The 273451-nt window shown below is 39.1% G+C and overlaps 1 protein-coding gene and 3 long non-coding RNA genes across 7 annotated transcripts; 2 read left to right on the forward strand and 2 right to left on the reverse strand.

Annotated features, from left to right (window-relative positions):
* Nucleotides 1-1964: 1964 nt before the first annotated feature.
* Nucleotides 1965-234845, reverse strand: LOC101164479 (metabotropic glutamate receptor 4). 3 transcript variants are annotated; one of them, XM_020704800.3, is made up of 12 exons: nt 234242-234845; nt 146884-147862; nt 69019-69235; nt 42928-43063; nt 40723-40877; nt 39009-39149; nt 31419-31619; nt 22329-22465; nt 20777-21712; nt 10514-10760; nt 8560-8604; nt 1965-5650 (listed from the first exon to the last, which is right to left on the reverse strand). In XM_020704800.3, exons 2-11 carry the CDS (start codon nt 147415-147417, stop codon nt 8567-8569), a joined length of 2742 nt encoding a protein of 913 aa, XP_020560459.1. In that variant the 5' UTR covers nt 147418-147862; nt 234242-234845; the 3' UTR covers nt 1965-5650; nt 8560-8566. The 3 variants fall into 3 exon arrangements, with proteins under 3 accessions (XP_020560459.1, XP_078806491.1, XP_004070969.1); XM_078950365.1 differs by lacking the exon at nt 8560-8604 and adding an exon at nt 190840-190891 and having other exon boundaries at nt 234242-234842; XM_004070921.5 differs by lacking the exon at nt 8560-8604 and having other exon boundaries at nt 234242-234842.
* LOC144994078 (uncharacterized) lies at nt 11544-15086 on the forward strand. Of its 2 annotated transcripts, XR_013657463.1 has the most exons (5): nt 11547-12432; nt 12949-13006; nt 13149-13210; nt 14022-14117; nt 14607-15086. It is a non-coding gene; the product is annotated as an uncharacterized LOC144994078 (long non-coding RNA). The 2 variants fall into 2 exon arrangements; XR_013657462.1 differs by having other exon boundaries at nt 11544-13006.
* Nucleotides 118795-120504, forward strand: LOC144994079 (uncharacterized). The gene is made up of 2 exons (XR_013657464.1): nt 118795-119553; nt 120227-120504. It is a non-coding gene; the product is annotated as an uncharacterized LOC144994079 (long non-coding RNA).
* Nucleotides 120499-122338, reverse strand: LOC144994080 (uncharacterized). Its single transcript, XR_013657465.1, has 2 exons — nt 121535-122338; nt 120499-121034 (listed from the first exon to the last, which is right to left on the reverse strand). It is a non-coding gene; the product is annotated as an uncharacterized LOC144994080 (long non-coding RNA).
* Nucleotides 234846-273451: the final 38606 nt, after the last annotated feature.

The following is a 273451-nucleotide window of genomic DNA, read 5'->3' on the forward strand; positions in this document are numbered from 1 at the left end:
AACCCTTGTGCTATCCTATGACCCCACCCTTGCATTGACGTGTTCTCCCTACCATGACAAAGGTGGGTAAAGGTGGAAAGATTTCATGTAATCCATGGACACCAGTGAAGATCACAAATCATTGAAGAAAAAGGGTCAGCGCACTGTCTAGTGGGTCTAGATGATCCAACTCCCAATGTTAAAGTGCCTAGGAAAACACAAGGGTTAAAACTCAACCCACCACAGCTGGCATGAAACTTTCAGCTTTGTGTTGAGTTTTCTTCCTAAGATTATTTTTAATTTATTATCAATTGCATAATTACAGTGATGATTGACAGTTGTACAACTGAATTCCAAGACTTAAAAGTTTTTTAACAAGAGAAGAAATTAGAAAACTAACTTTATCTTATAGCACTTTTGAAGATTTTAAAGCCCCTTGGAAATGAAAAGTTGCCATGACCTTCTTTTTGCTCGACCTACTTTCCCAAAAATGATTTTTGAATTCTCTCCGATAGCATCCGCAGTGGCAGACGTAACCATGGTGACAAGTTCTTGCCTAAGATTAATTATAAGCCAGTTAAGCTGCTTTTGACCCATCTTGACATGGTTAACATATTCACAAAATGTAAAGTCTCCTGTTTTGGGGGGATTATTTTGCAATTTGACCAGGATTGTCATTTTCTCCTCCTTCCCTCCAAGATTTGTAATAATTTTGAGCTTAACGTGACTCACGGCAAGACTATCGTAGTCCTCAATAACCCACATTATGTTTTAAGTTGACTGACATGTTCACACAGCAAGCATCATCCGCTTCCTCACACAGCAATTTTATGAAAAAACAGATTTCAGAGTGAACAATTGAGAACTGGAGTCTGCAAATGTCCATGTGGGACAAATGTTGACTTTGGAATGTAAAAACACGGCAGAAAAGTGGGACACAAAAAGCAGGACATCTTGTCACTATAGCACCCACCCAAGTTGACAGTTTTAGCCCCTCAATAAATCCACTGTTAAGATACTTTCAGCAGATCTACTTTTCATTTAGAGGGTCTCATAACTCTGCCTGCTCTTTCAGATGGTTTCATATTTTCTCAAGTCTCTGAATGCTGGTGGAGCTGACAGTATTGATCTGCCCGTTAAACCCAAGTGAAGGCTTGCCTGAATAAAGGTGAAGTTCACAGAAGTTGCGTGTAACCTTGTTTCTGAGTAGTGTGCAGGTTCAATAACAGATTTCTACATACCTGAAAGAGAGTGTTTGGAAAATGGGAGTAAACAGAGGAACATACAGCTCACTACAATGTGTGCGATCTGAATTATGCATCAATCTTATCGAATGTATACCTATTAAACATCACTGTGGCTTCACAGTCACAGGGTCAACAGACAGTCTTGCAAAGATTTAAAGGGCCTTAAAACCAGCGCTCTGAGTACCAGCCCCTCCCAATCTACCAAAACGACTGGGTGACGTAGATAAGTGAGGAACCGCCCCTTCCAGAAAGCATCTGAGCTGCCAGCACCGCCCCCAGGTTAACACACGCCCACTTTCTCCGCAAAAGTAGCGGCGATCAGCTAAAACTCTTTCTTTTAAAAAGCAAAACATGCACATCCATCTCTGCAAAAGTTTGGATGTTGTTTGCTTTTGTGGGCGAGATGCAGACGTGCTGCAGAGGCCAACTCTAGGCTGATCTCATGAAATGGGGAGCTCCCACAAGGAGCGAAAGGCGGAGCCTCAAAAATCTGGTTTTCCTACTTCCGGGTAGGAAAATGAACTGCAAAAATTACCAATATTTCATTAAGCATTTGTTCTTTAATGTGCCAAAGGTCAGTGATATAGATATAGTTTACTCTGAAAATTGTAATACATTATTAAGCTGCTTTAAGGGCCTATCATGCTTTATTAAAGTTCCTATACAAATAAAAACCTTGAGACACAGACTTTGAATTATAATATTTTTGAAACTACATGTATGAAAGCACAACAAGGGTTTTAGCAAAACAGTCTTTTATTAGAAATGTCTTGTATAAAAATTATCATGCTTAACACATTATTCTTTTTTTTCTTGTAGTTTTTCATAAATATCCAGGCACTGTAACTTTTTTTGAAATATTTTCTGATTTTGAAATAATTTTAGTACATAAAGCAGACATTATCAATCCATTTTAATAACATACATTGACTTGCCATTTAATTTCAGTCATCACTTACATATTCAGTTTTTTTATACAGTGTTTTTATAAAAATAAGTGTTTGTTGCCCAAAAAAAAAAAGAGCGTAAATCATCAAATTCACAAACACAAACAATCTCACAAACAATACTTGATTTAATGATGAGAAACATTTGCAGCAAGACCTTAGACTCGAAGCTCATCAATAACACAAGTTCTAATTATTTATCTGCAGTAGTTTTCCATCTGGACGGGATGCCTTTTCCTCAAATTGTGCACGGCTTTTAATGGGCTCTGACATGCAAGATATAGTTGTTGTTTTTTTTTTTGCATTGCTGAGGTTAACACTGAATGAGACAAATTCAAGAGATACATTGATGGTGGTACAAGGGGATACAACATAAGAAACTGCAGATCCATCTGTTGATTAAACACTTATTAAAGGTTATAAATAAAGAACAAATTCGGTGGTTGAAACAAAGAAAGTCCTCTGATGTTGAAGAATGGCCGAAGTAATGAGGCACAAAAATGAAGGCACTGGCCCTTATTTATCAACATTGTGTTGATGCCTTTTTCTCTGGGTTTGCTACAGTAATATTAAACTGTTATAGATTCTGCAGATGTTCAGCTTGGACTTAAGGAGTTTTATAGTAACCCAGATAGAAGGATGTGTGAAGATACAGAGAAATGCATAGATGAGATCTCACCTGTTGATCTGCATAGTGGCAAAAATGATCCGTCCTCTTACTCAACTTAATGAGGACAAATAGGTCTGTTAGTTTCTGCTGGCAAAAACTGAAGGGGTCACATGAAGACCAACTGTGGTTTCCTTTAAATACTATAGCAACAAAATGTACCCTTTGTCCAGTTTTACAATTATGTTACCATAATGATCACTTATTCAGACTAAGTACAGCAGGTCTGGCCAACCCTGGTCCTCAAGGGCAAAAACCCTGTCTATATTCCAGCTCTCCATGGATTTCTTGATGCTGACAACTTAAATCAGGTGTGTTCAGTCAATCAGGATGTGGAATCACTGTAGTCAACAAATCAGCAGCAAGCGGGTTCGTGAGAGCTGGAAAGCAGGCTGGGTTGTGGCTCTGGAGGACCAGGGTTGGCTGGCCCTGATGTACAGTATATCTTGTTTGATACCACATGACTTTCTGGAAAGTCTTTTTTTTAATGTTAAGAAGATTCATTCATTCATCTACTGCCGTTTTATCCCTTTCGGGGTCACGGGGCTGCCGGCGCCTGTCCCGGCCACTTGTGGACGAAGGCAGGGTACACCCTGGACAGTTCGCCAGTCTGTCGCTGGGCCTCACGAAAATTAAAAACTTAATTAAAAAAAAAGCATTTAGGAGAAAATGTCATTCTGGTGGCTGGGTCCTTTAAAGTAACTCTTTAATTCCGGAGATTTCATCAGGTAAAACTAAATAACACTCGCTGACTTGCCATAACTCCTCGACTGTTATTAACACTGATTCTAACACAGACAAAATCAGCTTTTCATGTTTCATATTGCCTTTGCCCAGATTTCCAACACATTACTAATGCAAAGGGTTTCATAACAGCCCAAATTGGCTCAATGGTTGGAGAGTTATGTTAGTTGAAAGAATGTAAACACTGAAGCAAAAGTTCCAGTAAAGACTGCAGAGAAGCAACTGCATTTGTCTGTCAGTCCCATTAGTCTGCTGGATTTTGAAATGCTTCGGCTCACTGCTTTACAAAGACAGCCATGTCTCTATCTTTGCATGTTAGAAATATGCTTTACATGCATTGTTTCTTTGTTTAGATTGGTTGCGAAGAAGAAAAAAAACACAACAGGCTGTCTTCAATTTTTATAGTTGGTCTCCCAATGGTTGGTCAAGATGTTCATTATTTTTTAACTTTGGCACAATTTAAACATTCAAAGTTTTCTGTTTCACAGCTGTCAAGACATTAGGTGGAAGGACAATAATATGGGCTTCCTTTGGTGCCACAGACTTTGAGTATCTCCTATGTGCTAGGCTGGCTTTTACAGTTTTATTGAGCAGTATGTGGGACAGTCAGTTTATCAACGGAAGTTTGTGAGACATGCACAATGACTTCAAATGATCCAACCTCCATGCCTTCTGTTTTTAATAAAGGTTAACAAAATCCTGTTTTAAAAAAACAAATTTAAAGTAATGGCTTTCTTGTTTAAAAGTGTCACTGAATAAAGATACTTTCTTGTACCTAGACACTAACTAAATCATATCATACACTAGGCCATACAATATTTATGTCCTACTCAGTAATAATCCCGCCTGGGTAGTCCTTCATAGGTTATGAAAAGCAAAAATTCATTCCATCCAATATATTACACAGCCTCACTGTCCTACAATAACACGTTTGCCATAACTTAGGGGCAGAATACTCTGTCTCTGGTGAATTACTCTCATGATAAAAATGAACTCCTTAAGGCAGAGCTAAACTCTGTAGCACATGTTGGAAACTGTTAAAACCACATTTACTGTAGTATAAATCACAAACATTCTACTAATATGCTACAGTATGCTCGTATAAAACGTATGATAAATAAGGGCCATTAGGATGAAAATAGGCATTTTCCAAACTCCACATGTAAATGCCGTTTGATGTAAACTGAGAAACTGGAAATTTACTTTTTGTTGGACTCTTTTTGAGTTTGATGTCTCCTTACTCAGCAGAAAGTAACCATCCGCCCAAACACAACATCTCCAACGTGAATGAAAATCAGGACAAATGTTGCATTCCATAGACGTCGACAACACAACACAGTACGTGTGATGTTCCCATAAGCATGCTCTGAGACTGTACACTGGGTTTCCCAAAGATGATGGCGTCATCAATAGAAGTATGAAACGATTATAACACAACTGAGACGACCCCACGGCTTTGTCTTTATGCGCTTCACAAATGTTTAAAGTCCTGTGGGTACACTGACTGTGCGGTTGTAAGGCATGAACAGTTTGAAGAGTACTGCAGCGTTAAAGTCCGCTAAAACCTGTAACCAAAAATAATTGCTGCATATTCTATATGTGTTGGCGAGATTCCCTCTCGTCAGCTGTAGTTGACAGATCTCTTTTTCTCAAAACGGACAATTCAGTCTCAGAAAGAACTGAGACTGTGTGCTATACACTTCAGAGGAGGCTACAGCAGGTCCACTTAGTTTGCATCTGAAAGCACAAGTGACTGACACCCACTCCTCTCAGACAGGGGGGGGAGGAAAGAGGGAAATTAACTGTTTCCTACCACTCTACGGCTGACATCTCCCTCCTCCAAGCTTCCAATTTATCATCAATTTTGGCATGTGAGCCTTTAAGATTCCCTCAAAAAAAGATACAACATCCTTTGGGGGTGACAAATTCCCATCTTTCCACCCCCTGTATCCTAACAAAATTCCAAACATACGGGATTCCTCTGGCAGGCCAAGCTCCTCCTGGTTCTGCACTCTCTTAGATGGCGTGGTTGCTGTAGCTTATGTATGTCTGCTTCGAAGCCAAAGCTGTAAATGAAGATGATGGAGAGAAAAAAACACAGTTAAAATGTGGTGGCTGAGCTATAGGCATGAAAAGCTCATTTTTAGGAATCCAAATTGATGTTAGGTGCTATTTATGGATGACTTAATTATCTGAGTACATGTGGAACTAATTAGGATACCAAACTATGAAACAGTTCTTAAGCAAATATCTGTTCCCATGCATATTTTTAAATACCCACTTTGAGGAAAAATGTGTTTTTAACATGTTTTTGTGGCATTTTTCTGACGATGAAGGACACATTTAAAGAAAATGAAGCTCAAAAATTGCATTTCTGAATATTTTTTTATTCAGAAGGTAGTGAATCAGGAGCAGACAAAATAAGATGCTGTTTTTGACATGACATGAATTTGGGCCACAAGAGGTAGAGCTTTACGGTTGTCGCAATGGATGTATTTAATCTACATTTAAAAAAACAAAGACGTTATTTCTTAAAATTCACATTAAAGAAGAGGAATATTGTATTTTTTTTATTAAGACAAAAAAATTCACTTGAGTGCATTTTCTTGCCTGAAATGTTAATTTCTTGTTAATCCCAGTTTCTCTTAAAGTCTCATATCCCTTAACCCAGCAACAGATGAGCAAGAAAGTGTAACCCTCACCCGGACCCAACGTCTCTCAAGACCCACACACCCTTATACCCACCTTTAAATGTTTTTAGATGTTTTGGGAACTTCATTTGGAGTTTTCTTTGCAACATGCAGCAGTGGTTACATTCCAGTGAGATACAACCATAAGTATAGCAGTGTGGTATTCAATGCTATACGTGTGGTCTCAAATTCAGAAAACTGTTGATCAGTTGATTAAAAAGTATTTAGCTAATATCTATTTCTCAATCCAGAAGCATCTTAGATTAGAATTGAATAAAATCTCAGTACATATGTAACACATACCACAATTTTAATACGGCACTGACTAAAATGCAGTCACCAACATCAGTGTGAAAATCTGCAGGTACATCATTTTTTTAATAACATTATCTTTCCCTACTATTTCTGAAGTGTCCAGAATCAATATTTAAGATGCACCAAGCTGTTTACAACCCTACTGTGAAATGCACTTGTAGCCATTCTGCAAGTTTCTCACCACATGCAAAAAACTGACAGATCATGCAGCGGTCAGAGCACTGTCAGGGTGTTCCTACTGTCAGGTTTCATGACAATAAAAATGCTTTTTGGTTTCACAGCAACAGTTTATTTTTTATTTTCAGTTTTTACTGATTTCTGTTAGAACCGAGCACTTATGCATAATGCTATGTTCACATCAGGCCTTTGACCTGCGTTCAAGAACGCGCTCTTAGCATACAGTTATCGCTACCCACTAGCAAAATGTCAAAGCGGTGCAAATCTTACGAATCCTGCTCCAGGATTTTTTTTTTTCACAGCTCTATTCCAAAAGAATAAAAGACTTTGTGTTGTATAATTCCAGCTGGGCACAAACCAGACTTTTTTCTTTTCTCCTTCATGATCAATTTTTAATCTGTTGCCACTTACATGAATGGAAACTTTGAACTCACGTTTTGTAGGCAGAGCCCAAACTAAACAATATGACAAGTGAACACAAAAGTTTTGAACATGGAAGCCCAAAACGTGCATATACGCACATTTACATAGACTTTTCACTGGAAGTGGTCGGGTTGTTGAGGCTGATGTGAATGTAGCACTAGACAAAACTGGAGGGCTCCACTGTAAAAAGACACTGATCAAATGTTGACATATACTGTACACGTGTGTGCTGGCGTGCTTGCAAACATTTTCCATGCAAGTGCTTGTGTCATATTTTAAGCTAAACTGTCCTCACTGAGTGTGCTCGATGGTAGTAATCACACTACCAATCTGCCTATCTGCCTATAGCAGCCGTACTTGATTGAAAATGTCAGAGGGTATGAATCCAATCAGGAGACGGCTGAAAGCCAGAGTCGGGCTAAAGTGCTGTGGAGGAGACATGTTTAATGGTAAATATTTCAGAAAATTTGTCATTGCCATGTTGGCTGGGGGGGGGGGGGGGGGGGGGGCCTGTGTGAGGGTGTGGGGTCCTGTTCCCACTATTTCATCTAAGGCATCATTTCCATGGAAAGCATTGATAAATGAACCTTATTTGAATATTTATGTCCTGCGGGGCTAAGATAAAGAATAGATGGTCCAGAAAGAATTGATGCTGGCAGACCCATCTGTCTTCTCCTGTTCACTCTTACTGTTGTTGTTGTTGTCCCATTACTACAAATTCCTCCTTTTGTCAACAGTGGTAACAAATTTCATGGGACACATTGCAATCGCTGGTCTCCTCCATTCAGACAAGAGTGGTATCATCTTCCCACATTGACAGGCAACACCATCCTGATTGGCCGTTTTACGGCACTGCACACAAATACTGTCCATCTCCGCTCATTTCTGTTGGTCAAGTGTGGATGGGTGAACGTGCGACAACAGCCTTGTGTCATTCAGGGATGCTGTATTTTAGCCAGGGGGAGGTCAGGGTGCTCTCTGCATTTTTATCAGCAGGCACATGTGCTGTACAGGTGATGCACATAAGTTAACCCTTTTACACCGCAGTTTTAGCTCCAGTGTTGACATTCTTTCCACTACTGCAACTCTTCAACCATTGATGGTACTAACATAAATTCCGCTGATTCTGTCATGGAGATACCCGCACTGCAACATTTTGCATATCAGTGAACCTGATATGAAAAGTTTTGTCCATGTCACAATCAGCTGGTTCACATTGTTTGCGTGAATGGTCGAGGAGTCACGGCGGTATGTCAAAGAGCGTGTGCTATTTAGGTTGCCAGCGACATATCCGGTGTTAAAGGGTTAAAAAAAGAGGAATTGCAGTCCAAGGTAAAAAAAAGAGCAATTTCAGAGACTGATCCAGTTACCTGAAGTCTAAAGTCCCTCACAAGGATCGCCTCTCTCAACACAGTCTGACACGTAAAGCACAAAGAGCTGTTAGAATGAGAGACCTCTGTTCTGAGAGCACAGGAGCATGCATGTGAGTGTGCATGCAGCCTACATGGTTCCTATTAACATTATTAGAAGCTTTGCAGCATATCGGCATACAACATAAAAGCCTTCAGTCTTCAGAACATACAGCATGTGGTTGCTTGATTATAGGCACATGCTGTTGCTCTGAATCATTACTTTAGCTGCAAAAAAAAAACTTTTCAAAAACTGTGCTGACGTCCTAATTCTATTACAAAACCAACTCATTTGGGTGCAAACATTTTATAAAATATCAAGTATTTGAACTGTCACTCTGGAGTGACTATGGAGCACTGAAAAAAATTTGTTCCATCAAATTAACATTTCGTATTTTGTATTTAAATCACATTTACATTTGTAGTATATAGTATTTTGAGCACACAAATGAGCATTTTATTAGCAATTTGTGTGCACAATTTATTTTTTTGTAGCCACAATTTAGCAATTATGCAAACAAAATGAAAATTTTAAGTTACATGCAATTACAAATGTGTGTGCACAAAATATTAATCCGTCCAGACAAAATGATTAAGAAAAAGCTACACACACGAAACAATGTGTGTGTACAAAATACTAACCAGTGCATACGAATGAATATTTTGTGTGCTTATAGTGTTAATATTTACCCACAAAATGATAGTAAAAAACTAGTTTATGTGCGCACAAATACTAAATTGTGCGCAAAGAAAACTTAATTGTAGCCAAAAAAGTTTAACCACAAAATACCAATAACATGCTAATTTGTGTGCAGATTATACTAATTAGTGCACACAGAATAGTAAATGGCGACTATAAAATGCTAACAAAATGCTCCTTTGTGCTCAGAAAACACTAGTTCGTGTGCACAAAATAGTTTTTTTTTCTTTCTAACTTGTCCTGAGCAAACAGATGAGAGCTGAAAGCCTCTTGTCTTGGACATATTTTACTATTACAAGAGGGGTTATAGTTCTTTTAACATACCAGGTGTATATTTGAATTAACCCCTTTTTTGATTTGGGCTAAACTTTTTTTGTTTGACTGGACGGAAAAGAAAAGGAGGGAAGAAGAGAGAGGGATGTTAGAGAGGGGGGGATAGGAGAGTGAAAATAGAAAGGGGTTGGGGGGGGTGAAACCATGAAGTAGCATAAAGCAACAAATTGCTGGATGTTTATATTTATCACGGTCAGGTTTAGAAGTCAAGCAATCTATAAGGGGCATGGTCTGTTCACACACACACACACACACACACACACACACACACACAAACATACCTGTTGGCTCCAAAAATGTTCACATACAAACATGTCAACATGTACACAATACAACTAATGTTAACACTTGCATAATAATGACTTCAGACCTACACATTTGAAACATTTAATTCGGTCACGCAAACTATGTAAATAAATTAAATCGTGCACACAAATAACTAAATTGTGGCCACAAAATGCTAATTTGTTCGCACAAAATGCTCATGTGTGCAGAAAACACTAATTTGTGTACATTAAATAGTAAATTGTGCACACTGCTTATTAACTTGACAGAGCATTTTATTATAATTATTTTTTTAATTTTCATGTCCAGGGTTTTGTGAGACTGAAGAAAACAGCAGTTTTAGCTACCCCCCCCCCATTATTTTTAGTAAGAACCATTGCGGAACTAAGCCTTGACCACATTGATAGATGCATGATTATTTTTTTACATTATTTTTTTTATCTACACTTGTGTAGATACTTTTCAGTAGCCGAAAGGCTTCAGTAATTCTAAAAAATGCACATTTTATGTGTATCTGCTCAAAGCTTTATCCAGCATAAGACCTGATTTTGCACAAGTTTGTGTATTAAACTCTTCTTATTCAAATAACAGCCCCACCTTGTGTCTCCAGACTTTCACAGAGTTCAGACTTGGCCTCTCCATTTGGCCTCAGGCCACCTTTGGGGTTGAACTTGTTGGACATGGTAGCGGCGGTGACCACGGCCTTCAGGCTGCGCTTGCGCTTGGAGACGTTCTGCTCTGGGTGGAAGAGCACCACATAGATCTTTGGAATGTAGAGCATCCCCAGAGACACAGACGCACTCAGGCTGACAGAAATGGTCAGGGTTGTGGTCTGGATATACATCTGCATTATAGAAAAGACAGTGAGCACAGAAGTTAATTATCACTTGAAGCTCTGCAGATTTGAAGACACAAAGTAGTTATGGAGGCCAAGTTAAGCATTCTCTGAGGACCTAAATCTCTTTTTTTTTTCAAAGCAAATTTAGCCATTTATTTACACTGCAGAGTTGATTTAATAAAGAGAAATTAATTGCAGTTTGTGTTTGTTTGAAATTACCGTAAATTCCGGACTACAAAGCGCACCCGATTACAAGCCGCACCCACCCATTTTCACGTGTTTGACTGCTTTTACACATACACAAGCCGCGTCAGAGTACAAGCCGCGCATGTGTTACGCGATATTGTCGTCCTGACAGATCACGGCCAGCATCCCAGAGTGAGTGCGATTCATTAGCACATTGTGGGTGGTGCCAGCTTTGCCTCTGGCTCATGTTTTAGAGTGTACCGACATCTGTCAAACAGCATGGACCTATATTCTGTTCACAAGTTCCTCAGTTATGGTGTTTTTATTTCATTTTTTTTTTTACTTATTGACAATCTAGGTATCATACATAAAATTACAAACAGTAACCATATAATCAACATTACATCCCTCAGTTATAATGAGGAAATTTACATCCGCGATTCCACATTTCCCATGAGTCTTAGGGGCTAAAGGCGGGGCCAACGCCCGGCTCGCCACACTGTTGTATGTGTTTAAGAATGAGCAAGTAGCTATGAGGGGCCGTATAAGACATTATTTATTCTGAACCATTCACATTCATACATTCTTGCTCTCACAGTCATATATACTCTCTTTCGCATACATATATTCTCTTACGCATCCATATATTCTCTCTCTCACATTCATACATTCTTGCTCTCACAGTCATATATACTCTCTTTCGCATACATATATTCTCACTTGCACATCCATATATTCTCTCTCTCGCATGCATATATATTCTCTTACGCATTCATATATTCTCACTTGCACATCCATATATTCTCTCTCTCGCATGCATATATATTACTTTACACATACATACATTCTCACTCTCATTGTCACTCTTAAAAAAGAATGTATGTATGTGAAAGACAAGTATATATGAACGTGTGAGGAAGAGTTTATATGTGTGTGTGAGAGAGGAGTATGCATGAAACGGAAGTTACTTTGCATGAAAAGGAAGGCACTTTGAATGAAACGGAAGGCAGATGATTTCTCGTGCTCTGATTGGACGAGAGGCCGCCACCTCCCATTTTGAACACACTCTAAACCCTATCACTTGTACTGACTCATAACTATTAAGGTTACACAACTTAAATGTCATTTTGTAGTTGATTCAACTATAAAGTATTAAGCTCTATCAAGATTTTTTCAAATTTAACTTAACAGTGCTAAATATTTTAAAGCTTATTTGTATCTGGCACTCAAAAATTTTAAGATCCGTGAAGTAGCGTTATGACGTCATCACGTACTGGTGGGAGGGTCTTTCGTTTTCTCTACGTTAGCTCAGATGGCCATGTTGGATTTGCCGAATGCGAGTATGCGACGTTTGAAATTGAAAGTCGAGCATTTTATTATTCTGCAAAGCGTTGCGATTTCGTCCCGCTTCAAGACGCCCCAACCTCGGGTTTTTTTTTCATCCGCCTCATCGCTGATGGTGCCGTCTTGTCTTCAGCCCTGATTTAATTTGGTAAGTATCGTTCATGGTTTATGAATGAATGCTTTAAAAATGCTCTTATACTACCGTAAATGTGGTTTACTGTTGTTTAAACATATGTGTGTTATGATTGTTTTAGAGATTAATGTGGAAATGTATACATGATTAGTTTGTCATAGCAGACGTATGGCGAGCCAAACCCAAAATGCATTTCTGCCCGTAAGTTACGACAGTGATGAGGTTTTTTTTTTTTCAGAGGTAGAAATGATCTGTTATGCTGCAATCACACTAAACATGATCCGCGTGTGAAATTCGCGTTGGAGGCCTCTGTCTGTGGCTAAAGTTTGCTGCTGGACATTTGTCCAAAAATGTCACTCAAAGCCTCTAACGGTTGTGTGGGAGGAGCTACCGCCAACAGTTTTAAGCCTGGTTGCTACATGGAAGCATTGGGTTTTGAATGCAGCTTTAAGCTTTTATAAATCACTGATCTCCGTTATAAAAAAGGTTTTTGTAAAAATAAATTAATCAACGTGCTCGTGTTGTGTTCAGGTACCGAACTACAGAGTGTTCAGTGTTTCACCTCCAGGTAGACGCCAAGGCCAGCGAGGTAACTTGTCTCAGTTATTTGTCTAGAGCTATTTTAAAAAAACAAAAAATGCAATAGGTTGTGTAGTGCAATAAATGTTTTTTGATCAGAATATAATTGAAACATTTTTTAACATTGAAAAATCTCTTTTGGACTTTTTCAGATACTGAACTTCAGGAAGTTCACCAGAAAGTCACCATTTCACCAGAAAAGACCTGTCAGTGGGTAAGTTTTATACTTATTTAATACATTCATCCTGAACTATTACCATTATTAGATTTATACGGCAGCATGGAAACATTTATGCACATTTTAACTAGCCAAAGGTCTAAATAGAGCTGAAATTATTTACAATTTAACTAAACATATTTAGATTGCAGGCTGAAGGTGGCACAATGGAATGGAGGTGCAAGTTGTGTTCTGTTACTTTGGCACTATGCAGTACTACATATAATACTGCAGTACTACATAGCAAATATTCCAAAGTGTTTCCACTGCCATGTATGTGGAGACACTTTGGAATATTGTCATGTCTTTATGACAGTATATTACAATAATAAAATGATGTTGCATTAGCACCATTCCATCATTTGAAACCATGAAAACTCATCTGTCAAGATCTGAAATGGATTTATGTAGAGTAGATGCAGTCAGAGGAAATTGTGCAGTTTTTACATGTTTGTGTAACTTAAAGCTGCCCTTTTCTGAGACCAAGTCCACCAAAACAGACAGGAACTGGCCAGCTTGGTTAGGATTTATGACCTCCAGGTGAATTTCTAATGTGCATAATTCAAAAACGGATAACAAATCATTTGTAAACAGCTGTAAGAAGCCACGGTGTAACTTGCCTTCAAATGACTTTGGGTCTTTGACCTGAAGTGGATCATGACATAAACACTGTATTGTCCTCTTACTAGAAATAGACATCTAGAAAAGGTATCATTTTATTATTTCTTAAAGTTCCTTAAGTAAATATTGGAAGTGTTTTCTCTGCATTTGCTTCAAAGGTAATGGATATTTCTTTTTATTCTTTTAGGACCAGCGTGACGTGAACATGAGACGGGCACTTGTCCTCCTTGCACTTCCTGTTTATCTGCATGAAGATGCCTCCAACTTCTTCAAGACCCGTACAGTAAGTGCACACGACTCCCTGTCAATGGTTTTCACTAATCCTTTAATATTGATTGAGATTTTATTGAGTGACATAATAAATAGGGCAATTGTTTGTAGTTTGTAAACTGAGTGATATTTTTAAATGGTTTTAAAACTGAGACGGAAGATGAAAGGCGAACATCAGGGACTCCTGATTGGAAGGAGTGGAGTTTCGTTTACCTTTTCTGCTCCTGATCCATCATTATTTGAATAAAGAAAAATGAAGCTTTAGTCTTAAATTATTTTATAAATGTCCTCCTTCAGAAAAATGCTAAAGAACTTTTTAAAAACACAATTTTAATTGGAGTTGGTCCTTAAAACATCATAGCCAGTTGATTAAAAGCTAACAGAATGTTAGCATGAAAAGATTCCTATTGACAGATGGCAGGAATGTCAGTTTTGGACATTAGTGTGATGAATATCTTTGAGGGTCTGAACTCATCTGTGTTTTTTGTTTTGTATTTTCCAGAATACCAGACCTCACAGACACTGCTGTGGGTATCTTCTCAGTTGTCGTGGTGACGCTCCGGATGCTGCCGTCAGTGGTCCCACAGATCTGGCTGACTAATCTCTTCTAACTCTTCGGGGACATCTATGCTCTGGACCTACAGCACCCCAAAAAACTTGAACTTGCCTTCATATTTATTCAGAATGCTGTCTTGAGCCTTGAGGACAGCAAACCACTGAAAGGACATTTATTGACGCTGAAGAATGTTTCGTTGAGTGAGTCTTCCAGAATGGACTATTTGTTGGTTTAAGTGTTATGTAACTAATGTGTTTTGTTGTGATCATTTGCTTTTTCTGCCGTAAAATACAAAACCGACTCTTTTTGTCAATATGTTGTGTGGCACTCTTATAATGCAGTTTTATTGCACTTATTGTTTCTTCATCCTCTTGATATTTGTGCTTTTTTTTAAAGAGCAATTAAAAAAAGTGTATTAAGCAATCACTATTGTGTGGCCTTCACGTTTGTTGGTTTTTATCAATGTTAGCCTTTAAAATGTAGTGGGGCAGTATCAATATCTCTGTTTAGAATACATTTTAAGCTGAAGAATTTTAAATATTTTCAATGCTACACATTTAATGAGTTAAAGAATTTATAAAGCATTTGAGTGAATTTTACATATTTTATGAGTTGAGTAATATAAAAATATAGTTAGTTAAAGCGTTTTTTAGTTGGAAAATATTAAAAACTTTAAGTAAATAATCTCTCTTTTATAAGTTGAGGAATCTTAATATTTTTTATATGAAATAATACAAATGTAAGCCAACTGACAATATGAATTTTAATAAATGTTAACTTAAAAGTTTTAATAATATAACTTAACTGTTGCGTAATCTGTTACAAAATAATTTTTAAGTTCAGTCAACTCGCTAGGGATTACAGTGCAGACGCTAACATGAACCAGCAAGAAATCCCAAATTAACAGACTTGTGGTGTGGAAAGGTATGTTTTTCAGCTAGCAGGAATAATCAAAGTATCCGTTCTCTGTTTCAAAATGAGATTGCCACAAAACCGTATGTTATCTCATACTGGAACAGCTTTGGATGTAGAATTCAGTGGGAAAAGGTTTGGACCCTGCCACAAAAGTATTTCATCACCAATAAAATCAGAGAAATTTCTTTCAAAATTCTTCACAAATTTTATCCAGTGAAACATTTCTTTACTAAGTTTAAAAAAGATCTGGACATAAACTGTTCATTCTGTCATTCCTCACCAGAAACTGTGCCTCATCTTTTTTGGTTTTGCTCTTTCACTCAACTATTTTGGAAAGATGTGATACATTTTATAAGAACTCATCTATGTGAAGATTATAGATTATTTTACGAGCATATTATTTTTGGATATTTTACACAAGAAAGACTTAATGCAGAAAAAATATATGTAGTTAATTTACTTATAATTATGGCTAAATACTTTATACACAAGTGTAAATATGCCAACAAAAAAACCGTGTTTTATGTTTTTCAGAAAGAAATGGTTTTGTATGTGAACAGTATTAAATCTTCCACTAACAAAAAAGCTGTCAGAACAGTTGAAACATGGTCTCTCCTGAAACTTTAACAGATTCCTTTGCCTTATTATTTTTGTTTTCTTTTTGCATAACCTGTTTTACATGGTTATCATTATGTTTTTTTGTTCATTCTCATGGCGAACGTGAAGATTGTATTTTGCACACAGTGGAGTTTTGTGTTTGGTATTTTGTATGTGCAAGATATTGTTAATAAAGTTTAGTTTTTAAAAAAAACGAACCGGCAAGAAGTAGCCACGGGGGTCCTGCAGCCATCGGAACCTTAACAAATATTTCATCTCCACCTCACCGTTGCCTTTTTTAAGAAATGACAGCTGGTTTTCCCACATTTATATGTAGTTATGGATCGAAAACAAGAGGAATTTGTTTTATTGTAAATGCGTGTTCCAGCGTCTACAGGAAGTGTCGCCCATAATTCACGCAAAGGCTCATGGGGGCTAGGAATAAGGTGGATACGGATTTTCTGTTTCGGTGGCACTTCTATTACCATTATTGGTATTTGAGACATTCCTTTGTGTCTCTAGAGATGCAGACAGATTTGTGACCACTTGAGGTGAAGATAAAATATTTCTTAAGGTTCCGATGGCCTTCTTATTGGTTCGTGTTAGCGTCTGTTCAAAATGGGAGGTGGCGGCCTCTCGTCCAATCAGAGCACGAGAAATCATCTGCCTTCCGTTTCATTCAAAGTGCCTTCCTTTTCATTCAAAGTGCCTTCCTTTTCATGCAAAGTAACTTCCGTTTCATGCATACTCCTCTCTCACACACATATAAACTCTTCCTCACACGTTCATATATACTTGTCTTTCACATACATACATTCTTTTTTAAGAGTGACAATGAGAGTGAGAATGTATGTATGTGTAAAGTAATATATATGCATGCGAGAGAGAGAATATATGGATGTGCAAGTGAGAATATATGAATGCGTAAGAGAGTATATATGACTGTGAGAGCAAGAATGTATGAATGTGAGAGAGAGAATATATGGATGCGTAAGAGAATATATGTATGCGAAAGAGAGTATATATGACTGTGAGAGCAAGAATGTATGAATGTGAGAGAGAGAATATATGGATGCGTAAGAGAATATATGTATGCGAAAGAGAGTATATATGACTGTGAGAGCAAGAATGTATGAATGTGAATGGTTCAGAATAAATAATGTCTTATACGGCCCCTCATAAGTAGCAGCAGTGCATGGAGGGGTGAACGGGAAAAGCTCTCCTTCCGCTTGTGTCGCAGCAGCGTTATGGGAGTAACAGGGCTGGTTAAAAAACACACCGGTAAAATACAGCAGCGGCGACTGAAAAGCGCGCGCCTCAGCGCGATACGCGCGCCTCAGTGCGGCGCGTGCGTCAGAATTCAGAAGCCTCTGCACTCCGCGGACGCCTCTGCGCTCTGCTCCCGCCCCGCGCGCTCCTTGTCTCCCCCTTCCTATCTACTCCGACACCTCTGGCCAGGGCGGCTTCAAGGAGGAGCACTTCGTCCCCGTTGCGCCGGTGGATGGAGCAAATAGTTTCTGTGCAGAGCAATCGGACTTAAAACTGTACGTTTTGTGTATGAGGGGCGGATGCGTTGTTACGTGTGGGAGCCATCAGACTGCCATCGGCCCCGCAGCTCAATCAGCAGGAGAAGATGTCTCCAGCTCACACGGAGGCTGTGAGTTTTTCAAAGCAAAATTCCGCTTTTACGGTTTCCTTAGAAACCGTAAATGGAGTGTACATTCACTCCATGCGCTGTTCTCTCCGTCACGCAGCCAAACCCGTTGGTGACGGTGGACTTTTTTACGCTGCTTTTAACGATTGCTTTTAACTTGAAAGCTTCATCATATTGTAGCGGCGATCACGTGCACGTTGGGTCTAATGGCCCCAAAGGATTCTGGGATGCGGCCGGGCATGCGTGTTTCATTTTGTTGAACCATGACTGAATTGTCTAAGACCTGAAGTCAACTCCATGCTGTTTGGCTGCTAAGAGGTGTGTTGAATAAAAATGCCTTGAGCTTGGTGTTAGATAGAGAATTCAAACTATTCACTGAGTTCGAAAGTACGTACATGGCGGCCGCCAATTAAATCCATAAATTAGCCGCGTCACTGAATAAGCCGCAAGGCTGTAAGCGCAAGAAAAAAGTAGCGGCTTGTAGTCCGGAAATTACGGTACTTGATGCAAAGTCTTTCATGTATCGGAATAGAGCTGTGAAAGAAAAAGCCTGCAGCGAGACTCGACATTTCACACCAAGCCTCTTCCAACTGTTATGAGTTAGTCAGGTAGCGACAGTCCATTGTGAACACCATATGTAAAAATGTGTTCTTGAACGCGCCACACGTGTGCATAGCTTCAGAAGCCAGTGATACATTAATATTATTACTGGCCAATGGATATAAAGATTTTAAAAACTTAGGGAATAATTTTTTTCTGAGATCATCTAAAAATTGGTTATATATGTAAAATAAGGTAGGCCTACCGGTGAACAAACACCAAAAAGAAAAGGAGCAATAGGCCAACTCTTAGCAAAGAAAAAAGGGTTTTCTTCATTTAAGAGGCATTCAATAAAGCTCAACCGACGGGTGTTCCATTACTAGATTAGCAGAAATTGTGCCCAATGGATTTTCTCAATTTTTGTGTTGCAACCACCATCCAGAAAAATGGAGGGACAGCTTGGCAATACTAAATGCACAAAAGGTGATGGGTGTGTAGTGGAAGCACAGTTGGGAGAAATCCTTCAAAGAAGTTGGCCCAGGGTTTTGTTTGACATTATATTTTCAGACATGGCAAATGACTGAGTAGTCTAAAATGGGAGCAGCCAAAAGGGACCCTGGACCACATGTCAATGGTTATAGATGTTTTTACACAAGTAGTTGGAATATGTTCTTTTTTGCATTTGGTAGGGTTGCTGGAGGTGTCATTGTCTACAAGCTGGGGCCGACAAGGACCCCATTTACATTCATTCATTCATTTTTTATAACCACTAATTCCGGTTCAGGGTCGCACAGTTGATGTCTATTCAGCTACTGATGGGCAAAGGCAGGGTGCACCACAGTCTGTTCGCCAGTCCATTGCCACACAGAGATAAGACAGCCACACACGCTCACACCTATGGGACGACTTAAAATCCTTAATCACCCTAATAAACACGTGTTTGGATCGTCTAGGAGGAGGTCCAACATGCTGTGACAAACCCACACATGCACAAGGAGAACATGCAAACTCCAAACAGGAGGGTCCCAGCTGGGATCTTCTTGCTGCTTTTGGAAAAATTGTGCACATTTTTCCTCCTGTTGCAATGACATTTTAGAAAAAATAGATGTTAGTGGAAGATGGGAATGGAAACGCCCTGTATTCCACTATGCGTCAAAGAGAACCAATTTTTTTAGATGACAGAGGGGATTTAATCTTCCAAGAAGATTACACGTGCCCTGGAGTGAGTTTCGAACAATATTGCTAGCCCTTTGGAGAACAAGAGTGGAGTCACTCCAAGAGGACAGCCAGGACCCTTGTCCACTTCCATCACCCCTTCTGAATTAGATTTTTCCTGACATGCTGAAGTGATGGAATATCTTGATTTCTTCTCTTTTTCGAAGATGTGCAATCAACACTTTATTCAAGCACATTACCAAAAAAAAAAAAAAAACACTAATGCTGTACCCCCAAGACCGTGTGTATGGCTACTGTATGTATGGATTTGGCTAGTTTTTTTTTAAGATGGTAAAAAATTGAAATTAAAGAATTGTTATGTAATTAATGTAATGGTAGTAGCAAACTAGTATGATCCACTAATCTGGATCATGTTATCACATGATTTACTTCAACTGGACTATAGTTATAGATAATTGATAAACCATGCAGGTGTTCTGATCTGTCTTGTCTTTTTCCTTTCATTAATTCAAGGTTATGTGCAGGAGAAGATACATCTGTGATTCATGGCCATATGCAAGGTTGATACACCTGATATCTCTGACCTTTGAGAATTGTCCTAGTATGTCAGTGATGACAGCACGGTTTCTAACAAACACCTGCATGGATTAGACATTGCCATGACTGCAGGTGCCATTGCACCTCCATCCTGTTTCTTTTATTAGTAATCTGACTTTTCCGCTCTCAGTTGTTTTGAAGAACGTGACCTCCGAAACCTTTCCTTTGACAGAAGCATTCAACACCTACAGTCATTTGATCTTTCCTCAGAGGCTAATGACACTGACCATATGGGAATTTGTGATGCAGTATCTCTAAATAGTGAGGGTTACTTGATCAAACAAAAAAATAGAAAAGGAATAAAATGGGGTCCAAGCAAAGTTCAATTAAATGGAGGATTCTCACAAACGGCGTGAAAAGCCTTGTAATCCTCTCAATGGAGTGTGAAGCCCGCCAGCTCTTAATGGATAGTGGCAACAAACACAAGAGGCTGATTCATACATGCAAAAAACTTGGAGTAAGTTTTCTTTATCATATGGCACTCTAAAAAACAAAATAATTCACATATGAAAATCCTATTTATTAAATTTCTCTTTTAAATATTTAAAGTCACCAAAAATAAAGTATTTCCATGTGACTTAAGTTTCTTCATCACCATCAGTCTTCATCACCATCTGATGAAACAGTAAGTGATTACCTTTTCTCTTGATTGTGAAGTCCCAAAGAAGATGGGGATGAAGGCTAGCCACACGATGCAGGTGGTGTACATGGTGAAGCCGATGGGTTTGGCCTCATTAAAGGTTTCGGGAACCCCTCTTGTCTTTATGGCGTAAACTGTGCAGGTGACCATCAACAGCATGCTGTAGCCCAGCAGGCAGATGAGGGACAGGTCTGAAATGTCACATTTAAGGACACCGCGCGCCATCTCTGGATTGGCTGTGCGCTGGTCCTCGTAGTCGATGATGGCCTGCGACGGATCAATGCCAAACCAGATGCACACCCCGAGTAGCTGCACAGATATCAAGCTAAAGGTGATAACTAATTGCGAGGCTGGAGAGATAAAGCGTGGGGCACTGACTGACATCTTTCCTTGCTCAAAAATCCTGTATATTCGATTAGTCTTGGTAAGAAGAGCTGCATAGCTAATACTCATACCAAGGCCAAGGAAAATTCTTCTCAGAGAGCATACAAACACGTCGGGGGCTGAGATCATAAGGAATGTGGTGGCATAGCACAGGAAAATACCTGTCAGCAGCACATAACTCAGTTCCCGACCTGACGCCTTTACAATTGGGGTGTCGTTGTATCGCACAAAAGTGGCAACCACAAAGAGAGTGGCCATGATCCCCAAGACGGCGATGAGGACGGGAAACACCGCCCATGGAGAACTCCACTCCAGCTTGACAATAGGGATCGGAACACAGCCGGTGTGGTTTTCGTTGGGTCTCAAATCGAACCGGCACATCTTGCAACTGTAAGTATCTGCCTGGTACTGGTAACCGTCACAGTTTTCACAGTGCCAACAACAAGGGATGCCCTTAACTATCTTCTTGCGCTGCCCAGGAAGGCACGGTTGGCTGCAGATGGAGGATGGGACTTCCTGCTCTCCACCAGGCCACTGCATCTTACTGACCTGCAAAGGAAATACAGAAAGGAGGAGGAGGAGAAGGCTTGGTCTTTTTTAAAGAGAAAGGCGTCAGTTTTCTGTGAGACATAATACCAAAGCTGCCATGTATGTAAGCACTTCAGCTCTAAATTTTAAAACTGAGAGAAAAATGCGATAGATAGTAGTGATGACATTGTGAGACGACAGCTGCGAAACGCCATATCAATAAATGAAAGTATGATGCTACGTTCACATTAGCATGCTGTTTGGTGACAAATATATGCCCCACTAAACTGAAATATTTGAACTCAAATCAAAGATAGGGAGAAAGCATGGTGAGAGACAAAGCATCTGAAAATGTATTTTCAAAGCAAAGACAAAGATTTTTAAAGCAAGCAATCAAGTTTTTATTTACAACTTTGAAAGTTTTGTTTTCAAATCAGAAACGTTTTGCTTGCAGTTTAGAACATTTCGATTTCAAAATTGGGACTTTTACCCACCAGTGTGTTGGCAGAAATGTAAATTTTATATTTTTTGATATAACCACAACAATCTGCAAAAAGTTAGCCGTGATGCTGTAAAAAAAAAAAAAAAAAAAAAAACTCAAAATTTACATTTTTTAACTAAAGAAAAATGTTCTTACATTCAAGTAGAGGTGATCCGTCCAGTGACCAATAATTTTGTATTCTGTGGTGTTGTTTGTCATCTGGTACTGGTATATTTCATAGCGACCAGGAGCATCACCATTCACGTTAAAGACCACTGGGGTGCCAGCAATTCCTATTAAAGAGAAAGGAAAAGTGTCATTCATTACCTATAATGTTTTTCTCAAACTGTCCCAAAGATGAATTTACTGTACAAGCAGACAGCAGGCCAGGGATTATGTGGCTTTATTGATGGGCCAAAACCAACATTTACTTGCACTGTTGACCCGGTCCTTAGAGAAGAGTCAGGACGGCGAGCTGTCTGTTCATGTTCTCATTTAATTTCACACTTCCTGATTTTGCTCGCTGCTCTTATTGCCTCTTATTCACTAGTTCCCTTGTCAGAGCACTAACGAATGACAGCGCTGATTTTCATTACCGCTTTGAGAGCTCTCTCATGTTCTTGTTTCTGCCCATTTTCTGAGACAAATCACAATCCCCCCCTTGAGCCTCTCAACTTGTCATAAAATAGAGCAATTTCTAGGAAAAATAACTCATAGATTTCCAGAATTGCTCCAAGGACTCAAAGAAAATGTGATGAATAAAAGAACCACGAATAATATGGTCTCGTCCTTTTTTTTAATCTGACGCTAAAACAAAAAAGGTGTTTAGGTATGAGACGCAATAAAATATCAAGCCTCTACTACGTTTCAAAGTAAGGAAATAATAAATTCAGGCAATAATATAAAGATGCTCACAAAAAAAAACAAAAAAAAAAAAACGTAATCAGACTGAGCTACTGCTAAGAAAATGTTCTATACTACTTGACCATGATCAAGTGAGAGTACTTTGGCAATATCCTGGTCTTAGAGCATGGCTGTGTGCTGTGGCTTAACTGCAAAAGGGGAAAAAACATGAACTGCTCACTCCGGGAAAAGATTCCATTTCAAAATTATTTGAATAAAGTAATTGAAAAAATAGGAAGATTTTTGGTAACGCTTTCTTTTACGGTACAGTACTTACAGTGTACTTAAGTGGTATTTACACAGTACTTATTGTGTAACTACTGGGTATGTACTTGGGACTTTTTATGGAATTTACTGGGTACTTACAGGGTGTTTACGTGGTACTTTTTATGGGACTTGCTGGGTACTTACATGGTACTTTTTTGTGTGTATTTATGTGGTACTATTTGATCGATACGTATGTGGTACATACTGGGTATTTATAATGGGTATTTACATGTTGTGCAAAGCTGTCTTTTGTGGTACTTACCACATGTAAGAACAAGGTAAGTACAAGTAAAGTACCTTGACCTTTAGGTCTGCTCTCCTTTTATGTTTCATGGCATTTACCATGAATTTACCACAAAAACTACCCCTTAAGTGCAATGAAACTGGACTGTAAAAGAAAGTCAGCCCTATTTCCATTCAACTACATGGTAATTTCAGTAGTAAATGCTGGGTATGTTCATTTGAATATTACTTGGTACTTACCCCTTAAGTACAATGAAACTGGACTGTAAAAGAAAGTCAGCCCTATTTCCATTTTTCACAGGACGGCACTCTTGGGTTTTCCGCCCAAATGGGAGGTTTTGGTTTTAATATTGTGGGTAAAAATGGCTTTGGCCAGGTATGCATAATTTGGGCGCTTCTTAGAAAAGGTATTCTTTAAAGCTTGACACTGCAGCCGCGTGTGGGAGGAGCTACCAGCTAATGTTATCGTCTGATCGCTACATGGAGCGGTGTCTGTGTATATCAATGCATGTTAGACACGGATAATGTGCAGGGATTAGGTTTATTAATTTGAAGAGTTGTACTTGGTAATCATGTTTCCATGTTTGAATTCATGAGATCATCCCAGAGAAAGTCTCCGCTTCAACTCCTGCAGTGAAAGCTGCGTCTAAATCTGAAAGCTGTGTTTCCATCTCTCTGACAGAGTTTGAAGCCAAAGCCCCTCCCCCATCTTACTACCTGCTTTGCCTCTCTTCCTGTTCACCTGTTCATATCCCCTGCACCTGAGAGTTGTTTCCCCCGCGCTCCTCAGTATTTTCTACACATAGCGTAAAATACGGTCATCATAGCGGCAGGTTGACAGGATAGTTGGGGCGCTCTGGCGCAAACGCAGCACAAAGATGAAAGAGCCGCACGCAGGTTATAGCGGGAATGCAGTGGGTTAAAAAAATGAATGGAAGGCCGGTCCGCTGAATAAATATTCCATACTGTACTGCTTTTATTATTAGACTGAACTATCTTTTATTTTGAGAAATCTTTTATTTTGACAAATCAGTCCAGTAGGGGCAAAAAAATCAACAATAGCTGTGTATTCTTGTTTTTCCTGATCCCCCCCTGCTAGTGTACCTTAATTTTATAGATATATATAAAATTGTATAATTGTGCTTTTAGACTAGACAGGTTTCTGTGAAAATGCGAGTAGAGTAATATGAGTGATATCCTCTCTCTACATCTGTGATTTGTGAATGTCTAATTCCTTTGTCTTGATCTGATTTTTTGGATTCTAAATTGTGTTATTTAAGTGAAACTGACACAGGAGCATGTCTGCTACGTTATACTGCAATAATTTCAGTTATTTCAAAGTGCACAACTTTTCAAAGTTTGTAACTAAAATCTACAAACATTGTTGTTACTTACCAGGAGAGGAGCCGCTGTAAAACAAGCACATAGCCTAATGATAAAGTCTGTTGTTCAGTGCACATTGAACGCATGTTGTTCTGGGAAAATCAAAGAAAGGCGTTTATTTTAAAATAATGATGACGTAATTCTGTCTTTTTACCGCTTTAGAGCAGCTACGGTAAAGATATCCCAGAAGAATCCGTGAAGCCACAGGAAAAAAAAGAAAAGTAAGCTAAATCCACCAAGTGGACATCTTATTTACATGAATGAACAGTTTAACTGCCTTTTCCTCATTTTCTTTTCTTTCTCCTTTTTTATTTTAATTTTATTTATTTATTTACTTTTTTAAATATGATGGAGACAACAATACCACCGAACAGTGACGGTAACTGTTTCTAAGTTTAAGACATATTTTTATGAGTAACTGTTTAAATTGCCTATTTATTTCTATTTTCATTTTTTTTTCCATCGTCATTTGTTTTATTCTAATGCCAATTGTAGGTGGAAATAATATTTATGAAGAAGAACTACATACAGTAACTGCCTATTAAAACATAACTTTTGTAATTCTTTGTCTAAACAAATTTGATTTTTTTTATGGCAATTTTGATTTTTTCTTTTATTTTCCTTTTTGGTGTCTTTGTTTAATGAAACTGAAATATACTATGTACTTCATAAAAAAAGGTTAAGTTGTGAATAAGTTATCCTGTTTATAAATGAGGATAATTGATTGATTTCAAGCATTGCAGTTAAAGCAATAAAAAATTTATAGACAGATTTATCAAACTCATTGCAGAAATGATTAAATAACTAAAATATACTTTATTGGTTCTGTACTTTATCAAAGTCATTATAATTTTTATGTTCATTTGAGCTTTTATTGTGATTGTTCTTGTAGTTACAAACCCTGAAGAAGTCCTGCACTGTTACCAAACTCTCCCTCACATGTTGCCAGTGTAATAGACAAAAATACAATAGCTTTGACTGCAACTATTGCAGAAATGACTGGCTGGAGAAGGTGAGGACCTGGGGCCATTTCCTGTTTTCACGGTGGGTGACAAACTCATGAGCTATGCAAAGGAGAGCAAATCATTCCTGGAACAACACAAAATTCTGGAAGAAAAGATAAATAATGTGAAAAAAACTCTGTTCTTTGGAATGTTCCTTTTTACTGTTTTGTTGAGAACTAAAAACAAATTTCAATGTGATGACACTTTGTATGCTGCAGAAGTGTATCATATTAAAGATTGTTGTTTTCACTGCTGTCTTGTTTCTCTTTAAATTTGCCTCATGTTACAAGAAGTAATCAGACCAGAATATGTTTTCACAATGCAGTTACTTCACCTTTACCAACAAGTTAGCATTGTCTCATTTGGTAAGGTCAGAAGACCAAGTGTGTATGTACACTGTACGGGAAGGTAATACGTGAACATACTCAGCATTTACTACTGAAAGCACCAAGTAATAGAGTGGAAATAGGGCTGACTTTCTTTTACAGTCCAGTTTCATTGTACTTAAGGGGTAGTTTTTGTGGTAAATTCATGGTAAATGCCATGAAACATATAAGGAGAGCAGACTTAAAGGTCAAGGTACTTTATTTGTACTTACCTTGCTCTTACACATGGTAAGTACCACAAAAGACACCTTTGCACAACATGTAAATACCCCTTAAGTATATTATAAATACCCAGTATGTACCACATAAGTATGAATCAAATAGTACCACAAAAATGCACAGCAAGTACCAAGTAAGTACCGAGTAGACACAAAAAAGTACCATGTAAACACCCTGTAAGTACCCAGTAATTACACAATAAGTACCATGTAAATACCACTTAAGTACACTGTAAGTACTGTCCTGTAAAAGAAAGCGTTACCAGGACAAAAGCCTGAACAGTGCTGTGTCAAAGTAAAGAAATCCACCCAGCCCAGGTGAATGTAGGGGGTACATTGAACTAGAGTTGAAGTTCTGGTAAATAAAATAAGATAAACACACTTCATTAGACAAACTTCTGACTAAACTTCTGAGGTCCAAGGCAATACTTTTTACTCCTGTGGACCAGAAAAAAAACCATATACTGTCGAGGCTTCATCATGTTACATTGTTACGTTTCAAAATAGATGAAGGAAGTTTTGAAACGGTTTTGACAGTTGATCAATTTTCAGAAGTGACAACACATCATTTTTTTTAGCATGACTTCCAAAACTTTTAATTCCCTTTATGTCCAGCTACTGAAGTTGTTTTTTGTTCCAGAAACAGCTGACATATGGACCTGGACGGGGTTCATATTCACACTGTAAGTAAACCAATGTGAACCATACCAGAGTATGAAAGCAGACTGAGACTCCCTTTTCAGATGGGTCTTGGTCTTCTTTAGTTCAAACCAGCATTAATGTATTAACATCTATATGAACAAAGTCAAACTATTGTTGAATAGAAACTACGGTCTGCTTTGAAGATCCACTCCGATACGCTCTCCCGCTAGCTTACAGTCCTAACAACCACAAGCTAACATTACTGGTGCAACGGAAATGGCGAGCAAACTCTGAGCTATCCAGCCGTACTGTTTTGAGCCAGATGTCAGCTCGGACGTGGAAAACAGAGACGTACATGGATCTATTGGTCTGCAAGTGGCTGTAGAATGGGGCAAAAATGTATTTAGTCAGCCCCCAATTATGCAAGTTCTCCTGCTTAAAAAGATGAGTGAGGCCTTTAATTTTCATCATAGGTATACCTCAACTATGAGAGACAAAACGAGAAAACTAATCTAGAAAAGGTCACATCATCTGATTTTTAAAGCATTTATTTGTAAATTATGGTAGAAAATAAGTGTTTGGTCAATAGCAAAAGTTCAACTCAATACTTTGTCATACCCTTTGTTGGCAATGACAGCAGTCAAATGTGTTTTGTAAGTCTTCACAAGGTTTTCACAAACTGTTGCTGGTATTTTGGCCCTTTCCTCCATGCAGATCTCCTCTAGAGCAGCGCTGTTACGGGCTGTCGCTGAGCGACATAGACTTCCAACTCCAAAGATTTTCTATATATAATGAACATATCTGCCTAAAAACACATTTAAACAGAAGGGATACCACAAGAAAACATCTCCCATTTAAAATAACACCTAAACCAGCAAAGCATTTGCAAATAATGTCTATAGACAGTTTGCTAGAAGTACATGTATTTTTTTTACATGATAAAATTAAAAGGTTGCTATAGTTTAATTCAATGCTGCAAAAGCAGTTCTACAATCTACTAAAACCTGTGAAATGCTTGGCTTTTGACAGACTAAGCATTCATTATTCATCCAGGCATGGAAACATTTTGCAGATACAAATCCAATGTGTAAATGTTACAGTCCTTTTAGAATGTATTTTTAGTACATTTAGTATGAAAAGGAACAACACTAGTGTTTCGCTCTCTTGCAGAAGGTCAACATTGATTTTTGATTGTGCTTTAAGCATGCAAGTCAAGAGTTTGGGTTTGAAATCAGAGGCTTTTCTGCCCTGGGATTTTTTTTTTTCCACAAAGGTCTTGTCAAAACCCACAGGATCTAACTGCTTCAGAATAATGCAGCTAGATTATTGAAAAGGCTTGTCTGAAAGCCCAGCAGGCAGCTCCTGCAATTATGAAGATATTCTAGCGCATCTCCCAGCAAGAGGGAGTTCAGTGGGTTGCTCATCTGCTAATTTGATTGCCTTAATCTGTGACCTTCTAAAAAAAATACCTTTCATCTTTCCTGGTAGACCAACTAAAATTTAAATTGTTTGGTTGATCACTACTAGATTTTAGATTAAACTAGTAATTTTTTCCACAGTTACCAAAGGAGAGGAACCATTTAGAAAACCAAGATAATAGATGACAAGAAAAGTTTCCCATCTACATGGACATATTACAAAAATGAACATATCTGCCTAAAAAAAATAGTTAAAAAAAATCCTTTCATCTTCAGAAATTGGTGGATTTTTTAATTCACGGGGTCTACTGGAGCCTATCCCACCTATTGTTGGGCGGAGATACCCCCGGAACATGTCAACAGTCTGTCACAGGGCCACACATTCACACCTAGGGGCAATTTAGAGACAACAATTAACCCTTGGACCATGGGAAGAAGCCAGAGTGCCCAGAGAAAGACTTATAAAATAGGGGGGAAATGGCTGATTTGGAAGTAACCTATAGTTTAAACTTAAGCGTAAACAAAAATAAATTACTTTAGAAACAAAACGTTTTATACACCCTTTTGAGTGTGCAGCCTTTTCTTCAGCATTGCCAGAACCACTGAGATAGCACTGTCTGCAATTAGTGTGGATTTGCCAGGTTTCTTCTTTCCTTCAGTCAGCATAGTCTCCACTCAATGTGCAGAAAAGACCCTTAAAAGCAGAGCAATCGAGGTAGTACTCCGGTAATGTAAGACATTGATTTTTGTTGCAAACTGAATGTGTTTAGGGCTGACAAGCCTTCCAGGAAAATATAGCTACAACAGTAAACAAAAATAAAGAAAGGAAATTCATAAAGAATTGAACTTTTCTGTAACATTGCCAAAGAGCATTTTAAATGAAGAATCGTTCTCAAGCTTCAAAAATTGATGTGTCAACCAGAACTAAACAAATATGACTCCAAACTACAAATCCAAACAAATGTATTTTCTCTTTTAAGTCTCACACAAATAAGAACTGACCTGCTTACATAGTAATTACAGGACTTGTGAAGAGAGTTCAGCTTTGAAGACGGGCACTGCAGCCCTGCTGTGAGCTTAAGTTTCCTGCTGATGTTCATTAAAGATGAAGACTAACTGTGAAAGCACATGAGGATCTTAGGAATGTTGTCCCAGCTATTGATACTTTTGACAGTTTATTACAGGGAAGCAGTTAGTTGTAGTTAATGAACATTGTTGTTAATGAACTGGATTTCTTCTCTTGTCAAAAACCAGAAAATATGTCTTATCGTTTAGCAGGTGGAACTTTTGGAGGAAATACGCAATTGAGCTGTAGTAGAACTGGTAAAAGGCAACCACACACTGTGAAGGTAGAATATTTTTTCATTTTTTTGCTGTTGGATTTGTGGTAAGCTTTCACAAACTGGTAAATAGACTTGAGTGGATGTTCTTTAATAATCCTCTTTGGTCCACTTGAAAAGGAAGGCCTGGGTTTTCCTCCAAATGAACAGATAGTAACTATTGGTCTGACAATCCCAGCAAATCCAACAATCTTTTACAGACCCACTCCAATGAAAATTGTATCTTTGGTATTTTTAACATGTTCTTGTGGTATTTTTCTTATGATAAAGGATATAGATTAAGAGAAGTAATCTTAAAGTTGCATCTCTGGGTGTTTTGTTATTCAGTTCGTCAGGAGTAGATGAAAAGATGCACTCTGAAAAGGATAAAATTTGTGATGTAGAAAATACGCTGGATGGGCTACTTGCAGACAAATAGATCCATGTAGGTCTTTGTTTTTGGAGGCTTTTTTTTTCCTTGTCTGAGCTGGAATCTAACTCAAAACTGTACGACTAGATAGCTCCAGTATTCCTCCCCATTTTTGTTGCACAGCTAAAGTTAGGTTGGGGTTTGAGGGAGCCCTGTAAAACTAGCAGGGGAGAGTGTGAACAGAGACAGAAAACAATTTAAAGAATGGCATAATCATAATTAACAGACCACTTAGAACGCTTTTAAAAGATGATCAGAGTGGAACTTTAATGCAGTTGGCCTAAACCATCACGTTAATCACTTACAGAAAAAGACACACTTTGAATTATTTCCATCTTTTTCCATCTTATAATGTTATGAAATTTTTTTTTTTTTAAAGCTATTGAATTCTGCCCATCACACCTCTCTTTAACTCCCAAACACCTCCCAAAAGGTCTTTCTATTTTTAAATGGCTTCATAACAAATGAGGCATTTTACCCTAAAAAGGAAAAAAGAAATTGACTAATATACTTTACATGAAAATATTTAAGCATTTACAGATAAAATATCTGCCAAAACGTCAGTTTAAAAATAGGAGAAATAAAACCTCGACTGATTATTGTTAGGATTACGCTGTCTTTCAACTGTCCTCCCACGCCTATTGACGGATGAATTAAACTCATCTGCTGGGACTCACAGTAGACTTGCAATGACAGTGCTGACAAGATAAGACAAGAAACCTGAGAAAAGACAGTTTCTGAGTGTCACAAACTGGGATTCAACATGCTGCTCTGCTGGAGGTTGTCAGTCATCCTCTAGAGCTCACATTTTGTAGTTTGTGCAAATCATGTCCATTTACAGGCCTGAGGATCGCTGTATAATATTCAAAATTTATAGACAAGCTGGTACCACAGCCTACAGAATAATATAAAAGAAGTTGCCTTTCAGGAATTTGGGCTTTCAAACTTTTGGATGATAAATTTGTCCTGTAACCCATTGCGTTTTATTATTAATAATAGAAAATCCATGCAGTGATGTCAGGACAACACATACCTGTAAAGTTGACGTTGCGAATGTACTTGAGCAGCAGCGTGCCGTTAATTGTCTCCATCTGGGGGCAGAGACCAACTTTCCCTGGGCAGAGGTCTTTGTGCATGTTATGGAGGGCATGAGCCATGGCATAAACAGCATCTATCACAAACTGAACCTTCCCCTCCTGTTCGTATGAGGAATCCTTCCCGATCCGCTCATGGTCTGTAAGAAAGAAAAAAAAACAACACAAAAAAGTTCAAGGCGTTTTTGAAAAAAATTGATCGAATGCAAATATACATGAAAAAAGTGAAAAAAGTAATTTCGTAAAATTTTCAGATGTTTCTAATTAACTCAAATGCTGCAATAAGCATGTTTGTTTTTATGTGGTGTCTGTAAACTTCTTGTTTCAACTGTAGTTGTTTGCTTCTCAATAGAAGTCTATAAGATTTTTTTTGGGGGGGGGATGGGTACTTCCTATTTGGAACGCGAAAAGGGAGGGGATGATCAGTCCAGTTCTCATTTACTGTCAGTGGTCTCAACCGACCAAATTTTGAACACCTCAAAATAAATTTCACATAAAGACCCGTTGGCCAAATCCCTCGACGGACATCTGCGGACATCGACCAATTATGAATGCAAGAAATACTTATGAATTACGTATATCATGCATGTATCACCAAACATCAAAATTTCAGACACTGAAAATGCGCAAAATGTTCCAAGTTGCTGTGAGGCATGGCCTTCAAATGGAACAGTCATTGCAGTTTTTCATAAGAGCATAATGAAGTACAGAACACAAAAGCTGCTGGATAATTATTCAAAAGTAAGGAATGATATTCCTAAGGGTTGTTGAATCAAGAAAATTACAGGGGTATGGCATTTTAATTTTGATTTTTCTTTTAGAGCTGATTGGTGTACCGTATTTTCCGCACTATATGTTGCACTGGATTATAAGGCACATCGTCAATAAATGGTCTATTTTTGAACTGGGTCACACATAAGACACATCGTCTTAGTGTACTGCACTTTATAAATAAAGTTTGATTTGACTTGATTCTTTGCAATATGTATAAATACAGACTAACACCACTAAAACAAATGTCACAGTGACAACGCTAACTCCCAACCTTGTTTGTAACACGTAACAAGCTATTAAGTGCGTCTAATAGTAAAAACTGTTACCATAATCTTTAAAATTGGCCTTTCATTGTTAGTTGTTTGATGGTGTTCCACCAATTGTCAACATAGAAAAGAATGCCCTGTACATAAGCTTTATGTTTTGTAATAGTACCAGGTAAATAGAAATGTAGCTTTTCAGGACAGAGGGCACAGCATGTTTACATGATCCTTTAGTGTTTATCTTTGCTAAGTCATGCAGTGCCATCGTGTCCATTAATTGTGGGCTCAGAGTTTGATGGAGTGGCATAGCAGGAGATAGAGACAGTGGAGGACAGGCCTAATCTTTCTTTAGTAATAAAATAATCACGTTTGACGTGTGGCTATTAATCAAAACTGGTTTGTTCTAAAAGGCTTTTTCAGCACCAAGCAGTGTTTTCACAATCCCTCATCCCATACTAAATAGCTGTTTTAATGGACCTTGCAAAATATTAGTTATCAACAACAAAAAGGGCAAGTTAAATTGAGAGTTTAAATGTTTTAATGTAAATTGTCGAAGCACAGGCCCATATTAATGCATACCTACAGTAATCTTCTGTTAGGAAGTCAATTGTATGTCCAGTAAAGGTTTTTTTTTTTTTTTTGTTAAATATTTTTCATTTTATTTCCTCTCTGATTTTCTTTTCAGTTGTTTACCATCACCAGTACAAATAAACTATGCATTACTATATGTAAAAAACCTGAATGAAACCTTTTTGTGTTCAATTACTGTATTTGTGCATTAACCCTTGTGCTATCCTAGGCACCTTAACATTGGGAGTTGGGTCATCTAGACCAGTGTTTTTCAACCAGTGTGCCGCGGCACACTAGTGTGCCGTGGGAGATGGTCAAGTGTGCTGTGGAAAATTGCCCTCATTAACTGATCTAAAAACATTTCCCATCTCCAGGATTTCAGCTCTGTGTTCATCCAAACAGGCCCTGATAAAACACTGAGGAGTTAGGAATATAAAAGATCGTAAAATACTTTTTCTTTGCGTTTATTTTATTTTATTAAAGACATTTGGATAAGAATGACAGTACCACGATTCAGCTGCAGCTCCGGCTGTGTTTGGGAAAAGTCCCGTTCCTTTGACTGTCTCCACCAATCATTCTTGAGGGGCTTAATCACATGTCATCAGTCTGACCAATCAGAAGTGGTTAAAGTCTTCACTTCCTTGTCCCGATTTAGCTCGTAAAGTCGCTCAGTTCTAACAAAAATACCAGCTAAAGCTCGTCTTTTGCGCTGTTGCTTTCCACAGAATCCGGTATCAGACCGTGGAACAAGTGAACAAAACAATGAAGCTCCGAAAACCGATCTCCGGCCGTTTTATGCACTACATCTCCCATGATGCATTGGGTTGTGAGAGTGACAGCGCATACGGAGATCTGTTGTTAAACGTCTTGAAACCAACGAACACGCATCAAACTATTTTTAAATCTTCTAACTTAACTTTTATTGAATCTTTTAGAAAAAAAAAGCTGCAGTTTCCAGCTTTTTCTGCAAGAATTATCTCAAAAATGCATGTGAGATTGTGGAGGGGCTGTAGATCAATACATACTATGAGTTTCTCCTTCTTTTTTTTTAATTTTTGGATGCTGGTGTGCCGCGGGATTTTTTTTAAGGTTAAAGTGTGCCGTGGCTCAAAAAAGGTTGAAAAACACTGATCTAGACCCACTAGACAGTGCGCTGAACCTTTTTTCTTCAATGATTTGTGAACCTCACTGGTGTGCATGGATTACATGAAATCTTTTCACCGTTATCCACCTTTGTTATGGTAGGGATAACACGTCAATGCAAGGATCGGGTCATCTAAGATAGCACAAGGGTTATAGATGAGATATTCTATGATATTCCACTTAATTACCCAAACCCTTTCTCCTCCCTTCATTAGTTTATGTTTTAACTTAGTCATATTTTGCCCTTCACTACGATGTTTGGCTTGTACTAAACCAGAGTTCTGAAAATGTCTATTTTCTCTATTAGAAAAAAAACGACAAAAAGCAGATAAATGTAATTTATTATATAGTTCTTCATTAAATCAAATAGTTTAATTGTTGTGTTAGTCTGAGTTCCGTTCATACACATCCAAAACATTATGTTAATATTTGTAGATGTACAAAATTAGGCAATACCATTTGACACTGTTTAGACAAGATGCACTGAAGTATGGTTCCCATCAGCCTCATTAGAATCATTGGACTTGTATTTCTCAAGCAAATTCATAAACCAAATTAACACTAGTTTCCTACATAAACCAGAGGTAAAAATATGCGTTGTTAAAACATTACATAAGAAAAGTCCGTGCTGTTGTGATTTATGTGAACAAGTTCCCTTTTTTGTGCACACATACCATGATTTAAATGTTGGAAGGAAAAATCCATTTTATTTATAAAAATAACCGGCTTGTTTTGATGGTTTGATCTCAGTGGGTCTTCATGTTTTGAAGTTTGACACTGTTGAAATATTCTTGTTCCTTACACATCATCTGTGGTTTCTTAAAAGTTGGACAGATTTGACTTGCAATTTTGTGGCTTCCACCTTGATAGTTATGGATGAAGATCTAGATCGCATTTTAATGGGTACAACACAAAATCTAGAGTACAAAGAAAGTTAAAGGCAACTGCAGAAATTTTACAGAGTATGAAGATAAACGTTATCCTCAAAAGTTAGGGGAAACTTGAAGCTAAAAAAAATTAGAATGCCCACTTTAGCCTCTTATAGACCGCTCCATGAAAATATTGTCTGATATTAAACTGGTCTGTGCCCTGAAAAAAGTTGGAGACCACTGCCCTATGTCACCCTATCTGACATTATCTAACATGTCCCAAAGTCATCAATGTAATCCAAAGTATTTATGCTTAAAAATAACAAAAACAAATGTAAAAACATGAAAATAAAACATTCATCTATGCGTCATGAGCTACATTTTGCGTGAAGCCATTGTTTCTTGTGCATGAATGCTAGTCAGATAAAACTTAAACGGCTCTTCATTATTGTGGCCTCAGAGAAAGATTTGACATACCTCATCTGACAAGCATTAGAACCCCATCCTGTGTTATTGCTCTTAAAAAGACAGGGCTTGGAGACCCCAGGGACGAAATTAGACAGCAGTGTTTGCCAACATTTCTTCCAAAGACACTTTGGGTCTGCCTGAAGGATCTCATTTTCTCTGCTTCAGGCTGTAAATATTAAATTAGGTCTGTGTTGTAATCTGCAAAGCAAGCTGCATGTGCTGGTACATCCACATATTGCAGCAAATATACTAAAAATTGTACAATTTGGTAACATGAAATAGTTATGGAATATTTTCCAAACAAAAATCCCAGAAACAGTGCACGTCAATCGTTTCTCAAAGCTGAGGACCAAAAAGCTCGCTTTTGTCTCTCAGGAGAATCCTGCCAAGCTAAAAGTGTTGTCCTCGATGCATTCAGTGAACATTGGAATTTGGACAGTCGAGCATGCAGGGGTGGCGTGTGTCTGCGTCTGGTAGCCTTGATGACTCATGCCTGCTGGGACTCAAAGGAACAGTGACTCAAACCAGTTCGCCTTATTCAAACTGTAACCCCCAAGTGCTGACGTCAACAAAACGCTGGGCCTTTGGGGGACGCCTTCATCGTCAACAGCCAATTAACAGTGAAAAACTGTTTTTACAGAAACGCTTTTTCAAATCAGCCTACTTAGAATAATTCTAGATTTAGAATGTCTTGAATTATGATGTATAAAAGAATAAAAAATATGTTGATTATTCATTACAGCCGTGATTTTATGAAATAAAACATGGAATTAGATTTATTTTTACTTTTTATAAGAGAAGATTTTAATTTGTAAAATTGACATGACTAAGATTGCTTATTTTAACTGGGGGGAAAAAATACTTCAGCAGAGGTAAAGTAACAATCAAAAGTAATAATTTAGTTTTAATCTACAAAAAAAGAGAACTAGTAATAATAATAATGCAAATATCAAGTAACGGTGTGAAATTAATATATCAGGCAAACAACAAAAGAAAAAAAGAAAAACAGGACTAATTCTGGTATTTCTTGAAATTAAATGTTACCTGAATAGTTATAGAAATTTTTTTTTTTTAACCAACAAGGTATTTTTTATTGATGGGGTCTTCAGAATAAAATGGGAGTGCACAATTTCAAAATTGTGACTTTCTATTTCCTTACTATTTATTTTTCTAAAGAAATTGTCATTCTCATTTCTTATTTATTTGTGTTCTTTTTTTTTTAAATATGACAGCAGAAACATAAAACTAAATCTTGACGTGTTGTTGAATATGTTTCGTTGATGTGAGAGTAGGAAATGACTGTACTTTTAGATGGAACAGTGTAACACAAGCAAGGTTCTGTGAGAAATGATTGCTTCTCTTGACTGTAATTTAACTGTGCACTAAAGGCTAGAGCAAGAAATTGGCTGCAGTAATTTAGCCTCAAGTTGAGCCACCATGACAACCAGTATCTGAAAAAGACCATGTATGGTTAGTTGTTCATATATTAGTGTTTTCCTGATCTTTTTTTAAGGAATTTTCTGTCCATGCGTTGAGTGTTTACCTCTTCTCATTGGTGTTGTGCCACAGCAACATCCCTTTTCCCAAATTAAAAAAGATACTTATTTTCTGCTGAACAAAGGCACTGCAAGATTATCCCACACTAGGTCCCACAGACTCTGTTAGAATTGGCAGAGAATGCACATCATTTTTGCACTCTGGTCTGGTTTGGTTTGCTTTATGCACATTACTCAGAAGCTGTCAGAAGTAAGACTCTGTCTCCCCCTCTGGTCACCGGCGGGAACTGTCTCCAGAGTTCTTACCACACTACAGGTCCCAGCAACCCCAGCGCCCACTTCCTGGGTGCTGCATACCTGACTCTCATTCATTCATCAACCACAGCTGCACTGAGTTAAGCTCAGTGTGAAATGTCGTTTTTTTGCCACTTCCTTCCTTCCTTACCAAGTGTTATATTTGTACCTGCTCTTCTGTCTCCTGACTGTTTGCCTGCCCTGACTCTCACCTGGATCCTGACTACCCTTGTATGCCTGCTAATGACCCCTGCCTGCCTGACCCTAATTTAGCTTTGTGGACTTTTAGCTGAGCTAATAAACCTGCAACATTTGGATCCAGCCATGTGCCTGTTCTTGTGACAGAAGTGAACTAAACACAGAATTGGACCAAACTGCCTGTAAAAATCTCATAGTTCCACATGGTGATCACTTGGGGACAGTATTGTCTGATCAGGATAATAGGGGGAAAAGCACAAAGTAACTAGCCAATCTAAGATTATCGCATATAATACCTCAGAGCATCCCATTTACCTAAACGCACATTCTTAAAAGTGCATTTACCCCGCAGTGTTCACACTACCAAATCCCAGTGCATGTCCCCCACCTTCAGTTGGAAGAGTCTTTATATGAACAAATCTTTTGAATCTTGCTCCAGGCTTATTTTTTTTCAAAGCTCTATTTTGATGTATGAAAATCAGGGTGTCATAGAATTTCAGGCACAAACCACCAATATTAATTTCTTCCCAAAGATCAATGGAAGAGTTTTGAACGAAAAAGCACAAAACAAGCATATAGATGCGTTTATATAGACTTTTCAATGGAAGTTACCGCTTGAACGTGGCTTCAGACATTTATGATTGCAGTCCTTCAACCCTGTGCTGTGTCCTGTTTCTTTAAATTTTATTTTGTGTTTAACTTCACAAATCTTCATGAGTGTTGTCCTTAAGTACACTGCTGTTCTTTGGTCCACCCTCTTCTGGAGAAGTGAGAGCCACTCCTGAGCAGACCAGGGTTCAACTCTTTGACCTGCATCTCTCTGTTGCCAGAAAAGGTGGAGAATTTCAGGAAAAGAACTTGGGCACGAACCAAATGTGAATTAGGCCTGAGTCTATGTTCTTCTAAAAAAAACTTCCCTAATTACATATTTGTACCTACTTAAAAAGATAAATAAAAAACAGTTTTTTTACTTTTAAAAAGGTTTTAACAAATTATTTTGCTGGAAGCCAGCAGATATCGATATATCATCAACTTTGATTTTCCCATAGACTTAATTTAAATGTTAGAAATAAACACTTAAACAGTTAGATTTAGGTGATTTTCACATCAAAATCCTTATAAATGTAAATATTTAAGTACACAGAAATGTAGATGGATGACTAAACTCATGGATCTAATGAACTAACTTCATTAGCTGTTAATGTTTTCAGAGCATGTAGTGAATGCAATGTTTAGATCCTGCAAATGGAACCAGTGAGCATATCAGTAATGAAAACGTTAATTTTCCTTACTAAATTACTTATTGCAACACAGCTTATGCTCATTAAACTTAACCTACATTAGGAGTGTCCATTGGTTTCCCTTATGACAAATAAATACAAGTGTTCAACAAACAAACACATTTTTGGATTTTGGAAGAATGCTTGAGTGAAATCCTCTTTAATCAAACTTACTTGTGCACTTTTTAATGCCAGATCCTTTCTTCACAGCGTGCCGACTGAGTTTGCACTGGAAGTTGTTCTCCCAAAACTCTGCAAACCAAATATTCCTCCTGTTGTTCTCCAACGTTCGACTAATGAAGTAGCGATCAAAGCCTGGAAGAAACGGGTAACAGTAAAGTGACCATATTGTTTTGTCATGCAGCAGGCAAAGAAAATAGTTCAGTTCAGACGCCTCGTCAGTTTTTTAAAACCAGTTGAGCGAAAGCCTAAAACAAAGGAAGGAAATCAGACTAAGCTTTATTAAAAATGCATAATTTTAGCAAAAAGATCAAAAAAGAAAAAAGGGGGGGAGGAAACATCACATGATCAAAACGCACTGAACAAAAATATAAACGCAAACTTTTTGTTTTAGCTCCCATTTGTCATTAGAAGAACTCAAAGATCTGAAACATTTTCTATAACCATTTCTCTCAAATATTGTTAACACGTCTGTCTACATCAGGGAGAGTCTGCACTTCTCTTTTGCTGAGAAAATCCATCCCACTTCACAGGTGTGCCATATCAAGATACTGACTAGACAACATTATTATTGCACAAGTGTGCATTAGACTGGCCACAACAAAAGGTCACTTTGAAATGTTTTGTTGGCTTTTATTGGAACACGCTGTCGTATACGCCGATCTATTGCATCCCAAACATTTTGAGTGGGTGACACGTCCGGTGAGTATGCTGGCCGTACAGAACTGGGATGTTGTCAGCTTCAGAGACTAGTGTACAGATCCTTGCAACACAGGGCCGTGCATTTATTATACTGCTACATGAGGTGAAGTTTTTGGATGTGTGCCAGAACAATTTGCCTCAGGATCTCATCATGATATCTCTTTGCATAAAATGCCATCAATCAAATCCACCTGTGTTCTTCATAAAATTCCACCACCGACATGGGCCAAAACCTGATCAATTCTGCGAAGGAAGTGTGTTGCACTGCATGAGGGAAATGTTGGTTACACCAGATACTGACCAGTTTTTGAAATCCCCAAACCTCAGTCACCCAATAAAACAAAACAGTATGTTTCAGAGTGGCCTTTTATTGTGGCCAGTCGAAGGCACACCAGTGCGATAATCACGCTGTCTAATCAATATCGTTATATGTGAGATGGGAACAATCAGCTCAGCAAAGAAGTGCTCACTAGATAGTTTTGTAAACATTATTTAGGAACTTGTTTCAGATCTTTGAGTTCCATCCAGTTTTTTAATCAGCTAAATCACTTTTGGAGTCACAGTGTTGCTGGACCCTAACCTGGCTGCTGTTGGACAGGGGTGGGGTACACTCTTGACAGGTTGATACTCTGTTGCAGGGCCACACACTTGCACCCAGGGTCAACTTGGAGTAATCAATTACCCTAAAGAACATGCAAACTCCACATAGAAAGGTCCCAGCTGGAATTTGAACCAGGGGCTTTTTGCTGTAAGGCGAAGCGCTGACCACTACACCACTTCACTCACTACACTCTTTAAGTCATGACAAATGGGAACAAAAAAAAGTGTTTGGTTTATATTTCTGTTCATGACCAAAAACCTGTTAATGTAGACATAAGGTCTTGTCATTAAAAATGTCACAGCTTTACTTCACTTTGAAGGTAAAAAAACTGCTTTAGTTATGAGTAAATGAAATTCTTAACATTTTTATCTTGAAAGCCATCATTTTATCTATAATAGTAAATACCTTTAATGGACTGTCGTTTTGGAAGGATGGTGACAGCACCTTCCGCCATTTCTTCTTGGTTCAGGATTGGGGAAATTTTGGATCCCCAGCTGTCTGAACCGACCCAGATAAAATGACCGGTTTGATTGGCCTTCTTAGCTGCCTGGAGAAGCCGCCTGTGAACCAGAGAGACTTATCACTGTTTGTTGCTGTGTTCAAGTCATGAATCTGTGTCGGTTATGTTCAAATGTGACCTGACGTGACAGTTTAAATGACATGTAGGTTTGTGCCGATCCAAAATAGTCTGAATACATAAAAACAAAGTTACTCAAAGACAGATTTCAAAAGCCATTTATTCTCATCAAGCTGCTATATTTCTCCCTGGCAGCAGCAGAATGACATCTTCACCGTATTTGACCAGATTTACTGCCAAACGACGCAAGTGTGGGAAAATAAATATCAGCCCGCTCAGCTTCAGCTGTTGCATGAATAAAGCTTAAGCACAGCGAGATCCAACTGAAACACAGCCCCCTGACGTGTGGAGCATCAACCTCCCCTTATAGCGCTTTACGGAGGAAATGACTGAGAATCATTTTTTTTCCCATGATACCCTGTCTTCCATTATTTCATTTTTATTGGCCTGTAAGTCATCCAAAAATGGATACAAAGTTTTTTCTTCAATGGATTCAAACCGAAATGCAAAAAGCTTTATGGTAATTGGGAAAAATGACTTTAAATCTACATTTTGACATTTTGAAGATGAGGTCAAACACCACTTTCTTTTTCTCCTGAAGCATTGTGATTCAAAAAGGTTGAGCTCCTCTTTGCTCTGTGTGATCGGTTCATCTTTAAATCCTTTTTCTCTTTAGGCTCATCTGAAATATACCTTTTTATGAAAGCTTAAAGACCCACTCCAATGAAAATTGTGTTTTTGGTGTTTTTAACATGTTTTTAAAGCATTTTTCTCATAATGGAGGACATGTATAAAGAAAAAGAGTTTAAAATTGCGTTTCTGATTATTTCTTTATACAAATCGTAAATCATGAGCAAACAAATAAATGAAAAATATTGTATTTGAGATGTGGAAATATGCTGGCCAGTTCACAAGCTACTCGTTATGAGCTCCACAACAACCATCCTGCTCACAACTCAGAAGCAAATTTTTAATGAACTACTGGCTAGAAAACAACACAAGTTTATAGATTTTGGCTAAAAACGTCATCCTTAAATAACCACTGGAAAGGCTTTTACAAAAGATCAAAAGATGATCAAAGTGGGACTTAAGTGTGTGATTATTCAGATCTTAAACACCACCATCAACTTATTGCAAGTGTTGTCCCTCTCCAAATCTGATTAAGACCTTTCAACTCCATTAGGAAGATGTAATTATTCCCAATTTAAGTTTCACAATTTTTTTTCTTCTTATCTTCGTTTCCTTTTATGCATTTTAGATTTCTTTGTATAGTTTCATTTCTTTGCAAAAGACCTCCGTCTTTTATGCTTTTCATGCATCCAAATTTGGGTTCATTAGGCTTCTGCTCACACGGACTGGGTTCAAGGGTAGAACAGGCGCGCTGCCTTGAGATCCCTTGCAGCTTTTTGCAAATATTACATATCCAGTCTGTTTCTTTTCATCAGAAACCAAGCTGGACGAGCTCTGTGGCTCCTGCCCTGGTCATTGCCAGGGGACTGCCCCAAATCACTGTCTGCTTCCACTAAAATTAGGCCAACACCCCGACTAGTTACAGGAAAAAAATCCTCCCCTGACAAATTCGGAACAGTGCTGTATGTGTTGATTCAGCTGAGTTCTAATGAATTGCTTCCTAATTTAGACTAATACTGGATAATGAATCTGTAGTGGCTAATTTGTGATTCTATCAGGAAAATGGGGACACTGATAATATTGCCTTTGTCCTAAAAAGCTAGATTATTACAGATGGGGACAGGAACATATTGGCCTATTTATACTTTTAAAGGGTTTATACAATGCAATGGTAACTGGAAAATGTGTGATAAACTGTCCTTTCGGATGTTTTTGTGTTGACTGCAAAGACAGTTTTGTTTAGTAAAAAAGCCACAAAGCACAGAGTGTGTCAGCTACAACATGCAAACTGCAATGATCAAATCCCAGTGAGTTTTGGGGGGGTTTTCATTAAAAAAATGTATCCAGTGATTGAGAAGTGTCAGGATGGTGACAAAATAAGCTGGCAGAACTCATTCGCTCACCTGATGTCATCCTCATTGGCGAAGATTATGACCACTCGAGCATTGGGGTTCTCACTCAGCCTCCGAATGATCTTGTCAAACTCTCCAGCTCTCGGCTCACGTGGTATTTTCACTGACTGTGAAATGCACAGGTCACCTGTGTAAGAGAAACAGATGAGTTTTTTTTTTTTTTTTTAGATCAAAACAGTTTCAGTTATTCTGCAGATGCAGGTGCATACAGTTTTTGGGTCACATAATGAAATTTGGCTTTTTTTTTTCCTTCTTCGACCTGCAAAAAGCCCTTGTCTTTGAGGTTTTAGATGATGGATCCTCGACCAAAGATGTACAGGTTCAATATTTCCCATTATGAGGGATGCAAAGTATTAAAAAAATCTTTACCTGAACCACAAGGAGCTACATGGGGGCATTGCTAGTCATCAATTCACGTTATAGTCCTGCCACCCACACTGAGGAAATTATGTAGCATTTGAACGTAAACAAATTTTGTATTGAAATCCGTTTCTATCATCTTTCAGTCATTTTTCTTGTTACACAAGTCATTGAGTTGTTTCCATTTTCTGAACTACTTTTCCAACAAAATCTTTCCTTTCTAAAAGTTATTGGATTGATATAAAACCAAAAGCTCCATTAACTCCAGCCTCAGCAATGCATGTGAAAAAGGCCATTTCCAAGTAAAAGTCCATGTAAACATGCGTAATTGCATATTTTAGGCTTCTGCGTTTAAAACTATCGCATTCTCACATAGCTACTCAAGTTTGTTTACATGCTTTATGTACAAAACGGGCAGCCATAGACCGTGCATTAAAAGTTAAACCAGTTGAACTTTGACAAATCAGGGACTGCGATTTGGTAGTGATGTATAGACGGCATCCCTTTTCATTCATAAAGTCCCAACCTTTTGAAAATTGATCATGAAAGAGAAATTAATAATTGTGGTCTGCGTTCAGATGGAATTACATGACACAAAGGATGAATCTGAATTGCTTCCCAACCCTCTTGCCTCTCCCTTTTTGCTCCAATAGTAGGAGCCTTTGAAGCTGCAGAGATGTCCAAAAATGTTTTATCAAGGAGGAGCCGACTTAGGGCTGGCTATCCCTCCGCTGATAGGGTGATCAGCGTTCCACTTGTGGGTGGAGGGGAAACGCATTTCTTCATGTGAGTGTGCATAAAGCATAGAAGTTCAGATTTAAATGTAAGTATTGACTTTTTGTTTTTGCATGACTTTTTAATGTTATAAGACCGATGATGTTATGTATTTTCCGAGTGCTGGCAGTTACTCCCCAACCTAGATGACCTATGACTATTGATGACGTCATCGAGTGGTAGTAATGTCCGAATTTCAAGAGACTACTTTTTCCATATTTCTCCGGTTGGAGGGATAAATGTAGGGGTAGGGAGAAGCCATAGGGGTAGGGAAGCAATTCAGATTCAGCCAAACGTCTTTTCATATATCGGAATAGAGCTGTGAAAGAAAAAGCCTGTTGCAAGATTCACGAGATTTTCATCAGCGACATTTGACACCAAGCCTCTTCCAACTGTGGGTACATGCACTAGTATCAGGTAGCAACAGTCAAGTGAGAACACTATGTGCTAAAAACACATGACACATGCCCAATGTGAATGTAGCATAAAAGGGAGACAACATCATAAGCAGCTTCAAAAGCACCCTCACCTTTTTTGAGGTAATGAAAAAAATACCACGTTTACCATTATTCTAAGCTTTTTAATGCCAATGCAACATTCATGTTGACTTTTTTCTCAGTCACATTTCCAAAAACAGCCCTGGGGACAATTAATTACACATTTACCTTAGTATGGTTATCGGCATTCAACATTTAAAAGAGTCTGAGTTACAAAACAAAGGGGATATTCGCATAAAGGGTGGGGGTTCCATTCTATTAGCAGGGAGGTTGAGCTGCATTGCTCCGGGCCACAAAAAAAAATCACTTCTAGTTAAGTCAGTGAGTTGCTCCAGTCAGTGACCTGCACTGCTATGCTGAATTTACATCCACAACAATTGTAATCGCTTTTTTTTTTCATATTCTGCTTCATCTATTCCCTTGGAGTCGTTTTATTAGAAAGACAGTGTGGAAGGATTGTCCTGTACATCAAACGTCGAAAGGGGCTGTTTGAGTCTCTTTGTGTGTCTACTTGACTGGTTAATGGATTAGGAGTTCCTGCACTGGAGGAATAGATTTGTTCCTGTGTGAGTGCTGGCCCGTGTCCTGTTGTTTTGTGGTGTCAGGGGATGCTTCGGTGCGCGCTCAGGCGAGACCTGGTTTTATTAGAGCAGCCACAGCCAAGCCCTAAATTACCTGCTTTACATGTGTCTCTTTGGCTAACCAGCAGCCTAAGATCAGCATATTGATCCTTTCATACTGGAGACCTCTTTTACTTCACTTCGATTTAGTGTGGGTATTTTGTTTTCCGTGAGGCACGATTTTAAAGCCTAATTTATGTAGGGGTCTAATATGGAGATTGAAAACAAGTTTATTACAAACACAGGTAAATCAAATATCTGGATTACACTTTGATCATTATAATATTTTTGTATTTATCTGAAAAGACTTGGGTAAATAAATGTTTCCCAGTTATTAAAGGGCCTGTATCATGCTATTCTAAAGCCTTTCTGAGTAAAATCTATATCCATATAAATGACAATATATTACCTTTGGCACTGTAAAGAGTTATTTTTAAAATTAAATTAGGAGTTATTTTCAGTTATTTTAGCCATAATCTATACGTTTTTGTTTCAAGATCATCACCGGAAGTAAGACGACTCGATCTCTGATGCTCCGCTTTTCACTCCTTGTGGTTACACCATTTCATGACGTCAACCTAAAGCAGGCCTCAGCAGCATGTCTGCGTTTCGCCCACCAAAACATACAACATCCAAACTTTTGTAAAGATGGATGTACTTATTGTGCATATATAAGGAAAGTGTTTTTGCAGATCACTGCTAGCTCGTGTGGGTGCGTGTTTGCCTGGGGGTGCTGCTGGCAGCGCAGACTCTTCCTGGAAGGGGCTTTTCCTCACTTGTCTACATCCCAATGTGAGAACCTGCTCATTTTTGTGGGTTGGGAGGAGCTGGTGCTCAGAGATCAGGTTTTTAGAAGAATACTCAGAAATGCATGATTGGATCAAAATATCGCTTTGGGTTTGTTTTTTGTCAGGAATGAACATTAACCTTAAAAGCACAAAAAGTTGATTTAGCATAACATAGGCCCTTTCAAATTTAGTCCATTTAAATTTTTTTTTTTTTAGATTTGAGATAAGATAGTAAACATTTGCATATTTAGTAATGTTCTGTTTTATATTTCTAAAATAAAGTGGTTTTTAACTGGAATAAACAGAAACCAGCAAAACATCAAACCAATTTAAAGGCCTAAGTTATCGGTACGGGTGCTGTGGGTTTTGGGTTGTCCAGGCTTGGTACAGGTGCTGTGGGTTTTTGGGTCATCCAGACCCGTAGAGGATTGTAGAGAGAATCGGCCGCAACTTAAAAAGGTGCTCAGGTGTGCCTCACACTTTTCTTAATGTTCTGTGTGTTAACCTCATGAAAATGGAACGTACCATTGTCGTCCATGTGGTTAGTGTATCGTGAAATATTTTTAAGGATAATGTGAGTTACACATACTTATGACGAATGGAGAATACTGTCGTACGGCGCCCTTTGCGCAGCACTCCGGTTGTTAGTTAGTTGAGCGAGCAACACTGCACGCATATCAGGCGCAGGCGCACGTGAGTGCTCATAAGATGCCCGTTGGATGCCAACACAAACCATGCTCTGTCTAATTTACTTATTTCTGACAGACAGGTTGCGTGCAAAGTGTGCACACTTATCACTTGAACAGCACTAATGGACCCCTTGCACAGCATGCCAATAGAAGAATGTGGATGAACATTTTCACTCCCCTGGCTCATCGAGGGGTGTATCTTATAATTTTGTGTGGGCTACCTAGGTGCCCCTTACAGATTTGACCAATTTTCACCCATATCCACCCGTAAGGACAGTGGTGACTAAGGCATAACAGCCTTTTCATTTTGTTACATAAACAGAGTTTTTATTGATCATTACGTAAATTGTAAGTTAAAAATTCTGAAAATAAGAGCAAAGCCCCGTAGTCTATGGAGTTTCCCTTGAAGAAACCAAGATTACATTTTACATCCAGGAATATTGATTTTTAAGTAATTATCCATATCATTAACCAAATGTGGTGTTTGTACAGGAGCATCTTGTTTGTTGAGATTATACTTTTAAACATGAATCAAATAAAATCTACTTTTAGTGTCACTTAAGTTCTTTTAGTGTTTTTTTGATTCAGCTGGGGAAGCAGTTTGCCTTTCCTCCTCTGTGCGTTGTCGTACCTCATGCTAATTTTGACATCTGCACAGCAGTAAACTATGCTGTTGGAAAATCGATCAATCATTACATTTGAATGTAATTGCCTCACTGCTACTGAAGCCCCTTGTTCCCTCAACATCTGCTGCGTGGAATCGGAACACTCATCCTTCCCGTCTCTTCTCTTTTCACATCACAGCAACTGGCTGCAGCATTGTTTAACTCCAGAGAGAGCCAGGGAATACAAAGCCAGCCTCTGGGAGTAGCTGCATTCTGCTCCAGCCCTGTCATGGGAATACAGCTGTATTTCTGTTAGTTTTTAAGATAGAATTGATATTTTCGTTCTATGTGGCAGCATCTGCTCATCTGTGAATATGCCTTTGCTTTCTCAGTTTAGAAGTGTTTAAGGCACTGCCCCTTGAGTTGTCTGTTGAAATTTCAAGAAAGGCAACAACCACTGTGAAAAGATTTTTTGATCTAATATATCTTGTACGAGGGAAAAACAATGCAGTAGAGGTGTTTAGGTCAGCGAAAATCTCTTCACACCTGCTGAATGCAGCATTTCTAAACTTTAGGGGGGGTTTTTGTGCCTTTTGGTCATAATCATTGACTGTATATGAGAACTGGACCGAGTGAGTGATGTCACCCATAGAAAATGTCTTACTTCTGACTCCAACCAAATGAAGTCAATTCAGTCGTGATATGTCATCATGGTGGAACCAGAAATGGTCACTAAGCAGTGATTGGTCTGAGTCAACATTGTTAATGTTTGTCTTTTCCTCATTGGGTTGACCGTGCACCTGCACTTGGCTGTGGTCCTCACCTCTGGCTCGTCCGTGCTCCTCTACCTGACCAAGTATCTTGTCCCTGGCTTGTCTCTACTGCTGCTCCTACACCTGGCTGTAAATCCTGCCTCCAGCTCGTCTTGCACCCCCAGCCGTCCCCCAACTTCATGAAACTCATCTGCTGCCCAATTTAGTTTAGTCTGTTTAGTTAAAGTTTAGTATTCTCCTATTGAATTCTACGCATTTATGATCCTTTTGACTGTATGTTCACTTTATAATTACCGGTACGAAGCCTATTGAGACGACTGTTGTTGTGAATTTGGGCTATACAAATAAAACTGAATTGAATTGAATTGCAGAGGGGGGACACCTTTACAGTAACAACAGTCAGGGGCAGGGTCGAGCACACTGTCTTCTTCTTTGTTTCTGTGTTTTTACAACCATATTGGGGGATTGGTCAGAGGTTTAACCTTTTTATCTTAAGCTCAGTCATGTAACCAGTGACTTGTAAGCATCAAGGGAATGCCCCTGCATGGGGGAGAAAACCATACCTGGTGGGTTGTGTCTCACACAGCAGGTGTCCAGGACCCTGCAGATCTTATCTATTTCAATAAAACTGCTTAAATAGAGATGTTCTTAGGACTGGGAATTTTGTTTTTTGGTCTGTCTCAAAAAATATTCATATCGACGTACTCTCTTAAAGCAGGAAATGCCATGGCATGACTGAAAACTTCACTTCTTCAACACAATATTTAAATCAGCAGATGACATCTTGAAAAAAATCTTTTTATGTTTTAGAACAGAGAACAAGCAGTGCCATCTTGCAAATCTTTGTTCCACTGCAGAAAAACTTTCCAAGTCTCTATATGTCTCCCATAATGCCTTCTGTACAACACTTTCAATCTGAGAGGCACCTCTAAAAATACTCCGTGCTCAGGAGACTACTGGCCTCTCCTGAGTTCTTCGCTGTCAGCCTCACTTTCCGCTCTCCTAATTGTCTCTCATATTCTTTTTTTTTCTTTCGTGCGGCACTCTTGGGTAAAACGGTGCTTCCACAAACATTGACTACTCTCCGGCTTTGAGACTGATTGCAGCAAAACTCTAACTATCCTTGTAGGACACGAAGGAAGTATGTAATGTGGTGACGCTGCAGATGTTTCTACAATGTACCTTTGGAGATGTCAGGTATTTTCTTTTGAAACGCTGGGGAAAAAAAATGGCCAACAACTCCAAGGCTAATCATGAAGACTTTGGACTCAAATGAAAGGAGGGCACTGAAAATGCAGAAGTTTGGTTAGTCTCTGTGAAAATTGCAAAGGTTCATTGAATACTGACATCATAATTTTCCTCTATATGAGAATTTAAGTACATGTACTGACTTAAATGAAAGTCTTGCAAATCACGGTAATCATGGCGGTAATGGACAGGCTCTTTAATCCAGCCTCTGAAATGTGGCGTTTTTAGCGAAGGCTTTGATCCATAAAAACGTGGAAGAAGTTAATGGTGCAAAAAATGTGCTGTTTTACATTAAACCAAAATCCATTTGCTTCCATAAAAGAGGTGAGAAGATTTGTTGATCTTTTGGGTGATGAAGAAAAACAAGATACTATGTGCAACAACTGCATATAAAAATGTTGTTTTGGTTTACATAAACACCAACTCACTATAATCCACTCCATCGAGCTCAAAGTTGCATCATGGGACTAGAGCCCATCCTCTGCTATCATCCGTCAATGTGAACGGCCCTTTGAACAATGCAGAATTCCCAATAACCCATGCGTGTTCTGTAAAAGGAAGCAGCAGCAAACTCACACACACACAGAAATGTGCTGCATGAGGCAAAAAGTCCTTTGACCAGCATTTAAAACACTTTTTGTTGTGAAGGAGCAGACAGGGTCGGGTCATAATTATAAGCCAGTGCGGGGAGTCTGATCGGCCATCTGCTCTGAACAGCAGCGCGGCTCCATTAATACACTGATAGTTCTCTTTATGAAGCGTGGCTGCAGATCAACGCTCTGTTCTTTAGCCTCGGTGTTGATCACAGACTAGTGATCACATGAGACCCAAGCAATAACAAATTTCAGGGAACACGATTGCACTTTTAGTCCAACTATTTATTCAAATTACCTGTAGTTTTCTGAGTATAAATCGAGTTTTTTTGCCAGTGGTGTAGTATAATTGCATACTACACCATTAGGGGTGGGCGATACTGGGAATTTGGGCATCAATCCGATACCAAGTAATTATAGTGTTGCCGATATTGATAGGTCCCTTTTTCTTGAAATGTTTGATTATAGAGTAGTTTTGGATATACACCATTTCACTAGTCACTAGCAGCAGTGTAATGCCACGCTTGGGAACCATTCGGTGGTTTAAATAAAAATAAAAACACAAACAGTACAACCCCAAATATAACGAACAGTCCCAGGTCGTTATTAATATAGCTCACCTGGTGAAATAAAAGTTAAATAAAAATTGAAAAATAAAATAAAAATTTGACCAAAGCGTGCAAACATGTGACTCCATAATGACTCTCCAAAGAAGCAGGGAGGGGAGGGGCTAAATGTGAACAGCAGCGAGGTGGGGGCTGTTGTGCTGCTACACACTGTATTGCCAGATTGGCCCGTTTTCCCTCAAATCGGGATGCCGTTTGCTCAAATTGGGTGTTTCTTGTGTCCAATCTGGTAACACTGCAGACAAATGGACACCTCGCTTGCATAAACTCCGTAAGTAAATTCACACTCGCTACTGTACGTACTGAAGAAAAACTGCAACAAAAGTATGGAAAGTATTGATCTCATCACGCTAGTATCAATATTCCACCTTGGTATCGATACAATTGATACAATCGATTAATGAAAAGTCTGTGCAAACTCGAGTAAATGCGTGTTTTAGGCTTTCACATTCAAAACTTATGTTTGCTGTTGCCACACAATAATATAAACCTGTTTCCAGGCTCTACGTTCAATATAGGCTTTCACTGAACACATTTTTAAAAGTTAAACAAACATTGACCAATCAGGAACTCTGATTTGAAAGTGACTTATGGGTAGCATTCTATTCTAAACATTAAAGTGCCAACCGTTTGAAAATTGATCATAAGGAGGAATTATTAATTGCAGTTTGTGCCTGGCCGTAATTATACGACACAAAGTCTTTCATATATCAAAATAAATCTGTGAAAGCAAGATTCATAAGATTTGCACTGCTTTGACATTTCATACCAAGCCTCTTCTAACTGTGAGTAAATGTGGTAGCATCAGGTAAGGACAGTGTGAACACCAAATGCTAAAATTGCAATCAAGAATGCCAGTTTAGCATGTTATTGATTGTCCATCTGTTCTTGTAACCTTATTTTGTTATAGATTTCTCCCAAAAGTGTGACGTGATTTTTTTTTCTTTATTATCTGTTTTTTGGCTATTGCAACTTATACTTTGGAGCGACATATAGTCCAAAAAATACAGTAAATTCTTTAATCCTTACCTAACTTGTGGAATCAGTGGAAATCATTTAAAGACAAAAAACAGAAGGCAAGTAGGGGTTTCCCTCAGATGAACCCCAGAAAGTGGCTAAACTTTGGTACATTATCCATCTTTCACAGATTGTGCTTTGCCTTTTAAGATGCTGGGAGGTTAAGGGGGGGAAACACAGGGAGGACTCACTGTGAAACAGTGGACTAAAACCATCAGGGGATGCTGACCCTGAAATGAAAAGCCCTCTGTGTAATCCCCTGTTACAGCCGCCACCCTGCTAAAATGTCCTAGAGCAAGACACTAAATCTTTCCCCAGTGTCCCTGGATTGCTGTTGTGTCACTGATGCTGTGCACTCGGCTCAGTGCTCAAAAGGAAAGGGGCTTGGAAGAAATGCATCATGGGTACAAGATCAGCTCTAATGTACTGGCCCTTTTTAATAATCAAAGACTATTATATAGATGCAGCAAAGTGACCAGATTCCTCCCCGTCAGACAGTACCTTAAAGGACTCAAATTGGAACCTGTCCAGCTGGCGCAGCGTAAAAGAAACACAAATAAACAATGTTTGTTTTTTTATGAAAGATGAGCTTGTTAGGTGTTGTTCATTATTTGAACCACAGGTATGCCTTTCATTTTACTGGAGAGAAGATAAATAGCCCTTATTCCACCTCTGTATCAGTGCCATTTGTCTTTATTATGTAAGGTATCTGTGTCATTTTTCACACCTACAACCTTTATATACTCCGTTCGATCAGTGTTTTCTGCAGTATGTGTACTCAAACGGTATCTAAAGTGCACAGTCATTTGAAATTCACAAAACGAAGTTTCTGTATTTTTTGTGTGCACAGACTGAAAAACATCAGAAGATTTGCTGAGTCAAAAAAATGTTACAGTCTATTCTCCAAAGAAAATGCCTAATAGGTGTGTTTGTCCTCATCTCGAAAACCCAAAACTGTCAAGATACTTACTCGAAGTGGTGAGAAAGCAAAATGTCTGCTCTCTGTTTTATATAGGGCACCGTCAACATCAAAACACTGCAGTTACAGTCTATGAATACTAAGTTCTAAACATGTATGGAAGCCAACTTGTCATGGTTTAATGAGTTTCTGTTCTAATCAACTATTTCTAGTTCTGAACGGTCGTGTTTCCCAGCTGGGTTTGTTTTCGGTGCACTTTTTTTCTTGGACTCTGGCTTCCTTCCACACTCCATTAGCATGCATGATAGGTTGACTTGGGACTGTAACTTTTCTGCAGAAGTCACTGTCACTCAGAATACTCTGAATAAATGTAATGCATTGTACCCTGTGTCCCAACCTGTGACAGCAGGGATTGGCTCCAGCCCCACTTAACCCCAGAAAGTAGAAATGTGAAAATGGGTCGATAAGATTATTTCTAGTGAGCCTTTTTCTCTTTTCTTTTCACTACTTTACCCCTATCTATTCCAGCTTTGACCAAAAAAAAAGCCTCAAGTGATGTTTTGTTGAATAAAATTGTTAGTGACTTGAACATCGAGTCGCAATAGATTTGTCCACCAGCGGTTCAAAAATGAAAATGTTCCATGGAAAATAAATACTTGTGGATTCTGTATGAACATTTGTGATAAGGAAAATAAGAATTTTTAAATAAAAAAATACTGAAAAATATTGTATTTTCCGCACTTGAGTTTACGTTGGATTATAAGCCACGCCTTCAATGTTTTAAATTTTTCATAAGGCGCACCGAACTATAAGACGTGTTCAGTGTGACAAAAGAGTAAGAGACAAGTTTGTCAGTCAGTCCGACATTATTAACTGTGTTCAAAGTAACTCTAGAAATTGTTGTGACATGCCACTCGTTAGCCACGTTAGAAACGTTGGGGTATTCCCAATTGCTTCCAAACTTGTTTGAGACATGTAAAAAACCAGACTGGTACCTCTAAAAAACATTATTTCCATTAAATCCTGTGTTTTCTATTTAATGTTTATTATAAGCTACCAAATTCTCAAAAGGTTCAACAATAGTAGTAATAATTAATAAATAGTAATCCTCCACAATATCATAAATGACAATTAAGTTTGTTTTTGCCAATTTTAACTCCTTAAGTTAACAATCAGCTAAGAGTTATAAGTTATATGCGTTTTTTTACTTTTGTGTAATTAAATTGGTACTTAATCACCAACTAACAATTATCTATTAAATAGCATTTGATCTATTCTAACGCTCAGATGGCTAATTGTCTCATGTCTGTTCACTGCTGGGTAATGAATCGTTTGCTACTAATGCACCATCACCTGATTAATCCAAAGTAGTGGTTTGTTGACTTCAACTTAACTGTTTTTTATTTTATTTTTGCACATTAAACTGATGATAAATGAGTCACAGGCACATTTTCTCTTAAATATCTGTTAATGAGAAAGTCACATTTAACAAACATAATTTTTTTATTGCTACTTCTCATGTGACAGAAAATATTTGAGACTAATGAGGGCAAGAGACATCTTATAGTGTCATTTGACATTCCTAGTACAAGAGTGACAGATATTGGACTCAACCCAAATATGAGAACTGTGATAATGAACATCAATGCAGGTGATCTGAACTGAGAAGTTATTAGACTAGTTTGGTGTGGGGATTTATACATCCAGTTCTACCTTTAAGCTGGGGGTGCAGTCGCAATAAACTAGGAAACCCTTTAGCTTTTGGTTCTGTATAAGCTTTCAGATGAGGGAGGGTCAAGACCAGCAACATTCTTTACAGACTTTCTACAATAAACGAATTAACGCTAATGTTTCATAGATAAAGTTATATTGTTAAACATCTTTTAAAAAAAAAAAGATTTTCACTTTAAAAATATACGACAAAGCCGTTCAGTTCACAACACAACACAAACACAAGCATTCACTGCAGATAAAGGTGACTAATGGCTTAATTGTACAATACAAAAAAAGCAAATCCGGGTTAATGTGTACGGAGCCCTGAACATATATTCAAAAATCAAAGGAAATTGTTCCTTTAAATTAATAATTTGCGGCCACAAATTAGGGTTTGTGTGCACAAATTAGGATATTGAACCACAATTCAGTAATTCACCATATAGCAGTTTGTAGGCACAAAGGAGGATTTTTAAAGTACAAATGAGCACAAATTCACTTTCTGTAGTCACAAAACCGTAGGAATTGAAGATATTAGCCTATTTATGTGCTAATTTGTTTACCCAAAATACTCAATTTTGTCCACAAATACTCATTTGTACCTAAAAGAAATCCACAAAATACTATTGAAATGCTAATGCGTGGTGACAGAATAATAATTTATACAATTTTTTTATATAATAATTGATGTGAGGGATTAATTTATCTTTTTTTTCAATGTTATGTTCAGGAGATGTACATAGATGTGCATCAGGATAAAACATTTGCTGAAATCTTGAAGAAATCACATTAAATCCCTGGGGCTGCAGGGTTGCTGGAGCCTATCCTTGCTACAGTTGGATGAAGGTGAGGGACACACTGAACAGACTGAAAGTCCAATGCAGGGCTCCCTGAATTGCACAATTTCTCATAATACTGCTCTACCTTAAAGCCAGCTTGAAATACTATGTTTCACTGTCTAAATACATCCAGGTTCTCTTTGTCAAGCTGTTGTTATGGGTTAGCTCAGGACTGGAGATCAGGTTTACAGTTCTGCTCCCGAAAATTAAGCTGAATTTGTCTGTTAGTGTGAAATTGAAGAGAGATAAGTTTCCTGTAACAGATCAGGTCAGTGAAAACACAAACCCCGGTTCGTCTGGTTTTGCTTTGCTTTGCTGCAAGGCCATTTTTATAATGGAGAGTGGAAAGTATCTTGAAGATTACTTTAAATGTAGTCAAAACTGTGCTTTTAGTCTGCAGTTTGACAACAAACAATGTTCAAAGTACGAAGTTATGTTCATGGGCAAGTGTAGTTTGAGCTGTTTACTTTTAGAGGTTCACAGACATCAATTGAGTCACCTTGAAAAGGATTGAATGGAATTATTAAGATAAATTGTGCTGTTTTGTTTACTGGTGAAGTTCAAATATGGTAAATGCTGTGGTGATAATGCAGTTTATTTGGTAAAAGTGAAATGGCAGCAGCAGCGCCTTCAAATAATCACAGGATTTCTGTAGAGTAAGTAAAAACACGTGTTTTACGAGTAACAGGCACTCTGGGAAATACTTCTCAAGCTTTACAAACTTTGGTTATGAACGCCGCGGGAATATCAAACAATGAACATGTAAATAATCTGTGCATTTTTGGAAATTATAACCGTACATATCAGGCTGAATTCCAAATGGCTCAATTCTCTCAGGCATTTAAGCATTCCCAAACCAACCAGAAGATAGAACCGCTGCAGTTTGCCCTGCCTCTCTTCTCACAGGAGATGTGCTCTCACCAGACATGCATGGAATACCTCATCAGGTAGGTGTCAGGCGTGGATACTTAACAGCCACCTCAGCTGCATTCTCCCCTCTGTTAATGCAGAGGAGGAGTAGCTCTGAGGAAGCTCGTCCTGCATGGTTGAAGTCTCAGCTACTCAATGTATTCATGGTTCAGTCACTTCTTTATTAGTGTACATCATTGATCATAGAACACAAATTGACTGGAAAATTGACAACCTTTCCTTTAGGCTCACATGTGCCTACAGGCAGGGAAACTGACAGCCACTGCATCATTACGCATGCCTTCCAGATCCAAAAGGAAGCTTCTGTCTTACGTCATTAAGGATAGCTATACAAGACAACTGAGGCTGTTTTTTTGACGTACAACAGAAATTTTTCACATTTTTCTCACTCAGAATAAGCTACAACTGCATCTGTGGTTTTAGTTACAATATGCTTTATTTAAAACAACATTATTCTTCTTTATGCAATCGTCTGGATAGTGTAGTAGTTTGCCCTCCCTGGGTGGGTGGAGTGCTCCTGCCCCAAGTGGAGGAGTTTAAATATCTTGGGGTCTTGTTCGATAGTGAGGGATGATCTAGGGTGAGATCGACAGGCGGATTGGAGCAGTGTCTGCTGTTATGTGGTTAATGTGGTCTGTTGTGGTGAATAAAGAGAGGAGCCAGAAAGCAAACCTTTCAATTTACCAGTGGGTCTTTCACTTTCTTACATCTGAATGTCTGTTTAAAGTTGAACACTTGGTTTGGCCCCTATCGCAGCTCTCTGCCTACTTTCTGTTCTGCTGATCTGGAAACTCTCACTGCTGCCAGTACATCTGAGCAATCCCTTTAATAAAATGAACGTTTGCTCAAAACATGTTTGCATTGGAGCTTATTTCCCTCAGAGTCATTAAACAGTAATGAAAAATTTATAAAACGAACTGCGAGTATGTAAAATCCGACTTATGCCTCATGACAAACCTGTGCTTTTGTTGGCATTTAAATATGTGAATTGCTGTCTGCCCTGTAATTGCTCTGCCAAATGCTAAATGGTGGTACGGTTTCATATATATGTGCAATGCCGGGCATGCAGCGACAAGCAGTGTAAATCAGTCATTACAGTGTTTCTCTTTTTTTATAATGAATGTGTTGTTGTTGTTTTTCATTTTTTTATTTTTTACTCAATTCAATTGTGTTTTTAAAAAAAGCTTAATTGGTAACAGAAAGACTTGCGGGTAGTACCACACTTTTAAAATTCCATATGATACCAATTACTTTTCGCATAAAATATTCATTACCAATTACTGATACTGATTACTAGTCTTTTATTATTGGTGATTTTTTTTTCAAGCATCTGTTATTCTTAAAACAAAAACTATCAAAAACTGTTCAGGTAACAGATTTATTGTGGAAGGTTAAAAATACAAAATCGTTCTTTCTAAAATCACCTACTCATGCCGCGCTGTATTGTTAGAAAAGGAAACATACACAACTCACGGCTCCTTTGGTCACATGACTGATGGAGCAGTTCAATGTGTTGTGGGCTGGGGTGGTGTTTTGGCTCAAAAGACTGGAGTTACTCACCTAATAACCAAAAATATACTTTTATGTAATCAAAACTTTGATAGAATAGTCAATACCAAATACCAAAACCCACTATCTGCAGCTTCATCTGCTCAACTATGACCTAATGTCCACTTTCTCCATGAGTTTTTAAATGTAACTGTAGTAGTTTTTCGCAACAATCCAGACAGATTAAGAACAATAATGTGCACACTGGTAACACATTATCAATTTTCATGCACATATGGTTTTTATGTCTGCAATTACCATGTAATAGAGTGGAAACAGAGTTGAATTTCTTTTACAGTCCAGCTTCATTGTAAACAAAAGATAGTTTTGCCCAGTATCTTGTTACATACCATGAATCTTACAATAACTTAACAAATTCAAGCTACTTTATTTGTGCTTACCTTGTCCTTACATGTGTGAAGTACCACAAGACACACTCTAACTTAACATGTAAAAATCCAGTGTGTACTGTTCAGCATAAATACACAGTAGGTACCAGGTAAGTATAAACCCATAGTACCACAAAAATTGACAGCAAGTACCACGTGAGTACCCAGTAGGTACAAAAGAGTACAATGTAAATACCACTTAAATACCCTCTAAGTATCTAGTGGCTACAGGGTACCATGTCCGCCGCAGTAAGGGGGTCAGCCTCTGATTGGAAGATTGTACGGTAGGCTTGATTAATGCCTTGCCCGCCCATGTGTGTCGAAGTGTCCTTGGGCTAGACACTAAAGCCTGCATTGCCTCTGGGGGTTATAGGGTGGCTCCAGTGTTTGCCAGTGGAGATGCCATCAGTGTGTGAATGTGTGTGTGAACGGGTTAATGGGACTGGCACTGTAAAGCGCTTTGGGTCTTCAAGGAAGGTGGAAAAGTACCACACAAGTATACGCCATTTACCATGTAAATATCACTTGAATACCCTCTAGGTATCTAGTAGGTACAAACAAGTACCATGTAAGTAGCACTTAAATATCCTCTAGGTAACCAGTAAGTACAAACAAGTACTATGTAGTTCAAACAAGTACTATGTACATAAATAACTCCTAAATAACCTGTAAGTACATAGTAGGTACACAAAAGTACCATGTCATGTACAATGTGAATACCACTTAAATACCCTCTAAGTACCTAGTAAGTACACCAAAGTACCACTTAAATATCATCTAAGTACTGTACTGTTAAATGAAGTGTTATCCAATTGGATATTGTTTCGATTTTCCTCCTGTGTTGTTTCCTTGCCTTTTCTCTTCATGTAAAATCATCCGTGTGAGATGATGTGTTGATTTTAAAATCTACAGAAAATAAAAGTGCTTGGTAATGTTGTCTCTGTCTTTATTTTTGGCAAGGAGCAACTACAGGTGTTCCCCTCTGGAGTCTCTGCTAAATTGTTATCAAATGAAAAGATCTAAACTTTGGTTCTTGTCACTGAAGGAGAAAAAAAACATCAGTCTAGTTTTGTATTGATCACTCTGCCATTATGGAGGAAACGGTACATATGAAACCTACAGAGGGCGGGACTTTAGTTACACTCTGGCCTCAAATTTGATGGATCAACTCCAAACATTTGTTGGCATGGCTATTTTCTTGAAACCACATAGCAAGTGGTCATGGAGGCACATCCCTCAGCAACTTTGCTCTGATATCACCACAGATTCCTGCCTCAGAAAAAATTGATTCACTATTTATATATTTACAGAGTCCAGGAACACATTTCTGCTTTGTTACAATATTTTATGGTCTCCCTCTTCAATATATTGTACTTGAGGCCAAAATCACTTATAAGGAGGGATCTATTATTGTTATATTGTTGAATTGAAGGACAAAATTAGCATTTTCTATTTAGAAAAAAACATGCATGATTTGTTGCAAATGACTGCCAGATTATAAATTAACCAAATAAATGTAATTTCTAACTACACAAAAACGGAAGTGTTAAATTCAAGTTTAATTATTATAATTTATGAATATTTTTTTAAAAGAGTTAAAAATAGTAAATTGTTATAAGGTTTTTTACTTTACACATCTTTTTTTTTAACTCCCATATCCTGACTTCAAGAACGGGATATCAGCCTTTACTTAGATTTCACAAAAAATAATTACATTTTCCTCCACACTGGAAATGAGATAATAATCAAAGTCAACCCTCTAAGCTATATGAAATAGCTTTTTCTGCGCTGTGGTAAAATTGCTGAACCCAGAGACTTTTATCTTATCCATGAGAATTCACATAGTGAGTTTTTTTTTAATTGAGGAGAGAGATCAGATAAAGAGTTTAAGATATAAACTACTTCCTCTAATTAGGTATAGAGCACATTATTAAGGCAGTTTATTCTGCTGCGCCAGAGGTGAAGAACTGGTATGCACGTGCTGTCCAAGTACTGCTGGAAATGTATCAAAACCTTCACTACCGTGTCACAAAATATTCTGCCTGTCTCATTTCTTCACAGTCTGTAGCAGAGCTGCACTACCTCAAGGTTTATGCATTTTGTGATACTTTTTATTCACTGATGGTATTACTTCGGCAAACCTTGGCACAAACACAAAATACACAGCTGTATTTCAAGTCAAGACACAAAAGCAACTAAATTTCAAAAGATAAATACTTCACTTTGAACTGCTGCAATGCCTATGTGAAAGTCTCATCATGCAGCCAAAGTTAATGGTTTCAAGACAAAAAACAACGCCCATTCATTAACTCGCCACATAGCTGCATTAATAGTTTGAACTCAAAATGTCATATTTACATATTTTGTAGACAAACCAACATCTCACTTTGAGGGAAAATGTCAATTTATTGTTTGATAATAGGGTTGTTCACAATAATCAGTGCATTTCAGATGGATAAAGTAAACGCAGATAGATCACAGTTTAGTTTGCTTGAGTTCCTGATTTTTCCGTCATGCAGGGTTGGTAAGTCCCTGCAACCTGATAGAGACAAATGACATAAATGCAAACTGGGAATCTGAGGTGAAATCTTAACAGCATTTCTGCTTGCACATCTGCAGCAAAAATCCCCTCTCTGACTTTTAAAGTACCCGAAGAACCAACTGCCAGGAGGAGACCACAAAGCAGGGTTTGGGAAAGTTACTATGGCAAATACTTCCTGTTGGCACCACCACCTGCTGGAAGAACCCCACAGGGCCAGTTTTAGGAAATTATGGCAACAGTTAAAAAGTGGGTGTTTGGACAACCCGAACATCAGACATGGAATGTCACCTTACTGAGAGAAAAAGCAGCTGAGCCTGTGCGGGAGACTGAGAAAGTCAGGCTTGCCTCCAGGCACATTTGAAACCCAATTCCCCCAGAGGGGTTGGATTCTCTTCCTCTTTGGATTTTCTCATGGTGAAAGGTGGTGAGCTGGTGTGGGTTTGCTGATTGCTCACCAGCTCAGTCATTATGTATTGAGGTTTACCCCGGTGAACAAGAGGGTCATGTCACTGCAGGTTGGGAACAGATCTCAAATTATGGTTTCGGCTTGGAGCCAAACGGCATAACAGAGTAAACAAGCTGTTTGATGTCTCTAGTAAGGGTTCCAGAAAGTGCTATGACTGGGGACTTCTTCTTTTGGGCAAATTAAACACCCATTTGAGAAATGACTATAAAGAAAGTACAGGATAGGGAGGAATGGCCTCCTTGATCCTGTGCTATTCATAGTTTTTCAAAAACAAACACCATATTTCAACATAAGAGTGTCCATCAGTCTACCCAAGCCAAAAGATTGTTGATTGACTTCATCTGACCTTTGGCAAGATCTGTTAACCAATAACCACTGGTGGTGATTGACATGTATTTGCAAATTCGCGGGTGTCTCTGGTTCCCAATCCCAGCGAATACAGGGGGAATTCCTTATGGTTTTTGTACTGGTTGTGGAACAGTGGTGGAGAACTCCTGTTCCAACTGAAGGAGTTATAATATCTAGCAATCTTATACATTAGAGAAAGATTGAGCTTGAGATTGACAGACAGACAGGTGCAGCAAGGGAAGAAGGAGCTAATCCTAAAGGCAAAGCTTCAGAACTATTAGTCCACGTACTAACTGGTCTGTGCGTATCCCATCAGAAGGAAACTCAGGAGGGTACTATGTCTCTCAGTTGTTCCCCTGGCAGAGCTGGAGGAAGTTTTTGTGGAGATGGAGATTTGGGCATTTTTGCTAAGACTACTACATCTGCAACCTATTTCCAGTGAAGATGGATGGGTTTTACAAATTTTAAGAAGTAAGGCTCAATCAAATATGAAAATATGCTCTGATGAATGGTAAATGACGTATACTTTAAAGGTGCGTTCACACAATTTGTGTGTCAGAGGCGTCGAGTTTCAATGTTAAGGCAATGTACAGAAAAAATCTGAGATCCTGAGGCGCGATTTGTGCGTTGGGCGCGGCATGGTTGACAAGGCTTTTAAACCAATCAGGGACTCAGCATTGAGTCTCAGCTTTTCAGTGACTCAATCAAAGGGTAGAAAAATAAATCCAATGTGGCTGCTCGATGCGAGGATTTTCGTCCTGAACTTCCATCCATTTTCTTTACCCGCTGGGGCAGTGGGATTGCCAGAGGCTGTCCCGGTTACTCTCGGGTAAAGGAGGGATACACTCTGGACAGGTTGCTAGTGATCGAGAATGCTACGACGGCACCCGCAGTCCGGCCGGACCCTGGGTAGCATAACCTAACACTGGCGCCAACTTATAACCACCAGGAGCAATGTGGGGTTCAGTGTCTTGCTCAAGAACACTTCAACATATGGGCAGGCAGAGCGTGAACCAAAGGTCAACCGCTCTACCTTTAACACTACGGTCGCCCTAAGACATGGTGTGGAATGTGAAATAGTATAACATAACAAAATGACTCAAAATATTTCAAATCCAGAAAAGTAAAAAGTCATTCAACGGAATAATAGCTCAGAGGTTTTCCTTTTTTCCAGCTGTTCTCCTGCACTGACTCACTGAGCCAATGAAACACTCACAAAAGAGCATTTTTTTAACGCAATCTTTTATGTTCCTCCAACAATGTGCAAATGTTATTGTTTTGTGTCTGTTGTTTATGATTTGTTTGCAGACACTGATAATGAGCTGCCTTCTGGCATAACTTGAACTTGAGTGTTTATTTCCTGGTTCAATAAAAGTTAAGTAAAACCAGTTAGAAATAAAACAGGTAACAAAATAGCAGGCAACTACTGACTAGTCATTTACAGTATAAAACGGAAAAAGACTTTGTTGATCCCTAAAGGGAAATGAAATTAAAATGAAATTAAATAGGCTGTGCCTATAACCTCCAGAAGCCCATCACAACATATATCAGAACCCAACAAAGCCTGAAGCCGGGGAAGGCAGCTGTCTTAGCCTGACAGGGATTTGCTGGTTTTCATATTTTGAGGTGAAGGGACATTAACTCATCAGTTCTTTCTCCTTTGCTTTGCTCAGTTTGTTAGAGTTTTTTTGTGCTCATAAATCATAATTAAAAAAGGAAACAATTTTACATACGTGATTCTGCTGAAGCAACCCATTTACAGAGTGCTGACGCTTTAGTTTGGGAAGTTATGCTTGTTAGTAATTTAGTAGATTAATAGACTAAACATGAACTATTTTCCGGAGCAATTTACATTTGGGTCCTTGTAAAAGTTTGTTTATGGCTGAGCTATTATTAAATATGTAACATACATGTGACTTCGTATGTGCTTAGTCCAAACAACACATAACAAAAAGCTGAATGTTATTTTAGTTTGAACATTTTACATGTGTTTATACACCTATACAAATACCTATAGACACATATTTCCAAAAAGCGAGTATTTTTCAGATTTATTTAGTGAAAACATTTAACAGTTGACCACAGATTTTGCTGGGATCCACCCATTAAAAAGAAGATTGCTGTGCTTTTAACATAGAGTAAAAATTGCACAAAGTATTATCCTCCATTACCTCAGAGGACCGAACACTCAAAGAACCAAAAGGCACAAACAGTACAAAGCTACTGCAGAACTGAGGACTTGAGAGCAGAAGACAGTCTCAGATCACAAAGAAGATAAAATGAGACAGCATGCTGAAAAAAAGCTTTTCTTTTCTTAGAATCTTTCTGTAAAAATGACAATCCAGCTGCTATCTCAACAGGTAGGAAGGGGGGAAAAGCTAAAATATTGTTTCTTAAAAATAAAAAAGTTTCACAGATGTCTTGAGAAATTCCTTTTAGATTTTTTGTTATTTTAGAAACTGTCGTGAATCAAACTAAAGAAAGAAGAAATCTGGGACTGATAAAAGTTTTTTGCAAACAGGTGAACAGTAAAGCATTTTTATGGGATGTATGATTATGGAATGTGGTTTATTATATACAACCAACGGAATTGGGAAACAAGAATTGCACATTAAAATGCAAATTATGGCATTTCATAATAATAAACTATAAAATGTATAAAGGTTAACAGCCTTTGGTGACAATCTTTCTCACAACAATAAGGCCATAAGTGATGAGTAGCATAAATAATGTTTGAAAAAGGAGTATTAGAATTGAACATAGCTTTACAGGTTTAGAAGGCGGAAGAAAACAATTTCACTTTAAAAGTAATATGTAGATGACTAAGTAATTTAGCTACAAGAAAAAGGTTTTAATTATTCTAAAAGTGATGCAGATAAGACTACATTCACATAACCTAAAAGGCCACAGCGCAGCGACTTAAATGCAAGTTTTTCAGTAAATGGCCAAATTTGTAATAGAGAGGCGGGAGTTGCTGTTGTTTACACACCACGTGGAAGTTTTAAGACAAAACTAAAATTTTCCAGCAACCACATACATACATTACAATATTTCCATTGCACTGCAGCAGTTCTATTATTATTTGATTAATCATTTAAAACACTTAAATCAAAGTCAACATGTCTTGAATTATACTCCAAATGATCCTCGTCTACATAGGAGGGGGACATCTACATAAAAGGGCTGATTGGTCAAATGTGTAGAGCTTATTTTAGCATGTGTGTAACCGTTTAAAGGGCATGTCACACAGCCACTATGTATAATTTGTGCATATTGCACGGATAAAAACTTGTCATACATGAATATACATGGAAAAAGTGAGAAAAGTTGTGGTTCTTTAAGTGAAATTTTTAGAGATTTATCACAAATTAACCACATTAAAGCCACGGAAGAGGCACGAATAAACCAAGCAAAGAACACGTAAACCCGCGCGCCGCTGAACATTTAGAGCACTGGGCAGAAATCACATCCTGTCAGGACCATGGTCAGCACCCACTGCGGCGCTGTGGGTCCTGCGGGATTCCCCTGATCTGCACCAGTTCTAATTCAGCCGGAACTAGCCAGACGGGGGGAGTGGGATAGGGGTGAAAGATCGACCGATTTATATACCCGTCACACATGCCAAATCGTGCTTGAACCTTGTGTGATTATTGCACTGTTTAAATGCAATTTATTGGTAAATTGTGCATCAATTATGCAATTTTAACATATGTTCCACTTTTAAGCGATATAAAAGTTAAACATCAGTGGTACATGCAGGAAATGTTCGTTAGACATAAGTTTTGCATAGTTAAAAATTTGCAAAAATCAAACCCAATGTAAGATATATGTAATAACTGCACATAAACTACGTAAAATATCCATAAAATACTTAATTCTTAACCAACCAAAGATTTTGAACAACTCAAAACCGAATTCACGTAAAGACCCATCGGGCGAAAACCCTCGACAGACATCTGTGAGATGCAAAAAACCATCGTAAATTACTTAAATCATGCATGTATTACGAAAGACTGAAATTGAGCGCAAATTGTAGCGGCAGTGTGACACAACCTTAAGGTAACCATTTGTCACAGTTTATGCCACATTTTGAAATATCCCACAGGCTGATGTAACAATGATAAATTTATGATTTAATGTGCAGACCTTTATAAAGGTATAATGTTAAAAAAAAACATTGCATTATTTAGATGATTTGTTTATAGATTATTTCAAATAAAGTGTACTTATTAAAGACTTATTGATAAAAACAAAAAAACTATTCTTATTTTGTACATTCTCTTCACATAAATTGTGCAATAAAGGGTGAAATCTGAATAAAATGTTATTTATGGAAGTCCTAGAACCTGACAAAGACGTGTATCTAAATTCATGTCACTCCTTATAATTTGATTGTGTTTTCACCTGCATCTGCCTCTGGGGTACCATCTGCATCATCCACCAGTTTTGGCCTCACACCACAGATCCTCACATTTCCAGCTTCATTTGCTTTCCTCTTGAAAGATAAATGAGTTGGGTTCAAATTCTATCAGATTCAGCACATCTTGTGTTATTTAACTTCTAAACGAGTCTCTCCAGAGCACGCACCATTGACCCAGTCCTTAACCTTACCAAGCTGCTGGCAAACATACCCACTTACAGATTACAAACATATATCAAGCTGCAAGAGGCCACGCTTTGAAGAAGAAGAAATGCAGTCACATGTTTCATTAAGCTACTGGATTTTTTTCAAAAAGCCAACATGCTTTACCGATCAAATTAGGTCAGAAAATGGCACATAGAAACCTTCATGAAATAAGTTATCTCCAATGCAAACTGTCAGATGCAATGGTGTAAAGCAGGTCCCCAACCCCCTGGCTGCAGACCAGAACTGGGCTGTGGGCCATTTGGTACCGGGCTGCAGACAGACAAAAATGCATACACTAACTTTGATTATTTCCGTTTTGTTCATTTTCTGATGCTGAAGGAACTTTTATTTAGTTAAAAGCCCAAAGCTAAAAACTAATGAAAAACAAACAAAAAATATATTTGGAAGGTTTCTTTGGGGAGAGAGAAACCAGTAAGAAAACCGAATAAGGGTCTTCTTTTTTTTTTTTTTTTTTTTTTTTAAACTTGTCCTGTCCAACAGCTAGGCAGGCAGATGAGAGCTGAGGGCCTCTTGTGTTGGACATATTTTACTTTAACAAGAGGGGTTATTAATCTTCAGACAAACCAAAGGTATGACTGAATAAACCCCTTTTGTAATTGAGGCCAAACTTTATTAATTTCAACCATGTTTGGAAATCTTTGGTGTTGGACCGGACGGAAAAGGAAAGAAGGGAAGAAGAGAGAGGGATGTTAGAGAGGGGGGGGGGGGTGATAGTGAGAGGGGGGGGTAAACCATGAAGCAGCATAGAGCAGAAGGTTTACTGGTTGTTTATCATTACGGTACAGTTCAAATGTAGTACAAAAAGGGCGGGGCCTGTCCACACACACTCAAATGTTATCAACAATTAGGGTCTTCTACTTAAAAGACAAATAAAGCTGCTATTTACAGAAAAAAACAGGAGTTTTCCCTGACATATGGATTTATTGAGACGGTTGTTCTCATGTAGCAGAAGCCACCACACCCTGCCTAAGTGAAACAAAAGAGTCCCAGATAATTCCTTCGGTAAGACAGACTTTATTAAATGTTTACAGTAGCTCTAGAACACACGTTATCCATGCTCACGAACGCTTTAACGCCCAAAACCTTTGTTGCATTATGTAAAAAAAAAACAGACTGATTCACCTAAAACAAATGATACGGTAACTCCCAACCTTCTATGATGTTGGTCACCTTTCAGCTTATCCTGTAAAGGGCTGCCACAGCAATTTACTGGTGGTTTGGTGGGACGTTTTCTACGCTGGATGTCCTTCCTGAAACAACCCTGTATTTTCAAGGCACAGGGACACTTAGATAGGATGCCCTACAAGCACTATAGTTATACAGACTACAGTACACCACATATTTTGGCATATCCCTTCAGCATGGTGCAGGAAATGCAGTAAAAAAACAAATGTTTCCACCCAGGTAGTATGGAGTTGAGACAAAGAGCGCTCTTTTTGCTGTGGAATCTGTGTGGTCATTGATGTAAAAAAAGAAAAAGAAGTATCTGGCTGCACAGATAACCTGATTGATAAAACCACAGTCAGACATGGGACTCAGCTCGTCTCAATACGAAGCAGAGCTGTGTGCAGCTTCTGCGCTGCTCAGTTGCTGAAACTGCAACTCACTGTGGTATTTGGCTGCTTAATGAAATGGATCATCTGGCCAGCTGAGATCTGGCTGTTTTTATTATTTATCTGTTTATGAGAGCAGACAAGTGCAAAGCGTATTTAACAACCAATCACCTCTGGGTTTTTGACTGAGGTACCTGTTAGCACTGTGTGCTGCAACAACCTGCATCAGAAAACACTCGATTTTGCATATAGACTTTTGAAAAAATCTTTAGATAAAGATTAAAAAAACAAACAAAAAAAAAACTAAAGACATGATGCCTTGACACAATTTGTTTACCTCCAAATATTGATTTTATCCACGTGGTCTTTGGTTTTAGCCAGAGGAGTTGTTGTTTTCCTGTCAACTGTTTGAATTATATATCAAATATTCTTAAAGTTATGAATAAAACACAGTCCGCCCCCTTGACTCGCTTTAAAAAAATGTAGAACTAAAACTAGAATGTCAAATATTTGTGCAAAGAGATGTTTAATCTTTCATGCTGTGACATTCCAACCTCCCGTGGTTTATCTTCGGCTTCGTATCTCTGGTCACAGAGACATTTGGGATACCAGACAAGGCATGGATAAGAATTAACATATTACAGCCAAAGCACTGATCAAATATGCCCTCAGGCCATTTTAGTGCAGTTCCACACACCATTCGTATAAGATTACTATAGATTTACATCCCTGCTTGATACCTTTTTCTGTCAGAATCAGCAGTTTTTTTTTAAAGTAAAATATTGCTCTCTATTTTTTAAAAGTTCAAAAAGTACCACTTATCTCTTAATATCATTTCAAACCCTAAAGACACATAAATGTGTGCGTCAACACAGAATATTATACTTCTAGTTTTTCCAAGTGAGACTTTGCAAAGTTGGTCACAATTAAGCAAACAGTGTTTTAATTGTAGCCTGAAATATCAAGATTTTTCTTCGGGATCTTAAAAGAGCAAAAGCGATAAAATGAAAACAAGTTAAACCCTGACTATTTCATAGAGGCTAAAGTGAACGCCGTCTGTTTGTTTATTTTACAGCACATCAGTGAGCCGGACACACTCGCATGCTCTGTAAAAGTACACTACCCCCCTGGTCCAGATACAGGATGTCTGATGATAAGCCAGGGCTGAAGCCAAGCAGATGTGACAGGGATGCTGTTGCACGGAGGTCTGAGTGTTGGAGATTAAATTCTCCTGCAGAGAAGGTCTGAGTGAGAGGCATCCACCCTCTGCACCCTGTTGCTTGTTTTCCCATATTTGTATCATCTTCTCAGGATGTAGTTTCTTACGTGCAAAGAACAATTGTTCACAAAACAAATACTTTTTTTGTTCACCACATAAGCAAGTGAAAAGAAGGTACGGGTTTATTATTTTTTTTGATCTTTTTTCAACTACTTGGTCCAGTTTTCTAACTGCCTGCACAGAGAAACTAGAAAACACCTTTTGAGATCATCTGGCATTCAATCAAGCCAACAAGCTTCAAATGACAAATCAGGATGATTTAAAAAATGGCCCAAAAAAAAGGACATTTACATATATTTTTAGCGAATGGTGACTTACCCTCCTCTCTGGACTTCTGAATAAATGCATCGACTCCACTTTCTCCGTAGTTCCCCTCAGATGCTACGGTGGAAACATAGTTCCAGCCCATGGCTTTGACGATGTCCACCATGGCCTGCGCCTGGTAGGTGTCTGGGGGAACCACACGGGAGAAGAAGTCATAGCGAGTGTTATCGCTCAGCTCTGGGGCTGTGGAGGCGTAGCTCACTTGAGGGATCTGAAAAACAGGATAACACAGAAGGATTACAGTCTATAAATTTGCACGAATTAAATGCATGAAAACATGAAAAGAAGATCTTGACATCTGTTGTTGCTTTAAATAGTCCTGGTGATGGCATGTACGTCTGAAAAACAATGAAATGAATCTATTTAACGCAGTTCAAGCAAGACTAATGTGTTTCTAATTTACATTTTTCAATTTTGTGATTTATTTAAGGCATTTTTGCACAAAGTTTCTCTGTGCAGACCTACAAAGGTCTGCATTCTTACCAAAAGTAAACTGAGGCATAAATAAAGAATGTCAAGACTGAATAATCAAACTTACTGAAACTGTCCTTTCATAACCTTGGCATAGATTGTAAAAATGCCTTTCAGATGGTTTAATTATTAAAAAATTTCTTTTTTGTTTGGATTTTGTAGTTATTTTTATTAGGATTTTGATATTTGCAAATTATCCTTTAGTGACAGTCAGTTCAAAGGCACATAAAACAAGTCCTGGTTCCTTCCACCAACAGCAGATTTATACAAAAAAAAATAATAATAATAATAAAACTTTTAATTTTAAACAATACAGCACTTCAGAGTGTATCATTTAATAAAATAAAAGCAAATATAAAATGTGAGGTCAAGGAAAAAACTACTTAATCAATATATGAAAATTAACAGTTCAAAGAATTTGACAGACCCCCACAATTTGTGCAAATAAGATGGGTTTAGGAAACACACTTAATTTTGTTTTAATTTAAACACTTTCATGTTCCACTAAACTACATAGGAATCAACTATAATAGAATAGAATATATTTATTTATATAGCACTTTTTCCAGAAAGAATCTCAGAGTGATTTACAAAAGGAGCATAAAATCAAATCAAAATACAGAGGTAATAAAATACAATAATAATCAAGCAAAACACAGTAAACATAGTAAAGCAAGGATCAAAATCAACCAACTCTCCTTAATACTTTTTTATGCTATTTTAAGGTAGGTTTGGAGCAGAATTGGCGAATTTGCATCAATAGGTGTCAAAGGGTTAAGGATGCAGATAATGAATTATTGCTAATTTGTTTTGAGACGTATTTACCAATAGCTGGATATTTGCCAATACCTTGGTTTTGCAACAACAGAACCATTAGAACCTTTTTCTAACAGAACAAAAACCTAGACAGCATTCTGAAGCTCTACTTTAAGCATTTTGGATTTCATTATGCTACATAATAATAGTAATTTTTTTCCCTTTTTGCATTTAAAGAAAATATTACAAAAAAGAAACTAAGTATATTTATATTAGGTTGTTTTGGTTTAGTTTATACAGTGATGCATAGAAGTTGATTTTCATGTCCATTGTACCCTGCTCATTAAATTTAAAAAAGGCAACAGAAAATGCCATTTTCTTACGTCTATTTTAGGGCGCTGTCATTCTTTTACCTTGGTACTGTCCTTAACCTAGGTGTTTAAAGTCCAATATATAAATGTATATGTACGATGGAGGCAAATCCAATTATATATTTTTAGTATTTTCACTAAACATTGTTTGTGCAGCAGGACATTGGAATATGTGGTTTACAGTTTGGTTATTCTAATAATATACAGAACTTACCGTAGATTAAATCGATGCATTCATTATTATTATCATTAAAAATGCTCTGTGCAATATCCCCACTTACAAGGAGCAATATACACCATATGCAAAATACTTTTGTACTAATAGATTTACCAAATTTATGCTTGAGAATCTGCTTAGAACTGTGTGCACCTTATCTATATTTTCATGTTGTGTGTACTTTGTAGTAATGAGGCAAACGTTTTAATTGTACATGTGTTTAGTGACAGTAACAACCAAACTGATTTGGAATCTGATCACTTTGCTTAGTGTGGGAACTATGTGTGTTCTGGAAGAACAGTGGACCACAAAATGCCTTTGTTTGCAACATTTTAGATGTCATTTTAAAATCTAATGAACCAAATTTGGATGAATGTAAACTTAAAACCCCTTATTTATTTAGATTATGAACATATTATGTTTATCTAATGCAATAAAGCCATGATGGGGGAAATCAATGTAACTCTGGAGCCTCAAGGAGCAGACCCATTGCCAATACTGATGTACAACATTTGAACTTTTTTTTTTATCTTGATCATTCTTCTCACTTCAAGGTAATTGGTATTGTGTTATTATACTCCACCACTCATCCATTTTGCTTCTCAAGAATTCCAATATCGAATTTGTTCTCTAAGATTTCAATATGTTTTGCAAAAATCATTTTTTAGGAGGGTTAGAGAGAGAGTGTTACTGTGGAAGCTAACCTACAACAACAATCAGCAGAAATCGTAACATTTGGCATTTGTCAGTACATTCTTGTTACCCAATGTTCTGCTGAGACTAATTTTGTGGGAAAAGAAATGGGCAGCCTGCGAGATGTGTACTATTTTAATAATAAATCTTGTCAGCTAAAATATTCTTACACTACGTTCACACCACCCTCGGAAACTCGTGTGCGACCACTTCCAATGGAAAGTTTGGGTAAACATGTGTAAATGTGCGTTTGAGGCTTCCACATTTAAAACTCTAGCTTAGACCAATCAGGAAGTCAGATTTGGTTGTGATGTAAAGATGCCGTCCCGTTAAATTCATGGAAGTCCCAACCGTTTGAAAATTGAACATGGAGAAGAATTTCTATGAAACCAAGTCTTTCATATATCGGAAAAGCTATGAAAGAAAAAGCTTGGAGCAAGATTTACGAGATTTGTACCGCTTCGACATTTCACACCAAGCCTATTCCTGCAGGTACTTGCGCTTGTATAGAGTAGCGACAGTCCAGTGTGAACAACACATGCTGAAAGCGCGTTCAAGAACCCTTGTTCAGCGTGTTTTTAGTTGCGCAACACGTGGCTGGTGTAAAAATAGCCTTTGATGTATAACATTATTTTAATAAATGTAACTGATTAAATGCAACATGTTACTACCCACCTTTGCATGTTTTTTAACATTGCTAAAATTCTTTTTATTTATTTATTTATTTAGTTATTTATTTTTAACTTGTCCTGTCCAACAGCTGGGCAAACAGATGAGAGCTGAAGGCCTCTTGTGTTGGACATATTTTACTTTAACAACAGGGGTTATGAATCTTCTGACAAACCAGAGGTATGTCTGAATAAACCCCTTTTGTAATCGAGGCCAAACTTTATTCATTTTAATCGTATTTGAGGATTTTTTGTGTTGGACCGGACAGAATAGGAAAGGAGGAAAGAAGAGAGAGAGATGTTGGACAGGGGGGGTAGAAGGGTGATTATGGGGGGGGGGGGGGGGGGCATGAAGCAGCATAAAGCAACAAGTTGCTGGATGTTTATCAATACGGTCAGGTAATACAAAACTAGAAGGGGCGGGCCCTGTCCACACACACACTCAAATGTTGTAAACACATCTGTTGGCTGCAAAAATGTCCACGTGTTAACATGTACATAACGATAGTGTTCACACACGCATACTTATGCCTTCAGACCAACTAGTGTGAAATATTTCATTCAATCACGCAAAGTGTTTGTGCAAAGGTGAGCTAACACCTGTGCCCAATTGAGTGTTTATGTTCTTCTAAAATGGATGGTGGAATGTGAAAAGAAGGAGGGAGAGTTCCCAGCCATCCCCACCCCAAGACCCCTGCCGCAGCAGGTGCGGCAGCCAGAACCAGGCAGTAGGCAAAAAACAACCGCCCTCCGGGTGACCACATCCGCCACCCAGGCCAGCGCCAGCAGGACCGCCCCGAGGCCCCCAGAGCCAGAGAGCAGGGTGGCACAGAGGGACAGAGAGTGCAGCCCTGCCCCAACCAGTAGAGCAGCCCCCTCACCATTCCAGGATGGCCCAGCGCCAGGCCCCACCCGCGAAGAGTGCCCGCAGCCCCAGGCGAGCGCCTCATCACCACCCAGGAGTTCTGGGTGGTGATCATTGTTTACGCGTATGATGCAAATTGTACATGTGCACGGTGACAATAAAGGCATTCTATTCTATTCTATTCTATTCTATTCTGGGCATCCTCCCGCCCCACCCCAGGTACGGGCCAGGACCCCCCAAGGGAGACCCGCTTCGCGCTCAAGGCGGCCACCCACCCGGCCCACGGTGGGTCCAGGAAGGAGTAAGGCAGGGGCCAGCCGTCCCCGCCCATGAGGAGGGCACTAGGAGAAGAGGGGGTCCACAAGAGATGTTGTGAACATGGCCCGACCAGGCTCACCCACAGTTGGAAATTTGGCGAGGCCCAGCACACAGGGGCAAGGACCAGAACCCACACCACAGGGACACGGACACCCCCGGCTCAGGTGTGATGCTATCCCCAGCTCTTGGCCTTGCCAGAGAGCTCAGGGATCCCTCTCCCTGCGTGGAGAGAGCACTGCCGTGCCCAGAAAATCAGCACCCAGGGGACGTGGCCACCGTTGCCAAGGGTCCAGTTCCCCCTACCAGGGATGGGGTAGGAGACAGATGGTCCAAGGTCCCACCTTTCTTGCAAAATGCGTGTGTGTTTGTGAGGGTGTGTGTGTGCATGTATGTGTGTATATGTTGGAATGTATATTTGGAGGAGTAAAGGGTGTGTGTACTAAGGGGGGTGCAGTTAAAATTGGCGGGTAGGGCACTGAGAGGACGTCTCCTGATTACTCACAGTGATGCTAAAATTCTTACTAATTACTCATTTATGGACCCCTCACAGTAAAGTTTGTGCATTAAAGTAAGCTGCCACCTGAATGTTTTCCTTTAGTTCCTCCCCATGAGCTGTGGACAAGGTTATTATAGTTAACGAAAACGAACAAAAAAACTAAAACTAGAACTGAAAAAACATTTTCGTTAACTGAAATAAAAATAAAAACGAGAGTTTTAAAAAAAACGAAAACTAACTAAAACTGTTTGTTGTGTGTATAAAACTAACTGAAACTAACTAATATTAACCCCAAAAAATACTTCGTTTTCGTCTTTGTTAATACATAAGTCTTTTGGGTTGAAATAAAGTTTATTTACTTCACGCTGCTAGTTTTACTGTGTATCTGAACTAGAGGGCTGCATTGGGATTGGGTCCCGCCGGGTCCCGCGGGACCCAACCCAAATCTCGCGGGATTGGGCGGTTTGAATTGTGCTGCGGGCGGGAGCGGGCGGCAGAAAAAAACCCCGCGGGATCAGTGCTGCCATGAATATCTCATGAATATATATTAGCGGACTACGTTAGGCCGGGCAGCTGTTGGATTCTTATGTACTGAAGCTCCGTGAAGGCACCAGGTAGAGACGCCTAATGGCCTCTGTCATCTAACCTGTTGTTGGGGGTGTGCAACGCCCCGCCCCGCCTCTTACTAAGAGCGCGCTTCAGGCCGTCTGTCTGCGCGCGCACACACGCACACTTTTAACCGAACGGGATTTGTGAAAATATATTTAATAATTAAGTTGCAAATTACACAAAAGAGGAATGCATGAAGAGATGAGGCTGGAGGAGGGACATGAATCTCTTTAATAATATCAATACACCTTAGACATTTAGGGCCCCTTGGTGTGGAGGGTGAGGGGACATCACTGTGAGTAATCAGGAGATGTCCCCTTAGTGCCCTACTCGCCAATTTTAACTGCACCCCCCTTAGTACACACACCCCTCCCCCTTCAATATATACATTCAAACATAAACACACACACATGCACACAAACACCCTCTCAAACACCCATACACGCACACACATTTTACAAGGAAGGTGGGACCTGGGTCCATCTGTCCCCTACCCCTTCCCTGGTGGGGGGTGCGGGCCCCTTGGCGATGGCGGCCGTGTCCCTTGGGTGCCGGCTCCCTGGGCCCGGCGGTGCTCTCTCCGCGCGGTGGGGGGGTTCATATTACACCTGAGCCGGGGGTGTTCGTGTCCCTGGGGGGTGGGTCCTGGTCCTTGCCCCTGGGCGCTGGGCCCCGCCAAACTTCCAACATGGCCGAGCCTGGTCGGGCCATATTTATAACATCCCTTGTGGGCCGCCCTTTTTTCCCCGGGGTTCCCCCCTCCTGGGCGGGGGCGGCGGGCCCCTGCCTTGCTCCTACCTGGACCAACCGTGGGCCGGGTGGGTGGCTGCCTGGAGTGCGGAGCGGGTCTCCCTTGGGGGGTCCTGGCTCGTACCTGGGGTCGGGGCGGGGGGATGCCCGGAACTCCTGGGTGGTGGTGGGGTGCTCGTCTGGGGCTGTGGGCGTCCCTCTCCGGTGGGGCCCTGCGTTGGGCTCTTCCGGCGCGGCGGGGGGCTGCTTTCCTGGCTGGGCTGGGGCGGCGCTCTCTTTCCCTCTGCGCCTCCCTGCTCTCTGGCTCTGGGGGCCTCGCGGCGGTCCGGCTGGCCCTGGCCTGGGTGGCGGTCTTGGTCGCCCGGGGGGCGGTTGTTCCCTGCCTGTTCCCGTGTGGCGTTGGGGGAATTCCGGCTGCCGCTGCTGCTGCGGCGGGGGTATGGGTGTGGGGGTGGCTGGGCGCTCCTCCTCCTTCTTTTCACATTCCACCATCCATTTTAGAAGAACATAAACACTCACCTGAGCACAGGTGTTAGCTCACCTTTGCACTAATAGTTTGCATGATTGAATGAATGAAAGATTTCACACTAGTTGGTTTAAAGGCATAGGTATGCGTTCGTGAACACTATCTGTTTTGTGTGCATGTTGACATGTGGACATTTTTGCGGCTAGCAGGTGTGTTGATAATATTTGAGTGTGTGTGAACAGGCCCCGCCCTTTTTGTACTACATTTGAACCGTACCGTAACGATAAACAACCAGTAAACCTGTCTGCTCTATGCTGCTTCATGGTCTTACCCCCCTTCCCCTCCTATTATCACCCTCCTACCCCCCCCTCTCTCTAACGTCCCTCTCTCTTCTTCCCCTCTTTCCTTTTCCGTCCGGTCCAACACCAAAGATTTTCAAACATGATTGAAATTAATAAATTTTGGCCTCAATTACAAAAGGGGTTTATTCAGACATACCTTTGGTTTGTCTGAAGATGAATAACCCCTCTTGTTAAAATAAAATATGTCCAACACAAGAGGCCCTCAGCTCTCATCTGTTTGCCTAGCTGTTGGACAGGACAAGTTAAGAAAAAAAAAAAAAAAAAAAAAAAAAAAAATATCAATACAAATACGTGTTTTTTTTCTTGCGGGAAAAAATCAATGCATCTCTATTACTGTGCGGGACTAAATTCTATAAGTTTTCCGGGTGCGGGCGGGAGTGGACATACATATTGCGGGTGTGGGCGGGAGTGTAACGCATACGTTGCGGGAGCGGGCGGGATTGGTCAGAAATTCAGCGGGCGCGGGCGGGAGCGGGATGAAGAAAATAGTCCCGCGCAGGGCTTTAATCTGAACCTTACGGCATCACGTAGTCTGTGACGTCACATGATGTCTGTCGGACACTGCCGGCTAGCGTTGTCATAGACATTTACATGAGCGTGATGGCTGCATTAAAAGTTGGGAGAAAGCGGGAGAGTCCTATTTGGGACTTTTTTGAATATAACAGCGTCGAAAACTAAAGTAAGTGCCTTGTAGTCGAAGCAGGAGACAACATTTGTGGAACGCTCCTCAAAGGGAAAAACCCTACGAATCTAAAAGTACATTTAAAAAGCGCACACAACAACGCAAATCAACAGTACCTAGACAAGCTAGCCTGTCGCCCGCCCTCCCCCGAAAAAGAAGCGAGAGCAGATAACGTAATGCTGTTATCGGCTGTTGTATTTTAATTTAAGGATGGTTGTCCTTGTGTCCTCTGAATAATAAGTGTTTCAAAATGTATCTTTGATTGAGTTTTTATCATACAATACTTATTCTGGTGATTTTGAATCATGCACCTGACAAATATCCTAATTTACAAAAAAAAAAAGAAGAAAAAACTAAAACTAACACTAAAACTAATAAAAACTAAACTAAAACGAAGCAATTTCAAAAAATAAAAACTAATAAAAACTAGTAAAGCAGCCTCTAAAAACTAATAAAAACTATATAAATTTAAAAACAAAAATTCAAAACTAAATAAAAACTAAAACTAATAAAAAATCCGAAACTATTATTACCTTGGCTGTGGATGGACTGCTGTGGAGCTAATACCTTCCCTACCTCTCTGACTTCACACAGCACATGCCTTTGTTGGGAGCCACTGTAGCGCTGCACTGATCCTGCAACCACCACTGCAACAACAGGCACACACCTGTTCCATCTGTGCTTATCAGTTCCAGCTCTTATCAACACAGACAATCTCTGCACTGATATTGGCTTTGTGGCAGTTGTCGTTTTTGGGACAAGATCAAGAAGAAACAACTTTTTTTTTTCTTTTACAGCTTGATGTACCAGGAAACAGAAACATTCCTCTGTTTAGTGAAACAACATTCAACCAACTGTGGTTTGGTGTGGCTTCTTTGTAAGGAGAAGGGAAATCAAACACTGTTAACCTAATCAGGCATATAATGTGTGTGCGCATTGTAATAAACTATTATTCGGTTGCGCGGCAGCCTCCTGGATTACATTTGTCTCAGGTCATCAAACAGTCCCCATGCATGTTGCATTTCTGTGTCACTTTCGTGGTGCTTAGCAGGCTCATTCAAACTCTGCTGCTTCATAAACTGCACTGGTTGTACAACACAGATATTAAATATTCATATTTTTGTTAAACTGATCCTGTCAGATGCTTCACAATGCCTGCTGGATAATGTAGTCCATGAAGAACAGCAGCTCGCATTTCTCTGCAACAAACCCTTGTCAACTTTAAGTTCAAGTTTTCATCAGAAGTTGGATGTTCAGTTGGATTAGATGTCTTCTTTTAAAAAATCTTGTTTTCATTTTCTTGGAAGATAGGCATGTGCGAACTTTTTCACACTTCTTTGACGTCACTGCTCGGAATTCAGCAGGTTGAAAGGCAAGTGTGTTAGAAAGGTGTTTAGACGCTGATAATGATGTCTCATTTTAGAAGGTTTTAGCAGCATTTGTACCCTTTAGTACCCATACTTCACTCCTAATATTTTTACAAAGTGGTAGGAAAGGAAAGCTGCTCTTGATAGCTACTTTCAATTATTATTTTTATCTTTTAGACAATACATAGAGTGATAATGTACCTCTTCTGAATTTTCGGTTAACGGTTATTATTGAACTCCTTCAGTTCTTCCATGTCAATGCTAAATGATTGGTGTTTTTCTCCCTGTTTGGAGACTTTGGGTGTAAATTAGATTTCACAAACGCTTGCCCATGCAGCTGGATTAAGTGGTCAAGCAACAGCTCTACAATCCAGTTTTTCCAACTGATTGAAACCCTCGTCCAATACTCTCATGTTGAGCTCAGACAGCTGTTGGAAGAGTGACGTTTCTTCTGCTCACACATCTGTGCTCCTTGGCTTATTAGAAGCCACTATTCACAGACGGTGACAGGAGTGGGCAATTCCACCAAATTAGACCAGCAAATATTAATGGACAGAAGCTGTTCATTACCACACGTTACATAATCTGCTCATTTTCCATTAATATGTATTTCTGGAACCTCAGCTTTCGGTTCCAGAAATGGAGGTATGTTTCAGGATATGTCAAGTTGCCATAGTAACTCATGCTCTGAACATAACCTGGTCTGGAGCAGGTTTAGTTGAAAGTTAGTTTGTTTTCAGAGAGGTGAAGCAGCATGGCGTGTCCATTTGAAGATGATTTAGTGGATGAAGAAGCTCAGATAATACTTTTTCCACCATGAGAGGGTGATAAGTTCACATATGGATGTTGGAAAAATGAACTTTTTTACTTTGATCTAACTTAATTATTTGCTTCAGTTAAGATAAATATTTTTTGTTAAGTCAGCTTAAAAATAACACATAGTTTTCAGACAGTTATTTTACTTTCATTCAAATTAATTCAATTTAGTAGGTGTAACTTTGGTGCTGCTGTTAAATCTGCACCGCAAGGGATTGTGGGATACCATTCCCTTTGCCTGTCTGGACGGATTTGGGTTTAAGTGTGGGTTTTTGACCAAATGTGTTTAGTTGTTTAGCTGTTTTACTGTGTTTTGCCGAGTTATTTTGTCCTACTATGATAACGTCTCTGCACCATGAGTGATAGCACCCCTACCATTTCTTCCTATAATGACCATGATGGAAAGTTCTTTAATGAATTTGCACTCTGTGCATTTTTTTCCATCCTTTTTATTGTTGTACAAATGAGTATATCTGCCAGCTCAAACTTAGACATATGAGGGTTCAAAAAATATAATTAATTAAGATGGAGTTAGTTAGATAAATATGTAAATTTGAGTTGTATAAACAATTAATGAGTTTTATAGATGTAAGAAATTAGGTTACCAACCGAAGTAATTCATTTAAGTTGACAAAATTAGATAATTTTATATATATATATATGCGTCACAAGGAAAATGGAAATAAGATCAGAAACTTGTGTGTTTACTTTGTCCATTATTTTTCTACAAGCAGAAGCTCTTTCTTTTGCTGATGCAGCCGTATTATTTTTTGATGGTCATATAATCTTCATACGCCGTAATTAAAATCTCAGACTCCGTCTCACTGAAGTGTAGCGCTTTCTTTTTTTTTCACCACGCGTTTCCATGGTGACTCTGGAAATCGGCAACATATTGAGAATGTCTTTATGTACCTGCTGTGCACGCGCATTAACCCAGGGTTACCAAGTCGAGCGTAATTACCCCAACTCATATCTGGTCTTTTGGAACCGACATACCCAGAGTAAGCAAGTTCAGGCGGATTTCAGCCAGAGTTCAGGATTAAAGTCAGGGTAGTTTAAACATGCTTTCTGGAATACCCCCCACATGTTGAGTCACACAAAATAACAATAACAATAGTTTTCTTAAATTATAGTTCAATTTTGTGCTCACAGTGAGACAAGCCAAAATTCTAACAACTTGTTCTATGTCAGCTGAATATTGTGGGAGGTTTCCTTTACCATGCATTCTATTTCCTCCAAACCAACAACATAACACATCTGTAGCAGTTAAGTTAAGATGCTGTATGCAAGACAGTGTTAACACACTGCGTTAACACTCTTAGCTGGATGCATGGCCGGCCCTCCCTATACGCGAATTACGCAGCCGCGTAGGGCCCCCGTCACCACCAGGGCCCCAAAGTGGCGAAAAAATAAAATAAAAAAAGACCCAAATCTGGCAACCTATTTCATAGCTGTGAATGTTGTGCAAAAGAAAGTTGCCTGCACTTTAATGATCCCCCTTGTCAACACACCTGAACCAATCTGGCAACCCAAATAATGACGTTACGCCACTCTCAGCAACGATTGGCCAACATCACTGCATCTAAGCCTGGCACAGTGTGCATTTACGAGCGCATTTTGTTTCAATAAAGTTGAGAAAAGAAAAAAAACGAGGGCATTTTGTCACGCTGATCAAAGCGACAACAAGAGCACTTCATGCCGAAGAGACTTTATCCATCAGGAGCTGAAAAAAGATGAACAACTTCAGCATCAATCACAAGGTAAGTTTGGAGGATGATGGGGCCATATTTTTTACATTATCCAGTATTTCTGTGCATTCGCGATTTAAAATACTAATTGATCCGAAGTTCGGTAAAGTTAGAAAGACAGGTGAAGTTTGCACATAAACGACCCCGTTTGTCGTAATTTCCAATGGAAAACTCTAAAATAATTCTGATACCCAAGTTTCCTGGATAAGGTCAGACAGGACCTTCCAAAACGGCGAAGAGAAGATTAAATAACGACAATGGTGATGGCTGATAAATGTTTAACTCACGTTATTGTATTGTTTAATTGTTTTGCTAACACATATTTAGTGCGTTCTGCATTTTCCGGTTTATGTCAGTATAGAAACTGCTGTTTATCTGTTATAGACAGTCTGGTAGTCTGACTTTTTCAACAAAGTGTCTTAAAATCTTGCATTGGCATGAAATATGGAGAATCAAAACTGCCAAATACATACGAAATAAAGGTTCTAATTTATTAATGACAAATAAAATAAATGTACTCATTTTAAAATTATGAACATACAAAATAATAGAATAAGAAGTGTATAAATGCTTATATTTCCATTTATACTCAAATTATTATTCACATTTATTATTTATAAATAGGTACATTTCTTTCTAATTTGTATTTCACAGTTTTGGTTTTACATAATGAGGATGTTTTGCACAGTTCCGTGTCAGCCAACATTTTCTTCTGCTCTCAAAAAGTATCAAAAAGTATTGGAGGAGGTGCAGCATCCACATCCCTTCATGTGGCATGTAAAGTAATTTAAAAAACAGTGTCTGCATAACCCCCTTTTTTCCATAAACAGCGGCTGAAGAGTATGGAGCCCCAAACTGTTCTTAATAAATAAATAAATATGATCTTGTGCAAATATATAATCAAACAATCTATTTCTCATAAATATATAAAAAGATCATGACATTGTGAAAAACCTGCACACAGATTTTAACTGAACCACTAAACTATTAGTAGTATTCTGCTATAGTTATTTTATTAACTTCATCAATAATTATTGTATAATAATTCTTGTTTTTTAGCTGCAGAGGAAACTCCTGTCACCACATCTTCTGTTGAAAGGGAAAATGTTGATGTTGCTGCTGGTAAGTTCAAATCTACCCAATATGGAACCCAAATCAAACTTATTGTTTCATTATTACTTAAAGGACAGTCATACATTTGTGCACAGACGCACAACAGTGAAGGCACTTCTTTCCAACATTCTGCACTAGATATATCTCATTTATATTACAACAACAGTTGCGTTTTGTTGGTGCTGCTGATCAGTTAGAGGGCCCACAAATTAAATCTCGCTTAGGGCCCCCGGAAGACCAGGGCCGGCACTGGCTGGATGGGTAGGTGTGCTATGTTTTAACATCATGTCCCCTGTTTAGAATGTGTTTAGTTTGCTAAACCTACATAAATCTTCATTCGCATTCAGATCTTTGTTTTTATTGTATAATTATGGATGTGGTTAGCGCTCTTGCCTCACAGCAAGACGGCCTCTGGTTCAAGTTCCGGCCGGGGGACCTGAAACAGAACACCAACAGTGGACTTTTTCTGTGTGGAGTTTGCATGTTTTCCCCGTCCATATGTGGGTTTTCTCCGGGGACTCCGGCTTCCTCCCACCATCCAAAATCATAGGTTAATTGGTTGCTCTAAATTGTCCCTAGGTGTGTATGGGTGTGTAAGGATTCAGTGGTTTGGTTTTCTTTGTCATGTTTTTGGTTTTCTTTTTGTCAGTCACTCCACCTTCAGGTTCATGATCCACAGCTGTCTTCAGTTCAGTTAATTACCCTCAGCCTATTTATGTGTCTTGGTTTCTGTTCATCCTTGTCAGGTCATCTGCTCTGTTTTTTCACTGTTTTTTTTTCTCCCCATAGTTTTGTCATGTTTCAGTTTGTTAATTAAATGTTTTATTTCGTGTCACCAATCCTGGTCTCCTGCATTTTGGGTCCTCCACCTCCAGTTCGTGACAGGGTGTGTGACGGTGGCCCTGCATCGGACTGGAGACCTGTTTAAGGTCTACCCTGCCTTCGCCCGTGAGTTGCCTGGCTAGGCTCCCCCCGGCCCGTGACCCCGAAAGGGACAAAACAAAAAAGATGAATGACTATTACATGTGTTTTTTTTTTTACAAAGGTTTGAACTTTGAGAGTTTAAAGAAGAGAGAAAAGTGTGAAAATGTTCATGTCTGTCTGAGAAAAATGTAAAAAATGTGAGTTTTTTTTCTTGGTAAACATGTAGGTTGGAGGCAGCAATATTTCCTTTGAATAACCCTTTCAACCACCAAACATAATCCAAGATAAAACGATTACAATCCATATTGTGTTTTTGCTTTTGCACAAATTCAAGTTTTTACCATCAAGCTGAATTTAAATCTAAGTTCTTTCAAAGTTGAAGTTAATGGATTTGTCGTTCATCACGCAATTGGAGTCTCTCCTTTTCAATTAAGAATCTGCTGTGCTTCACCAGTGAACATCACAGTGATGCTTTCACTGTCTCCCTACAGTGTATTCCCCATGTACACTGAGAAGTTAAACCAGTGCTGTACTGACTGACAAAGTGCTGCTCAGAATTTTTATGTGTCTTTTCTTTTATCAGGCAACTCAACTTTTCCATTGTTGTTGTTGGACCCCTTACTTCAACAGAGTGAAAAAGGTTACCTTTTCCACTGCATGGAGAGTAATGGCACGGGGATTCTGCTGAGTCATAAACCCAATTGAGATCTCTCTACCTATTGTTCCTAAGATCGATATGGTGAGATTAAAGAGAACAATGCAAGCTCCACACAACTTCAGAAAAGAATTAACCCTGAAGTGATACCGTGGATGTTCTTGCACAGCCTTTTTCCACGCAAGAAATGCTTCAGATAAGAAAATCAAAGGTCAGAAAGCATTAGTGTGAAGTCATTCATACCTTGTTCACTGTTTTGTTCAAGTTATTTGTAATACAATTCTGAAACGCTATGACTGCAACAAACAGAGGCTTTCCAGACACTAAAAATGTACATAAACAAATTATTTCAGGATCGATTTAAACCTTATACAAGCTGAAATTGACCTCAGTGAACTCAACATATATATATATATATATATATATATATATATATATATATATATATATATATATATATATATATATATATATATATATATATATATATATATATATGTATATATATATATATATATATATATATATATATATGTATATATATATATATATATATATATATATATATATATATGTATATATATATATATATATGTATATATATATATGTATATATATATGTATATATATATATATATATGTATATATATATATGTATATATATATATGTATATATATATATGTATATATATATATATATATGTATGTATGTATGTATATATATATATGTATATATATATATATATATATATATATATATATATATGTATATATATATATATGATTTAATGTATTTAAACAAGGCCGGATACAGGTATGGGTAATGGTGGGGCAAACCCCTCTAAATGCTGTGGAACCTCCATATAAAAAACGAAACACTATGTGATGGGCCACAAAAGATTCACAATGACAAAAAAAAAGAAACTACAAAACAATTAAAAATAAACTAAAAGACAAAAAAATGTTCAGATGGCTGGACAAATAGATGAGCATACATAAAAAATAAAAGATAAATTCAGCCTCAACAAGGTACAAACCAGTGTCCAAGACCAGTAAATCCAGAGTGTAGGGTAAGGAAGAGCATTCAACATAAACCTTATAAGAAACAGATCAAAGGAGAAGATGGATATTTAGCTAGATGAACTTTTACGATGATAGGATGGTTTTCTGTGCATTTTACGGGCTCGGTGGGATAGGACACTGTAAACTCTTAGCACACCCAGACTTGCCTGTCCCAATATCCTACATGCACCCCATATTGGGGATGGCTAAAGCTGGCCCTGCATAAAAATAATATTTTAGTGATTCAGTGGCTAATTTCAAGACATCACTTTCTCCACACACCAGAATGTACCAACAAACAGAAATCCATGCATTTAATTGTTAGCTCTAAGTTCTACTTCAGCACCATGTTAGGAGTGTTGAAGGTTCATTAGAGGTGATTGAATTATGCTACAAAATGTTAGGAACCTGCAAAATGAAATCCACCTAAGGGGGGGAGGGAGAGTTGTAAACAGGAAGGGGAATTGAAATGTGTTTTCAGAGTTTTAATTGCATCACAATGCCTTTCAGCTTATCTCCATTAGTGTTTGGTGGGTACTGGTACAGAGCGCTGATTGCAAATCAAAAGTATGCAGATTAAACACTATCTTTTCCATATTGTTTTTTGTTAAAAAAAAACTTAAACATACAAGCAAAACAGCAAAGGCTGTTGCAGTGATTTTTTTCAATGACATAGAGACCCCAACAACTTGCAGTACGACTAATGCACGTTCCTTCATTGTAGAAGCTGACTGACAGGTAGTTTCTTGGATTAGCTTCCAGGCACCTGACAGCAAAGCAGAGCCTCTTTATAGCTATAAAACAACACAGACAGGCAAGATGAGGACTAAAAATAATTGAAGGAAAGCCAGAATAACTGTTAGACTTTTCTACAGTGGAAGAACTACAAATCTGAAAACACATATAAAGTTTTCTTTGTGATGTCAAATAGTAGGGTTACTATTACGAAAGGAAGGGCATTGTTCACCCTTATTTTTCTTCTTGTTTCCTTGAGCAGGACATCTGCGAGGCATTCAGCTGTTTACAACTTTTCACTTCTGTGTAAATAAACTCCACTAAGATCTTCTATGACCACATTTTCATACTTAAAAGGAATTATTTCCTACCATTTCATTTACAATTCGCCATTCTTTAAATGAACTCTTGTGAAGTAGTAATGGAATAAGCCTGTTTTTTGTCTATATGGACATGCATGTCATTATATTACATTGATATGGACCGTATCAATGTGATATGGTCCATACCATGACAAAAGACATACAAAGAACATGTAAACCTGTGCTTCACTGAAATTTTGACATTCAAAGCACTGAGCAGAAATCAAACAGTGTCAGCACCATGGTCAGAGCCCGCTGCAGGCCCTTGCAAGGCTTTGTTTTAAACAGTCGTATTCCTTTGATCCGCATCTGTTCTAAGTCAACGCTGTGTAACACAGCTGCAACGTTCAATCTGTGCCTTTTTGCCTATTAAATTTCTGTCTTTCATGGATTCAGCTCAAAAACGAATTTACATACAGAGCTGTCAACCGACATCTGCGTACATCGACGAACGCAAGAAGCACTTACGAATTACTTTATCACCCACGTATCACAGAAGACTGAAATGTCAGACGAGTACAATGCGCAGATTGTACATTAGGGCAGTGTGACATGGCCTTGAGTAAGGGTGAGGTAGGTGATATGTTGGCATGTTTTACAAATATTTTTTTTTTTTCAACCCTCATAAACACAGCGCAAAGGGCCTGTTAGTGCTGTTCAAGTGATGTATGTGCAACCTGATAGTTAGAAATCCAAAGTTGTCATAAGTGCGTATAACTTACATTATCCCTACAAATGGCTCACGATAGAATTACCACACGATTGACAATGGTACACACCCTTTTTTTGACATTCCTTAATTGGCGTATACTTATATAACGCTTTTCTACCTACAAGGCCCAAAGCACTTTAAAGTCACACACACACATTCACAAACTGGTGGCGGCTCCGCTGCCGAACACTGCCGCCAACCTCCCACCAGAGGCAAGGTGGGGTTCAGTGTCTTGCCCAAGGACACATCAACTCATGGGCATGGAGGCTGGAATCAAACCTGCAATCTTACGGTCATGGGTTGACCGCCCTACCGCTGCACCACGGCCGCCCCAAACACACACAACACACACATCAAAACCCAAATCAAAGATAGGTAGCATGTTTTCTTTGATATGAAAGCATATTTACCAAAGCAAATTTCAGTAAATTCATTCTGCGGTTCCCAATGGTTACTTTTTAAAGTTAAAAGCAACTTAAAAAATATTCAGGTTTTTCAAAAAAAAATGACATCCCTTAAGGTGGCTGTACGAGCCTCTAGAGAACTGCAAGATGCAACTGCTTCTATTTGTGACCCTCCAAGGGCTTGGACAACTAAAACTCAAATGTCTGTTGCAACAGTGTAACCCCCCGTATAGGTGCATTTGACTAAGGCATTAAATCAACTCTTCTGAAGCAGTCCTGGAATAAGCCTGTTCTCCATCTGTATCTGTAGTTGGTCATACAATGGGTGTCACCAGTTTACATTTTTTTTGGCCTCAGTTCTGGATAGCAAATACGTGATTGCGTGAGCAATTGTCATAGATGTACACCTATGGAAAGCTCTCTTTGAATCCTATAATGCAGAAATCATTGTCCCATGTATGAAGAAAAATGAATTGCAACATATGACTGAACTTCATGCATACTCTCCCATTGATGGTTAGTTTTGATTTGAATATTATTCATTTCATATGCTACAAATGCTGTATCCTCACAGTGAAAACCCTTTATATCTCCGGACATTTTAATGTTTTTAAAACAACACTGAAGTAATAATGGCTCACTTCCATTAATGTCCCAGTAAGCAATGACACTACACCACGTTAGACAATTGTAGCTTCTTCAACTAATAAGACACCGCTGCCATTAATGCCTCGTGCTTTATGGCTGTGGCATGTTTGCAGTCTGCAGCAAATAAGAAGTGGTAGAGAGCATTAGGGAGATTTAAATTCTCATAAATGCATCAGGAAACTCTAAAAGAAAACTCCCTGCTCCCTCCCATTCAATGAGATCTCAGCACATAGCCATTAGGCATCACAGTTCTGTTTAGAGACATAAATCATTGCATTTATTCCACAATGCTTCATGTCTAAGGGGGCTTTATCTATTAAGATTTTAATGACATTTCAGTAAAACAGCTTTCAGGTAAAAAAGACAATGAGAGTAAAGCAGTAAAGAAGTAGACATCTAGCATTAAGTGAAATACATTGAATCACTTTAGTGTTGCTTTCAGGACTCTTATTTTGAATTCATGATATTTCATTGTGTGTAAAAAGCTTAAGCATTGACGCGGGTGCTTTGATTAAAGCTAAAATGCATGACTCTATGGGTCAGTTATGGTATGCACATTGATGGGGTAAATGAATGAATAACATTTGATTTAAAGATAGAAAAAAAAACTGAATTAGGAGACACTGGCTCATTAGCACTGGTGGGTTCTGTTCCCCATTTTTCCCAAACAGCATTTTAATGTAAGCGTTCGTCATTTCTCAATGTGTGCTTATTGTCATAGTTCGTAGGCGCGACAGACCCAGATGCTGGAACCCAGAAAGAACACTCAGGTAAGTGAGAGGTAAGTATACATTTATTTTCTTCCGCTGAGAACAGGATAAATGATCCGGCTTGAGAAGGCTCGTGGCGTGGCTGGAGGTAGTAGCGTGGTTAGCAATGGTTTGCATTTCCACAAGAATGCAGGGTTTGCTTGAGATGACATCCACACAGGTGACGCTCGTGACAGAGAATCCATAACGAACTGGCGTGGAATACTGGAGCTGGGTCTCCTTCTGAAGAGCAGAGGCTGATGAGCGAAGTGGTCACAGCTGGTGGAGTCAGGAGCAGAGCAGAGGGGAAGGGGAAGCAGACTGACAGAGGCACCATGACACTGATGCCCGTCAGGAGCTTTGGCCGACGGGTCTTTACATGAATTTGGTTTTGAGCTGTTCAAAATTTTAGGTCAGTTGAGAATTACGCAGTTTGCACATATTTGACTTAGTTTATATGCAATTATTACGTAATCTTAAGCAATCGTGTGAAATTTTGGCAAGATGCACAAGCAAATATGTGGATTTTCATGTCTGTTTCCCACATGTACCATCGATGTATAACTTTTATATTCTGTATGAGATGGTCATATCACATTAAAATTACATAATTGACACTGGACTTTTGGGCCAGATTTGGCTTTTACGTTTATTTATTTTCTTTGCATGGTTTATTTTTACTTCTTCCGCGGTTTTAACGTGTTTCATTTGTTACATATGTGTGAAAATTTCACGTGAAAGACCATAACTTTTATTACTTTTTCACGTATGACCAATTTTCATCTGTGCAATACGCGCAAAATGTACTTAGTGGTTGTGTAACATGGCTCTTAAACAAGGCCAGTTTTACAAAAATGAAATAAAAAAATAAACTAATAAATCAGTACCATAAGAATGCAGAGAGAAAGTGTGTCCAAAGACCCTGATTCTTTGTCTCTGTGACGTAAACCAGACAGTCGCCTCGAAAGGAGCTGACCTTGCTGGTCTATGGTCTCCAATGTTTATCTTGCATTTTACCACCTAGAAAGAAAATAAGCTGGGAGGCATTTGTCCTTGGAAATATTCTTACCCTTCCTCCTGCAGGGGAGGAAGTAAATAGTGTTCAAAAATGGGAGTTGAGAGCCATTGATCTTTTAAAGTCTCCCATTTCGACAGTGTGGTGTTGCCAAAACACACTGGGAAGCCACTGGTGGGAACACTTCCTACAGGTCCTGTATAGGCCTGGATGGGAGGCTGAAGCCAGCATTTCTTAGCGCCCAGTTAAAATGGAAATCACTTTGCATTAAAAAGAATTGTCCAGTGAAAGTTTTTTCAAATGTAAACTTGTATTATTTTTGTGCTGTTTTTTTGTTTTTTTGCTTCTAAGATACCTTTTACAGTTACCAATGATCCTTTCCTATACCACACCTCTGCTTGGAAGCCTTGAAGTGTCTGAGGTTGCCCATCAGGTATTACCAGACACTGAGGCATATGCCCAGAGGAGTTAGCTTCGCTCTAGAGACTGCTCTATTGCTTCTATGTTGCTCTTTTGCTACAAGTGTATCTCCTCATGTCCAGCTGTTGCTGTTTAGCAACTCTATTCAACCACTTTACCTCATTTACTATAGTAGAAACACACACTAAACCATTGTTTTTTTTCCACTTTTTGTTTCCACAAAATGCCCTTTTTCTGCTTATTTTCTGAAGTGTCTGTTTCATGTTTGGTGAAATGCTGCCTCTTCCCTACTGCTGTCATTTTTATGCACACATATGATTCTGCATAACAGGCTTTTACATGAAATAATAAGCCATTAAATTAATATCATCAGGTTCCATGTGTTGAAAGCATACACAAATGCAACGGGTTGTGCAAAGACAATGATGTGGAGCACAGCATTAAGAAATCTTGGGAAAAGAATCCAACCATATTTATGTGTCTGTGCCTACACACCTTTTGTTATGAAAGCTCATTGTTTAATACCCCCAACCCCCAGTGTCTTTGAATTTCATGATTTCACGATGAATGAGGAGAAGCTGAGGTGCTAAAATGCTTTTCTTTCCAGAAGTAATTTTGTGACCTGTAATGCACACTAACACATTATGGAAAGCAACACATGATTGAATTGAACTGATTAACTGACTGAGGCTGTAAGATCCACTTGATTTCACATCACACATAACAGTGGTTTCTCTGATTGCTTTGCATTGTGGCAGCAAACATCCCCGGGTTTTGTCTACTTCCGCGTTCCAAGATCTGATTTTACAAGTTTTGCAGCTGTGAAGCCCGGAGTGCGCCGTGATCTGCTACTCTCCCCAACTGTATTTGTCACTTACTATTGGTTCCACTGTATCACACGCATATGGGCAAATGGGTACAGGCATAAACACCAAGCAAAAGAGCTAGTAGCTATCTAAATGTTGTTACATCTATATAGAAATATAAATACTGTGCAAAACCTACATTTTGTTGTGGACAAAGTATAACTTTTTATTTAATACCTGCATTTTTATATATATGTATATTTTGGTATGACTAAAGACAAACATAAATAATCACACTGTTTTGACATGAGCATTTGTTTTCACAAAGTCTCAACACATGGTTTCCTATTCCATTTGTGAAGTACTGGCAATCCTTAATTCCAGCAATGACATCTGTGATTAATTATCTCATTACAAATTGAATTACCTGCATTTAACATGCAAATGATCTCAACTGCAAGCTCAGAAATGCTGTGAGATTTAAACTGGGGGTGCTTCAGTGATTAATGATTCCTCGGAAAAAAAAATAATACAACTGTTTACCGCAGAAGTTGAGGGAAATTCTCGAAAGTAAAACAGGTGTGAGTGGGGCTAATCCTGCCATGGCAACAATGAATTAGCATAAAAGCACTAGCATAGATGAACGCAGAGGAAGAAGCAGGTATAAACTAAGAATATATATATATATATATATATATGTATATATATATATATATATATATATATATATATATATATATATATATATATATATATATATATATATATATATATATATATATATATATATATATATATATATATATATTCTTTTTTTTTTTTTTTTTGGAGGAGGAGGAGGAGAAACCACCCGCGGAGGGTGAGAGGGGCTTTTTTTTTATATATAATACCTTGAAAAGGGGAACTACTACCCCTGTCTGCCAGTCCAGTGGTTCAGTTCCCAACTGCCATGTGATGGTGCAGAGACAAGACAAGACATTCCCACAGCATCCAGAGACCTGAGGTAGTCTGGTTGAACTTCTTTCACCCCTCGTGCCTTGCCACCAGGGGTGGATAAAGGAGATCATCAACCACTTAAGTGACTTCAGCTTAGGTGATGGACAGCCCAACCCCAAAGTCTTCACCATACTTTTATTCTCATCATGCATATTATCATACTTTAATACTTTTTTATTATGCATTCACTTGGTTTTTTATATGCATGAACATTCTGTGAAGTAAGTGCTGAGACCTGTATCTGTTTTTGTCTACGCTGAAGGGATGCAGTCATAATTGTGTCTCGCACCAGGAATGGCTGGTCTCCTAATCCTGTGCTTTTAAGGATGCACACAGAGCCATTGTATGCCATGACTTGCTTTACACGTTGGGTAATAAAACCTGCTTGCTGTGAAGGAGGAATCAGAGAAGAGCAGATTAGAGAAGAAGTGAAACATTTCTTTCTGCAAACGCCCCTGGCTCTCCTTTTTGCAAAAGATTTGAAACTTGCAGACTTGTGTGATTTTTCTTTTCCCATTTGCACATCTGGTTTTTGATATTCTTAACCATCCAAACGTGGAAAGGCCTTATGCGACCGCAACAGATGCTACGGAACAAATATTAAAGTATTTGCCTTTTCTTTCATAAGAAATTTGCTGTTTTCTTTACGCAATGTTTAAAAAAGGTATGTGCTTTACAAATAAAATTTTCAGCAATGTCTGGACTGTTTTAGTGAAAATTTGAAATCCTTGATCATTATCTCAGATTCATAGTTCATACGGTTAGGATTTAAACACTATGCAGTAAACAAACTGCACTGGAAAGCCCGTCGTGTCTATACACATTCTGCATAAATTATTGAGGAGTTTTACATAACAGTCATTGCAATGCTTCACACTCCCTCATGTTTGGTTTGATGGAGTCACGCCAGAAGCAGCTGGAGCCTGGACCGCTGACAGCTTGTTTTCCTCCGGGCTATTTTACAAAATCTTTGTATTTTTTAAACGTCCAATTCCATCTTTTATATCGCTGACCTAAAAGAATTTAATGCAATGCCACTTCATTAGGGATTTTGCAGACCGTACTGAGTCTGCAGCAGCCACACATATTATCAGGAAGCACAAACTATGATAACTGACTGAGAAGATGGAACCCACTAAAATAATGACTTATAATGCAAATGAAAATTTCCTGAGCTTAAATGCTCCCATTATGGGGGACATGTTTAAAAATAACCATGCTCCATTTCAAATGCATTTCATTTAGTAGGTTCATTTCCTCCTGCATGACAACCATGAAATGTAGTCTATTTTCTGTGCTTTTGATGGGGAGCTAAAAACAGATAAGAATTAATACAGCAAAAAGAAAACACATAATTTTGCTTCATTTTTAAAACACATCACTAACTTTCCCATTTTCTTAGACAAAGAAATAAAAGATTTTTAAAAAGTTATGAAAAACAGACTGTTGACTTTAGCCATTTCATGATAATATAATTTTACAATAAAAAAAATATTCTTTATTTAAAAAATTGTCATCTACAATTATTTATTTTGTATTTTGTTAGTTTATAAATAACTTTTAAGTAAAACACAACGTTTTTTTATTTTTGTGGTGAGCCTAATACTGTGTCGTATACGTGTGATTTGGCTATAGCAACATTTTATCAAAATACCAGTTTTACACATTTTCCTTTATCAATTTATCTTATTGTTTTAATTTGCTGTTTTCCTGCTTTGGAGACATGTTTTTTTCTTGCATTCTGCCTCATGTACAATTGCGTTCACCTGGTGTCAGTCATTAGCAGCACAGTTGATTCCCATTTTTTTTTTACATTTGTTTAGCTGTTTTCGCATTGAAGTATATATATATATATATATATATATATATATATATATATATATATATATATATATATATATATATATATATATATATATTTATTTATTTATATATATATATATATATATTTTTTTTTTTTTATCTATTTCCTCTGCTTTATTTATTTTACTCATCTTTATTCCAAATATTTTATTGGATACTGTATGGTTTTCATAATGTAAAATATGCTTTCTTTTAACAAAAAAAAAATAAACCTAAAAATAATAATAACAAGAAATAGTAAAATGTTTTCTTTATTAAAATAATTATATTAAAAAATTTTAAAATGTGCTTTCTAAATGACAAATGCATAGCAGAATCCTAGTGCTGCTTTTGTCACATTTACTCATCTTGCTGAAAATGTATGATGGTTTCTAATCTGTGACAATTGGACATTTCATTTTGTTTTAGCTTCATCATCATTGGTTACAGTGTTTTATGGAGTTCGTTCCTAACACACAATGCTTTGTACAAAATGTGTGTGTCTTGATGCGTAACAAACTGAACCACTGTCTGTCTTGGCTGGGAAGCATTTTTTTGAATGAGCTTTCAGATCTCCAGAGACATCTTTTATTTATAGCGTTAGAATAAAAAGTGGCCTCTGAATATTCCAGCAGTTCATCCGCTGAGTGAAATGTGCTCACCTCTTGTGAAAAAGAATAACGATAACACAATTTACACTGGGAATTCGTATAATGTCCACGTATTGGTCAATGGGTGGACTGGGAGACATTTATAAAATTATGCAGAAGCTCCTTTACTAAAGGTACGTCCCAAATCTTTTTGGCGCAGCTTCTATTTCCTTTCCCTCAGCACTGGTTATTCTGCCCAAAGACAGGAGCATAATGAGACATCCTCAAGCAGAAACAAAAAACTGTTGATTTCTACGGCTTGGAAGACAATTGATCAGATCAAGATAGCTGGCTAAACTAAGGCTCTTTAAAATGTACCTACAATATAAAAAAACTGCTAAAAATTGGGTTAAAATCAGCTTTCCTGGCACTCCAATGACTTGGTCAAATTTATTGTTTAATATGTGTGTTTGATATTTGCAGCTTTTTTAACTATTTTTGTTTCGTTTTATTGAAATGCTTACTTGCTTGTTTATTAGCTTTGGGGCAAGGGGGGCCACCCCCTCCCCATTCCCCTCCCCAAGAAAAAACCTTTGTCCCCCACTTGCCGTCCAATTTCTGAGGGAATACTAGTATCAGTATTGACAAAGATTAAGATATCCTCAATACAAGCCTTTTTAAGCATTGCCAAAACCATTTTTTAAATAGCATCAAAGCTAAAAGAACAGCGGTTTTAATAATTATAACCAAAAACCATAATAAAACTGTTTAAAATGTGTATTTTTGATTCTTTCATTTGTAACGTCTTGACCCAGACCACTATATGTAATTATTAAACTTTTTTGTTTTTTTTATTTGTTTTTGGGACCTGTGAAAGGTCTTTTTTGGATCTTCCTTTACATGAAAAAAAGAAAATTTCTGATTTTTTTTGTCATGTCAGCGCTTTACAACAAAGTGTTAGCATCATTATAAGAAAGCTAACATCTTTCCATCACTCACAGAAAAGGAATGAAAGTAAAGATGCACGTTCATGTGCAAATAAGCCAAGTTTTTGTCATTTTAAAAGAAACACACAAGAAAGATCCATACAATGTTTTCAAGGATTTTTCTGTCTGTTACGACCCTTGTCGTATTTGTGTATGTTTTTTTTATTTGTATTTGATGTTTTGCAGATTGAGTGTTTGTGTGTGTGTGGGGGGGGTGTGTGTGTGAAAGTGCTTGTGTGTAGGTTCTGTTTCTTTTTTTCAGGTGACCTGGATTGCTGCACTAAGGCCTTGTGGCTGCCCAGGATTGGAAGACGAGTGACTGGTGCTGGTGCTCAGGATCGGAGGGAGGAAGATTGATGACTGCACGTGATTGGACGATGGGACTTTAAAAACCTGGCATCTCCACGGCCCCATGGGGGATGATTCCATTGGATGCAGATTTGGGAAAGCATTGTTTGCAGATGATGGAGCCTTGAGGAAGAGGGGACGGAATATTCGTTATGTGGCGAGAAATATACAAGACGCTATTACGGAGGTAGAAAACTGGTAATATGATTGGGGATTCAAATTTTCAGTGTCTAAAACAAAATGCATGGTTTTTCCTAGAAAACGTGAAACTGTTTTGAACTTAAAATTATATGGAGAAGTAATTTTGGTTAGGCAGTCCCCACTCTGACCCACAATCCAACACAGTAGCCTGGGTTCACCCTGAAGTTAGATGCTCCTTTGTCTTTCCTTTTGTCACCTTTACATTTGGGACAATAAACCCTTATTTGTACAGAAATTGGTTTTGGCAGCTTTATTAAATTTGGTGGTTTTTGAGGGCTTACTTTTTGCATTTTGAGTCATTTTCTTATTTTATTCTTCTTTATGTTATGCCCCACACCCCTAGACATAGGGTGCATAACACTTTCAGCAGGTGCAACTTTTTTTATCCTTTCATTTAGTTATGAAGTTATATTTAGTCTTGCTTTTCAATGGACTTATATTCATCAGATTATCTCAATGTCTATTTGACAAAAATATCAACAGATCTTTTTCTTTTTGTATTTTAAATGAAGACCAATGGCGTCACTTGTCTGCTAGTCTTTTTGGATTAAAACCTTTTAAGTGAGTTACATATTTGGTACTTATTATTTTTCTTGCTCTGAAATGCAAACCTTAGAGTCACGTTTTTTTGTTAGTTTTTTTTTAGCATGGGGGAATTTAATTTAAGTTTTTCTTTTCTGTTCCCACTGAATAATTAAATTGTTCCCTTTTAATAAATAAATATTTAAAATGAAGAAAATTCTAAAAGCTGACTTTTTTTTCAAAAAGAACCATAAGTAGTTACTTGTTAGATGGCCTCTTGTCTGGCTAGCCCCAATTTAGTGGAAAATGAAGTCAATCTTCTCATCTACCTCATAAGATTTGCCAAGTTTTACTTTGCAAAATGTGTAGACAACTGTTTTAAATAGATGCAGTGGCTGAATATATTTTTATTTATATTATTGCTTTAAACCAGTTATCCTATTTACAGTAAATATGTAACTAGAAGTATTTATGTTTATTTCCGGCTGAAAAAACTGGGAGTGCAAAAGATCACAATTGCCTCGTTTTCACGGAGGGGTTTGGTATTTGAGCGTTTCCAAAATAAAAGGATCCACTCAACTTTGTCTTGTTCCACAATTTTCAATTTGAACAATTTTATTCCATGGGAATGAAATAATAATTTGTTTGAACAATTATTATTTTGAGGAATGAATCACTATTTAGAGGGAACAAATTACTGTATAGAGGAGACGAATTTTTATTTAGAGGGAACAAAATACTATATCGAGGAAAAAAATACAATTTAGAGGAATTAATTATTATTTTGTCTTGAGAAAAATTGTAATTTTTTTTACCCATGTCAGGTCACATATGCAAAAACAAGTTGTGTGGTAATAAATGTGTTTGTAGAAGCAAAAATAAAAGGATTACTGCCAGTCTGCTGCCCCAAGCTTTTCACTTGATCCTAAGCATGCAAGCCCCACCAAAGATACATCTGTGCAGATGAGCTGTTCACACCTCCGGGGGGCTTTTTCTGGAAATGCACCAGCTCAGCAGAAAGCTGCTGAGATATGGCTGTAAATAACATTGTTGCAGAAAATGGAGGGGGGGCTGAATGAAGGGGATTGGGGGGGGGGTGTTCTAGTGGGCAACCACAAACTATTCCTTGCAAGACAGTTCATTAAACACCTTTCACATCCACAGCGGCATGATGCCTGGAACGAAAAGCGCAATGTAAGCTGGCGCAGGTCAAGGGGTCATCTTGTTATAGAAGTCTGGTGATAAGCGCTGAGACAGGAGCAGGAAGTGAGGAGCCACACAAGAAGCACACCGATCTTATTGGGGACCAAAATTGGACCGCATTTATCAAGAGGCCACTTCCCCTGCACTGTTACACATCTGGTCCTCCACTTTCCTCTGTCTTATTTGCATCACTATGCACTTGAATTGAGGGAAAGTAACGCAGGAGGAGAGTCAACAATGTAAAATGGAACCTTTCACAGGGCTGTGAATAGGGAATGCATCATTTTAAATTTGATGACTTTGCCTTTTTCCAAAGCTGTCAGTATTTTAAAACTTGTTGTGAATGATGCAGATACCAGTTTTATTTAGTCAGGCACCAAAAAAATAAAAACATGTTTTTATTTTGGATCATTTCTCAGGTCACTCTCGTAATCCTTGTGCTATCCTAGGCACTTTAACATTGGGAGTTGGGTCATCTAGACCCACTAGACAGTGCACTGAACCTTTTTTCTTCAATGATTTGTGAACCTCACTGGTGTCCATGGATTTCATGAAATCTTTCCACCTTAATCCACATTTGTCATGGTAGGGAGAACACGTCAATGCAAGGGTGGGGTCATCTAAGATAACACAAGGGGTAAACAACCTTCTTTCAATTAAAGCATATATGGCTTCAATTGCAAGTATGCCAAATAAAATCACATAGATAACTAGATCACAAGTCTGGATGGACTTTTGTGGGCAATAGCAGTGACAGATTGGAGTCTTAATTACCTCCCTAAGGAGTAAAACAGGTTTATGAGGAGCTTTATAAGGAGAATAGTCTTGTATCTGTTTATAAGTTCCACTAATTTCAGACAATCAAAGATTGGAACAAATAAAAAACTTCACAGACTGAAACTGTAGTACAGCATCCATAAGTCGATGCCCATTTTGTGATTCTTCATTCTTGTTGAAAAGGCCTTCATCATGCTTCTCTTAAGCCTTTTCAGAATAAACTATATCCATAGATATGAGAATGTATTTTCTTTAGCACACTGAAGAACAAATTATTTATGAAATATGACTTGTGTTCACTGATCATTTTCTTACCCGGAAGTAAGACGACTCGATATCTGAGGCTCCAGCTTTCGCTCCACCCCTTTCATGACGTCAACCTAGAGCCGGTGTAGGTACAAAAACTGTTTAGCCTGCAATAAGTGTTTGTTTTCGTGGGAGAACCACAGACATACTCCTGAGGCCGGTGTAGGTACCAAACAGCGTCCAAACATTTGCAAAGATGGATGTGCATATGGTGATTATAAAAGGAAAGAGTTTTGCCAATAACCTCTAGCTCAGCGCAAACAGTAGGTGTGTGTCAGCCTGGGGGCAGTGCTGACAGTGCAGACTCTTCCTGGAAGAGGCTGTTCCTCAATTTTATATGTATGAATGTGAGAACCTGCTCGTTTTTGTGGATTGGGAGGCTCTGATGCTCAGAGAGGAGGTCTTTAGAGAAATACTCAGATGCGTGAATGGGGGTCTTTGGGTTTGTTTATAGTGAGGAATGAACACTATTTGTTTAAGGTATAGGCCCTTAAAGAAAAAACAAAAAAAGGAATCTAGAAAAAAATGTGTCTAAACACTCTATTTTTAGCATTATATTAAAGAATTTGGTTATAAAGAAACCATTTTCAGATCAATTAATTTAAAAAAAGACTGCTAACCAAAATTGTTAAAGAAAAGCTTTGTTTTCTAGGACATAGTTTCTGCTGAGCGACAGTAGTTCATTAGAAATTTTGTTGTAATTTCTGGGTGTGGATGCAGTTCAAAATGAAGAGGCTAGTATAGTTTATCAGCTGGTTGTACCATTTTGACCTCATCATTGGAGAGTGCAGAAGATGCTCAACTTTTTAAATAATCTCTTAATTTACAATTTCAGTATTGAAGTAATTGGCTTCTATTTATTTATTTTTTAATGAAGGACAGGATGAAGTAAACATAATGGCATCAGAAATGTATTTTTTTCTAAGCAGATACAAACCTCAACAGTTTTAGTAAATATCTCTCCCCTTTCATAAAACAGTCAGTTGTCTTCCATACATCCATTTATGGTTTTTTTGCATTTCTTTTAAAAGATGGTTTATCTCTTGTTTGTCTCTTTGCCGAGCAAAAGTACATCAGATTGTTTTCCTTTTCCTTTTTTGTTTCAACACTGATTCAAGACTCTGCATCATATCAAATGTTCTCATCAATGCATTTCAAAGTCAGACTCAATTTTCTACCTTATCTTAAACCCATAGCAATTTAAATTTAGTTTGATGCTGTGATGAATCAATAAAGGCTAGAGGAATGGAGGACGAAGGACATGTCCCCAAAGCACTGTATTTTCATATGCATTCTGCTCAATCCTCTTCTACTGTTGTGTCTTTGCAGCACATGAACCTATAAATCTCTATTTTATTTTTAGCATTTTTTTCTTTTTTGTAGTTGTTCTTTACTAATTTGGATTTCAGAATAAAATGAGTTCTTGTCTGTGCTTTTTTAAACTAAAATGTCTCATTTGAGTCTAGCCTGAAAAAGTAGAGATGACTGATGGGAAAAAGGTGTACAGTCTTTAGGAGTCTAATAAATGGGTGTTTGCACATTTAGGTCTTCAAAAAATGGTCACAACAGAGTGCAAGATGTAGAATAAAAAATCAATAAAACTAATTAAATCTATTTTTTCTTTTGATTAAACATGTTTCTATGGGATGCTTAAGTTGCCTTCTTTTGGAACAGACCAATGTTGGCATACAGCACAAGTCATTAAACATGACCTTTTCGTTAAACCCAATCAATCACCTCAAAGTCACAGAGCTACCTTATTGATACACAAACCAGATGAAATGCTCAATCTTATACGAGGCCTCAGCAGCTTTTAATAGATCAGTTTTTCACAATAATATGCCTCAAAACACTCAGGAGTTCAATTCTAACATTGTTGGCAAAACCGTTCAACTGTTGTGAACAAAAACATATTCAAACAAAGTCTTTTTTTTTTTTTTACAATGAGCATTACCTAGAAAATGTTTCGGTTGAGCTGTGCAGTGTACAGCACTGCAGTTCATTTTAACTGAATAAGCGACTGTGGATGAATATTAATAAATACCATTTCATAGTCACTGCCATCGACAAGAACAATACATCAAGCTCAGACCAAGTCTGCTCCCTGTAATTTCTAAAGCAGAGTTATTGAACATAAATATGATCATAAATGCTTGTGTGATTACTGCTTTTGAATGTTCTCTGCTTTTGACGTGTTTTCAGTAGACAGGAAGAAAAACCTGCAATTTTCAGATATTGTTAAAGGTAGTCTATAGATACCTAAGGAAAATTGTGGATATTTTTTCTTTATTGTTAATTCTAAGCAGCTATATTTAGGCTTTTAATAGCTACACATTTAATGAGCTCTTGATATGGTCATTGACCCTTTGTAAACTGTATTCATCATATTTATCAAACACTGTACAGTATTACATTCTAAAAGTGACTGTGGAGACCGAATTTCTGAATGTCCTCCTACTTTATAAAAATCTGCAGAAACATTACCCTTGTGGACCATTTCTACCAAATACTTGAGAATATTTAAGACGGTTTTGTCCCTTTTCCCAGTTTGCCTGGCCTTTGCTTTTCCATTTCCTGTCTCTTTGTGCCAAGACATGTTACCACACGTTATCTCACAAGCTGTGGAGGTAAATCTGAGGACACAGCAGTTAAAATTGCCCCACTAATGTTCCACTGCTGTCCAGTCATGTGGACAACAAAACAAGCCCAAAGTTCTATCTACACTTGCTTTGACTAACTAAAAACCGTTTTCTGTTTAAATCCAATGATGAGGTCAAAATGGTACAACCACCTGACTTTTTTTCATTTAAAAATGCAATCTCCTCTTGGGAGTTGCTGTCACATAAGACTTAAAAAAACAAGATCTTCCAATCAATACACCTGCAACACGTCATGTTCACAGCACTTTTTCAAAAACAAACTTGGCCAGACCAAACATGGCAACTATTAAGAATGAACAAGACAAAAATCAAATATTTTAGCATGACCTTAGACACCAACACCTCTGGGAACAACAGTTTACTGACTGACTGGAAGTCAAAGATAATTTGCATCACTCAGTTAATAGAGGCAGCAGAAAAACCACTAGGATCTCAGCATCAGGAAATCTGGAGCCGCAGTGTTGATAAAGAATCTGTTCATAAGGAAGCATGAAAATTTAAAGGAACGCTGACCTAAAACTGAACTCACAGAATGAGCTAAGAGGGATGTGAAGTGTTCTGTGGTGACTGTTTGGTTTGACTCTAAAACACATGAATAAAACGAACCAAATGCAGCTTTCTTCATGCCCGTTAATGACTCAGGATAGTCGATGAAAACCTTATTATCTGCAGAACCAGGAGCTGCACTGAGGTCTCAACCTTCTCTGCTGACTGATAAAAAAGAGTTTGGAGATTAAATGAATATCATTCAAAAAGGGGGATTCCAAGGTTGGGTTTCTTGAACAGAGGTTCTACCACAATATGTTTAAAAGCTGTAAAAACATTTCTAAAGCTAACTTTTGAATATCATACAAATAACAGGTTCAAAAGTGTAAAAAAATATATTCTTTTAGAGTACAATTGTAACTATTAAAAAATTATGTCAAAGCTGCAAGTTATTAGCACTGTGTTGATCATAAAATCAGCTAAACAGAATTAGGTGGGTTTAAAGTCATTGAATTGAAAGGGACCGTTTGTCAGTACGTTTGTTTCTAACATGTTAAGAGAATATGTCTATCAAGACTTTCATTCATCCAGGTTGATTCCATCCTAGTAGTAGGTTTAGGGGCTGTCATCTGGACTTAGTTTTTAAAGTTAGAAGACGTTTCACCTCTTATCCAAGAGGCTTTGATGTTTAGAGAATGTTATCATCAGCAGATAGCCTTTAAAGACCCTTTAATGAGGAGTGGCTGCCAGTTTGCGCCTACGTCCCCTCTGACCATTGGCGGAACCGCATTCACACACCAGTGGAGCAGGGCTGGAGGCAGGGAGGGTGGGGTGTTTTGCCCAAGGACACAACGACGGTTGATGTTGGTGGGTGGGGGGGGGGGGGGGGGGGGTTGAGCGGCTCAAGTGGTTGAGGACAGCCTCCTCAACCACTTGAGCCACTGCCGCCCCCTTTATTATGTTTTTTTTGTTAGGTTTAGTTATTGATTTTAATGTATGACTATTGCACAGACCAGGACCACTTTTTGAATGTCATTGTTGCAGTGACTATAAATAAATTTATATCTATCTAACTAAAAACCTACGTAGCGACGCCCAAACGTGAGAATTTGAACAGGGAAGCCAGAAATGCGCATATATGCGCGTTTACATAGCTATTTCACTGGAAGTGGTCACTTGAATGCGTGTTGCTAAGGCCAGCGTGAATGCAGCATTATACACTTTAACATGTTTTTCATAGATCCTTCTGACTTGCACTGGTCTAACCAAAATCAAGCCGCCAAGACCCTGTTTCTCAAAAGCAGTCTGATGGTGCTCTTGACTCTGCAGAACTTCCACGCTAAATGTTTCCCTACAAAAATGCATTTCAGTCGTGCAACAGACCAAATGCACTGTTGATTCAGCAAAGATGCATGCAGCTGACCTCATCTAAGACAATATGTTCTCTTACTGTGTGGCAGCAATGTGTCACAGCTAAAGTAACGCACTTCTGCCCAAACAAATGGCAAGGATCACCATTTGTCAGGCATTGAAGTGAGACAGAAAGCGACAAAAAATGTGGGAGAAAATTGAATAAGGTTCTTTTCTTTAATGAATCTGGTTTATTTATCTTTTTCTATCACTCTAGTCTTTAAAAAGGGTAGAGCAAAGGGGAAAACATACCATTATTGCCGATGACTCCATCAGACTGTACGTGTTCTCAATCTGTCAGCCTGAATGTAGACATTCATCTGTCCTGCATCGCATGGCTGAAGACGGAGCTGTGGAAAACTGTGCAGTGTGAACATTTAATGAGGACAAAATAATTGATTCTTGGTCATCTGTTGCACCTCTAATTGAATGTGGGAACTGATTGATGATTTCAATGACTCATACTGTATTTGCCCATTTTATGAACCAGTGGTTCTTCTATATGGATTTGGAATGATGCAGACTGACACTATTCTCTATTTCCACACACATGCATGTATATAGATACATTTATTTATCTATATATATACACTCTATGTTGAATAGTGAACATATTTGCACATTCTTGTCATTTCAATCACTTTTATCCATATGCAGTAATATAGACTTTTACAGTCTGGCTAACCTCATTTATGTGGCTGCTATTTATAATTGTAGCCATGCCCAACAGTTTTCTACATTGACTGTTCTGACAGATGATTTTATCATTATAAAAAGTAGTTTTCCAATAAAGTGACAGCTAGATCATGTGACATCTACATAAAAAAGTCATTAGAACTCGCTCCATTGTTGTGTCTACTCTGCTTCTAGCCTTACTACTAAAAAAAAGCTGTACGACCCAAATTACAAGTTCTGAACACAGTTGGGGTTGCTGGTTCCTGGTTTCCCTCTCATTCCAAATCTAGCCTTGAGTGACTAATGAATAAATGCATCTTTTTCTGGTAGTATTACAATTGTTTCCTTAAGTTGGACTGATTTGAATTTGCCAGTGAGGGCAAACATGAGTCTGCACATAATTTTGTGTTTATTTGAATGACATAAAGTCCCAACTGTATCTTAAGTGTCACACCATTGAAAGTAAGAACAGAGCTATTCAAGAGAAAGGTGTTCCTGGATAGATGGGCGTAATTATCTATCTCATTAGTTCTGGTTGGATCCTGAAAGACTTTCCTGAAGGGTCATGTTCAAAACTACTCCACCCAGAAAGAGGCCAGAAAACAGCATCACCAGATCCCAGCAGGATTTAAACTGAGTCCTTTTAGTGTCTAGAGCCAGATTCCCTTATTTTTTATTATGTCCTTTGTCCTTATTCTACAATTATGCTACTGAATATTAATTTCGGTTAGAAGGCTCAATAGGTTAAAGTCCCATTTGTTGTGCGAAATTTGTTGTCCAAGTTTGACCCAAACCCCGGTGGAGCAGTGAGTTGCAGACACATCCAATTGGTGGTTTAACCCCCCAATCCAACCCCTTAATATGGTTGAGTCTTTGGTATGACTCTACTGTGGTTTTGAACTCATGATTCATCAGGGCAGACACTCTACGACAAGGCCACTGAGCCGGTAGAAATGAGCAATAGAACAACCCAACAGAACCTCATCATCTGCAAAACTGAAGATCTATTGTTCCATCTGAACATTGACCCCTAGCTATCCCAAATTCTACCCAGTGCTGACCAGGTTTTACAATATAACTCATTCCATCTATCTTCAGAACCCACTGAATCCCTTTTGGGGTCACAAAGTTCACTGAACCCAACCTATCTACTGTTGGTTGAAGGTGGGGTACACTCTGAACAGGTCACCAGTCTTTTGAAGGGCCGCACACTCACACATTCCCACCTAGGTGCAATTTAGAGATACCAATTAACCTATGAAGCAGGTTTTTGGACTGTGGGAGGAAGCCATAGTGTCAAGAGAAAACCCAGACACAAGCGAGGAGAAAATGCAAACTCCACACAGAAAGGTCCCAGCTGGGATACAAACAGTGTATCACACATATTTTGACAAAAGTATTGTAAAACTGGATAGAACCAGATGATTCTTAGTTGCTCACTGATGTGTAAAATCTTCCAACCGCAGCAGGGTTTGCTATGTGCTTTTGAATAAAGTCGTACAAAGCTGCGTTTGATCATCCAGTCAGTGTCCTTTTATGTTTGTTTCACAGCCATGGCTGTTGTTTCTCGTGCAACATCAAGAACAAGGACCAAAATTCGACATCAAGAGATTTTCTTGTCATTGAAGTGAAATTGTTTAAAAAATATATTATTGTAATTTTACACATAACATTTAAAACCCACTGGCTGCAACCAAGATTATGTAGTTTAGAAATTGTCCACATTCCAGTAACTATTGTAAATTAAGCTTTTCTTAATTTGACCAACCTCAACTTGTGCTTTATTTTATTTATTTTTTTATTTTTTGCAAGAACACTCTTTGCTTCATGCATCAGTTGTGGCATCTTGACTCTCCTTGAGGTGTTTATGAATTTTCAAAAACCCACTGGACTATTTGGACAGGAGATTTGGATAGCTTATCACTTGTGTAGACTCTGCCTTGTGAGTGTCTGTGTTTGAGCCACACAGCAACGGCACAAGGTGACGTTACTAAGAGACAATCAAATCCACCCTAAATAGAACAGCATCCACCATCACTAACTACCATGTAAGGATTCAACAAGGCTTTTAATAAAACCTCATGTACAGAAATAGATTTAAAAAACAGAAAATCAGACAGAAAAGCCCACCCATTGTGTATTCTTTACAAGAAGCAGATTTAACATTACAAGTTAGGCTATTAATCACATCAAAAGCCTGCCCTATTATTTGACTCTCTTTCTCAAACGGAATAGCGAATGCAAGACAGGCCGGAAAACAAATGACTAAATTACGAACTCTATCAATGCATGAGGGACCTGCAAATACCAAGCTGTCAGCTCCAGATTAAAGCTATTCGTTTGCAGCAATCAAGAGCCTCAAACCACCTCGTCTATGTAGAGATAGGCTGCTGTAGCGGCACTGTCTGCGGCTGTGCTATTTTTATGATGGCATGTGCCAAGAACTACAATCACAAACAGGTGTTCGCTCTAATTTAATATTCTCCCAGCATAAAACAAAGATGGTTAAAAAATGGGAATGGTGATAAGGATTCATAGCCACCCTGAAAAAAAAACTGTCACTCTAGGCCTTCAGGTGACAGCATCTCCAGGGTTGAGTATGTTATAATCAATAATGCATTGCCCATGCTTTTCAGCTGTTTGCATTAAGTTCAAGACATATGAAGCACCTGAGAACTTGCAGAGTGGTTTTAACTTTTACGCCAAAATGTGTTGAATAACCATGAGAAAACTCCAGTAGTGTCTAATTAAAAAAATGCTGCATGACATTTTCACATTGAGTCTGTCAAAAGTGCTTTTGAGTCCCCTCAGATGATCACATCCAGCACACGCTGGAAAAATAATCCTGCATCATCCAGAAATCCTGACTGCATGTATTCAAGTCCCCAGGGCTTTGACTTTCAGTAACCATCTCATTCAAAACCTCTTATTTAAGTTGGCGCCATGTTTTTTTTTTCTCTTGTTGTTTGATTTAATTACATTGTCTATGTTTAACTTGTCTGTATTTTTCAAATTCGTGCCGCAAGATAGGTTCTTTCTAAAAGTAGGCCACCCTTTCAACTGTATTCTACTGAGAAACAAGAGCTAACTCCATGAGAGTTTTGCACTTCATTATTATTCGCAACAACAACAGGGAAAAATCCTACTTCTCCTTGAATGAAGAACCAGGTCTTTCATTCCACAATCCCTTTATCAACTCTACTTTCTGTCAGTTTTTTTTTGAGTGCTTAGTGGAGGAGAAAAAGGGTAATGTTGTGTTCTTGCTTCTAGTTACGTCTGTTGTTTATCCAAAGACAATGCGCTTCTTTATCCAGTAGAACGTCAAAATAACAACACAGAGTTCAAATGTTGTTCTTTTAAAGTCTCACTCCAATGATCTTTTGATCTATTTTAAAAGTGTTCCCAGTGGTCTTTTAATTATGATTATGACGTTTTTAGCTAAAATCAAAAAACGTGTTGTTTTCTAGAACATAGTTTCTGCAGAGCGGCAGGAGTTCATTAGAAATTTACCTCTGAGTTGTATGTGTGTGTGTGTAATGCGTCATGGTAGGGTTAGGCTAGGCACTCTTGACATACACAGAAGGGTTCGTCTCAGGGAGCCCGTGGTGTGAAAATGCAAACATAAGGCAATGCTGAGGGTAAAACAATCAGCTGAACAAAATCAAACACATATGCAACACGAAACAAGGAAAGACAGCTGAGGGGACAAGGGCTGAGTCAGATTGTGCAGGATCCAGATATTGCATCCAAAAGTTTGTTTGTGGTGAAGTGGTAATAAAGTGAGAAGGTTTGTTCCGGCTGATGGGATGTTATTGAAGGAGGTAGTTTCAGAGTTGTCAGGACCATGAGGTTGGGTAGCTCACCATCAAATAGAGGATCAAAGGGGAAAGGGGGCTGATTGCATTGGGTTTCCATGTGGAACTGTTAGTGCAGAGAAACCCGCTCCCCCTTCCCCTCCCTGTTTCTGAGAGTTCTTTGTTTACACTCTCTCCAGCTAGCTTACAGCTTCTCAGACGCCCAAACTAACCCTAGTGCTGCAACAAAAATGGTGAGCACTATTGGAGCCATCCAGCCATATGTTTTCCTCGTCTGAGCTGGCTCAAAACTGAAGACTTACATGAATCTAGTTGTCTACAACTGGGTACAATGGAATGAAGCGGAGCAGAGAGCTTATGGCCCACCCAGTGTATTTTCTACAACTGCAATCCTTTTTAAGCAGCATTTTTTATTTATTTATTTTTTTTGCTCCTGATTCACGACAATTTTAATAAAGAAATACTCTTTATTAAATGCCAAAAGAACATGTGAAAAACACCAAAAACACAATTTCTATCAGAGTGGGTCTTTAAAAGAAAACTCTAGGTATGATCACAAAAGCCCCAAGGGGTTCTGGATGCTAAATAGTGAAAAAAATTGTAAAAATAGCATGGCAATCAGCGGAAATTATAATAAAACGTTTGCTCTGCCATCCCACCTTTTGTTTTTTAATAACTTCCACTTATCTTCTACTACTGTTGTTACTCCCTGAAAATTACCATCACTCGTTTTCACAAGTGCAAACTAAACCAAAGCTCTCTTATCAATAACGTTCAGCAGAGAAAGTGCAGTGAACCATAATAGTTGCTTAAAAGGTGATTTACTGTAATCCACTTTTACAGTGGATCAATAATGTTTTTGTGAATTACCGACTTTGTAAATTGTCCTGCTTTAAAGGACGAGAAAGGTTTGTAATGTTCACCATAGATGCACTTAAAATGTGAGAGACAGAAACTAAAGAAAATAATCCTGGAAATCACACTGTATAATTATTTTTAAATAATTAATTTCTTTAAAGATACAAAAAGTTCAGTACTTTGTCACGAACAACCACTCACTTCAACAATTTGAAATGTAATCCAATGTAAAACAATGACAGTGGTCAAACGTTTTCTGTTGGCCTTCTCCAGGGTTTCACTGTAGATGCTATTTTGGTCCATTCTTCCATGCAAATCTTCTCTAGAGCTGTGATGTTATTGGGCTGTTGCTGGGCAACACAGGTGTTCAACTCCCTCCACATATCCTCTGTTGGGTTGAGGTCTAGAGACTGTCTAGACTACTCCATAACCATGAAATGCTTTTTACGTCGCCAAACCTTTGTAACTTCGGCTATGTGTTTGGAATAATTGTCAGGTTGGAAGATCCATCCATGTTTCACTGATGGAAGGATTTTTTTTATTCAAAATCTCATGGACTCATTCATCTTTTTCTTTAATACGAATCAAAAGAAAACAAGTCCTAAAGCATGATGTTTCCACCTCCATGCTTCACAGACGGTATGATATTTTTGGGAGGCAATTAAGGATTCTTCTCCTGGTATTTTGGTCTCATGTGACCACCTCTGAATCACCCAGATAGACTGGATAATTTAAGATGGGTCTGGACATGTGGATTGTGCTGGTTTCTGCATTATAGCAAGAAATAAAAAAAAGTGAACATTTAATGAATAATGCTTCAGTGTGCAAGGCTAAAGAATCTTTATAACAGGTCAAGGAAACTCTGAGCTCAGGATCATCCATCCTGAAAGTCACATTTTGGAAGCACACCTAAACTAGTGTGAATAGGAAAACACAATCATAAGCATATGCCAAAATCTATGTGATAGAGTATAAAGATCACTTCAATGCTGCCTGAAAGCTGTCGATCTCCTAGATTTAAATTCTTGCAAAAACAGTATGCTGAGTCAACCAATTTGCAATTGTTAATCTAAACATCAACACTTTTCAAATTGAGTTTTTTTTTAACGTTGGTTAATCTGATCTAAATTTGTGTACTTTATAGCATCTTGCTTTGTGTTTGTATGGAAATAGCCTTGAGGCAGACAAAATGAGAAGTATGCATTCATTTCCCTTTCATCTGGAAGAGCAGTTTATTGCCAGATTAGGCTTTAGGGGGAACAGGAAAAGAAAGTAAATATTTCTTTGAAAGCTCCTCGTGCTTTCATCACACGCTCTCATTTTCTTTTAAAGTGGTCTTCTCTACAAGCTGAAACAATTCCTTTAACTACTGACTGTTCAGTAGGCAGTGAAAAGAGAAGAATTTTCTGATTGAAGAAAAAAAGTCTAAAAGCTGACAGAAATGGAAGTGATTCACTGATGACATACTAACAGTTTGCTTTATTTAAAGTTTTGCCATTCTTTTAGCTTGTGCAAAGTTTAACCCTTGTGCTATCCTAGGCCCTTTAACATTGGGAGTTGGGTCATCTAGACCCACTAGACAGTGCACTGAACCTTTTTTCTTCAATGATTTGTGATCTTCACTGGTGTCCATGGATTACATGAAATCTTTCCACCTTTATCCACCTTTGTCATGGTAGGGAGAACACATCAATGTAAGAGTGGGGTCATCTAAGATAGCACAAGGGTTGAATGTTGTGCCTTGAAACTATCAGCTGGGATAATTGGTAGCAGGCAGTAAATAACAACAATGTTAAACGAATAAATGGTGAATGGCACATACTTGTATAGTGCTGTAAAACCTCCTTAGAAGGCCCAAGGCACTTTACAGTCACAGTCCCACTCCCCCATTCACACACTGGTGGCTGACAAACACTGGCACCAATCTGCCACCACCAGACGCAATGTGGGGTTAAGTGTTTTGCCAAACACTTTGACAAATGAGTGGGAAGGACGGGGACCAAATTGGCAATCTTCCGGTCAGAGGTTAACCATTCAACTTCCCCTACACCAGGGGTCGGGAACCTTTTTGGCCAAGAGAGCCATAAACGCCACATATTTTAAAAATGTAATTTCGAAAGAGCCATACAATAATGTCGTGTCCCTTTCCCACACTGAGGCACGGAGACGTAACCTCTTTTAAGGTTCTTTATTCTGGTTACTGTAGACCGCAACAAACGCCGTACAATAAATTCAGCTCCTGAATCTCTCCCGCTGAGACGAGAGCGCTTCTCCCAACTTTATATTTCCCTGCTCCCGCTCCGCCCTCCCATTTCCCTTATTCGGCCCATAGCTGAACCCCATTGGCCCAAATTACCTAACAACAGGCTGAGCGACAGGACTGAGAGCCAATCAGATCTCTGCTTGATGCGTTCAATGAACCCCAGAACTTTTAACGCGGCCCAACAGCCACCCAGTCCAAGTCAGTATGCAACGATATGTTTAAAACTAAATATACAAATGAATGTGTGTATTTGATGTAATTTCAACATTTTTAAAGTACAATAAGTCTGTGGATTATTTTTAATAACATTGTTGGGCTGTTGCTAATAAATGATGAGTATTTCTCGTGGTAGTTTTGCTGATGGTCTAGTCTGGTTGGTTGATCCATGGTGAGTTTCTGCTTCATGGAGGCGTTGAGACTTTAAACGTGATCGTAGGTCTGACTGTTCTGTAGATGTGAGAAAAACTGCTCACATGCAGACGCGGAGCCAAACACACACTCACACGCTGCAGTGAGTGACGGGCAGCGGGTTTTACGTTTTTACAATCCCAGCGCGATTCACCTGCTGCCTGTCCCCACAACGCTCCACCCCCACCCTCTGCTTTCTTCCTCACACTCCCGTCCCCGCATCTGCGCACTCTTTCTCAGAGACGGGAGCGCACAGTTTTAGGCACGGCAATTCACAGGTTTCCGGCTGGTAGAAACTTTGTCAAATAAAAGATAATAGTAAACTGATAATGCTGGCGCAGATTTTTCTCTCCAAGCATCAATACTACTGCGCGCCTCTGGCATCGCATCGCGCCCGAGAAGGACTGGTCTAATGAAAAAAAAAAAGAGTTTAATTAAAGATTTGTCTGCGAGCCACATGTGACCATCAAAAGAGCCATATATGGCTCGCGAGCCATAGGTTCCCGACCCCTGCCCTACACCATAACCTACACTTAAATTTTTGTCTATTTTTTATGTGTGCTTGTTAAACTATAAGTAAGAGACAATACCCGGCGAGGTATGCACTATCAAAAATTCACCGACAACAAGGAAGCCTGAATTGTTCAACGCATAGCAGAGGACGGTTGCTTCCGTAAAGTCTGTCCTCTGCTACGTGTCCGATGGTTCAGGATTTTGCATAGTCCAATAAATTCTGATAATGCACATCTCGTCGGGCATTATCCCTTACTTATAGTTCAACAAACATACATAAAAAAAACGTCGCCAAATCATATGCTTTTAAACATTAACGGAAAATCAGTGTGTCTGAATTTGTTGGTAAAAATGTAAGAGTTGATTGAGACATTTCCTGCAAACTGAGTGCTCTCCTAAATCTGTTCCTGTTTTTTTTTTTATATCAGCTTGAGGCCATCAGAAAAATGGCTAATTATCGGTTGTTATTAAAAACTCCAAAACAATTATGTAAATGACTGATTTCAAGTGCAAATATTTGCTTGAAAACATTGTTTGCATATTAGTAAATAACAATTAAAACAAGACTTGGCTGGTTGGCTGGAAGTTTACAAAGATTTCCCTTGCTAATGTTGTACTGCTGCATTATTCAACAATTAGTGTTAGCTTTGGCTTTTGTTGTTTGTAAACTGCTTAAAAAATCCGATTTTATGATGAATTTCTATGTATGTTTATGCAAGATTCAAACACAAATCCATAAAAAAAGTTAATTATTAATGCATTTACTTATTATTACATATTTGATTGTTGAGAGTACAGTAGTTAACTTGCTTGTTTTTTTTTTGTTCCTGCTGCGCTTGACTCTGTGCTCTGTTTTCAATGAACTGCGGTTTGTTTGATTAATTTATTAAGATAAAGAGATTGACTCGCGCTCAGCTGGTAAGCTGAGCATTGGGGAAGGGAGGAAAAACAAGCAATGGCTCTGCTGATATTTCCTCTGAGAGGTCGAGAACATAAATCTCCTACAAGGAATGCATGACTGCGCATATATTCCAAACCATAACTCAAGACTGTTTGCATTAGCCCAACTTTGCTATACATTCATCAATAATGCAAAGCATTAACTTGTGAAAATTAGCTACTAATCTATATAGGAACGAGTCATGATTGTGTTCCCGTAACTAAATATTCTTCAAGCTGAAGACGGATTATCTACAGTTTAATCCTGACAATTATAGTCAGCAGAATTTGGTCAATGTGAATGTTGTGAGAAAACACAAAAAGCCGAAAAAAACCTGGCTCTTTACAACAAATAAGTGAAGAAATTTTTATATATATTTTTTTACAATGGTTTGAATTTCTCAAGCATCAGCCCAGCTGTAAGAGATGCTTAGAAGTCAAAACCAAACAGCTGCTTTTTCAAGGTAGTGTCACACAGCCACTACATACATTTTGCGCAAATTGCATGGAGAAAAATTGGTCATATGTAAATATATGTGTAAAAGATGAGAAAAGTTGTGGTCTTTACGTGAAAATTTCACAGAGGTATCATGAATGAACCACGTACAAAAACACCAAATAAGTACGAATTAACCACGCAAAGAACATGTAAACTAACATAAAAGCCAAATCTGGCTCAAAATTAGTTAGAACGCAAAATGTGTGCTGTATACAGGATATGAAATTTATACATCTGTGATACATGTGTGAAAATTCCATGATACGTGAAACGGTCATGCAAAGCCAAAAATTTGTGATTACATCCAGAAAAAAAATCATGCACAATTGCGTAAGATTTACATAATAATTGTGCACGAGCTAAGTAAAATACCAAAAAAATGAATTCATGAAAAGACCCATTGGCCGGACCCGTCAGCGGACATCTGCGCACATCGATGAATGATGAATGCAAGAAACACTTATAAATTCCCTTTATCACGCATGTATCATGAAAGACTAAAATTTCTAGCGTAGAAAATACACAAAATGTACGTAGTGGGTTTGTGACACGGCATTAAGATCTCAATCTGCTCTGCTCATCGCTGTAAATCCTTGTTTCTTTTGAGTGCTACGGTCCTGTACAGTCCGGTATTTTGATCGTCTCCATTATAAAATGTTGTTTCTCTTTCGGCTTTTCCCATCAGAGGTCGCCACAGCGAACGAGTCGCATGGTAAACTTGGCAATGTTTTACGCCGGATGCCCTTCCTGACGCAACCCTCTCAAAGCAACCGGGCTTGGGACCGGCACAGAGGTAGAGAAGGGAACAGGGAGAAGCCCGGATTCAAACCCTGGACCAATTAAACTGTGCTAAACCATAGTTGGGCCCCAGTTAGTTGTAGGTCCATGGGACAATGGAATGGAATGGTTAGGGCAGAGCTACTGTTGTCACACAATGTAACTCGTTGATTGGTGGAAGGTCATTAAGACAAAAGAAAGCACTAAACCAGTGCCAATGTTTTCCTCTTCACTGGTCGCAATCTTCTCTCAAACAACATTAAATGACTTGCTTTTAAATGGTAGCTTTTGTTAGCTTCGCTTTTGATCTAGTCGCACAATTATGACACAAAGCTACGCAATCAGTCCACACTGGATGCGTTGTGACTGTCCAGCTTTGAGTGAAAACAATCACCTGGACCATTCTAAACGGTACCATACTGGTCCGTACTGCTGAGTGGAAACAAGGCTCAAGTTCTTTTTTTCTTAAAAGTCTTGCAAAAACTACAAAAATTAGCAAGAGCTGTAAAAAGGCTTTCAAATGTATTCCTTGGTCGGCCATTATTATACTTCTTAATGCAGACAATTTTTTTAAATGAATAAATTCTTAATTCAATATTTACTTCCTTTTTGTTTTGTTTTGGAGGTTTTAATTACAGAGTTTATAATCTTACAGCTCAGCTTTGCCCCAGGAATGTAAACAATGATGAAATCCCTTATTATTAAGTGAAACATTTGTCCCATGTCCCACAGTCAGACCATCACTTCCTTTTCCTATAAAGCCCAGAAATTAGCTGTATAACACCTTAGAGTAAAAATTTAATTTAAAAAAAAGAGTTCAACCTAATTTAGGAACCATTGAAGTAAAAAATAAATAAAGTAAATAAAAATCAAGAAACTAATGGCTGCGCACCAGTTAGTAACGGGTGTACAGCTGTCAGTAACGGGCGCACATATGCTTCTCTCACCTGCACTACAGCCATCCAAACAAAAATGAAAGCATTTTTGCAGTAACTTCTTATCAAAGATGCTCCGAGTTTACTACCTAACAATTGTCTCTCTGCCTTTCAACTTAATGAGCCTTAGTGCAGAAAACATCATATCCATAGCTGCTGTCGGTGCAACAGTGTGTTACTTGGAGAGGTTTGTCAACATGCCAACATATGCAAAAAAAAAAAAACATCTGGGCATCTTTGATCCTGATACTTAGCTTAGCTTCCTGTAGTCCCGTCCTACACTTAGTCCTCTTTGCACTGTCTTGACTGAGATTGAAAGAAACTAGGATGTTTGGAATGGAGAAGATACAAATTGTTGAATAATTAATGCACGTATGTGACAAGCAGTTTTGTTTTGGGAGATCTCACAAAGATAAAATTCTTCCTGTCAAAGTTGTGTTTGATTTTACTATAGCTGATGTAACCTGAAGTATTTTATTGTTTAAATTATCAAATAAAATCCACAATGTGATGTTTCTGGGCAGCGTTCAAGGTCTTCATTGGCACAAAGGTGTTCATTATAACTGCTAAAGAGCATTCTTGTGACAAATCTGCAAGACATTTAGGACTGGATCCAAAACTTTTCCGTGAATGGCGCAAGCAGATGGATGATTGACAAGGCAGAAAAAGGAGCAAACTGATTTTCTAGTCAAGCTGCAAAAAAGCTAATAAAAAATTGGAAAAACTTGTTTGAACATGGTTCAGGAAAGTGATTTGCATGAAAGCGAAGAGGATTTTTGATTGAAGGAGGTTGATGCTTAAAAAGAAAAGAAATGTTCACTAATGATAAAATTGTGCAATGCTCTCATCATTTCAATAAATCCTGAAATGTTAATCTAGTGCTTTCTCTGCATTTCTTGACCAAAGTTCCACACAAAATGAAACCATCACCCATCACCATTCTCTTGGTTTACAATAGACGTCTGTCTCTAATTAAACTCGTCCAGCTGCCAAATTAAGAAGCAATAAGATAATTTTCAAATATAAAGGGCAGAGGATACAGAGGAAAAATCCATATTAAAAAATAAAAAACTTTAAATGATACGAGCAGGAAAAAAAAAAACACACAAAAAGACCACCAGAGGATCACCAAACTGCTGATGGGTTAAATGTCAGTAAATAAAAATGTTGTGCATAGTTTTATTTTATTTTAAAATAAAAACTAAATGGACAAATGAGCTAGCAGTTTTCCTAAAAATATCCCCAAAAAAGCTTTACATTCTCTCAGTCTCTCAGCCAGATATTTGTTTTTATGATTATGCTGGTGGCCATCCTGCCAGCACAGGTTCCTTTTTTTTTTTTTTCAATTCGGGAAATTACTTTGAAGCAAATTTGCATCTTTGAAAAAAAAAAAACCTCAAATGTATCCTTCCTAAATTTAAAACCCTTATTTGCTAAGCATGACAGAATAGCTAGAATTGACTCTTCTGTCTGGTTCAGCACAAAAAGAATCCTCCAACAGGGTATCTTTTTTATTTCGACTGAATTAACCATAAACAGAGAGCAATCCACAAGAAGCTTCACTGCCGATCCAACCCTCACTGACTTTCACAGCACTCCCATTGACTGCATTTTGAGCTGAAATTCAAAATGTCGTGGTCACGGCAGAACAAGATTGTCCCTCAAAGTGAATTCAGTTTTTCTCTCCAAAAGAAAATATACAACACCACCCACCTACCTACTTACAGTTGTGACTCATCTGTCATTTACTGCTCCCTCTGGATAAGCTCAAAAAATTGACTGAGCATAAGAGGAAGACAGTGGTTTGTTAGCCTTGTGAAGGTTTGTTGCATTTTTGAGGCCTCTGTCATTATGTATTGGGATCATTTGTGTATTTTGGAACTGGAAGTTGTCACTGACTTTAAACTGAAGCAGGTGATGGAGGAATATTTTAGTCTGAGGAAAACCCATTATTCAATTCAATTTAATTCCGTTTTATTTATATAGCCCAAAGTTATAACACAGTTGTCTGAAGGGGCTTCACTAATTGTACAAAACATGAAATCAGTTATAAAATACAATAGCTGATAGCTAAACTAAACTAACCAGATTAAACTAAACTGGGCATCCCTGCCCTTACACCCTCCTTCTTGGTAAGGAAAAACTCCCCAAAAAAAACTGATTCAGAAAAAAAAGACCAAACCGCAGGGATGTCAACTTTGAGGAGGGATCCTCTCCCAGGACGGAGAGGTGATGTACCAGGACTGTTAAAGAATTAACTTATCTAACTCTACAACTACATGTTAGAATAGTGTAGCAGAAGTGCTTCATCCAGATGGAACTGGGGGACGGCTGGGGACATGAGGCAAGCCAGAGGCGAGGTCCATGGCCAAGGACAGGAGCGTAGATGAGCCAACTGGAATGATGTTGCAGATATTGTGAATACGCTAACACAGGCTAATGTGTAGCGGTGTCAGACTGTGTTTTTATTTATTTTTTACGAGTTACAATTAATGTTGGGTGTTAGTGCAGTCACAGTAATGTTTGTTTTAGCGGTGTCATTCTGTTTTTTTAAGTGTTACAAACAAGGTTAGGAGTTACAGGTATTTTGACAGACATTAACACGGCTAACACTTCTAACATTGCTGACGTGTAGCGTGTTACAAACAAGTTCTAGTGCTACTGTGAACCCAGTTTATTAAGTCTATATATATTATTGTTTTTCACTTGTTATAAACTTGTTATTTACGTCCAGCAAAATTTCCAGCCAAAGTTTTGTTTGGCTGGAAATAAGCTGCAAATTTATCATTTTAAATAAAGTTCTTAGTTGACTCATGTTTGTTACCTTAAGTCTAAACAGTTCATCTGAAATAGATCAAATGCTTAGGTTTTGATATTTCTTATGTATATATTTTTTTTCATTTTTTCTGGGAATTTCAGTAAAACAAAGCTCACAGTGTCTACAGAGCTAAAGAAAGTCTCAGCGTTAAAGACTTATTGCGTGTGCGGCTGGCAAGGAGCAGGATAATGAGCCTTCTCCAAGGCCTAAGGCAGAAACTTATGACTGAGGTAGACCTTGATCAAATCAAAGGCCACTGGCTTAAAGTAATCCATGTTTTGGAGTCTTGGCTTCTGAACAGATGTAACAGACAGCAGCAGCGGCTAAATTAGGCACAGTGGCATTTAACAGAGCAGTTGTAAGAGGAAAATCTAGAAATTGCAAGGGTGTCATGAGACATCAGTCGAGCTGGTGAGTGTGTTAAGAAAGTTCCTTCTCATCTACTAATTTATTCCAATTACGCGATCGGTGACTGTAAGTCATCAAGTACGCACACAAGTCTTCAGATTAGGCGAAAGGAGGTGTTTTAATTTGGAGTAAAGGCAAAGTGATTTTTATTATTTCACTTCATTAAATAATGGTTCTGGTCAGCAACAGAGCAATTGGCTGTTTCCTTGTACAGTTTATGAATTTTACAGATTTTCTGAGGCAAAAACACCAGGGTCAAAAATTCGTCTTTACTAATCCATCTTAAGCAACATTTAAATAATTGAATTGGTGCTTAAATGACTTGGAAAAAATAAAAATAAAATAAAATGACATACAAAATTGATTCCCAAATGCTGCCTGTACAAAGATAAATAAAAGTATTCTTTAAAGACCCACTTTGATCATCTTTTGATCAATTGCCAAGGGGCCGTCAACAAAGTGCAAGCTGTAAAAATCAATCATGTTTTTTTTTTTTTTTTTAATGAATAAATGTCTACATTTATATGAGCTGGTAATGAAGACTCGTTAGCATATTCATTCATTCACCTTCTTCCATTTTGTCCCATTCGGGTCACGGGGCAGCCGGAGCCTATCCCGGCCACTTGTGGGCGAAGGCAGGGGACATCCTGGACAGGTGGCCAGTCTGTCACAGGCAGCATGTTCATGCTACAATAAACATTATGTGAGAAAGTCCATCTCTATTTTATTGCATATATTTTTTTTCAAATTTTAATATGTAAATCATAATAAAGGTGCTCATCAGCTCTGAAGATACTGAAGCTACTGTCACCAAATGGTGTGTATTTGTAAAACAGTTTGTGTGCATTTCTGATTATTGAGACTGAATCAACTCCATTTAAAAAGCATTACATTTTAAATGGAAAGTGATGACATGCAACTCATTTTGTACAATGAACCTTTTTTTTTAATTAAAGATGGATTCAGGCTTTTATATATCTGGGGTTCCAAAGGGATTGTTTTGCCAAATCTTGCACTTGCTATAGCAACCCCTAGCTACCCCCTGGCGCCACCCCCGTTCTGATCACAAATACGTTTAAATCGATTTTTTTTACATTGTTTGACACCTGCTGGAGTTGCTGAGTTAATTTCTGTGCACAGTGGACTTCTTTTTTAACCTTGGCATCACCAGCAACAGTGCTCTAATCCAGTGTTTTTCAACCAGTGTGCCGCGGCACACTAGTGTGCCGTGGGAGATGGTCAAGTGTGCCGTGGAGAAATTACCTTCATTAATCATTCACTGATCTAAAAACATTTCCCATCTCCAGGATATCAGCTCTTTGTTCATCCAAACAGGCCCTGATAAAACACTGAGTAGTTAGGAATATGAAAGATCTTAAAATTACTTTTTCTTTGTGTTTATTTGATTCTATTAAAGACATTTTGATAAGGATTACGTTACCGCGATTTACCTGCAGCTATGACAGTTTGCGGAAAAGTCCCGTCCCTTTAACTGTCTCCACCAATCATTCTTGAAGGCTTAATCACATGTCATCAGTCTGACCAATCAGAAGTGCTTAAAGTCTTCACTTCCTTGTTCTTAATTCTGCTGATAAAGTCGCTCAGTTCTAACAAAAATACCGGCTAAAGCTCTTCTTTAGCGGTGTAGCTTTGCACAGAGTCCGGTGTCAGACCGTGAAACAAGTGGACAATACAATAAATCTCAGAGACGCCAGTCTTTCTGCAAGTTTTCGGCACTTTTCACACTACATCTCCCATGATGCATTGGCTTAAAGAGCCAGTGTCCCAGCGCACAATAGACCTTTTTCGCAAAAACCGGAAGTACGTCATCAACGTGTAAACATAGTTCCGGTTTGTGCTTCGCTGGCAGAGGAATGGCAGAGCCTAGAGTGTTTTCGAAGAGCCTGAGTTGTGTTCCGAAGTTCACCAGCGACGATGTGGTGAAGAGTGTGAAGATGCATTCGTCCACTAAAGGAAATAAATTGGACAAGGGATATAAATTCGTCCACGAAGAGTTTATCCACCATTACCAAGGTAAGCTTCAGCTAGCTTAGCCATAGCCGCATCACAGTAACTCTGTGTGTTTACGTCAACTGTAAATCCTGGTGTTATTTGTAATATAAGGTATAACACATCGCAGTGAATATGTTGTGTGTATGTTTAAGTGAAAAGGCATGAGATTAACATAACACCCAAAAATTTGGTGAAGCTGTAAATAAGAAATGTTAAGTTGCCCGTATGCGTGTTCATTTATTTTGCTGCGGTTGCGGCACTTTCTTCACTTATTATTTTTCTGAAACTAGGGTGACCATACGTCCTCTCTTTTCCTGGACATGTCCTCTTTTTTGATACTTATATAATAAAATAACATTGAACATAGATGAAATGTAATCATATTTGCTTTATGTACGCAGCTCTGAACACCAATTACTCACAAACTCACTTCACTCCTCTTTTTTACAAACTCAAATCTGGTCACCCTACTGAAAGTTATAGTTTCATGTTACATTGATGTAGCAACATAAGTATGTCTTAACTGTAACCTATTTAATTTATTATTTCCAGATATCACTGGATGGATGCAGAAAGTTTTTTTTTCTAATCTTATGACTAACCAAATTATGGTTACAGCAGATATAATGAATTAAATCTAAATGTAGTTATGCACTTATGTCTAACTTTTGTGTGTTGTGTTTCTCTTGTGTAGGACCACAGCCAGATCCATATATGATGGCATCTGGAAGCAGATTATGCCAGGTGCAGCCCCCTGAGATGAAAAGAAAGAGAACTTGGATATATATTATGGCAAATGCATGAATGCATACCTTAAATTACACTTATCTTGTCTTTAACAATCAGTTCAGCCTTCTGTCTTACTGTTGATCTGTAATGTTATTTTTTATTGTAAATGTTTGATGTTATTTGAGTTGTGATTAATCAGTTGTTGTTACGCATACCTAAAAATTAAATGAGGCACAATTTTGACCAGAATTGTTTTATTTGTTCATCTAATTTTTTTGTGTAGTCAAAGTCTCATTTCAACAGAAAAATATTACGAATATAACAATTATATTTAATTAGATTTTAAGAATATGTGGAAACACTAAATTTTTCCATACTATTTGCACATTATACATTATTTACATACCAAACATTAATTCACTCTTCAAAACAAAAGTCCATGATCATTTGCCAAAACACGGCAGTTAAGCCAGATCTGATTCACACTGCCCATCAGTGTGAGCGGCACGGGAGAGTCCCTGATGTGAAAGGACTTTATCCTGCTGATCACTCTTTCCACTATAATTCTGAGGCGGGTGATGGCTGCGTTTGTTCTGTTTCCTCCTTGGTGATGGAGCTGAAAGCTTAAAAGGTGGAATCATGATCTTAGATCCAATGTCAGTAAGCAGGTCTTGAACGAGGAACTCTTTGTCCGCCATGACATCGTCTCCTGGCTCCAGCAAAGGAACTTGGCTTCTAAGTCATGGATGTAATCAAAGCCTCATCCAGAGCACCTGGAAAGAAATTAAAAACCAGTCTTAATATATTTATGCTACCTTTCAACACAACACAGTAATCATGTTTTGAAAAGTATGTCAAGTATTTAATTACAAATACATTTCATTTCAAAGTCAAAGTCAGCTTTATTGTCAAGTATGCTGCATCCATCAGACATACAGCACAGATGAAATTGCTTTCCTCTCACCCCACAGTGCAAGCAGCATATAAAATAATAAATAAACGACTTAAAAATAGATATAAAGACAGTAATAGTAGGAAGAATAACAGTAGTCTAAACAGTGCTAAAGAACAGTGGCATGGTTAAAGTGGCAGTGGCATTTATTTTTGTTAATGACAAAATGCTCAAAATTAGTTAAATACATGTAATTAAAATAGGTGAGAGCATGAACAGCTTTTATTATAAACATTCATTTGTTCAGGTAGAAATGCATTTATCCAATAACGGTACACATAGTTGACTAGCGTTAACTAAACACATTATGAACAACCTTACCTGCAGGTGGGTGTGTCCCGTAGTCCTGATCCATTTACTGCCTTAGCTTAGCCACCGTGTCGCCATCTTCACAGCATAGCTGCATAGCCTGACGTTTCTGTCATATACTGACTCCATTCTCTTTTTTTTTTTTTTTTTTTTTTTTTTTTTTTTTAACTTGTCCTGTCCAACAGCTAGGCAAACAGATGAGAGCTGAGGGCCTCTTGTGTTGGACATATTTTATTCTAACAAGAGGGGTTATTCATCTTCAGACAAACCAAAGGTATGTCTGAATAAACCCCTTTTGTAATTGAGGCCAAACTTTATTAATTTCAATCATGTTTGAAAATCTTTGGTGTTGGACCGGACGGAAAAGGAAAGAGGGGAACAAGAGAGAGGGACGTTAGAGAGAGGGGGGGGTAGGAGGGTGATAATAGGAGGGGAAGGGGGGTAAGACCATGAAGCAGCATAGAGCAGGCAGGTTTACTGGTTGTTTATCGTTACGGTACGGTTCAAATGTAGTACAAAAAGGGCGGGGCCTGTTCACACACACTCAAATATTATCAACACACCTGCTAGCCGCAGAAATGTCCACATGTCAACATGCACACAAAACAGATAGTGTTCACGAACGCATACTTATGCCTTTAAACCAACTAGTGTGAAATCTTTCATTCATTCAATCATGCAAACTATTAGTGCAAAGGTGAGCTAACACCTGTGCTCAGGTGAGTGTTTATGTTCTTCTAAAATGGATGGTGGAATGTGAAAAGGAGGAGGAGCGCCCAGCCACCCCCACACCCATACCCCCGCCGCAGCAGCAGCGGCAGCCGGAATTCCCCCAGCGCCACACGGGAACAGGCAGGGAACAACCGCCCCCCGGGCGACCAAGACCGCCACCCAGGCCAGGGCCAGCAGGACCGCCGCGAGGCCCCAGAGCCAGAGAGCAGGGAGGCGCAGAGGGAAAGAGAGCGCCGCCCCAGCCCAGCCAGGAAAGCAGCCCCCCGCCGCGCCGGAAGAGCCCAACGCAGGGCCCCACCGGAGAGGGACGCCCACAGCCCCAGACGAGCACCCCACCACCACCCAGGAGTTCCGGGCATCCCCCCGCCCCGACCCCAGGTACGAGCCAGGACCCCCCAAGGGAGACCCGCTCCGCACTCCAGGCAGCCACCCACCCGGCCCACGGTTGGTCCAGGTAGGAGCAAGGCAGGGGCCCGCCGCCCCCGCCCAGGAGGGGGGAACCCCGGGGAAAAAAGGGCGGCCCATAAGGGATGTTATAAATATGGCCCGACCAGGCTCGGCCATGTTGGAAGTTTGGCGGGGCCCAGCGCCCAGGGGCAAGGACCAGGACCCACCCCCCAGGGACACGAACACCCCCGGCTCAGGTGTAATATGAACCCCCCCACCGTGCGGAGAGAGCACCGCCGGGCCCAGGGAGCCGGCACCCAAGGGACACGGCCGCCATCGCCAAGGGGCCCGCACCCCCCACCAGGGACGGGGTAGGGGACAGATGGACCCAGGTCCCACCTTCCTTGTAAAATGTGTGTGCGTGTATGGGTGTTTGAGAGGGTGTTTGTGTGCATGTGTGTGTGTTTATGTTTGAATGTATATATTGAAGGGGGAGGGGTGTGTGTACTAAGGGGGGTGCAGTTAAAATTGGCGAGTAGGGCACTACTGACTCCATTCTCAAAGGAGCAGTAAAGTTTTTCCAAGGGAAAATACTCGGGGCAACACCACTCTTCAGGCGACGAACGGCGCAGCCGCACCACAATCCGGAGCGAAGTGCCGGCAGCAGAGGGTGCTACCTGTGTTTACATTAAAACTATGCCCTTCATCTCTTCGGATCGCCTATATCCATTTTGGTTTCAGGTTTGGATCCAGAAGAAAATAATGAAATGAAAGGTAGGACTGTTTTTGGTTGGAAGACGAACAGCCTGGAACACAACAGAAACTGCAACTCTTCGACTCTGCCATTCTTCATATCTGCTGCTACGCTAACAGGAAGTTGTTTTACACGTCATTGACGTATTTCCGGTCGAAAAATGCGGAAGTGTGAAAAAGGTCTATGAGTTGTCCTTGCGAAACGCCTTGAAACCCCAACAAACAAACAGTTTCTAAATTTTTCTAATTTAACTTTCATTTCATCTCTTAGAAAAAACAGCCGCAACTTCCTGCTTTTCCGGCCACAATTATCACAAAAATGCACGTGAGATTGCGGGCGGGCGGGCGGGGGGGGGCTGTCGATCAATACAGACCATGAATTTCTGTTTTTTTTTTTTTTTTTGGATGCTGGTGTGCCGCGGGATTTTTGTCAAGGTTAAAGTGTGCCGTGGCTCAAAAAAGGTTGAAAAACACTGCTCTAATCCATTACCCCAGACGCCTACACTGGAAGGGATCTGTGGATTTGTGATAAAGGCAAACAGCAAAGAAAACAAAACAAAAAGCCAAGAGGCTCTACCCACATTTACTTCATGTTTTTGCTGCAGTTATACTTCAATATGATTTTACACCCTATTTTTTTTTCTTCACATAATTGGAGTTATACAACCCCATTACGCTGTTTCATGGACTGTTTCAGGATACATTTAAGATCTGACAGGTGGTTCCTCCTGGAACATCACCAGAATGTTTTCATGTTTCTAAACTTATGGTTTTATTTGTCCAACAAAAACTTCATTAGAGTCCGCCTGGAGCAACAACCGTACTTAAAAAACAACAACTTTTTTTTCCAATAAATTTGATTAGTTGAAAGCCCAAACAGATTCCAATGACAGAAGCTGATAATTATTGTGATGGTGTACGATCTCTGAAAATGACAGCTGGTTTTAATTGTCGTGGTGTATTTGCATCGAAGTATCTGAATAAAATAATAAATAAAACAATTATACTGAAGTGCCCACAGAGTCACTAAATCTTTCTGTGACGATAAACACGGTTTTGCACACTGGCTTTTAAAATCAGTAGGTGCTCTGTAGATCTATAGCAAAAATTCTCAGCCACTCAAACAAAGGTTAAAACAAACAAGAATCTTGTGACAAGAGAAAAAGTACCTTTTTATAAGGTACTTTAAAGGATTTTTGTGTTTTCAGTTAGGTGTCCTGATATACTTTTTTAGTTAAACAAATACACTCTAAAAATAAAAAAAATCTAATTCTAAATTCACCTTTTTTCACCCTAATGCTACGTTTATGCCGGGCATGTGATGGGCGCTCAAGAACCCGCTGACACTAGGGCATGTATCCACAGTTGAAAGAGAATTTGTGCCAAATGTCGAAGCAGTGCATATCTCATGAATCTTGCTCCAGGCTTTTTGTTTTTCTACTCTATTCAAATATATGAAAGACTTGGTGTCATAGAATTCCAGGCGGACACAAACCGCAATTTGTAATTTCTTCTTAATGATCAATATTCAAACGGTTTGCACTTTTGTGAATTGTTAAAAAAAAAAAGGCTACCCGTACCTCACTACCAAATCTGAGTCCCTTAATGGTCAAAGTTCAACTGGTTTAACTCGCAACGCTCATTCAGTGGTCTTGAACATCGAGCCCAAAAACGGACTTAAATTTATGAACGTGAGCATTTCAAAAGCAGAAACCCTGAATATACCTATGTGCACGTTGAGATAAACTTTTCATTGGAGAGCTCAGAGTGAATGTCGCACAAGATTTTTCTAGACTTCCTGCCCAGTTTTGGCATAAAGTGCAGTCTCTTAACTTTTTTATTCTGAAAATGTCTAACAGTGAGAAGCGAAAAAGGCGACAGAGGTGCCTTACAGAATGCATTATGGGTCTCCATTTGCATTCATCAGGGGAAGTTTGCATATCTTCAGTCCAGCTAAGTAGTTTTTACATTTATCTGGAAATGCAAAATTGTAATTTTCTGTTTTCAATAGATATTTATTCAAGCCAGAGGTGGATGCAGTTTAGTTTTTATGAACAGAGGTGATGAAGATTTTTCACACAACTTTAACTGGGGTTGAAGCTGGACCTTTCACGGTGTTTGTGTTTGTACAAACAGTACATGGTTCCATATGTAATCATAATGTGGTGTGGTCAATAATGAGGCTTCTTTTGAACTCTGCCTTGTATTGTGTTCTGTAGGAACAGAGCAGTGATGGAATAGTGTAACCTTAGGGTGCAGAACGGTTCTTATTTCTCTCTTTACTTGTGTGTTTTTGTGTGTGAAGTAGATTCTATCTCTGATCCAAAGACGTGCCAACATGCAGTGACACTTTAGTTCAGTTTATCCACTGATTGTTAATGGGTTGTCATCTAAAAACATGTGTGATTTTTTTTCCATAGCTAGAAATAAATTCAGGTGTTTATTACAAATTAACAATGCTGTTGTAAAGCCTTAGCATAAAAAATGGGCACTTGTAATTGCATGTTGTTGTTTTTTACAATGAGTAACTCGTTTCCTGTATGTGTGGAACAAGATGTTTGTATCATTTAACATTTATTTACTAATGTTTCAACTAAGAAAAAAAATATCAGACAAACGCTCAACACCATTAAATAATTCAAAGCCGTCTGCAATCGATTCATTCTGCCTGTGACTGCAGCATTGATTTGTGTACTTTACCTGTTTCCTATTGAATGTGTCTGGAATTACCAAAATCCAACTGACAAGGCACCGGAAGAAACTAATTCAAATTCAACTTTATTTATGAAGTTCTTTTCCGGCTAAAAGTACTTCAAAGTTGTGTTGTTCACCTTTCAACAAATCCCCTCAGGGGTCGCCACAGTCAACACGCTTTCACTGATTCACACAGGTGGTTTTGGCAGAGACCTGATGCCCTCCCTGACACAACTCCCTCCGGCTTGGGGAACCAGACTGAGAAGTTCGTAACTACTTCCAAGTTAAACTAAAACAATGAGTCTCAAGTTTTTTTTTTGAAATTCTCCGCAGTGGATGAAGCCCTCACACCCGCAGGCTGTGCCACAGATGAGACCCACAGTTCGGAAATGTGGCCTTGCCATGGGTTTTTGTTCTGATCAAGGTTCTTGCCATCATGAAACCTTTCAGACTGATGTGGAACACGTTTTGTCTTTGAGTGGAATCTAGGATGGCTTCTCCGTTCCTTTAACACCAGGGGATTTGAGTTCTTCTAAATTTTCCTTTAAAGGCAAGTGATTAGTTTGACCTAATTATCTATCACAAAGCAATTAAAAACCTAAAAGAAAGAGAGAAAGAAAGTGACAGATCATGTAAAGGCCTGATGTGGAAGGAATTTTTTTCTTTAAGTTTTGAATCTGATCTTTGATTTTAGGTTATGTCTGTTGATGGTGAAAATTTGAATGAACAATGTCACAAAATACGATTACATCTAAATGCCTAACCTCCCATGTTCCAGTTCATGTGAATTGTCATCATTTATGTTAAACATACAAAGAGTAATTCAATGAACTAGTCATTTGCATAGATTACCTACTCAGATTAAGAGTTCATCCTACAGAGACGAGTTCAGAGGGGATTTCTGGCTGCTCTGCATCAGCGGGTGAAGCTTTGATGTAAACACGTATCTGTGTTAACCCTTGTGCTATCTTAGATGACCCCACCCTTACATTGACGTGTTATTCTTACCATGACAAAGCTGGAAAGATTTCATGTAATCCATGGACACCAGTGAAGATCACAAATCATTGAAGAAAAAAGGTTCAGAGCACTGTCTAGTGGGTCTAGATGACCCAACTCCCAATGTTAAAGTGCCTAGGACAGCACAAGGGTTAATTATACAGCACAAACCAAGAGATACTTTATGCATCTTCAAACCCACACTTTGGACAATAGATTACACACAAGGTCAGCACCCACAACTTCTCAGGAGTCCAGAAATAGAAAAGAAAATACTAAATTCTGCAAACCTCAGTGGCTGATTTTTTTTTTTTTAATATTTCATTCGTTTTTTTTTTCTAGCTTCACTTGCAGAAAAGAAAAGCGGGACTGGTAAAAGGCATGTGTAGCGCGTGCTGCAGTTATTAGACAACAGAGTGGGCTAAGTGAGTGAGCCCGCAGTCTCAACGGCTCAAAATCAAGCTGTGCCCAGCTAACGTGTGTAAGCAGCACAGGCCGATTGCCTGAGAGTTTCAATCTAGTCATTTCTATATGGGCCTTAACGCTGATTCCAACAGACAGCTAACTTCCTGATGTACAGGCAAACAAGGCCTTTCACCTGAGGCAAATCTTTGAAGTTTAAGGGCCTACGAAGAGAAGTAGAAAGAAATATGGGTACAATTCCCCCGATCAAGCTTTTTTACAAAGACTGATGGCAGCATCAAATATTTATGACAAAAAGCACATTTGCTGACAATCAAGAAAACTCTACAGACTGTTGAAGCATGGTTTTGAGGTCAGCGCTGAGTAATTGCTGCTGTGGAGGGGTGACCTGTCCAGTTTGCACTCAACCTTTCATCAGAAAACAGCTGAAATTGGGGCCCAACCCCACATAACCCCAGACTACAATAAAGCAGGTGGGGAAAAAAGGAAAGAAAGTACCACAGTTCAGCCAGTAATGGAAGTTGTTGGATTTGTTGTAATCTTTTGGCAGGATGAGGTGGAAATATATGCTGACAGGACAAAGAACACTCAGCTTATTCATGGGTGGTTAATTTTCTGCAAAATAAAAGATGTCAGTTTTGTCTCGTAGCTTTTACTGCCACTCAGCCCAACTTTGTCTCCTCTGCCAGGTAACAACAACTATGTGGCTGGGCAAATCTTTTAAGTGGCCATGCTGTAAGTGGAGTTTTGTCTTGGGGTGCATGTTAAACAGGAGAAGAGGGGATGAACTCCATTTTTCCTACTGGACCCAACAGAGGTTTATGTTCACATTTAGTTATCTTCAACGCATCTTTTTCCTCTGCCTCAAGCAGGGTTTACTTTACATGCTTATGACCCCCATTGTGCGGCTGTAAGAAGGCCCCGGTAAGATCTCTGCTAAAGAGTTGCACCAAAACTTCAGATAGAATTCACAGTGTAAAATGTCCTTAAACTGTGTGTAAGATAAAAAGTTCACCTTTTGATGAATCTAAACCAGCCTTAACTCTAATGACGGGATAATCGGTATTGTGCTCTTACTTAATTGACTGCTGCCTTGACCTCATAATTACTCAATTAAACATGTCATTGTATTTTAACATTATTATGTTCATATAATATGAATGCCCACAAAACGCTAAAGATTACAAGATTTCTAAGGAAATGGTAATAACAATACCATATAATTTCATGGCATCATGAATGTGCAGCCGATAAATCTGCAGCAACTGCATTGTGCTGTCATGTCAGTATGGACCAAACTCTCTGAGGAATGTTTCCAGTACCTTGTTGAATCTATGCTACCAAGGATTAGCAGTTCTGAAGGCAAAGAGGGGTCCAACCCAGTACTAGCAAAGTGCACCTAATGAAGTGGCTGGTGAGTGTACATACTTTATTTTACTCTCCCACAATTATAAATCATTTGTCCTCTAGCTAATTGCCGTATCTAAGGTTCAGTTATCAAATTGAGTTGCTCTAACAAAACTAATTTGCAAGAAACCCGTGAAACTGTTGACACAAATGCCTTGTTAACAAAATATTCTGCTTTTTCACACTTGACATGGTGTAAATACATACATATATTTAAATATATTCTATTTCTAGATAGATTTGGACAATATCTACAGCCTGCAGCACAACTGCAGGGTGTAAGATGCTGACAGGGAAAGTATACATGAAGGGCACAACCAAGTGGCTGCATTAATATACCGGAACATGTGTGCCGGAAACTGGAAACCCCAAGGTTAAAGAGGAAAAAAAACAAAAAAATATAAAATAAAAAGATACATTTTTGGCTTTTTTCTCAACTCTATCATTAAAGAAGTGAAAGTGAAAGTGAAAAATAAAGCTGCAATGCCTAAAAAAATAAAACCTAAACTTTACTGACTGGCTGCAACACACAGAAGCGTATTTTTTTTAAATAGATCTTGTGCAGTGGGTCTTATGCAAGATATAATTACCTTATTTTCTTAAGGTAAAAATATTTTTCTCAACTGATTGCTTTATAAAATTCATGTTTTCATTTGAATGTACATAAATGAAATACTTTTGTTGATACGTTTTTTGCATGCAGCTAAAGTTCTGCTTTGTAACGCAAGCCCTGTTTTACTTCGAAATAGCTCTGTAGGTAAATGGAAATTAAATGAGGCTGAGAAAATTAACACAGACTCCTCTTGTGTTTACGAAATGAAGACAAATCAATGCTGCAAGGATAGTTATCTGTTCATGTTTCACAATCGCAAAGAATAAATTACAAGCTGCGAGCTCTGCAGAGCCACTTAAGTCTCAGTGTAAAAGGGAAACAATCAGAATCGATGACATTTGTATTCCAGGTGCCTCTGTGACAGACTTAACAAAATGTTTAATTTGTTATGCTCTTTACACACATTGATTTTCTATGCACAAACTGTCCTCTATCATCTAATGGCACAGCATGTTTGGATGACTTTGGAAGAAGACCAAGCGTTCGTCCTCATGTCAATACTACTTTAAGTCATGTGCAAGCTTCTGCAGATGTCAGTGGGACCTTGTAAGTTTACTGTCTGTCGTTAAGGCGCCTCTGAGACTCCTAAGACAGTGAATCTTAGCTCACAGAGAAGACATCTGGGTTTCATTTTAAGGAAATGAAAAATAAAGAAGTTTCTCTTGCAGTTTTAGAAGGAAAAAAAGAAAAAGATGACACTTTATTTATGGACAATTCATTAGTTAAGATCAGCACTGATGTGACCGACCAGCAGCTCACGGCTCAGTCTGGATTTATGTCCATGGCTTTATGGAGGAGTCCTTTAGAAATATGGAGGGTTCAGATCACCACCTTGAGATTATATGAGAAAATGAAGGCACTAAAAGCAGCTTGAGACCATTACAGTGGTTAATGAGTCAAGGAAAACTCAAAACTCTGAGTTGCACTCGAACGTAACGGACATGCATAGACCGCAGGGAATTTCTGTGTTTGACACAGCTTTTGTGCTATTTATTCAATTTGTATTTGACTGCATGTAAACCTTTCAGCTTTCTAGTTAACCAAACTTTTTTTTATAACTTGAAGATGTTTCAAAAACATTTAAAGACATTCCAGCGGTGACATACTTAAGGTTCACCTCAGGTAAGAAAAGATGACAGCTCTTATTGCACGGGAGTATTAATAAAAATGAGAACGATTTGTCTTTGATAACTGCTCACTAGGCTTCTGTCAACATGGAAAGTCTTTTGGTGCAAGTAGGTGTTCTATAATTCCAACCATTTAAATGCATTACAGTGGTGCGGAATACAATATTGTGAAGATATTTGTGTGACACACACAACAGTAAAAGATATCTTTCCACATAAGTCAGAGGGTGGAAATGTTTACATTTATTTAGCGTTAAGCCCTAGGCGCCTATTGATGCAGATATGCATCAAACCACTTTGACTCCAAAACCACATTCACCTAGCGTGTTTGAAAGCAAAAACATGGGAATTTATTTACAAACCTCTTTGGCTCCAAGACTTAATTTACCTAATGTGTACTTGAAAGCAAAGATATGTGATTTTCTTTTCATAACTGGAAATAAATCCAGGCATCAAGCAGTTTAGAGTTAACAGTCTGCTCATAAAAACCTGGGCAATAAACTGAAAGCTCCTGAACTGTAAAATGAGACAATACACATCAGCGTTTCATCTGTTTTCAAAGTTCAAATAATCTTGTTACTTCTGTAAGCCACACGTGTCGTACACCTGCATTTCTGCCACAGCAGAACAATTTAAAACTGTCAGGAGCAGAGAAAATCTGTCACAGTAACTCAATAACAGCCGATCAATATCTCAACACCAATCTGTAGTAAAAAATGTCAAGATGATGATGATGACTGCTGGGTAAAGGAGACCCGGCCTGACAATTATATTTATTCATTTAAACACGTCATTGTCTGAGCAAGCTTTGACTTGATATCATTTGCATGGAAATGAGCATTGATCCTTTTGAGGCCGTGTAAGGGCATTGGTGGCATGACAGGCTTCTCATTCCGTCTTCACTTAGAGAACATTTGGAGAATGGGTCATACCACATGGGATAGTAATATAAAACTTTGTAAATCTTTCTGTTGGAAAAAGCTGTCTGCTTCTTCACTGATGCCTGAGCAAACCAGCAAAACTGCTTTGTGGGATCATATAACTAGCTTAGAAAAGAAAAAGAAAAAAAACATTTTTTCCAAATCAAAGAAATCTTGAAAATCACATTGACTTTTATTTCAATACATTATAAGGGAAACAATTTGATTCATTTAGATTTTGCTTATTCATTCATGATACTTATCTATGTTTGTTTAGTATTGCAAGATGCAAATACATTAAAAAAAGGTTTAAAATAAAGCACTTTAGGGTTTGTGGTAAAAAGGATAAAAATAAGTTTAAAAAAATAGATCCATCAGTGATTTTACAAACAACAATCAGGACAGTAGAAAATAATTTGAGACACAAAAATATGCAGCATACAATTAAAGTGCTAAAATAAGTGGAAAAGATTTGATTTACCGGTAATTTTTTTTAAACATTCTTAAATGACATATTAGACATTTAGAACAGATGATTAATATGTGCATTTATGAAATTATTTGGGTCATTTATTAGTATTCTACATAACTGAAAATTACATAAATTTACAAAATAAAACAATAAATCTAATCATTATATTGATATATACCATAATCGAGGTGAATACTCGATTCTGATTGGCACCAGGGTGTGGTTTGAAAAGTGATATACCACAGTGATAATGTACACCTAAAAAAGAAGTTTCAGTCACTTTACCCAAAAGTTCTATATCACTGCACTGGCCTAAACGCCAGTTGGTATTTCAATTATTTACATGTTTAAAAAAGATAAAACAAATATCAAGGTTTTGATTGCTTATTCCACAATTTATGACAACAGCAAGACGGTAGGAAGGACGAGTGATTTTAACCTGTTTGGTTAATTTGATCATTCTGAAAACTTATACGGGTCAGGCTTCCACGTTTTTCATTAATTTCTAATAATGGAAACCTGGTCGGGCATTATCCCTTACTTTTTTCTTTTTCTTTTATTTTTATTTTTTTTAACTTGTCCTGTCCAGCAGCTAAGCAAACAGATGAGAGCTGAAAGCCTTTTGTGTTGGACATATTTCACTTTTACAACAGGGGTAATGAATCTTATGATAGACCAGATGTATATTTAAATAAACCTCTTTTGTAATTTCAGCTAAACGTTATTCATGTTAATTATTTTAGTAAATATTTTTTGTACGACCGGACAGAAAAGAAAAGGAGGAAAGAAGAGTGAGGGATGACAGATAAGGGGGGGGGGGGTAGATGGGTGATTATAGTTGCGAGGGTAAGATCATGAAGCGTCAGAAAGCATCAAGTTGCTGGGGCTTTATAATCGCAACTGACAGGTTAAGATGCATGAAAAATCTAAAATGGGCGGGGCCTGTCCACACACACACTCAAACGTTACAAACACACATGTTGGCTCCAAAAGTGTTTACCCACAAACAAGTGTACATGGACATACTACCACTAACATTCACACACGCATACTTATGCATTCAGACTGACACATGTGAAACATTTCATTCAGTCACGCAAACTGTTTGTGCAAAGGTGAGATAGTACCTGTGCTCGAGTGAGTGTGTATGTTCTTCTGGGATGGATGATGGAATGTACAAAGAGGGAGAGAACCCAGCTACCCCCCACCAAGGCCCCCACCGCAGCAGCAGCGGCACCCGGGACCCCCCTACACCCGTACAGTATAGCAGATGGAGAAAGACTGTCTGCCGGGCAACCACACCCGCCACGCCAGGCAGGGCCAGCCACAGCGGCCCCCAACGCCAGAGAGCAGGGGGGCGCAGGGCGTAGAGGGTACAAGCCCCAGCCGGACCCGTAGAGCAGTCCTCCCACCGGGCCCACGGGGCCCGGCCCCAGGGGAGCATCCCAAGCCCCAGACAGGGGGCCCACCATCAGGAGTCCTGAGCATCTCCCCGCCCCAGCCCCAGGCATGAGTCAGGGCCCCCCAGGGAAGACTCGCCCCCACGCTCCAGGCAACCCCCCCCCCCCTGGCCACTGTTAGTCCAGGAGAGAGCAAGGCAGGGGGCGTCCCCCCCGCCCAGGAGGAGGAGCGAGGGTCCCCAAGTGGTGTTATAAATATGGCCCGACCAGGCTCACCCGCAGTTGGAAAATATGAAGAAGGCCGGCGCCCAGGGGCCAGGACCAGAACCCACAGCACCGGGACACGGACACCCCCTGGCTCAGATGTGATGTGATCCCCAGCTCCTAATCTTGCCAGAGAGCTCAGGGATCCCTCTCCCTGCGTGGAGAGAGGACTGCAGGCCCCACCTGGTCAGGCATTATCCCTTACTTAAATTCATGATAAGTTGTTTTGCATGAGATACACATATCAGTGCTACTTTTTGTTTTGTTGTTGTTTTAGTATTTTTATTCATGTTGAAGCAGTGTATCTTGTTTTATCATCATTTGACGTTATTGTTGCAAAATACGTATTTTGGTGATAAAATGTATGTACTGTTATTTCACATGAAAACATTGGAGTTTGCAGCTGAAAGTTTTCAGGTATATTTTTAATGTTGCTTTCAGGGGCATTTCAGTTGCTCAGGATGAAGTTCGACTGTTTTGCTATCCATAGCAACCAGCACCTCTCAGTTGATGTGTGCTTCAGCTGAATGAAGCATTTCTGTTTACAGGAAGTTGGTGTACTTTGCATCATCCACACTGAAGTAAAAGCCACCTTGACAGAAAACTGGCTGTGGAAGATCTGCCCACTCATCCAAGCTGCACACTTCCGGAGTAGGCGTGGCACAAAGGACAAAATTAACCACATGCTGCCAGTTAAAATAGCTACTTAAGTTTTGAAATAAAATAAAATATATATATATATATATATATATATATATATATATATATATATATATATATATATATATATATATATATATATATATATATATATATATATATATATATATATATATATATATATATATATATTTTTTTTTTTTACTTTCTCTTTTATATCTATTGAACTGATATGTCTCCAATGTGTCAACCTTTATGCCAGTAGGTCAACGTGTTACAAAAAGACCTCATCTTTGCACTGTCCAGGCATTTCATCTTGATCCTCCCACCTGCTTGCTGCAGTCACAGCACTGCTGTTGCAACGTCCATTCTTTGTTTGTTTTTTTTCTTTCATGCAATGAAGCATCAAGCCAAAACCCATCAACCGTATTTTATTTAAAAGAATAACTGTCCTTCATTTAGAGCAATTATAGAACCAGGGCGCTCATGATACCTTTACAATGTTGCAGTGCTTCACACAATAGAAAGCAAGACTTGACCCAGTTCTGTTAAGTTTTAAATTGCAGTTTGAGTGTCATGTTTTGATGGTGTTAGCTGCTTTTGTGTGGCACAGCAGTGCTTCATGGGAAGCTCTGTGTTGTCTCTGCTGCTTGAAGGCTGGATGATGTCCAAGCTACTTATCCTGTAGGCGGCCAAAGTTTCTCTCTCTGTCCCTGCTGCAGGGCAGTCTGCGGATATTGCCTGACATTAAGCTGACAGAAAAAATCTTTTATGTTCACTCGTGACTTTATTGTAGCTTTAAATTTTTTTTATTATTTTGACCCTTTGTTGCCTGTATGTTTTATGTGTATTTGTCAGAGTAAATTAATGGAGATTTGCTGGAACTGGAAACTAAGACAGCTGACACTTTGTTTTTATTAGCCCTTATATTCTATTTAATTTTGACCCAAATAGAAGGGTTAAACCAGGGGTCGGCAACCTTTTTTACTCAAAGAGCCATTTGGGACCGCCCCTAATAAAAAGAAAAGTACCCGGAGCCACAACCCGTTTTGACATCATTATATATATTATGCATGTATATATTATTCAAAGGTGCTCATTACATCGATCGCGATCGACCGGTCGATCTTCAATGACATGAGTGTAGATCGTGGGCCAGAAAAGATTAAAAAAAAAAAAAGTCCTTCTTTAAAATCCACCAAAGTCCTCACTGAGAAGTACGGGACTTGATTGACATGTAGATTGGCCAATTGGACATCGTCTGAAGCATACGTCGCTGCAAATGCACATTATGTTCTCTAAAGGATGATACCGCGGCCGCGTGTGGGAGGAGCTACTGGTTCTGGTCTGATTGCTGCATGGAGCGATGTGTTTATCAATGCATGTAGACACTGAGAATGTGGAGAGATCAGGTTTATTATTTTGAAGAGTTCTACTTGGTAATCATGTTTCCATGTTTGGGTTTATAAAATCATCCCAGGGAAAGTCTCTGCTTCAACTCCTGCAGGGAAAGCTGCGTCTCAATCTGACACCCTTGTTTGCATCTCTGACAGATTTTGAAGCCAAAGCCCCTCCTCCGCCTCTCCACCTGCTTTTCCTCTCTACCTGTTCACCTGTTCACATCCTCTGCAGCTGAGATTTGTCTCCCCCCGCGCTCCTCAGTGTGTTCTACACAGAGAGCGCAAAATACGGTAGTCGGGGCGCTCCAGCGCAGCACAAGGATGAAAGAGCAGGACGCAGGTTATAGCAGGGATAGAGCGGGTTAAGAAAATGAATGGAAGAAGGCGGCCTGCTGAAGAAATATTCAATATTGTACACATTTTATTATTGGTCAGAACTATCTTTTATTTAGAAAAATCTTTTATTTTATCAGTCCAGTACGAAAAAAAACATCAACAAAAGCTGTTTTGGGCGGTTTTTGGCTGGGTCTGGCGGTTTTCAGATGACTTTTCGGCTGGAAAACTGTGACTCTATCTGGCAAAATGGCGCGAACTGCTCTCTGCCCCGCAACACGTCAAGTTCCCGGCAGAAGATCGGAGTGTTTATTGAAGCCGCCCCGCGTGTCTCCTCCCGCTATCAGCTCTGCAGGTCTCTCCCGATAAATACGAGCTCATTACGAAGATGTTTTTTACGTGGCTCGCGCTTCGTACGGAGCCATCAACGCCTTTGAAATGCCATGAAAAATGAACAAACTAAAATAAAATTTAATTATTATAAAATACTCATAACTTTCCAAAGTCACAGGGAGCCACAACAGAAGGATGAAAGAGCCACATGTGGCTCCGGAGCCATGGGTTGCCGACCCCTCGGTTAAACCAACTGAAAGTTGATTATTTCAATGTAAAAACTGTTCACACCACTTCATTTTTTTGTCTTTTAACCTTTAACATCTAAAATGATTTTTGCAAATCAGAGCCTTTGGAATTTGATGGATTGGTGAGAAAGTGCAGGGAAAACATTTTCCAGCCTTTTGATCTTATATGCACTTTTAAGAAATAAAACTGTGCATTTATTACTTGTTCTTTTTCTTTGAGATGCAGTCTTTGTAAACTTTAATGGAACAGTTGGATCAGAGACCCAGTGGCACACATCAATGTGAGCAATTGAGAAATGGGGAGAATGTGACAGCTCCCACACAGATAACATAAGAAGACCCTGTTGGTATTTATGTTTTTTTTTTATGTCGTTCTTGGTTTTTTTGATTCCCTCAACACTTCTTGATGGAATTAAATTATGCAATTAAGAAAATCATACATTTCAAAAGAAAAAAAAAACAATGTTTGCCTTCTTGTCTGCTTTTCTCAGTGGGCCTGCTGAAACCCTGTAATTAAATGCAAGTAATTAATTTGAATGAAACCCAACCTTGACAAAACAAATGAACAGCCACCCCAATGGCTTTTTGTAACTGTTCCTGGTGATTACCATTACTGGTTCCAACTGCCTACAGAGGGATTTATAAACATCAAGAGAAAAAGGAGGAAAATTCTTCCAGGATGCATCTGGGCAGCCTGAACCCATGACTTCGTGAGGAATTGACCTCTTGGGGTCTGGGTGGGCAAAAGGAGCTGGGCTAGAACTAATCCGGACGTAAAGGAGCTGTTCCTTTTCCAGCTGGACCGTGGTGGATGGGGGGATATTTTCTTTGCGGAGGGAGGCTAAGAAAGCCAGCTTTATGGATCCAGTCTACTAACTTGTAAAAGTCATGTTGAGGGTCAGAAATAAAACCCTACTGACCAGTAAAAAAAGTAAAAAAGACCAGCTAGTAGCTCCAATTAAAGTGTTTTCCTGTTTTCCACCCCTTTCTAAAGCAGGAAATTATGTATGATTTGTTGAGTGTTATTGGATTTAAGGAAATATGCTGCAAAAATAAGAAAATGCAGCATAGTGTGCCCCAAATTAATCATGGGGCAGGATGTGATTAGGCTTTGTCAGAATCATTTCTTTCTTTTAAACACATCTCCTGTCGAATACCAACCATGTCTCAGGTAATGAGGCTCTGTGAAGGTGATAGCACACTGCAAGGGATTAGTCATGTGTAACAAAGCACTGATAAGCCAAAGTGTAACATGCAGGAATATTGGTGTTTAGTCTGAGTCTGAAAAGAAATCTGAGCATTTTATTAGGTTTTCTAATATGATAATTGGAACCTTTTTCATTAGTAAAAATGACTATAGTTTCCACCTTTTAATTGGCCTGTTATTGTTTAGACAAGTGTTTTTTTATCCGGTATAAACTAGAGTGCCGTGAGAGATTGGGAGATCCGCAATGGCATACTTTAAAGCAATATGCACGGCTTGACACTGGTATGCATGCATCTCAATGTTACTTTTAAAATTTATCTAAATCATATTCCTTTTTTGGGGGGCAGTTATTAAAAATAGAAATATACAGGGAAAAAAACATTTTTTTTAAATGCATAACAGTTTTTCACTTTTTTATTTCAAAATAAAGGCATCCTGTGCCACAGGAACATCCCAGTGCAGCTAATGTACTCCTTTTGAACATTTTAAACAATGCAATTCAAAAGTGTCCTTTTCACTTATTTCTTATGCTTTGTTCACACCGGGCATGTTGGAGAACGGTGTTCATCCTGGAAGAGCAGGGACAGGCATCTTCTTTTTCTTTTACTACTGTTTACTAGTGCATTTCTGCCACCTATAACTAGTAGAGGGTTGGTGCTAAATGTTTGACCTCATAAATCTTGCTCCAGGCTTTGGTGTAATAGAATTCCGGGGCACAAATTGCAATTATTTATTTCTCCTTCATGACAGATTTTTTAACGTTTGGAACTTCCGTGAATTAAAAGGGATGCTGTACATACGTCACTACCAAATCCACGCCCCTGATTGGTCAAAGTTTGACCCGGTTAACTTTCAATAATCGTAGAAACTTGCGTGAACGCAAGAGTTTTGAACGTGGAAGCCTGAAACTTGCATTTACAAGCGGTTACATTGACTTTTCATTGAAAGAGGTAGTTTGAATCTGCATTGCCAAAGGCGGTGTGAATGTAGCTTTAGGTCTCCCTTGATGGGCTGTCTTCTTTTTCCCTACGTAACCCTTGTGCTATCCTTGACACTTTACCATTGGGAGTTGGGTCATCTAGACCCACTAGACAGTGCGCTGAACCTTTTTTCTTCAATGATTTGTGAACCTCACTGGTGTCCATGGATTACATGAAATCTTTCCACCTTTATCCACCTTGGACATGGTGGGAATAACACGTCAATGTAAGTGTGGGGTCATCTAAGATAGCACAAGGGTTAATACTGCTGTTGGCTTGAACTGCCCTCTGTTGGTTGATAATTCAATAGAGAAAATGTATAAACAATTTAAAAATGGAATTTCTTTGCAACTCCCTTCCCTTTAGCTAATAGACAATGTTGTGCAGCATAAATAGATATGTGCTTTAAACTCACAAATGTAATCAGACAAAATCTAATTTTTTATTAGAGGAAGAGGAAGCTCTAAAAGCACTTCTGCCATCAATTTAAGGCCACAATGTAGGGCCACATGTGAATCTGGAGCCCCAGGTTACAGATTCCTCTCCTGCAAGGATTTGTAACTAAGCCAACAACTTATACTGCATAAGATTTTAAAAAGTAGAGAATACCCTTTTTTGACAGTTTAAATGGAAGAAATCACAATCCCAGCCAGCTGTGATGGTTAAAAACACATTTTTCTGTGTTGACAAACTCAAAATTGCATATCTGTTCATGCTCTTCTCAGCATCCACACCTTTGTGAGAAATTGTCAAAGTATTTTCACTGAAATATACTGAAAGAAAATCTTTGACAAATGCACTTTGTCCCTTTAATAGACCAACAAACAAAAGCAGATTTGCCATCGAAATTGTGAACAGCGGAGCATTCAGGAGCTACAAAGCCAAATGTTTCTATCAAGAGTTTGTCAGAGGAGAGGAACAAAAAAAAGCTCTGCCAATGTTGCACTTTAGGTTGAAAGCATGCAGGCTAAATGCAAATGCAGCTGTGTGTTTGCAGGAAGCGTCCCCTTGCACATATTCTGTTAATGACTGACAGTTAGTTACAACTAATTCATTTATGTTTAACATTCATCTCGCTTCAAGACTGGTGTGTTTTTATTTGTGTCTACTGGATGCAGATAGGCATAATTACCTTTACAGACAGATGAATGGATGGAAACATACCGGCTGATAGTAAAAAGCCTGTGTGTGCATATTTTTGAGAGCTTCTGAAGCTTTCAGCGTATCGTCACTGGTGGCTGATGGGGTAATCCAATAAGAGCCCAGTCTCAGCACAGTGGAATGTTGAGGGGGAGTAAGCCACTGTGCCTGAGGCCCGCTGGCTCTGTTTCTAATGAGGAAAGAGAAAAAGGCGGATGTGCGGTCTTTGCTTCACAGACAGCACAACAGGCAGCCAGTTAACCTTCTTTTTTTCCTGCTTGGAGTAAACCAAACTACTGCCACAGCTCTCTTCCCTCCATCTGTCACCACCGTTCCAGCATCATTTCTCCAAGTCCTTCCCACTGAGTAGGTCTCCTTGCACCTCATTTAAAGAGCAGGGTGGAAGGTACCCAAGCTTCCTCCGACTTTGTTGGAAACGTTTGATTGTCTGAGCCAGTCTGCATCCATACAGGAAACGGTCTGCAGTTGCTCACTGCTGCTGCAATACTCTAGCTCAATCCAGTAAAGATAGCTGTTGTCAGTGAAACATAACAGATCCAATCAAGAGCCCGGAGGTTTAATTACACTCTGTCTGTCTTGAGTATCATAAGCAACCAACCGCTCATTACTTCAAGTGCTGGTGCACTCTGCCTCTGCTTATGAAAGCAGTATGAAGACGCGATGGATAAAAACAGACCAAGAGCTGGATCCAGTGATGAAGAACTGCTGTGGGGGAGCTTTTAATTCAAATCCCTCGGCGTGTATTGCGTAACATAATGGTGAAATATTCATGGCGCACCATGGGGATGGAATTCTGGCTGCTCTGCAAGTGCTGAGCAAACGTTTCTCCTCTCTGACTGTGAGGATGACATGGTGGAGCAAAAGGGTCCAGTACATCCAAAAACAAATAAATGTACTGTTCTAAATTCTATAAGTCTTTTGTTTGTATTGTGGTGATTGTAAAATCATCATTAAAAACCAAGCAGGAATGGAATAAATTGGCCCAAATAAATCAAATCTACAGCTTCAATAGAAATGTCTTTGAGTGCAAAAAACATGAACTCCTTCGTGGGTTATGGCGACTTTAACAAAAAATGTTAGAGGATGTCAAGGGCTTCAGTGTTAGAGCATACAACCTTATCTTGCTGAGGCACTGAATATCCTTGTGGGAACAAAAACGTGCTCTCTAATGTGACTTTTTCCACAATGCTGTTCCACAGTGTGAAATCCAGATTTCTTGGAAAGGACTGTGACTTTTTCAGATTTTGAATACACCCACTCTCCCTCCAACCAACTTCCCTGATTACCTGAATCTCTTACAATGGCCTTGGACAGCTGTCTTTAATGAGCATTATTTTGTCCCGGGGTCTCCAGACATTTCTGCTTTTCTATCAGTTCTCAGGGAAAAAAGTTCTTTCTCTGTGACCAAAATCTAACAAAATCTTTGTTTGTTTTTTTATTTCTACAGTCGTGTTTTGTCAAAAGAATTTTTTTAAAGCTTAATTTATTTTTTTATTTTTTACATTTTATTTCCTTTTGTAGGTGGCTAGATGACTCAGTCGACTGTGTGCAGGACTAGTACATGGGAAACCAGGGTTTGTTTCCCATGCAGCGTGATGAGCTTTGTCAGTTTGGGCAAGACCCTTTGTGCTACTGCCTAACTATGTAGTCAAAAGAGGGTTCAAGTCTGTAACAGCCCCTGAAGGGAGTTGCCGAAAGGTGACCAACAATAACACTGCCTGTGGTAACGTGCAAGCTTTAATCTCTACCTCAAACATGAAATCTAAATAATTCAACCAGACAGTGCATCAATGAGATCATTAACTGCGCACTGAACAAAACATTGTTAGGGGGTAAAGATGTTTGATCCCTTGCTGATTGTGTACATCTCTCCACTGACAAAGAAATAATTCATAAATATTTTTTTTTCGGCAGCTTTATTTGAACACAAACAATTCACAACTTATCAGTGAGATTTAGATGTATAAACTAGCCATTCCAGGACCTTCTTCTTGAGGTACTCTTTTTCGTTTTGTGACACACCATCCTTGAATGCCTATCCATGACTTCTCCTCCATAACTTGGCCAAGGGAAGCAGCCTTCTTCTTCCAAACATAGTGAGTTTGCCTGATCCTACAGATCAGGATTCTGGTCTGTACAGGTTTTAAGTTCTTCATGGCATTTTGTGGTATCAGCTTTGTGAATGTGGTTCCAGCCATTCTGAGATTTTAAAAAAAGATCCTCCACTTTAGCTTTGTTATGTCCACCTGTCTTCACTGTTGGACAGGTGAAGTCTCACATGGAGTCTCAGCCTGTGAAAGTGTAAGACATTTCAGGTTTTTTCTGTTTGATAAAATTGCACCAATATTTGTCGCCCCTTTTTTAACCAAGTTACTTGGCCTTGTTGTCAACTGTCCTTACGGATGGATACTGGCTGTCAGCAGGCGAAAATTTGGCAAATTTGCATGCAACACACAGGTAGTCCGCAAGAAATATCAAATTTGTAGACCACTCAGTGAGCCCGTAAGGCGTGCATGTTTCTGTAAATGTTTTCTTTGGGCATGCTGCTGGCAAATGGGCATAGCGAACGTTTAGAAAACACGTAAAGGTAGGTAAGGAGGAAGTAGGTGAGACGCAAACATGTCGTAGAAATTAGATAATCAGAGTGTAGTTTGTGTGGTCATTCTGTGGGCACTTAAGTACCCGTGTGTGCAGCATTTGCATAGGGTCAGTATGGGGAGCCAGTCTGCTCACTTCACTAATGACAAGGATGCTGTGTAAAGGGCACCGTATGATAGCATCACCTGTTTGTTTTAAATGCGTGCAACTTTCTGCACAAATACTTCATGATACATGGACCATAAAGGTATGTTCCATATTTTCACGACATCCTTTGAGGTAGCCATATGAGTCTCAAGGGAACACCTGCCAGACACATCTGGAATCACCTTAAGATGCAGCCCCTCTTGTCTACGGCCTTCTACAGATCTGGACGTTCAAAAAACAACAGAACCCATGCCGGTCAATACCCATTAACTGTGCATGTGACTAAGAGATTGGTGCTGGTCGTGGTGGAGGTCATGGTGAAGGATTGGCTACCACCATGACTGCGCCCCATACAGATTTGCCTGTCACCCACAGACAGCCCGTATCCATCCACAAGGGCAGTTGTAATTCACTACCATAGTGATCCGCAACTGCCCGCACGGATGGATACGCGCTGTCACCCAAAGATAGCCTGTATCCGCCCATAAGGGCAATAGTGATTCGTTACGGTACTGAGCCGAGCTGAGATCAGAATCACTGCCACCAAAAACATCTCAGAAGCAGAAATCACACTTATTGTCTTTTGCTGTTAAACCCTTGTGCTATCTTGGATGACCCCACCTTTGCATTGACGTGTTCTCCTTACCATGACAAAGGTGGATAAAGGTGGAAAAATTTCATGTAATCCATGGACACCAGTGAGGTTAACAAATCATTCAAGAAAAAAGGTTCAGCGCACCATCTAGTGGGTCTAGATGACCCAACTCCCAATGTTAAGGTGCCTAGGATAGCACAAGGGTTAAATAATAATTCTCGGCAGTGAATAAAACGTTTTTTTTTTCTCTCCATGTGGTGAAGTGTAATTTTCTTACTTTTTATTTTCTTTACCAAGGAAAGCTCATTAAATGGTTTTTAACATCGTCCACCTCTGCGGAATGGTCCTTCATTTTTTTTTATTATTATTATTATGTGTTAGATTTATGCAAAGTAATTAGAGAAAACCAGAATGAAGGACGAAAACAATCAAGCTAAGTGGTGTCAGTGCCATTTGTTGCTGCGTTCTGTACTTTACGTCTTGAGTCACGGTCAGTCACAGATGTCAGCCGTTAGGACTCGTGACTGTGTTGTTGAAGCATTTTGGATTTAATACAAATACAAAGACTCCAATGATGAGATAGTCTATTCGAGCTTGATTATTTAAGAGCAAACGTTATTTTATTTGACATTTTTTATCAATTATTTCCTTTATTTTTCTATCATTCTGGGATCTGGCAGGGCTAGAATTAGCATTCATACCAAAGCAGGTTTAGTGATGATGCTCTGTACTTATCTTAAATCCAAAGATAACATTTATGTCTTCAGGACTGCCAAACAACCTGAATTTGGGCAATTAACTGCCTTCCTGCAATCTGTTGTCATTTATTTCGGGCCTCAGCCTCTGTTCCATGTGAGCCTTTTTTTTCCTGAGTGTGCACTCATGGCGTGGCTTTGTTTCAAATTCCCCCTCCAAAACCAGCCAGACTTTTTTCATCTTTTCCTGACACAAGACTTGCTTGGATTTGAAACTATGTGAACTGTTTTTGTAAAGATAAAACACTTTTTCCCCTCACAAGACTTTCCCAGCCCACATTTTATTGTTGCTGGATTAGCAAAAATTGCTTCACCCTGTGGATTTTTGCTATCTTCTTCCTTGTGTGCAGAGTTGGAAAGAAAAAAAATTATAGTTGACTTTTCTGCAAAACTGCTATGATATGCTTGACATGTTGAAATGATGCTCCAACATTTGACTACATAGACATTACAAAACTTATTTTTCTTTTTTAAATAAAAAATGTAAGGACAGTCGTTCATTCATTCATCTTCTTCCGTTTGTCCCTTTCGGGGTCACCGGGCTGCCGGAGCCTATCCCGGCCACTTATGGGCGAAGGCAGGGAGCACCCTGGACAGGTCGCCAGTCTGTCACAATGTAAGAACAGGTTTAAAAAATATGTATTTGATGCAACAAATCCTAAAAGTGGGCAAACAACAGACAAGAATAAAGAACTTCCTCTTTTCAACTGAAAGTCTACTCTACCGTCGAATTCAACGGTTAACTTTGAAGAAATTCTTTGGCTGCAGAAGAAATTGGGTTGTATGCAAGGGATGTCAATAAAACCAGGAAACAGAAAAGATGGAACATGAATAACATGAAGTGAACCTACACAGCTTTAATAGGCCTGCAGCAGGGACAAATGAATGCATTATTAAATCATTTTAAACGTTCTTTGAATAGAACAACACAGCAAAATATTTCCTTAAGAACTGCGGCTGACAAAAAAAATATATATATATATTTTAATATATATCTATACGCTGCTAAAAAAAATATATGGCGTATTCATCTTTCCTTAGTTAGCAATTACATATTTTTCTCATGATGTAGGAAATTTATCAGGAAAATGAAACTTAAAGTTGCATTTCTAAGTATTTCTTTATTCAAATGTTTTGAATCAGGGGTTTGGGGGGGGGTTGTATTTGTGATGCAGAAATGCATTAAGTGGGCCACAAGCACCCTGCTCCGCACCACAATAAAGAGGGAAAGGGGGGTGGGGCTGCTCCACCTTTGGACCCGCCCAAAACTCAGAGGTGAATTTCGAAAAGACAAGGTTTTGTTTTGTTTGCGAAAAACGATATAATCATAATTAAGAGGGGGAAAAAACACAGAGAACGCTTTGAAAATAGACCATAAGATGATTGGAGTGAGTCTTTACAAAAAAAGTGTTTTAAGGCAATCTTTCCTTGTTGTCATACTGTTTAAGGACTCAGCTGGGATGTTTAATGTCTGGATTTGAGCCCTTTCTGTTTTTCATTCATAAAAATATACCGGTATGCATTTTTTAAACTAGATTATCTTTATTGTCATTGATTACTTTGTTTTTAGAAGCTTTAATTTTCACAATTTATGTTTTTATGTTAGCTATTTGTAACTGTTCTTAGACATACCAAAGACTACCAAACTAGCTCCCTTAGGTCATGAGCTGTGTTTTCCTTGACTATGATTTTGTGCAAATTGCATTTGTGAGAAAAAAAATGTTTTTTCAACATTTCTAGAATTTTATAAAATTTTGCACATACATGTAATGGAAACACATCTACTACCTTAACCTGTCCTTGGCAGACAGACCAACTTCTGTCCATCATCATTAAGGAGAGGTTCCATGACAAGATAGAAGAACAACTTAAACAGGCATTCTAGTGTTTTTCCGGGGAAGCACACAAGGATGAGGCAGCATTCATTCCCCTTGACTTCCCGCACATCAGTTTGACTTGTCTACATTTCTTCTTTGCATTATTCACCTTCATGCTTACTGCTGAGTTGTGAGTAAGACTTGGAATGGCAGCAGACAGTTGAGACTTTTGTGAATCGATGTCACAGCAGGTGAAGCGGGTCTCCCGTCCTTTGGAGCCTTTTTAATATTTGAAGCATGCGGAGCAAAAGGCAGCATACATTTTCTAACTTCTTTCTAAAGACTTAATGGTTAATAAAAAGAAAGATAAAAAAATGATTTTTTTTTCAGCTGGGTTAATATTTCATTATGCCAGGTTATTACTGTGTCAGCTATAATTGTTTCAAAATAAAAGTCTTCACAATTAAGCTCACTATAATCCGTATAGATCCAACTTACCCTGTCATTTCGGCTTTCTCCCGGTTTGAAAGACTGTTTTGACATGCCCCTGATACTCATTACTCAAATGGTCATTATGGTTCGCCTGTGCCACGCTGGCGGTAGAGCTGTCACGAACTGTTTATGTTTGTAACTGTCTACTCATTACTGTCCAGCAGCTCATTTTATACACTATATCTAGTAAAAGTCCAGGAAGCTGTTCATATTTCCACGCTTGGTCTCCTTAAATTAATTAGAGGATGGCGAAACTGAGAACTCTTGGCAATTTAATGTCATTAGTAGTGAGAAGTGTAGTGTAAAGAGAATCTGAGAGAATTCTTGGGTTAAAAGAAAGAAATGGAGTATATTAGAGTTCTCCATCACTCTCTTGGTGGAAAATGTGAGCTTTTTTTGAACAAACCTTTGCAAACGTTCTGTGTACACAGAGAAAAAACTGACCTTGAAGAGGCGCAAAATGTTGGCGACCATGATTGACACGGAGCTGGCCGAGGCACCAATCACTCCCACCACTCTCTCCGGCTTAGTAATGATGGGCGGCCCTCCGCTGAGACACTTGACATCAGTCGAGTCTTTCTCAATCAATGCCTGTACAAATGTGAGCGACTGCTCTAGGGCGTGGGTGTCTCTGGAGCATGTGTCCAGGATGCGGGCCCCCAAGGTGATATTAGGCAGCAGCTCATTGTCATTATTGATACGATCCAGGGCAAAAAGCATGGCCTCCAGCCGGTGGATCCCTTTCTCCTTCTTCAACTCTCCGCAGGCTTTTCCATCGTTTCCTCTGGCATGCACAGGAAACAGTCCACCCAGAGATATGTCCCCATCGATGCGTATTGAGTTGAGGTATGTGTGGCCGGGCATTTTTGGCCTGACAGCCAATGCGTCTGACAAATAACAAGCCAGCAACAAGACCCAGCAGCAAACGTCTCTGTGGCAGCCATTCCACAATCTCTCAAAGCCTCCTTGCCGAGTCATAATGAAAGACTAAGTCCGCATCCACACAAAATGCAGGTCCTTTGAAAGTAAAAGAGGTTTGCTCACATGTACCCAAACACACATACAAATATCCAAGAGCAGTGCTGCAATACTTTTCAGAGCCAAGTGGACTTTAAAAATCTCCTTCCATGGTTTCTTGTTCTAATACAAACTCAGAATTACTATTTAAGTGTTTATCTATGTCCTTCTATATCCTTTTCTTCTTTTTTTGATGTCTCTCTGCGTTTTCCTACACCTGAAGGTGGCAGATGTGCAGAGAAATGAAATAGTTCTGAGTGTGCTCACTGGCGTTCAACGTTTTTTTTATCAGACAAGATAAAAAGGTAGACGGCTTCGTCTGTTCTCCGGTGTTCCAGAAGTATATAGGTCTTCTCTCAGTCCGTCAAGCAAGCAGGAAAGTTGTGTTGGAGTCCACGCAGAGTTTCTGCCAACAGACACAAAAGAAAAGGTGTGAGAAATACGGAAGCATGCAGCAGGCCTTTTTAGCATCAAATCGATATCCTTGAAATCAGGCTGTTATAAGCCTTAGCTTGAGGCTTTTAAAGGGGCAGTGATCTTTTTGTTTTTTTATGCAGAGGAACAGTCTGTTTTAGCACTTTAGCAGGTATTTTGCTGATGATTGTAAGACAAAATCAAGGAATAAACAGAAATTGAAACAAATATTGTATTTGTTTTTATTATAATTGAAATTTTATCTTGACAGAGTAAAGAAGCAGATAAAAGGACAAAAGTCAAATGACGGAAAGGAACAAGATGTATGATGAAGTCTGTTACTAACAAATATTCATGAGATTTGAACAGTGGTTCTTAATAAAAATGCAGGCATGATTAGTTTACATGATTAAAAAAAGGACGCTTCATCTCTTTTTACGTTGCATCTTGTAAAACCTAAAATGATCACTAGATGAATCATAACAGAAAGAAAGCAGAGCAGATGTACTCTAAAAAAAACAGCTCTTTCATTATGCCAAAGCCAAGAGAAGGACTTTTTCTAGATTACATCACTCCTCCACATTAGCATATTGTAATACTAGTTAACGAGCTGAAAAAAAGTTCTTCACTAGTTGACTTGTGACTATTATAAGGATGCACTAGTAAACTAGTAAGAAAATAATGTGCTCACGAGTGGGCCTTTTGCAACGCACTTGTTAACTAGCGCAAATTTTCTCTCTCGCTAGTTCACTAGTAAGACTTACATACATCTCACTCGTCAACTAGTTAACATTTTGCATGTTTATTGTAAACTAGAACAAGATTTTGATCACACTAGTTTACTAGTTAGCTTTGCAGGGGCCTTACTAGAGAACTTGAAGAAAATTGGCAAATAAGTAGTTAACTAGAGGTCTTTTTTAGATTGTCACCAATTAACTAATAAGCACAAATAGTGCCCACTATTAAACTAGTACACATTTTTAAACACTATTAGTTAACTAATTCAAAATTATGGCTGTCACCTGTTAACTAGTTGTACTTTTTGTATTACTAGTTAGCCTGATATCAAGGATATCGATTTGATGTTAAAAAGCCATTGAAGCAACAAGTAATTACCAACAAGAGATGGAATAAATTAACTACCATTTTTAAATTTCTGTAAACATCTGTTTGTGAAAGCAAACAAAATGCGCACCTCATGATAGGACCACACAGTAAAGCCCAATGTTTTATTTCTAGCAGATGCATTACTTGCACCCAGCACTGTGAACAGGCTGCTCTGTATTACTTGCTGTGCTTCAGCTGCTTGCAGTGCACCACAATGAATTATTTCTGTGCCTAGAGCATACGTGATTTGCTGTTGCTGTTCCATTAGTTTCATACCTGCACAGTTTTCACTTCATGTTATCTCCATTCTTTGAGAAATAGTGGAATACGAGGCTGAGTTAGGGGGATGTGTTTCTTACAATGAAAAATATTCCTTAACTTGAGAAGAGACTTCCTTACTGTGCACAAAAAGAGCATACATAAACAAAAACCATCATCAGGTTTTCGACAGGCTTAAAATCTGCTAAGTTTTACCTTAGAGGACATGCCACACATTTCATGCTTATGTTGAACCATCATTTTTGGAATGTGAACCTAGTTCAAATGCAGCATGTGTAACTAAGAAATCACTACACCCCTCTCTGCCTACATGAGAATTTAGAGAGCAACCCACATCATTGCCTTCCCGACCAAATCAATTTGCCTTATTCAAGTTTTAAACATTTCTATAAAAGGGGGTGTAACTTTTCTTTCCAACAATTAGTATTTCTAAAAAATATGCCAACTGGTCAATACCTAAAGCCCCAAATTAGGTTATCTTAAGGAGCCACTCTTAAAACAAGACTGTTAAATTAAGTCAAATTACTTAGGACAGTTTGAATTCCATTCATTTGAGACATTCTTTATCATTATATTAAAACTCATTGCAGATTGTTCAAAAAAGGCAACATTGTTTTGATTGTTGTTCACCTTTCAGCATATCCATTCAGAGTTTGCCACAGCCAATCAGCAGAGGTGTTTAATGCCAGATGCCCTTCCTGACACAACCCTGTATTTTATCCGGGCTGGGGACCAGCACAGAGAGACCCAGACTTGGGCCACTTTGTGGCTACATAGTTAGGCAGTAGCGCACTGGGTCTTGCCCGAGGACCCACACTGCATGAAGCTCATTAGGCCCTCTGGGACATTAACCCTGGTTTTCCATGTCTCAGTCCTAAACGCATTTAACTGAGCCTTCCAGCTGCTATGAAACATTGTTTTGATTGTATTACCATAATAATCCAAACCAGGATTGCCAATTTGATTTCCTTTAGATTTACCACCACCTGTTTTGCAGCTTTTCCTGCACTTTGAGTTCAGGTGTACTCAGTTAATCAGAATGTGGAAACACCTGAGTCAGCTAATCAGCAGCAAGCAGGGCAGGGAGAGCTAGAAAACACACAGTGTGGGTGGTAGATGTCAAGGACCGGGGTTTGGCGGCCGTAGCCTTTACCAATGACTAACAAATGACATTGAAAGGTTTTCATTGTGGTCCGCCTTACTAATCAAGCAAAGGTCGACTGTGAAGCGAAAACTCTCCAAATAACAGGAAGAGCCTCTGGCTGAACAAAATTCAGTAAGGGTTACTTTCTGCTGTGAATAATGTAAAAGTTGGCAGGTAAAAGCAACCGTGTTGGGCGAACCACCAGCCAATTTGAACTAAAAAAAAGAGCATTGTTAATTTGCCTGACAATTTGCTATTTTCTAATGAAAATGAAGATCTCTCCATAAAAAGTAGAAAGACTGATAAAATATGACAGGTCTGCAAAAGCTGCCATGAGAAAAAGCTCTTCTCTCTAGAACGAACATGGCAAAGTTTAGATCAATGCAACATTTATTAAATGCAGCATTTATAAAAAAAAAAAAAAAATTGTTGGTCAGACACGAACAAAGCAAAGGTGTTTTACCATAATTCACTGTGGTATGATTGTAAAAAACTAAGAATGTTGCCTGGATACCATATACCACCTGTGAAAGAACTTTTTGAGGTATAAAAAATAGTCAATCTAGTTGTAAAAATAGTCCATTTTTACAAGAATTAAAATATACCCAGTAATTATTGTGTTGTTCAATTTATATTTGTAACAATTGCTCATGACCTATTTCACTACAATTGATTTAAATTTGATTTGTTTAGCTTACAGCAAGGTTTGTTCTCTTAGGAGAGGTTTGCTGTTGTGTTTTTAGAAGTACTAACATCACATTTTGACAGATTTATTAAAATATTAAGAGGTGTGTTTTTGGCTGGAATGGACGAAAAAGTCACTTCTTGTTCCCTAATATTTGTTAATAGAAAACGACAGTAGATCCAATAAATTGATTAAGTTTTGCATTTTTAGTATTTTTTAATCTAAGATAAATAGGACAGTTTTTGTTAATGGCTTTACAAAAACAAACCTATACAAGTGGATGCTGTTTATTTTTGTTGTTGTCCAAGGAAAATAAACTGCATCCACTGCTTGTATGTTTTCCAAGGAAAGTTCACAAACAGTGGATTCAGTTTTTTGTTTTTTTTAATCTATGGACAACAGCAAGGTTTTGTTTTGAACTGCTTGAACTGTTTGAAACTGGATTTTCCCACAAAGTTGTTTTTGTTTTTTTTAATCTGGAAGATTTCAAACTGACCAGAAGTCTGCTGAAAAAACATGTGCATGTTCCTCATCTGGTTAACATATCTAAACAGTCCGCCAATAAAAAGACTGCTTGCGTGATGTACCATATTTTCCAAAGTGCTTTTTTGCATTGTTTTCCCAGGGACATGACTTATACTTAGGTGCAACTTATACTGTATATTTCTATATAAAAAGTCACATATAAGCTCTTCCTGACCACCACTATGGTATCGTATCTTCTACTCCTATGCCACTGAAAGCTCGAAATTTCAATAATACCAGTATTTTAAAAGACAAATGTAACCCTTGTGCTATCTTAGAAGACCCCACCCTTGCATTGACGTGTTCTCCCTACCATGGCAAAGGTGGATAAAGCTGTAAAGATTTCATGTAATCCATGGACACCAGTGAAAATCACAAATCATTGAAGAAAAAAGGTTCAAAGCACTGTCTAGTGGGTCTAGATGACCCAACTCCCAACGTTAAAGTGCCTAGGATAGCAAAAGGGTTATAAAAAAGAAAATTGAATTCTGCAAATACTCAAATTTGTTACCAAAACTCGAGTCAAGAATGGCAAAAATATTTGGAACTGATGCTGATGACAGCTGTGCAAAAGAAGAGGCACCACTCTATCTAACTCATGGGTTGGTTGAAGAAGAAGAGGAAGAATGGCGCTAACACACAAGATAGTTATTTAATTCATTGTCGTTTCTATAAAGTGGGTCCCACTTTTATCGACGGGGTTATGGTAATAAAATATCCTACGATAGGTGAAATCTTGCAAAGTAGGATTTTAAAAGTTTTAAGGCTGTGAAACTCCTCACTACACACATTTATTACATTTTCTCTGACAGACATGAACATTTTCACACTTATCTCTTATTTAAACCCTCAAACTTTGCAGGAAGATATGTCCAGTATTATAGAATAAAAACAGAGGTCTGCTCACGATCGAAGATTTATGTAAATGTGGCAAACTGAACGTGCTTTTCAAGATGAAACGTCTGTTCATGGACCTGAATTTTGTTTAAAAAATTCTCCCAAATACCCCATGGAGGCGCAGTGGGGTATTTGGTAAGCAGGCCCTGGTTTGAATTCCGGCTGAGACCTTTCTGTGTGGAGTTTGCATGTTTTCTTCATGTATGCCTAGGCTTTTTTCCAACAGTCCAAAAACATGCTTCTCAGGTTAATTGGCGACTCTAAAGTGTCCATAGGCGTGCTTATGACAGTGTGTGGGAATGACTGTGTGGCCATGCGACAGACTGGAGACCTGTTTAGGGTGTACCTCGCCCCCGCCCAACAGTAGCTGGGGAAGGCGGGGGCGCTAAGAGGGACATAGCAGGTCCTTGTGCCATCTTGTGGGGTCGAAATGACCCCACCCTTACATTGATGTGTTATCCCTAGCATGACAAAGGTGGATAAAGGTGAAGAGGATTTCATGTAATCCAGTGAAGATCGCAATTCATTAAAGAAAAACGGTTCAGCGCACTAACTTGTGGGGTCCAGATGACCCCACTCCCAATGTTAAAGTGCCTTAGATAGCACAGGGGTTAAGAAAATGGATGGATGGGGAGGTGTTCTGCTTAGTTTTGCACTTTTTGTCTACTGTAGGTTCACTGTGGTCAAAATATATATATAAAAAAAAACCACACATTTCTAAATGAAGAAAAGCTGCTAGTATGTCTCCACTACATACTGTGACCTCAGAAACAGCCAAATGAATTGTTTGGCTGTTTTTGTTTTAAGACTCTACAACTTAATAAAACTAATAATGAATGAATTGGTCCTATGCTATCTATTAAGTATGAATATGCATCACTATAGACAATGTGTGGGTGTATGCGTGGACACACATCAGGTTTCTAAAAAAGACAGAGCAGTGAAGCTGCACAGTGGGGGAGCCCTACATCTGTCCCTCTTTTTTCAACAGACTATCACTCTCATACACACTCACACACACCCCTGCCAGGCTATCATGCTGCGTTTTATGCTAACATACAGCCCCCCTGCTGTCTCTGTCCAGAGAACAAAAGGACACAAGGGACGAAATTTAGCCCAGTATTAGGTAGCTGTCAAAACTATCACTTTAGACTTGTACAGTTTTTCACTATTTTAACAGAAATCACCTTTTCCAGAGTCTCATAGCAAACTTTCCAGCACATTTGTAAAGCTATTTCATCAAAGATGAGTCACATCACTTACAAATGACAAAGAATAGTTTTCAAACAAATGACAAATGCTGGCTGTGCGTGTCTATTCAATCGTTGGTTGAAAAATTATTCTTTTTTAAAAGCTCTTAAACACATCGTCATGAAACTCTTCTTTCATCCTTTAGCTAACCAAAAGGAGATATTTATATCACTCTTCTCAATTCGTCCTTCTAAAATGCGGAATGCATAATTGATGAAAAGCTGGCAGTCACTGCATAGCATCTGATTCCTGAGGATAGCCTTTTACAGTAGGGCGGAGGAAAGGTTAGTCATGTCATTTAGAATTTGAGAAACCTGGTAGGAATAAAAAACAATACAAAAAGTTTAAAAATACCAACACGTGTAGAGTGCAAGGTCTTATTTTTTATTTTCACAAAGAATCAAATGGCCACAAAGTACTAATTATTGTGTTTACTCAAGCTTGATATACATGTTTAAATAGATAGCATTGCAGGGGATTGTTGTTTTCTTGTATTAGAGTACCGGTAAGTGTTGAAAATTTTGATAAGCAGATAAACCAAGAATAATGGCATCTTGAAATCACTGATAAAGGATTCATCTGATTTCCCCATTTTTACAGCTGGGAAAGAACATTTATCAGCAGGGGCGGAGCTAGAACATTTTATTTAGGGGCAGACTCTGGAAGGGTGGCAAAACACCAGCATGGAAGGTCATTACAAATGAAAAAGAAAAAATATGTATATCTAACAGTTTTTTTTTATATTATTATCAATAGTTTATTCTAAAAATATTGGTTTTGTTATTTTTGCAATGCTTAAAGAAGCTTGTTTTGATGATTTCTTAATCTTTGTCAATACTGACCTAAATAAACTGGGGGGCAAGCGTTAGGCAGAACTTTTGGCTGGAGAAGGTGCCCCCCCTTGCTTTCCTATAGCTCCGCCCCTGAATATCAGCCTTTTACTTCTGAAGCTGTGGTGGGCCACAAAGACCTTTTTAAATTTACCAAAAGTTCTCTTTTTGTATGCATTTTTAAATAATCATTTCCAATGAGATTATTGTAAAAGTTTAAAAATTTGAAAAAATAGCTCAGAAGAGACATCAGATTAAAATCTGATGCTTAAACACCAATCAACAGTCAGTATAAAGTGATAACACCAGAATTACAAAGACTACTGAGCAAAACAAACAGATATCTGTCCAGAGGGTTTGCCAATGCGTTGCTGACAGAATCGGGTTTATAGAATGAGCTTTGACGTTTAAAAATGAAGTGCTCACAGCCTCTGCAGATCTTTTTGGAAGGGGTGGACAGCAGTGCCGCTTCGCTGTCATTGCTCCGCGACACACTGCATGCACAGTGGCAGCTTCACCAGATGTTCAGTCACAAGGCCCAGATGGGCAGAGCTGATAAACATCAGCTGTCTGCAGAGAGTGGGAGTTAAGGGGAAGCTGAAGAATTCACACGGCAGCCATCTCCTCTCTCTGTGACGAGGAGGGGCTTCTGCTGTCTTTGGACATGACTTGTCCCACAGAAATCCACCACCGCACTGAAGGGAGAGACGGCAGCAGTTTACCTTCAGTTAGGGGTTTATTGAAATGAAATTACGAGTGGGCTTCTAAAACGGATGTACTGGAGCACAAAGCTGTTGAGGAAGTCTCATCTTAAACGTACTTTCTATTTTTTCCAGATAACAACATTTATGTATCACCAAAAACAAGAATAGGGGTCCCAGGTTTATCCTAGATTCTCACGACCCTCCTAAAGAAGCAATGGCCTCCTCCACATTGAGGCTTTTTGGTTCATTCACAGAGCAGTGGGTACAATGTTAAACCTTTAATGTTCAATCTAAGAGGTTCCTGGTCTATGCAGAAGCAGTAAGCAGATGAGAGGGAAGGAACAGAGATGTGGGAGTGTCTTATTTCACTGAACATAACTTTGTGCTAATCCCTCCTGAAAACACAGGAACATCTGCAAGAGCATCACAGCACAGCTCTCCTGGCACCTTTGGTTTCTTTCTTTAACAGAAAAAAGGAGGACCTATACTATGATGGGTCAGCAGTGTTACTTAAAGAAAGACAAAGCAAACTTAGGTCATCTGTTGCTGCTGTTTGAACAAAAATATTCTGGTAAAATGCAAAAAATCTAAGTTTCTGGTGCAACACAAAACCCATACCTGCAAAAATTACAGTAATGTAATTGTAAGACCCAGAAAGAGTGAATAAAAATGCCTTCAAAAAACTTTTTTTTATTTTTTATTTTTTGTCTGATAAATTATTTTGTTCTAAATTAACTTGTTGCCACATAAAAAATGGACAGGGTGGCATATTTTGAATTTCTTATTACAAAGCAAAAAACTGGATTTGTTTACTATTTTTTCTTATCTTATATTCTCTTAAGCCTTTCCGGCATAAAACACATTTCCAGTTATTTGGTAATATAACTTTTAAAAACAGCAACTACAATATCTTTTGCAATGATTCAAACAGTTTGATCAGAAAGGTAAAAAACTCCCTACATGTTAATAAAGGTACAAGTCATTTTTTTTCTGCCTTATAAAAAATAAAATGGTCGTGTTCTTGGCTTTGAGTCAGCTACATGCACTCTAGAGCGGCAAGAAAACTCCTACAAAGCCAATATTGTGAGAGCACAGCCAATTAGGAAGTGCCTCAACGAGGACTTACTCTGCTTTAATATAAATGCAGACAGGGTTTAACGAGTTAAGCTCCAATATGTGTCTAAAAATACATTGCAATTATCACCTCTTCCAAAAAAGGTTTGCCCTATTACTGCAGTTTTTCATTTGTGTAAACAGTTCAGTGTCTGTTTTTAGCTGAAAACCAATTTAAATTACTTCAAAAAGCAACATTAATGTTCCAAAATACTTTGCACTGCCTAAGCTGAGCTCTAAACTGAAAGAAGAAGCTTTGTCAATGTACAAGAAAATCCACTCATGCATAAACACAATGCAAAAGAAAACTTTTTTTAAATTTTGTGTCACAATTTGTATTCAGTCTAGGGGGAAATACGGCTAAATGCGTCACTGGGTGCTGCACCTTACTGTGACTACAAAGCCTCACAGTGACAGCTAATGAGTCCATCAACCTGGAGAGGGCCTTTGTTTGACAGGGATCTCTTAATCTAGGGGGGAGCTGTGGTCGTCACGCCCCAGCAGAGGGGACACTTTGGTCCCGCAAGTACTGGTAGACGCAGTCATAGCAGCCAATGGGGATAAAGTTCTCAGTAAAGGGTTGACGTCTCTTGAGTGAGTGAGAGACTGTATATTTAATTTCCCCTTTTTCCACCATATTGAACAAGTGTTGCTGTTTTGATTGAACAAACTTGTGGTTTCTAACTGCAACTTTTGGAGGAACTCCACATTCCATAATACAATGGCTGCAAATGATTTCATTATAACTTATTCTATTCAATTAAAACCCCAAAAGATCTTAAATGCAGCTGTATTGTATCACACAACCAACCACTGCTCATTTGAATATAGTGAAAAAAAATGTGTTTTTCCATTTTACAACATAAAAAATGATTAGATTCCCTGTTAAAAATGAATGAGTCACTCGAACACCATTGAGGTGCAATACGTGGGATCCAGAGTGCTTCAAAAATGGTTGAAAGTTAATTTTTTACTACTCATTTTGCATTAATTTATTCAAATGAATTCTTTGTCTTAATTCTTTTGCACTGCTAAAACTCCATAAAGTCATTTTAGCTAGTTTTTTTTTGTTTTTTTAAATTCACTGAACTGAACAAAATGTCACAATGTCAGGGAATTACTGTCAAGGGGCTCCATGCATTAAAAATGCTTATCTATACTTAGAAATTAGACTTGTATTTAATGCATATGCTTCATATGCAAGGCTGCATATAACAATGTCAGTCCATTATTGCAAAAATTAAAGTGTTATTTTGAAAAATCTATGATAACTCTCACCGCTGCTCAATTCCAGCCATATTTTTTCTCTGATATTTGATATCTAGCTATAATAACCATGACCACCTTTCAAAACACACCCTTTAAATAGCTCTAAATGAAGTTCAAACTGACCCAGTGGCTTCTTTTGATTGATCGCTAACGTTTCAGCACAAATGTGATCACTTTTGCAGAGAGAAATGTGAGGCTGTATTATTTTTGTCCATGTCAATCTCTGAGGAAACACAAAAGAAGCGGGAGCCTAATTATTATTGACGTCAAGCTGATGCCTGCGACTATTGTTTCTAGACAGTAAAGGCACTGGCATAAAAGCCTCTCCTCACTGCCAAGAAGTGACATATCCTCTAAAAACAGTGACTCACTGCTTATGGTATTTGAGAGGTAAACAGTCTCTTTACACCTTAGTATCTGTTGGGATGAAAGCTGCAGTGAAGAGCCTGTGAAAAAAACTCCTTGCATAATTACTTTTTTGTTTGGAAACATTACAAATTAGAGGAAAGAGCAATGGAACATGTCAGGTTGCAATGCAAACCGGAACAGAAAACATTTGTTTGCTTTCATCATCATTTTCTTTTTTTTTTTGGAGTAACAAATATTTAGTGATGCTTCGGAAACGTAGTTCTCAAAGTTAGCCATTCTGCAACGCACATTTAAGTGGCCGCTTCCAATGAAAAGTCTATATTAACATGCATAAATTCCCATTTTGGGTTTTCGTGTTCAATTGATCATCAAGGAAAAAATTAAAATTTGTGGTTTGTGTCCGTCCGGAATCATAAGACACTAAGGTTAAAACCAAATTGCTTCTGTACCCCTATGGTTTCTCCCTATTGCCCCAAGACATGATGATTTTTTTCCATCCCTCCCCGGTTGGAGGAATAAATGTAGGGATCGGGAAAAGCTGTAAGGATAGGGTAGTAATTCGGATTCGGCCATAGTGTTTCAAAACGTCTACAAACTGTGAGTAGATGCGTTAGTATCGGGGAGACCAGACTAGTCCGAAATCCCTATGCTAAAAGCACATTCAAAAACACACACCTAACATGAGTTCTTGAACATCACATGCTGAGTGTGAACGTAGCTTCAGAGTTAACCACTCTTGTGTGAGGCTTTTATTTTCTACAGCTTTCGTAGTCTGAAAAGAACAGAAATCCGGAGAGATGATGACAGACTGCTTTTAGCCAAAAAACAAAAGACACAAGAGACCAATCTCTGTCACACGCTGGAAATTCCGTTTTGGTGAGAAGACAAACAACAATGGCAGCTCCACTCCTTTGGCAGCTATTTCTAAACTAGTCAGAGTGCATCATCAATCTCCCTGTTTCAGACCTGCTGCAGTGGTTTTTAACTGTCACCATACAGCCACATAACAAGTGTCATACAAACAAATGCGCATTTCTTGTTCCCTGCAATTATTTTCCCATGTGTTGTGGAAGTGAAGATCACGCCGCATCACAAACCACAGCATGCCTTGTTTGTGTGCCGAGGATTTATTGATTCCGTGAAGGTGTGAGAACATTGATGAAAACTGGAGCGATTAGGGGTTTATCCTTTGATTATCTTACAGAGTCTGTTACTGAACTAACTGAGAGTTTGAAAATATCTCTGTTATCCTTCTTGTGCTTTGCCAAGAATGAGTCTGTGTGGCAAATGTTGTACAAATCACTGTAGATGCATCATAATGTGAGTCACATTAATTCATTCTGACATGTTTCTTGTAGGATGAGTCATTTCCGAGGTTATGAACAAAAACATGGGGTATAGCACGCATGCTAGGGTATTATTAAGTGTATTTGAGCTTCTGAATACTGAAGTTTCAGACATCAGTTGCCTACCTCAACTATAATTCCCCTTTTTATTTTCCAGGACACTCTCCATTACCTCCCTCCTCCAAAGCCGGATATATTTGATGTGATTCATCTTCACTCATTAACAATTTCTCAAGTGCAAAATGCAGATTCCCCTCACAGTGAGTGTTGCTACCCTGGGCTAACAGGCAAAATGTGCAGAACATCTTAGGATAAAACTGCAAAATGGCAGAAAACAGCTTTTTAAACAGGTCAGACAGGCGTTATCACAAGAAGAAAGATTCATGGGTATTTTCCTGCTTTGTTCCGACTGTTCATCTCACTTCAGCTGGTCTTTCTTATTGAAAATAATCTGAAATGTTAAAGATTTATTCACATATTTACATATAAACATAGACTGCATGCAGGCAGGAAAACGAGTAAGCCAAACCCAACACAGCCCACAGCAAAACTTCATGTCTGACTCAATAAGAGTTTTAATGAAAACTCCACATCTGAAGTGGTTGTCAGATGCGGCGATAAATACTGTTATGCAGATGGCATGAAACGACATGCAAAGAACATGCAATTTTTAAGTGTCCTCCTCCCTGAACGTATGTAAAATGAACCTTTCAGAATTCTGTCCGCTCATGTGCAATTATTGATGAAAGCATTTGCAGCATTTGAAGAGAAGAAAAAAATCTTGGGAAAAATGTTTCCTTGTTCTGTCCTGTTGGTGACAAGTTGGTGATTTTTTTTTTTTTGTAATTTCATGTTTCAGACTAATTCAACCGTAGCTGTACAGAAAGACTTTTTAGTATTGATGGAGTTTAAGGATAAAAAATGACGATTTTATGAAAAAATAGGAAGTGTAGTCAGAAATTAAAATAAAAACTGAACTAAAAAGTAAAGACAAGCTGTAAATATAACTCTTACTATTGTCTTTCCTAAAATATAATAAAACATGGGGCAAAATCATCCAATGGATGACAGTGATGCACAAAGAAGTCTGAAAACAGGGCAACTACTTTTTTAATTTTAAATATTCAATAAGACATAAAAAGAGGACCTGGACAGAGAAAACACAGACTTTTTCTGAGCTATGAGGCACAAGAACAAATTGAAATTTGTTATACTAGGGAACTGTTAGCAAAAAACAATGTTCCTGAACTAATAACAAACAAAAGTGGTTTACATGACATTCTAACAAAGATTTATAAAAGTTACGGTTGAGCTACATTAGCACCACGATTGCCAACACACATTCCAATGACCACTTCCAATAAAAAGTAAATGTGCGTTTTGGGTTTTGTTTGCCTTCAGACGTCGCTGTGGGAAGAAAATGCTTATACCAGGCTAAAAGAAAAAATGTAACTTTTTATTGTGACAAATACAAATAAGGAAAATGGAATTTTAAGAATAGCTAAACATTCTAAAACATCCTCAAACGCTTATTTTTATCCATTCTTTTCCTTTTCATTTTTATAAAGTCATGATTCTTACATTTTTTTTTATAATTCCGTTAGTATTTGCTACAAATTGATGACTGGGAAAGTATGTTTGGGGTTCAAAGCGAGCCTACCTTCTTATACACCTTAACCCTTGTGCTATTTTAGATGACCCCACCCTTACATTGACGTGTTCTCCCTACCATGATAAAGGTGGATAAAGGTGGAAAGATTTCATGTAATCCATGGACGCCAGTGAAGATCACAAATCATTGAAGAAAAAAGGTTCAACACACTGTCTAGTGGGTCTAGATCACCCAACTCCCAATGTTAAAGTGCCTAGGATAGCACAAGGGTTAATGATGTGATAATAATGATAATAATGAACATCTGAAGCAGAGAAATACTCAATAGCAAAACTGCATTTAGGGGAAAAGGATAAGTTCATGTCACATTTTCTTCTACAAGCTTACAGCTTTTTCATATTTCCTATTCAAGCTTTAAAAAAGATGTTTTCTTTATTGCCAACAAAAAAATGTAGGCTGTCTTCGAACCACTGAAGCAATAATCAAAAAAACAGAAGTCGTGAGCTGTGCCTTTGTGTCTTGTCCCACTTTGCTTGAACTAATTTTTCATGTCACACTCCAGTTTACAACATCAGTGCACAAAAAGCTCCCTTTGAGCTTTGCTGGTGAGGTGCCAAGAGCAATAAGTGCTTGAATCAGACTGTGCAAAATGTGCCAAATGAGACAGACACAAGAGATGGACACAACACAGGTTCAGTTGCAGCAAAATGCCTTTTAATCAAAACGAGACTGCAAGCATTTTCAAACTGCGCCAAAATGTAGATCTCACTTCGCAATAAGATGTTATTGATAAAATATCTCCAAATACATCTACCTTTTTATGATTCTGAAATGTTCGAGGGAGGCGAGTTAATGGAAAAGGTTTTTAAAGATGACCAAATGCGATTAAAAATATCAACGAGCTTTTATTATTTATTATCTTATCTCCGCCACAAGAAAAATTAATGTGAAATGTAAATAGAGAGCCAATTTAAAACACGTGACCTCAAGAGGCTTTGCAACGAATGCAGAGTAAGATAAGTGAAATTGGCACATTTACGCATTAATTTAAGTCTAAATTAACCAAATGGGTGTTATTGCAGATGTGTAACAACAAAAACAATTTTAAGAGCCAACAAACAGCACAAAAATAGAAAAAAAAAAAAAAAAATGAGTGGGGAAATAAAGAAATCTCTCTTCGAACAGAAAGATGACAAGATCCAGGTTCAAGAAGGTCAGACATGTGTCTCAGCTGCTGAGAGAACAAACAGAGAGATCCAAACAACCAGAGGAGTTAAAAATAACTGCTAGTTCAAGTTTTGACCTGCTGACCTGCACATTACTTCCAGCTACTGGTCAATACTCTTGCTCTAATTTATGCAACATAGATACGACAAAAAATCCTCACTATGACGCCTTAAATACAGCTATCGTATTTTCAGCATTACAGGGCGCACCAGGTTATAAGGCGCACCATCAATGAATGGTTTACATTCAAACATATGTCGTACATAAGGCGCATTGAACTATAAAGCGCTTTGAGACAAAAGAGTCAGAGATACGTCAATCAGTCAGCCAGACTTTATTAACTGTGTTCACAGTAATCCTACAACTTTTATGTTCTATGCCGCACACCTTCAGCCACATTTTTAGAAGTGTTAGGAGAGTAACAGTATTAAAAATCCCTGGAACTCCCAACGTTGTTTGAAATACGAAAAGAAAAAAAACCAGTAAAACAATAGGGGTATAACAATTAATCGATTAATCGACTAATTGATTTCAATCACTACAATCCAATCAGACGGATCTGTACCATTATAAAATCATTTCACAATAAGATTTATGGATAATCGAATCAAAATTGGAAAATACCATTTAGATTAAGATACAATAGGTTTATTTTATCTATAACGTAAAAACGACTAAGTGCATCACAGAAGACAATACAAAGGGAATGACAGGAAAAACTGATCAGTCCATCATTCCATTCCAATGTGTGGAAACACTTTGAATTTTACAGACATGTTACCATAAAGTATTGTAGAATGTTTCAATGTTCTGTTTGTCTTTTGATGTGGAAAAACAACAGTGGGCTGAACTTAAGGAAACTAAAATGTGAATGGATTTTCCATTCATTCTTGTTTACTTGTCTGTTTGTTCACATATATCATTTACACTTGATTATCTTTCGAGAAATACAAGAAATCTGGAAAACTTCACCTGCACTGTTCATTACCCAGGTGTTTATCTCTGAGTCACACTGGCTGACTTTTTGGCTAAAGATGTCCTGGATCCATTTTAAGTCAGTGGATAAGATTGTTCAAACTGAACCAAAATCCAAGGTGAATCGAATTGGCAACCACATCAAACACCAAATCGAATCAAAGTTAAAATGAATCGTTACACTCCTGTGGCTACGCCGACTTCCAACCTTGTGAGTAACGCATAAAAAAAACAGTCAGACAGTGCTAAACTTTAGCTACATTAGCGAATTTACACTACTTGTAGCTTCCAACGTTATTTGCAACTATTAAAAAAAGCCACTGACATTTTGACAGAGCGCTGTGTACCTCATAAAATTGCTTCAACATCAGTAAACCCAGCAAAACTTTTCTTTTTTTTTTCTTTTCTTCAAATGAGGTTTCGGAGTGTGCCTTAGAGTGCAGAATATCGGCCTGCAGCAAGGCTATGACTCCATCATGTATCTGCTAGAGTCTATCCTAACCAGCAAAAAGACGATGTTCTGTTAAACAAACTCAGCAATTTCCTCACTGAGTTTATGCAGGATGCCCCTTCCTCCTAGGAGCTCCACACAGTCACCCTGAGCACTCCTTCCACTGCATTTTACTCTGTGAGAGTGCAGCATAAAATTCCTCTTCAGTGCACGCATAAACACCCAGTTCAAAAGAAACCTGCTCAAGTTTTTTTTTCTTCTGTTTTATCTAAAGGCAACTGTCACCCTTCAAAGTTCTTCATTGTTGCTCGTTTGCTAGATGGCGAACCATGAGTCATGACAAAGCCACCAGTTAAAAAAGAAAAAAAATAAGGTCAATACTGGAAATGCTTAACAGCACTGCTGCTCCACAGGTGATTTTCCCGTTTTTCCAACCAGCTGTGAGGGTCTATTGATAGATGAAGCTGAGACACATGTCCGGAGGATCGATGGTCCGATCTCATGCAGGGGGGGGGGGGGGGGGGGGGTTCAACCAAATGAGACAAAGAAATTTTGAAAAAAAGGTTTTTGTTTTCAAGGTTTTTGTTTCAATCTTGGCTTGGATTGTTGGAAGTGGTAAACATGGTGACAAAAAAAAGTTGTGCACATGAAACACTTTGTTGCATAACGGTGAATTCTCCAAATCTACCGTAATAGTTGAGTAATGACTGCATAGGAGCGATGAGCACATCACAGAAAAGAGTGGGGTTTTTTTTCCCTTTCAAAGTAAAAGCTGCAGCTCCCTCCATGGTGACAATGGGAGGGGGGAATGCAAAGATATATTTGTTAGGAATCACATATTTCAAATTGCATGTTGAGCTTCTAAGTATAGCAAGGGTTTATCTGCTCTCCTGGAGACAAGAACCCATGAATACTGCATCCCTTTGGTTGCTGCCACCCTGTCAAAGAGGGTTTCAGTGTTTAGACATGCTTGAATGGATAAAGTGGAATTTTTATCATGAGAACAGCAGCATTCACTTCTCCGGCGCATTTCTTTACATCCATGCGTGGGAAGAGGAGTGGAGCTGTTTCCTGAGGGACTCAAAAGAAACAGTTCTTATGAAAAAGACAGAAAGGGAGCAAAAGCGTCAGAAGTTCCTTAAATCTTTCCTGAAAACTCTGTGCAATGAAAGGCAGGGCGTGATTGTTTCCAGCAGCTTAAAACCCTAATGTAAGACGCCGTCCAAGTGTTTGAAAAGCGGATCCAGAGAAGAGGGGGGGGTGTCCTGTCATTGTGTGAATGTCCCTACAGGTACAACATTTTTATTTTTGGTTTAAACGCTTTCAGTGATTTCATATGGCATTAAATGCGGCAGTGCATCTGTGATTTCAGTATATATATAGCCAGGAAAGCCTGGAAAGTGAAGGTGAAAGTGGTGCCTGTGGTAATTGGAGCACTCGGGGAAGTAACCCCCAAGCTGGAGGAGTGGCTACAACAGATTCCTGGAAAGTCCTCAGACCTCTCTAAGATACTGCGCAGGACCCTTAAGCTCCCAGGCCTCTGGTAGAGGACCCGAGCTTAGAGGGGAAACCACCTGCGGAGGGTGACAGGGGTGTTTTATTTATATATATATATATATATATATATATATATATACAGTGATCCCTCGCTATAACACGGTTTACTTTTCACGGTTTCGCTACTTCACGGATTTGCGTCATGCATTGTGTTCTGCATTCTGATTGGCTAAAAAGTCACTCTGCTTCTTCTCTACATGTGCGTCAATAACGTTGCAGTTTAATATGTACACGTACGTATAACAGCTTGTCAAATTTATATTATGTACGTGCAAATTCTCTTGATGGTGGCATGTCTGTGTATAATGATCTTTTTTCAAAGAAGAAAAAAGAGCGACAACAACTGCCTATCACTATGTTTTTCTCCCGAACAAACACACCTGCACCGCGGGCTTCAAAAGAAGAAAACACTGCAGAGCGATGCAGCGGTTCAGTCTCAAGAGCAGTAAATACACCTGAGTCACTATTTGTCCAACTGTACTTTGTATTTTTTTTTAATCATCATTTAAAATTTTCTCCCGTTTAATCCAATTACTCGGGTCACGGTGGGCGGGGCTAATCTCCGCGATTTGAAGCCTTCTGTTCACATTGATGATTAAAATTATTATTTGACAGTACAGAAGGTATTTGTTGAAAAAAACGTTTTAAAGTACTTTGATTAGTGAAACAAATGCTTGAGCCTGTAAAATGGTTTGTTCTTTCTTTTCAATGTATAATAGAGTATTTAATTGTATAATAATTGTAAAAAAAAAAAAATGGAGGTTTCTACTTCACGGATTTTGCCTATCACGGGTTCTTTCTGGAACGTAAGCCCCGCGAAAAACAAGGGTTTACTGTATATACACACATACATACATACTATGAATTAACACATTTGGAATTATATACAAGGCAAAAAAAGTGTGAAACAACTGAAAATATGTCATATTCTAGGTTCTTCAAAGTAGCCACCTTTTGATTTGATTACTGCCTTGCACACTCTCGGCGTTCCTAGAGATGCTTAGCACTTGTTGGCCCTTTTGCATTCACTCTGCGGTCCAGCTCACCCCAAGCCATCTCAATTGGGTTCAGGTCCGGTGACTGTGGAGACCAGGTCATCTGGCTTAGCACCCACCATTCCACTTCTTGGTCAAATAGCACTTACACAGCCTGGAGGTGTGTTTGGGGTCATTGTCCTGTTAAAAAACAAATAATGGTCCAACTAAACGCAAACCGGATGGAATAGCATGCCGTGGTAGCCATGCTGGTTCAGTATGCCTTCAATTTTGAATAAATCCCCAACAGTAACAAAGCACCCCACACCATCACACCTCCCCTTCCATGCTTCACGGTGGGAACCAGTGGAGTCAATCCGTTCACCTTTTCGGCGTTGCACAAAGACACGGTGGTTGGAACCAAAAAACTCCAATTTGGACACATCAGACCAAAGCACAGATCAGATATTCTACTATGAAGGCCTGATTCACACAGTCTCCTTTTAACAGTTGTTGTAGAGATGTGTCTGCTGCTAGAACTCTGTGTGCCATTGACCTGCTCTCTAATCTGAGCTGCTGTTAACCTGCCATTTCTGAGGCTGGTGACTTGGATGAACTCATCAACCACAGCAGAGGTGACTCTAGGTCTTCCTTTCCTGGGGCAGTCCGCATGTGAGCCAGTTTCTTTGTTGCGCTTGATGGTTTTTGTGACTGCACTTGGGGACACTTTCAAAGTTTTGCCAATTTTTCAGACTGACTGACCTTCATTTCTTAAAGTAATGATGGCCACTCGTTTTTCTGTACTTAGCTGCTTTTTTCTTGCCATAATACAAATTGTAACAGTCTCTTCAGTAGGACTTTCAGCTGTGTATCCACCTGACTTTTGCACAACACAACTGATGATCCCAACCCCATTTATAAGACAAGAAATCACACTTATTAAACCTGACAGGGTACACCTGTGAAGTGAAAAACATTTCAGCTGACTACCTCTTGAAGCTCATCAAAAGAATGCCAAGAGTGTGCAAAGCAGTAATCAAAGCAAAAGGTGGCTACTATGAAGAACCTAGAATATGACATATTTTCAGTTTTTCACAATTTTTGTTATGTATTTAATTCCACATGTGTTAATTTATGTTTTTGATGCCTTCAGAGTGACTCTACAATTTTCATAGTCATGAAACTAAAGAAAACTCTTTGAATGAGAAGGTGTGTCCAAACCTTTGGTCTGTACTGTATATCCAGTCCAGAATGTCAGATTCTTGCAAACTCTCAGATCACTTTTTTGCAGATTTCCCAAAATCAAAATAGAAGAGTCATCAAACAAAAAAAATAGAAACTCACATAAAGCACCCCAAGCAGGGTGAATGCAGTTTTGCTCAAATCATACTTTACATGTAATCCAAAGTCCCACTTCAACTATCTTTTGATCAATTGAAAGTACAATCTGTGTTAACACATACAACTACTAGACAGATCAATATTAGTCTTGTGGAGAAAAATAAAGATACATTCATGACAAACAACAAGAATAGATACATGTCTTTGGGTCTATAAAGCCAACAGGATAATTTGACTTATTGTGTCAAAATCTCAAAGTGACTGAACAAAAACAGGGGGGGAAATGGTTGCTTGTGGCATTTTTAATCTTTTAATGCCACATGGTCTTTCTGCTTTTCGCAATATTATTTTGTACAGCTTGTTCTAAAACATTATTTAGTCTACTGTTCATGTAATCAGTAAAACATTAAAAATTCAGTCATAATTCCCCACACTACTTTATTAGAGCAAGAAGCAATATGTTGCTGTAATATATTACTTTTGTAGTGAGTGAGTTTATTCAATCAATGGAGAAGCAGCAAATCGTCTCGATCATGTCTCTATGCCTAAATGCATTGACTTGCTGCCATGTGATTGGCTGATTAAACATTTGCGTTAGCGAGCAGTTGGACAGGTGTGCAAAAAAAGTGGCCGTGAGTGTAGCTCCAAATATGTGTTCTTATTATAATTTGAGCTTCTTTGTTCTTTTCCTGAGGGATAAATTCATCTGCATTTAGAGAATAAATCTCATTTGTTGACCTACTTTTCTATGTCAAACACTTAAATTCTGACCTAAAAGGACCCAAAAAAAAAAACAGATTCTACCTAAGATTGAGCTAAGAAAATTGGATGTTTCTCGCCAAAATTTAAACTTTTTTGTTCTTTTTCATAACAATTTAGGTGACTGCACCTCTTATCTAATGTGAACACATATTCCTAAAGATAGAAACTGCATGGAGGGCATCATCTTGATACCTAAAGTGTTCATAAGTTTATAAAAAAATACTTTAATCTCCAAACACTTGCACTACCTCAGTCTAGTACAAGAATTGCCTTCAAGCCAGCTAAATGAAGTGAAAGAAGTGTATCATGTTTTCCTGCCGCAAACACACAAAAATGTTAAAAGAGACTTTCTGGCTCAGACATGCTTCATTCAACCAACAACAAGTAGAAGATTAAAAACTGACAAATTTGACAAATGCCACCAATTTCATTTAAAATGGGAATTCATTGCATTTCAATTTGTCAACCAATAAAATGAGGCTTCTTCTTCAACGTTGTTTATTTTTCCATGATTTTAATTGTCATTAAAGTTCTACCTTTCTTCAAAAATGTGTTCTGTTTCTTTAACATATTGAGCACAATGAAACAGGGTGTGCATTTATTTTTTTTTTTTATTATTTTTTTTTTTTAACTTGTCCTGTCCAACAGCTAGGCAAACAGATGAGAGCTGAGGGCCTCTTGTGTTGGACATATTTTATTTTAACAAGAGGGGTTATTCATCTTCAGACAAACCAAAGGTATGTCTGAATAAACCCCTTTTGTAATTGAGGCCAAAATTTATTAATTTCAATCATGTTTGAAAATCTTTGGTGTTGGACCGGACGGAAAAGGAAAGAGGGGAAGAAGAGAGAGGGACGTTAGAGAGAGGGGGGGGTAGGAGGGTGATAATAGGAGGGGAAGGGGGGTAAGACCATGAAGCAGCATAGAGCAGACAGGTTTACTGGTTGTTTATCGTTACGGTACGGTTCAAATGTAGTACAAAAAGGGCGGGGCCTGTTCACACACACTCAAATATTATCAACACACCTGCTAGCCGCAAAAATGTCCACATGTCAACATGCACACAAAACAGATAGTGTTCACGAACGCATACCTATGCCTTTAAACCAACTAGTGTGAAATCTTTCATTCATTCAATCATGCAAACTATTAGTGCAAAGGTGAGCTAACACCTGTGCTCAGGTGAGTGTTTATGTTCTTCTAAAAGGGATGGTGGAATGTGAAAAGAAGGAGGAGGAGCGCCCAGCCACCCCCACACCCATACCCCCGCCGCAGCAGCAGCGGCAGCCGGAATTCCCCCAACGCCACACGGGAACAGGCAGGGAACAACCGCCCCCCGGGCGACCAAGACCGCCACCCAGGCCAGGGCCAGCCGGACCGCCGCGAGGCCCCCAGAGCCAGAGAGCAGGGAGGCGCAGAGGGAAAGAGAGCGCCGCCCCAGCCCAGCCAGGAAAGCAGCCCCCCGCCGCGCCGGAAGAGCCCAACGCAGGGCCCCACCGGAGAGGGACGCCCACAGCCCCAGACGAGCACCCCACCACCACCCAGGAGTTCCGGGCATCCCCCCGCCCCGACCCCAGGTACGAGCCAGGACCCCCCAAGGGAGACCCGCTCCGCACTCCAGGCAGCCACCCACCCGGCCCACGGTTGGTCCAGGTAGGAGCAAGGCAGGGGCCCGCCGCCCCCGCCCAGGAGGGGGGAACGCCGGGGAAAAAAGGGCGGCCCACAAGGGATGTTATAAATATGGCCCGACCAGGCTCGGCCATGTTGGAAGTTTGGCGGGGCCCAGCGCCCAGGGGCAAGGACCAGGACCCACCCCCCAGGGACACGAACACCCCCGGCTCAGGTGTAATATGAACCCCCCCACCGTGCGTAGAGAGCACCGCCGGGCCCAGGGAGCCGGCACCCAAGGGACACGGCCGCCATCGCCAAGGGGCCCGCACCCCCCACCAGGGAAGGGGTAGGGGACAGATGGACCCAGGTCCCACCTTCCTTGTAAAATGTGTGTGCGTGTATGGGTGTTTGAGAGGGTGTTTGTGTGCATGTGTGTGTGTTTATGTTTGAATGTATATATTGAAGGGGGAGGGGTGTGTGTACTAAGGGGGGTGCAGTTAAAATTGGCGAGTAGGGCACTAAGGGGACATCTCCTGATTACTCACAGTGATGTCCCCTCACCCTCCACACCAAGGGGCCCTAAATGTCTAAGGTGCGGTTAAAATTGGCGGGTAGGGTGCCAGGAGGACATCTGCTGCTTGCTTGCAGTGATGTCCAAGCCCCCCCCCCCTACCAAGGACCCTACATGTCTAAGGTGCAAATAAAACCGAAAGAGGGGGGGCCCACTCCATACGGCAACCATAGGAGGGGGGCCACTCCCAAGTAGCCCCCCCCCAAGGCGCATCGCAGGCTAGACCCCCCACCCCCTCACCCTAATATGAGGTTATATAAGGAAGGGGGTAAGTTGGGGACAGCTGGTAGACTGTCCCCCGGTGGTCAAACAGCCATCCCCCAGCCCACCCCCAGCAAAGGGGCCAGGGCCACCCAGCCCAGGGGCCCACCCCCGGAGGCGCCGACACCCCAGGCCCAGCACCACCCACCCCACACAGAGAGAGAGGAGCCAGAAAGCGTCGCCCCCCCCCGGAGCAAGCCCAGGCCCCCACCCCCAGACGCCGGCCCTAGAAGAGCTCTGGTCAGGCCTCGACGGGACCGAGGAGGCCAACCGGCCGAGGCAACCACTGATTGTCTCAGCGGAGACCCCGACCCGCTAGCCCCCCCGACCCGTACTAATAATGGGCCCCCCCTCCCCCCCAGAACGCCCCCCCACAGGACAGGGCCGACAAGCCCCCCACCCCACCCCACCCCAGACCCCGCAGCCGAAGCGGGTGACACCCAGAGCGACCGGGGGCCCCGAGAAGGTTGTCCCGTCCCGCCCCAGAGCCAGGGAAGGGCCGATCCCAGCCCCAGGTGCAGATGGGCAGCCCATCCGGCGCCGCTGGGCCCCCCCCACCCGAGCAAGGCCCCCCGCCAACCCCCCCCAGCACAGGCAAAGGGACCACCCGCCCAAGCCAAGCCAGACCACCACCCCACCCCCCCACCACGCACCCCCACACCCAAGCCCAGAGGACCACGCAGCGCCCCAGCCCGCCCCACCCAGGCACCGGACCCGACCCCCCGACCAACGGAGCCCCCCACCGCCCCCGCCAGGCACCGGAAGCCCCGACCCCCACCCCAAACCACGGCAGAAGGGCAAGGAGCAGCGACGACCAAGCCCCCCACCCCCTAAGTCATGGAGTCAACCACAGGAGACCAGAGAGACTGAATTCTTTCAAAGTTACTTGAGCTTTGGGCTGACATTTTTTCCAAGCTGATATGATCAAACAGCAGATTTCTGTGTTGACTTATGTTTATATTTTTCTTGTTTTTCCAATTTATTAAAATAGTTTTTTTGGCAATACAAAGAGTTATGAAAATGATAGAAGCTAATCCTTCTTCTATATCGATGGCACTCATGTCACCAAGCACACAAAGTGACGGTGAGGCAGTGATTGAAACCTTAAGCCAGACTGATAAATCGGCACATACCTGCTGCCAGAGAGCCTGGACAGGAGTGCAGAACCACAGTGCGTGCATGTAGCTGTCGGGTAGATTATTATCACAGTGCTCGCAAATGTCTGAGTTACTGAGACCCATCTTGAACATCCTCTGTCCAGTGTAGTAAATTCTGTGAAGGGTTTTGAGATGGATTAGCTGCAGATTTGGACTTTTTGTCAGTTTAAAGGTGTTTAGACAAAGTTCTGACCAGAAGCTTTCATCTGTGCTGATGCTCAAATCTGCATCCCATTTTTTTGTTGGAAGGGCAATATTGTTATCTAAATTACATAAAAGTTTGTATATTTTGGAGAGAGTTCTATGCATTGAAAAATTAATCAGAGTGGTAACTACATCTGGTAGCTTTAAATCGTCGTCTTTAATTTTATACTTTTTAGTAATACTTGATTTAAGTTGCTGATATTCCAAGAAGTTATTTATTCCATGTTTGTCTTGAAGTTCCTGGGGGGTTATGAATCTTCTATCAATAATTACGTGCTCTAGTTGTTTTATGCCCCCTGCTTGCCAAGCTGGGAAGTGAATCATTTTTTTGTTAATAAGGATGTCCGGGTTGTTCCAGATGGGTGTCATTTTGCACGGTTGAATTGATGATTTTGATATTTTGAGAAATTCCCACCAGGCTGTTAAGGTGGCATTTATATTAATGCTTTTGAAACAATCCTGTTTTTTAACTGTTTGGCTAATAAATGGTAGCTGTGACAGGTTGATCTTTCCACATAACGCCTGTTCCAAGTCTAACCATGAGTTGGTTTCTGGATTATTTTTTAACCATTTTAAGATGTATTGTAATCTATTTGCAAGAAAGTATTTGTGGAAGTTAGGTAATTCTAATCCTCCACAGTTTTTTTGCAGATTTTAAAGTTTTTAGACTAATTCTTGCAGGTTTGTTGTTCCATAGAAAGCTTGATATGGATGAGTCTAATGTTTTGAACCATTTTAATGGCGGTTGTGTGGGAATCATTGAGAAGAGATAATTAACTTTGGGTAAGATTTTCATTTTAACCGTGGCTACCTTGCCCATAAGGGACAGAGGCAGGTTGGTCCAGCGTGTTAGATCGTCCTGTATGCTTTTCAGTAATGGGGTGTGGTTTAGCTGCACCAGTTCTGATAGTTTGGGGGAAAAGTAGATACCCAGATATTTGATATTTCCTGTTTTAACTGGAATTGTGAGTCTTTGTTCCATATTCCTGTTGAGTGGTAATAAAACAGACTTATTCCAATTAATGGAATAGTCTGATATGGAGGAGAATTCATTTATGATCATTGCTGTTTCATTTACAGAATGTAAATTCCTTAAAAACAGTAATATGTCATCCGCATAAAGACTAATTTTATGATGGCTGTGTTTGGTTTTTATTCCTATAATGCTCTCATTCTGTCTTATTGCTGCAGCTAAAGGCTCAATGAATATAGCAAAAAGAGAAGGAGAGAGTGGGCAGCCCTGTCTGGTTCCTCTTCCAAGAAAAAACCTGTTTGAAGTCTGTTTATTAGTTCTAACTGATGCATTGGGGTTGTGATATAATATTTTGATCCAATTGATGAATGCTTCTCCAAAACCAAACTTCTGGAGGGCAGCAATAAGGAACTTCCAATTAACTCTGTCAAAGGCTTTTTCAGCATCCAGCGATAGTACCGTCATTTCCTGGTTTTTAATGGTGGCAAAGTCTATTATATTAACTAGTCTACGGACATTATCATCCGAGTGTCTGCCTTTGATGAATCCAGTCTGGTCGAAGTGAATTATGTGAGGAGTGATTTTTTCTATTCTCTGTGCTAGTGCTTTGCAGATAATTTTTACATCTGCATTGATTAGAGAAATAGGGCGATAGCTTGAAGGACTAGTGGGATCTTTGTCTGGTTTTAGAAGAAGAATTATGTTGGCTGAGTTCATGTTAGGTGGCATTGATTGGCTCTCATTAATAGATGTGACAGTTTTATAAAATGTTGGTGCCAGTTGTTCCCAGAATTCTTTATAAAACTCAGCAGGAAAGCCGTCAGGCCCTGGTGCTTTACCATTGGGCATAAGTAACAGAGCTTCATGAAGTTCAGACGGCGAGAGCGGAGAATCTAAGTTTGTGATTTGATCCTCATTTAGCCTGGGTAGGTTTACATTATTAAGAAATGAGTCAATACTTTGCTCTGACGGATTGATCTGCGGTGTGTACAGGTTTTTATAAAAGTTTTCAAATGCGTTATTAATTTTGACCGGGTCATGGGTGACATTTCCTGTTTGGTCCATAATAGAGGTGATTGATGATTTTTCTCTGTTAATTTTAAGCTGATTAGCCAGAAATTTGCCAGATTTATTAGAGTTTTCAAATCTTTCAAGTCGTAGCCTTTGTATTTGAAATTGTGTTTGTTTATTAATGATGTCATTTAACTGCAGCTTTAAATTTTTCAGATCTCTCAGAATGTGTTCCTGTGCAGAAGCAGCATAAGCAGTCTCCAGGGTTTTGATTTTATTTTCTAATTCTAATAAATCTGCTTTCTCTTTGCGTTTTTTGTGCGTTGAATAAGAAATGATTTTCCCTCTCATGACTGCCTTTGCTGTTTCCCAAAGAACGCACGGTGGGATGTCTGGAGTATTGTTGAAGTCTAAGAAGGTTGCCCACTCTTTTTTAAAGAATTCAAGAAATTCCTGGTCCTTTAACAGAGACGTATTAAACCTCCAGGTTGTACCAGAGGGTGTGGATTTTTCCCTAGAAATGTTTACAGAGACTGGTGCATGATCACTGATAATAATTGGATGGATATTGGAGCTTTGAATATTTTTTAAAAGAGAGTTACTGATTAATAAATAGTCCAAACGGGAGTGTGAATAGTGAACTGGAGAAAAAAAGGTGAACCCTTTAGTGTTTGGGTGACATGAGCGCCACGCGTCGCAGAGACCCAGATCACTCATGTACTGCTTTAGAATACTTGCAGATCGCCATGTACGCTGATTTGCTGCTGTGCTGAGTCTGTCAAGTTCAGGGTCCAAAACAAGGTTGAAGTCTCCTCCTATAATGATTGTGGAGTCAGAGTGAACTGAGAGTGAGGTGAAGAATCTGTGAAAGAAGGAAGAGTCGTCAACATTGGGACCATAAATACTCACTATACAAAAGTCCTTATTCTGAATGGATATATTAATGATTACAAATCTGCCTTCTGGGTCAGTAACTGTATCCTTATGAGTAAAATTAAGATTTTTATTAATTAAAACAGCAACTCCTCGTTGTTTGGAGTTGTAACTGGCAGAGTATATAACTGGAAATTGTAAGCAGCACATAAGGTGATCCAAAGAATTTGATAAATGGGTCTCCTGCAGTAGAGCTATATCTGCTTTTAGACCATCCAGGTGATTTAACACTTTCAGTCTCTTTGGCTCAGAGCCAAGTCCACGCACATTCCAGCTAACGATGTTAAGACTGTTCATAGCTGCTCTGACTGAAAAGGTGTAAAGCTAAGTAGTGCTTGTGTACCAGTCCGTGTGCGCGTGCCCGCATTGAGAAGCGCTGTGCGCGTGAACGTTTTCTGGCTATGTGAGCTGCGTGTCGCGTGCGTCCTATGAGAGCCTGTGTGAGGTGATTGCAGTATGTCGGCGTGTGTGTGCGGGATCGCATGTGATCTGCGGGTGTGCATTTATTATGGCGTACAGTGGAACACCTGATTCCACGTTACCTAAATGTTACAGGACTATGTGTCGAGTGACTGCGGTTTCCTCAAAACTGACGGTTGATTCAGTGAAATGGGTCACACTGCATGTGAGGGCTCTCCAAATGCGGGTCATTTCATGTGAGGCCAACAATGGAGCAACACACAGCAGTTTACACAAGACTCATTTGCAAGTTTGCACACCGCCTCAAATCAAACTGGAACAGTTGGTTTCCCCCCTTATAATGGGCAAGTGGGTAAACAGAAGAGATGGATACTGTTTTTTTAAAGCTGCTTATCAAGAATTTTTCCTACCTAAAATCCTTAAAAGGACTCCTAGCCATTCAGACTTCAAATTAAATTTTACAGCCAATAAATTTTGTCCAATGAGTTCCAAATTACGCATCGATAGTTAATTGGCTTTCTCTGGAAAAATATTTTTTCCTACACATACTTCCCAGACTAGTGTTCAAGTGATCAAGGAAATACAGTACAGGCCGATTATTAGTGATGCTGACTTGACTCTGAAGCTACTTTCACACCGCTCACAGCAACGCATGTTCAAGCAACCACTTTCAATAAAAGGTCGATGTTAATGTTGTTACGTGCCGAGTCTTTCGGGGGTGGATGAGCTTTCTTCTTGCTTTGGATTATTAGTTATGTTAATTGAACGCGGTGGTATCTGGGAGGCGATCGACCCATCTCCTTTCTTCTAGGTTGGACGTCATTGCCTCGTCGTCCTGGTTGGCCTGTCACTCCATCTACAGCGTCGGCCCCGCCCCTCTGCGCTGGAGGCACGGACACATAAGGTGACGTGGCCCAAGCACCAGGGCGGCTGACTCTTCAGCTCGCCATTTGTGTTCTGTGCACTTATTTGTGTTTCGTTTCGGTTCTTGGCACATTAGAATGATTTCTACTTATCCTCGCCATGTTTAAATGCTTCTTTTTACGGGCATATGTTCTTTGATTATTGTTAACAGTGTCTACATCACGTTGTGATCCCATGTGGGAGGATATCTGTGTGACAGAACCAGTTGTAGCTTATTGCTCCGAATAAATCAGTTAATACGGATTTGTTTTATTGCTGATTCCCTTTTCCCTCCCACACCCCGGGGTCGTAACAATGTGTGTAAACGTGTTTCGGGGTTCCATATTGATAAAACTGTTGTGCATCACTACTCGAGTTTCTACAACTGTTTTCGGGTTCTGCGTACAAAACCCACAACCATTGATAATCAGGGACTTGGCAGTGACGCATGAATGGCGTCCCTTTCAATTAACAGAAGAGCCAGCCATTTGAAATCACGGCAGAGAAATGAATAATTGCTGTTCGTGTCCAAACTGAATTACATGAAACCAAGGCTTTCTTACATCAGATTAGAGCTGTGAAAGAAAAGACCTGGAGCAAGATTCACAAAATTTGCATGGCTTTGAAATTTCACACCAAACCTCTTCCAGCTGTTGGTGGCGGACCTTCGCTAGTAAACAGTAAAAAAAGAAAAAGAAGAAGAAGCCACTTCCGGTTTTTCCAGTGTGAACACCAAGGGTTTAATGCCATTCAGGAATGTGCGTTTAGCGTATACATGCTAAATGCTTCTTCCTCCAGGAAAGTTATCTCCTTAATTTATAGTCCACTCCACTAAGGTGTATGTATGGTATGAAAAACACTGTAGCTACAACATGCTGTGACACTGAGTTTCACAAGCGTTGATGCTGCACTCCAGACGAGAAAAATACAAAACTTATCAGCTCATCAGTAAGTGTTTGTGTATCTGTGCGGGTGATCATGCAGAGCCGATGTTAGGGTCACCTGTTTTACAGTTTACTAGTTAATGCTTGACAATAAATTTATAAAAAACACTGAAAACATCTCCATTAAAAAAACTTTGACTCCAACCATCTTTTGATCTACTTTAAAAGTGTTCACTAAAGTGATCTTAAAATTATGCCTTTTTTTTTTCTAAAAAAAACCTGTGGCTTTTTCTAAGATATAATTTCTGCAGAGTGGACTGTTAGCGCAGAGCAACCGCCAAACGTAGTTTCTATGTCACAAATACACGCTTTTTCCTTTTTTTTTTTTACTTGTCCTGTCCAACAGCTGAGCAAACAGCTGCGAACTGAAGGCCTCTTGTGTTGGACAGATTTTACTTTTATAACATGGGGTTGTGGATCTTGTAAAACAAGAGGTGGATATTGTAATAAACCCCTTTTGTAATTTAGACTAAACTTTATTCATATTAATTATATTTGTAAGAGTTTTTTGTTGGACCAGATGGAAAAGAAAAGGAGGAAAGAAGAGAAAGGGATGTGTGTGTGTGGGGGGGGGTTATAGAAGGGAGGGGGGAGTAAAATCATAAAGCAACAAGTTGCTGGAAGTTTATAATCATTGCTGTCAGGTTTAGATGTATAACAGATCTAAATGGGGCGAGGCCTGTCCACACAAACACTCAAATGTTACAAACATCCCTTTTGGCTCCAATAATGTTCACATTCAAACGTGTCAACATGGACATAACACAACCACCATTCACACACGCATTCATACAAGCTTTTTCAAACGGAATTTCTGCTCCTGATTCACAACTATTTGAATAAATAAATACTCAGCAATGCAATTTGAAGCCTAATTTTTTATATATGTCCTCCATTATAAGAAAAAAGCTACAAAAATAAGTTAAAACACCATTTTCATTGAAGTGGGTCTTTAAGGAACCCATGATTCTACCATAGCGTTGATCTGAAATCAGCTTGAAGCTAAAAGGTTGATACGTGTGCAAACCTTTTAATGAAGTATAAATATATCTGTGCTCCACGTTTGTCACAGGGAGGTAAAATGACAGCCATACTCTTCGTGGCACCCAAGCTTGTAACAACAGCCCTGTCATCAAGTGGCACCCTTTCAGGCACACTGACTCTTTCATACTGTCATTTTTATTTTTTAGTGCTATCATTTCAGAGGAACTACAGAGGGAAAGGCCAGTGTTCTTATTGCTATCTGCCAACACCGAAACCTCTCCCATTTTGTCATTCATCTCCTTTCAGAGATCTATGCAGCCTCAATAGTTTCCAGTCAGTCTTTGGTCTGACGACATGGATTACATTCACTCACCAAGTGTCTTTTACCCTTCTCCTTGTCAAACGTTCATGCTGGGCAGCTACACTGTGGGACTGACTGTTTTGAGTCTGCCAAGAGGGGAGGAACTCAGAGGTAAATGCAAGGACAAAAGCAATGAATCAAAGGATTTCAGACTCTAATCTGTGCCTCATTCCAAACCACACTGCCAATGCAACTCATCACATCTGATAGCTTTCTTCTTGTTCCAAATTTTTCGTATTCCTGCCAGATCAAGTAATGCACACTATTCTAGCTCTGCATCCTGATTGCTCTTCTGATTAATTTTTTTTCAGCTTAGATATCACTTTTACATGATCCCCAGCCCCCATTATCACATCCCCACTTGTGTTAAGGGCATCTGGCCAAAAGATCTCTGCTAAACCATGTGTGCAGATCGGTGAAAGCTGATAAACTGTAGTGACCCCTGACGGGATAAGATGAAAGGTGAATAATATGTCGACAACGTATTCCTTTTACACATCATTAAGATGAGCATAAACAAAAAAACCATAAACATTTATAGACTGAGTTGAACATTTATCAGTTCTTATACTATGGTCCAGGTAAATACTTGATTCTGATTGGCTGCTGGGTGTGGATTAAAAAGTGATAATTCACAGAGATAATGAATACCTAAAAAACAAGTTCTAGTCATATAGCCTAAATGTTCTACGTCACTACGCTGGCTTCTTTAAAACAAACTTTAACTTCTTCTTCTGGACAAAAATAAGCAGTAAGAAGTGAAGTTTCTCTCTGAACTGATGCTTTATTTATTGTGACAATCCGCATATATAACGCTTTCCTCTGCCACTGCAGTCGAGGTCGGTGCCGGCTCTCCCGGCTAAATGGCACATGACGTGTTACCGTGACAATGCGCCTCACTTCGTAACAAATAGTCTGCTTTTTGTGAAAAAAGTGATATAAACCAAAAAAATAACAAGAATAAAGTACTAAAACTTTCTTTTGTCAGTGACCATGGTATAAGCGGGATTATGGCCTTCGAAGTGTGCATTGTCAGAAATAAAAGCACTTCGCGTCAGACGGTTCAGGTTTCCACGGCGTGCGTTCATTTCTGATAATGCACACTTCACCTGCCATTATCCCTGTTTGTTAAAAATCCAAAATACATCAGGAATCTCCAAAAGAAATGTTGATATTCCAAATCTGCACCTCTAAAACACTTGAGTTATTTCTTTAACCCAAGTATTGGGTTATTCATGTTTGGTTACTTTTGGGAGGATTGCTAGTCTTTATATTACGGTTATAGTGGTTTCATTTTAACCCAATTTATGTTTTTTTCCTGACTTTACCTTTTTTTTTTAGTTAAAGAAACCAAGACAAATTGTCCTTTTTTAACATCTGATTTGGGTTAAAAATAGCCCAACATGGATTATTTTAGTGTGTTGGGCTTGAAATATTTTTTTCAGGTCAAATCATGGCTAAAACTTTGCCCAAACTCCAACACAATTTGAGGCCAATGTAAAGAAAATGTGCAGTTAGGTGTGTGGATGAATTTTAGAGGATAAGTGTGTGCTTTTATTTTAGCAATGACAGCTTTCATCACTATGTGTGAATAGGAAAATGCAATTGCTGAGTAAGTTGTTTTGTTTTCACTTTGAAAAGACACTGTCTGTGAAGGCTTTTTGTTTCACCAAAACCTCAAAAAGATGAACAAATCCCCTTTTTTGTTTTTTGGCTGATGTGCAAAAAATAAAAAAGCTGCACATAAATAAACCATTTATTTTCCTGGAAAAGGTTGGGACACTACCCACCATCTGTTTTTCTTTTTCTTGCATCTAAAAAAGTTTGTGCAAGTTTTCTGACATGACAGTGGCATTGACAGCAAAGAAAAAGTGCAGTCTAGCAAAATATTAAACTCAGATTTCAGAGTCTGTGAAGCAAAGAAGCAAACAAAACAAAAACGGAAACAAAAACTGCAGGATGGCAGAAAGCAACAGAAGCAATCGAGAGTACATTCGGCTCAAATACACTTCCAAGAAGAAAATCCAAAACCTCACCCCATGATGAGTTTGCTGCTTAAGAGGCATTGAAGTTGTCAAAAATCTGATAGCCAGTCCAGATCGTGACTTTGTGACAGTAGCCTGGAGCTTTGCTGCAGGGCCTGTCTGCTGTGATCCTACAGCCTTCAGAAGCTTCTGACCCTTTCTGCTGCTGAGACTGTGAGGACCAGGAAGGAACGACCCTCTGACTTCTGTCACATAACCTCGAAACAATGACAATAATCCACGATGACTGATGGAGTTAATGGCCAAATGAGATGTGATGATAGTCTGTCAAGCTGTCCATCAATACCTCACATTCAGAATTCCTGTTTTCAGTCAGGTCACAGAGAGAAGTTCATTTTCAATTCAATTCCTTTTCTTTTTTACTGCATTTAAATATAATTAATCTCAAAGTACTTTATTGAAGAAGAAGAAAAGGTACACGTTATATTTAGGTCCAATGGAACACAGTTGGAGTCCAGTAATGATCCAGTTTGATATAATCAGATGTTTTGTTCCCTCTAGGTCAATTTAAGGTAGTCCAGGTCTATTTTAGCTACAGTCTAGTTCAGCTGATCACAACTTGGTACAATCAAAGTCAATTTTGGAAAGTTAAATTGAGGAAATCCGCCTTAAATCAAGCTAGCTCACAAGAACAAAGTCTTCTTCAGTCTGTCTTTTGTTGTCTGACTTATGCTTTCGTCATATGCATCTGTACAGGGGTTGAACTGCAAGGATGCTGCAGGTTTTTGGGTTCTCCAGGCCCGGGATGGGTCATAGACAGGTGTGACTGCATCTTGACGGGAGCACAGGTGTGTCTTGCGGTTTCCTTGTGGCTCATGCGGCCACCTCAAGAGACGTGATGAAAATGGAACATACCATCGTCGTGTGTGTGTGATAGGTGTATTGTGAAGTATTTGTAAGGAATATAATATGCACACTCTTATGACATATGAGTGATTCTGTCACATGGTGCGCTTTCACCGTACTAGCGAGTATAGCCCTTTACTGACTGTGTACAAATCCTACATGCACAGGGGGTGCAGCTGATACTTAAGTGCTCGTAGGATGCCTGTTGGATGCAAAGAACACTGATTGTCTTATTACCTATATTCTAACTGCTGGGGTGCATATACCACCTGTCGCCCACAGCAAGCTCAAGGTGAAAAATGTCTTCGAGTATTTTCGTTCTAAGGACTCACCGAATGGATCTTAAAATTTTGAGTGTGCCCCGTTTGTACATTTTTCACTCACAGACAGCCATTATCAACCCCTTAGGGCAGTTACAGTATGATTAAGGCCTAACCACAGTACCAAGTCAAGTGTTGTACACTTGTCTGAGTTTTTATTTTGATGAGCTAACATGCTTATGTACTTATGTCCATAGTGCTTTAGTTTTATGTTTAGCTAAAAAGTTTTCACAAATTTTTTTGTAATGCAACGAAATAAGAAATAAAATTAAAGCACAAATAAAAAAAATGCATCTTCTTGCCATGTCTGTTCTCAGTATTTAAAATTCAGATAGTTTTTTCACCCCCCACTGGGGAAGATACGTTTTTTCTTTTCCTTTGCTCAGCCTGAGCTCATTTTGGTGCGAGAACTCTTTTGATGTAACCCAAATGCAAGGGGGAGAGGTGTTTCATGCTAACAAATACCCCCAGAGTTGAGTATTTCCCACTTTATCTAAAGATAAAATATTCTTCCTTCTTAAATGGCTCAGAGAAACACGAAAGCCGCAGCTTCTCAGATGAAACAAGCAAAACCTAATTTGGAGCCTTTGAGCTGCTGGCAGGGCTCTCCCTCACAGGCGAGTCAAACGAAAGTGGGTTCTCAGCAAGATTGTCTACCACAGGATAGGATAGATTCCAGGAAGAGACTCTTCGAAGTCTGGAAGACATGCATGCACTTTCACGAAACAAAACAGCAGAAAAAACCTCTGACACTAACAAAAAAAAATTGTTATTTGTTTGGGTAACAATTAATCGACTTAATCGATGAATCGATTTATATTCTCACGATCCAACCAGATCATTCTGTCAAAGGCAAGTAATTAACTGAATTGACCTAAACCATTATAAAATCATTTCAAAATTTAAAAAAACTGAACAAATCGGTATTGAAAAAATACCATTTAGATTGAGGAACAGTAGGTTTATTTTACTGTAATGTAAAAACAACCCAGTGTCATCACAGCAGACAACACACGTGTGACGACAGGAAAAAAAGATCATTCCATCATTCCAGTCCTATCTGTGGAAACAGTTTGAATTTAGCAAAGACGTTACCACACAATGTGGTAGAATGTTTTAAGAATGTTCCATTAGTATTATTGTGATGTGGAAAAACAACAGTGGGCTGAACTTGATTAAACTAAAATTTAAATGGATTTGCCATAAATTCTTGTTTACATGTTTTTTTGTTCACATATTTAATTTACATTTGATTATCTTGCAAGAAATATAAGGAATCTGGGAAAACTTCACCTGCACTGTTCAGTATTTCTCTCTTAGTCACACTGGTTGACTTTTTGGCTATCCTGGATCGATTTTAGGTCAGTGAATCAGATTGTTCAAACCAAAATTGAGAATGAGTTGTATCGTCAACTACTAATTATAATATGAATTGAATCGTTGTTAAAATGAATCATTACACCCATACTATAAAGATATGGTTCTGTGTTTAAATTCCTTCTACTTTAAATACAGCATGCAATATATATTAATATTGTTCTGGTAAATTTTTAGACTTATCCTTACATTTCTAAATATTTTGACAAAATTATTAAATACTCTTACTCTATTCTGTCCTCTAAGCGCTGTATGTGTGGGAATTTATTGGATTATGCAACAGATTAAAAAAAAACAACTAAAGAGAAGTCTGCAAACAACAAACACAATGGTTGATGAGGTCGTAGAAGATCAGGATGTAACTATGAGGGGCCGTATAAGACATTATTTATTCTGAACCATTCACATTCATACATTCTTGCTCTCACAGTCATATATACTCTCTTTCGCATACATATATTCTCTTACGCATCCATATATTCTCTCTCTCACATTCATACATTCTTGCTCTCACAGTCATATATACTCTCTTTCGCATACATATATTCTCACTTGCACATCCATATATTCTCTCTCTCGCATGCATATATATTCTCTTACGCATTCATATATTCTCACTTGCACATCCATATATTCTCTCTCTCGCATGCATATATATTACTTTACACATACATACATTCTCACTCTCATTGTCACTCTTAAAAAAGAATGTATGTATGTGAAAGACAAGTATATATGAACGTGTGAGGAAGAGTTTATATGTGTGTGTGAGAGAGGAGTATGCATGAAACGGAAGTTACTTTGCATGAAAAGGAAGGCACTTTGAATGAAAAGGAAGGCACTTTGAATGAAACGGAAGGCAGATGATTTCTCGTGCTCTGATTGGACGAGAGGCCGCCACCTCCCATTTTGAACAGACGCTAACACGAACCAATAAGAAGGCCATCGGAACCTTAAGAAATATTTTATCTTCACCTCAAGTGGTCACAAATCTGTCTGTATCTCTAGAGACACAAAGGAATGTCTCAAATACCAATAATGGTAATAGAAGTGCCACCGAAACAGAAAATCCGTATCCACCTTATTCCTAGCCCCCATGAGCCTTTGCGTGAATTATGGGCGACACTTCCTGTAGACGCTGGAACACGCATTTACATTAAAACAAATTCCTCTTGTTTTCGATCCATAACTACATATAAATGTGGGAAAACCAGCTGTCATTTCTTAAAAAAGGCAACGGTGAGGTGGAGATGAAATATTTGTTAAGGTTCCGATGGCTGCAGGACCCCCGTGGCTACTTCTTGCCGGTTCGTTTTTTAAAAAAAATAAACTTTATTAACAATATCTTGCACATACAAAATACCAAACACAAAACTCCACTGTGTGCAAAATACAATCTTCACGTTCGCCATGAGAATGAACAAAAAAACATAATGATAACCATGTAAAACAGGTTATGCAAAAAGAAAACAAAAATAATAAGGCAAAGGAATCTGTTAAAGTTTCAGGAGAGACCATGTTTCAACTGTTCTGACAGCTTTTTTGTTAGTGGAAGATTTAATACTGTTCACATACAAAACCATTTCTTTCTGAAAAACATAAAACACGGTTTTTTTGTTGGCATATTTACACTTGTGTATAAAGTATTTAGCCATAATTATAAGTAAATTAACCACATATATTTTTTCTGCATTAAGTCTTTCTTGTGTAAAATATCCAAAAATAATATGCTCGTAAAATAATCTATAATCTTCACATAGATGAGTTCTTATAAAATGTATCACATCTTTCCAAAATAGTTGAGTGAAAGAGCAAAACCAAAAAAGATGAGGCACAGTTTCTGGTGAGGAATGACAGAATGAACAGTTTATGTCCAGATCTTTTTTAAACTTAGTAAAGAAATGTTTCACTGGATAAAATTTGTGAAGAATTTTGAAAGAAATTTCTCTGATTTTATTGGTGATGAAATACTTTTGTGGCAGGGACTAAACCTTTTCCCACTGAATTCTACATCCAAAGCTGTTCCAGTATGAGATAACATACGGTTTTGTGGCAATCTCATTTTGAAACAGAGAACGGATACTTTGATTATTCCTGCTAGCTGAAAAACATACCTTTCCACAACACAAGTCTGTTAATTTGGGATTTCTTGCTTGTTCATGTTAGCGTCTGCACTGTAATCCCTAGCGAGTTGACTGAACTTAAAAATTATTTTGTAACAGATTACGCAACAGTTAAGTTATATTATTAAAACTTTTAAGTTAACATTTATTAAAATTCATATTGTCAGTTGGCTTACATTTGTATTATTTCATATAAAAAATATTAAGATTCCTCAACTTATAAAAGAGAGATTATTTACTTAAAGTTTTTAATATTTTCCAACTAAAAAACGCTTTAACTAACTATATTTTTATATTACTCAACTCATAAAATATGTAAAATTCACTCAAATGCTTTATAAATTCTTTAACTCATTAAATGTGTAGCATTGAAAATATTTAAAATTCTTCAGCTTAAAATGTATTCTAAACAGAGATATTGATACTGCCCCACTACATTTTAAAGGCTAACATTGATAAAAACCAACAAACGTGAAGGCCACACAATAGTGATTGCTTAATACACTTTTTTTAATTGCTCTTTAAAAAAAAGCACAAATATCAAGAGGATGAAGAAACAATAAGTGCAATAAAACTGCATTATAAGAGTGCCACACAACATATTGACAAAAAGAGTTGGTTTTGTATTTTACGGCAGAAAAAGCAAATGATCACAACAAAACACATTAGTTACAATAAATGTCCTTTCAGTGGTTTGCTGTCCTCAAGGCTCAAGACAGCATTCTGAATAAATATGAAGGCAAGTTCAAGTTTTTTGGGGTGCTGTAGGTCCAGAGCATAGATGTCCCCGAAGAGTTAGAAGAGATTAGTCAGCCAGATCTGTGGGACCACTGACGGCAGCATCCGGAGCGTCACCACGACAACTGAGAAGATACCCACAGCAGTGTCTGTGAGGTCTGGTAAACAAAAAACACAGATGAGTTCAGACCCTCAAAGATATTCATCACACTAATGTCCAAAACTGACATTCCTGCCATCTGTCAATAGGAATCTTTTCATGCTAACATTCTGTTAGCTTTTAATCAACTGGCTATGATGTTTTAAGGACCAACTCCAATTAAAATTGTGTTTTTAAAAAGTTCTTTAGCATTTTTCTGAAGGAGGACATTTATAAAATAATTTAAGACTAAAGCTTCATTTTTCTTTATTCAAATAATGATGGATCAGGAGCAGAAAAGGTAAACGAAACTCCACTCCTTCCAATCAGGAGTCCCTGATGTTCGCCTTTCATCTTCCGTCTCAGTTTTAAAACCATTTAAAAATATCACTCAGTTTACAAACTACAAACAATTGCCCTATTTATTATGTCACTCAATAAAATCTCAATCAATATTAAAGGATTAGTGAAAACCATTGACAGGGAGTCGTGTGCACTTACTGTACAGGTCTTGAAGAAGTTGGAGGCATCTTCATGCAGATAAACAGGAAGTGCAAGGAGGACAAGTGCCCGTCTCATGTTCACGTCACGCTGGTCCTAAAAGAATAAAAAGAAATATCCATTACCTTTGAAGCAAATGCAGAGAAAACACTTCCAATATTTACTTAAGGAACTTTAAGAAATAATAAAATGATACCTTTTCTAGATGTCTATTTCTAGTAAGAGGACAATACAGTGTTTATGTCATGATCCACTTCAGGTCAAAGACCCAAAGTCATTTGAAGGCAAGTTACACCGTGGCTTCTTACAGCTGTTTACAAATGATTTGTTATCCGTTTTTGAATTATGCACATTAGAAATTCACCTGGAGGTCATAAATCCTAACCAAGCTGGCCAGTTCCTGTCTGTTTTGGTGGACTTGGTCTCAGAAAAGGGCAGCTTTAAGTTACACAAACATGTAAAAACTGCACAATTTCCTCTGACTGCATCTACTCTACATAAATCCATTTCAGATCTTGACAGATGAGTTTTCATGGTTTCAAATGATGGAATGGTGCTAATGCAACATCATTTTATTATTGTAATATACTGTCATAAAGACATGACAATATTCCAAAGTGTCTCCACATACATGGCAGTGGAAACACTTTGGAATATTTGCTATGTAGTACTGCAGTATTATATGTAGTACTGCATAGTGCCAAAGTAACAGAACACAACTTGCACCTCCATTCCATTGTGCCACCTTCAGCCTGCAATCTAAATATGTTTAGTTAAATTGTAAATAATTTCAGCTCTATTTAGACCTTTGGCTAGTTAAAATGTGCATAAATGTTTCCATGCTGCCGTATAAATCTAATAATGGTAATAGTTCAGGATGAATGTATTAAATAAGTATAAAACTTACCCACTGACAGGTCTTTTCTGGTGAAATGGTGACTTTCTGGTGAACTTCCTGAAGTTCAGTATCTGAAAAAGTCCAAAAGAGATTTTTCAATGTTAAAAAATGTTTCAATTATATTCTGATCAAAAAACATTTATTGCACTACACAACCTATTGCATTTTTTGTTTTTTTAAAATAGCTCTAGACAAATAACTGAGACAAGTTACCTCGCTGGCCTTGGCGTCTACCTGGAGGTGAAACACTGAACACTCTGTAGTTCGGTACCTGAACACAACACGAGCACGTTGATTAATTTATTTTTACAAAAACCTTTTTTATAACGGAGATCAGTGATTTATAAAAGCTTAAAGCTGCATTCAAAACCCAATGCTTCCATGTAGCAACCAGGCTTAAAACTGTTGGCGGTAGCTCCTCCCACACAACCGTTAGAGGCTTTGAGTGACATTTTTGGACAAATGTCCAGCAGCAAACTTTAGCCACAGACAGAGGCCTCCAACGCGAATTTCACACGCGGATCATGTTTAGTGTGATTGCAGCATAACAGATCATTTCTACCTCTGAAAAAAAAAAAACCTCATCACTGTCGTAACTTACGGGCAGAAATGCATTTTGGGTTTGGCTCGCCATACGTCTGCTATGACAAACTAATCATGTATACATTTCCACATTAATCTCTAAAACAATCATAACACACATATGTTTAAACAACAGTAAACCACATTTACGGTAGTATAAGAGCATTTTTAAAGCATTCATTCATAAACCATGAACGATACTTACCAAATTAAATCAGGGCTGAAGACAAGACGGCACCATCAGCGATGAGGCGGATGAAAAAAAAACCCGAGGTTGGGGCGTCTTGAAGCGGGACGAAATCGCAACGCTTTGCAGAATAATAAAATGCTCGACTTTCAATTTCAAACGTCGCATACTCGCATTCGGCAAATCCAACATGGCCATCTGAGCTAACGTAGAGAAAACGAAAGACCCTCCCACCAGTACGTGATGACGTCATAACGCTACTTCACGGATCTTAAAATTTTTGAGTGCCAGATACAAATAAGCTTTAAAATATTTAGCACTGTTAAGTTAAATTTGAAAAAATCTTGATAGAGCTTAATACTTTATAGTTGAATCAACTACAAAATGACATTTAAGTTGTGTAACCTTAATAGTTATGAGTCAGTACAAGTGATAGGGTTTAGAGTGTGTTCAAAATGGGAGGTGGCGGCCTCTCGTCCAATCAGAGCACGAGAAATCATCTGCCTTCCGTTTCATTCAAAGTGCCTTCCTTTTCATGCAAAGTAACTTCCGTTTCATGCATACTCCTCTCTCACACACACATATAAACTCTTCCTCACACGTTCATATATACTTGTCTTTCACATACATACATTCTTTTTTAAGAGTGACAATGAGAGTGAGAATGTATGTATGTGTAAAGTAATATATATGCATGCGAGAGAGAGAATATATGGATGTGCAAGTGAGAATATATGAATGCGTAAGAGAATATATATGCATGCGAGAGAGAGAATATATGGATGTGCAAGTGAGAATATATGTATGCGAAAGAGAGTATATATGACTGTGAGAGCAAGAATGTATGAATGTGAGAGAGAGAATATATGGATGCGTAAGAGAATATATGTATGCGAAAGAGAGTATATATGACTGTGAGAGCAAGAATGTATGAATGTGAGAGAGAGAATATATGGATGCGTAAGAGAATATATGTATGCGAAAGAGAGTATATATGACTGTGAGAGCAAGAATGTATGAATGTGAATGGTTCAGAATAAATAATGTCTTATACGGCCCCTCATATGTAACGAAGGGTGCGGATCTTAACTCTTAATCTACATTCACGATGCCCTCGGTAGCGCTCATTCAAGCAGCCACTTCCGATAAAAAGTTTACTTAAACGCATGTGTTTTGGACTTCCGCGTTTAATACGTTCATGGGTCGCTACACACATTTTTAAGACCGTTTTCATGCTTTACATACAAAACACGTGCCAATGTGAACGTGCATTGAACAAGTTGGACTTTCAAACTTTAACCTGTTTGAAAATTCATCATGGAGAAGGAATTAATAATTGCCTGGACCAAGATTTGCAAGATTTGCATCACACCTCTTCAAACTGTAGATGGCAGACTTTTGCTAGTAAACAGAAGAAGAAGCCCCTCCCTGCTTGTCCAGTGTGAACGCCATGGGCTAAATGGACATTCAAGAACCCGTGTTCTTAACCTTTCTTAACCTTTGTGCTATCCTAGGCGCTTTAACATTGGGAGTTGGGTCATCTAGACCCACTAGACAGAGCGCTGAACCTTTTTTCTTCAATGATTTGTGAACCTCACTGGTTTCCATGGATTACATAAAATCTTTCCAGCTTTATCCACCTTTGTCATGGTAGGAATAACACGTCAATGTACGGGTGGGGTCATCTAAAAACACACAAGAGTTAGATGTGCGTCACATGCCCGATGTGATCATATCCATAATTAACAGATAAGATGCAGTGCACGTAAAGCTGTCTGTTTTGCGGGTTACCTCAAATAAAGCTTGGCTTTAGAAAAGAGCTGAGATGACTCATTGCTCTTTTTTAACTCTGACTGCAGCAAGAAGTATGAGAAATATGTCAATACACCACCCCAGATGATACTCTGAGCTCTGCCTTGTGGCTCCTTTGTGACTTTTAACACAAAACATTTTTCATCGCCTGGTCCTTCCTGTACACCGGCTGTGCTTCTGAAACCTTCATCTTCAAGGTCTTTTCTCTCCAACTTTTATTTTTTACTTTCCTCTGAAACTTTTTTTAAAAATTTTTTAACAGAGACAAAAGAAGTCACCTGGTTTGACAGATACAAATCTTTAAATGTTTGTTCCTGTTCTTCCTTTTCCCTTAATTCACGATTCATGTTTACTGGCTTGCTATGTGCAAACTAGGCTTGGTAGAACTGAACAAAACACATTAATTATTTAGCTCTTACTGCTCTATCACAGTCTCTTTAGTTCTCCCCATTCCTCCCCTCAGTCTCTTTCATTAACATCTCTGCATTGTATAGCACAGCACAGAAAAACCTCCCTTCTGTAGCACAAATTGAGCTCACTTAGTACTTCAATTGAGGTGTGGGACCTGATAATTGACCATTTCGAGTGTCTGGTTAATTCTTGGATCAAAAGGGATGAGGCACAGCATGAATAGGACATTGATTGCAAACCTCAGCTTGCAATTGGTCAGGTTAGCAGCCTCCCAACACCACCATCTGTGCCCTGGAGATCAAAGCAAAAAAACATTTTCTTGACCTAAAGTGCATCTCTCACGCTCCTGACAAAATTTGCACCTGCAAAGAATATTTCCTGCCGTACCGGGCTCTGCGCACCAACCCTTTGTGAGCACATCCGCAGTCATCCCAGAGTGTTGAATTAAAAAATTTTCTTCGAGTAATTGTGCTTAAAAATTAATGTGGGGTTTTGAAAGGCAGACTACCGCTGGCATTCATCATGCTCTGACAGCTACCCGTGAAGATTAAGCATTCACCCTCAATGCCAGAAGAAAATAAGGGGGAGCCCAGATGAGAAACAGGGTCATTAACTTTATGTTCCTCCGAGAAAATATGTGTCTGATTGAGCTGCTGGGATTTTCTGGATATTCGGCTTTGAGAGAAAGTTTGATCCGTGACGGAATCATGTAAAAGATTTGTCTGAGTATCTCGGTATGGATGTATGGCAGCTGGATTTACAGATAAAGATTAGCACTGGAGCAGCATTTGTCATATCGTTTGGTTCTGGATGAGAGAACAAAAAGCTGACGGTTGAGCCTGTCAGGTGCTGTCTATGTGCTAATCTGAGGTGCATTCAAATTAGATACAAAGCACAGTTGCATTTTTTTATCCTTTGCTGTTGCAGCAGTGAAGTCAACTTATTGTCGGAGATTAATAGCTAGAGAGGGAAATGACACTTGAAACAAGTACTTAGTTCGTTCTAATTTAGAAAAGATGAACATTTGAATTAACTCGGGTTTCTAAGGCATTATCTCCAACTTGCTGTCTTGAAAAGGTGTTTTTTTTTCAACCAAAAGTTTATACAGACATGAATACAGGTGGTGGTGCCCCTTTGAGAAAATCCTGAAAACATAAAGTACTAATATTGAAAAAAAGGTATTTTTCTCTTTATAACAGATTTTGTTGCATAACCTTTTTGAGGGAACTTCTGTAATTGACTATGTAACTTCTGCTCAAATCCTTGCAAATATGCACGTTTCGTGCTTCTTCATTCAAATCTGCGCGTATATGAGCGCTTTGGGCTACTGCATTCTTGCATTCACTCGTTGCCATGGGAGTTTTTACAACTGTTTTCGGGCTCTACATACAAAACACGTGGCCACTGAATGCGCCTTGAACGTTAAACTAGGTCAAACTTTGACCAATCAGGGACTCGGATTTGTTAGTTACGAATGGGTGACATCCCATATAATTCATGGAAGCATCAACCGTTTGAAAATTGATCACAGTGGAGAAATTAATAATTGCAGTTTATGCCCGACTGAAATTAAAGAAAAGGCCTGGAGAAAAATTTGCGAGATTTGTCCCCGCTTTGACATTTCGCACCAAGCCTCTTACAACTGTAGGGGGCAGACATGCATTAGTAAACAGTAAAAAAAACAAACAGAGTAAAAAGCCCCTTCCTGCCTGTCCAGTGTGAAAACCATGGGATAAATCCACATTCCGAAATGCATGTTAAGCATGTTGCTTAAACTGCTCCAACTCTCTGAAGACATTCCTCAATTTTGTTGGATTTATCTGTGATTTACCTATAACAGTGGGCTCCTCTGTGGTGAACTTCATGAAATGCATTTTGGTTCAAACAGCAGATGGTGACAGTGACACTGTAGTCAAAGGAACAGCTAGCTGCTTGTAAAAAGTATATTAGCTTTTAACTTTAAAATGCCCGTCTATGATTTTTTTTCAATCTCTTCCTATACGTGTAGTGAACTCCGTTGTATCCACACTGAGAATGGTGAGTGAGTATGACTGCCTGCCCAAATCTTTGCTGTACTGCACACTCTTTGTACTTAACGTTCTTTCTCCAAGTCAGATCCTGGGAATTTACACTCACAGTGTTAGTGGGAATATGCACTTATTTGAAGGTTTACAATCTGTCTATAAATAAGAAAATGATTTTTTTTAAATTGCTACCGTTGGACCATAAAGATGATTTTATGTGCAGTATATGGAGGATAGAGACAGTAGCTAATTTTGTCATTTATATAGGAGTGTGTTTTATCTAGCATGTACTTGTGTTCTGCCCAAATTTCTAACATACACTCTATGACATACATGAACCATGACATCTTTGCCAGCAAGTTGTGGTTGATGCTATGTTTACAACGGCCATGTAAGACACATTCAAGAACATTCTAAATGTGCCTTCTTGAACGTGCATATACGATGTTCAAACTGGACTGTCACTACCCGATACTAGCACATGTATCTACAGTAGGAAGTGGACTGATACAAAACAAACGACCCTGGGAGTATTTCAGGCAGGCAACTCGAGCAGTGCGTTTACCTGGTTACTCCTCCCCGCGGGCGGTTCAGTCTAATTAACTCACCTGTTTAGGGTCCTACTTAAGTTCCAGGTGTGGGGTCCAATCCCTCTTCATCCATTTCCGCACCCCACCCTCCTCCCCGGCTTCCACCTGCGAGGTCCGTTAGGGGTAGTTTAATACCCAAAGTTTTCTTTGGAGATCTTTGTTTTATGTATCTTAACGGAGCCTTACGCCAAACTAAAAGAAATATGGAATTAAATCTACTTTACTGCATGAGTTGTCTGACTGAAATGTCAGTGGTGCAGATCTCGCGTGGTGCAGATCCATACTTCACTGCCCAATTCCTGATTGGTCACAGTCCAACCTGGTTTCGCTTTCAACATGCGTTTTGTATGTAAAGCCCAAGACTTACAACACATATACCTAGAGTTTTGAACGCAGAAGCACGAAATGTGCATTTACCCAGACTTTTCATTGAAAGTGATCGTTTGAACACGCGTTACCGAGGACGACGTGAACGTAGCTTTACCCTTAATACCAAAGCTCTAGTTCCAGTGTTGACATTCTTTTTACTAGCTTAACTCGTTTAAGCAATTAGCAAATTCCAGCGGATTCTTAAGCAAGAAAAAAAAAGCAGTCTTGTGCCAATACTCAACACTTTACAATAGTGAAGTCTTTAAGCAGTCAACATAAATCAGCTAACTCTGTCCCGGAGAAAAGTGGATTTTGTGGGGCTAATGTATTTAAATGTTGCATATTGATGCAAAGCAATAGGAAGAACCCCTTTTCTCCATGTCAGAATCAACTGAGTTCCGGTATATCAAAGAGTGTGGCGACAGCTACAGAGGGTTAAGTTGTCCAGATATTTAAATTCAAAGATAAACACCGTAGGTTGGTACATCTTTGGAGGCTGAAAGCATAAATAGACCAGTGGTGGGTTAGTCTTAGCAAAAGATAATATGTTTTGCCCTTTTTTTTTCTTAGAATAAGGTTCATTTGTCCATGATCACTTTTATTTGATCCTCTGCCTTCACATAAACTCAATGTGGTGTGTTTTTTAAATGTATTTGCAGAAGAAAAGAAAATGCATGAACCTATACTATTCTGAGACGGTTCCACAGAGTTTACTGTGGGTTTGTTAAGCAGGAGTCTTATCTCTCCGTTCTGCCCTGCTGTATAGTGTTGCTCACAGTCACAGCTGGATGCTGCACTCACATACTTGTGCTTTCATCTGCCAGGGTCTCAGCAGCTTCAGTAGTCTCCCTGACATGATTATTATTTCTAAAAGTAAAAGACTGAAGACCAAAAGTTATGGCAACAGCACTCAATAATGTTTGTGTATAGTGACAAAATGTCAACACTTGGAACCCTTAGGTAGCTAAATGTGAAGTAGCAATTGGAGTGCTTATCTAGTAAAAGACAAACATAAAACTTGAGTGGAGTTTTTCTTAAGTCCATCACTTGAATGCAATTAAACAGTGCAGAATCTTAAAACTGTTTGCAACTGTTTGTTTTCCAAAAAAACTGTCAGCATTTTCCTTGTAAAAGTGGTTACCATGTTTTAAGTTTACATTTTTGTTGTTTACAGGGCAACAAATCACCCATTTTATCTTAGACCTACAGTTGCCAAGCCTTTCTTTATTTACATACACTCCTCCATTAAGGTCTTGTTCACTTTTGCCTGTTTGCCAGCAGCTGCTCTTCCTCGTCTTTGCATAATTGTGCAGGTTCCACTCATCGGTTCTCTCCAGCTCCCTGAACTCCAGACAGAAGACAGCATGGCAAAAAACGAGAGTCACAACCACTAGACATATCATTAATCACACAATCTAGAGGTTTTAGCCTGGGATTATCCATCCCAAGGGTGGCTGATTCACTTGTGCAGTCTCCTGTAGCTGCTGTAGTTAGAGAAAATGTCAGTCTGGTGGTTCCTGATACAGTAGCCTCTGCCCTGGTTGAGGCAATCTGCGGAGAGTATGAAAGGGCTGGAACATTGATTTCAATTCAAGAAGCAGGTGGGAGGAAAAAATGAATAGAAGCAAGTCAAAAAAGCCTTCAAATTTGGAGTCTGTCCCCAGTTGAAGGGAATGCAGTCAAAAGAAGGTGGCAGTGTCTGCTTTTGTCAGGAACTGGGGGAGTGGGTTTAGAAAAAAGGAAAAACAGGAATGTTGTTCAGGCCGCTTTTGTCAAGTTGTGACTTAATTTTATTACTTCATCTTGTGTTTGTTCTTATTGAGTTTAAAAATAATGATTCTATTCTTGATCAGATACCTTTATTTACCAAATGAGTCAAGTTACATGTTAGCAAAAATGATCTGAGTAGTCAGCAGGGTTTGACCTTTTGTGAAAGACACTCAAGTCAATAAAAAAGGCAACAGTTGTAAGGCTGATAAACAATAAATAAATTGATGTATGTGAAGTTTTCAACACCGGTCCCAGTGAACTGCGCAAAGGTTTTGCTGAAAAAGTGACATATTTTGCGGCCTCACCGCTGAGAGGTACCAACTGCGCCTAAGGTTGTTGACTTATCCTGTGTGATTAATGGCACATTATTGAGATGGCAGCTCTTTGAGCACATCATGGCTCTCACATTGCTTCTGCATTATTAATGTTAGCACAAAGAGCCTGTTTAATGAGCCAGAACTCTCTGTGGATGTTGATTAGGCATGCAGTTGGTGTAAAGGCTCCCCGCCTGATTGTAACTACATTTAAAGAGTCTTTCTTTACGACTGTGCCATGCTGAAATAAAATGCAACTCACTGCTATATTTTAAAGGTTGGTACCAATCCTGAGGAAGCTGTATAAAACAGCTGGGATTAAAATCAATATGGCAGTTCAGATTGATTATTTCTTCATCAAATATTTAGTGGGATAGAACAGGATACCTCTTTAAAAAGCTTATTGGCCTATGTAGCCAGGTTGCTTATCATGTATACAGATGATACAGTATTTAGCTTTATAGTTTTTAAAATGAGACAGGCATAAGTACCATAGTTTCCGGACTATAAGCCGCTACTTTTGTCCTGCGCTTACAGCCCCGCGGCTTATTCAGTAACACGGCCTATTTACGGATTTATATGGCAGCCGCCGTGAACGTATTTTCAGTTTCAGAGCATGGGTTGAATGCATACTCAACTCCAAGCAACAAGTCATGTATTTTTGAACACATCTTTAAGCATCCAAACAGCATGGACCTCACTTCAGGTCTTAGACACTTCAGTCATGGTTCAACAAAAAGAAACACGCATGCCCAGCCGCATCCCAGAATCCTTTGGTGCCAATCAGACCCAACGTGCACGTGATTGCCACTACAATATGACGCAGCTTTCAAGTTAAAAGCAATCGTTAAAAGCAGCGTGAAAAAAATCCACCATCACCAACGGGTTTGGAAAAGCCGGTCAGCTGCGTGACGGAGAGAACAGCGCATGCTCAGGAGTGAATTTACCTCTGAGTCACAGTGACACTAGCCTATCTATTAGCAGCTCCGTAATGTACGAGATGATCTTTTAAACGTACGTTTATTATCGTTATGTTATGGTTATTATGAAGCGCCTGTTAGCTCATCATTTTATTTTTAATCTGTGTGGTCAGTGCTTTTTTGAGGCAGAACGAAGCCGGAAGTACGGCCAGGTGAAGGCTAACAGGCGCTAACAACATTTAGCCTGGAGGAACATGAATCCATGCAGGAAAAGCTGCAATCTGCAGCTTGGCTGCACGTAAATATGTGGGAATAACATCAGCCTTTATTTTATCGGGACACCACTGGAAACACAAATTGACGTGATTGTTTTAACGGTTTCTAAGGACTGAGCGGAATTTTACTTTGAAAAGCTCACACCGACCCACAGCAGCCGTGTGAGCTGCAGACATGTTCTCCTGATGCTCGTTCACATAGAGCTGCGGGACCGATGGCAGTCTGAAGACTCCCACACGTAACAACACATCCTCCCCTCATACACAAAACATACAGTATTAAGTCAGATTGCTCTGCACAGACACGATTCGCTCGGTCGATGGTCAATGGGGACGAAGCGCTCCTCCCTGTAGCCGCCCTGGCCAGGGGTGTCGGAGAAGATAGGAAGGGGAGACAAGGAGCACGCGGGGCGAGCGCGGAGCGCATAGGCGTCCGCGGAGCAACAGTGTTTGTTGTGGAAGGAAACTTCTGACGCATGCGCCGCGCTGAGGCACGCGCTTTTCAGTCGCCGCTGCTTTATTTTACTGGTGTATTTTTTTAACCAGCCCTGTTACTACCATAATGGTGCCGCGACACAAGCGGAAGGAGAGCTGTTCCCGTTCGCCCCTTCATCCACTGGTGCTCCTTGCTCATTCTTAAACACGTACAACAGTGTGGCGACCCGGGCGTTGGCCCCGCCTTTAGCCCCTAAGACTCATGGGAAATGGGGAATCGCGGAGGTAAATTTCCTCATCATAACTGAGGGATGTAATGTTGATTATATGGTTACTGTTTGTAATTTTATGTATGATACCTCAATTGTCAATAATTAAAAAAAAAAAAAAAAAAAACATAACTGAGGAACTTGTGAACAGAAGTGACATCCATGCTGTTTGGCAGATGTGGGTGTATTCAAGTTCATAAACTGACGCAAGGCTGTTTCCTCCCACATTTGCACCTAATCTGGGTATCAGGACTTGCTTTGTCGGGCTGATGGCGTTGCGTAATGCATAACCAGTTTACTTGAGTATTTGTCTAGCATAAAAATGGCCATCTGATACCAATTTACAGTTAGACCCAACTAAGACTTCTAACTTCTTTGATTTCCTGACAAGATTCAAATTTATATCTATACATCTTGGGATTTTTAGACCCTATTAGTAAATAGATAAAAATTTGGGATGAAACACCTCACTCTCAGTAAACTTTTAAAAGATATTTACAAAGATATTTACAAATAACAACAGTTTGCTAAGTATTGTTTTATTAAAAAAAAAACCATAGAAGTAGCTCTATTTGACGTGGTTTCTCTGCTTGGAGAAAATTAAACTGCATCCACTGCTTCTTATTCAAAATACATTAAGTAGCACGGCAGAGATACCAGTTGGCTATAACAACCTTGCGGATTGTCTTACACAGTTTGAATGCCCAAACAACCAGCTTTGCAGCATTTTGACCAATTTTAGCTCCGCACATAATGACTGTTTCATGATTACTGGATTGAATTCTGCTTCAGAACTTTTATTTTGACATATTTTTTCTGTTTGGTCAGCATGCCATATAGTAACTAGGTTCACTGAATTCTCTGTTTTCAGCTTCAATCCACTTCTCTGCCAGACCACTGAATGCATTTTTCTACAAGCACAGGCTTTGATTTATGTGTTCTGCTTGCCTACATAGTGTTTAAGTCCCGTTTCCTTTCCAGGCCATGTCTACAGTCTGCTCCGCTGTCCAGTCCTATATCTGCCTTTTAAACCAAAGCTTTTTTCCCTGAGAATAAGACCACCCGTCTACATGTTATTTTTTATTAATTTTTGGATGTGGATATGAGATATCTTTGACCACCTTGATGGATTACCTGTGATCAAACTGTTTCCTGGGAGTACCCCTTCTGCACTAACAACAAAATCATGCCTTCTGGATCTGTAATCTTTTGGATGTTAGTGTATTTCTTGGAAAATATTTTACATTGGATATAGTTTGTGTCCCCTAGAAGAAAGTGGCAAACCAAATTAGGGTAATTGCTTGAAAACACGCTGGTGTTATTTATCAGTTACAGTAAATGTCACCCTGTTGTAACGGTCTGTAAAATATGGCCTTGCAGGGAAAAAATAAGCAATCCTTATGTCTTCTTTTAGGTCAACAAGGAATACCATAAAATATTTTTAAAATATTGATAATCCATTATTGGTGTGCACTCATGAATGTGCAAGTAATAACAATTTAGCCTCTGTGGTGCTTGTACTGTATGAGTGGAGCTTCCGATTCTACAGCAATCAATTGCTACTGATTAAAAAGAGATTTATACTTTCTGTAGGATGCTTTGTATGTGTCATGTGCCAAACGTGCAGTACTGCAGGTTTATGGTGATTCTCTGCAAGCACAAGACAACTAGACTGGAACTGGAACATCTTTCTCTCTGCGTGGAGGCCATCACTGAACCAGATAATGCGTGTGGCGACGTTATCTGTGCAGCACTGACAGGAAAAGTAGAGGCAGGGGCTACCACAGGGAGGGCGGTTATCACCATCAATGACAAGCATCTTGCAACCACAAGAGAGATGCAGGTCACACCTTGCTTGTTAAAATGTAAAAAAAAAAGCACACGATAGTGGCATACACTTTGTGTCTTGTTTAATTTTCTACACCTGTCTTAGTCGAAAATCCACAGGCCGTTTCAAATTTTTTCCTGTCACCCAAGGGGTGAAACTTTGTCCCCTTGGAACATATCATTAGTATGTCAACACTATTTTCGTGGCATCTGTGTAATAAAATACGAGTTTGGAGAGCACGACAAAAACCAGTTTCTCGGGGGAGCGTTTGAGAACAAATGAATTCATGAAGCAACAATTACTTTGACCAGCTGTTATTATCCTTTCCAACAGTAGCGATGTTGCGACAAAGGTAGCAATTAAGAAGCGGTCTCTTTAAAGACAGGGCCACGTCTCTGAGCTCTAATTACTGCAGATGATAAACCTGTTCTGCCTGCAGTGCACCCAATGAGGGATCCATGGTGCTGTAACTGCTGGGATGGCTGGAGAGGTTTTCCCATTACAGTGATCATTTCAGTTCCCTCGCATAATCAGAATAATCAGAGTATTTCTGAACTATATGTAAAAGTGTGGAAGAAGAGGAAGGGCCCTCGCTCTTTCAGGCTGTTCGTTACAAAATATTGAATTATTTCCATTTAAAACAACTACATTTTGCAAGATGGTCAAGTTCAATGCAATTCAATTATATTTATACAGCCCAATATTACAACACCAGTAGTCTCAATAGGCTATTAGAACATCAAATCATAAAGAACATGAAGTCATAGAATTCAATAGGTAATTCCTAAACTAAATTAAAAATGAAACCTTTTTTTTTCTCCTAAAACAGGCTAAATAACCAAAATTATCCGAAGAGCTGGCTCCATAATCGGTTGTAAAATGGACACGTTTGAATCTGTGATGGAGAGGAGGACTTTAAATAAGCTTGTTTCCATCATGGATAATCCTGAGCATCCTCTACATCCTGTTCTTGACGGTCAGCGGAGCTCCTTCTCCAATAGGCTAAGGCAGCTTTGCTGTCACACCAACCGCTTCAGGAGATCTTTCCTACCTCACTCCATTGGACTCTATAACTTGTCATCCATGTGCAATAGATAAACTCATTTAAGGTCTGTCTGTTTTTCTCTCCTGATGTGTCACGCAATACAACTGTTCTTTTTCATTGATGTTTCTTTCTGATTGATTGTTCTGGTTCTCTGTTGTCATCTTTTGTTTGTATGATTGTATCTTGAGCCTGACGCCGACGCTGCAACAACCCAATTTCCCAAGCTGGGATCAATAAAGTATCTTTATCTATCTTATCTTAGCTATTTAGCTATTTTTAAGATTTTCCATGTATATATATATATATATATATATATATATATATATATATATATATATATATATATATATATATATATATATATATATATATATATATTTCAGTCATGTGCTTTAGTGGCTTTAATATATTTTTTTGGGTGGATCAGATAAGAGTTTTTTCCAACAAGTCTTAAGTTAAACTGTATGGTTTAGAGCTCGAGGACAATCATAGCCATAAAATCACTAGAACTACTTTTCTTTTAAATAAATCAAAAACTGTTTACATTTCCTTTAAACAGTTGAAACATTATTGCAAATGGCCAGATAGTAAAGAATTTGTATCCATTGGATTTATTTGAGCTAAAACTGAAGTAACCCACTTCTGCTGTTTGCAAAACTGCATCAGCTTAGGCTGCTATGTCATAGATGTGTGAGGCACACTCAACAACACACTTGTGCTTGAACACACGTTGATTGTCCTCATAATAATGCATCCATGTGAATAAGCTGCTCTTTGGTAAAAATCTGCAATGATTGACTCTTGCTATTTTTTTCCCTACTTTTAATTAATCTTATCCTGCCATCACTGCTGTTCTGTTTCTTATCAGGTGACTCTAATCCTGAGTTTTTACTGTAAAGTCAGGTCTTTGTGGTGAAATACACAGGGCTGGAATCTACATTAAAACAAAAGCATGATAATCCAGCCTCAAGATTTACGGCCTGATTTAAACATGGAGCAGTAAATTCATTCATGAGCTGATACGTCTAGATGTTTAAATATGTTTCTGTCTGTCTGTCTGGGCGCCCACCTGTTTTGGCAATCATTACTTGACATACAGTCCGATCATCATGGAGAGGCTTGGTTTTTTAAATGCACAGCTTTATGGTGTCCATAAATATTTTACATAAAGACAGCAGCATTCCATTTGACAGAAGCCATAAGAGGATAGAGTAATTGTATACCAGTGAAGTAAAATTTTGAACCACATTCTCTAAGGCTTCTGTTTTAAAAGAATTACATAGTGTCTTGATGCTTACAGGGCTTGGAAATGTGATATAAACTATAAAACCGGAAAAAATTCCATCTGCTCCCCCACCCCCCACCCCCTCCTCAGAGACTAGAAACCTCTTTCTAAAACTTTAATGTTTCATCAGATTCCAACTAATCTGGCATGTACAAGAGGATATGGCGTCCTCGCTGGGATGCCACGCTCTCTTAAAATGCTGCAGGAGTGCATGAAGCCTGGGCAGGCATGCTCTAACATGGACAACATTATTGACATGGATGTCTAGTTATTAGCATCTTGACATTTGGCAGGAGCAGTGAGGAGCAGGCGACTAATATGCTCACTCTGACATTCCCCTGTGGACCTGCAAGATGAACTTTCATAACCTTTGTTGTTTTTCTCACCTTCAAGAGCCATGCAGCATTTTTCTTTTATCTGGCAGAAATACACTTTTTTTTTTGCCTTTTCCTGGTACAGCTATGCAGTTTCATTCATTCATTCATCTTCTTCCGTTTATCCCTTTCGCTGTCACGGGGCTGCCGGAGCCTATCCCGACCACTTGTGGGCGAAGGCAGGGGGCACCCTGGACAGGTCGCCGCTGGCAGTTTTACTAATGTGTAATTTCTTACTTTTGCTAAGACTTAATACGACTGTAAGACAGTGAAAATGAAGCACGCACACTCTTTGGTGTGGTGCACCTTATACAAACACTATGTTACCAAAAGTATTCGCTCACCAGCCTTGATTGACATATGAACTGAAGCGCCATCCCATTTCTAACTCATAGAGTTCAGTACGACGTTAGTCACACTGGACAGCTTTCTCAGAAGAAAGCTGTCCACAAGGTGAAGGAGTGTGTTTACAGGAACTTTCTTTTTACCTTTCTTTCAAAAGTGCATAGGTGAGGTCACACACCAATGTTGGTGGAGAAGGCCTGGCTCTCAGCCTCCACTCTACTTCATTCCAAAGGTGTTCTATCTGGTTCAGGTCAGGACTCTGTGCAGGCCAGTCAAGTTCATTCACACCAGACTCTGTCATCCATGTCTTTATGGACCTTGTTATGTGCACTGGTGCACAGTCATGTTTGGAGAGGAGGGGGCCCGCTCCAAACTGTTCCCACAATATTGGGAGCATGGAATTGTCCAAAATGTTTTGGTATCCTGAAGCATTCAGAGTTCTTTTCAATGGAACTAAGGGGCAAAGCCCAAGTCTTGAAAAACAACCCCATACCATAATTCCTCCTCCACCAAATTTCCCACCTGGCATAATGCAGTCCAGAATGTACAGTTTTCCTGGCAACCTCCTTTCCATCAGATTCCCAGATGGAAAAGTATGATTCATCACCCTGCAGGACACATCTCCACTCTAGAGTCCAGTAGTAGTTGCTTTACATCACTGCATCTGATGCTTTGCCTCGCACTTGGTGATCTGTGGCTTGGATGCAGCTGCTTGGTCATGGAGACCCATTCCATGAAGCTCTCTGTGTACTGTACTTGGGCTTATCTGAAGGTAACTTGAAGTTTGGAGCTCTGTAGTAATTGACTGTGCAGAAAGTTGGCGACCTCTTGGCACTATGCACTTCAGCATCCGCTGACCCCTCTCTGTCAGTTCATGTGGTCTAACACTCAGTGGCTGAGTTGCTGTAGTTCCCAAACTCTTCCATTTTGCTATGATAGAGCTGACAGTTGACTGTGGAATATTTAGGAGTGAGGAAAATTCACAACTGGATTTGTTGCACAGTTGACAGTCCACGCCGGAATTCACTTAGCTCCTGAGAGCGGCCCACTCTTTCCCAAATGTTTTTAAACACAGTTTGCATGTTTGAGTACTTGATTTTATACACCTGTGGCCAGGCCAAGTGCTTAGGCACCTTATTCTGTAATATAAGTTCAAAAATAGACCACTCATTGAACCTTATAATATTAAGGTAAATCTCATAGTGTGGAAAATATGGTTATTCCTTAAATTTAGGGACTTTTAGTAAAAACCAATAGAAGCAACCACTGAAAAACGTCCGTAAACCCAAGAAAATAAAGTTACATAGGTTAACCCTTGTGCTATCCTAGGCACTTTGACGCTAGGAGTTGGGTCATCTAGACCCACTAGCCAGTGCGCTGAGCCTTTTTTCTTCAATGATTTGTGAATCTCACTGGTGTCCATGGATTACATGAAATCTTTCCACCTTTATCCACCCTTGTCATGGTAGGGAGAACACATCAATGTAAGGGTGGGGTCATCTAAGATAGCACAAGGGTTGAATGGCATTAAACCCTCAAAAATAAAGTTACATAGTTACATAGTTCATATAGATTGAGTTGGAACAAGAAAAAAACTGTATTTTCAGCAGAACCTCATCATCATTGGACTTTGTCTTTCTTACTACTTAAACCAATACTGCAACATGTCTCACAGTGGAAAACACACTGCTGAGCCACAAAGCCAAAACCGATCTTGACAGGGGAAGTAAATTACACTGAGAATTTCATTATGGAGCAGAGTTACACTGAGACCCATCACCAGCCTGAGCTTGTTTCACAGACCAAACATACAACACCTGCTTCCCTAGAAGGACAATGAAGCCCACCACACCTCAATGACAATGTCAAACAGCCCACAACATTCATCTAGAACTTATGAAGTCCCTGATAAGCTAATGGTCCAGAAAAACGCATTTGTAAAGACTGAATACACCCAAAACAAGCAAACCAGGAAGTTATCAACTCTCTGCCCCAAACAAAATGGAAACAGAAAAAAAGTTCATTTTTCTGTAGGAAATACCTGTTTTACAGCTATTTTAATCTATTTAAATCAAGAAAATCCCAAAATGCAATGCATTGAGTAACTATGAGGAACCAAGTTTAGGCTGTGGTGCTTGGTGCACTTTCTGTGTTGTTGTATTTTGCCTTGTGAGACCAGGTACTGCTTTTTCCTGACATTTTAATCAGGAAGTGACAGGTTATTTCCTTTATTATATCTCTCAGCTGACATGTGTCAGACCCCACAACCACTAGCATTATAGACTGAAGCTTTGGCATAATTTAAGGGAGGAAGATTTATCTGATCTGCTGCGTCTTGCCTGCTGACACTTCTGCTTTCCTATACTGTCAAATTTGCCCTTATTCATAGTTACGGTACTCCCAAACTCTTGGCCCAACAGGATTTCATAATCTTTATTAGTCATTTTTTAAATCTCATCATTAACACACTTTCTGTCTTTCTTGTTGTGTTGCAGAAACCCTCTTTAATAACATATTTATCTACTTGCAAAGATGTTACTAACAATATTCAGTTTTAAACCTGTGTTGTTTATCCCACCCAGGTCTATCAATCTTAGAATAATGTAGAAGCTTTGGAACAGGTGTACTATTCCACATAAGCTTCATTTCCTTTTATTTTATTCATATTAGACTATATTAAAGCAGCTTTTAGATAATGTTTTGACATGAGAAAGCAGATAATTGGTTTTTTTTTTTGCCATGTCTTCTTTTCTGGGCTACACTGTGGCACAATCAAAAACTGCTGGTTCAAATCTTAGCTGAGGCCTTTCGGTGGGGGTAAGTTTGTATGTTTTCCTTGTGCATGTGTGGGTTTTTCCGGGCACTCCATCTTCCTCCCACAGTCCAAAAACATGCTTTAGAGGTGAATTGGCGTTTCTTAACTGCCCCTAGGTGAGTGTGAGTGTGTTTTTGTGAGTGTTCAGGGTGTTCTCCACCTTTGCCCAACAGTAGCTGGGTTGGCTCCAGCAACCCTGTGACCCTGAAAGGGATTCAGTGGGATTTGAACATGAATCAATAGATGGATTTTCTTTTGCAATGCAGAATTTTCTTTTTTAAATTTTTGCTTAAATACTAGCTTTTGATAAAAAATTCCAGAGGGGTTCTATTTTTTACTTCATCCACTCATACCTTTTTTTTTTAATCTAGCATTCCGACAAAATAAAAACCTATTAAAAAAGTAGAATGTGGACAGTTAAAATAATCTGAAGCCAGTGTCTTCTGAACATGTGTTGAAAAGGAAATGAAACGAGTTAAAGAAAACACATCAAAGATTTCCAAATATACCTAAAATTTACATGCTTTTCCTGCTGAAAATATTAGAATTTCTTGAGACTATCCAACAAATGACCATCTCTGTCAAAATACCAAGGTGTTTTCTAGAAGCTTCCTTTTTTATGCCTGGATTAGAATTCAGTGTTTGGCATTGTTTTAATCTTACACAGTGAACTCTTCAAAGGAATATAAAATGCTACTCCAGGGAAGTGCACCACAAAGCCGGTATTATTATTATTTTTATTAAGTTTTGTGTTTTTACTTTACACTGTACATTCTGGAGGCATAGCATTTCTCAGCAGCGCACCATAAAGAAACTCTAGCGGTTTCATTTTTTATAATTCTCAAGGGGTCCGCAGTGTGATGATCAAATATGGGAAAACCTTGATGTGCCTCCCCAAAGTTTTGTATTAAGGGTATCAAGGAGAGAATGCAAATAATGTGACAAAAAGGGATTACAGTGAAGGCAGCTGTAATAAAAATGATGAAAATCAAGGTAGAGTGTTTTATTTTTTTGTATTGAAGCATTAAAACTCATAGATCCCCAGCTTAAAAGTCATTAGAGCTTCATTTTGTTAGTCTGCAGTTAGCCTTTGGTGCTAGTCTTCAGGCTAACATTTTTTGTCATCATTTCTTGATATCTCGCAGCTATACCCAAAACTGTGGTAAGTTCAAAGGTTTATTTTAAAGGCCATCAACAAAGTACATCTTGTGCATATTGCACAGATGAAAATTGGTCATACGTGAATGTGGAAAAAGTGAGAAAAGGTGTGGTCTTCACATGGGAATTTTACAGATCACAAATGAACCACGTTCAAACCACAGAAGTACCAATAAGTCATGCAAAGAACACCTAAATTAATGTAGAACATGAGCCATGTGAGGCTAGTGCGCTGTTTATATTCATTTCATTAGTGATTCATGCTTCAACCTTCTAATCATGAAAATGTTCAATATGAGAAACATGTAAACATTTGAACATCAATTTTCATGAAAGGAACAAATAAATAAATGAAATGAAATGAAAAATGAATGAAAAAAATGACATAATTTTAACCTGATATGTGAGCCATTCGTGCGAGATAAAAGTTATACATCTGGTGGTACATCCGTGAAAAGTTAGTTAGACATACGTGAACCGGTCGTGGGAAGCCACGAATTTGCAAATGCATCTTGCAAAAATCACGCACAAAAGCACAAGAATAAGTAATAATTGTGTTGAAACTAGATAAAATAGACATAAACGGTGTATTTCTCAACCTGCCAAAAATTTTGAATAGCTCAAAACTGAATTCACGCAAATACCCGTTGATTGAAAGCCTTGACAGACATCTGCGCACATAGACAAATGACAAACGCAAGAAACACTTATGAATTATGTATATCAAGCATTTATCACGAAAGATCGAAACTTCATGCATGTAAAATGTGCAAAATGTACGTAATGATTGTGTGACACGGCCTTAAGAATGACGCCGTTGACTGTTTAAAAATAAAGGATTTGTTGTCGGGTGTCTACATATCAGCTGTCTAGCTCACATATCACAGATGTGTTAGAATAACCTGTCTGAGACGAAAGAGAATGCGTGTGTAACAGAAAATGCTGTTTAACATGTCAGAGGAGATTACATGTGACACTTAAGGTCAATGGACTGTCAAGAAGCAGATTGGTCAGAAATAACAAAAGGTGTGAGCTGAAAAGAAGTTGTTAAATTGTTACTTTGAAACTTCTATTGTTCTGATTGTGTCTCACACCTCAATAGGCATGTTTAGACTGATAAATGAGAGTGATGGAGAAAAGATGATGCATTGTTTTGTTCTGACTCAATAGGAAGCTTTTCAGTGCCCAGATTAGTACAAACTTGTTAGACGTTACAACACATCACAGTTTTTGTCTGAAAAAAGCAAAGAGTCTGACAGTTTGTGGGGGAGATGAACAATTCTTGGTCAATCAAATGGCCGCATCTGGTGAAAAATGAGAATTTAAGTAAATTCAAAAATGACTTTGTCATGAAGTTACAAAATGGCAAGAGACGACAAAAAAGAAACAAACAGAAAAACTTGTAACTATTTTACACTTGACTGATTAAGGACAAACTTGTTTATGTAAAAAGCTTTGTAACCCTTTTAGTTTTTTGATGAATTATTTTGGACTTTGAATGAGTCTCAACCCAGAATTCAAAGAATGTCTATTTGGTTTCGATATAATGAACCAGTAAACAATTTTATACTTTTAAGCTTTTAACACAGGTATGTATGAAATATTTCTGCTTTATTTTTAGAAAAAAAAATGTATTTTTACATGAATGCCATTGTACTGCATACTTAACCCTGTAAAGCCACTATACAACAGAGAATCGACAGAAATATTATTTGAATTTTTGGGGGAATTTTGAAATCTCTTTAAGGAAATCCACAAAAAAATGCAATGTCATTTTTTTATGCGATATGATAAGTATCAGTTATGATACGTTGGGTGATTTGGAAAGTTTTTGCTCACAACCATGTTAGTTAAAGATGCAAAAATATTGACATGAGTGTTCAGGGGGGAAAAAGCACCTTACTTACCCATTGTTTCAAATTTGATACACAGATCTTTAGTAACTATTGTAGACATTTTGATGATGTTTCTTTATTTTCCATAAATGTATCCATTATCTGCCTGTTGTTTCATTAAAAATAAACAACAGTAAATGAATTATTCTCACGATAATGTTTTAAATATTAATAAAACCTTTCCCACCAAAACTGTTTTTGAGATTTCATAGAAGCAGCCAGTTTGAAATAACCAGGAAAAGCCCTTCTACTGCCTCCAGTGGACTGATGATGAACCATGGGGCAGAAAATATGAACCAGGTTGTATCCAATGGGTCCTAAGGAGGTAGAGGTCTCAGAAATGTCTGTAAAAAATATGATACAATTGATTATAAAGTGTAGAAGACCTACCTACATCAAGCTAAACGTGTTGTTACTTCCTCAGTAATTTTTCATTCTCACCCTTACCTCATCTTTCCTGTTTCTGACCTACAGATGTACTATTTCGTCATCTTTGAGTAAAGCTACCATTTTTTTTCTTGAGAGAAGCCTCAGCTCCCCGACTGCTGAAACTGTGTTCAGAGTATAGTGGGATGCTTGACCTTCCCTGAAGAAAAAAAAGCCTCCAGCTGTTTGCAGGATGGTGGAGGTGGGTTTAAGCTTTACACAGGGCCCTCGGCAGCATCTCATAAAGGATTAATGCGATTGTGCGTTTGTGGAATTCACTATTTTTAAATCCACCACAGAGTTTGTATTGTGACGAGGATTGGAAGGTTATTAGAAAAAATAATAAATCAATAAATAACCATGTGACATTACAATGTCAATTCATTAGCCTAGCTAACTAGTTTGTATTTTGTAACAAAGATTGTTGAAAAGTATAAAAATGTGTCAGTAAAATTCGTAAATTAATTAAAGTCGTGTTTTGTTTTTTTTGACAGATTGTCTTGTGATTGCTTCTTTAGGCAAGAGGAAAAGCTTGCCTGTGTGTTTAAGTGCGTGCATTTTTGTTAAATAGAATTGTTTTTAAAAAAAACATCCTCTATGCCAACTGAGATTCCAGAAGGATTTCGTCTATTTAGCCGTTAGAAAAAGGTGTCCACAGCCATAACTGGTAAGTCATAATCAGTAAAATACTAAAAAATGAATTAAAATTCAATTAAAGGGCACAACCTGACAAGACAGGAAACTAATAGGCAAACACTAAGATCAGCTGGAATTCCATTAGTCATCATAGTTTGTTTCATGTCTATCCTACATTGACACTGAAGGTCTGACCTTTTGCAACCAGCTGTTATCGCCAGAACACATACACAGTGATGACGAAGCACTTCTCTTTTGAAATAGAAAAGTTCATGTTATTAACACTGGAAGTGTCAGATTTTCATAAAAGCTGAAAATACCATAAGAGGTCTTTTTGACCTTTATGTTTGAAACGCTATAATCTGTCTCAAAACCCCTCTTCCTGCTCTGCTTTAGTATGTCATTGTCAAACACCCTGGAGACAGCAGTGAGGTTGGGGTTAAAGGAAGCTCTAGTGTTGAGTTTTATTGGTTCTGTGAGGGCAACAACCTTAGTTGAATCATTTTCCTTGTATCATTTTGTTCTAGGTGCCTCATCTGACTTAAGTGTTCCTAAACATTAAAATATTGAAGAAAAATAACCGTATAGGTATCATATTTGTTACAGGAATTTCTGAGACCCCTATCTCATTAGCATGATCCAAACTTTCCTTAATACCATATATATATAACTTGGTTCCCATTTTCTGCACTGCAGTTCATCATCATTCCTCTAGGGCAGGGGTCGGCAACCTTTTTTACTCAAAGAGCCATTTGGGACCGCCCCTAAGAAAAAAGAGAGCACCCGGAGCCACAACCCGTTTTGACATCATTATATATATTATGCATGTATATTATTCAAAGGTGCTCATTACGTCGATCGCGATCGACCGGTCGATCTTCAATGACATGAGTGTTGATCGCGGGCCAGAAAAAAAAAAAAAGAAGCACCGGTACTTCTTTAAAATCCACCAAAGTCCTCACTGAGAAGTACGGGACTTGATTGACATGTAGATTGGCCAATCGGACATCGTCTGAAGCATACGTCGCTGCAAATGCACATTATGTTCTTTAAAGGATGATACCGTGGCCGCGTGTGGGCAGAGCTACTGGTTCTGGTCTGATTGCTGCATGGAGCGATGTGTTTATCAATGCATGTAGACACTGAGAATGTGGAGAGATCAGGTTTATTATTTTGAAGAGTTCTACTTGGTAATCATATTTCCATGTTTGAGTTCATAAAATCATCCCAGGGAAAGTCTCTGCTTCAACTCCTGGAGGGAAAGCCGCGTGTCAATCTGACGCCAGTGTTTTCATCTCTCTGACAGAGTTTGAAGCCAAAGCCCCTCCTCCGCCTCTCCACCTGCTTTTCCTCTCTACCTGTTCACCTGTTCACATCCTCTGTAGCTGGGATTTGTTTCCCCCGTGCTCCTCAGTGTGTTCTACACAGAGAGCACAAAATACGATAGTCGGGGCGCTCCAGCGCAGCACAAGGATGAAAGAGCCGGACGCAGGTTATAGCGGGGATAGAGCGGGTTAAGCAAATGAATGGAAGAAGGCGGCCTGCTGAAGAAATATTCAATATTGTACACATTTTATTTTTAGTCTGAACTATCTTTCATTTAGAAAAATCTTTTATTTTATCAGTCCAGTACGAAAAAGAACATCAACAAAAGCTGTGTTGGGCGGTTTTTGGCTGGGTCTGGCGGTTTTCAGATGACTTTTCGGCTGGAAAACTGTGACTCTATCTGGCAACACTGGCGCGAACTCTCAGTCATCAGCGAGTTGGCCTCTGCCCCGCGGCACGTCAAGTTCCCGGCAGAAGATCGGAGTGTTTATTGAAGCCGCCCCACGTGCCTCTCCCTGCTAACAGCTCTGCAGGTCTCGCCCGATAAATACAAGCTCATTACGAAGCTGTTTTTTACGTGGCTCGCGCTTCGTGCGGAGCCAGCAGCGCCTTTGAAATGCCATGAAAAATGAACAAACTAAAATAAAATTTAATTATTATAAAATACTCATTATTTTCCAAAGTCACAGGGAGCCACAACAGAAGGATGAAAGAGCCACATGTGGCTCCGGAGCCATGGGTTGCCGACCCCTGCTCTAGGGCAGTGCTTCTCAGCGGTTTTAGGCACAGGTAATGTGGGACACTGCCCGGAGCGCAAATTTAATGGAGTGCGGTGGTGACAGCGGCTCAGTGCTTGGAAAAAAATCTGCGCCACTGCTGGTTTCCTATTATCTGTTATATGACAGAGTTTGTAACAGCCTGAAACTGTGAACTGCCGTCCCTGCAGCTGCTCCTGTCTCCTGTCACACACGGCTGTGTGTGTGAAAAGGAGAGGGGAGGGGTAGTGGGCTCAGGCTGCGAGGTGGAACAGCGCACGCGGAGCACTAGATCATTTTAGATGACTCAGCTCATTCTTTATTAACTATTGTTGACATTTTCATGACGTATCTTTATTTTCCATATAAATGTATTCTTTGCATCCGCCTGTCATTTAGTTGGTGTCAGTATTTGACAGAAAGACAGCAGGTAATGCAGGAAAACAGCTGCACTTTTTCAGATCATAAATAAATAATCGATCATTTAGAGAAAAAAATCAGCACAATGTTTTTCACCTATTTCTTCAGACTAAAAATGTTAAATATATTGGTGCTGCTATGTTAATGTTTCAGATCAATTTACATTTAATATTATTTATTGATTGAATTATTTTTCTCAGCATCAAATGGTTCAGATGGTCAAAAATGTTTCTAATTTAAATAAGGACTGACAGATTTTTTTATTATAGGCACTTTAAGCTACTTTTCTGTTGTAGACTATAACAGGGTTTCTGTTTGGCAAAATATAGTTAATATCTGTTGAAAGTGGATTTATAATGTTTTTTCTTTTAATAATGTTAAAAGATACATTTTTAGGTATAGTAACACAATTTTCATAGATATTAAATTCTCACTGCGCGAGTGTGGGCGCGAAACATTTTCCTTTTCCTAGGGGGGGCCTTGCAAAAAATAATTGAGAAGCGCTGCACTAGGGGCATTAGAATGGCTTTTACTGCTAAATTTCAAAATGGCTGCCTCTATTAAATCTCAAAAACACTTGGCGGGAATAGTTTTGCTAATTTATTTTTACTTTATGGTGAGAATAACTAAACTGTTGTTGTTTGTTTTTTTCAATCACTATTTGCTTCATTGAAAATTGTGTTGGTTACAAATTCTTCATAATATAATTACACCATGTTAAAATGCTTGGATCAAATTTAAAACATAAGGTGTTTTTCCTGAACACTAATGTTAAATGTCTCCAAAACTAACATTGCTGTGAGCAAAAAATTACCAGATCACCCAACGTATCATAATTGATAATTGATCGATACTTTTTTTATCCCACAATGGGGAAATTCTTCTCTGCATTTGACCCATCTCCTGGGGAAGCGGTGAGCTGCGGCCAAACCGCGCTCTGGAGGCTGTAGCGTTAAGAGTCTTGTCCAAGAATCCTCACTGGGTGATGTTAATTGCTCGCCATTGATATGGTAATTGCCCCCAGCACCATTGCTCATTCCCATCCCCAGTACCCCCAGTACAAGTGCCCCCAGTACCATTGCTCAATACCCTCCCAGTACCATTGCTCATTCCCCTCTGGGAATCGAACCCTGGATTCCTGCATGGTAGCCTTTTTCCTTTCGACAAGTGGTGCCAGTTGTATTTGGCAGTTGAGCGGGTCAACCAATGATCGAAGGGTTGGCGGTTCGATTTCCGCTCTCCCCAGTCAACAGCTGTTGTGTCCTTGGGCAAAACATGATTGTCAGAGGGGCCATAGACACGAACTGGCAGCCACGCCTCTGTCGGTGAACCCCAGGGCAGCTTAGGCTACATGAGTAGCATACCATCACCAAGTATAAATGAGGAGAGAATGAATGTCGGATACACATTGTAAGCGCAATGAGCATCTAAAAAAACGCAGATAAATCTAATTCATTATTATTATTGTGACCGTAGTAGTAGGCAAGAGACAATATATTTTTTATTAGTTTTACAACAAATTGTAGCTAAAGTCAAATGTTTTGAAGCTGCTACAGCATATTGTTACAACAAGCAATGTTTTTCTTCATTTGTTGCTTTAATTACTCGAAGAGTAAAGCCATTTCGGGAGTTTTCTTTCAACCACCTCCACTCCATCTATTACTTTGCAAAAGCAACACAGGTAAATAAAAGTGCTGGAAAAATATTTAACTAAAGTTCTTTAATCAGAACAAATGCCTGGATCTCCTGAGCCTTTACCTTCCTATTATGATGGAATAGGCTCTGTGTACCGTGGAAGGAAAAAAACTAAATAAATCCAGCTCTAATAATAAATGTGAAAAGTTAGATGTGCTAATCAATACAGCACTGACTTCACACTTAGTGAGACTTATGAATATAGAACCGAGCACCAGAAAGTGTTTGTACTGGCCCTTTTCTATACTTGTTTCACAGCTTCACAGTGAATAAATTAATGTATCTGCCAACCAAAAATGGAGCACACAGGAAACTAGCGTGTCGAGTCTTCTGACTCTCGATCCAGCACAAAAAACAGTTACGGCCTCACTGGCATCGTTGGAAATTCAGGAACAACAAAAAGTAAAATAAATAAATAGATAAATGAAGCCAAACTATTCATTAAACTGGCAGTTTGGTAAACTCTGTGCAGCCCTCAGAGCTTCAAAGTGAAAATACATCCTAAAGCTCCCTCGAGAGTCTGATCCCATGCCAGAAGTGTGGAGCTGCTGCGTATAATGTAAGACTTAAAACAAGCAGAAGATACTGAATGTCCTAGATACAAGACTCACTAGCAGTTTAGGCAGGGATACAGGAGAAAGATTTAAGCCTGAAAAACAGTCAAGACCCCAAATCATGTCTCCACATTTGGGCTTACAATTTATTTTAATGTCACATCTCTTCATTTCAATTACAGCACAGGCATGTGTGAAAAGGACGAAGCAGCGCAACGTCACCGTATCAGGAGTGTGCTTAAAAATGAACATGACATGAGCTCTCCCAGTTCAAGGTTTAACTCCGCTGCCATTCCTAACCACTATGTGAGAGGAGACAAGCAGCACATTTGCTCGGGCTTCTGGTGTCACCACCAACAACCAGACTCTAAGTAGACACTCGTCAACATCTTTACATGTTTGAAACTGCAGCCGGAGCCCTCTGGAAAAAGCAAAACATTGTTGCACAGTTTTATTGAATAGGCAGTAGATTTACTAGATGTTTGGGTAAGTGTTCTTCAATGCTGCATCCCACATTCAAACCCTGTTCTCTTTTTTGGAAAAAAAAAATACTTTAATCTCAATAAAACAACACTTTAAGTATTCTTCACTCTCAGCCTCCTCTTTCTATTAGACTCCAAAATCCCTTGTTTTTGCCCCTTGTGACTTGCCTCATTGCATAAACAGTGACAACACCTTATGCAGCAAAATAAACTATACAGAAACGAAAGCTGGAAAACATGCACAACACTCATTATTCCAGAAAATAGGGCCATGTGAATAAAAACTTCATTGGTTTACTTGTGACTACTTGGAAAAAACATTATTTTTTCTGTTTAAGTCAGTTATAGAATTATCCATGCTGTCATTGTTCTGTTTCTCTATTTGGCCCTATTTTATTTATTTTATATGTGATTTCTGTTGAAAGACTTATTAATCAGTTCAGCCACATTCCATATCATTTCCATGCAGACAACATCCAGGTTTACTGCTCTTTCCCGGAAAATGATTATAACAAATTACAAAATCGGTGTGATTGTTTAACGAGCATTAAAATGTGGCTGTGTATAAATACTGAAATGCCCAGAAGACAGAGACATTGATTTCTGAAAATAATAATTCTATCTATCAGACAACTTAGTTCTTAGTACCTCTGTCCAATCGAGCCTCAGAAACCTCTGGGTGTTTTCTGACAAGTCTATGTCTCTGGAGGGTCACACAAAACAGATAATAAAAAACTATGCTTATCATCTGAGGGACATGGCTAAACAGAAGTATTTTATTGCGATCTGGCATGAAAAAAATAATTCATGCTTTTAAGATTAAGAAATCATCAATACAAGCTTCTGTAAGCATTGAAAAAAGTAATTATTAACATAAAAAATTAACATCTTCTCATTTGTCACCATTCCAAAATCTTTTGCCACCCTCTCGCTTCCATGTAAAATATTCTAGCTCTGCCACTGCTTACAGGCTTTGTGCTTACCGTTCTTTTGCAAAAATGAAGATTATATTGCAAATAAATGTGCCCTGTGGGTTTGAGTTTGCTATTTCTGTTCACTCTCTTGTTGTTTTAAGTCTGAGAGAAGAAGAAGAAGAAGCTTAAACACAGTGAGAGACAGCTTACACTTTCATATGAACTTGATCTGGGCGCCTTAAACAGAAAAACTGGATTTTGACACGTTCATGCATGTTATTTTTGGGACTTCAGACTCTATTTTTATCCTTTGATGCAGAAATCTCATGAAGTAACAATGAAAGCATGAAGAGCTTAATGTAAGGGTTTTCACTGGCTGTACAATCTCTAAAAACTGCAGCTCATCAGAAAAAGTGACTGAGCGAACATTTGGAACTTTTTGTTGTTTCAATGCAGATATTAGTGCATTAAATCAATTCTACAAATAAAGTCGCAAAATGTATTTGGGTGTTCATAAGACCAAAACTGACTGTTGTTCTTTGGATGCGAGTAGGTAGTCCAAAAGTGAAGTATTCTTGTTGAAATCCTAATTCTATGTTTATGCATCCCGCATTGTGCAAAACACAAAGACAGCATATTTTATTTAAGTTTAGCTTTGTTTCATTTATTAATGAATGCGAATACATGTTTATAAAATTTTTCCTTCATGATAAAGTTGGGAAAAAGATAAGTAGCTAGATTAGTAACAATAATTTTCTCGGGCATGAGTGACAAATCATTAAGTTTCTCTATAGCTTGTCAAAAATCTAAACACTACTTTGAATGTAAAATGTTCAAGGTGACAGTCCACCATTTACCAAATTGCCATTTTTTTCGGTTCATTAACTTTTCAAACATTGTCTGAATTAATCAAACTGTTTGATTGTTTTCAACACTCATTCTTCTCATCAATACATTTTTTTTAAAGAAAGATGTGAAAAATGTAAGCATCCAGAGATGCCATAACAGCAGCAGTGCAAGCACATCATACATGAGTTGGGTAATTAGATTTGAACTACTAGCACTTTTTATAGTAGCATTAAAATTTTGTATTTGCAGTCAGCACACTTGGCTCAGAGATCCTGATCCATTAAACTATGTTCATTTTTAGCCAGTGTCCATAAAGACAGAGAGGGACAAATAAGACCTAGGACAGACAACAATCCTATAGTTCAATTAAAAACATTTTATAAAGCAGTGAAAGGGTTTTTAAAGGTGTATAAAGCAGCTCACCGTCAGGATTCAGTCCAGCTTCTTGTAATTAATTTCCTTTTCCACATTTCCACGTTTGACTGTGCTCACATGTATTTAAACGTAGTGTTCCTGTCATTCCGCACCACAAAGTTGTCTGTCCTTTGCAGTTATCCAGCTGCTGTGCCCTATAACGCCCCCCCTGCCATAGATTGAACTCTCTCTTAAAAAGTTATTACTTCTGGTAGTTGACATATTTTGTTGATGTGGAGTCGTCTTTGGCAGAAACAGGTCGAGTTAAAAGTGGATTCTCAGCACTCGATCTGAGCATGTCCTCAGATTACACTGAAAAACAGGATCATTTAAAACCAGTCAAAGTTCCACAAGTTGTCACTGAACATTTGGTCTCTGCATTTCTTCTCACACTGAGGAATCAGTGAAATGTATTCACAACCACCTCTACAACCATATAGTGGTTCACATAGAAAGAGCTTAGAAATGTTGAAACTTAAACTAAAAAAGTCATAACATTCTCAGTTGGTTTAGTGCAGCGTTTCATTCCCAGGTGGCACATTGAGCCTCATCCAGTGTGGGTTCTTGGGCAAGACCCTTCATGCTACTGCCTAACTATGCAGCCACAATGGGGCCCAAGTCTGGGTCCCCCTGTGCCAGTCCCCAGCCTGGATAAAATACAGGGGTGTGTCAGGAAGGCCATCTGATGGGAAATTCTCTGCCAAATCTGTGCGAATCAGTGAAAGGTGATCCATTGTGGCGACCCCTAAAGGGACAGGCCGAAAGGTGAACAACAAAAAAGTCATAACTGCTGTTATCGTTGAGTAAACCCCATGTTGTTTGAATGTGACGATCAGCTTATAGCAGAGCAGAGCAGTAAGATAAAGGGGACAATACATGGCAGGGAGGCGCAACCTTCTGACCCCTAAATTCTTAAAATTAGAAGAGTTCAGATTGACATAGCTCTCAATCAATGTGGCAAACTTTTCTGTGAACTTTGAACCAAACTACAAGACATAACACAAAGATTAAGTTAGCTGTCCACCTTTTCTCCCTCTTCGGCCAAACCAAAATGTCTTCATAGTAATCTCTAAATGGAAAGGAGCCTCAGAAACCTGTTCACAAAAGTCACATGGCTTCAAATTTACCAAAAAAAATGTAGATGTTGAAAAGACAAAATTTGACACAAATTGATTTGGAAAAAGAAAGTGATCTGATAAAGTAACGGAAAAGACAAACCACTCTTCAGGAAGCCAGGGGGGAGGGGCCAACTGGAGACACAACAGAGACACTGTAAACTAGCCGACAGTCGTCAGACAGCACGTGACGTAGGGGAGAAGCACCGCAGATGGACCAGTGTAAATCAGGAACTGAGGAGTTGGGTGGCTGGTGGTGCCATGATTGAACTTCTCACTTGTACGTGGGACATCCTGTTCTACTACAACACAACTACAACCTCCGGACTAGACATTCAAGGCCAAACATCCACATTTGCTTCATCAATATGTCCTTGATAAAAGATTACCGTTTCGTGCATCCCTCTGTGCAGGTCCATAACTCATTCTGTTTAATTTAGGGGGACTGAAATTATATTTTCTTTTTATTTTCTATGTGGAGTGAAGTCTTGAGCATTCTTTGATGTACATGCTGTTATAATGGAATGGGACTAATAGAAAGAATTTTTGAAAAGCGCTGAAAATGTACAGCAGAGTCTCTCTAAAAGCCCTGCCGAACGTACGCATAAAACAACCATAAAGACAACAGAAGCGAAACAAAGAGCACATCATTTGAACCTAAGGGGTTCATCATAATCTTTAAATAGACTATTTTGCATGAAAATATCCTCAAAATCTTTGAACTCTTCTGGTCTTTTATTGCCTGTGCCGTACAGCCGAGATATGCATGGACTCCTCCTGGGGCCTGCTCCGCTCCCATTATCTTTCAAAGGACAGCAAACCATCATTACCCTTGCAGATGAGCCAAAAAAAAAAAAAATGATGACCCAAATCTGGAAAAGACCTTTGATTGTCAAAAACAAAACCAGATAAGAGAAATTAGAGCAGGGGAATCAAATCATCCCTTCCTGTCTTCTGCCAGGAACTCTCAGAGGAAGTGTCAATCCATTGGAGGCCAGATAAAATCTTCCACATTGTGACACATGGGGTAATCAACGCGCCCCGTCACCGGTAGTCCTTGTCGTTGATTAAGGCTTTTTATCCTCTATTGGGCTAAGCTCTGGGTTGTCGTTCTTTGTCTTGTGACAAGTGTAATTTCCTCCTCACAGTGTCCTATCTTGATAGAGAGCTAATAGAAACTCTGCCTCGATCTGCTGCTAATGAAAACAGATCCTTGGATGGCTGAGTGGTCTCATTTATTTTAACAGTCTATAAACTTGTTCAAATGGATTAGCCATGTTTTGTCTGACAAGCCAGTAGAGACATGCAAGACGATGGAAAGACTGTAGAGGAGACTTCATACACCGTCACATGCATTTAGGCTTCATTATGGCCCAACTGTAAGTTACCATGATCTCTTGATGTGGAGGGTCAGTGTCATGTTTCGTCAAGTTCCTGTCTGACATTTGTGTCCTCGTGTGTCGCTTCCTGTTTTCTTTTGAAAGTTCCCCCCTTTCCTGTTCATGTCTGTTTTCCCCACAGCTGTAGTCCTAATCATCCCTGATCGTTCCCACCTGTGCTGTCCCTCCTCATATGTATTTATGGTCTGTGTCTCCCTCTGTCCTGTGCCTGATTATCATGTGTAGATGTTTACCAAACCCTACGCCTATCTCAGGTTCTCAGGAATAAACGTTTTCCAAGAACTCTGCATCTGAGTCCTCACCATTCTGTGGTCCTTGTCAGTCAGAAATGATAACAGTAACAGTAAATTGATAGTTTACAGGGATTATTAGTCTGGGAAATGTTGGTCATTTTATTTCAGAATATGAAAAACATTTCTAAGCACACAGCAAAAAAAAGTTTAATTTTTGAAAATGTACATTTTAAAAATGTTTAAAATGTCAAATACTATGGTTTTTGACAAATTAAAAGTTTCAGTTTAATTCACAAATGCTAAAACTTTTTAGTAAAGTAGTTAACGCAGTTTAGTAAAAGGTTTGTTTTTTATGTGTTTTCTTTTAGTTTTAATTTTTTTCTTTTTGAGGATTATTTTTGATTTACTTTTATAAGACAAAACCAAATTCTTGTACTTTGATGCTTTTAACAAAGAGAGCGTTTATCACCTATTTGGAATCTCTTTATTGGTTCCCGTCAACACCAGGATTGACTTAGGAACCTTTCATTAGTTTAAAATTGTCGTAGGGCCTCATTATTTACCAGAACTGCTTTTCCCCTTTAAGCTCTCAGAGCCCTCAGAGCTTTAGGTAAAGATCTGCTCACAGCTTCTATAGGCAGAACAAAAACCCTCATCCTAACACTGTTGACCTCAGCTTCCACCTTCATCTACATTAGAGATTTTAAAAAATAATCTAAAGGCCAACTTTTTTATCAGTTTTTTAATTAAATTACCATTCAAATGTTTCTTTATTTCCTAGTTAAATACTTATGTCGAGATGATGATGGTTTTATTTCATTAGTGCTATGAATTTTATCTTTATTAACTAGATACGGATTTTTCTCCTGTTTTAAATGTATAATTATATAGTAATAATGGTTATATTATAATAATAAATAACAAGAACTAATCCTTATGCTTCACAACCCGTTATGTTTAGACCTTTTGATCAGAAGTTAGTTAGAACAACTGCATTTCCTGTAAATCAATTAACCGATCATGAGCTTCCTCCAAGAGTTTGAACAGTCATGTTAAATAAGTACAGATTACAGGTTTACAAAACACCTTAGGATGAAAGGGAGAATGGAAAACCTTGAGACCAATGTGAGAGCAGTTTTCATGGTCTCTAGCGTGTGGGTTGTAGCTGAAGCTACATATTTGACCCCCCAACTCTAAATTCCAGAGGGAATTAGCTCTGATACAAGCATGCTGTCCTTTGAGGGAGCATGTTTTCAGGCCTTACATTAACCTGTAATGATCCTGTCAGCTCTTTGTGTCAGAAGCTTTGATATATAGAACCAGTTAACCAGTATTGCTTTTAATAATTCAGCCTCAGTAGCAGGTTATTGTGTGAGTGTGTGTAACTAAGTGCCTGCATCATGAGAGGTCCATGATATGATTAGTGGTTGTTGGTTAGCATTGGAGTGGTTTGGATTGCGGTTTAAACTGTTCAATAATTTCTTGATTCTTGAACAAATTAGAGGTTCCTCTGTGACTAAAATCAAAGAATTTGTTCAAAAACGACCATGTTATGTCTGCTCGACTGAAGGATTGATAATTTTTTGCTCTAAAGTGTCATTCTAAAATCAAAATTTGCAGTTATATCAAACAGCTAATAAAGCGAAGGGCAACTGTCTGCTTTAATCTTACTGGTAGCTATCAGATGGTCCTGGACTTTAATGTGCAGCATCTTTTTGGACTCATTTAAAAGATAGAATTTTTTTAAAAACACTCCATATGTTTTAGATTTGTCTTATTCGTTTGACTGAAGATCAAACCACAAAAATTAAATTCCCACTGAAAAACTGTTCCCAGAGGTCTTTTGATTATGATTATGCTGTTTTCAGCCAAAATTTAAAAAACAGTTTTTCTTTAGGACATAGTTTCTGCAGAGCGTCAGTAGGTCTTAAAATAAAATGTAACCCAGGAGTTGTGGGCAGGACTACTGGCGTAGAGTAAGCCCACCCCCCTTTTCCATTATCTATCTGTTTACACACTCTTCTGCTAGCGTACAGCCCCTCAAAACCCCCATACTAACATTACCAGTGCAACAGAAATGGATCTGTCTGCAAATGGATTCCTCTGAATGCTTGTCGATGGTAGCACATACATCATTGCTACAGGCTTTTTCAGATGGGATTTTTTTGTCTGCTCCTGATTCACAACGATCCGACTAAAGAAAAACTCAGAAATGAAATTTGAAGCTTCATTTTTTTTAAAACACATAAACCCATAAAACACAATTTTCACTGGAGTGGGTCTTTTAAGTTTCACTTTTTGCTTGTTTGAAATTTGGATGATTCCAGAGATACGAGAAATGCAGCGATACTGAATCAGAGCACACACAGCACTTTGCGGCGTTATGAGGGGATTCTTTTTTTTCTCCCCTCAAAATCTGTAACCCAAAGTTTTTTTGGATTATTATCAGACTCATCACTATCTAAAGGGGTTGCAAGATGAAGGAAAAAAGTCTGAAAATGAATAAAAAAAAACACCCCTTTGGACCTCAGTGGACTGCAAAACTGCGAGGCATCATGAAAAAAAGCCATATGCTCAGTACTTGAAGAATCTCCTCCCTTCCTGCACTTGTATTTACACAAACAAATCAAATTTTACTTCACAACAATAAAAAAATATGCGATTTCACATACTGTATGGAAATGAATCCTGGGAATAACTCATCATTTTTTTTGACTGATGCTTGCAAACACTTATTTCCAGTTGCCAGACATGTTGCATTAGATGATCCAAAAAGCCTGGAAAGTTGTAATTTATTTTTGCACCTTAAGGGCAGGGATATAAATTCCAGTAAACATCTAAGCTATGCCATTACATGCAGCTCCACTGCTCCTCTGGTGGAGTTTCTTCCAGAATTTGCTCCCGTGGTTATTTATGTGGTGAGCAGCTTAAGAGGACATGTGCTGGGAGTTGGTTGCCAAAACCTTATAAAAACATAACCATCAAAGAGCAATGCAAATCCTTTAAATATCATCACGGCTCCAGTCTGCACAGGGGGATAGTCTGCAGTTGAGGTGGAGAAATGGCCCGTTTCGCTAATGGTCAAAGAAAAAAATCTATTAAAGGACAAAATGATGACTTTCTGATGAAGCTTCAGCCCTTTTCATCATAATTAAAACACTGCAGCAGCAGAGAGAACAGCAGGGGCATGACGTGCAACAGAGCAACGAATGCACTAAGAGCAACAGTCAGTTATAAAGCATGACCTTAGAAAGCTTAAATCATGTCTAAATGGGTGCTTGCTAGTGAAAAACCCTGGGCAAGTTATGGGTTTTCACACCTGGAAGATGGCCTTCTGCTCACACTACGATTAGTTGGTCGTTCTGGGAGTCAGCATCCACTTGGAGGCAATTTAAGTGAGCATCTTTGCGTGCTACCAGCTTTTTAGAGAGCAGGACCACATATTGAAAACCAGCACAGAGCAGAACCGCTGCAAGCTCCCATGTTACTTGACATGAACGTTATTGGAAAAACAGGATTTGCTGCAGAACTTTATTTTCCTCTGACAGCACTGTACATTGTAGAGAAAATGGGGTTTAAATCTATTTATTTATTTTAGTGCTACACAAATGAAAAACCTTTTTCTTAGGTTTTTATACACTTTGTAGCCTTTCTTCATACTTTTCTAGACACTTTAATAAAAAAAACACACTAACACACAAGTTAGAGGGTCACGGTATTAAAGTAAAAGAAGGAGGGGAGCTCAGAGTGTTGGTACGGCTTGTTTCATACAGCAGCCAGGAAGATGGCGATCGCATAGCTAAAATCCAACTTTCATTCATGTAATTATCTGAATAAGACATTTACATGAGAATTTTGTCTTTGTCATGGTTTAAAATCTATCTTTTTCCTTTTTTGAAGATGACCAGTTTGATCTTTATATGTTCTGAATCCAGATGAGAAGATTCAGATAAGGTTAATAGGTAATTAAAGCAAAACAAAATGTCAGTCCATTTAAATAAAACAAAAATTGTGATATTTGGTAACCATAAAGGGAATTTTGAACAACAAATATTTACAAATGGCTTTCCAATCGAAAATGGGACTTGAGAATAAGTTTGTTGGATTCATAATTGACAGCAAACTATCACAGAAACACACATCATCACATACACACAACACATATATTTTTTGTATAATGCAGATGAACACATTCATGATTGTTAATTATATCCGATGGCGTATACTTATATAGCGCTTTCTACCCTCTTTCAATGGCTCAAAGTGCTTTACAGTCACAGTCCCATTCACCCAGTCACACACACATTCACACACTATTGGCGGCTCCGCTGCTGAACACTGGCGCCAACCTCCCACCAGAAGCAAGGGGGGGGGGGGGGGGTTCAGTGTCTTGCCCAAGGACACTTTCACACAATTATATAATTACATCATCTTGAGAGGAAATTATATCTTTTTTCTTAACTAAGCTTCTGCCTGCTCCTTTTCCAACATGTTTTGCATTATTATTATTATAATCATTGTTGTTGTTATCTCTAAGTTTGGATTATTCAGATAAGAGCCGATTGCATGGTAAAGGGCCAACCTGACAAAGGAAAACAATGACAGAACAGCTATCATTCACTAAGTCAATGCTTCTAGTTAGACTCAAACTTGTGAAGCTCTCCAATCTATCAAACACAGTCTCTGCTGTGTACTGATATTTCTCATGGGTGACACCCAGCAAACAGCTGAAGGCGGTAGTGCAGGCTGCATGTGTGTGTGTGTTTCTACACTTGTGTCTAACTGTGTATGATCTGGTTTCGTGCTGCCAAGTTATGAAGCTTGGTGGGTCTGCTTGTGTTGATGGAGAAAAACGTCGACAGTTTCCCCATTAGAGCGTAAACAAAGGCACAACACATTGTGAGTGGAATGAGAGCTCTCAGGTTTCAGCAAATACCTGCAGCTGTTCAGATCTGTGGAGAAAACAGAGCCTTATATGTTTATACCTGAAATCTTCTGATGGAGTGTGTGGGTTTTAATAGTTTTAGTGCAAGAAGACTGCTTCAGATCTGAATTTAAGTTAATGAGCATTACTATCAGTCATGCGCATTGTATTCTATACAGAAAAACAATGTCATATTGTTTTAATATCAGTCTTATACTGTGTATGTTGTTTTAATGGGAATTTCCTCTTGTTCTGAGCAACCGAGGAAAGAAAGCCTATCCCAGCTGTCCTTGTTAAAAAGGCAAGACAGAAATGAATAGGTTTCCTATCCATCACACGGCCCCCTGGACAAAAACAACACAGAAAAAACAAACGTCCTCACTCCTGCAGACGAATGATTGTCACAAATCTACCTGTCATTCATGTTTTTGAGCTTGCAGAAAGCACTAGTCATTTGTCAGATTTTGCTTTGTCAAGATTTTTCTACTTGAAATAAATAATAGTTAAAGTATGTTGGGGGGGTTTCGGTGTTACAGTTCTTCATACATTTTGTAAAAAGAGAAACAATTTGGTTTTGATTTGCTTTATTTGAATTTGCATTGATAAATGCAATGGCAAGTTTATGTAACCCTTGTGCTATCCTAGGCACTTTAACATTGGGAGCTGGGTCATCTAGACCCCACTAGACAGTGCTCTGAACCTTTTTTCTTCAATAATTTGTGATCTTCACTGGTGTCCATGGATTACATGAAATCTTTCCACCTTTATCCACCTTTGTCATGGTAGGGAGAACACTTCAATGTAAGGGTGGGGTCATCTAAGATAGCACAAGGATTAAGCAGTAAAAAAATAAACAACTACATGTAATATTAAAAAAAAAACATTCAAATGAGTTTTATATTGATTGGCTTTTTGCTGAAGGATATAAATGTTGGATCAATCAGTAATATTTCCGGCAATGAGTTTTCTTTTTTTCTTATGCAGCTAAAGAGAATTAAGGATTTCAAAGGATACCAGGGATAAGATTATAGACCTTTAAACATGAAACTATTCAAAAGATGGAGGATTATCTGTTTTGTGGTTTAATGATCAACAGGACAGTAAGGAATATCTTAGTATGGCATTTGAGGATGTTTAATGAACCTCAAGGCAACTAGAACCATTTTTACCAAATGGTCCTTCTCAGGAAAGACCGACCTGTCTGAAGATGATGTCGGACTCAGATCAGATCCAAGTGAAAGGACTGTGATTGGATGAGATCAACCCAAATCCCTTTAAAACACGGTGAAGGATACGTTTGCCTTGCCGTGCGATGTTCTGTTCTTATAGGCCAAGGCTACGCAGCAAAAATCATGGAGGTTCAATTCTGCATAGAGTGGGACAAAATCCCTCCAGAGGTGTGTGCAATTTTATTTTAATTTTTCATCAAATCCTTTTTTTTTCTTTTTGACAGAAAAAAAATGTTGGTATTTACCTTTTCATGTTTTGATGACTGCCTAACTCTTTCCTCTCCTGAAAAAGACTTCAGTCAAAAAAATGTTCAAGTAATACCATCCATCCATCTTCTGCTCCCACCTAGTCCTGTTCAGGATCACAGGGTTATCCCAGCTACTTCAGGGCGAAGGCCAAACAAATCCTGAACAGTTTGCGGGTCCATAACAGACACACAAACCTTCACTCCAAGATCATTTTAAAGATTCACTTTAATGAAAATGGTGTTTTGGGTGTTTCTAACAACATCTTGTGGCATTTTTCTCATGATGGAGGAATTAAGCTAATTCTGAGTATCTCTCTTTCAATTAGTTGTGAATCAGGAGCAGATGAAAAATTTCACAAAGTCTTATTTATAACATACACTGGATGGGCCACAAGCTCCCTTCTCCACTCTGCAATAAGGATGGGAAGGGGGGGGGGGGGGGCTCTGCGATCCCACTCAAAATTCAGATGCAAATTAAACTTCTAATGTACTTCTGCCACTCTACAGAAACTGTTCCAGAAAACAACTGGTTTTCTTTTTGAAATTTTAATAAAAGACTATTGGGAACACTTTTAAATCAGATGTAAAGATGATCAGAGCGAGACTTTAAACTTGTGCTTTCAGTCAAAAATAAGAAAAAACTACTTTTAAACTAAATGTCTCAAATGTGTTCTTGTCAGGCATCTTTGACGTGATTCCATGTATTTAATATTTAATAGATGAGACATAATTACTGCATTTTTTTATTTTTTCTTGGGTTAATTTCTTTTTTTGTTATTCTGTCTCCCACGGTTTGAATAAAAATGTTATTAAATTGATCAAATTATGTCAAAGTTCCTAAAAAAACCATTAGCGAATAAGGCTCCTTTGCCACCATGAACACTGTAGTTCGCCTGCGTCTGAGTAATTCATCACTTACACGTGTCGGATGTGAAAGCTGTCCCTGTAACAGTGATCATGACTTGATGTAAACAGGGCCATCTCATCAGCAGTGAGCTAAAGTGTTGTCTTGAGGAAGGGCGAGGGCAATGACAAGGATTCTCAGAGTAATAGGCTTTGAAAGATCAGCACACCATTAAGTGGACCTGCAGTGCACATATTAGCCCTTCAGGCCCATTACTGAGCAAAAACACGGCCAAGCTAGACATCTCAAACTACTAATGGCAGTCTCCCTTTACAACATCAGGTTGTTAAACACAGCTCTGTGGATGCTGCTGAAACGCACAATATGAGTTCTCCACTGAACGATCGACAGAGTTTAGATAGAACACAAATTTGCTCTACTGTGAAATTTAATGATCATTGATTTATAGAAATGTGTGTTTTTTTGTAAATCAGTTAAAATTAGTAGCACTGGTGTGGAAATGACCATTGTTGTGTGAAAAAAATCAACACTGCCCATCCTTGAAAAACCTCACCGATCACATCTAACTGCACATATAATGGAATATTTTCATATGGCTTTTTTTTTTCTCTGCTCTGCAGCCAGTCACAGTGGCATGAAAATCAATGCCAGAAATAGTGCACAGGGAGATGGAGGGGGGGTGTTGACTGCAGGATTTAGGAACTTAGCTTCCCCCTGCTGCTGGAAGGAGGTTTTTGCCAGGCGGGTGCTGCTGTGCAGAACAAGAACTAATCTGAAGTAGTCTCTCACATCTAAAAGCCCTAAAGTCATGCATGTCTGTAGAAAGTTTGTGCTTTTTTATTTTCTTTTGTTTTTTAAATGCTTAAGATGAACCCTCAACACAACAACAAAAGTTTCTGCTGCTGAGTGCTTACCATAACGAAGTCACACGCGATCAACTTTATCGTGCAAAAGGATTTCCCCTTCACATCCAGGCTAAATGTCGCTGGGTCTAAAGATAGACATAACTCATACATGTTAATGAGCAGCAGGCGGTCCCTAACATTGACAAAGAAAGTGGGAAAATGCCTCAACTCATGCATTTGGAACATGGATAAAAAATGCAAAAGCAGGCGGCCACTTTGTGCACCCTGTCTTCTAGTTTTGTTTTTTGACGACGTTAAAAGAGCAATCACAGATATGGCTTTTTAATATGGCTTTTGTGGTATTTTTCTCATGATGGGAGACATAAATAAGCGGCACAATCTTTTTTTTATTTTGGCTAAAAATGCCATAATCGTAATTAAAAGAACAACTTTTAAAATAGATCAAACGATGAGCAGAGTGGGACATTAAGAGTTCAAGTGTTGCAAATTTCTATTTTAAAAGTAATTTCTGTGCTGTACAAAAACAATTATCAGGGATTTATAATATATATAGTATAAAATATATAATATTATAAAAATATATAATATATATTTATATACATTTATAAAACATAGAAGTGTCTCCAAACTTTGAGAACGGATGGGTCACACGAGACAAGCTTTTCATTTTTAGGAAACTCTGTTATTTGTGCTCCAGTCAGAATGAAAATCCTGAAGTTTTCAGTAAAGAAATTAAGATGAATCATCCGAGTAAACAGAATGTCAACCACATCAGATCCACATAAATCCATCTGCTGCAGGAGAGGTTTAACCGCTCAACACACAAATGGTAACAACAAAAAATACACACCCCTCAACCACAGCCTTCAACTTTATTCAAAGCAAGCTGGAACTGAAAAACAGCCTATTCGCACCCAACCTAACAGGTTACCAAATTAACAGTTTATTCATGCCGACATGTGCATCCAAGCATGAAAAAGTGCCTTATTTGTCCATGTTACTGACACCAAACAAGACAAAACAATTACTGCTGCTGTCCTTCCCAGAGAAACAACAGCAGCATCATTTCCAAAACAACATTTGTTTTCATTCCAGTGACTGAGCCTCGAAGAGGCTTTTGTCTGAGACAAACTTGGTAATAGTGTTTTATTGTAAAGCCACAATGTGTGCAGAGGGAGAAACGGAGGAACAGACAAGAGAACAAAACGCCCAACTTTACTTTGGTGTTGCTGTTGTTTTTCCTTTTTTGTTCTAGTGAACAATTTGATTTAACCTCCTGCAGATTTGACCACGAGTCTGGTGTTGAGAGAGCTGCATGCAGGTTGTCTAATCAGTTTTTACGATAAAAATACACAATTACTGCTTGTTCAAACTGAATTTCAACATCCTGTTATGGTGTTGTTCAGATGTTTTGCGTTGGTTCATATCAAAAAAACATGTTGTTGTGGTAACTTCACATCCTTTTTGCTTGAAAATGGACTAAATTCCTTTTTTTATGTAGTCACAGTTTCATCAGGTTAATAGGCCAATACCTTCAAAAATCAGTAGACAAAAATGAGTTTGTCTAGAAAAAAAAACTAACTAAACTTTCTGGCCTTTATCAGATCATTACAATCTCTAAATGCATGTGTATGCACATTTTCTTATTTGTTTTTTAGATCTCTCCTTCAGAGGCGCCGCAGCAATTCATGTGCCTCCATCTATATTTATCTGCAACCTTCTCACTCACACCATCCACCCTTTTGTTTTCCTTCACTGCATCCATGAACCTCCTCTTTGTTCTTCCTCTAGACCTCTTTTCTGGTAGCTCCAACCTCATCACCTTTTTTACCAACTTTATCATTTTTTCTCATCTCAATGTCTCTGAACCTTCTCAATACGTATCCCTGAATTGTTTTCCAAATAATCTACTATGATCTGTACCTCTGATGGATTCATTCCTGATTCTATCCATCCTCATCCATCGCAAAGATATCCTCAACGTCTTCATCTCTGCTACCTCCAGCTCTGCATCTTTCTCATTCACAGTCTTCTCCTTTCATTCATGCTGACACTCTTTAGTCACACGTCACACCTGAAATGTTCCTCCACCTGTTCCAACCTCCATCGCCTTTTACCCTCTTTCTCAAACTCTCGGTTGACTTCAATACTTAAAGTCCTCCATCTTCTTGACCTCTACCACCTGTTACCTCACCGCTCTACTTGAGTTCCACTCATATACATACAGATATTCTGGTTGTTTTTTTTGTTTTGTTTTTTGTGGATGATCTTCAGTTCTCTCCTTTCTAGATCAACCTCCACCTCTCTAGATGTTTCTCCACTTGCTCCCTACTCTCGCTACAGATCACAAAGTCATCTGCAAACATCATGATTCTTGTCTCACCTCATCTCACCACGGAAAACAAGAAGGAGGTCAAAGCTGATCCTTGGTGCAGTTCCCATCTCCACCTTCACAGTTTGAACCTGCTTCCAGTCTATAAGCCTTGCTCCCTTTCTATCTGGTCTCCCCAGTCATCCACTTCTATATTGTCAAAGTCCATATATTTAAAGTTCCTCCTCTAAGTCCTCCTATCCTGATTTCCTTTTCTCTCTCTTCCTTCTTCTTCTCCTTCTTCCACCAGCAGTGATCCAATTTCCATCAGCACCATGTAGGCCAACAGCATTGGTGGTGGTTGTTGTCAGCCTGGGTCAGGACCGATCGAGTGTTATGTTTGGAATTCCCATGAATGAGTTGGCTTTGGTTTTTCATTTGATACCCTTCCTAACACAACACTCTACCTTTACATGGAATTGGGACCAACACATTTAAAAGAAATGGATTATGCCAAAGTCTCTTGTATTTTTGCATAAGTTTCAGAGTCATTTTCTGTCAAAATTTATATATATATATGGAAGTCTGGAAGTATATATATATATATATAAAAATAATAATTATAATAATTAAAAAATATATATATATATATATATATATATATATATATATATATATATATATATATATATATATTTTTTATTATTATAATTATTATTTTGCTGGTTATGTATGATTTTCTTGTGTTTCTTAATATTCTTTTGTCATCATTTGCATCTGTCTTTAAAAGGTTTTTTTAAACTAGCATCTTCCTCTCACTATAGCATTGAGTGTAATTGATTATACACAAGTAGTTTCTAATGTTGTGGGAAAGTATTTACAAACTTTTTTTTTTGTTTTGCTTTGTTTCATTTTAATGAAAACTCCAAACCTAACAAAGTCACAAGTTATTTGGAATGAAAACATCAACAAATTTAAAAATTTGCATATGGAAAAAAATACTTTTTTTTCAATCTTAGTAAACCTGCAGATACAATTTCTTATTTTAAACAATAAAAATTGCTACATTAATCCATTACACTGGAAATAAAGTAGCATACAGCTGACTGATTCCTAATAATCAGTTCATTCGAGACAGTTTTAGTGTGGAGTGCCATCACTTTGACCTGGAGTCAGGTTGCAGCTCCAATTCTGTGACGATGTGGTGTGAAACTCAGACGTTTATATTGGCAGGGCAATTTAAAGAATCCTTCAAAAGAATCAGAAACTCCTGAAAGTCTGAAAGTGACTGTCTTTGTGGGAGCGTGCTCTAAAACAACTAAGCTTTAAAAGCTAGTTAAAGGATCACTGAGAGGAAGAATCAGCAGTTTAGAAAATAGGATTATGCTGATAATAGGAGAAATGGATCTGCTGTTGTTTTGGAGATCATCCGCCTGTGGTCAGCAGAGTACAGCCACACAGGCAACCAACAGATGGAACAGCGGGAGCTGAGACCAAAAAGAGGGGATCGGGACTGCGGACGTGCCGTTTCTGTGATCCCCTGATAAAGACCAACAGATGAATGGAAATGCAAAACCTTCCCAACAAACTGAGACAGCTTTTCTCCGTCGCCGTCTCTCCGCCCTGTCTGTTTCGCTCTTTTCCACAGCCTGTGAATTTCAGCGCTGACGTACACCCCTGCTTTCAGGACAGTGTGAAATAAAAGGGAGAAGAAGCCGACGTGGAGAATAATTCATCCTGCCCCATTCCTATAATGTCACACTAACTCACAGCAGCATGGAAAATGAATTACAAAAGAGCAAGGAAATGACAGTAAACACATCCTCAGATGGCTTTCTGGGTATAAGAGGAATGATTTCAGCTTTCAAAGAGATTGCGATACAGGGACAGTCATTTGGATCTTGAGGTTAAAAGTAACAGGCTTTTTTGTCAGTCTTCTCTAAGATTTACATCTCCATGAAGCATTTCTTGCTCATTTTTTTGTCCCTAAGAGTTGGTTGCTATTGAGGGAAAACCCTAATATACTATTGTGAATCATTAGAGACTTCAACTTCACTTCCAAATATCCCCTTCAAATATGAAGACTTGGTACCGGAATCATTTTTCTAAGCTGTCAGTCGTACAGTTAGTAGTAATTGGTGGCCTCTGGCACTGCACTTCCTTTCAGAATGCATACAAATCCCACCTCCAGACGGCGGCCCTAACTGGAACTGTGGCCTGAACCTTAACCTCAATAACTGATAGCCATCACAGACGTGTAATTGGTGTTGTTGTGGATGGCGGACAGCTTCAAAGAGGCCACGGCTCATTCGGTCTTCAAAATAAAAAGGTAATCTCCGAAAATGTGCACATGGTGTCTTTCGGGAAATTACGAGAGGTTTGTGAGAGCTGGACAGGTCCCTTCTCCCATGCAGGTGTCAGGAGAAGAGAGTTGAAACAACAGTGACAGCAGAGTAGCTGCAAATAAAGAGTGATAACTCAGAAGAGCGGGATAATTAGACACAAATTGTCACTGATGAAAGGCAGAGGGACAAAATCAGGAAAAGATGAGTTCCTCACAGATGAGAACAGGAGAAAAGTGACTCATCTTGATGTTTGTTTTTGAGGGTTTTCTTTTGGATCTGGACACACAAAAGGTAATGTTGAGAAAACCAAAATCTGAAAACTGACCAGAAATCTATCATCAACCTTACTTTTAGTTATATTTGCAGGCTGGCACAAGTAAAAAAATATGGAAACTAGCAAAACTGCTATGTGTAACCTCCCAATTAAGGTTACACATGGCAAAGATCACTGAACACTTACAAAACTCATAAGACTGCTATCTCCACTAAATCAGTTTTCCTAAAGTGACTTTTTGAAACAGCAACTACCCCCATGTCATGGTTAAAATCAAGGGAAATCTTTGAATTATGACTATGCTGTTTTTAGCTAAAATAAAAACAAAGAAACAGAAAAAACTGCCTCGTTTTCTGGGACATATTTCCTGCAGAAAGTAGTTCATTAAAAATTCACCGCTGGGTTACGGGCAGGACCATCAGCAGGAGTAAGTCCCCCCTCACTTCCTGTTATCCATCTAAAACTCCATCTAAATTTTCTTTATGTGCATATTAAACTGCACATTAAAAACAGCAAAAATACAATTCATATCAGAGTAGTTCTTCAAGATGTATATTTATAGAAGAGAAAAAATGTTTGATGAAATAGAATAGGAAATTAAAGCATGAAGCGTTTTATTTTGTATGTCTTGGAAGTCGGTTGATGAATTCATGGAGTGCTATTCATCAATGATAGGAAAGATGTAAAAATATTAAGCACCTGAGCTTCACCTTTTTTATTTTGAGTGTGAATGTGAAGAGTTGGCCTGTCACCTCAAATTAAATCATTGCCACTAATTGAAACCCATCAGAGAGGCTTTTGAAGCAGATGTGGATGTTGCACTCAAAAGATTAAGAGGGGAACCTAAAAAAGCTGCAGCAAAACACACAGGTGTTAATATAATAATTGAAATAAAAAAAAACTGCAGCAAGCCAAATCCACATGAACTGGTCTTGGAGAGATGAGCAGTGTGTGCAAACATTTTTTTCTCTCTTGTCACTGCTTCTAAGAAATAAGCTACTCTCTTTTTTTAGAGCATCCTCATGTTTCACCACAGTAAAATATATATATACATAAGCATCCATTATTTACTGACCGAAAATGAACAGATGCTTCTCAAAATGCCAGCGATGATGAAGATGCAGCTGTGTCACACAAAGGAGTAGCAAAATTTACACTAAAAATGCAACCGAGCAGTTTGTGTGGGGATGGAAATCAAACACATAAATAACTCCTTCGATGTTCTGGAGAGGAAAAAAGAGGGAAGAGGAGGGGGGTGGGGGAATCCAGCTTAATGAAGGGGCTCATTGTACCATCGAGACCCCCACCGGTTCAGAGTGAAACAACCTCTCAGCATAAAATTCATCTGTTGATCAGACAGGGTCCATTATGCGTTTTTCTCCCCATAAGAAAAGTTACAGTTTGCAGTTCGACAAATTGAAAAAGACAGGATTTTCTAAATAATATTAACCTTTTTTTCTTTTCTTTTATTATTATTATTATTATTATTACTTTACTTCAATTATTTGGTGCTTTAGCTCCAAACAGGGTCCATACTCTCAAAGCTTGAGCCACAACACACAGCTGCACTACTCTGATGTTTCCCTGTCACAGCACTCCAAACAATGCAGATAAAAATGGAACAATAGGAAAAAGAAAAGATGGCTTACCTTTAAATCATTTTAAAATAAGTGATGTTGAAGTTGAAAAAATAGGTTATGTCTTCTGTTTTTCTTTTTTATGATTTCTTTCCCCTCTCTCCTTCTCCCTGCACCCTTTTGGAAAGCGCCAGCTCCACTCAGCTACTGACTCCGCTGCTGCTGCTTCTCGCTGGAAACCCGCCACAGATTAGGATGAGAAATTTAAAAGTTTAAAAAAATGACTGACGAAGCCTGGGTGGGACGTGGATTTTTTTTTCCAAAAAAAGCTCGGATGGAATATCGGTTGTGTGTTTGCCTGGCGCAGAAGCAGTGGTATAAGCTCAGACCAGATGTTGAAGCGTCTCAGGCGCTGTCCACCAGCGAGTGGTGCTGAAAGAGCTTCCTACCGCTGTGGAGGTTCTCCACTTTTCTTCCTCTCCAGCTTTTCCCAATGAAATCTTCCCTCCTTTCGCGCGCAGGAATGAATGTGATCCCTCCTACATGTTAGGCTCTACCCACCAAAGCTGTGTCAAACACTGACTGACAGTGCTAGGTAGAGAAATGCGCAAATTCTGTCATCGAAATCAGCTGTTTTGCGGAAGAAAAAGATTATTGAACAAAATAAATACAATTTTGCTTATTTTTTGTAATATCTTAAAACTGTTGTGCCAAACTGTTTTCACGCAAATTCTAAGAGTTTTCACTGCAGAGATTATCTTTGGGAGTCTCCCCCTCTCATGAGGATGCTCCGCAGCTGCTCTCATTCATGATGGGTTCCATACAAGGACTGTGCAGCTCTGCAAATTATTTACATTGACGCAGAGTGGGGGGATTCTTATAGATTTTACTGTCGGCTTTAAGCTTCTGCGCATTAGTGCTGTCAGTTATAGTTAAAGAGGCTTGCTGTGTTACGTAGACTCTTCCTCGGGTCCTTTGAGCAGCTCACTTGCTGAAATTCACAATGAGGGGGAGAAAAAAATGTGTCGGATTTTATTCTTAAAGCGCCCACTAGCGCATCTTAAGCCGCACTGCCTTCCCTGTTTTTCATCTGTGAGAAAACTCGACTGTTTAAAGTTTAAGAAGCAGCGGGTCCGCACGCGCACCTTAGCTCCCGCACGTAAGCCCGTCTCCAGCTGCGTTTCTGTCCTTCTCAGAGTTCAGTAAATACCTCTGATCATCCTTTGGGTGCTTTTTTTTCAGCTCAGATTGGCTTTTCTTTACATGCTTGTCACCACCCCACCGCACTGATTGCGCGTATTGATTCATGCGTTTAATCAGTTGCGCTGCCACATGCGCGGAGTCGCTTTCTTTGTTTGGCCCAGAGCATCTTGAACAACAAGAACTAGCCTGACGACCGGGAAACAGCAGGATTTTGAAGATTTCATGAAATTGTGTCACGACTAAATGGCTTAATTCAGTTGGCATTTATACGTTTTCCTCTTCCATCTTCGTTTTTTTTTTAAATATATTTAAATTATTATATACTGTACAATATTATTATTATAGTTTTCTAGAAACATTCATTGTTATGCCTAAATTCCAGTCGTCTTTAAGACTGTCTGTTGAGGATCTTTTTTTATTATTTTGTATTTCAACGTAAGTTTTTTCAATGATGAATTTTATGCCTGATTATTTCATAGATCTGAAAAAAGTCTCTGTAGACCAAAAACAGCTAGAAAGAAAACCTAAGAATTATGAACATAAGCACTGAAAAAAGTAAAAGGAAAACTTTCTAACATCCTGGAAAGTGTTGGCTTTTGGTTTTAAATTTGTACAAAAGATTCTGCTTCATTTGAAGAAAACCAATGAGACAAATTAAGGCTTAAATTCGTGTTTTTTCTTTATTTTCTATTATGAAAATGTACTCTTGAGTTTTCTTAAGAGCTTTAGTGTTTTGGCTAAACTTGACGGGGGAGAGGTTGCCATACATTTCAGGCAACTGCACACATGTTCATCCATATTTAATCCATGTCACTATAGAAAACTGATTTTACTAAATGAGCTTTAATTTTACTAAACTCAGTTAAGATGGCAAGTTTAAAACTTTTTGCAATAAATCAACATTGATTGGTTAAATGATAAGAATTTCCCCTGCCATAAAACTTGCCTTTATTGGTGCTACAAGTAAAAAAAGAGTAAAATTAAAGCTACAAGTAGCATTTAGCGGGCCCGAGCACGTGCCACCGCCTGGCACGAGCGACCGCCCCGTGAGCAACGCCCTGCTCGAGCCATTCTCGTCGTTTTTTCTTGTCCATTCTGGAGCTCCAAGCTAATGTTAATATGACAGCAGCCTGTGGGGGGGGGGGGGGGGGGGGACTATAATCTGTTGCCTTAAGGGACAAAGACTTTTGCATATAGCATTAAAAAAAAATTCTTAAATCTAAGCCTCGTTTAGACCTGCTCATTTTCTCATCAAGTAGAAGAAGGTTTTTATCAGATTAAGAAACAAGCAATGATGATAATTGCTATCACTGTCCCTAAGGATGAGAACAATAGAACTCATTCAATTTTCACTACAATGTCTAGATGAGTGTCAGCTATGTCTGATAACTTGGTGAATTAGCTGGACCGGGATCTTACAAAGTGCAGGTGGTTTAACGTCCAGTGTGATGAGTCTGTGGACGGCAACAGTACAGCATAGCTTTTGGTTTCCACAAGAGAAGAATTCCTGACACATCTGCCCTAACAGACAACAACAAGAGGAGTTGAAATGTATAACACGGTGAAGGAGTTTTTGTGCAGAAAAAGGTACCATTAGAAAAGCTGGTAGCCATACCTGCAGACGGGGCTCCTGCTATGATTGACCGACAAACAGGTTTCATCACTCACTGTAAAGCTGACCAAGACTTTCCAAAATGTCTGCATTACTGCTGCTTCTTTCACCAGTAGGCCTTATGTGCAGAAGTGATTGGCTCTGGACATATAATGACTCCTATTGTGAAAATCATAAAAAACCTCAGCTGCAAAGCAAAACAGAACAGGATTTTTAAGGTGCTATTGGTGGAGATATCTGCTGAATATGGTGAATATGAATATGGTGAATCTGAACTTGTATTCTTGACTGACATTACTGGAAAACTAAACCACTTGATCTGCGAGCTGCAAGACATTGGCAAAACTATATTTTTTTATTGACCAGCCTCCCTGAGCCAGTGTTTTTCTTGTGGGGATCTTTTCTGCCAGGGCTTTCCAGCTTGGTCAGTGGATGTTGCTGCAGTTGTCTACCTTGCTGGGACAGCTGGAGTTAAACACAGCAGCCTCACGGCTGTGAAGTGGACCCCGTTGCTGTCCCAGTCTGGATGGGCACTGTGGTGATGTTCCAATGTTCAGGCTGGCTCCTGGTATGAAGAGATTCCCAATTACCATTTCCTAACCGCAGAGCCAAGGATGTGTTTACATGTTTAGGTCAAAAATGTGATGAACAGCTTCATGTTGTCTATTGATGTAAGTTTAAACCTAAACATGTTTCCCTGTTACTAATCCAGTTGATGTGGTTCTCCATCTGTTTCTAGGTGATAGAAAAGCATTTTTTTATATTTAGAGCTCCAAGCAAACAAACAGTTGTCTATATAAGAGCTTTTACAATTGTGGACTTTTAGCCGGTCTCTGAATACATGTGACCAATGTATGGTGGATTTTCACAGACTTTGTTTAAAACTGAAGGTGACAGAGACTTTGGAGAAGTGGCTACATTGCTCTGGACTTCTTTGTTTCATCCACAGAAGAGTAAAATATGTGATTGATTTTGAAAAGCTGCTGAAAAATGTATCTTTTTAAAATTGCAATTTCTAATTTGGGTTTTACATTTTGTGTTCCATTTTTTGTGATTGTATTAGAAAGATTTGTTATTTATTTGGTGTTTAAAGGTGGTACATATTGTATATACACAATCTTCTTAGAGACATTTGCTATATGTTGTGTTTGTTGTCGTTGTAGTTTAATTTCTTTGGATGTATTGAAAGGAAATGAAAAGAAGTTGCAGCATTGATTAAAAAAGCATAAAAGAGACATTTACTGTCTGATGTTACATCTGTAGGAGTGTACTGAGGCTGGGTTTTGTTTTGGAGCACATTCATATATTTTGTTTGTAAAAAAAAAAAAAGATAAAATATAAAGTTAATTGTATTTTGGATGAATAAAAAAGCAATGATTAGTGCTAAGGATGTATAAAAGACAAACAAAACAAAGGAAATTGCTGTAATTTAGTGTTGAACTAGGCTTTCTAACTGTTCTACTTTCTGTCTGCCACTCCTGGCTAATTTACATGTGAGCACACAGCCGGGGGTTGGGGGGGGGGCTAACTCCACTCCTGCAGCAGGGGAGACTGATGAAAAGCTTGAGGATGTAAGATTGAATAAATAAAATCCTAGAGTTGACCAGTTCATTTTATAAATGTAAATATTTTTTATTTTGGTGCTGATAAACTAAACAGAAGTTATGATAAAAATATTTGCTTGAGTCAAAATGTCCCAAAATTTGCTTTTAGCACAATAGGGTGATTAAGGTGGTTAAATGTTTCTCGTACGTATAGTGCTGCTTTTCAAACATGGAGCTTTGTAGGACGCATCTAATTCTGAAATCTCAGCTTCCTGAGACAAACGGCTGATTTCCTATGAAGCTTGATTAAATGATCATGCTTCATGATCATTTATGAACATATATAGCTCGTCCAAAATTGTCATATCCATGGGTTCAGAATGGAAGTTTCATCAAATCTATTTAATTTCAGTGAGATCAGACAAGGAATGTGAACGTGAGAGCAACATTTGTGCATGGCGAGATACCCAACTTCGCCGCTCTGTCACGACCACACCCCCGCGTTGAAAGATTTGTTTTTCATCAGAGTAAACTTCAATGGTTTTTCAACAGGTGGACGTCATTTTGAGGTGTGTTTGCTCATCCTACTTGGAGCAGTGATGCTCCAAGTAAAACATGTCATTTCCTGTTGCCAACAGGTGGCGCTACACCTGTTTCGGATTTTTCCACTGCAGATGTGTTCAAAGTCAGACTACAATCATGCACAACAAATTTGGATCAGATTAGATTATTTATGGCTGAGTAATGGCCATTTTTCTTTTCATGGCGTGATTTCGAAACGACCTCAAATTTTGACGCGCCGCCACGGTCACAAACAACCGTAAAAACTTAAAAGCTTCGCAATTTAAGATCGGACATGTGTTTAGTTTACAAAACCAAAGTTTGGAGTCATTGTTCAAAAATCTCTAGGAGGAGTTCGTTCTAGAACGAGGCCTGCAAATGACCAAAATACAGCAAAAATGACATATTGACACCAATATAGCAGACTTCCTGTGCGACTGACAGCTTGGTCCCAAGAGACTTTTTTGTAGGTTTCTATCTGATGAACATGTCCTGTAAAAATCAAGCTTGTATGTTAAAGAACATGGCGGGGCTCTCAAAAACAAACATGGTAGGTGGCGCTATTGAGCCGTTTTTTGTTCACCCATGCAAGTGCTGTGTATCTAAGTTGGAGATATGTAAGAGGCCTCTCATTCTGAAATCTCAGCCTCGTGATACAAACGGCTGATTTTTTATGAATTTTTAATTATCTGACTGCAACGCAATCAACCACTTCCTGTTTGGCACTGGCTTGCGCAGGCACCGTCAGGTGTACACCCATGAAACTTTAGACGATGAGAGAAGACCCTTATGAGTATCTCCTGTTGTAATTTTATGAATGTCGGACAAAGCACAGAGAAAAGATAGGTCAGAATGTGACATAAAATGTATTTGTCAATATCTAGGTGGCGCTATGGAGCTCGTCCAAGATTGTCATATCCATTGGTTCAGAATGAAAGCCTCATCACCTGTATTGAATTTCAGTGAGATTGGACAAGGAATGTGCACGTGAGAGCAACTTTTGTGTGCATGGCGAGACGCCCAACTTCGCCGCTCTGTCACGACCACACCCCCGCATTGAAAGTTATGGCTTTTTATCAGAGTAAACATCAATGGCTTTTCAACAGGTGGACATCATTTTGAGGTGTGTCGGCTCATCCTACTTGGAGCAGTGATGCTCCAAGTAAAACATGTCATTTCCTTTTACCAGCAGGTGGCGCTACACCTGTTCTGGATTTTTCCACTTCTGATGTGTTCAGAGTCAGACTACAATCATGCATATCAATTTTGGATCAGATTGGATTTTGCATGGCTGAGTAATGGCCATTTTTCTTTTCATGGCGTGTTTTCAAAATGACCTCCATTTTCGACGCGCCGCCACGGTCACAAACATCCGTAAAAACTTAAAAGCTTCGCAATTTAACATCGGACATGTGTTTAGTTTACAAAACCAAAGTTTGGAGTCATTATTCACAAATCTCTAGGAGGAGTTCGTTCTAGAGCGAGGCCTGCAAATGTCCAAAATGGAGCAAAAATGACATATTGACCTCAATATATCAGACTTCCTGTGCGAGTGACCGGTGGGTCCTTTCAGACTTTTTCGTAGGTCTCCATCTGAAGAACATGCCCTGTAAAAATCAAGCTTGTACGTTAAAGCGTATGCGGGGCGTCGGGACAAAAGTCACTGTAGGTGGCGCTATCGAGCCGTTTTTCTGCGCCCATGCCAATCTCCTATAAAATACGAAATTTTTCGCGACTCCTGATGTGTGTGCCAAATTTGGTGAGTTTTGGGGTATGTTAAAGGCCTCAAAAAGGCGACTCTTTCGGTAGAATAATAATAATAATAATAATAATAATAATAATTAAAGCTACAAGTAGCATTTAGCGGGCCCGAGCACGTGCCACCGCCTGGCACGAGCGACCGCCCCGTGAGCAATGCCCTGCTCGAGCCATTCTCGTCGTTTTTTCTTGTCCATTCTGGAGCTCCAAGCTAATGTTAATATGACAGCAGCCTGTGTGGGGGGGGGGGGGGGGGGGGGGACTATAATCTGTTGCCTTAAAGGACAAAGACTTTTGCATATAGCATGAAAAAATTTTTTAAATCTAAGCCTCGTTTAGACCTGCTCATTTTCTCATCAAGTAGAAGAAGGTTTTTATCAGATTAAGAAACAAGCAATGATAATTGCTATCACTGTCCCTAAGGATGAGAACAATAGAACTCATTCAATTTCCACTACAATGTCTAGATGAGTGTCAGCTATGTCTGATAACTTGGCCAATTAGCTGGACCGGGATCTTACAAAGTGCAGGTGGTTTAACGTCCAGTGTGATGAGTCTGTGGACGGCAACAGTTCAGCATAGCTTTTGGTTTCCACAAGAGAAGAATTCCTGACACATCTGCCCTAACAGACAACTACAAGAGGAGTTGAAATGTATAACACGGTGAAGGAGTTTTTGTGCAGAAAAAGGTACCATTAGAAAAGCTGGTAGCCATACCTGCAGACGGGGCTCCTGCTATGATTGACCGACAAACAGGTTTCATCACTCACTGTAAAGCTGACCAAGACTTTCCAAAATGTCTGCATTACTGCTGCTTCTTTCACCAGTAGGCCTTATGTGCAGAAGTGATTGGCTCTGGACATATAATGACTCCTATTGTGAAAATCATAAAAAACCTCAGCTGCAAAGCAAAACAGAACAGGATTTTTAAGGAGCTATTGGTGGAGATATCTGCTGAATATGGTGAATCTGAACTTGTATTCTTGACTGACATTACTGGAAAACTAAACCACTTGATCTGCGAGCTGCAAAACATTGGTAAAACTATATTTTTTTATTGACCAGCCTGCCTGAGCCAGTGTTTTTCTTGTGGGGATCTTTTCTGCCAGGGCTTTCCAGCTTGGTCAGTGGATGTTGCTGCAGTTGTCTCCCTTGCTGGGACAGCTGGAGTTAAACACAGCAGCCTCACGGCTGTGAAGTGGACCCCGTTGCTGTCCCAGTCTGGATGGGCACTGTGGTGATGTTCCAATGTTCAGGCTGGCTCCTGGTATGAAGAGATTCCCAAGTACCATTTCCTAACCGCAGAGCCAAGGATGTGTTTACATGTTTAGGTCAAAAATGTGATGAACAGCTTCATGTTGTCTATTGATGTAAGTTTAAACCTAAACATGTTTCCCTGTTACTAATCCAGTTGATATGGTTCTCCATCTGTGTCTAGGTGATAGAAAAGCATTTTTTTATATTTAGAGCTCCAAGCAAACAAACAGTTGTCTATATAAGAGCTTTTACAATTGTGGACTTTTAGCAGGTCTCTGAATACATGTGACCAATGTATGGTGGATTTTCACAGACTTTGTGTAAAACTGAAGGTGAGAGAGACTTTGGAGAAGTGGCTACATTGCTCTGGACTTCTTTGTTTCATCCACAGAAGAGTAAAATATGTGATTGATTTTGAAAAGCTGCTGAAAAATGTATCTTTTTAAAATTGCAATTTCTAATTTGGGTTTTACATTTTTTGTTCCATTTTTTGTGATTGTATTAGAAAGATTTGTTATTTATTTGGTGTTTAAAGGTGGTACATTGCTATATGTTGTGTTTGTTGTCGTTGTAGTTTAATTTCTTTGGATGTATTGAAAGGAAATGAAAAGAAGTTGCAGCATTGATTAAAAAAGCATAAAAGAGACATTTACTGTCTGATGTTACATCTGTAGGAGTGTACTGAGACTGGGTTTTGTTTTGGAGCACATTCATATATTTTTTTTGTGAAAAAAAAAAAAGATAAAATATAAAGTTAATTGTATTTTGGATGAATAAAAAAGCAATGATTAGTGCTAAGGATGTATAAAAGACAAACAAAACAAAGGAAATTGCTGTATTTTAGTGTTGAACTAGGCTTTCTAACTGTTCTACTTTCTGTCTGCCACTCCTGGCTAATTTACATGTGAGCACACAGCCGGGGGGGGGGGGGCTAACTCCACTCCTGCAGCAGGGGAGTCTGATGAAAAGCTTGAGGATGTAAGATTGAATAAATAAAATCCTAGAGTTGACCAGTTCATTTTATAAATGTAAATATTTTTTATTTTGGTGCTGATAAACTAAACAGATGTTATGATAAAAATATTTGCTTGAGTCAAAATGTCCAAAAATTTGCTTTCAGCACAATAGGGTGATTAAGGTGGTTAAATGTTTCTCGTACGTATAGTGCTGCTTTTCAAACGTGGAGCTTTGTAAGACGCATCTAATTCTGAAATCTCAGCTTCCTGAGACAAACGGCTGATTTCCTATGAAGCTTGATTATATGATCATGCTTCATGATCATTTATGAACATATATAGCTCGTCCAAAATTGTCATATCCATGGGTTCAGAATGGAAGTTTCATCAAATCTATTTAATTTCAGTGAGATCAGACAAGGAATGTGAACGTGAGAGCAACATTTGTGCATGGCGAGATACCCAACTTCGCCGCTCTGTCACGACCACACCCCCGCGTTGAAAGATTTGTTTTTCATCAGAGTAAACTTCAATGGTTTTTCAACAGGTGGACGTCATTTTGAGGTGTGTTTGCTCATCCTACTTGGAGCAGTGATGCTCCAAGTAAAACATGTAATTTCCTGTTGCCAACAGGTGGCGCTACACCTGTTTCGGATTTTTCCACTGCAGATGTGTTCAAAGTCAGACTACAATAATGCACAACAAATTTGGATCAGATTAGATTATTTATGGCTGAGTAATGGCCATTTTTCTTTTCATGGCGTGATTTCGAAACGACCTCAAATTTTGACGCGCCGCCACGGTCACAAACAACCGTAAAAACTTAAAAGCTTCGCAATTTAAGATCGGACATGTGTTTAGTTTACAAAACCAAAGTTTGGAGTCATTGTTCAAAAATCTCTAGGAGGAGTTCGTTCCAGAACGAGGCCTGCAAAGGACCAAAATAGAGCAAAACTGACATATTGACATCAATATAGCAGACTTCCTGTGCGACTGACAGCTTGGTCCCAAGAGACTTTTTTGTAGGTTTCCATCTGATGAACATGTCCTGTAAATATCAAGCTTGTATGTTAAAGAACATGGCGGGGCTCTCAAAAACAAACATGGTAGGTGGCGCTATTGAGCCGTTTCTTGTTCACCCATGCAAGTGCTGTGTATCTAAGTTGGATATATGTAAGAGGCCTCTCATTCTGAAATCTCAGCCTCGTGATACAAACGGCTGATTTTTTATGAATTTTTAATTATCTGACTGCAACGCAATCAACCACTTCCTGTTTGGTGGTGGCTTGCGCAGGCACCGTCAGGTGTACACCCATGAAACTTTAGACGATGAGAGAAGACCCTTATGAGTATCTCCTGTTGTAATTTTATGAATGTCGGACAAAGCACAGAGAAAAGATAGGTCAGAATGTGACATAAAATGTATTTGTCAATATCTAGGTGGCGCTATGGAGCTCGTCCAAGATTGTCATATCCATGGGTTCAGAATGGAAGCCTCATCACCTCTATTGAATTTCAGTGAGATTGGACAAGGAATGTGCACGTGAGAGCAACTTTTGTGTGCATGGCGAGACGCCCAACTTCGCCGCTCTGTCACGACCACACCCCCGCATTGAAAGTTATGGCTTTTTATCAGAGTAAACATCAATGGCTTTTCAACAGGTGGACATCATTTTGAGGTGTGTCGGCTCATCCTACTTGGAGCAGTGATGCTCCAAGTAAAACATGTCATTTCCTTTTACCAGCAGGCGGCGCTACACCTATTCCAGATTCTTCCACTGCAGATGTGTTCAAAGTCAGACTACAATCATGCATATCAACTTTGGATCAGATTGGATTTTGCATGGCTGAGTAATGGCCATTTTTCTTTTCATGGCGTGTTTTCAAAATGACCTCCATTTTCGACGCGCCGCCACGGTCACAAACAACCGTAAAAACGTAAAAGCTTCGCAATTTAACATCGGACATGTGTTTAGTTTACAAAACCAAAGTTTGGAGTCATTATTCACAAATCTCTAGGAGGAGTTCGCTCTAGAGCGAGGCCTGCAAATGTCCAAAATGAAGCAAAAATGACATATTGACCTCAATATATCAGACTTCCTGTGCGAGTGACAGGTGGGTCCTTTCAGACTTTTTTGTAGGTCTCCATCTGAAGAACATGCCCTGTAAAAATCAAGCTTGTACGTTAAAGCGTATGCGGGGCGTCGGGACAAAAGTCACTGTAGGTGGCGCTATCAAGCCGTTTTTCTGCGCCCATGCCAATCTCCTATAAAATACGAAATTTTTCGCGACTCCTGATGTGTGTGCTAAATTTGGTGAGTTTTGGGGTATGTTAAAGGCCTCAAAAAGGCGGCTCTTCCGGTAGAATAATAATAATAATAATAATAATAATAATTAAAGCTACAAGTAGCATTTAGCGGGCCCGAGCACGTGCGACCGCATGGCACGAGCGACCGCCCCGTGAGCAACGCCCTGCTCGAGCCATTCTCGTCGTTTTTTCTTGTCCATTCTGGAGCTCCAAGCTATTGTTAATACGACAGCAGCCTGGGGGGGGGGGGGCTGTAATCTGTTGCCTTAAGGGACAAAGACTTTTGCATATAGCATGAAAAAAATTCAAGCAATGATGATAATTGCTATCACTGTCCCTAAGGATGAGAACAATAGAACTCATTCAATTTCCACTACAATGTCTAGATGAGTGTCAGCTATGTCTGATAACTTGGCCAATTAGCTGGACCGGGATCTTGCAAAGTGCAGGTGGTTAACGTCCAGTGTGATGAGTCTGTGGACGGCAACAGTACAGCATAGCTTTTGGTTTCCACAAGAGAAGAACTCCTGACACATCTGCCCTAACAGACAACTACAAGAGGAGTTGAAATGTATAACACGGTGAAGGAGTTTTTGTGCAGAAAAAGGTACAATTAGAAAAGCTGGTAGCAGTGACTGCAGATGGGACTCCTGCTATGATCAATAGACAAACAGGTTTCATCACTCACTGTAAAGCTGACCCAGACTTTCCAAAATGTCTGCATTACTGCTGCGTCATTCACCAGCAGGCCTTATGTGCAGAAGTGATTGGCTCTGGACATATAATGACTCTTATTCTGAAAATCGTAAACAACCTCAGCTGCAAAGCAAAACAGCACAGGATTTTTAAGGTGCTATTGGAGGAGATGTCTGTTGAATATGGTGAATATGAACATTGTGAATCTGAACTTGCATTCTTGACTGACATTACTGGAAAACTAAACCACTTGATCTGCGAGCTGCAAGACAATGGCAAAACTATTTTTTTTTTTGACCAGCCTGCCTGAGCCAGTGTTTTTCTTGTGGGGATCTTTTCTGCCAGGGCTTGTCAGCTTGGTCAGTGGATGTTGCTGCAGTTGTCTACCTTGCTGGGACAGCTGGAGTTAAACACAGCAGCTCACGGCTCTGAAGTGGACCCCGTTGCTGTCCCAGTCTGGATGGGCACTGTGGCGATGTTCCAATGGCCAGGCTAGCTCCTGGTATAAAGAGATTCCCAAATACCATTTCCTAACCGCAGAGCCAAGGATGTGTTTACATGTTTAGGTCAAAAATGTGATGGACAGCTTCATGTGGTCTAAACATGCCACCCTGTTATTAATCCAGTTGATATGGTTCTCCATCTGTGTCTAGGTGATAGAAAAGCATTTTTTTTATATTTAGAGCTCTAAGCAAACAAACAGTTGTCTATATAAAAGAGCTTTTACAATTGTGCACTTTTAGCAGGTCTCTGAGTTCATGTGACCAATGTATGGTGGATTTTCACAGACCTTGTTTAAAACTGAAGGTGAGAGAGACTTAGAGAAATGGCTTCATTGTTCTGGAGTTCTTTGTTTCATCCACAGAAGAGTAGAATTGGTGATTGATTTTGAAAAGCTGCTGAAAAAAGTATCTTTTTCAAATTGCAATTTCTAACTTGGGTTTTACATTTTGTGTTCCATTTTTTGTGCTTTAATTGGGAAGCATTTGTTATTTGTTTGGTGTTTTTAAGGTTCTGCAAATATACACATCATTTTTTAGAGACATTTGTTATCAGTTGTGTTTGTTGATTTGTAGTTTAATTTCATTGGATGTATAGATGTCGTGTGGGGGGGAGGCTCGAGAGCAGGTAGGACCCAGGCGCAGAGACGGGAGGCAAACGGGTTCAGGGCAAGTGGGTTTATTTAACTAACAAAAAGCGCTGCAGAGCAGGATGACAAAACTAAAAACAAAAACTTACTGTGGCATGGCAAGGGACATGGACGCCAGACAAGAAGACGTGATCAACATGAGCAGAAGTTAATGGACCAGCACAGGAGGAAGGCAGAGACAAGACTTATATACAGACAGGGCAGACAAGACACAGGTGAACACGATTAGGGCAGATGGGGACCAAAGGAAGTAAAACTCAAGAAACATGACAAGACAGGAAACCTTTCAAAATAAAACAGGAAACAGAACCAAACAAGACAGAACAAGAACTAAAGCGAAAAAAAAGACAACAAACTGAAACCATGACAATAGAAAGGAAAAGAAGTTCAAACATTGATTATAAAAAAGGATATAAGAGATAAAAAAAAAAGAAAAAGGAAAAGAAAAAAGATAAAATATTGATTTAATTGCATTTTGAATGAATAAAAAACAATGATTAATAGAATCAGAATCAGAATCAGAAATCAGAAAAAGTTTTATTGCCAGGTTCAGTAGAGCGCACTTTACAAAACGAGGAATTTGACTTGGTGTATAGTGCAATTAAGAATAAGTTAAAAATTAAGTTAACAACAACAACACACTATATACAGTAGAGTAAGGTGAATTAAAGTGGGAGCACAGATGGGCTGGGATGGTGGGGCCTGTAAGTGGCACCGACAGTCCTTTGGTGGGCGGGGGGGGGGGGGGGGGAGGGGGGGTCACCTGGGGGAGTTGGGGTACTGTTCAGCAGGCTGGCTGCAGTGGGGAAGAAGCTGTTCTTGTGGCGCGAGGTCCTGATGGACCAGAGCCTCTTGCCAGAAGGGAGGGGCCGAAAGAGATTATGTCCTGGATGAGAGGGGTTGGCTACAATCCTGGCTGCCCGCCTCCAGGTCCTGGAGATGTGCAGCTCCTGGAGAGACGGGAGGTGGCAGCCGATCACCTTCTCTGCTGAGTGGATGACGCGTTGCAGCTTGGCCTTGTCTCTGGCCGTGGCCGCAGCGAACCAGACTGTGATGGAGGACGTGAGGGTGGATTCGATGATGGCGGTGTAAAAGTCTACCAGCATCTTTTCAGGGAGGTGAAACTTCTTCAGCTGCCTCAGGAAGTACATCCTCTGCTGGACCTTCTTAGTGATGGAGCTGATGTTCTGCTCCCACTTGAGGTCCTGGCTGATGATGGTTCCCAGGAAGCAGAAGGACTCCACAGAGGTCACCGGGGAGTCACAGAGGATGACAGGGGGGAGGGGGGCTGGGGCCTTCCTGAAGTCCACTGTCATCTCCACTGTCTTCAGAGCATTAAGCTCCAGGTTGTTAGCGCTGCACTATGACACCAGCCTAGCTATTTCACTCCTGTAGGCCGACTCATCTCCGTCAGAGATGAGGCCGATGAGTGTGGTGTCGTCAGCAAACTTCAGGAGTTTGACAGACAGGTGACCAGCTGTGCAGCTGTTTGTGTACAGGGAGAGTAACAGGGGTGAAAGGACACAGCCCTGGGGGGATCGAGTGCTTGTGGTCCGAGTATCTGAGACGAGCTTCCCCAGCCTCACATACTGCTGTCTGTCCGTCAGGAAGTCTGTGATCCACCTGCAGGTGGAGTCAGGCACATTCATCTTGGAGAGTTTTTAATACTAAAGATGTATGAAAGACATACCGAAAAAATATGTCTTTCAGTGTTTAACTGGCTGTCTTTGGATTATGCATGCCTGAGTAATGGCCATTCTTACTCCTCATCTCTCTGTTCACTGCTTGCTAATTTACATAGCAGGGGTCCCAGCAGGAGGGGGCGGGGTTGTAACACGACTCCTTCAGCAGAGCCAGGCTGAGAGAGGCTTTGACATGTAAGATGTTAGATGTTAGAATGCCAGATGTTAGAATGACCAGTTCATTTTATATCTATGAAAATATTCATGGACCTATGGGACATGTTTAGCTATAGGTCTGTGAAAATTGGTGTCGATTGTTGAAACATAAGTTACCATAAAAAAATGTTTGTTTGGAGTCTAGACAGATTTAACACAGGTTTTTGGATGAAAAAGGATTTATTATAAATCATCTGTTACACTTTTAAGTCTGAAAAAAATATGGAAGGCAGCAAACACAGATCCCTACCGTTTTTAATTTTTTTGTGCTGATATTTGAAAGATAAGTTATGCAAAAAAATAGGTGTTTGCAGTTTTGCCTAAAAAGACGTTTTCGGACCTTTTTGGATCAAATGTTGTCTAAAAGTTCACCTGTAACTTCAATCATTCTGAATTTTTTTAGGAAAACTAAACCACTTCAACTGTGATCTGCAAGGCAATGGTAAAACTATATTTTTTATGGAACAGCCTGCAGTGTTTCTTGTGGGGATCTTTTCTGCCAGGGCTTGCCGGCTTGGTCGGTGGTTGTTGCTGTTACCAATCCAGTTGATATGGTTATCCATCTGTGTCTAAGTGATAAAATCAGAATCAGAATCGTTTATTGTCATTGTACATGGGGATACAATGAAATTGCAGCAGCCTTGGAGTGAAGGAGTTACATAAAATAAAAATAAAAATAGAATAGAAAAAGAAATACTGTATTTACAACTCTTAACAAAAAATGAACAATATGGACAGAAACTGTTAAATATTAAATATTTGTGAATAAAATAGAATGGAATTACATGAGTTGCTGTGAGCACAGCTTAATAAATATCAAGTTATTGCACAGTGACCCGGTTAGACAGTCAGGATATTGCACGCATTGTAGTAAAATTAGAGTGAGGTGTGGTTGGTGGACGTATGTGCATTCCGTATGATAATTGCCTGTGGAAAAAAGCTGTTTCTTAGTCTGTTTGTCCTGGTTCTGATGGACCTGTACCTCCTTCCAGAGGGCAGCAGTTCAAACAGAGGGAAAGCAGAATGGGTGGAGTTAGTGGTGATGCTAGTCACTCTGCTGAGGCAGCGAGACTGGTAAATGTCCTTCAGTGAGGGGAGGGGGCAGCCGATGATCCTCTGCGCTGTCTTTACCATTCTCTGGAGACTCTGCCGTTCTGCTTCAGTGCAGTGGGAAAACCACACTGTGATGCCATAGGACAGAATGCTCTCAATGGTTGAGCGGTAGAACGTTACCAGCAGCTCCTGGCTGACGTCGTTCCTCCTAAGTTTTCTCAGGAAGTGCAGGCGTTGCTGGGCCTTCCTGATGACAGTCATGGTGTTGTTAGACCATGTGAGGTCAGCAGAGATGGTGGTGCCCAGGAGGGTGAAGCTGTGGACCCTCTCCACACAGTTTCCATCGATGTAGAGTGGGGGTGGATCTGTTCTGTTTTTTCTGAAGTCCAGGATGATCTCCTTGGTCTTGGTGGTGTTCAGGATGAGGTTATTAGCCTGACACCACCTTGAGAGTTTCAGGACTTCGTCTCCGTAGGCCGTCTCGTCGTCCCCAGAGATCAGCCCCACCACAGTAGTGTCGTCTGCAAACTTCACCACGGTGTTGCTGGTGTGGGCTGGTCTGCAGTCTGCTGTGTACAGTGTGTACAGCAGAGGACTCAGCACACATCCCTGTGTGGAGCCTGTGCTCAGCGTCCGGGTGGAGGAGAGGTGGGGGTCAAGTTTGACTGTCTGTGGTCTGTTTGTCAGGAAGTCCTTGATCCACGAGCAGGTGAGTGGGTGGAGTCCTAGTTCAGACAGTTTGTTGACCAGAATGTCAGGAATGATTGTGTTAAAGGCTGAGCTATAGTCCACAAAGAGCATCCTGGCGTAGGTGTCTCTGTGTTCCAGGTGGCTCAGCGCAGTGTGGAGGGTGATGGAAATGGCATCATCCGTTGATCTGTTTGCTTTGTAAGCAAACTGGTGGGGGACGAAGATTGGAGGGAGGGAGTCTTTGATGTGTCCCAGGAGCAGCCGCTCCAGACACTTTGTGATGACAGCAGTGAGTGCAACTGGGCGGAAGTCCGTGAGGAAGGCTGTGGATGAGGACTTTTTGGGTATCGGGATGATAGTGGATGACTTCAGGCAAGCAGGGATGAAAGCCTGAGCTAGCGACAGGTTGAAGATTTTTGTGAAGACCTGGGAGAGTTGATCGGCGCAGGCCCGCAGAACCTTTCCGGGAACTCCATCAGGTCCCGCCGCTTTCCTGGGGTTTACCCTGCTGAACATCCGTGCCATCCGTGCCACGTCCATAAAGGCATTGTTTTTATATTTAGAGCTCTAAGCAACCAAACAGTTGTCTATATAAAAGAGCTTTTACAATTGTGCACTTTTAGCAGGCTGAAAAAATTATCTTTTTAAAATTGCCATTTCAAATTTGGGTTTTAAATTTTGTGTTCCATTTTTCTGTGCTTGTGTTATGTCTTGCTGCTTCTGCTTTGCTGCATTCCCTGTCATTCTGCTCACCTGGCAGGTGAAGCCAATGATCTTGATCAGCACCTGCCAGGTATTTAAGTCAGAGGAGGCCATAACCAGGAGAGAGACATGCAGAGAGGGCAGAGCAGGAGGCTGAGGAGCAGTGGGTTGAGTTGGAGCTGTGCTGGTTGGTTGTTTCCATTTTTGATTCCCTCTTGGTCCTCAGCAGTCTTATACTGCTGGGTTTTGTTATTTTAGTTTGGGGTTGGACCTTGGTAGTCCTTATTTGCGGGCTTTGTTTATTTTGTTTCAATAGTTACATTTTGTTAGGCAGCCTAGCAGGGAGCTGCTGACTCCGACGGTCAATGTGGCTGGGTCAGTTGTCTCCCTGAATTATTTTCTGTTTGGCCAAGGCTCCAATCCCTTTGTTTTGTCTTTTGTTGGGACCAGCACAGTAATTATTGCTTTCTGTTTTACAGGACACAGGTTATTTCTACCATCTAATAAACTGTGTTCCTAAACTTTGGTGTCCATCGTCCATATGTTTTGGCCCCTTTTTGATTTACCCCTAGACTGGGACAGGTTTGCCTGTTGGGGGCCGTAACATATTTGGGGGCTCGTCCTTAAAGCTTTATCCCGCTTGACCAGTGGCAGTTTTTGGTTGGCAATACTTATTTGGAGGTCTGTCTTTATACAGCCTGTATTGTCTTTGTCATCTGCCCAGGGTTTTGGGGTGCTGGAATGCGCATTTGTGACTCGTGTTAGCACTCCGTTTTGGGGTGCTTTTCTTTGTGCCTCGTGCTGACACTTTGTTTGGGCTTATTTGCTCATTTGTGTAGATTTGTTTATTTGCACATCTTTGGACACCAGTTTGTGGTTTTTGTGTAATCTTCTGCTTTGGTTTTTTCCCTCTCTCTCTTACTCCTTTGTTAAGCCCCTGCCTGTCAGTTGACTGAGGGTCTGCTGTTTTGACCTGAGTGAAATATTGTTGCTCCCGTTGGAGGTATTTTGTTTGGGAAGATGAGTTTGCCAGACAGCAAAGCTTCTACGTCTCTCCGTCTTAAGGAGCTTGAGGTTGAACTGCTCCGTTTGAAAATCAAAAAGAAGGAAGTTTGTTATGAGTTTGAGCTCCAAAAAAATTAAGGAGGAAAACTACAGGCAAATCTGCCTAAAGGAGCTCGAGTTGCAACAAGCCACCTCGGTTGCACCACCTCCTTCCTTTTGTGTGACACCATTTGATGTGGACAAATGTGTTAAATCTGTACCTCCACTAGGTGACAGGGACATTAATGGGTATTTTGCTCTGTTTGAGAATGCTGCTAGGGTGTTGCAGTGGCCTAAAACTGTCTGGTCACTTTTGCTGCGGAGAGTCCTTACTGGGAAGGCACAAGAAGCAGTGGTGTCCTTGCCAGCCACTGAGAGTCTGGACTATGACAGGGTGAAGGCTGAGGTGCTACATGCATATGCACTTGAGCCTGAGGTTTGTGGAGGTGATGGTGGATTTATCAAAACAAATGATCTGGCTGACGACAAAGCCCTGATAAACCAACATGATGATCCCGTCTCTGTTAATCAGGTTTCTGATTTGGTTGGGAAACGTCCTGAAGTTTTTCCTGCCCAAGCCAGAAGGCAGGAGCAGGACGAATCTGCAGAAAAGGACTTTCTAGACCTGAGTGACAGCTTCATGGCTCATTTTGAAACACCTGGCCTGCAGCCTGTCGAGATTCATGTTTGCATTGGTGGCCATGAGGCCAGAGTCCCTGATCCCCCTCCGCTTGGGTGTTTACCCTTTTCTGGAACTGCTTCAAAGGGACCAACTGTGTTTCCTCTGAAGCAACTGATCTTAAACATGCGTTACCTTTTATTAACATCCGACTTAGTAATAGGTGCTCCAAGGAACCAAAGCAGGACTGGACTTCAGTGCCAGCTTCTGGTAATGGATAAACAATCTGAGCAGGTCACTGTGGACAGCACCCTATTACCAGGCACTGAAGGTACACATCAGTTTCCTTTAAACATTTATCTATTATCTCTCTTCACAGAAGCCATCCTCAACTCACACACAACCAAGGCAGACCTTTTACAGGAGAGGTGGCTCTGTGATGATGAACTTGAGAATTCTGGAGCATTTGTTCTTCAAGGACTGGGCCCTACAGGTTTTGAGTTATTCCACCACAAAACCTGTTGGTGGAATGAATCAGTGCAAAAGATCAGCAAGACCTCAAAGTTGCCTTTAAAAAGAACAACATTTAGTCTGACAGTATTGCTTGTGAACATGTTTATTTTTTCATTTTTCTACTTGCAGGAAACTGGCCCCCATGTTCACAAGTTTATGGGTGGAGGTGTTATGTCTTGCTGCTTCTGCTTTGCTGCATTCCCTGTCATTCTGCTCACCTGGCAGGTGAAGCCAATGATCTTGATCAGCACCTGCCAGGTATTTAAGTCAGAGGAGGCCATAACCAGGAGAGAGACATGCAGAGAGGGCAGAGCAGGAGGCTGAGGAGCAGTGGGTTGAGTTGGAGCTGTGCTGGTTGGTTGTTTCCATTTTTGATTCCCTCTTGGTCCTCAGCAGTCTTATACTGCTGGGTTTTGTTATTTTAGTTTGGGGTTGGACCTTGGTAGTCCTTATTTGCGGGCTTTGTTTATTTTGTTTCAATAGTTACATTTTGTTAGGCAGCCTAGCAGGGAGCTGCTGACTCCGACGGTCAATGTGGCTGGGTCAGTTGTCTCCCTGAATTATTTTCTGTTTGGCCAAGGCTCCAATCCCTTTGTTTTGTCTTTTGTTGGGACCAGCACAGTAATTATTGCTTTCTGTTTTACAGGACACAGGTTATTTCTACCATCTAATAAACTGTGTTCCTAAACTTTGGTGTCCATCGTCCATATGTTTTGGCCCCTTTTTGATTTACCCCTAGACTGGGACAGGTTTGCCTGTTGGGGGCCGTAACAGCTTGTATTGGAAGGATTTGTTATTATTTTGTTTAAAAGTGCTACATATTGTATATACACATAATTTATTTAGAGAAATTTGCTATAGGTTGTGTTTTTTGGTTTTGTAGTTTAATTTCATTGGATTTATATTAAGGAAAAGAAGTTGCAGCATTGATTAAAAAAGGATAAAAGAGACATTTACTGTCTAAGTCTTATGTTACATCTGTAGAACTGTACTGAGAGTTGGGTTTTGTTTTGGAGCACATTCATATGTTTTGTTTGTAAAAAAAAAAAAGATAAAATATTAAGTTAATTGCATTTTACATGACTAGAAAAGCAATGATTATTCATAAAAATCTATGAAAGACATACAAAACAAATGAAAAAGCAGTCTGCCCTCCCTCTTGTGTCTAAACTATTGTCACCTCACTTCTGGGTTAGTTAGCATATGAAGAGGCAGCTGGTGTTTGTGTGTGTGTGTGTGGGGGGGGGGGGGGGGGGTGAAATTTGACTCCAGCAACAGAGCAGATTGAGGAGCAGGCTGCAGCATGAGGAAAAGACTGATGCATGTAAGAGGAAATGACATCCTACAGTTGACCAGTTCATTTTATATCTGTAAAGAATATTCAATAAGCATTTAGACATGTTCAGCTATATGCGTGTGAAACTTGGTGTGGATATTTGAAGCATAAGTAATTTTAAAACACACTTGTTTGGAGTCCAGACGGAAAAAGCACAGGTTTTGGGATGAATCAGGATTTTTTTAAAATCATCTGTTTCACCTGGACTTCTGAAAAAAATATGGAAGGCAGCAAACACAGATCCCTACATTTAAAAAAATAAATGGTGTTGATATATGATGATTAAGTTATGAAAAAAAATAGGTGTTTGTAGTTTTGCCTAAAAAGACGTTTTCTGACCTTTTTGGATGAAATGTTGAATAAAAGTTCACCTGTAACTTCAATCATTCTGAATTTTTTTAGGAAGCAGTAGCACATAAATGCCTATGAAAGTTGAATTCTTGGTGCTGATAACCTAAACAGAATTTATGCTAAAAATCTTTGTTCAGTCCAAAATTTCATTAAAAAAATCAAGTGATGAAGTTTCTCGTAGACCCTATAGTGTTACATATCAAAGCTGGAGGTTATTAAAGGCATCTAATTCTGAAATCTCAGCTTCCTGAGACAAACGGCTGATTTATAATAAATTTCTATTATTTGGGTGCACATAATCGACCACTTCCTGTTACGCAGGCACCGTCAGGTGTACACCCATGAAACTTTACATGATGAGAGAGGACCCTTCTGAGTATCTCCAGTTTTAATTTCATGCACATCGGACAAAGCAAAGAGAAAATACAGGGCAGAATGTGCCCAATGCAATAACTAGGTGGCGCTATAGAGCTCGTCCAAGATTGTCATATCCATGGGTTCAGAATAGAAGCTTCATCATATCCATTGAATTTCAGTGAGATTGGACAAGGAATGTGCACGTGAGAGCAACTTTTGTGTGCATAGCGAGATGCCCAACTTTGCCGCTCTGTCACGACCACACCCCCGCATTGAAAGTTATGGTTTTTTGTCAGAGTAAACTTCAATGGCTTTTCAACAGGTGGACGTCATTTTCAGGTGTGTCGGCTCATCCTACTCGGAATAGTGATGCTCCAAGTAAAACATGTCATTTCCTCTTGCCAGCAGGTGGCGCTACACTTTTTCCAGATTTTTTCACTGCAGATGTGTTCAGAGTCAGACTACAATCATGCACATCAATTTTGGATCAGATTGGATTATGCATGGCTGAGTAATGGCCATTTTTCTTTTCATGGCGTGTTTTCGAAACGACCTCCAAGTTCGACGCGCCGCCATGGTCACAAACATCCATAAAAACTTAAAAGCTTTGCAATTTAACATCGGACATGTGTCTAGTTTACAAAACCAAAGTTTGGAGTCATTACTCTCAAATCTCTAGGAGGAGTTCGTTCTAGAGCGAGGCCTGCGAATGACCAAAATACAGCAAAAATGACATATTGTCATCAAAATATCAGACTTCCTGTGCGACTGACAGCTTGGTCCCAAGAGACTTTTTTGTAGGTTTCTATCCGATGAACATGCCCTGTTAAAATCAGGTTTGTACTATAAAGCATATGGAGGTGCTCGCGAAAATAAATTTTGCAGGTGGCGCTATCGAGCCATTTTTGTTTACCTATGCCGTTCTCCTATAAAATATGAAATTTTTCGCGACTCCTGATGTGTATACAAAATTTGGTGAGTTTTGGGGTATGTTAAAGGCCTCAAAAAGGCGACTCTTCCGTCGGAAGAAAAAGAATAATAATAATAATTAAAGCTACAAGTAGCATTTAGCGGGCCCGAGCACGTGCGACCGCGTGGCACGAGCGACCGCCCCGTGAGCAACGCCCTGCTCGAGCCATTCTCGTCGTTTTTTCTTGTCCATTCTGGAGCTCCAAGCTATTGTTAATACGACAGCAGCCTGGGGGGGGGGGGGGGGGGGGGGGCTGTAATCTGTTGCCTTAAGGGACAAAGACTTTTGCATATAGCATGAAAAAAATTCAAGCAATGATGATAATTGCTATCACTGTCCCTAAGGATGAGAACAATAGAACTCATTCAATTTCCACTACAATGTCTAGATGAGTGTCAGCTATGTCTGATAACTTGGCCAATTAGCTGGACCGGGATCTTGCAAAGTGCAGGTGGTTAACGTCCAGTGTGATGAGCCTGTGGACGGCAACAGTACAGCATAGCTTTTGGTTTCCACAAGAGAAGAACTCCTGACACATCTGCCCTAACAGACATCTACAAGAGGAGTTGAAATGTATAACACGGTGAAGGAGTTTTTGTGCAGAAAAAGGTACAATTAGAAAAGCTGGTAGCAGTGACTGCAGATGGGACTCCTGCTATGATCAATAGACAAACAGGTTTCATCACTCACTGTAAAGCTGACCCAGACTTTCCAAAATGTCTGCATTACTGCTGCGTCATTCACCAGCAGGCCTTATGTGCAGAAGTGATTGGCTCTGGACATATAATGACTCTTATTCTGAAAATCGTAAACAACCTCAGCTGCAAAGCTAAACAGCACAGGATTTTTAAGGTGCTATTGGAGGAGATGTCTGTTGAATATGGTGAATATGAACATTGTGAATCTGAACTTGCATTCTTGACTGACATTACTGGAAAACTAAACCACTTGATCTGCGAGCTGCAAGACAATGGCAAAACTATTTTTTTTTGACCAGCCTGCCTGAGCCAGTGTTTTTCTTGTGGGGATCTTTTCTGCCAGGGCTTGTCAGCTTGGTCAGTGGATGTTGCTGCAGTTGTCTACCTTGCTGGGACAGCTGGAGTTAAACACAGCAGCTCACGGCTCTGAAGTGGACCCCGTTGCTGTCCCAGTCTGGATGGGCACTGTGGCGATGTTCCAATGGCCAGGCTGGCTCCTGGTATAAAGAGATTCCCAAATACCATTTCCTAACCGCAGAGCCAAGGATGTGTTTACATGTTTAGGTCAAAAATGTGATGGACAGCTTCATGTTGTCTAAACATGCCACCCTGTTATTAATCCAGTTGATATGGTTCTCCATCTGTGTCTAGGTGATAGAAAAGCATTTTTTTTATATTTAGAGCTCTAAGCAAACAAACAGTTGTCTATATAAAAGAGTTTTTACAATTGTGCACTTTTAGCAGGTCTCTGAGTTCATGTGACCAATGTATGGTGGATTTTCACAGACCTTGTTTAAAACTGAAGGTGAGAGAGACTTAGAGAAATGGCTTCATTGTTCTGGAGTTCTTTGTTTCATCCACAGAAGAGTAGAATTGGTGATTGATTTTGAAAAGCTGCTGAAAAAAGTATCTTTTTCAAATTGCAATTTCTAACTTGGGTTTTACATTTTGTGTTCCATTTTTTGTGCTTTAATTGGGAAGCATTTGTTATTTGTTTGGTGTTTTTAAGGTTCTGCAAATATACACATCATTTTTTAGAGACATTTGTTATCAGTTGTGTTTGTTGATTTGTAGTTTAATTTCATTGGATGTATAGATGTCGTGTGGGGGGGGAGGCTCGAGAGCAGGTAGGACCCAGGCGCAGAGACGGGAGGCAAACGGGTTCAGGGCAAGTGGGTTTATTTAACTAACAAAAAGCGCTGCAGAGCAGGGTGACAAAACTAAAAACAAAAACTTACTGTGGCATGGCAAGGGACATGGACGCCAGACAAGAAGACGTGATCAACATGAGCAGAAGTTAATGGACCAGCACAGGAGGAAGGCAGAGACAAGACTTATATACAGACAGGGCAGACAAGACACAGGTGAACACGATTAGGGCAGATGGGGACCAAAGGAAGTAAAACTCAAGAAACATGACAAGACAGGAAACCTTTCAAAATAAAACAGGAAACAGAACCAAACAAGACAGAACAAGAACTAAAGCGAAAAAAAAGACAACAAACTGAAACCATGACAATAGAAAGGAAAAGAAGTTCAAACATTGATTATAAAAAAGGATATAAGAGATAAAAAAAAAAGAAAAAGGAAAAGAAAAAAGATAAAATATTGATTTAATTGCATTTTGAATGAATAAAAAACAATGATTAATAGAATCAGAATCAGAATCAGGAATCAGAAAAAGTTTTATTGCCAGGTTCAGTAGAGCGCACTTTACAAAACGAGGAATTTGACTTGGTGTATAGTGTAATTAAGAATAAGTTAAAAATTAAGTTAACAACAACAACACACTATATACAGTAGAGTAAGGTGAATTAAAGTGGGAGCACAGATGGGCTGGGATGGTGGGGCCTGTAAGTGGCACCGACAGTCCTTTGGTGGGCGGGGGGGGGGGGGGGGGGTCACCTGGGGGAGTTGGGGTTCTGTTCAGCAGGCTGGCTGCAGTGGGGAAGAAGCTGTTCTTGTGGCGCGAGGTCCTGGTCCTTATGGACCGGAGCCTCTTGCCAGAAGGGAGGGGCCGAAAGAGATTATGTCCTGGATGAGAGGGGTTGGCTACAATCCTGGCTGCCCGCCTCCAGGTCCTGGAGATGTGCAGCTCCTGGAGAGACGGGAGGTGGCAGCCGATCACCTTCTCTGCTGAGTGGATGACGCGTTGCAGCTTGGCCTTGTCTCTGGCCGTGGCCGCAGCGAACCAGACTGTGATGGAGGACGTGAGGGTGGATTCGATGATGGCGGTGTAAAAGTCTACCAGCATCTTTTCAGGGAGGTGAAACTTCTTCAGCTGCCTCAGGAAGTACATCCTCTGCTGGACCTTCTTAGTGATGGAGCTGATGTTCTGCTCCCACTTGAGGTCCTGGCTGATGATGGTTCCCAGGAAGCAGAAGGACTCCACAGAGGTCACCGGGGAGTCACAGAGGATGACAGGGGGGAGGGGGGCTGGGGCCTTCCTGAAGTCCACTGTCATCTCCACTGTCTTCAGAGCATTAAGCTCCAGGTTGTTAGCGCTGCACTATGACACCAGCCTGGCTATTTCACTCCTGTAGGCCGACTCATCTCCGTCAGAGATGAGGCCGATGAGTGTGGTGTCGTCAGCAAACTTCAGGAGTTTGACAGACAGGTGACCAGCTGTGCAGCTGTTTGTGTACAGGGAGAGTAACAGGGGTGAAAGGACACAGCCCTGGGGGGATCCGGTGCTTGTGGTCCGAGTATCTGAGACGAGCTTCCCCAGCCTCACATACTGCTGTCTGTCCGTCAGGAAGTCTGTGATCCACCTGCAGGTGGAGTCAGGCACATTCATCTTGGAGAGTTTTTAATACTAAAGATGTATGAAAGACATACCGAAAAAATATGTCTTTCAGTGTTTAACTGGCTGTCTTTGGATTATGCATGCCTGAGTAATGACCATTCTTACTCCTCATCTCTCTGTTCACTGCTTGCTAATTTACATAGCAGGGGTCCCAGCAGGAGGGGGCGGGGTTGTAACACGACTCCTTCAGCAGAGCCAGGCTGAGAGAGGCTTTGACATGTAAGATGTTAGATGTTAGAATGCCAGATGTTAGAATGACCAGTTCATTTTATATCTATGAAAATATTCAGGGAGCTATGGGACATGTTCAGCTTTAGGTCTGTGAAAATTGGTGTCGATTGTTGAAACATAAGTTACCATAAAAAAATGTTTGTTTGGAGTCTAGACAGATTTAACACAGGTTTTTGGATGAAAAGGATTTTTTATAAATCATCTGTTACACTTTTAAGTCTGAAAAAAATATGGAAGGCAGCAAACACAGATCCCTACCGTTTTTAATTTTTTTGTGCTGATATTTGAAAGATAAGTTATGCAAAAAAATAGGTGTTTGCAGTTTTGCCTAAAAAGACGTTTTCGGACCTTTTTGGATGTAATGCTCTGTAAGATGTCACCTGTAACTTCAATCATTCTGAATTTTTTTAGGAAGCAGTAGCACATAAATGCCTATGAAAGTTGAATTCTTGGTGCTGATAACCTAAACATAATTTATGCTAAAAATCTTTGTTCAGTCCAAAATTTCATTAAAAAAATCAAGTGATGAAGTTTCTCGTAGACCCTATAGTGTTACATATCAAAGCTGGAGGTTATTAAAGGCATCTAATTCTGAAATCTCAGCTTCCTGAGACAAACGGCTGATTTATAATAAATTTCTATTATTTGGGTGCACATAATCGACCACTTCCTGTTACGCAGGCACCGTCAGGTGTACACCCATGAAACTTTACATGATGAGAGAAGACCCTTCTGAGTATCTCCAGTTTTAATTTCATGCACATCGGACAAAGCAAAGAGAAAATACAGGGCAGAATGTGCCCCATGCAATAACTAGGTGGCGCTATAGAGCTCGTCCAAGATTGTCATATCCATGGGTTCAGAATAGAAGCTTCATCATATCCATTGAATTTCAGTGAGATTGGACAAGGAATGTGCACGTGAGAGCAACTTTTGTGTGCATAGCGAGATGCCCAACTTTGCCGCTCTGTCACGACCACACCCCCGCATTGAAAGTTATGGTTTTTTGTCAGAGTAAACTTCAATGGCTTTTCAACAGGTGGACGTCATTTTCAGGTGTGTCGGCTCATCCTACTCGGAGTAGTGATGCTCCAAGTAAAACATGTCATTTCCTCTTGCCAGCAGGTGGCGCTACACTTTTTCCAGATTTTTTCACTGCAGATGTGTTCAGAGTCAGACTACAATCATGCACATCAATTTTGGATCAGATTGGATTTTGCATGGCTGAGTAATGGCCATTTTTCTTTTCATGGCGTGTTTTCGAAACGACCTCCAATTTTGACGCGCCGCCATGGTCACAAACATCCATAAAAACTTAAAAGCTTCGCAATTTAACATCGGACATGTGTATAGTTTACACAACCAAAGTTTGAAGTCATTACTCCAAAATCTCTAGGAGGAGTTCGTTCTAGAGCGAGGCCTGCAAATGTCCAAAATGAAGCAAAAATGACATATTGACCTCAATATATCAGACTTCCTGTGCGAGTGACAGGTGGGTCCTTTCAGACTTTTTTGTAAGTCTCCATCTGAAGAACATGCCCTGTAAAAATCAAGCTTGTACGTTAAAGCGTATGCGGGGCGTCGGGACAAAAGTCACTGTAGGTGGCGCTATCGAGCCGTTTTTGTGCGCCCATGCCAATCTCCTATAAAATACGAAATTTTTCGCGACTCCTGATGTGTGTGCCAAATTTGGTGAGTTTTGGGGTATGTTAAAGGCCTCAAAAAGGCGACTCTTCCGGTAGAATAATAATAATAATAATAATAATAATAAACATTCGAATTACAATAGGGTCCTTGCACTCCGTGCTCGGGCCCTAATAATAACTCTAACAGATACAATAGGGTCCTTGCACTCCGTGCTCGGGCCCTAATAATAATAACTCTAACAGATACAATAGGGTCCTTGCACTCCGTGCTCGGGCCCTAATAATAATAAACATTCGAATTACAATAGGGTCCTTGCACTCCGTGCTCGGGCCCTAATAATAAACATTCGAATTACAATAGGGTCCTTGCACTCCGTGCTCGGGCCCTAATTATTTTAATGGCTACACAATACTGGAATAGTTATTACTGTTTACAAATAGAAAACCAAACAGAGTAATCAATAACACCCGTTTGCAGTTCTGTAGACGAGAGTTCTGTCATGCTGTTGTTGAAGAGACAGCATCAGATTCAGCGATTTAGACAAGATCAAGAAAATGTGGTTCATGCTGGAGATCAGTCTGGAACCTTTTATAACTGAAGGATTTTACATTAGAGGAAAACAGAAACAACAACACAGCAACAATGCTGTTTCCATCCAGAAATTCTGACTGCAGTAACTGTAATCTGTTATGATGCTTTACAGAGAAAATATAAGGACGGGTACAAGTTAGTGCAGCAATTTATTGTCATGTTGGAATTTACAGTTTGATTTTGCAGTTACTAACTCAGAGGGTTATTGGTCAAAAACCTGAAATGTTATCAAACTTTAAGGTGAAGTTGAGTCTTTACTATGTTTTTCAGATGTTTTCTATAAAAATTTATCGGAAAAGGGACTTTGGAAAATTGTAGAAAATGTGATTTATATATTAGGAATAACCTATTTCTAAAACATTTGATGATCGTCATAATCCACCATAATTCTGAAACACAATTTCTTCAATTTCACACAGGTCCCAGAAGGTAAAGGGAGAGGGCTGATGTTTGATCTAGAGGCAGTTCTAAGTTAAACAAACAAATAAATAAATACATCTCAATGCATGAACATATGTGAAACTTTTAAAGTCTTTGTCAGTGAGACAGAGTTTCTCTAACACAGGGGTGTCAAACTTCGGGCCTCCAGAAATCCTGCCTTTTCTGCTGCTGATTGCCTGGATCATGTGTGTTTAGCCAATAATGAGCTTCAGTGGCAGGTTGTTTTGAAAAAGTCTTTTGACACTGGCCCTGGATGCATGGATTCTGGCACACCTGCACACCACCACGAACAGCTGCTCTGAACAGGTAGAGCTAAAAGGAACTGATAGCCACATTTTGTAATATAATGACAGATCGTACTCTGCATGACAAGCAGAGTGCACAGCAAAGTGACCCTTTAGCTTTTAGTTTTGTTTAAAGGAATGAGTTTTAATTTCAAGAAACAACCCCAAAAAGAGGCATAATAACAGCCACGGATGAACGGCTAAAGCATTAAGCTGTTCCATACTTAGTGTCATCACGAGTTCACATCCAATCACATGAGGCAGAAATTTCACAGTTAGGTAAAGTCAAGACTTGATCGGCTATTGCGACTGCAACTCCAATTCGTCTCACACAAAGCAGTCTATTTTGTGGATTCTGAAGATTTCAGGCAGATTTCATGGCGCCTGACAACACAAGCCAGCCGAAATATGACTGAATAGAAATTATGTTCCAATGTGACACACTGACAGATAAATGTAGTGGATATGTTATGGTATGGAGGAGAACAGACAGTAAAAAAGTTATTTGTTTTGGAATATAGACAAATACACACAAATATGTATTTATAAAAAAGAAAAAGAAAATATACTATTTCAAATAAAAGTTTGGGCCAGCAGAGAAAGTAGCCTGACCAGTGACTGTTGGATAAAATACTCTCACCTCTTTAGCGGAACACCTATTTTCAGAATCTGCTTTTCTATGAAAGTCTTTTTCCTTTCAGGAAATAATGAATGAGGCAATAAGACACAGACTCTGGAAGCCATAACTGCAATTATTGAAGGTTTTATACATTTGAAAATGTAAGACCAACCTTAATGCCTCACCCACCAAAATGACTGAAATAATGAAAGCCGTTCCAAGAATAATGAATGGGATTAGATGTAATGAAGTTTTTCTGTATTGTCACAATGGACGGCATCGTGAACTGGTGGAATTTAGTTCTGTCTATCCATGCATCTTCTAAATCCCCTTAATCACTTTTGTGGTCATGGTGTTGCTGGAGCCTATCCCAGCTACTGTCAGGTGAAGGCAGGGGACACCCTGCATGGTCAGCCAGTTCATCACAGGGTCATTTCTGTTCAAATTTGAGTGTACCTCTGCTTGAAAAGAAAGACATTTTAAAGTACCACTGCAATCATCTATGTTAAAGCATTCCCAGTGGGCTTTGAATTATGATAATGCTGTTTTAACCCTTGTGCTATCCTAGGAAATCTAACATTGGGAGTTGGGTCATCTAGACCCACTAGACAGTGCTCTGAACCTTTTTTCTTCAATGATTTGTGATCTTCACTGGTGTCCACGGATTACATGAAATCTTTCCACCTTTATCCACCTTTGTCATGGTAGGGAGAACACGTCAATGTAAGGGTGGGGTCATCTAAGATAGCACAAGGGTTAAGCCATAACCAAAAGAAACTGTGCCATTTTCCAGCACATAGTTTCTGCAGAGCGGCAGTAGTTCATTCGATATTCAGCTCTGAGTTGTGGACCGGCTGTTGGCGGGGAGTAAGCCTGAGTTAATTTCCTATCAACCCTTTGTTTAAACTAACTCTCTAGTTTACAGTCCCTCAGAACCCCAACCTAACATTGCCTATGCAACAAAAATGGCAAGCAGTATTGGAGCTATGCAGCAGTTCAGTTTTGATCCAGATGCCAGCTCAAGTGGAGAAGAACGAAGACGCACACAGATCTATTTGTCTGCAAGCGGATGCATCAGAATGGAGTGGAGCAGGGAGCTTGTTGCCTGTTGATTGTAGTTTCTATTCAACAACTACAAGCTTTTTCAAACTTTTTTGCCTGCTCCTGATTTACCACAATTTGAATAAAGAAATTCTCAGAAATGCAGTTTTAATCTTAATTTTTCTTAATAAATGTCCCCCATTGTGAGAAGACTTGTTAATCTGGTAATAGAAATCCTTTTTTTCCATCTTTAAGTATTTCTTTTACGCTAAATGGAAAGGTTAGACAGGGAAGGGTTGTTCAATTGGCACAGTAAAGATACAGTTGTTTGCACACTTTGTGTTGAAACTCTTAAGGTTTTAATTGTTTATTATTTTAGTTTTTTTCTGTTTTTAACTGTATTATAAAGGGACAATTTAAAAAAAATCTATTATTTACTTTAAATCAAAATTGAGTTATGAAAATGTATTTGAAAGTCGTTCTTTATTTTTTTATTAGTCAAAAAGATTTGTTTAGTTGGTTTTGATGCGAGAATTCATCTTTTCATTGAGTCTGGCTATTTTTTTTTTAATAATATGAAAAAAAATCTTTTCACAGCCAAATAAAATTGCTTTTAAATAGACATTCAAAACTTGATAAACACAACGTTTAATCAAACTGTGAGTTGAATGGAATTCTTAACTTGTTTTCCAAATTGAAAATGTTGTAATTTGGCAGTAAACCCCTCAATAATGAAACGAACCTTTTATTCATTTATATTTGGTCTATTTTCGCTAAGTAAAGTCAAATCTTTGTCTTCAAATAATGAAGGGTAGTGAAGTTATCATCGCTGTTTGCCCCAAAGGACGAGCAAACCTTTGCAGCTTCACTGGATGAGAGGCTGATCTAAGGAAAACTGCTTCAACCAAATTGGCCCTTGTTTTACAGTCAATACCAGGAATGCTGTTATTGCTGCAGATTCAGTAATGAGTTTGATTACCTGTTACTAAAAAAAAACACTAACAGCACCCGTGTCAGCTTTTATTTGTAGCACCATCATTTGCCATCAAAGGCTACGTGTCACTGGTGTTTTTTTTGTTTTTTTGAAGCTAATGACAAAAATGGTTGCACACGCATTCAACCTTTCCACATGCTGCTCTCAGCATGATGTCAGATGTTAAATTAGAGAAAATAATACTGCAGTTTATTTTAAAAAGTGACTTTCAAATCACCCAAGAACACAAGAAAACAAGACCAAAAAAAAAAAGTTTAAAATGTGAAAAACAGTAGATATTTACAAATTGATTTTTGGGAGCAGGTGGAAACTGCAATATGAAGGTGGTCAGATACGTATATTGAGGAGAGGTGGTGAATGGCCTTGAAAGTGTAAAGAAGGATTCTGAATTGAATTCTGAAAGGAACAGGGAGCCAGTGGAGTTCTTTCAGGTTGAGGGCGATATGGTGAAAAGATGGAATCTTTGTTATGATGCGGAGTCCTAGACCAACTGGAGATTATGGAGGAGGATTTGTGGGAGAGCATTTATGAAGAGAGCTGCAGTACTTGATGGAGGAAGTGACAAAACTGTGGACAAGTGATAAAATAAAAGAAGAAGGGGCAAAAGCAGTGTCAAAATATGTTGTAGGTGGATATATGCGTACTGAGAGAAGTTATTGATTTGAGATTGGAATGACGGATTGCTGTTGAGAATGACACTCAGGCTCAACCTGAATGGAGGGGAGACAGAAAGAAATCAATGGTGGTAGAGAAAGGTTCACGGAGTGAATGAATTTGGTGCCAACGAGAAAGAATTTAGCTTTTTTTCAGTTTAATTTGAGGAATTCTTTGGTGACTCAAGATTAAATATGGACTAAACAGTTGTGGGGAGGGAGACAGGAAGAGGGTTTGCTGGTAATGTAGATGTCATCAACAAAACAGTGTGTTTGTATTTTACTGAAGTAGAATAATACTCTGCTGTAAGTAAAACCATTTGTAAAAGTATTTTACTTTGTTTTTTTACTGAGCATAAATTATTTGTTACTAACACTTGCAAAAAAAATATGCTATAGTCTACCTGCATTTTATGTCAGTGAAACATTAAAAAGGTGAAAACGTTTATATTTTTGTCAATATTCTCATCCCTGCTGAATGAAAGCAGCACGTTAGGTTACTCTTTTTGCCTTATCTATTCAGAAAATGTTCGAAAAGAATTACTACAACTTAGTATATGTTACAGTGTAAAGATTAATTACGTCAAGTAAATATTACTTGTGAAATGAGTGACAGACATTGGATATAACTTTGTTGAAAAGGGGGCAGAAAACAAAGAAAATGCATCATTTTCTGCTTACGTGTGTTGTTAACATGTTAAAACATTAATAACCTTTTCTTTCTTTTAAAACAACAATTTGAAAGTGTTTTTTTTTTCCTTTCTTAGTTTCATGTCTTGACTTTCCTTCTTTCTCCCCCTTTGATAGCTGCTGCTTGAGCGTTAAAATGGGTTCCTGTCTCTCTGCCACGGCTCATCCAGCTTTTCACCTTGTTGTGCTGCTTGAAACGGTCCTATTGTTCTGCAGCCGTGCCTGGATTCCCACACTCCCACACACACACAAAAAAAAGAAAAAGCTTCATCTAACTTCAACACCATAGTCGTGTTCCTGTCCTCTGAAGAGCCTTTACTAAAGAGCAATTATCCTAAGTTTGATTAGTTACCGTATGAATGTATAACTGATGATTATATTGTTTTTGTGTATTATTTCTATTTGATTGCTTGAAATAAACCATTTCAAATCAAAAAAATCAAATCAAGCATCAAAATTAAACAAGCTGTTGGTGGCAGATTAATTAAGGTGAAACAACTGCAGGCCTCACCCATCTGACAGGGTTCTAAGCAGCTATCAGGCTAAAAATAGATAACTCAAAGCATGTTGAGCATAGAAAAGAAGGACTTTAAATTCCTTAAACGGGTATCTGAGTGAACATTTACTTCTACCCCTCATTTCCTGTATATATGCAGCTTGATACTTTTTTTTATGGGTCCACCACGAAAGAATTGATCCTGCAATTATAAGTAGGGATGTCCCGGTCCGATCACATGATTGGAAATGGCGCCCCTTCATGTGGTTGATGACTCGATTGAAATCAGATGTAGTAGCCCGATCCGTATCAAACATTTAATTTATTCCTAATATGATCAGTGCTTTAAAGTTCAAGCTTATTATTCAAGATAAATACCAGAAGTCTGCATATCATGAACGGATTGCCTCAATTAATTGCGTCGCTGGTTTGAGCAGGAGACGCACAATTCAGCTAAGTTTAGCTATGCTAGAGTGATATTCACAGATTCAGACATCCAGGATCAATAACTCTTTTAAAAATGTTTTAAACTGACAGCAAGTGTCTATTGGGCCGGCTTAACGTCACAACGACCTACAAAAGCATGTTGACAGAAAAAAGGTTGAGTTATTGCTTCTTTTTAATAGAAACAGCACGATCCGTGTCGCGGACAGACAGAGACGCAGTGAGATGCTGCTGCGGGAGAAGAGGATTTAATCCCTTAAGACCTGATCCTTTTTTATTTCTTTTATTACCAACTACTGTGGTAATAAAAACCACAATGTGATGTTGATGCCAGGTCTGAAGAGGTTAGAAAAGAATTCCATATTGTCTAAAAAAAACAAACACCAAAACTAATAAACGGTTCCACTGACATGAGCCAGTCATTAATACTCATCATCATATTTATACTACTTTTAAAAGAAAATAATTATTTTTTTAGGAAAATTTAATGGCGATATGAATCCCACAAAAATGTACAATAGTTCTGAAGATACTAACACTACAATCACCAAACTTTCTCCACATGACTAATTATCACCGGTTAACTATTTTTACTAGTTAATAGTTGCACTATTCTTACTTGATTGAAGAAATTGTTTCACAGAAGTGGTCTGTTTAAGTGTTTCCTAAGCAGGCATGGTGAGCCCATCATCTGAAAGGATCCAGCAGTTGTCAGCAAGCCTCTCAGAAAAAGAGTGAACTCGTGTTGTGTTTGAAGTGCTTGAAAATGGGATTGTTTATTGGAGGAAGGTATGAAAATATTCACAAAATCTTAACAGGAAAAAAAAAACTAAAATGCTGAGGCTACATTCACACTAAAAAACAATAAACCGTCCGTCGTCTCTACATAAATCACTGCGTCAGCCCTAAGAGGTGCGTTTCTAACCTCCTTTATCTATCGCTGCAGTTCATAAGAGCGTTGCCTTTCACTTCGCGTGATTGCAGTCCACTTCCAGCGAAAATGTTTGCAGCTGCAGCAAAAATCATTGTCGCATTGTTAAAAAAAAAACTGTATCTGGGAGAAGCTGCCAAACGTCCCTTGCAATCACAGCTTGCAAGGTAAGTCCTGATCCTCAGAGGCGGCCACAGTGAGAGCACAACCACAATGTGATTTATGGAGGATGAAATGCAGCATTTGTGAGTGTGGCAGAGAGGAAACTGTCTGAAATTATAGGGTACCCAAAATTTACTAATAAGAGCAAGATTTCTACATAACCACTTAGTAATGATCATTTTAAGGCAAACAAGCGTTTGAAGACATTTTAGCTCATTTTATCTGCGAAGTTAGACCTGAATTCTGTTCACAAAGTGACAAATGCTCACTTAAAAGGTCTGTTTAACAATCTTTTCTTTATTATTTTTGCTTGTGATGTTCTACTCCATATGAAAATAACGGTTAGAAATATATGAACAATGTTAGCTCCTAAAATTAGATGTTCCCCCATAGTTTTCCGAAGCATGAGTGTGCTGTCAGTGACCCCTTATAGTAATGCTCTTTAGTGGGGGTGAGCGTATCAATCTAAACATCGATACCAAAAATACCAAAGTGACTAAAGATACTAGTGTGATGACATCAATGCTTCTGATATTTTGGTCGCAGTTTTTCTTCAGTTTATATTTGAGTAATCTACCATTCAGATTGTTGCAGTCAGTTAATAAAGATTCTTATTTGCTGAGTCTTTATCCTGTCTTTTTTATACACATAATTATCAACAACAACAAAAAGCAAATTCACACATTTTTTCAATGATTACAACATTTCAAGTAAAAAGTATTGGTATTGGTGATACTAGCTCTATACGTGGTTTGGTATCAATACTCAAGCCCCCAGAATCGCACACACTTACTCTCTAGGCATTTACACTTTTTTACGTTTTAAAAATGTATAAAAAGATTTTTTGGGTTGTGTGATGTTAATACTGCAGTTTCACTCTCAGTACTTATTTAAGGGTTAGAAACATCCTGTAGGTGACTCATAAATGCACAGACTGAAATGGAAAAATTTGCATAAAAGGGTAAAGTTATAACTTCTGGATACATTTTTCTAGTTAAACTTGTTTAAATGTATATTTAAAACGTACAAAATAAAGTTTCGTCTTGGCAGTAAATGGTGAGAACAACGTTTTATTTGTGCCCTGATCTCCGTCTTTCTGCATACATGAGTAATTTCCTATTGTCGTTGTAGCAGTGAGTACTTAAGGAGGAAGGATTCAGATGAAACGCTGCAGCATCATTTCTGTTACCGGAAAGTTTTTCCTTTTTTTAATTATTTCTCTGGGATTTTGTACTGTAAAACAACAGCAGGAAGAGCAGGGGCAAGGAAAAATTTTCAACTGCTAAAAGTTTTGCTTGAGACCCAATAAAACGCTTTACCATTAGCATTTCCTGACACTTTGACTCATTTTATTATGGATCCCATGGGGCTGGACGTCACTGCCAAATTGCCAATTCAAACTTAATTAAGTAAAGTAAACGAAGGTGGAACTTTTATTAATTAAATAATACATTCTTACATAAGAAATTTGCTAAAATCTGCTTTTTCTTCATCAAAAAACAATAAATTACTTTAAAGGAAAAAGGAATATTGTGAAGTAAAGTTCGGTCAAACCCAACCCCAGAATCATACTAGTCAACAGACCATGAAGATTCTCACCCTTTCTAGAATTTTCTAATGAATACTAGTCAATCCTATTACTTAGAAAATCTAGTCACTAGTTTAGTCATGAACACATTTTCTCTCATTTTAGATGAACAAAGTGTTTTTGTCCAGTGACCGTTTCATAACCTCAACCTCAACACATTCAGCTCTCCATTAAGCACTAAAGGCCTTTTAGAAGCAAGATGTTGAACATTTGAAGCTTTTCTGCTTTGCAACAAAATTATCCAACGTACTACTTGAGCATCCACTTCCTTTGAGTGTGACATTGGTTGTCCATGTGGGAAATGTATCAGGGATTTTTGGTAAGTTTAGCAAAGCATGTGACAGCTGGCGGTAATCTTTGGAGGGCAAAAGCACATCTGCCTAGACCGGCAATGTGGGTTTAATATGTCTATGTCACACAATAAAATATTTTTTACCCCATTTTTGCCGTTATGTGAAAAAAAACAGAGTTATATTTCTATTTACAACCCTTGTTGTGTAACTGTATTGAGAAAAAAAACAAAGGAAAATGATGTCATGTTATCAAGCAAAAACACAATTGTTGAGGTAGTCATTAATTTCCTGGCCCGGTTTACTTTTTTAACCATGAATTAATAGTTGTAGGTAATTACGATGAGATTCTGATGATCTGTTTAGTAGAGTTTCAGAATAAAAGTCATTATTTAAAAGTCTGTTTTTGTTTCGTAGTTTTTAATAACAGAATCCCAAAAAGTGACAAAGTGGAAAGTCTATGAGTACAGGCAGCTAAATCAGTCCCAGAGTGCCTCAGTTCTGACTCCTTAGGTGCATTTTTGTGGGGTTTTGTGTACATGCAATATATATACACACACCACATGGTCATTGTACAACCTAATGCTGCAGTCTTGTTTTATCAGTTGCCTGAGATTTCAAGCATATTTCATTCAGACTCTGCCACGGCCTTGTACTGTTTGATTTATTTTTTTCCAATTGATTCTACTGCTGAGCAGTCACTGCAAACTGAAGATTATCTTACCAAATGAGCAAAAAAATATATATCTTTTTTAATTGTGCACTATTTCTGTAAAAACCTTAAATTAGAAAGAAATTAATGTTTTTTAGCTCATCTAAATCTTTAAAGTCCCTTTCTGATGTAAAACCTGTTTTTAGAGTTTTCAAAATTATACATCAGTTTGCACAACAACAAAAAAGGTCAAATAGGTTAATTTATCCATCCTCCAAACCAGATTAATCACCTTAGGGGTCACAGGGTTGCTGGAGCCTATCCCAACTACTGTTGGTTGAAGGCGGGTTACACCCTGAGTGAAAATTTCCCCCCGAAAAAATGTGCACAGACCTAATGACCGGTGAAAATGATATTTTGACTTATAGAGAAACCATCAAAAAAACAGAATGAGGCCAACATTTTTCATGGGGCTCAAACAAAATAATCTTCAAAACTCACTAACGAAACCAAAACACACGTGTCGGGATGTACAGAGGAAGTTTCGATATTTTTATGAGATGGCCACAGGTTCCACCACTTAGTGGTCAAAATTTTGCAAATTTCACACAAAAGAAAACTTTTGTTCAGGCAATCTTCTGAATTTCATACTTATACCTCCAAGTTTAGTCAACAACAACTGAAGTTTTGTTGACCTTTGACCTTGGCCACCATCTTGAATTTTCCAAAAGAAAGAAATTTACCTTTAACACCAGCTGCAAATTCAAGCTCCTCCTAAGGATTTTAATGTATCCCCTCCTACCTCCTCGAGCAACGTTGGGAAGCTATTCGTGGTTCTGAACGGCGTTGTGTGGCGAGCTGGCAAAAATGACAATCATTTGTTTCTCGCACACGTTTTATCAAAACATTGTGAAAATTTCATACATGAGTCGTTGGCTCAAGTTGAACAAATCGATGACATACAATATGAATACATTAGGAATGTGGGTGTGGTAAACAAAAAAAAAAAACTCTGTTGCCAAGAAGATCCAAAAATCCACTTTTGCTGATTCATCTAAAAATTGCACAGAGCTGTTCGTCACCTCCAGGCGACCAAAAAATAAAATATTTGCTATAAAGAAAAAAACAACAAGCTAGTCGCCATTTTGAGGGCAGGTCAAAACGGGGTGGCGAGGGGAGGGTAGTGCCAAACGACGCTGCTTGTGGCTCTAATTGCTCTGTTATCTCTTTGAACAGCACTGACTTCTAAAAACACTAAAATCTGTGTTTATTGAACACTGACCAGTAGGTTTCACAGAAGTAATGAAGGGAGGTCTTGCAACCTTTTTATTTTAAGAAATAAGTTCAAGCATAACATTTAACTTCATGGTGAAACTCTCTTGTCTGTTTACTTCCTGTTTATTGCTCCTCTTGAACAAGACCTGCATGATAAATAAGAGGACGCAC

This window comes from Oryzias latipes, chromosome 7 (genome assembly GCF_053564925.1).
Source record: "Oryzias latipes strain Hd-rR chromosome 7, Olatipes_Hd-rR_3.1".
Lineage (NCBI taxonomy): Eukaryota > Metazoa > Chordata > Actinopteri > Beloniformes > Adrianichthyidae > Oryzias > Oryzias latipes.

What these genes read in the sequence shown, in the direction of transcription:
- LOC101164479 (XM_004070921.5), bottom strand. Translation starts at nt 147,417, where the DNA reads ATGACTCGGCAAGGAGGCTTTGAGAGATTGTGGAATGGCTGCCACAGA. An exon ending in TCGCAACGTCAACTTTACAG is followed by an intron (nt 22,466 to 31,418) that starts GTATGTGTTGTC and finishes TCTCTTTAATAG; the next exon opens with GAATTGCTGGCACCCCAGTG. An exon ending in CTTCACAATCAAGAGAAAAG is followed by an intron (nt 10,761 to 20,776) that starts GTAATCACTTAC and finishes TCTATAATGCAG; the next exon opens with ATGTATATCCAGACCACAAC.